Source organism: Sciurus vulgaris (genome assembly GCF_902686455.1).
Source record: "Sciurus vulgaris genome assembly, chromosome: 10".
Taxonomy (NCBI): Eukaryota; Metazoa; Chordata; class Mammalia; order Rodentia; family Sciuridae; genus Sciurus; species Sciurus vulgaris.
This window is the reverse complement of record NC_136470.1, coordinates 69226804-69505910: the sequence shown is the minus strand read 5'-3', so window position 1 is coordinate 69505910 and position 279107 is coordinate 69226804. Positions and strand designations below refer to the sequence as shown.

General features: G+C 36.9%; 1 protein-coding gene and 1 pseudogene across 4 annotated transcripts; both read left to right on the top strand.

The window, feature by feature from the left end:
* Positions 1-115361: 115361 nt before the first annotated feature.
* On the top strand, positions 115362-268548 carry IGSF11 (immunoglobulin superfamily member 11). 3 transcript variants are annotated; one of them, XM_079155328.1, is made up of 7 exons: positions 115362-115754; positions 244263-244426; positions 245938-246145; positions 248143-248298; positions 259875-259997; positions 260752-260902; positions 262871-268547. In XM_079155328.1, exons 1-7 carry the CDS (start codon positions 115703-115705, stop codon positions 263307-263309), a joined length of 1293 nt encoding a protein of 430 aa, XP_079011454.1. In that variant the 5' UTR covers positions 115362-115702; the 3' UTR covers positions 263310-268547. The 3 variants fall into 3 exon arrangements, with proteins under 3 accessions (XP_079011454.1, XP_079011456.1, XP_079011455.1); XM_079155330.1 differs by lacking the exon at positions 115362-115754 and adding an exon at positions 115798-115960 and having other exon boundaries at positions 262871-268548; XM_079155329.1 differs by lacking the exon at positions 115362-115754 and adding an exon at positions 167297-167724 and having other exon boundaries at positions 262871-268548.
* On the top strand, positions 197870-207364 carry LOC306670612 (testis-expressed protein 38-like; annotated as a pseudogene). The gene has a single exon. The product of its transcript is annotated as a testis-expressed protein 38-like (transcript).
* Positions 268549-279107: the final 10559 nt, after the last annotated feature.

The following is a 279107-nucleotide window of genomic DNA, read 5'->3' as shown; positions in this document are numbered from 1 at the left end:
CTAACTAGAAAAAATAAAAGAATTAAAAAAAGAATTCTATGCAACAATTAAAAATGATGCCACAGAAAAATAATGCCATGAAATGAGTTTTGTTATTTATTTAAGAAATATTTATGGAAAACTTATGATGTGCCAGGCACTCTTTTAGGTGCTAAAGATGAAAAAAAAAAACAAAAACAAAAACAAAAAAAAACTTTAAAAATAGTTTCTGTGATTTGACAAATTTTAATTTTTTTTTAAAGTTAGGAATTTAAAAGTTAGTAAGAGTGAACTGCAAATATTAACAGGGGTATATCTGGGTGGTAAATATGGGCGACTTTAATATTCTTTATCACAAGTCGTATGCTTACAAAGGATCTATATTACAATTATAAAAAGAGAAATAAATTATTTAGAGCATGTGCTCGTCTGGAAATCTTTGTGATGAAGTAGCATTAAGTAAACAAGGGCAAGTTTCCTTCAAGTTTGAGGCATTTTCTGTTCTATTACTAGGATTGTGTCAGGAAAAAAAATTGAAAGATTTGAAAATCTTTTCAAAATAGATAATGTAAGCATAAAAGCCTATAACCAGAGACAAAAGACTAGTTGGGAAAGGGAAATTAGTTTTCAGGTAACTGCAACTGATGTGAAATTTTAAGTCCTTAATGTCCAGGTATGACTGGTTTATTTTTCCAATAGCTGATTTCTAATTCTGTTCTGCTAAGCCCTCCTTTTCCTCTGACTAGGTGATGCCCTCAATCCCCTCTTCTCTGAATCCTAAAACTCACCAGTGAATTATCATTATGAAAACTCTCGGTTTGTTTAGACAGACCTGGGATATTTTCTATCACCGCAATTTAAACTGGAAACTCCAGTGGTCGGGCAGGAGAGAGGAGAGCAGGATTTCTCTCTAAGAAACCCTTGCCATGCCCTGGGTGGACTCCTCTAAGAGGGAGACACACCCTCGTCCTGTTGACTGGGCCGGGAGAGGCTGCTGTTCTTCCTGCGGGGCCTTCACTTTGCAGCCGACCAGCAGCCGCAGCGGCACACTGTGCAGGGTTCAGGACTGGCTGATGAGTGTTCTCACTGAATCCAGCCAGCTCCCCTGGGCACCAGAGAAGGTTCTGCCCTCTTCTTTGGTTTGTAGCCAGTCTGTACCCTCCGGTCTCTCACCTACATGCCCACGTTCCTGTTCTCAGGTAGGATCCATTTTGCACATGTTGCAGGAACCTGGATCTAAAGGGGTATGCCTGCCCCTCTCTGCCTGGCTGTCCCACCATCACCACCAGACTCCAACACTTCCCTCTCCATGGTAGTTCTGAGGCGGGTTAGCAAACCTGGTGACTAACGTGGTATCTGCCTGGGCTCAGAGATGTGGGTCTTGCACATGTCCTCAGACTTTTCCATCTTACCTTTGAAGCAAGTAACCAATGACAAATTTCTCTTCATGAATCCTTTACTCCCCAACCAGACCCCTCACTTCAGGGCTACTTTTCTTATGGGGGAGGGAGGCAACTGCAGTGCAGATTGGGTGGGAGAACTTCTGGAAGGTCTCTGAACTAGGAGTGTGGGTTATTTTGTTCTCTAGTCACCACCATCAGTAAGACTTCTCAACCCATAAAGTTATCTAGCTTGTTTTCAGTACTTAAATTCCCAGGTAATATCAAATTTCCTCTTCCCAACAGTCCTGCGAAGAATGTACTATTGATTACTGCATTTTATACGTGAGGGGATTGAAGACTGAGGATGTCAATTGCCCTTGGTTATAGAACTATTTAGAGGTAAGACCCTTGCTCACCTGTCCCCTGTTTGAGTACAGTGAGATGATCAGTGTAACTCTTAAAATGTATTACATTTTTTAATCACGAATGTGATTTTTCTCTATTAACTGCTTACTTAGATTATAGAAAATAGAATATTATTCCTAGGGCAGGTAAGAAGACATCTGCTGCAAAATTTGCTTGAAGAGTAGGTAGGTCGGCCAGTGTCCTCAGAGTCCCTGCGGAGTAGAGCAGGTTACTGGCCTGAGCTCAGTTTCTGTGTTAAAGACAACAGAGTCAAACTTACAAATATTGCACTTGATGTGTCCATGTCTACCCAATCCTCTAAGGTCTCCGAAAATCACTTTCTGTCCAGGCTGGGGTTGACTTTCTTTGCAAATTTCCCGAAAATGTATACATTTCTTTCATAACCTTTTAAAATAGGCTTTTTAGAGGTATAGTTGAGGACGTTGTGTACAGCCTTACATTTTGGATCTAAGAGGTTCCAAGCAAAACCCACTCTGGTCTCAGCATCCAGAGGAATTCCACTTATCCTAAGCAAATGGTTTGTTTTCATCTATCAGGAACCATAATCTTCAACCCAATTCATTCCTTTTTTTTCCACTCTTTTTTGAAAACAGCTTTACTGAGGTATACTTGACAAAAACGTATATATTTCAGGTGTACAAACTGATGTTTTAGTAGTCATGTGCCTAATGTTTTGGTCAGCATCAGCTCACATATGCAATGATGGTCCCATAAGATGACATCAACTGGTGATGTAACCATCTTAGTCTGTGTAAGTACACTGACAGTGCTCACACTGTGACACATTTATCAGCCAGTATCCCTTCCATTAAGCAACACATGACTGTACACATACACCTTTTGATACAATCAAGCTAATTAGTATATTCAGTACTTCACAAAGTTACCATTTTCTTTATTAATTTTAAAAAACTTTGTTTTAATTAGTTATACATGATAGTAGAATGCACTTTGTTATGTCATATATAATGCAGTATAATTTCTCATTCTTCTGGTTATATATGATATAAAATCTCACCAGTTGAGATTATATATCATATAGTTGTATACATGCATAGGGTAATGATGTCTGATTCATTCTACTATATTTCCTATCCCCATACCCTCTCCTTTCCCTTCAATCCCCTCTATCTAATCTAAAGTAACTCTGTTCTTCCCCAGCTACCACCCCACCCATTGTGAATTAGCATCCATATATCAGAGAAAACATTTGGCTTTGGTTTTTTGGGATTGGCTTATTTCCCTAAGCATGATATTCTCCAGCTCCATCCATTTACTGGCAAATGCATAATTTCATTCTTCTTTAAGGCAGAGTAATATTCCACTATATATATATATATATGCTACTTTCTTTTTATCCATTCATCTGTTGAAGCACACCCAGGTTTGTTCCATATTTTAGCTATTGTTAATTGACCTTCTATAAACATTGATGTGGCTGCATCACTGTAATATGCTCATTTAAGTATTTTGAGTATAAACTGAGAAGTGGGATAGCTGGGTCAAATAGTAGTTCCATTCCAAGTTTTCCGAGGAATCTCCATACTGATTTCCATAAGGGTTGCACCAATCTGCCTTCCCACGAGTAATGTATGAGTGTACCTTTTCCCCCCTCATCCTCGTTAACAATTATTGTTGTTTGTATTCTTGATAATTGCCATTCTGACTGCGGTGAGATGAACTAGAGTAGTTTTGATTTGCATTTCTTTAATTGCTAGAGATGTTAAACATTTAATCTTACATTTGTAGATCAATTGTATTTCTTCTCCTGTGAAGTGTCTGTTCAGTTCCTAAACCCATTTATTGATTGGGGTTTTTTTTTGTGTGTGTGTGTTAAGTTTTTTGAATTCTTTGTGTATCCTGAAGATTAATGCCCTGAGGTGCATGTGGTAAAGATTTTTTCCCATTCTGTAGACTCTCTCTTCAAATTACTGATTCTTTCATTTGCTGAGAAGAAACTCTTTAGTTTGAATCTGTCCCGTTTATTGATTCTTAATTTTACTTCTTGCATTTTAGGAGTCTTGTTAAGGAAGTAAGATCCTAAGCCAACAGGATGAAGATTTGGGCCTACTTTTTTCTTCTATTAGGTGCAGAGTCTTTTGTTCTAGTGCCTAAGTCTTTGATTCACTTTGAGTTGAGTTTTGTGCAGGATGAGAGATAGGGGTTTAATTTCATTTTGTTACATGTGGATTTCCAATTTTCCCAGCACTATTTGTTGAAGAGGCTATCTTTTCTCCAATATATGTTTTTGGTGCTTTTGTATACTGTGAAATAACTGTATTTATATGTGCTTCTCTCTGTGTTTTCTATTCTGTACCATTGGTCTATGTATCTGTTTTGGTGTCAATACCATGCTGTTTTTGTTACTATGGTTCTATAGTATAATTTAAGTTCTGGTATTGTGATGACTCCTGTTTCACTTTTTCACTTTTCTTGCTAAGGATTGCTTTGGTCATTCTGGGTTTTTTTATTTTTTCAAATGAATTTTATGATTGCTTTTTCTAGTTCCATGAAGAATGTTATTGGGATTTTAATTGGAACTGCATGAAATCTATATAATGCTTTTGGTAGTATGGCCATTTTAACAATATTAATTCTGCCTATCCAGGAGCATGGGAGATCTTTCCATCTTCTAAGGTCTTCTTCAATTTCTTTCTTTAGTTTTCTGTAGTTTTCATTGTAAAGGTCTTTCACCTCTTCTGTTAGATTGATTCCCAAGTATTTTATTTTTGTTGAGGCTATTGTGAATGGGGTAGTTTTCTCTTTCAGTAGATTCATCACTGATGTATAGGAACACCTTTGATTTATGGGTATTGATTTTATATCCTGCTACTTTGCTGAATTCATTTATGAGTTCTAGAAGTTTTTTGGTGGAATTTTTTTGGACCTTCTAAATATAGAATCATGTCATCAACAAATAGTGATAGTTTGAGTGCTTCTTTTCCTATTCATATCTCTTTAATTTCTTCCTTCTGTCTAATTACTCTGGCTAGAGTTTCAAGGACCTATGTTGAATAGAAGTGGTGAAAGAGGGCATCCTTGTCTTGTTCCAGATTTTAGAGGGAATGTTTTCAATTTTTCTCCATTTAGAATGATGTTGGCCTTGGATTTAGCACATGTAACTTCTACAATGTTGAGGCATGTCCCTAGTTTTTCTAGTGTTTTGAACATGAAGGGGTGCTGTATTTTGTCTAACAATTTTTCTGCATCTATTGAGATGATCATATGATTGTTTTTAAGTCCACTGATGTGACAAATTATGTTTATTGATTTCCATATGTTGAACCAACCTTGAATCCCTGGGATGAACCCTATGTTGTATCAATATTCTCATTTACCTCTAAGTATTTTTTTAAATCTCACCTCTGATTTCTTCTGTTGTCCAGTCATCATTCAGTAGCATATTATTTAGTATCCAGGTGTTACAGTAGCTTCTATTTTTATTCTATCATTCATTTCTGATTTTATTTCATTATGATCTGATAGGATGCAGGGTATTATCTATGTTTTTTTTGTATTTGCTAAGAGTTGCTTTGTGGCATAAGATATGGTCTATTTTAGAGAAGGATCCATGTGCTGCTGAGAAGAAAGTGTATTCTTTCATTGATGGATGAAATATTCTACATATGTCTGTTAAGTATCAATTATTGATTGCATTATTTAGATCTAGAGTTTCTTTGTTTAGTTTTTGTTTGGAAGATCTATCCAGTAGTAAGAGAAGTGTTAAAGTCACCCAGTATTACTGTATTGTGGTCTATTTGATTCTTGAAGTTAAGAAGGGTTTATTTGATGTACATAGATGCTCCATTGTTTGTGGCATAAATATTTATGATTGTTATGTCTTGTTGATGTATAATTCCCTTAAGCAGTATGAAATGTCCTTCTTTGTCCCTTCTGATTAACTTTGGCTTGAAGTCCACTTTATCTGGTATGAGGATAGAAACCCCTGCTTGTTTATGTACTCCATGTGAGTGATGTGTTTTTACCATCCTTTCACCTTCAGTCTGTGGATGTCTTTGCCTATGAGGTGAGTCTCTTGGAGACAGCTTATTGTTGGGTCTTGTTTTTCAATTCAATCTGACAGTCTATGTCATTGACTGATGAATTTTAAAGGTTATTATTGAGATTTTATTTGTGTTTCTGGCCATTTTGGTTTACTTATGGTTTTTACTTTGACTTAGTTTCTCCTTTGATTGACTATTCCTTTAGCATTGTTCCTTTCTTTGCTCATTTTCACTTTTCTCACTTCCTCCTTGTGAATATTTTGTTGAGAATATTCTGTAGTGCAGGATTTTTTAGTCGTGAATTTTTTTAACTTTTGTTTATCATGGGAGGTTTTTATTTCATCTTCATATCTGAAACTTAATTTTGCTGGATATAAAATTCTTAGTTGGCATCCATTTTCTTTCAGATCTTGAAATATATTATTCCAGAACCTCCTAGCTTTGAGAATTGAATTGAGAAATCAGTTGAGATCCAAATTGTTTTCCCCCTATATGTAATTTGATTTTTTTTCCTCTCATGGCCTTTAAGATTTTATCTTTATTCTTTGTGTTAGTCATTCTTATTATTATGTGTTGTCATGGTGTGGGTATGTTGTAATTTTGTACATTTGGGGTTCTATAAGCCTCTTGTACTTGATTTTCCATTTCATTCTTTAGGTTTGGGAAATTTTCTGATATTATTTCATTGAAAAGACTGTGCATTCCTTTGGTTTGTATCTCCACTCCTTCATCTATCCCAATAACTCTCAAATTTGGTCTTTTCATATTATCCCATAATTCTTGGATATTCTGTTCATGGTTTTTTATCATCTTCTCTGCATGGTCAGCTCTATTTTCATGATTATATATTTTGTCTTCATTGCCTGAGGTTCTGTCTTCCAAGTGGTCTAGTCTGTTTGTAATGCTTTCTATTGAATTTAAAATTTGGTTTATTCATGCCTTCATTTTGAGAATTTCTGCTTGGTGTTTATTTACAATCTCTAACTCTTTATTGAAGTGATCTTTTACTTCCTGTGTTTTTTCTTTGATTTCACTCCTTATACTATCCTTCACTTTGCAGATCAGTTTAACTATGTACATTCTAAACTCTTTCTCTGACATTTTGTCTGTGTTGTCAGTGGATTCTGTCATTGGAGCATCTTGGTTTGCTTGGAGCTCTTTATTCCCTTGTTTTTTCATGTCATTTGTGTGTTTTGCCATCTAGCAGTATGGATCTAAGGCAGCACAAATTCTACCCTGCAGACCTAAAGTGTCACTGAGGGTTTCTAGCACCTCACCTTCAAGTGACGAGACTGACATCAACAGCACCCAACTTAAACAACACACAGCCCCAAACCCATTAGATACTACCAAGATTTATATAGTTTTCTTGCAACAGAAAAGACGAGTTCAGTTACTGTTCACATGTGCACAGCAAATTTGCTAAAAGGGTTCACAATTCTGAATGTTGGACAAAGAGAGAACAGAAGTGGTGCAGGACATGAGGCTTATGAGGGAGGAAGAGAGAAGCCATAAGCAAAAATCTATAGTTAAGTGTGGAAGAGAAATTGACAGAGATTGACCTTTAGTGGGAGAAAAGTGGGAATCCAGGAAAAGAGATAAGTGAGAGAAAAAATATATACAGCAAAAAATTAAAAATATAAGACTACAACAAAACTGCAAAATACCATCCATACACCACAGTCCTCAACAAACAAATGAAAACAAATGAAAAATGAAAATGAATGAAAAATACTGGATCACCAAAATAGTAGAGATGCTAGAGAAGAGAAAAAAATTATTATTATTTTAAAATATTTTTAGTTAGTGATGGATTTCTATTTTATTTATTTATTTATTTATTTATTTATTTATTTATTTATTTATTTATATGTGGTGCTGAGAGTCGAAACCAGTTCCTCCCACATCCGAAGGAAGCACTCTACCACTAAGCTCCAACCCCAGCCCCCCAGTACAAAAATTATTTAGGAACAAATACAATAACAAAAACGAACCTCCCCCCTAAAAAAAAAAAAAAAAACCCAAAAACTCAATGGAAAACTGAACAACTCTTTGCTTTAGAATTTAAAGTTTTTCTTTTTAGTCCTGTCTCTGATTTTTCATGGGATTGCCAGGTCCAGACTGCCCACACAGAACCAGTCACTCACTATCCCACAGATCTGGGTTTCCGATATCCCAGGCTCGGCCATGGTGCAGTCCCAAAATCTCAGTGCTATTCCAATTTGCACAGAGCTCACCAGGGATGTGCTCACATAGAGAAGCCACCCTGAAAAGAAGCTGCAAGGTGGCGGTCACCAGCACTCCCAACAGGAAGGCACCAGGCACAGACAACCTTGCAGCCACTCTGACACTGGACCTCCAGGTCCTGGCTGGTGTCTCCACACAGAGGCAGCTGTGCCCTAAGACGGTGGTGATGGCATATTGGTTGGGCCCCTGGCCTCCCAGCTGCTAGCTGGTGTCCTAAGATGGAAGTGGCAGTGTGTAACCAAACCTGCTGGCACTCTGGCAGTGGACCTTTGGGTGGTGGCAGCAGCAGGTCGGCAGCAGCTGGTGGTGGATTGTCGGCCGCAGCACCTGTGGTTGCAGCGTCTGGAGAATCGACCTCCATGTGATGGTAGAGGTGGTGTCTGTGGGTAGCAGTGCAGGCCCTGGACATCCTTGGAGAAAGGACTTCTGGGCAATGGCAGTGGCGTCTCTGGCTGTGGTGTCTGTGGCCTCAACCCAATTCATTCTTACTTCCGTTCTTACAGCTCCATTGAAACTGCTCATCAAGTGCAAACAACCTCTATTCTTTCAGATTCAGTGAATACTCCTTTGACTTCATTTACTGAGTCACTCAGCAGCAATTGATACCGCTGCCCACTCCATGGGCGCACTTCTTCCCTCTTTTGACTTCTGTGATAGCATGCTCTTCGTGCGTCTCCTATTGCTACGGCTATTCCCTCTTAGTTTCTGCTGTTCTCGCCTCCTTGGCCTGATGTTGGCAGACTCCAGGCCTTGGGTCTAGCTCTCAGTTCTCCCCTGCTCCCTTTTTGTTACTGGTGCATTTTAATTATACACAATAGTGGGATTAGTTGTTAGGTATTTGTACATGCGCATGGTATGACAATACGGTTTGGTCAGTCTGGTTCCCCACATTTCCCCTTTGCATTCCCTCGTTCTTCCCCAGGTCCCTTTGCTCTCTGCAGGTCTCACTGTCCAGTTCTGGATTCTGAGTCTCCCACTGCACTACCATCAGGAGTCAGCGCCAGACCTTCACTCATTTCCACCGCTGCCTGGTTAGAAATTCAAAAAGCTAAAGCAACGCTGTTGGGATTGAAGGGTACTAGAGTTTTCCAGGCTTTTGTCTTCTTAGAAACACAGCAGTGCTTCTCTTTCCCTCCTGGAAACTTCTTTTTTTTTCCTTGACCATCCATTTTTGAAGACAACTGAATTAGTTGTGGTCCCTCTTAACTAGGTATTTGCTAAATATATCTATCTGATTTTTTTTAAAGAAAGCTTTTGTTTATTAGATATGGAGTGTGGAAGACTCTGTGATACAGTTTAAATCCACCCTTTAATCAAAAAGGTGGAAAAATTTTTAAGAACATCTGTTAGGCTTTGTTTCTTTCCTTAACAGTTCAGTGGCTTCCTCTATAGTCATTATAAGGTTCGAGCACCTTATCACAGCTTCTAAGTTCCCTGGGTATCAGCTCCATCTTCAGGAATGCTAATTTCGCCCTTTGTGTGCTCCAACTGCTTGGCTTTGGCATTTGCTTTTCTTTTTAGTAGAAGCCCCTTCCTTCCAGCTGCTGCCGGAGCTGGCTCTGCATTACCTTCAGGTGCAGCACCGCTCGCTCTCCTGCACTCTGTCTGAGAAGCCTTTCCTGATTGTCCCAGGGTACCTTCAAGCACCTGAAGTACCCTGTCCTCTCCACTCCATTTTTTTTTTTTTTCACAAATGTTTTATTTCCTTCCTAGAAGGAATAAAAATCTGGTATTATTAATTGGTTGTCTTTTCTTCCTTGCCTATGATGAATCACCCCAACTAAAAGAGTTTTGAATGAGGAAACTTGGGAAGTTTGTAGTGAAATGAGTTCTACTCAGTCCCGGGGTTTGGGAGGGAACATTGCATTAAGTAACCCTTGAGAAGAAACAAAAGCATGTGACCAAAGAGCCAGGCATATGATGGTCTCTGCATTTCTGAAGTATTGCCCGAATTATTTTCTATTTCAAAAATAACATTTATTCTGATAACAAAACAAAGGTATATCTATTATAGACAATAATCACCTTTATTTCCTTGCCCAGTGATAAACATAATGAACATTTTTTGTGAAGAATCAACCATTCAGAAACGATTTGAGGGACTACTGTGTCATGAATTCTACCCTGAATAAAACAGATAAAATGAACAAAAACTCACTGTCATGGCACTTCCCATCTCTCTTCTCTGTACTTCTCCCACATAATTAGAATCATATTTACAGTCTCCAAAACATTAGTTTCACTTAATAGTTTGGTACTGATATGTCCCCATGTGATTACTTGCAACATAATTTTAATGGATATGTTGTTATGTATGTGACTGAGTCCTTCTGGTTGAAAATTCAGGTAATTTGAAAATTTTCGATATTGAATAATGTTGTAGAAAATGTACCTGTATAAAAATTTGAAAGCATATTCATCATTTCATTAATACAAATTTCTAGAATTAGAATTTCTGACTATAGGGCATATTCATTTTAGTTTTACTCCCCACAACAGTGTAACAGTGTAAGAAAGTTCTCTTCATTTTTATGTACTACCCTTTGTTTTTTTTTTAGGGGTGCCTTTGTTATGGAGCCTCATTTCCTGTCCATTTTTAATCTTTTTGATTTATTTTGAGACACAGTCTTACTGTGTTGCTTAGGGCCTTGCTAAGTTTCTGAGCCTGGCCTTGAACTTGTGATTGTTCTGCCTCATCCTCTCAAGCCACTGGGATTACAGGTATAATTTGTGTACTATCTTAAAACAAAACAAAACCTTGTCTACAAAATTTATTCAATTTGTACCTATTTTTTTTTTTAATTCTATTTATTTGATTACGTGCATTTTCTTCAATAGGGTTTCCATTCATGTTCCTGGCCCTCTTTAATTGGAAGTGTGTATAGTTTTAAAAAAATGATTTGTAGGGCCAGGCATGGTGGCACACGGCCTGTAATCCCAGTGGTTTGGGAGCCGGAGACAGGGGGATTGTGAGTTCAAAACCAGCCTCAGGAAAAGCAAGGCACTAAGTAACTCAGTGAGATCCTATCTCTAAATAAGATACAAAAATGGGCTGGGGATGTGGCTCAGTGGCAGAGTGCCCCTGAGTTCAATGCTTGGCATCGCCCCCTCCCCCCCCCCCCAATAAACTGGTTTGTAAGAACTTGTTACATACTTAGGAATCTATGATATAACATGTATTTTGTAACTATCACTCTTAGCTAATAATTTCCTTTTTGATTTTTTTCTGTACTTTTTTTTTCCTTAATGATTTCTGCTTTTGGTATTGTGCTAGAAAGGGTTTTCCAACTTAAGATTTCATATTTTTCTAATTTTTCTGTTCTCTTGTTCCTTTCAGTCTATCTCTTTATTTAACTCTCTTTTTAGGTAGACATGTTATTTATGTAGATTTATATTGTTACACGAAGTGGGGTAGATCCAATTATACTATCCAAATAATATTAACAGAAATATTAATTAGATGGACAGAATTTCATTGCCATGGGTTTGCCACAAATTATTTGACCAATGTGTGGTTAGGTATCCCCCCACCCCTTTTTTTAATAAAATTCGGTTGGGTGTGGTGGTGCATGTTTGTAATCCTGCTGCTAATCTCAGTGACTTGGGAGGCTGAGGCAGGAGGATAGAGTTCAAATCCAGCCGCCACAATTTAGGGAGACCCTAAGCAACTTAGCAAGACCCTGTTTAAAAATAAAAAAGTAAAAAGAGCTGGGGATATAACTCAGTGATAAAGCGTCCCTGGGTTCAATCCCCAGCAACCTCCCCACCCCCAATTTTTTTTGGACACAAATCTCTCCTATAAAATTCTCCAGGTTCTGTGTTGCTTCTGGAAGTGTAATTTGTCTACATGAGTGATTCGTAGGTGGGTAGTTTTGGTGATGACTAGGTGTGCCTGGTCATCTACCACAGTGACTAAATAGATAAAAAAAGGTCACTAGAAAAGAGAAGTCCTTTAGTTCCAGCTCAGTTCTTTCCTCTGTATCTGCTAACACTGAGTCCAGAGCTCTCTGAGGCTCTACCTGGAACAAACATCTCCCTCCATTTACCTGCCTTTGAGGTTCTCAGTCGCATGAACTGTGCCCTGGTTTATCTATCAGTACTATCCCAGAAATCATAAAACTCTCTGGTCTCTCTCTTGCTTTGAGTGTATAGATTCACTTCTTTTCATAAATCTTTACTGTAATTTTGACAAAATTCGAAAAGTTGTTTTTGTTTTCCTTAAAAAATGTAAAACAGAGTTAGGCAGACAATGTTACTTTGCCTATTGGAATCCTAGCTGTTCATAATAATAGGCTGCATGGTCACTTTCCATCTGGTGTTAGATTGTTACAAATACTGTCAACACTATAAGAAGAAGAGGAAGAAAAAACTCTGGAGAGTCTAATCAGTCACTGGTCTACTAATATTGTTTAGCACTCATTAAAGCACAGTTCTTTGTATTATCTTCAGTCTTTAAATATTCTTAATTAAATACTTCCCCCCCCTTTTTTGTAGGCATGGGGATTGAACACAGGGCTTCATGTGCTGTGCTACTGAGCTATAGCCCCCCAACCCCAGGTAAATAACTGAAATGAAAATTCAAGCATAGATAACTTAGTCACCTGGAACCATACTTGCACAAAAACACCAAAAGATGTAATTATACTTATATAATTATAACTTAAAACTCACAAAAATAGGTTAAAAAGAGTTAACACAGAGATGAGTTTCATAACTAACCTTTGATTAAAGGAGTAAGTGACTAAAACTGACAATGGGTTACTAGTCAAGAAAGAGTATAAGGTTGACTAAAAAAATTAAGTTAAGAGACCAAACACAGAAACAGGGGAATTTGTAAAGAATGAGGGAAATAGGAAGATAATTCTCCTGGAAGTTTCAGATATTCTTATTTCTGGATTTCACAGTTATTTTTCTTCCTCTTCTCTGTCATAAGGGGAAATTTAAAAATATTAAACTCCACAATTTTTTTTATAATAGCTTTATTGATATAGGATTCACATATCACAAAATTCATCTTTTTGAAATGTATAATTCAGTGGTTTTCACACTTAGAATTGAGTGGCCCATTGCCACTACCTCATTCTGGAACATTTTCATCACCCTCCAAAGAAACTTCATGCCCATTAGCAATCACTCCTATTCCTAATTGTAACCCCAGGCAACCACTAATCTACTTCTGTCTCAATAGATGTTCCTATTCTGGACATTTAATATAAGCAAAATCAAATAATATGTGGCTTTTTGTGTCTGGTTTCTTTTATAGAGTACAATATTTGGTAAGCTTAACCATGTTACAGTTATGTATCTGTACTTCATTCCTTTTTTACTACTCAGTAGTATTCCACTGTATGGATATATCACTTTATTATTTTATTTTATTTTATTTTTGCAGAACTGTGCATTGAACTCAGGGCTTTGCATGTGCTAGACTAGTGCTTTACTGTGGAGCAACATCTGGAGATTTATAAGAACATTTTTGATTACAGTAAAAAGCACATAACATTTACTATTATAACTTTAAAAGTTATTTTATTTGTTCTTTTTGGATATACATGATAGGAGAATGTATTTTGACATTTTATATATACATGGAATATAACTTCCCATTCTTGTTGTTGTACTTGATATGGAGTGACACTGGTCCTGTATTCAAACATGAACATAGAAAAGTTATGTCCTATTCTTCTACTGTCTTTCCTATTCTCACTCCTCCCTTCTTTTCATTCTCCTTTGTCTAATCCAGTGAACTTCTGTTATCCACCCCTGCCCCCATTGAGTGTTAGCATAGACATATATCAATCAGACCTTTTGTCCTTTGGCTTTTGGGGATTGGCTTATTTCACTTAGCATGATAGTCTCCAGTTCCATTCATTTACTGGCAAATGCCACAATTTCATTCTTCATTAAAACTGAGTAATATACTCCATTGTGTATATATACCACATTTTCTTTATCCATTCATCTGTTGAAGGGCACCTAGGTTGGTTCCATAGCTTAGCTACCATGAATTGAGCTACTATAAACATTGATGTGACTGTGTCACCATAGTATTCTGATTTTAAGTCCTTTGGATATATGCCAAGGAATGGGATAACTGGGTTAAATGGTGGTTCCATTCTGAGTTTTCTGAGGAATCTCCATACTGCTTTCTAGAGTGATTGCACCAATGTGCAGTCCCACCAGCAACGTATCAGTGGACTTTCTCCCTACTTCTTCACCAACATTTATTGTTACTTGTATTCTTGAGAATTGTCATTCTGACTGGAGTGAGATGGAATCTCAGTGTAGTTTTAATTTATATTTCTCTAATTGCTGGAGATGTTGAACATTTTTTCATATATTTGTTGACCATTTGTATTTCTTCTTCTGTAAAGTGCCTGTTCAATTCCTTTGCCCACTTATAGATTGGTTTTTTTTGTTGTTGTTGTTGTTTTGTTTTGTTCTGGTGTTAAATGTTTTGAGTTCTTTGTGTATCCTGGAGATTAATGTTCTCAGGTTCAGGTGGCAAAGATTTTCTCCCATTCTGTAGACTTTCTGTTCACATTCTTGATTGTTTCCTTTGCTATGAAGAAGCTTTTTAGTTTGATACCATCCCATTTATCTATTCTTGATTTTACTTCTTATGCTTTAGGAGCCTTCCTGAGGAATATGGTTCCTAAGTCAAAATGATGGAAGGTTGGGTCTATTTCTATGAGGTGCAGGGTCTCTGGTCTAATTCCTAGGTCCTTGATCCACTTTAAGTTGAGTTTTATGCAGAGTACGAGATAGAAGTTTAATTTCATTTGACTACATCTGGATTTCCAATTTTCCCAGCACCATTTGTTGAAGAGACTGTCTTTTCTCTAATGTATGTTTATGGCACCTTTGTCGAGTATGAGATAACTGTACTTATGTGGGTTTGTCTCTGTGTCTTCTCTTCTACTCCATTGATCTTCATGTCTGCTTTTGTGCCAATACCATGCTAGTTTTTTTTTTTTTTAAATATTTTGTTTTAAGAAGTTGATGGACCTTTATTTTATTCATTTATTTATATGTGGTGCTGAGAATGGCACCCAGTGCCACAAACATGCTAGGCAAGCGCTCTAACACTGAGCCACAACCCCAGCCCCTACCATGCCTTTTTTGTTACTATTCCTCTGTAGTATAATTTAAGGTCTGGTATTATGGTATCTCCTACTTCACTTTTCTTGCTAAGGATTGCTTTGGCTATTCTGGGTCTCTTATTTTTCCAAATACATATTATGATTACTTTTTCTGCTTCCATGAAGAACATCATTGGAATTTTAATAGGAATTGCATTAAATCTGTATAGCACATTTGGTAGTATGGCCATTTTGACAATATTAATTCTGCTTATCCAAGAACAGGGGAGATCTTTCCATCTTCTAAGGTCTTCTTCAGTTTCTTTCTTTAGTGTTCTGTAGTTTTCATTGTAGAGATCTTTTACCTCTTTTGTTAGATTGATTCCCGAGTATTTTATTTTTGTTGAGGCTATTGTGAATGGGGTAGTTTTCCTAATTTCTCTTCCAGTTGATTCATCACTGATACATAGGAACACCTTTGATTTATGGGATTGATTTTATATCCTGCTACTTTGCTGAATTCATTTATGAGTTCTAGAAGTTTTCTGGTGGAGTTCTTTGAATTTTCTAAATACAGAATCATGTTGTTGGCAAATAGTGATAGTTTGAGTTCTTTTTAAATCCCTTTAATTTCTTCCTTCTGTCTAATTGCTCTGGCTAGAGTTTCAAGGACTATGTTGAATAGAAGAGGTGAAAGAGGGCATCCTTGTCTTGTAGTTTTTAGAGGGAATGCTTTCAATTTTTCTCCATTTAGAATGATATTGACCTTGGGTTTAACGTATATAGTTACAATATTGAGGTATGTTCCTTATTATCCCTAGTTTTTCTAGTGTTTGGAATATGAATGAATGCTTTATTATTGTTAAATGCTTTTTCTGAATCTATTGAGATGATCATGTGATTCTTATCTTTAAGTCTATTGATGTGAATTTTGTTTATTGATTTCTGTATGTTGAACCAATCTTGCAGTCTTAGGATGGACCCCACTTGATCCTGGTGCATTATAGTTTAAATAAGTTTTTATATGTGATTTGCCAGTATTAAGAATTTTTATATCTATGTTCATCAGGAATATGGTCTGAGGTTTTCTTTCCTTGATGTGTCTTTGTCTGGTTTTGATATCAAGCTGTTATCAGTTTCATAGAATGGGTTTAAAAGGGCTCCCTCCTTTCTCATTTCATGAAATAATTTGAGAAGGATTGGTGTTAGTTCTCCTTTGAAGGTTTAGTGGAACTCAGAAGAAAATCCATCTGGTCCTGGGCTTTTCTTTCTTGGTAGGCTTTTTATGGCATCTTCAAGTTCATTGAAATTGATCAGCTTAAATTTTCTATTTCCTCCTGATTCAATTTGCATAGGTCATATGTCTCTAGAAATTTGTGAATGTCTTCAAGATTTTCTTTTTTATTAGAGTATAAATTTTCAAAATAGTTTCTGATTATCTTCTATATTTCAGTCATGTCCATTGTGATATTCCTTTTTCATCACATATTTTAATAAATTGTATTGTTTCTCTGTTTGTTAGCTTGACTAAGGGTTTATCAATCGTATTGATTTTTTTCAAAGAACCAACTTTTTGTTTAGTAAATTTTTCCATTGTTTCTTTTGTTTCAATTTCATTGACTTCAGCTCTGATTTTAATTAATTTCCTATTTTCTACTGCTTTGGCATTGATTTTTTTCTTCTTTTTCTAGGACTTTGAGATGTAATGTTAAGTTATTTGTTTGTTGACTTTCTATTCTTTCACTGAATGAACTCAATGCAGTGAACCTCTTGGCACTGCCTTTATAGTGTCCCAGAGATTTTGATATATTGTATTGGTGTTCTCATGTACCTCTAAGTATTTTTTTATTTCGTCCCTGATTTCTTCTGCTATTCATTCATCATTCAGTAGTGTATTATTTAGTCTTCAAGTGGTAGAGTAGCTTCTATTTTTTATTTTGTCATTTATTTCTAATTTCATTCTATTGTGATGTTAGGGCACAAGGTATTCTATTTTTTTATATTTTCTAAGAGTTGCTTATGGTTTAAGACATTATTTTAGAGAAGGATAGATGTGCTACTGAGAAGAAAGTGTATTCAGTCATTGATGAATGACATATTTTATTTATGTCTGTTAAGTCTAAATTATTAATTGTATTAAATTATTTAAAAAGTCTAAATTATTAATTGTGTAGTGTAATTCTATCACTTCTTTATTTAGTTTTTGTTTGAGGATCTATCCAGTGGTGAGAGAGTCATGTTAAAGTCACCCAGTATTGTGTGTTGTGGTCTATTTGCTTCTTGAAATTTAGAAGGGTATTTTTGATGTACACAGATGCTCCATTGTTTTGGGCATAAACATTTATGATTGTTATATCTTGTTGATGTATTATTCTCTTAAGCAGTATGAAATGTCCTTCTTTGTCCTTTCTGACTAACTCTGGATTGAAGTCCACTTTGTCTGATATGAGGATGGAAACCCCTGCTTGTTTACATGATCCATGTGAGTGATATATTTTTTTTCTTATCCTTTCACCTTCAGTCTGTGGATGTCTTTGCCTATGAGGTGAGTCTCTTGGAGACAGCATCTTGTCAGATCTTGTTTTTTAATCCAATCTGCCGGTCTGTAAACTTTTGATTGATAAGTTTAGGTCATTTATATTCAATATTATTGATTTTTATTCCCTGTCATTTTGATTTATTTCTGGTTTTTAATTTGAACTGGTTTCTCCTTTGACTATTCTTCTAGTTTAGTTCCTCTCTTTGCAGGTTTTCACTTTTATTTTTCATTTCTTCTTCATGAATTATCCTTATTGAGTATTTTTTGTAGTGTAGGGTTTCTAGTTGTGATTTTTTTAAACTTGTTTATTGTGGAAGGTTTTCATTTCATCATCAATTCTGAAGCTTAATTTTGCTGGGTATAGTATTCTTAGCAGGCATCCATTTTCTTTCAGAGCTTAGTATATATTATTCTAAGACTGCCTCGCTTTGAGTGTTTGGATTGAGAGATCAGCTGAGATCTGGATTAGTTTCCCCCAAAACGTTACTTGTCATTTTTCTCTGGAAAGCTTTAAAATTCTATCCTTAGTCTGTATGTTAGGCATTTTCATGATAATGTGCCTTTGTGTGAGTCTGTTGTAATTTTGTGTATTTGGGATCCTCTAAGCCTCCTGCATTTGATTTTCCATTTCATTCTTTATGTTTGGGAATATTTCTGACATCATTTCATTGAAGACATTGTGCATTTCTTTTGTTTGTATCTCCAAGCCTTCATCTATACCAATAAATCTTAAATTTAGTTTTTTCAGGTCATCTCATATTTCTTGGAAGTTCTGTTCATTTTCTCTTAACATATTTTCTTCATGGTCAACTTTACTTTCAAGATTATACATATTTTGTCTTCATTGCCCGAACTCTACCTTCCAAGTGGTCTAGTTTATTGGCGATGCTTTCCATTAATTTTTAAATTTGATTTATTGATTCCTTCATTTTGAGGATTTCTGCTTGATTTTTTTTTCAGAATCTCTATTTATTGAAGAGCTATTTCACTTCCTGTGTTTTATGTCTGATTTTACTCCTTACATTGTCCTTTACCTTGCAGGTCAGTTTATCTATGAACATCCTAAACCCCTTCTTTGACATTTCTTCCACTGTGGTCTTATTGGGTATCTTGGTTTGTTTGGGGTAATTTGTTCCCTTGCTTTTTCATGTTGTTTGTGTGTCTACCCATCTAACAGTATGGATCTGAGGCAGTAGATTGTCTACTCTGTGGACTTAGGGTGTCCCTGAAGGTTTCCAATGCCTCACTGTTTAGGGGGAGACAAATAATAACAACCAATGCAAACAGTATACAACATTAAACCAAATAGTTTCTGCTGTGATATCTACAATGTAATTGTCATAATACACAGAAATAATATGATTGATTATTGCCTACAATTAAAATAATGTTTGCAAAGTGTTTACAATTTTGAATGGTGCACAGGGAGAGAAAATAAGTGATGTAGGATGTAATGATTATGAGGGAGGAGGACAGAAAATAGAAGTAAAAAATTAAAGGAAGAGTGAAAGAGAAAACAGTAGAGATTGGCTCTTAGCAGAAGAGAGAAAGGGAATCAAAGGAAACAAAAATATATATGAAGTCAAAGTTTAAAAAATTAAAAATAAAAGAATACAATACAAACTGAAAGACGCTACTTAAACATCCTAGTCCTAAAAAAAAAATATTAAAAAACAACAAACCAATGGATTCATGAAAAATTACTGGCTTCAAAACTGCTAGAAATGAGGGGGAAAAATCCAAAATATGGATATGATAAATGTCCATGAACATGCAGGTCACAATTAAACAGAGACAAAAAACAAAAAACAAAAAACAACAACAACAACAACAACAAAAACCCAATGAAGAGTTAAAGAATTTTTTCTGTTGATGTTCAAAAGATTCTCAAGTTTCCTTTTCAGCAGTGTTAGCTGGATCTTCTGGAGTGTGATGCTTGCTCCATCCTCATGGTGGGGTTGCTGCAGTGAGGGGTAATCCCACAGGTAGAACTCCTGGACGTGGTGTTTAGACTTTGGTAGGCTCCAAGCTCGTTGCTGAATGCCAATTGTTCTGGAGATTTAAAATCAGTGCATCTCTAGGACCCAGCAACTGCTGGTCCATGTTGGAAGACTGCACCCCAGGGACCTCCCCTTTGTTCCACTTGTGTGGTGGAGCCACCAATTCTTAGTCTATGTCCCCTGAGGACCCCACATTTCCTGGTCTCAGGTTCAGTCTCAAAATTCAATCTCTCCCACTCCAGCCCTTTGAAATTCCTGGCTAGGTACTTTTTTCCCAGCAGGTTCTGCAAGCAACTGGATTGGAGAGGGATGAGGAGAGGCTAGGTGGGTTTCCACTACCAGTAGGCCCCTGTGTATACCTCTTTCCACATTTGATTTTCTCCTGGTCACTTAGGCATACTCTATGTCATGCAGTGTGGATTTGCCAGGCCTATATTTCAGGTCAAATTCAGGTTTTCCAGGAATCAGCTCCCCCAGCTGCCTGGCCCTGTGTGTGGCTACAAACGGTTCCTTCCTCTGTCCTCCACATGCAGCTGGGAGAGATGTGACATTTTGCCACACAAGGATATTATGCAGCGTGCCTTTTAGTTTAGTCAGGCAGTGTCTTTGATCTCTAAATGCTCCTTATACAGATATGCCAAAGACTTCCTATAAATACAGGGTCCTTTAAGTCCCGTATCCCTTCACTTTGTAGAGGGCCCACTCTGGCTGGTGCCTCTGGTGGTGGTAGTGGCTATAGCACTGGGGATTTGTTCTTTATTTTACTATATCCAACCTCCTGAGTCCCTAATCTGCTTGAATGTCCATTGTTAAATTCCAGTAAAGTATCCCCCCAGGGCTGGGGTTGTGGCTCAGTGGTAGAGCACTTGCCTAGCACATGTGAGGCCCTGGGTTTAATTCTCAGCACCACATAAAAATAAGATAAAGGTATTGTGTCCACCTACAACTAAAAAAAAATCCTCCACTGTTTTTTTTTTTTTTTTTTCTCTTTCTTTCTTGGTTCACCCACTTTGTTGAGAAGCTGCTTATCTGCTTTCTTGATTTCATGCCACAGAGCAGCCGGGAAAATGACCTTTTCTATTGCGTCATCTTGAAAACCCACATAACCTTTTAAAGTGTACAATTTATATTGTTGTGCAATGTTTATATGTTTATATTGCTGTGCAATGGATCTCCACAATTTTTCCATCTTGCAGAACCCAAAAGTTCATATTCATTAAATAACCCTTAATTTCCCCTCTCCCCAAGTTGCTCAAACCAACATTCTACTTTCTGTTTTAATGAATTGGACTACTTTAGATATCTAATGTACATGGAATCATATTGTATTTATCTTTTTGTCATTGGTCTATTTTTTTAACATAATATTCATCTGTGTTATAGCATGTGACAGTTTTCCCCTCCATTTTAATGTCATTTTAAGGATGACTCATGTTCCATTGTATAGATATATCACATTTCTCACTTCTTTTCTCAGTTAATGAATATTTGGGTTGTTTATACTTTTTGGTTATTATGAATGCAGTGGTATGAACACTGGTTTACAAATTTTCACAAGGAAATATGTTTTCAGTTCTCTTGGATATATACCCTAGCTGTGGAATTTCTGGGTCATATGACAACACAATGTTTAGTATTTTGAAGAACTTAAAAATTATTTTCCAAAGCAGCTGCATTATTGTGCATTCCCACCAGCAGCATATGAATATTCTAATATTTCCACATTCTCTCCAATAACTTATCATTGTATGCCTTTTTGATTCTAGTCATCATAGTGAATCTGAAGGAATATCTCACTGTGGTTTTGATTTACATTTTCTTACAGACCAACAGTTATAGTTTGGATTTGGAATGTCCCTCCAAAGATTATGTGTTGAAAATATGGTCCGTAATGCAACACGTTCAGAGGTAGAGCTTTTTAGGCAATGATTGGATTATGAGGACTCTGACCTTATCAGTGGATGAATCCATTTGATTTATCCAGTGAGAGTTAAATGGACTATTGGGAGGTGGGACCTAGTTGGAGAAAGTAGGTCACTGGGAAGATGTCCTAGAAGGGTTTATCTTTCCCCTGGCCCCTTCCTTTCTCTCTGCTTCCCAGCTACCATGAACTGAAGAGCTTTCCGCTGCCATGCCCTTCCATCATGATGTTTCTGCCTTGGAGTCAGCTGACCATGAACTAAATCCTCTGAAACCAGGAGCCCAAATAAATCTTTCTCCTCTAAGTTGTCTTCTCAGGCATTTTGGTCACATGGACAAAAAGCTGATTAATACACAATGATATCATATTTATTCTTTAAAAGGAAGAGGTGAGGGAATAGGCCCCAAGAAAACTAGTAATTTCACATCCTCTTACTGCAAGGAAATGAGAGTGACTGGGGAATTGAGCAAATAAGGTTTTCAGGATTGCTTAGGTACAACCAATATTACTACTGTTGGTAATAACACTAACAAATAGGGTTAACAATGCAATCGCTGTTCTAAGTGCTTTTACATTTATTATCTTACTTGACAACACTTGAGACACTAACAACTCATATCTTTGCGAATAATTCTTTCACAGCATCCTTGAAAGATTCCTTCAGGAGAGGTCATGTCTTTCAATCTCTGGTTACTCTGACATTAAAATTTTATTCCCCATTCTTATTCTATGTGGTTGTCCATGTCCTCTGTCCATTTTACTCTAAAAGGCCCAGTTCTGACACTCCTTTTTCTTCTTCCATTTGATAGCTAGTTCCACTCAGGATCTCACTTTTAGTGTTTACTCCTGTCCTAGGACTACTTCCTGCTACTCAGGAACTGAGAACTGAACACTGTATACTTTTAGCTGATTGATCTTCTACACTAGACAGTGCTTTGAGTAGAGAGTCTGAGTTGCTGCATGTGAAGCTTTGGCTCCATTTTCTTTCTTCTCTTCTCAGCTAAATATGTTCAGATGGGATCAGTAGATCATAGCAAGCCCATTCCCTCTGGTCCACTGAAAGGTAAAAAGATGACAATTCTGAAAGGCATTGAAGAGGGTCAAGGGGACGGTATGAAGTGGCTGGTATGGGTGGATCTTTGATGTTTTGCTTTAAGAAAATTGTTAAAATGATCTGATATTAGGGTTGAACACGAGTGAACTAAGTTAAATGCTTAATTTCAGATGTTGTTAATAACATCGACATTTCAGATTACTAATAACTATACTGGCCCTTTGATCTTTGAACTATTTTGTTCAAGCAACTGATTATGACTTTAGTTATGTCACTCAAACTTCTCTCATAAATTTATTGGAAACTTATTAGCTTTCACTTAGTTTTGTAGGCTCACAATCCATAGACAAGTACCTTATCTGTCTGTGTGGAGAACACTGATTGAGTCTGAGCACGTGAACATTTTGTGGACAACTGAATGTAAAAAGTAAACAAGGCTTAAAATTATAAGGAGTTTTTAAAAATATAATTAATAAGAAATGAAGGTCAGATATTTAAAATAAGTGGTGTTTGTGTATGACTGTTCAAATAGAAGCTTAATTCATTGTAATGCAATCATATAATCATACTAAGCCATCAGTTAAACAATATAAAGAATCAAGTCTTGTTCAATGTTCAAATAGAAATTAAAAGAAAGGTTCAGCTCACAAAAGCAGTCTCAGATGATCATCTCAGTTATGATTTTTGGGCAGATACTCTTATACCAAGTAGACCAAGTTAAAGCTTTTTGCTGTTAAATACCAGTTGGACTGGTTACACATTCCACATGATATAGATACTCTTCAGGGGATAAAGGTAATGAGGAAGTGACATTCCGCCTCACCCACAGGTGTGTACAGAGTAACATAACATGTTTGAATTTTGCTGTAGGTTAAAAATCAGAAGTGAGCTATCACTAGGATAAGAATAAATCCCATGAATTTAATGGTAGAATATAATAGAAATAAAAAAGGAAAATAGTAAAAATATGTTGTAATCATTAATATGAGCTATTCCAAAAACAATCATCTATTAAAAGAACAAAAAGTATGATTATAAATTATTTTCCACACATTTTCTGACTGAAAATTTGTAAACAGCTTGGAGACATGATAGATTTTATGCCTTATGAAAAGTACATATAGATTGAAATAGTCTTTTATTTGTGAACTTGCTATTGTTCAGATAGCTAATTATAATGTGTAATTTTTTGAATGATTATTCAGAGATATCTTTAACTGTTATACGAATTTTACAAAGATAACCTATATATTTTTACTTAACAATTAAGAATGCATTTAGGCAGAGTCACTATCAATGCCTATTCACAAACCATTTTTCAGATGAGTAAACAGAGCATAGTATTAACACTGATGACCTTAAACAGTACTGAAGAGATACTCATTCTTTGTACGGCTCATGTTTTGTCTCTTTTTCTCAGCATTTCCTGTACCTAAGAAGAATGAAAAAGAATTTTTTCCACTTACAATTTTAGTTTACTTGGAATAACCATATCTTGGAGTTTAAATATGTTGAGATTTAAAATACAGAATTCTTTGTGTACACAAAATTTAGAAGTTGGTAACTCAAAAATATACATTTTAATCTCTAGGGGAAATATCATAAAATATTAAGAGGATTATTAGGACAGTGACCATATTTTGCATGATTTATATAAACACATGTCACATACACTTGTTAAAACATACAGAATGTTCAGTACAAAGAAAACACCAATGTAAACTATAGAGGTTAGTTAATAAACATGCACTCATAAAACAGATTAAAAGTAGTGTAGCAAAAACTTGACTAAGTAATCTGATATATGTCCTGTTAACCACAGAAATCAAGATAGAGTTTACAGTTTGAATCTAAACCATGTGAACAAACAGCTAAAACAAAATCATCAACATTCATCAGAGGACTATAACAGAACTCAGTCTACACAATGTAATGTTCACAATTTCCAAGACAGTCTAAAATTATCTTCTAGAAAACCTAGAAAATGCAAGCCAAATGGAAAAGACAATTATCAGATGCCAGTTCCAGGATGATCCCATTGTTGAGATTACCGGACACAACTATGGTACCTTTAAAGCAGTTGTGATAACTTTGCTTGGGGAGGAAAGGACCGTACACTGAAAATGAAATGAAACATAGGAAATAAGAGAATAGAAATAGAAACTGTAGGGAAAACAAACAGAAATTTTGTTACTGAAAATAATTTTAAAAAAATCACTGGATGAGCTATCGCAGAATATAGATGACGGAAGAGTCAGTGACTTTACAAATAAAGCCAAACAATATGATCCGAAGAAGAGAGAGAAAAACAACGGAATAAAAACATGAGTTTCAGGAATTGTTGGGACAATATTGAAAAGTCTAACATAAGGGCAATGTGAGTTGTCAAAAGGAAGAGAGAAAGTGAGAGAGTAGGGTAAGGAAATATATAAATAAATTATGGTAGAAACCTTTCAAAATTTGGTGAAAGTTGTATACATTTAAGAAGCTCCACTATCCCTGCCCCAAAATGTAAATTCCAATAAATAACATAGTTGAACTTCTGGAAACTAAAGATTAAGAAAATCATGAAGAGAACAAGACCTTTCATACAGAGGAACAATTTGGATGACTATGAACTTCTCAGAATTTACAAAGGCCAGAAATAGACTTTTGGGTCAAGGAAAACCACGAGTGTTTATTGCCAGAAGTCTTGCAATAGCAGATATGTTAAAAGATGCTTTTCAGGCTGGAGAAAAATAATTGCAGAGAGAAACTTGGAAATTCACAAACAAATGAAGAGGATCAGAAATACAAATTATGTGGGTAAATATACAAAACTATTGTTTCCCTCTTAAGTTCTTTAAAATACAATATGATTATTTAAAGCAAAAATGGTATCATTATCTTGTGGGTGTTTTCATGTATGAAGAAAAATTATATATAAGACAACCTTAAAGGATGGTGGGAGCAAAAGGATCTCTCTGGGTATAAAGTTTTCTCCTTTTATGTGAAGTGGGACAATATTAATTCTAAGTGTATTATGAAATGTTAGGAATGTATAGTGTAATCCCTAGAGCAATCACAAAAAAAAATGAGAAAAGGTAGAGCCCAAAATCTAATAGATTAAATAGAATACTAAAATTATTCATACAATCCAATAGGATACAATAAAAAGAAAACAGAAATAAAAATAGAGGGGAGAAACAAAATAAATAGCAAAATGAGATATCTAAACTAAACCATATTGATAATTAGGCTAATTGGCCAAAACAAGGGATGTATTTTTTTTTTCTGAAAAAGGCTGGATAAAACATATTTCAGGATTTGCAGGACACATACTATCTCTGTAACTACTGCTAATTCCTCTGTTTTGGAAGGTGGTGGAAGCTTTAAGAGGTAGGGATTAGTGAAGAGTCATTAGGGATATGCCCTTGAAGGGGACATTGGGACCCAGGCTCTTCCTCCTCCTCTCTTTCACTTCCCAGGTATGAAGGAGCAGATTTTGCTTTGCCACATGCTTTCACCATGATGGGCTTCCACAGGTCCAAAACAATGGGACTAACTGATTATGGACTGAAATCTTTAAAACTATGAGCCCAGATAAGCCTTTTCCCTTTATGAATCAACTATTTCAGCTATTTGTATACTAACAGAAAATTCTAATACACCTGGCAAAGTATTTATTTGTTTGTTTTTGGTACTTGAAATTGAACCCAGGAGTACTTAACCACTGAGCCACATTCCTATACCTTTTTATTTTTAATTTTGAGATCGGGTTGTACTAAGTTGCGTAGGGTCTTGCTAAGTTGTTGAGGCTGGTCTCAAACTTGCAATCGTCCTGCCTCAGCCTTCCGAGTTGCTGGGATTACAGGCATGTACCACCATGTCTGGCCAAAGTTTTCTTTCAAAAATGAAGGAAATAGGTTTGTGATAGAGCACTTGCTTTGCATGTGTGGTGTAAGTTCATGGTTTTTATCCTTAGCACTGGAAAAAAGAAGGAAGAAAGAAAGGAAGGAAGGAAGATTCTAAAAAACTGAAGGAGTATATCACTGCGAGGCCAGATTTGCAGAAAATATTCAATGGAATATTCTTTGAGTTGGAATGAAAAGATGATAAATGAGCAATATGAAAACATGAAAGTATAAAACTCACTGATACAGGTAAATATATAGTCAAATTCAGAAATGTAGTAAAAGTAACTATAGTTGTAAACAAACAATATAAGTAGATGTAAAGTATGCCATTGTTTGCACAAAAATGTATACAAGGAAAGAAGTTTAATTGTAGAGTCTCTGTATGCTATTAAAATTAAGATAGTCTCAGCTTAAATTGAGATGTTATAAAATATATCGCATCAGTCTCATAGAAACCACAAAGAAAATCTTCAGTAGATGCATGAAAGATAAAAAGAAAGTAATCAAAACATACTATTACAAAAATACAGCATCACAAGGAAAAAGCAAGATTAGAAGTAAGGAACAAAAGAACTATGAAGAAGTCAATAAAATTAACAAAATGCCAGTAGTACATTGTTACTATTAATAATTGCTTTATTGTAAATGGATTGAATTCTTCAATCAAAAGACACATATTAAATGAATGTATTAAAAAACAAAGACTAGGGAGTTTTCAAGATGGCGGCCTAGAGGGTGGCTGCATTTCCTGTTGTGCCAGGACTCAGGATTCAAAAGAGGAGATATTGAGACACTTGGGACCAACTCAAAGCAGCCGGGTGACTCTCACCCGTTGGGAAGGCGTCCCGGATGGGACGGTGGCCCCGGAACGCAGGAAACTTTGTGAAGTAGAGCTGCCAGTGAGACGCCCCTCCCCCCGCTGGAGCAGTGAACTTGGACAACTGGGAGGCCGTAAAGGAGGCCGCTCAGCACAGCGCTGGGACTCAGAGCAACCAATGGGGCTCCAGCGGCTGCCCAGGGGAGGAGTGGTGAGGAATGCTGTGTGGACTCAGAACACCGGGGCCTGCCCTGAGGAGGAGGAGGAGGAACGTGGCCGCTTGGATTCGGAGTGACTGCACCAGAGCTACAGGTGGTTGCCAGAGGAGGGGGTGGTTGCCAGAGGAGGTGGCGAGCTGTTTGCACTCAGACCACTTCTGAACACCGGGGCCTGCCCGGAGGAGTAGGAGGAGGAGGAGGAGGAGCGCGGCGGGTCGTTTGGACTCGCAGTGACTGCATTAGAACTCCAGGCGGCTGCTCAGAGGAGAAGGCGAGTGGTGAGTTGTTTGGACTTAAAGTGACAGCGCCTGAACACAGGGGGGCTGCCTGGAGGAGAAGCGCGGTGGGTCGCTTGGTCTTGAGTGGCCGCACCAGAGCTCCAGGCGGTTGCCCAGAGGATGCGTGCAGCGGGTCATGTGGATTCAGAGCCACTCAGAGCGACCGCTCCTGAACACCCGGGGGGTTATCTGGAGAAGGAGGAGGAACGGGGAGTGTCACGTCGACTCAGAGTGATTGATTGCCCAGGGCTACGGGTGGTTGGTGGGAGGTGGAGACACGCAGTGAGTTTCTTGGACTCCTAGTGACCGCACCGGAATACTGGGCGGCTGTCTGGAGGAAGAGGCGTGTGGCGGGTCTCTGGGACTCAGAGCGATTGTACGGGACCCCGGGTGGCTGCTCAGAGAAGGGGCCACATAGCCAGGCGATTAGGTGCAGAGCAGGGTCCCAGGATCTAGGAGGCTTCTTGGTGGAAGAGCCGCACAGAGACAGGCTTAGGGCGGAGCGAAGGTTCCAGGCCTGCGGGCAGATTCTCTGAGGAAGGGCAGCCCAAGGAGATTCATCTGCGAAGGGTGAGGCTCCCAGGCCCAGGAGGTAGGGCCGGGCCCCTGGGAACTTTGCAGAGGAAGGCAGTCCAGCCCAGGCGGTAGCTATAAATTGAGGGGAACCTCTAGGAGGGAACTGACCAGCGAGACTCCCCACCGGATGAGTCTTCCCTGCCGGGTGAGGTTTCCCCACAAGGACGGTAAAACCAGAGACTCAAGCCCAAACAGGCCTTGCATCAGCCTGCAGCCTAGGTCCCCTTTGGATGACCATTGGTCAACAAGTGGAGGCACCTCTGCCCACTAGCAGGAATTATACCCCACCTGAAGGCCACCACTCCTAGAGAGGCAGCTTCCTTGTGGAGCATCGCATTATCAACTTCCTCCAAGACTTCAGCCTACTGAAGGCTAAGGGGGGATATATATAGAAATCTTCAGGGACATTGTAAGTCAATAGAGGAAATCTGGAATATCTCAGCGGTCCACTGATACCTGAACAATATGAGAAAACAAGGAAAGAAAATGCCCCAAACAAATCTAGATGTTACATCAATAAAACCCAATGACAGCATGGCAGAAGAAATGACAGAAAAGGAGTTCAGAATGTACATAATTAAAATGATCAGAGAAGCAAACGATGAGATGAAAGAGCAAATGCAGGCATTGAATGATCGCACCAATCGACAGTTAAAAGAGCAAATACAGGAAGCAAAAGATCAGTTCAATAAAGAGTTAGAGATATTGAAAAAAAAACCAAACAGAAATCCTTGACATGAAGGAAACAATAAACCAAATTAAGAACTCCATAGAAAGAATATCCAATAGGATAGAACACCTGGAAGACAGAACCTCAGACATTGAAGACAAAATATTTAACCTTGAAAACAAAGTTGAACAAACAGAGAAGAAGGTAAGAAATCATGAACAGAATCTACAAGAACTAAGGGATATCATGAAAAGGCCAAATTTAAGAATTATTGGGATTTAGGAAGGCCTAGAGAAACAAGCCAAAGGAATGAACAATTTATTCAATGAAATAATATCAGAAAATTTCCCAAATCTGAAGAATGAAATGGAAAATCAAGTTCAAGAGGCTTATAGGACTCCAAATACACAAAATTACAACAGACCCACACCAAGGCACATTATAATGAAAATACCTAACATACACAATAAAGACAGAATTTTAAAGGCTGTGAGAGAAAAGAACCAAATTACATTCAGGGGGAAACCAATACGGATATCAGCAGATTTTTCAATCCAGACCCTAAAAGCTAGAAGGACCTGGAACAACATTTTTCAAGCCCTGAAAGAAAATGGATGCCAACCAAGAATCTTATACCCAGCAAAACTTACCTTCAAATTTGACAATGAAATAAAATCCTTCCATGATAAACAAAAGCTAAAAGAATTTACAAAAAGAAAGCCAGCATTACAGAACATTCTCAGCAAAATATTCCACGAGGAAGAGATGAAAAACAAAGAAGCAAATCAGCAAAGGGAGGAATTATCCTAAAGGAATTGTCAAATAAAGGAGGAAACAAGTTGTGTCAAACAAATAAATAAATAAAATTTAAAAAATGAACCAAATGACCGGGAAACCAAATCATATCTCAATAATAACCCTGAATGTTAATGGCCTGAATTCATCAATCAAAAGACATAGACTGGCAGACTAGATTAAAAAGAAAGACCCAACAATATGTTGCCTGCAAGAGACTCACTTCATAGAAAAAGATACCCATAGACTAAAGGTGAAAGGATGGGGAAAAACATACCATGCACATGGACTCAGCAAAAAAGCTGGGATATCCATCCTCATTTCCGATAATGTGGACTTCAAGCCAAAGTTAGTCAGAAGGGATAAAGAAGGTCATTTCATACTGCTTAAGGGAAGCATAAATCAGCAAGATATAACAATCATAAACATCTATGCCCCAAACAGTGGCTCATCCATGTATGTCAAACAAATCCTTCTCAATTTCAGAAACCAAATAGACCATAACACTATAATACTAGGTGATTTTAACACGCCTCTCTCACCACTGGACAGATCTTCCAGACAAAAATTGAACAAAGAAACCATAGATCTCAATAACACAATCAATAATTTAGACTTAACGGACATTTATAGAATATACCATCCAACCAAGAGCGAATACACTTTCTTCTCAGCAGCACATGGATCCTTCTCTAATATAGACCATATATTATGCCACAAAGCTAATGTTAGCAAATACAAGAGGATAGAGACACTACCTTGTATTCTATCAGATCATAATGGATTGAAGTTAGAAATAAATGAAAGAGTAAAACACAGAAACTATTCCAACATCTGGGGATTAAACAATATGCTATTATATGATGAATGGATAACAGAAGATATTAGGAAGGAAATTAAAAACTTCTTAGAGGTAAATGAGAACAAAGAAACATCATATCAAAATCTCTGGGACACTATGAAAGCAGTACTTAGAGGGAAATTTATTTCATGGAGTGCATTTAATAAAAGAAGTAAAACTCAAAAAATAAATGACCTAACACTACAGCTCAAAGCCCTAGAAAAAGAAGAACAGACCAGCACCAAAAGTAGTAGAAGACAGGAAATAGTTAAACTCAGAGCTGAAATCAATGAAATTGAAACAAAAGAAACAATACAAAAAATTGACAAAATAAATAGCTGGTTCTTCGAAAAAATAAACAAAATTGATAAACCTTTAGCCACACTAACAAAGAGAAGACAAGAGAAAACCCAAATCACTAAAATTCGGAATGAACAAGGAAATAAGGAGTGAAGTACAAAACATAATTAGAAGCTATTTTGAAAATCTATACTCCAACTAAATAGAAAATTTCGAGGACATCAACAGGTTTCTAGAGACATATGAATTGCCTAAACTGAACGTGGAGGACATACACAATTTAACTAGACCAATTTCAAGTACTGAAATAGAAGAAGTCATCAAAAGCCTACCAACAAAGAAAAGTCCGGGACCAGATGGGTTCTCAGCCGAGTTTTACAAAACCTTTAAAGAAGAGCTCATTCCAATACTTCTCAAAGTATTCCATAAAATAGAAGAGGAGGGAACCCTCCCAAACTCATTCTATGAAGCCAATATCACACTGATACCTAAACCAGACAGAGACTCATCAAGGAAAGAAAATTTCAGACCAATATCCTTAATGAACATCGACGCAAAAATTCTCAACAAAATTTTAGCAAATCGCATACAAAAACATATTAAAAAAAATAGTGCACCATGATCAAGTGGGTTTCATCCCAGGGATGCAAGTTTGGTTCAACATCAGGAAATCAATAAATGTCATTCACCATATCAATAGACTTAAAGTCAAGAATCACATGATTATTTCAATAGATGCAGAAAAAGCATTTGATAAAATACAGCACCCCTTCATGCTCAAAACACTAGAAAAAATAGGGATAGTGGGAACATTCCTTAACATTGTAAAGGCCATTTATGCTAAGCCCATGGCTAATATCATTCTAAATGGTGAAAAACTGAAAGCATTCCCCCTAAAAACTGGAACAAGGCAGGGATGCCCTCTTTCACCACTTCTATTCAACATCGTTCTTGTGACTCTGGCCAGAGCAATTAGACAAACCAAAGAAATTAAAGGGATACGAATTGGAAAAGAAGACTCAAACTATCCCTGTTCTCTGATGACATGATTATATATTTAGAGGAACCTGAAAATTCCACCAGAAAACTCTTAGAACTCATAAGTGAATTCAGTAAAGTAGCAGGTTATAAGATCAATGCCCATAAATCCAACACATTTTTATACATAAGTGATGAATCTTCAGAAAGAGAAATTAGGAAAAATACCCCATTCTCAATAGCCTCGAAAAAAATAAAATACTTGGGAATCAATCTCACAAAAGAGGTGAAAGACCTCTACAATGAGAACTATACAACACTAAAGAAAGAAATTAAAGAAAACCTTAGAAGAAAGATCTTCCATGTTCTTGGATAGGCAGAATTAATATTGTCAAAATGGCCATACTACCTAAAGTGCTATAGAAATTCAATGCAATTCCAATTAAAATCCCAATGACGTACCTTACAGAAATAGAGCAAGCAATTATGAAATTCATCTGGAAGAATAAGAAACCCAGAATAGCTAAAGCAATCCTTAGCAGGAAGAGTGAAACAGGGGGTATTGCAATACCAGATCTTCAACTCTACTACAAAGCAATAGTAACAAAAACAGCATGGTATTGGTATCAAAATAGACAGGTAGATCAATGGTACAGAATAGAGGACACGGACACAAACCCAAATAAATACAATTTTCTCATACTAGACAAAGGGGCCAAAAATATGCAATGGAGAAAAGATAGCCTCTTCAACAAACGGTGCTGGGAGAATTGGAAATCCATATGCAACAGAATGAAACTAAACCCATATCTCTCACCATGCACGAAACTAAACTCAAAATGGATTAAGGACCTCAGAATCAGACCAGAGACCCTGCAGATTATAGAAGAAAAAGCAGGTCCAGATCTTCAACATGTCAGCTTAGGACCAGACTTCCTTAACAGGACTCCCATAGCACAAGAAATAAAAGCAAGAATCAATAACCAGGATAGATTCAAACTAAAAAGCTTTCTCTCAGCAAATGAAACTATCAGTAATGCGAAGAGAGAGTCTACAGAGTGGGAGAAAATCTTTGCCAATCATACTTCAGATAGAGCACTAATCTCCAGAATCTATAAAGAACTCAAAAAACTCTACTCCAAGAATTCAAATAATCCATTCGACAAATGGGCTAAGGAAATGAATAGACACTTCACAGAAGAAGATCTACAAGCAATCAACAAATATATGGAAAAATGTTCAACATCTCTAGTAATAAGAGAAATGCAAATCAAAACCACCCTAAGATTCCATCTCACCCCAATTAGAATGGCGATTATCAAGAATACGAGCAACAACAGGTGTTGGCGAGGATGTGGGGAAATAGGTACACTCATACATTGCTGGTGGGGCTGCAAATTAGTGCAGCCACTCTGGAAAGCAGTGTGGAGATTCCTTAGAAAACTTGGAATGGACCCTCCATTTGACCCAGCTATCCCACTCCTTGGCCTCTACCCAAAGGACTTAAAATCAGCATACTACAGAGATACAGCCACATCAATGTTCATAGCTGCTCAATTCACAATAGCCAGTCTGTGGAACCAACCTAGATTCCCTTCAATTGATGAGTGAATAAAGAAGCTGTGGTATATATATACAATGGAATATTACTCAGCCATAAAGAATGATAAAATTATGGCCTTAGCAGGCAAATGGATGAAATTGGAGAATATCATGCTAAGTGAGATAAGCCAATCTCAAAAAGCTAAAGGATGAATTATATTGCTAATAAGTGGAGTATGACACATAATGGAGGGGAGGGAAGGGTTAGTGTTAGGGTTAGAGTTAGGGTTAGGGAGGGGGGCAAGTATGGAGGAAGGAAGTACTGTATAGAGGGTAAAGAGGGGTGGGAGGGGTGGGGGAAGGGAAAAAATAACAGAATGAATCAAACAACATTACTCTATGTAAATACTCTATGTAAATTTATGATTACACAAATGATATGCCTTTACGCCATGTACAAACAGAGAAAGAACATGTATCCCATTTGTTTACAATAAAAAAAAAAAAACACAAAAAAAAACCCCACAAAGACTAACAATATGTTGCTTCTGAGAGACTCATTTTAGTCTAAGGTCACACATACTAAGAGTGAAGGATGAAGAAAGATATTTAAGGCAAATGGTAACAAAAAGGGAGCAGGGTAGTTACACTTTTATCAGACAAAATAAACTTTAAATAAAGAATGGTAAAAGAGCTGGGTGCAGTAGTGCACACCTGTAATCCCAGCAGTTGAGATGCTGAACTGCAAGTTCAAAGCCAGCCTCAGCAACTTAGTGAGGCCCTAAGCAACTCAGCAAGACCATGTCTCTAAATAAAATACGAAAAAGGGCCTGTGGATGTGGCTTAGTGGTGAAGTGCCCCTGCGTTCATTCCCCAGTAAAAAAAAAAAAAAGAAAGAATAGTAAAAGAGACAAAGAAGGTCATTAGATAATATGAAACAGGTCAATTCATTAGGAGGATACAACAATTTTAATTATATATGCACCAACATTGGAGTACCTAAATATTTAAAGCAAATATTAATAGATCTGTAAGGTGAGAGAGACTAAAAAATCATGGTAAGGGGCTACAACATTCCACTTTAAACAATGGATAGATAAACCAGACAGAAAATCAATAAGAAATCAATAGACTTGAACAAAACATTAGACTAAATGAGTCTAACATGCATACACAAAATATTCCATACAACAGCAACAAAATATATATTCTTTTTTTTTAATTGTAAACAAATGGGATACATGTTGTTTCTCTGTTTGTACATGGCGTAAAGGCATACCATTTGTGTAATCATAAATTTACATAGGGTAATGTTGTTTGATTCATTCTGTTATTTTTTCCTTTCCCCCCACCCCTCCCACTCCTCTTTTCCCTCTATACAGTCCTTCCTTCCTCCATTCTTGCCCCCCTCCCTAACCCTAACTCTAACCCTAACACTAAACCCTCCCTCCCCCCAAAATATACATTCTTTTCAAGCACACGTGGAACATTTTCCAAGATATATCATATGTAGGTCACAAAACAAGTATTTATGCCTCAAATATTGTTGAACTTAATTACATAAAACAGACACTACTCGACCTAAGGACTAAAATAGACTCCTTTACAATCATACTGTATGTTTTCAACACACCTCTCCCACCAATAGATGGATCACCCAGACATAAACTCAATAAATACTCATCAGTCCTAAAAAATATTATAAATCAATGGACTTAACAGAAATCTATAAAACATTTCACCTAACAACAACATAATTCACTTTCTTCTTAGCTGCTCATGAAACTGTCTCCAAAACAGACCATTATTTAGGCTACAAGGAAACTAATCGAATACAAAAAAATAGATATAGTTCCTTATATCTTATCTTATCATACAGAAGAAAGTTAGAAATAAACACACAAAAAACCACCAAAGTACAGAAAGTATAAAAACCATACTATACAAAAAAATATACTTCTGGATGATGAATGGATTATAGAAGAAATAAGGGATGAAAATAAAAATTACAAATGAGAATCAATGAAGATAGTAATATAATATACTATAACCTATGGGACACTCTGAAAGCAGTTTTAAGAGTATAGTTTATATCCAAGTGTACCTACACCAGAAAATAAAAAAGATCTACAAATAAACAATCTAATGATTTAAGTCATGACTCTACAAAAATAAGAACCAATTCCAAAAACCAGTACAACAACAACAACAAAAAAAAACAATTAAAATCATAGCCAAAATCAATGAAATAGAGAATAAAAGCACAATACAAAGGATAAATGAAATGAAGAGTTGGTTCTTTGAAAAGAACAAGATAGATAATGCTTTATCTAAACTAACAATATGAAAAAGAGAGAAAACCTAAACTGATAAAATTAGAGATGAAAAAGGAGAAATCACCACAGACGTCACAGAAATGGAGAGACTCACAAGAAACTATTTTGAGAACTTATACTGCAATAAATGTGAAAACCTAAAAGAAAAGGATATTTTTCTAGACACATATGACCTGCCAAAATTGAATCAAGAAGATATAGAAAAACTAAAGAGACCAATAATAAGCAATGAGATAGAAACAGTAATAAAAAGCCTTCCAACAAAGGAAAACCTAGGACTAGGTAAATTCTCAGCTGAATTCTACCAGACCTTTAAAGAAGACCAAATGTCAATGCTCTTCAAATTATTCCATGAGATAGAAAGGGATGGAACACTTCCTGTAAGGAATTCCCGGCTTCCCCCACCACCTGTCAATCTGTGTTAGCCCACCTCTCCGGTTACAGGAATTTTCCGGCCTCCCCACCACCTGTCAATCTGCGTTAGCCTGCCTCTCACGTTACAGGAATTTCTGGCTTACATTGCTGTAATCTTCCTGCCTCCAGCATTACGTCCTAATATGTCATTGGTCCGTCAGTCGTCTGTAAGAATTCTCCTCCGCGATTGGTTCCTCTCAGCCCACGAAATTCCTATGTCTGAGAGGAACCGTGTGCCATCTTTCTTCTTTTCCCCCTTCCCCCCGGGCAGACGTGAATTCATCTGCGCAAAATAAAGGGTTCCTTGTATGAGACCTGTATCTGTGGAGCATTTCTGGGAGCTAGCGATGAACCATAACTGCGCCCTTTTTTACCACCTAACACTTCCAAATTCATTCTATGATGCCAATATAACCCTCATATCAAAAACAAGATAGGGACACATTAAGGGAAGAAAACTATGGACCAATATCCCTGATGAACTTAGATGCAAAAAGCCTTAATAAGATATTGTCAAATCATATTAAAAAACATATTAAGAAGATTTTACATCATGACCAAGTTCATTTCATTCCAGTGATACAAGGACACTTTAACAAATGCAAATGAACAGATGGAATTCACCACATAAATACAATTAAGAACAAAAAACATATAGTCATCTCAAAAGATGCAGAGAAAGCCTTCAACAAAATTTAAATTTTCATGATAAAAAAACACTGAAGAAACTATAGAGATAGAAGGAATTTACCTCAACATCATTAAGGCTATATAGGATAAATCCAAAGCCAACATCACAGTGATTGAAAAAGTGAAATCAGAGCACGCGGCAAGCTCTGACCCACCTGCAGTTTGCTTCAAAGACCAGGAAAGGGCAGCCAGGGACTTCCCCAAGCAACCCGGCTCCCTGGCAGGAAGCACCATTCTAGGCTAGCTTCTCGGAGCAGACCGCACAGTGAGAGTCTTTCTACACAAAGCCAGCAACAAATCCCAAAGCCAGCGGAGATCTTCGACCCACATGCAGCCTCTGGGACCAGGGCAGGGCAGCCAGAGACCTCTCCAGGCGGACCTGCCCCTCTGGCCGCAGGCTTTTTCCATGGGGTGATCCAAGATGGTGGACTAGAGGGTGACTGCATCTCCAGTCGCTCCAGAACCCAGGATTCAAGAAGGGGAGGCATTGAGAACTTGGACTAAAATAGAGCCATGGGGTGAGTCTCCTGCACCCGGTGAGGCTCGGCCATGCAGGAGGCCCGGATTCAGGCAGCTTATTAGAGTAGGGCAGGGCAGCTAGAGTCTTCTCCAGGCAGCCCTGGACACTCCGGCGGTGGGCTCCTCCCACACGGTCAGCTTCTTGGAGCAGGTTCCCCAGTGAGAGCCTTTCTACACAGAGCCAGCTCCAAGCCTTGGAACCAGTAGTGGGCTAGGGGCAGCTATCTTCAGAAGTACTGCATTATCAAGTTACTCCAAGACTTCAGGCTACTGAAGGCTGGGAGGTGATACACTGCAAATCTACAGGGACACTATAAGCCAATAGAGGAAATCTGCAATATCACAAAGTCCCACTGACATCTGATCAATATGAGAAAACAAGGGAAGAAAATGTCCCAAACAAACCTAGATACTATATCAATAAAACCCAATGACAGCACAGCAGAAGAAATGTCAGAAAGGGAGTTCAGAATGTACATAATTAAAACAATCAGGGAAGAAAACGAGGAGATGAAAGAGCAAATGCAGGCATTGAAGGAGGAGATGAAAGAGCAAATGCAGGCTTCAAATGATCGCACCAATCAACAGTTAAAAGAGCAAATACAGGAAGCAAGAGATCATTTCAATAAAGAGTTAGAGATACTGAAAAAAAACCAAACAGAAATCCTTGAAATGAAGGAAACAATAAACCAAGTTAAAAACTCCATAGAAAGCATAACCAATAGGATAGAACACCTGGAAGACAGAACCTCAGACATTGAAGACAAAATATTTAATCTTGAAAACAAACTTGACCAAACAGAAAAGATGGTAAGAAATCATGAACAGAATCTACAAGAATTATGGGATATCATGAAAAGGCCAAATTTAAGAATTATTGGGATTGAGGAAGGCACAGAGAATCGAACCAAAGGAATGAACAATCTATTCAATGAAATAATATCAGAAAATTTTCCAAATCTGAAGAATGAAATGGAAAACCAAGTACAAGAGGCTTATAAGACTCCAAATATACAAAATTACAACAGACCCACACCAAGGCACATTATTATGAAAATACCTAACATACAAAATAAAGACAGAATTTTAAAGGCTGCGAGAGAAAAGAATCAAATTACATTGAGGGGGAAACCAATATGGATATCAGCAGATTTTTCAATCCAGACCCTAAAAGCTAGAAGGGCCTGGAACAACATTTTTCAAGCCCTGAAAGAAAACGGATGCCAACCAAGAATCTTATACCCAACAAAACTTACTTTCAGATTTGACGATGAAATAAGATCCTTCCATGATAAACAAAAGCTAAAGGAATTTACAAAAAGAAAGCCGGCCTTACAGAACATTCTCAGCAAAATATTCCATGAGGAAGAGATGAAAAACAATAATGCAAGTCAGCAACGGGAGGAAATAGCCTAAAGGAATAGCCAAATAAAGGAGAAACCAAATCATGTCAAAAAACAAAAATGAGTCCAATAACTAGGAATACAAATCATATCACAATAATAACCCTGAATGTTAATGGCCTGAACTCATCAATCAAAAAGATATAGACTGGAAGTCTGGATTAAAAAGAAAAATCCAACAATATGCTGCCTGCAAGAGACTCATCTCCTAGAAAGAGATACCCATAGACTAAAGGTGAAAGGATGGGAAAAAACATACCATGCACACAGACATAGCAAATAAGCTGGAGTATCCATACTCATTTCAGATAATGTGGACTTCAAGCCAAAACTAGTCAGAAGGGATAAAGAAGGACATTACATACTGCTTAAGGGAAGCATAAATCAGCAAGACATAACAATCATAAATATCGATGCCCCGAACATTGGCTCATGCATGTACGTCAAACAAATCCTTCTCAATTCCAGAAATCAAATAGACCACAACACAATAATACTAGGCGATTTTAACACACCTCTCTCACCGCTGGATAGATCGTTCAAACAAAAATTGAATAAAGAAACCATGCATCTCAATAACACAATCAACAATTTAGACTTAACCGACTTATATAGAATATACCATCCAACAAAGAACGAATACACTTTCTTCTCAGCAGCACATGGATCCTTCTCTAAAATAGACTATGTTTTATGCCACAAAGCTACTGTTAGCAAATACAAGAAGATACAGATACTACATTGTACTCTATCAGATCATAATGGACTGAAATTAGAAATAAATGACAGAATAAAAAACAGAAACTTCTCCAATACCTAGAGATTAAATAATACACTATTATATGATAAATGGATAACAGAAGACATCAGGAGGGAAATAAAAAAATTCTTAGAAGTAAACGAGAACAAAGACACATCACATCAAAATCTCTGGGACACTATGAAAGCAGTACTTAGAGGAAGATTTATTTCATGGGGTGCATTCAACAAAAGAAGTAGAAATCAACAAATAAACGACTTAACACTACAGTTCAAAGCCCTAGAAAAAGAAGATGAGACCAACACCAAAAGTAGTAGAAGACAGGAAATAGTTAAAATCAGAGCCGAAATAAACGAAATTGAAACAAAAGAAAAAATTGGAAAAATTAACAAAATAAATAGTTGGCTCTTTGAAAAAATAAACAAAATTGATAAATCCTTAGCCACACTAACAAAGAGAAAGAGGGAGAAAACTCAAACTACTAAAATTTGGAATGAACAAGGAAATATCACAACAGACACCAGTGAAATACAAAACATAATTAGAAGCTATTTTGAAAATCTATACTCCAACAAAACAGAAAACCTCGAAGACATCAACAAGTTTCTAGAGACATATGAATTACCTAAACTGAACGAGGAGGACATACACAACTTAAATAAATCAATTTCAAGCAATGAAATAGAAGAGGTCATCAAAAGCCTACCAACAAAGAAAAGTCCAGGACCAGATGGGTTCTCAGCCGAGTTTTACAAAACCTTTAAAGAAGAGCTCATTCCAATACTTCTCAAAGTATTCCATAAAATAGAAGAGGAGGGAACCCTCCCAAACTCATTCTATGAAGCCAATATCACACTGATACCTAAATCAGACAGAGACACATCGAAGAAAGAAAATTTCAGACCAATATCCTTAATGAACATCGACGCAAAAATTCTCAACAAAATTTTAGCAAATTGCATACAAAAATATATTAAAAAGATAGTGCACCATGATCAAGTGGGTTTTATCCCAGGGATGCAAGGTTGGTTCAACATCCAGAAATCAATAAATGTCATTCACCATATCAACAGACTAAAAGTTAAGAATCACATGATTATTTCAATAGATGCAGAAAAAGCATTCGATAAAACACAGCATCCCTTCATGCTGAAAACACTAGAACAAATTGGGGTAGTGGGAACATTCCTTAACATTATAAAGGCCATCTACGCTAAGCCCATGGCTAATATCATTCTAAATGGTGAAAAACTGAAAGCATTCCCCCTAAAAACTGGAACAAGGCAGGGATGCCCTCTTTTACCACTTCTATTCAACATCGTTCTTGAGACTCTAGCCAGAGCAATTAGACAAATCAAAGAAATTAAAGAGATACGAATTGGAAAAGAAGAACTCAAACTATCCCTGTTCACTGATGACATGATTATATATTTAGAGGAACCTGGAAATTCCACCAGAAAACTCTTAGAACTCATAAGTGAATTCAGTGAAGTAGCAGGTTACAAGATCAATGCTCATAAATCCAATGCATTTTTATACATAAGTGATGAATCTTCAGAAAGAGAAGTTAGGAAAACTACCCCATTCACAATAGCCTCGAAAAAAATAAAATACTTGGGAATCAATCTCACAAAAGAGGTGAAAGACCTCTACAAGGAAAACTACAGAATATGAAGAAAGAAATTAAAGAAAACCTTAGAAGATGGAAAGATCTCCCATGTTCTTGGATAGGCAGAATTAATATTGTCAAAATGGCCATACTACCAAAAGTGCTATACAGATTCAATGCAATTCCAATTAAAATCCCAATGATGTACCTTACAGAAATAGAGCAAGCAATTATGAAATTCATCTGGAAGAAAAGAAATCCAGAATAGCTAAAGCAATCCTCAGTAGAAAGAGCGAAGCGGGGGGTATTGCAATACCAGATCTTCAACTCTATTACAAAGCAATAGTAACAAAAATGGCATAGTATTGGTACCAAAATAGACAGGTAGATCAATGGTACACAATAGAGGACATGGACACAAACTCAAATAAATAACAATTTTCTCATACTAGACAAAGGGACCAAAAATATGCAATGGAGGAAAGATAGCTTCTTCAACAAATGGTGCTGGGAAAACTGGAAAACCATATGCAACAGAATGAAATTAAACCCCTATCTCTCACCCTGCACAAAACTCAAAATGGATCAAGGACCTCGGAATCAGACCAGAGACCCTGCATCTTATAGAAGAAAAAGTCGGTCCAAACCTTCAACTTGTTGGCTTAGGATCAGACTTCCTTAACACGACTCCCATGGCCCAAGAAATAAAAGCAAGAATGAACAACTGGGATAGATTGAATCTAAAAAGCTTTCTCTCAGCAAAGGAAACTACCAGTAATGTGAAGAGAGAGCCTACAGAGTGGTAGGATATCTTTGCCACTCGTACTTCAGATACAGCACTAATTTCCAGAATCTATAAAGAACTCAAAACACTCTACACCAAGAATACAAAGAATCCAGTCGACAAATGGGCTAAGGAAATGAACAGACAATTCACAGTAGAAGATGTACAAACAATCAACAGGTATATGAAAAAATGTTCAACATCTCTAGTAATAAGAGAAATGCAAATCAAAACTACCCTAAGATTCCATCTCACCCCAATTAGAATGGCGATTATCAAGAACACAAGCAACAATAGGTGTTGGCGAGGATGTGGGGAAATAGGTACACTCATACATTGCTGGTAGGGCTGCAAATTAGTGCAGCCACTCTGGAAAGCAGTGTGGAGACTCCTCAGAAAGCTTGGAATGGACCCACCATTTGACCCAGCTATCCCACTCCTTGGCCTATACCCAAAGGACTTAAAATCAGCATACTACAGAGATACAGCCACATCAATGTTCATAGCTGCTCAATTCACCATAGCCAGGTTGTGGAACCAACCTAGATGCCTTTCAATTGATGAATGGATAAAGAAACTGTGGTATATATATACAATGGAATATTACTCCGCCATGAAGAATGATAAAATTGTGGCATTTGCAGGCAAATGGATGAAATTGGAGGATATCATGCTAAGTGAGATAAGCCAATCTCAAAAAACTAAAGGACGAATGATCTCACTGATAAGCGGATGAGGACATATAATGGGGTGTAGGAGGGGTTAGCCTTAGTGTTAGGGTTAGGTTTAGAGTTAGGGATAAGGAGGGTGGTAAGAATGGAGGAAGAAAGGACTGTATAGAGGGAAAAGAGGGGTGGGAGGGGTGGGAGGGAAGGGAAAAAATAACAGAATGAATCAAACAACAACAACAACAACAAATCTATAAAAAAAAAAAGAAAAAAGAAAAAGTGAAATCACTTCCTTTAAAATTCAGAACAAATTAAGGATGTCTACTCTCACCACTCCTACTGAATATAGTATTAGAATTTCTAGCCAGAGCAATTAGCCAAGAAAAGGAAATAAAAGGAATAAAAACAGGGAAGGAAGAAGTCAAATTATCACTCTTCCAGATGATATCTATGACCCTGCACTTAAAAGATCCAAAAAGTTCCATCAGAAGACTACTAGAGTTTATAATGAAATAATCAAATTTAGCAAAGTAGCAAGCTCTAAAATCAACATGCAAAAATCAATAACTTTACCATATACTATATACTAATGAAATATACTAATGAAATTGCTGAGAAAGAAATCTGGAGAACAATCCCATTCACAAACAAACAAAACCAAACCAACCACCCAAACAGACAAAACCTCCCAAACCTAGGAATCCAACCAAGAAGGTGAATGACCTCTACAATGAAAACCATAGAACACTGAAAAAATAAATTAAAGATACAAAAAGATGAAAATATCTCTCATGTTCATGGATAGGCAGAATTGATACTGCCTGTCAATGGTAAAATGGCCGTATTACCGAAAGCAATATACAACTTCAATGTAATCCTATGACATTTTCCATAGAACTAGAAAGAAAGAATCTGAAAATTCATTTGGAAGAAGAAAAGACACAGAGTAGACAAAATGATCTTAAGACAAACAAAACAAAACAATAACAACAACAACAACAACAACAACAAAACAATGCTGGAGGCCTCACGATACTATAGAGCTATAGTGACAAAAACTGCATGGTACTGGAATAAAAAACAGACACAAAAACCAATGGAACAGAACAGAAGTCACAGAGACAAACTTGCAAAGAAAGTCATCTGATCCTTAACAAAGGTGACAAAAGTAGACTTCGGGGAAAAGACAGCTTTTTTAACAAGTGGTCCTAGGAAAACTGGTTGTGCACATGTAGAAAAATGAGACTAGATCCTTATCTCTCACTCTGTATGAATGTAAACCCAAAATGGATCAAAGACCTAGGATTTATACCAGAAAGTATGCAACTCCTAGATGAAAATGTAGGGTCAACACTCCAACATACAAGTTAGGGGAAGAACTTCCTTGATAGAACTCCTAAAGTTCTGGAAATCATGAGAAGAGTTAATAAATGGGATGGCATCAGGTTAAAAAAACTTCTGCACAGCAAAGGAAACAATGAAGAATGTGAAGAAAGAAACCACAGAATGTGAGATAACCTTTGCTATTTACTCTACTGACAGGATAATATTCAGAATATATAAAGAATTCAAAAAACTTTCCACCAAAAGTCCAAATAACTCAATTAATAAATGGGCTAATGAACTAAACAGACAATTCCCAAAAGAAGAAATACAAATGGTTAACAAATACATGGAAAAAATGTTCAACATCTTTAGCAATTAAGGAAACTACAATGAGATTTCATCTTACTCCGGTTAGAATGGCATTTATCAAGAATATAATCAATAATACATGCTGAAGAGGATGGGGTAAAAAAGGAACACTTTTATACTGTTGGTGGGATTGTAAATTAACATACAGCCAGCACTAAAATCAGTATGGAGATTTCTCAAAAGACAAGGAATGAAACCACCATATAATCCAGCTTTACCACTCCTTGGTATTTAACCTAAAGAATTAAACAACATACTATAGTGATAAATACATACCTATGTTTATAGCACCACAATTCACAATAGACAAATTATGGAACCAGTCTAGGTATCTGTCAGTGGATGAATGGGTAAAGAAAAATGTGATATATATACACAACAGAGTTTTATTTATGCATAAAGAAGAATGAAATTATGTCATTTGCAGGAAAACAGAACTTGAGAATACTATGTTAAGCAAAATAAATCAAACTCAGATAGTCAAGGCTTGTATGTTTTCTTTCAAATGTGGAAGCTAGAGAGGATAAAAGAAAAGAAGGGTGGGGGGAATATCATGGAAAGTAAAGGGAAATCAGCAGAGGAAAGGGACCAGGGGGAGGGAGGAGAAGAGGGAAAGGGGAAATACTGGGGAACAAAATTGACCAAATTTTATTGTTGTATCATGTAAACGCATGAATATGTAACAACAAATCCCATCATTAAGTGTAATTATAGTGCATGAGTAAAAATTATGGAAAGAAAAAACATGGAAAATACATCTCAGGGACACCTTGATTTGCAGCTTGTGAGACTCTGAGCAGGAAAACTGGCTCTTCTGTGCTTAGACTTCTGTGCAATAATAAATGTGAATTATTTTAAAAAGCATTAAATACCTATGAATAAGACTATTGACAGTCATGAAGAATTATTTATGTCAATAATTCATATACTGAGACAACTTAAAGAAGACCCCAATAAATGAAAGGATTAGGGGTTGTAAATACTCATTTTAAAGCTGTCACCTCTCTCCCAACTAATCTGATTGAATGCAATCCCAATATAAAATCTCACTAGTGTGTGCTTGTGTGTGAATGTGTGTGTATGTTTGTGTAACTTGGTAAATAATTCTAAAAACTTATATGCACAGGTCCAAGAATGTCCAAGGTATTTTTTGAAGAACAGGGTGAGTGGACTTGTTTTACTAGATATTAAGACTTGTTCCAGGACTGGGGTTGTGGCTCAGTGGTACAGCAGTGGCCTGGCATGTGTGATACCCTGAGTTCAATCCTCAGCACCACATATAAGTAAATAAATAAAATAAAATCCATTGACAACTAAAAAAAATATTAAGAAAAAGACTTGTTCCAGTGCACACTGATTAAGATAGTCTTGTGAAACAGGAATATCAACAAAAACACTATAAACAATATAAATAAAGAGTGGTGGAGAAGGCATGGTTTTTATACTAAAAGGCACTTGGTCAACTGGATAACTGTTGGAAAAAAATGCCCTACCAAAAAATCAATTCCAAATAGATCTAGTATATGAATATGAAAGTCAACAAACAACAAGTGAAACCAACACTCTCCATTAAAAAAAAACACAAATAACTTCTACAACCATATAGAAAACCATATTTAGGAGCTTGGAGAGACTCCTAATAGGACACCAGAAGTACTAATTGTAAAGACAAAGAATGTTAAATTTGACTATATTAAAATTAAAGAGGGTCTGTTCACCAAAAGAGATATTTAAGAGCTAGGAAAGAAGATATTGGGAAGATATATGCAACAAACAATCACAAAGAGCTCATAACCAGTAGATGTAGAAAACAGTCACAAACGGTAAAAAATAGCTATTTCCAAATGTCCAAGAAACAAATTAAAAGGTATGCAATTGCCTTAGTAATCAGGAAAAGGCAAAATGAAACTTACCAAAACAGCTAATGCTAGAAACATGGACAATAGTAGGCACTGGTAAGGATATACAATTAGACTCTTACACACTGTTGGTGGGAGTGCAAACTGGTACAGTCACTTTAGAGAATTGTTTGAAACAATTTTCTATTAAAGCTAAGAAACTACATACCTCACAATCTAGCAACTGATCTTCAAGGTGTATACTCAAGGGAGTATACACTTGTATGTCACTGAGAGACATACAAGAATGTTCATAGCAAAAAATTTTTTTGTAATAGCTCCAGGTTGTAAACAATCTGCATGTCCATTAAAAACAGAATGGATGAATTATAATATTCCACACAATGAATACTATACAACCATGAATATGAATGAAGGATAGCAACATACAAATGGTGGATCAATCTCACAGATAAGATTTTGAGCAAAACAAATAAGATACAAAGAATATATACTGGATATGGTTCTCTTTATGCACAGTTCAAAAGGCTGACAAATCTAAACAAAAGCTTCTCATGATTCATGGTTAGCAGTAAAAATATAAAGAAAAGTGAGGAAGCTATTATTATAAATATCAGAATAACAATTCCTTTGTGGGGAGTAAGTATTGTGAGGGAAAGAAAAGGGGATTCTGGGAGGCTGGTCATGTTATATCTTTTAAAAACTTGAATGTAAATAGAAGTATGTTTACTTCTATTCAGAGTCATACATGTTTTGTAAAGTCTGCTGAATATGTGCTTTTACAAAAATGAGAATGAAAAGGTTGTTCTTTTTCTCCTATTCCATACCTGGCACAGCATAAAACTCAGGGGATCCTCTGGCTTTTCATAGACTAAATTTTCAGTGATCTGCTGAGAGAGAGCATAAGACATCACATTTTGGTTCTAAGAGAAAGTTATGCAGCTAGGTTATAACTAACCAATCTTTCCAAATAACCTAATATATACCATAGCATTTTGAAAAAATTAATGTATCTCTACAAATTGACAACTTACTTTCTTACTACTGAAAAACTTAGGCAGCTTCAGATAAAATTTGGAGGGCAAAAAATTTAATAATAAGTAGAAATGGATATTTATAGTAGTTTCTAAGGTGATAGAGGTAGTGAGAAATTTTAGAGAATCTTTGGTTTGACAATTGTGATTTCACTAGACTGATAAATTATAAGTTATTTGCTTTGAAGAGCAGTCAAAGAAAAGAATTCTGACTAAAAATTGAACACATGATGTTAACCCTGTATATAGCCTTTCTTCTGAGATATTGGATTCTAAAAGGTGAAAATTATGTTAATTATTTTGCAATATTAAATGAGATTGAATATATCAAATTTCAAAGACTCACTTCCATACCTTTGTGTTGTTATTGAATAACACAAAAAATTAAATAAAGTAATACACTTTTCATTTGCAGGGAATAACAATCAGGCAAGTTTTAGGTATACAATATTCAGATATGTTTATTGTACGCACATCATTCAATTATATGTTTCATATATATATTTCAATTGAACATATACTTGGAAACTACTTTTTAAATTACTTTTTTTTTTTTTTGGGTGCTAGGGTTTGAACCAAGGGCCTTGTGCTTACGAAGCAAGCACTCTACCGACTGAGCTATCTCCCCAGCCCCTTAAATTACTTTTTTAAACTCACAATTAAAGAGAAGGATTGAGAAATTTACCTGGAATATTTGCAGAATGTTGTGCTTCTCCATGTACTGAAGTGAAACTTCATAAGGATCTTCATAAACTCCGGGAGGCTTCCTTTTATATGCACCTTGATTGGTCATATGAGAACTCTTTGCTTGCTCCTCTGAATAATCATCCTGAAATGGAAATATCCCCCCCTTTACCAAGTAGTTTTTAATAAATTTAAAAGTTCCAGCAATTTTTGCTGTTCCAACCAGTGGAATCTAGTACTGACAGTATCTTACTAGCAGGAGTCAGAGACAGCGACTTAGCTCATCCTTCAAGCAATATGATATACCTCGAGTCCTGGCAGTTACCTTGGACATCTCCAATCTACTTCAAATACTTTTCCCTTCACAGGGATCTCCAGTCAAATCCAAATTTCTTCCCTTGGTAGAAACCTAGAGAGGGGAGGTGACTTAGTGCCACAGAGTTAGTAACAGAACCAGAATTTGAAACTTAGGTTTTCTAAATACTAGTTCCTTGATCCTTCCCAATGGGCCTTAGAGTAGTAGAGGAAGAAATTCATCTTTCCTACCCTTCTCCTAACCTTCCTGAAACTTATGGGTCACACTCAACATGTAATTTATTTCTCATCCTTTATCCAATATGTGTCTTCTTACCCCTTATCCCTACCTCATTCCACAGGCCTCTCTCCACTACCACCCATGGTACATATCAAATACCCCTTTAACCTACAGTACTGATTCCTGTGGCTTGATTTTTTTCTTGTCTGAGGACATCCAATTTAGTTGAGACGGAGGGCAATCTTTGGTAAAAGCTTTGGTTTTTTTCTAGAAAATGTCCAGTGAATCTGGTATCAATTGGGTACTGGGATTGCAAAGGGCTTCTACTTTCAGTTTCCATTTCAAATGAAATTGTGGATTTTAAGAATGTTTCGCTATCCTCAAATGTGCAGGGCTGTATTTTGTATTGACCCTCTTTGCCATCACCAAACTGGGGAAATAGTCCATACTCAGACACAGAGGAAGATAGGTAGTCTTTAAGGTAAGCCTCTCTGTCTACCAGGTAGTCAGCCTGGTCAAGTTGACTGAAGTCATCCTCCTCAATCTTAAGCTGGTCAACTTGGTCAAAAGTTTGCTGTTCAGTTCCTTCAGTGGCTTGGTCCTCAACATTGTAGAGGGTTGTTACATATGTTCCATAGTCAGCTTTATCAACTTTCTTGTAAGTTCTTTTCTCAGTTAGGCTGTCCACAATCTCTTCAGAAGTTCCTGGGTCAGATGACTCAGACAGTCTCTGGTAAGTTTTTTCCAAAGTTTTTCTTTCAGCCTGGTAAGATGTTCTGGGTATCATTTGTCCAGAAACTGTTGGATCAGGTGGAATGGACAATCTATCATCAGTCTGCCCAGAAGCTCTTTTCTCACTCTGGCTGGATATTCCGTGGTCACTTTGTACGGAAGCTCCTCTTTCAGACTGGGTGGACATTCTGTGGTCAGCCTGCTCAGAAACTCTTCTCTCGACCTGTCTAGACAAGCTCCTTCAGTCCATTCAGAAGTCCCTTGATCAGTCAAGCCAGGCACCTGGCGATCAGTCAGCACATATGCGACGTTTTCAACTTGGTCGTATGTCTTGTCACCAGTCTGTTCAGATGATTTTAGCTCATCCTGGTCATATGGGCTGTTCTCCAGGTGTTCAGAGTCTTCGTGGTTAGCTTGGTCAAACATGATGGGTTCAGGCTCTCCAGATAGTCTTTGGGCAGTTCGGTCAGCTATTCTGTGATCAGTTTGGTCATATGCCTCCCCTTGATCCTGGTTCTTTTGGTTGTCATCTTTTTGGTTATCAGTGTGGCCAGCAGTTGGGTATGCGGCTGGGCTTTCTTCTTCCAGGGATTCTCCTGGATCCTCTTCTGCAGGATCGTCCATTCTCTGAGATCTCCCTGACTGGTCTCAGTTGCCAGGCGCTGTGGGCGGGGCCGCGCCGTCGTCCCGGAGACCCTAGTAGAGCGTGGCTTCCTTAGGCTTTGTTCCTGCCTGGGCGTCCGCCTGGATGGGCGAGTTAGCGCCTGGCCCTGGCCATAGTGCTCTCAGCAGGACCGCAGGGTTCTGACTGCAGCCTTCTACTGAGGAGCGTGCCTCCCCCACGCGGCAACCACCACCTCCCAGCATACAGGCCTTGGGGCCCACTTGGATGTCTCCAGTCCTACCCTCCTGGGTTTCCGCAGAGGGTCCCAGCGGTGTGAGAACTAGACCTTCTCAGGTACCACTCCTCCAATTCACACCCCCAAACCACAAGCGGGCCACGTACCTTAACAGAGATTCCCTGTTACCGTCAAATCAAAGTCATGCTTCTTCCAATTTTGACTTTTGTGTTACTATAGTTGTGTTGCAAGGTTGCATGGTGTGTTAGTGTTGGGCACCGTGCTAGTAAATCTAGAATGCTAGAATCTAAATGTTATTCTTTAGGTTCTTAACGATATTGGGGTGATGTGGCTAAATGGTCTTTTTTAAAAAATATATATTTTAGCCATGCCGTGTGGGCAGGCCTATAATCCCAGCTACTTGGTCTGCTGAGGCAGGAGGATCACAAGTTTGAGGTCAGCCTCAGCAATTTAGACTCAAGCGATTTAGTGAGGCCTATCTCAAAAGGGCTGGGGACATAGCTTAGTGGTTAGGTGCCCCTGGGTTCAATCCACAGTACCAAAGCAAAACAACCCCACCCCACACACTGAAAAACAACAAATACATTTTACAGTACTTCTTTCAAAACAGTGCCAGTGCTATTTTCAGTGGTACAAGGAAGAGTTTAGAGCTAATACTAATGTTACCAAAACCATATGGATTTTTCCTTACAGTAAAGGAGTATAGAAAGGAGAGTTTTACCCCTCCCAGCCTCTTCTGTCTCACAGGACAGGTTAGCAATTTCCCACCTCCTTTGTAAAGCACATCTGGCTGTTGGAAACAAGCCCCAAGGTGTTTTCTTGATGAATTGGACCTATGATCTATGCCTGGACCACCAGAGAAGGAAGTTCCATTGAGAATGATTCTAAAATCACACATTCAGTGATCTTAGACCAGAAAGAAGGTATAGGAGGAGGCCAAACCCGAGTTCTAGAAAGGAAGGGAGTAAAGAAAGTGGGAGAAAGATACCAGCAGGAATATTGAACAAGGAGTTTGCACTTGATAGTGGTGGCCAGTGGGGTCCAGGTTTTGAGATTTGGCTCCTTCATTTGAAATAAATCTTATTAATGCACTTCAGAGTCTGCAGACCCTCTACATTCAGAAGCGGATAGTAAAGAGGTAGACATTTTGCTTCAATTCTCCAAAACCTAGAATCACTAAGGCAGGCCAAAGATTGTCAGGCATTCCATCAGTAGGAGTTTAGGGATGAGCAATTAGAGATGAGGTTTAAATCTAATTGTAAATAGTTGTGATCAGCTGTATGTAGTAACTGTCAGCACAAAAACAAAACAAAAAAACAGGGGCAGTACAGAAGCCTCAGGAATCATGTCAGCTGTTTATTCAGAAACAAAGTTTCACACCAGATCAGGGAATGCAGGGATGAAATGGCACCAGTTGACCCACTCTGGTGGAAAAATGAGCCACTGAACAAAGAAAGGGACTGGTTTCTATAGTGTGAGGGGTGGTCTAGTGAGCATATCAGTTTCCTTGGGCACTCAGGAATTTGAGCTGTTTTGGGCGGGGGTCTGTGGGCAGTGTCTGGAGAGGATTTACTTTGAAGGAGATTAAGGCCTCCTAGAGACTCTAGGGGTGATAAAACACCTCCTCCCTGTCTGCAGCTGGGACCTGGAAAACATTTGTCTTGGGAGATGAAGGATGTCAGTGCCTGGCCTTCTTTTCACTCCCTTTCCCCAGGCTACATTATCTTGGGGATTTTTCATTTCCATATCTATTAGTAACCATACTTAGAAGCACAAAGGGGTAACTAGACTCACTGGAGGAAAATCATTTATGTAAACATTCCTAGAACATAGTGGGTGCTCAAGAAGTGTTTATTGAATATGAGTTTATGAATTATCTGCCACTTTTGTTTTATTTAAGATTGTGTAGAGCAAACAAACACTGTTTAGAGTAACATAGATATAAGCTATGGTTGTAGGCATTGGTATGGCAGATCTGTTTTTTCATTTTATAATTTAAGTATACTCATGTAGAAAAGCAAGAAAAAATAAGCATAAAGGAAAACATGTCCTTAGCACTCAAGATGTAATTTTATTAATATTTTGATGTACATCATTCTGGAATTAGCCCGATGCAAATCCATATGCCTGTATCTTAATTTTATGTATTTATTTTTTATTTTATTGTAAACAAATGGGATACATGTTGTTTCTCTGTACATGGCGTAAAGGCATACCATTTGTGTAATCATAAATTACATAGAGTAATGTTGTTTGATTCATTCTGTTATATTTTCCCTTCCCCCCACCCTCCCACCCCCTCTTTTCCCTCTATACAGTGCTTCCTTCCTCCATACCTAACCCTAACTCTAACCCTAGACACTAACCCTTCCTCCCCCCATTATGTGTCATCATCCACTTATTAGGGTTATCATTCTTCCTTTGGCTATTTGAGATTGGCTTATCTCACTTAGCATGATATTCTCCAATTTCATCCATTGCCTGCAAATGCCATAATTTATCATTCTTTATGGCTGAGTATATTCCATTGTATAATATACCACAGCTTCTTTATTCACTCATCAATTGAGGGAATCTAGGTTGGTTCCACAGACTGGCTATTGTGAATTGAGCAGCTATGAACATTGATGTGGCTGTATCTCTGTAGTATGCTGATTTAAGTCCTTTGGGTAGAGGCCAAGGAGTGGGATAGCTGGGTCAAATGGAGGGTCCATTCCAAGTTTTCTAAGGAATCTCCACACTGCTTTCCAGAGTGGCTGCACTAATTTGCAGTCCCACCAGCAATGTATGAGTGTACCTTTCTCCCCACATCCTCGCCAACACCTGTTGTTGCTCGTATTCTTGATAATCGCCATTCTAATTGGGGTGAGATGGAATCTTAGGGTGGTTTTGATTTGCATTTCTCTTATTACTAGAGATGTTGAACATTTTTCCATATGTTTCTTGATTGCTTATAGATCTTCTTCTGTGAAGTGTCTATTCATTTCCTTAGCCCATTTGTTGACTGGATTATTTGAATTCTTGGAGTAAGTTTTTTGAGTTCTTTATAGATTCTGGAGATTAGTGCTCTATCTGAAGTATGATTGGCAAAGATTTTCTCCCACTCTGTAGGCTCTTTCTTTGCATTGCTGATAGTTTCCATTGCTCAGAGAAAGCTTTTTAGTTTGAATCTATCCCAGTATTGATTCTTGCTTTTATTTTTTGTGCTATGGGAGTCCTGTTAAGGAAGTCTGGTCCCTAAGCCGACATGTTGAAGATCTGGACCTACTTGTTCTTCTATATCTGCAGGGTCTCTGGTCTGATTCCGAGGTCCCTTAATCCATTTGGAGTTTAGTTTTGTGCATGATGAGAGATATGGGTTTAGTTTCATTCTGTTGCATATGGATTTCCAATTCTCCCAGCACCATTTGTTGAAGAGGCTGTCTTTTCTCCATTGCATATATTTGGCACATTTGTCTAGTATGAGAAAATTGTATTTATTTGGGTTTGTGTCCGTGTCCTCTATTCTGTACCATTGATCTACCTTCTATTTGGTACCAATACCATGCTGTTTTTGTTACTATTGCTTTGTCGTAGAGTTGAAGATCTGGTATTGCAATACCCCCTGTTTCACTCTTCCTGCTAAGGATTGCTTTAGCTATTCTGGGTTTCTTATTCTTCCAGATGAATTTCATAATTGCTTGCTCTATTTCTGTAAGGTACGTCATTGGATTTTAATTGGAATTGCATTGATTTCTATAGCACTTTAGGTAGTATGGCAATTTGACCAATATTAATTCTGCCTATCCAAGAACATGGAAGATCTTTCCATCTTCTAAGGTGTTCTTTAATTCTTTCTTTAGTGTTCTGTAGTTCTCATTGTAGAGGTCTTTCCACCTCTTTTGTGAGACTGTTCCCAAGTCTTTATTTTTTTCGAGGCTATGTGAATGGGGTAGTTTTCCTAATTTCTCTTTCGGAAGATTCATCACTTATGTATAAAAATGCATTGATTTATGAGCAATTGATTGGGTTAACCTGCTACTTACTGATTCACTTATGAGTTCTAAGAGTTTTGCTGGTGAAATTTCCAGGTTCCTCTAAATATATAATCATGTCATCAGCGAACAGGGATAGTTTGAGTTCTTCTTTTCCAGTTCGTCTCCCTTAATTTCTTTGGTTTGTCTAATTGCTCTGGCTAGAGTCTCAAGAACGATGTTCAATAGAAGTGGTGAAAGAGGGCATCCCTGCCTTGTTCCAGTTTTTAGGGGGAATGCTTTCAGTTTTTCACCATTTAGAATGATATTAGCCATGGGCTTAGCATAAATGGCCTTTACAATGTTAAGGAATGTTCCCACTATCCCTAATTTTTCTAGTGTTTTGTGCATGAAGGGGTGCTGTATTTTATCAAATGCTTTTTCTGCATCTATTGAAATAATCATGTGATTCTTGACTTTAAGTCTATTGATATGGTGAATGACATTTATTGATTTCCTGATGTTGAACCAACCTTGCATCCCTGGGATGAAACCCACTTGATCATGGTGCACTATCTTTTAATATGTTTTTGTATGCGATTTGCTAAAATTTTGTTGAGAATTTTTGCGTCGATGTTCATTAGGAATATTGGTCTGAAATTTTCTTTCCTCGATGTGTCTGTCTGGTTGAGGTATCAGGGTGATATTGGCTTCATAGAATGAGTTTGGGAGAGTTCCCTCCTCTTCTATTTCATGGAATACTTTGAGGAGTATTGGAATGAGCTCTTCTTGAAAGGTTTTGTAAAACTCAGCTGAGAACCCATCTGGTCCCAGGCTTTCTTTGTTGGTAGGCTTTTGATGACCTCTTCTATTTCATTGCTTGAAATTGATCTGTTTAAGTTGTGTATGTCCTCCTATTCAGTTTAGGTAATTCATGTCTCTAGAAACCTGTTGATGTCTTCGAGGTTTTCTGTTTTGTTGGAGTATAGATTTCAAAGTAGCTTCTAATTATGTTTTGTATTTCACTCGTGTCTGTTGTGATATTTCCTTGTTCATTCCAAATTTTAGTGATTTGAGTTTTCTCTCTCCTTCTCTTTGTTAGTGTGGCTAAGGATTTATCAATTTGTTTATTTTTCAAAGAACCAACTATTTATTTTGTCAATTTTTTCTATTGTTTCTTTTGTTTCAATTTCATTGATTTCAGCTCTGATTTGATCTATTTCCTGTCTTCCTACCACTTTGGTGTTGCTCTGTCTTTTTCTAGGGCTTTAAGCTGTAGTGGTTAAAGTCGTTATTAGTTGTTGATTTTTTTCTTCTTTTATTGATAACGCTCCATTAAATAAATCTTCCTCTAAGTATTGCTTTCATGGTATCCCAGAGATTTTGATGTGATGTGTCTTTGTTCTCGTTTACTTCTAAGAATTTTTTTATTTCCCTCCTGATGTCTTCTGTTATCCATTCATCATATAATAGCGTATTATTTAAGCTCCAGGTGTTGGATTAGTTTCTGTTTTTTATTGTCATGTATTTCTAATTTCAATCCATTATGATCTGATAGAATACAAGTAGTATCTCTATGTTCTTGTATTTGCTAACATTAGCTTTATGGCATAAAATATGGTCCTATTTTAGAGAAGGATCCATGTGCTGCTGAGAAGAAGGTATATTCACTCTTTGGTGGATGGTATGTTCTATATGTCTGTTAAGTCTGAATATTGATTGTGTTATTGAGATCTATTGGTTTTCTTTTATTCAGTTTTGTTTGGAAGATCTGTCATGGTGAGAGAGGTATGTTAAAATCGCCTAGTATTATTGTGTTGTGTCTATTGATTTCTGGAATTGAGAAGGATTTGTTGACGTACAAGGATGAGCCAATGTTCGAGGCATAGATATTTATGATTGTTGTGTCTTTCTGATTTATGCTTCCCTTAAGCAGTGTGAAAATGTCCTTCTTTATCCCTTCTAACTTGGCTTGGAGTCCACATTATCTGAAATGAGGATGGATACTCCAGCTTTTTTTGTTGTGTCCATATATGCGTGATATGTTTTTCCCATCCTTTCACCTTTAGTCTGGGAGATCTCTTTCTATGAGATGAGTCTCTTGCAGGAGCATATTGTTGGATTTTTTCTTTTAATCCAATCTGCCAGTCTATATCTTTTGATTGATGAGTTCAGGCCATTAACATTCAGGGCTATTATTGTGATATGATTTGTATTTCCAGTCATTTGGCTCATTTTTGTTTTTTGACACGACTTGGTTTCTCCTTTATTTGGCTAGTCCTTTAGGGTAGTTCCTCCCTTTGCTGATTTGTATCATTGTTTTTCATCTCTTCCTCATGGAATATTTTGCTGAGAATGTTCTGTAATGCCGGCTTTCTTTTTGTAAATTCTTTTAGTTTTGTTTATCATGGGAGGATTTTATTTCATCGTCAAATCTGAAGGTAAGTTTTGCTGGGTATAAGATTCTTGGATGGCATCCATTTTCTTTCAGGGCTTGATATATGTTGTTCCAGGCCCTTCTAGCTTTTAGGGTCTGGATTGAAAAATCTGCTGATATCCGTATTGGTTTTCCCCTGAATGTAATTTCTTTTCTCTTGCAGCCTTTATAATTCTGTCTTTATTTTGTATGTTAGTATTTTCATAATAATGTGCCTTGGTATGGGTCTGTTGTAATTTTGTGTAGTTGGAGTTCTATAAGCCTCTTGTATTTGGTTTTCCATTTCATTCTTCAGATTTGGGAAATTTTCTGATATTATTTCATTGAATAGATTGTTCATTCCTTTGGTTTGTTTCTCTGTGCCTTCCTAAATCCCAATAATTCTCAAATTTGGCCTTTTCATGCTATCCCATAATTCTTGTAGATTCTGTTCATGATTTCTTACCATTTTCTCTGTTTGGTCAACTTTATTTTCACGATTAAACATTTTTTCTTCAATGCCTGAGGTTCTGTCTTCCAAGTGTTCTATTCTATTGGTTATGCTTTCTATGGAGTTTTTAATTTGGTTTATTGTTTCCTTCATTTCAAGGACTTTTATTTGTTTGTTTTTCAGTATCTCTAACTCTTTATTGAAATGATCTTTTGCTTCCCGTATTTGGTCTTTTAACTGTTGATTGGTGTGATCATTTAATGCCTGCATTTGATCCTTCATCTCCTCGTTTGCTTCTCTGATTGTTTTAATTATGTACATTCTGAACTCTCTGACATTTCTTCTGCCATGCTCTCTTTGGGTTTTATTGATATAGCATCTAGGTTTGTTTGGGACATTTTCTTCCCTTGTTTTCTCATATTGGTCAGATATCAGTGGGACTCTGAGATACTGCAGATTTCCTCTTTTGGCTTATGGTGTCCCTGTAGATTTCCAGTATATCACCTCCTAACCTTCGATAGCCTGAAGTGTTGGAGGAACTTGATAATGTAGTGCTTCCAAAGAAAGCTGCCCCTGGTCCGCAGCTGGGTGCGGGATTGGGGGATAGGTGTGCTCAGAAAGCCTCTCACTAGGTGGGCCTGCTCCGAGAAGCATGCTGTGGACTGGGCCTGCCACCGGATGGAGCTGGGTTGCTCGAGAAAGCCTTAGGCCCCACTGCCCTAGTCCGAGAAGCTGCCTGTGGACGGGACCGGGGCCGCTACTGGGGCCTGGGTGTGTGCAGAAAGCCTCTCACTGGGTTAGTCTGCTCCAAGAAGCTGGCTGTGAAACAGGCCTGCCGCCGGATGCATCTGGGCTGCTCGGGATAGCCTCTCGCTGCCCTGCCATGGTTCGAGAAGCTGTCTGAGGACTGGCACCCGCCGCTGGGCACGGACTCGGGGCTGGGTATGCTCAGAAAGCCTCTCAATAGGCGGGTCTGCTTGGAGAAGCTGACTGTGGGCCCGGCCTGCTGCTGGATGAAGCCAGGCTGCTTGGGAATGCCTTTCGATGCCCTGCCCTGGACTGAGAAGCTGCCTGCGGACTGGACCGGGGCCGCCACTTGTGGCTGGGTGTGTGCAGAAAGCCTTTCACTGGGTGGTTCTGCTCTGAGAAGCTGGCTGTGGATCAGGCCTGCCGCCAGATGGAACCGGGCTGCTCAGGAAAGCCTCTCACCGCCCTGCCCTGCTCCGAGAAGCTGCCCACTGCCCCGGCCTGCTGCCTGGGCTGAGCTTCACCCCATGGAGTGACTCACCCAGCGTCTCTGAGTTGGTCCAAGTCTCTCAATACCTCCCCTTCTTGAATCCTGAGTTCTGGAGCGACAGGAGATGCAGTCACCCTCTAGTCCGCCATCTTGAAAACCCTGATTCTCTGTTGTTAGTTTTCTGAGTAGTGGGGTTAAAGGTGCATGCCACTATACCTAGCCTACATTATTTAATTTATTGTTGTGTCCTTGTACATAGTATTCTCTTATTTTCCTTTTCTTTTTGAAAGACAAGTAGTAATAACCCCTATTTCATTCCTGATTTTAGTCATTTGAGTTTTGTTGATTTTTATGTGCTCAGTATAATTTAGAAAATTGTACTTTTTTTGGTCTTTCAAAAAAATCAACTTGAAATTATTTTTTTCTCTCATTTTTCTATTCTCTGGTGCATTAATGTCTATCTAGTCTTTGTTATTATTATTTATTATTTCATTCTTTCTGCATGGTGCTAGCATAGTTTGCTCTCCTTTTATAGTTTCTTAAGGTGAAAATTTAAGTCATTGATTGGGAACCTTTGATCTTTTAAAATATTTATAACTCTAAACTTTTCTCTAAGTATTGCTTTTCTGCATTCCATAAGTTTTGGTATGTTGTGCTTGCATTAAATTCATATCAAAGTGATTTCTAATTTCTTCTGTGATTTTTTTCTTTGACCCATTAGTATTTAGGAATGTATTATTTAATTTTCATATATTTGTGAATTTCCTAATTTTTTCTTTCATCAATTTCTAATTTAATTTGACTGGAATGAGATAACATGCCTTGTATGATTTTAAAACACTATGATGTATCTTGTTTAAATAAATAGTCCCCAAATACCAACATTGTAGCAGGCATTCAATTTTTAAAATTATTGAGATATTTAACATTCTTATTTTTATATTATTTTTACAATCTTTTGTGTGTAATTTATGTTCACAGCACATCTGAGTCCAGACAAGCCATATTTCCCATGTTCAAAGCCACAGGTCAGTGACTACTTTATGGAAAACAACTTTTTTTTATGTTTATTGATTCTTGTTTCATGGCCTAGCATGTGGTTTATTTTAGAGAATGTTCATGTGCATTTCAAATTCTATGTTTTGTTAGGATTCCACATCTTGTACTTAAGATTTCCTAAAAACAACTATTTAATTATTATTATTATTTTTAAAGAGATTGGTTCTTGCTATGTTGCCCAGGTTGTCGTTAAACTCCTGGACACAAGCGATCCTCCTGCCTCAGCTTCCCATGTAGCTGGGACTACAGGGCATATGTCACTGCACCCAGCTTTAATTTTTAAAGTATGGAATTCATATATTATGTTGTTATAATGTAGACTCTTCCTCCACCCACACTTCCTCATTTTTTTTTTCAGATAAGAAGAGATGTCTCTGGTGGAACTTTTGCTCTGGTGGGACTATTTTTCTAGAACTTGTAAGTGATGTACATTGAGAAGATTTTATTTACTATTAGCAGTTATCTCTGATGGCCTAGCTGATTTTTTTTGTGATGCTCTCTCCTCTCATTCTCCAGATATTAAACATCTTTCATTTCTTAGTCCTGTGAAACATCATTTTCCATTTCAAAAGATATTCCACATAAGAAATCTGTAGTGTAGCTATACCAATAGGCAGTTATTTTAAATAGAAATCAAGAAAGCTATTCCTTTTACAATAGCTACAAAAAAAATACCTAGAAGTAAATTTAACCAAAGAGGTAAAAGATGTCTACCATGAAAACAATAAAACATTGCTGAAAGAAATTGAAGATAAAACATACAGGAAATGGAAAGACATTCCCTGTGTATGGATTCGAAAAATTAATATCTTTAAAATGCCTATACTACACAAAGCAATCTATAGATTCAATGCAATCCCTATCAAAATACCAATGTAATTCTTCAGAGATTTAGAAAAAGCAGTCCTCAAATTTTTATGCAAACACACACACACACACACACACACACACACACACAACCCAAATAACAACTAAACAGGGGACATTACCTGACTTCAAATATGATACAAGGCTGTAGTAATCAAAACAGCATGGTATTAGCTTAAAAACAGACACATCAGTCAGTGGAACTGAATAGAAAGCCAAGAAGTAAACCAATATGGCCAGGTGATTTTTAAAAGAGGTGCTAAGAACAGACAGTAGGGAAAGGACAATCTTCAATAATTCGTGCTGGGAAAATAGATATCCACATGCCAAAAAAAAAAAAAAAAAAAAAAATGAAATCAGACCCCTATTTCTTACCAGTTACAAAAGTCAGCACAAAATTGATTAAAGATTTAAATATAAGATGTGAAGCTGTGCAATTACTAGAAGAAAATGGGGGAATGCTTCAGGTCATTTGAATGGACAAGGCTGTTTTGACAAGACCCCATAAGCACGGGAAGCAAAAGTGAAAATTGACAAACATGATTTCATCAAGCTGAAACATTTTTGCATAGCACAGAAAAAATCAAGAGACAATAGAGAATGGGAGAAAATTTTTTAAAAATTATATAGATGACAAGTGGTAAATATCTAGAGTGTAAGAACTCAAACAACTCAATAGTCAAAAACCAAATAACCAGATCAATAGATAAGCAATAGATCTAAGTAGACATTTTTCCAAAGAAGGTGTACAAATGACCAATAGGTACATGCAAAAATGTTCAACATCATTCACCATCCGGGAAATCCAAATCAAAACCACAGTAGGGTATCATCTCCCTCAAGTAAGAATGGCAATTATCAAAAGACAAAAGGTAACAAGTACTGGTATGTGGAGAAAAGGAATTCCTTTGCACACTGTTGGTGAGAATGTAAGTTAGTGTAGCCAGTATGGAAAACTGTTCCTCCAAAATTAAAAGTAGAACTACCCTGTGATTCAGCAATTCTACTGCCAGGCATATATATCCAAAGAAAATGAAATCAATAAGTTGAAGAGACATTTGCACTCTCATGTTTATTGCAGCATTGTTCACAATAACGAAGAAATGGGAAAAAAATCCCTAAGTATCCATGATGAATGGATAAATGTGGTTAAAAAAAAAAAGAAAAATGAGGTACATATGCAGTGGGATACTGTTTATCCATAAAAAGACGGAAATACTGTCATTTGCAACAACATGGATAGAACTGGAGATCATTATGTTAAGTGAAATATTGCCAGGCAGAAAGACAAGCACCCACGATTTCTTTCATATGTAAAACTTATGAAAGTTGCTTTTGTAGAAGTTGGAGGTAGAATAGTGGTTACCAGGGGCTTGGAAAATGGGGAACAGAAATTGGGAGGGATGGGGAGAATTCGATCAATGGATACTAAGTTAGGGAACATGAAACTCTGGGGTGCTATTGCACAGTAGGGTGACTATAGATAACAATAGTTTACTTTATTTCAAAAAGTTAGAAGAAAAGATTTTGAGTGTTTTTACCACAAAGAAGTGATAAAAATTTGAGGAGATAGATATATTTAACCTTATTTCACCCTGCTTAAATATTACACAATGACACATCAGATGGTACCCCATAATATGTACAATTTTAATATATCAGTTAAAAGTTGAAAAATACTATTTATGGAAATTGTATATATATATAGAAGAAAAAAAGGAAAGGGAAGGGATGACAGCTGTCCATCTCCTTTGGGAATAGGTTATAATGCTCCCAACATGGGACTGATTTAATTAATGCTCCTATATGTAGAAAAGCATTCCAGAGCTTTATACACAATTATGCGTGGAGGGAGAAGAAGGACTTAGAAAACAAGGTGTTATTTTAACTAATTATCTCTGTGCTTGGGAAGCTAGTTCTAACATATAACTTGGTTAAAAAGCTAATTTAAATTTTAAAAATATTATTGAGCCAGATATGGTGGCACACACCTGTAATCCCAGCACCTGGAGAGGCTAAGGCAGGAGGATCACATCAAAGTTAGCCTGCACAATTTAGCAAGGCCCTAAACAACTTAGCAAGACCCTGCCTTGAAATAAAAAAAGAGCTGGGGATGTGGCTCAGTGGTTAAGTGCCCCAGGGTTCAATCCCTGGTATCAAAAAAATAAAAAATTTTAAAAAATGAGCACTTGCTCTGTTTCACGCAATATGATACAATAATAAAAAAAAAAAGTATACAGTTTTGAACCCATTATTATGGTTCGAATATGAGGTACCCCTGAAAAGCTTGTGTGTTAGGTAATGCAAAAATGTTCAGGGGTGGAAATGATTAGATTATGAGAGTTATAATCTCATCCGTGGATTAAATCCATTTTATAGATTAATTAAATGGACTACTGGGTGATAACTATAGGCAGGTAGGGCATGGCTGGAGGCCATAAGTCCAACTGGGATTGCACCATTGTGGATTATATCTTGTCTCTGGTTCCTTGTGCTCTCTGTGTACTGGCTAGCATAAAGTTTGAGTATCTTTCTCATCACATTCTTCTACCAAGATGTTCTGTCTTATTTCAGGCCTAGAAACAAGGAATCAGTTGACCACGAACTGAATCTCTGACGCCCTGAGTCCAAAATAAACTTTTCTTCCTCATGTTGTTCTTGTCAGGTATTGGTCACAGCTTGCTAAAGTGACTAACGCACTCAAGAATTTCATATTTTTAGAAGAGAATTTTGATTAAAAAAACAAGTAATTATAAATGTGTTGTTAAAAGCTAGATGGGGAGAAATACAAACAACCATTGGCATATACATATGTGTATATATACACACATATATACATATTTGCATGTATGTATACACATGCACATTCTCAACCCAATTTAAAGAGTGGGAAGAAGTGACATAAAAGTAATATGGATAGGGAGTTGTTGTTTTAGGTCCTCTGGAGCGCTAAAGGCTGGCTGCAGCTTCTTCATTCACTAACTATTGTCTCGGCAAAATTTTTTAACTGTTCTAAGCTTTAGTTTTCTCATATTTAAAATGTGGACATATAGTATTCACCTTATTGATTTGTTGTGAAAATAAATGAGTTACTACATATAAATAACTTAGCACAGTGCTTTAGTAAATAATAAAAAATGGTAAGCTCATTATTATTATGCTGAGAGCTGAAACGTTATTAATAGTTAAGTGGATGAGGGTGGTCAGTGTCAGGAGAATATTCCAGGCAGAAAAAGCACATATCGAATGCTTGCGGGCAAGACAAGATCATGGGGTGTTTGAGTAACTAACAGAAATTCAATATGCTTTAATATTGAGGACGGAACTGATGATAATAGATCACGCAGAAGAGGTAGACAGGGGTCATATCACAGAAGCAGTTTGGCCTTTATCCCAACAGTATGCGAAGTCATCAAAGGATTTCTTGCAGGGATCTGACATGATTAGACTTGCATTTTAGCCTTTCCTTGTTGTAATGGGGAAAATGGATTGAAGGAGGGAAAAAAACTGGAAGTATGGGGGGCTAGGAAGACCTTATTATAGAAACTTCCATTTTGAAAATGGCCAAGTAAAACAATGGCACTATCCTCCTATTCTAGAAATCAGTCCAAGGTTGGACAAGCAGAAACAGAAATGCAAGCTCCATCTTTGAGAAATGCTGGATTAATCTATAACCTTGAGCCACAATGTACGAGAAAGCTTTACTGAGAGCAGTTGTGGCTAAAGAATAGGGGCAACTGTGTGGAGAATGCTGTATATAATATGTATATATATAAAACATATATATATTTATTTATTTCAGGCAAAACTGGCAGAGAATAGTTTCCCTGAGGGAAAAACACCAATTCCTTATTTTGGAATAATGGTACTATGGCAGAGGGAACATCTGTAGACTACTTAATACCAGTGAGAAGCAGGAGTGATTGGGACAACAACAAAGAACCACACTAATAAACCATGTCTAAGTTATATGTTTTATCTTATTGGTGGGACAGGGTGGAGGACAGAGATTCTACAATGAGTGCAGCCCTATAGCAATTGATCCTTGTCAATTGGAGAGAAGTAAAAGGAGAGAAAGCTTATATACATAACCCTGTGTCATTGCATCACCATGAGTCAGGAGAATTTCTGCTAATTTAGAACAGGATCTTCATTCTGTCCTCTTAAATCTCCTATCAATTAGTGATCATATGAATAATTCATTGCATTCAAATATGAGCAGTAATAAAAAAGAATTCGCCTAGGATCTATATAAATGAAGCAAAAAAAGGGGGGGGAGGGAGAAAAGGACAATAAACAAGTAGGAGAAGAAACTTTCATCAGAAAAAATGCTATTATAAATCACTTAAAATTTTTGACAAACCATGTTGCCATGCATTAAAAGGTAAAACGGAAAAGCTTAATTAGACACTGCCCCCATAAAAATGAACTCAAAACAAAGAACTCCTAGGACTCAGAGAAGATACTCTGAGATGGAGAGGGAATTGAAAAATGAGTTCAGGGAAGAAATGGAAGAGAAATAGGAAACTATTATAGAAACAAAGGTGTCATTAAAGCAGCCCAAAAAGAACTAGATATAACTGAAAACACACTGGATCAAGTGAGTTGAAATAAGGAAAAGAAAAGAAAAAGAAAAATGAAAAAAATGGAATCCCCAAAGAATTTAGAAGGATTAGGGACAAAAATAATTGATAAGAAGAAAAAGAGACGATACCAATTTACACCAGTGAATACAGAGTGAATGGAATGGATGCAATATTTCAATATATAATTCAATTTTTTTTCTGGAAATAAAAATAGCCCTGGATTTATATATGGAAAAGGTATTAGATGGTCATTGCTGACATCATATTCTAACAAATTACTCTACCTCAAAGATTAAGACTCCTTCATACACCTAGGCAGAAAGATGAAATCGCATGTAAGGAAAAAATCAGATTGGTGTAATCAATACTAGAAAAATCATAGACTAATATTTAAAATTCTCAAGAAAGTAATAGACTCAGGAAAATGTAATCCCAGCAAAATTATCTTTCTACTATAAAGAAAACAGATATATTTGAATATTATAAAACTCAGCGACTATAATTTCCATGAGTCTTTATAGCAAAAAATGTTGACAAATAGATAAATGGAGAGACATTATGGCAAAAGAAGTGGTAATGAGGTACTAGTATGATGTGAACGAGAAATTGGGAGTGGGAAAGGATGTTGGGGTTGAGGAGGATGAAGGATCCAGTTAGAAAGAAGGATAGTGGGAGCATCATAGAGGAGGCCGCTCAGCACAGCACTGGGACTCGGAGCAACCACTGGGGCTCTGGGCGGCTGCCCAGAGGAGGAGCTGCGAGGAGAGCTGTTTGGACTCAGAGCAACCATCCCTGGAACACCAGGGCCTGCCCGGAGGAGGAGGAGGAGGGAGGAGCGTGGTGGGTTGTTTGGACTCCCAGTGACTGCATTAGAGCTCCAGGCGGCTGCTCAGAGGAGGAGGCGATTTGGTGAGTTGTTTGGACTCAAAGCGACCGCTCCTGAACACAGGGGGGCTGCCTGGAGGAGAATCTCGGTGGGTCGCTTGGTCTCGAGTGGCCGCACCAGACGCTTCCGGGCGGCTGCCCGGCGGAGGCGCGCAGCAGGTTCACGTGGATTCAGAGCAACTCAGAGTGACCACTCCTGAACACCCGGGGGTTACCTGGAGGAGGAGGAGGAACGGGGAGGGTCATTTTGACTCGGAGGATTGATTGCCCCAGGCTACGGGTGGTCGGTGGAAGAGGAGGCACAAGTGGAGTTGCTTGGACTCCTAGTGACTGCACTATAATACTGGGCGGCTGTCTGGAGGAAGAGGCCTGCGGCGGGTCTCTGGGACTCAGAGCGATTGTACGGGGCCCCCAGGTGGCTGCTCAGAGGAGGGGCCCCATAGCCAGGCGATTAGGTACAGAGCAGGGACCCAGGATCTAGGAGGCTTCTTGGTGGAAGAGCCCCACAGAGACACGCATAGGGGCGGAGCGAAGGATCCAGGACTGCGGGCAGACATTCTCTGAGGAGGGGCAGCCTAAGGAGATTCATCGCGAAGGGTAGGCTCCCAGGCCCAGGAGGTAAGGCCGGGCCCCTGGGAACTATACAGAGGAAGGCAGCCCAGCCCCAGGCGGGTAACTGTAAATTGAGGGGAAACTGTAGGAGGGGAACTGACCAGCGAGACCTCCCTACACATGAGTCTTCCCTGCCGGGTGAGGTTTCCCCACAAGGACGGTAAAACCAGAGACACAGGCCCAAACAGGCCTTGCCTCAGCCTGCTGCCTAGTTCCCCTTTGCATGACCATTCGTCAACAAGTGGAGGCACCTCTGCCCACTAGCAGGGATTATACCCCACCTGAAGGCCACCACTCCCAGAGAGGCAGCTTCCTTGTGGAGCACCGCACTATCAACTTCCTCCAAGACTTCAGCCTACTGAAGGCTAAGAGAGGATATACTAGAAATCTTCAGGGACATTATAAGTCAATAGAGGAAATCTGCAATATCTCAGTGGTCCACTGATACCTGAACAATATGAGAAAACAAGGGAAGAATATGCTGCAAACAAATCTAGATGTTACATCAATAAAACCCAATGACAGCATGGCAGAAGAAATGACAGAAAAGGAGTTCAGAATGTACATAATTAAAAGGATCAGGGAAGCAAATGATGAGATGAAAGAGCAAATGCACGCACTGAATGATGAGATGAAGAGCAAATGCAAGCATTGAATGATTGCACCAATCGACAGTTAAAAGAGCAAATACAGGAAGCAAAGATCAGTTCAATAAAGAGTTACAGATATTGAAAAAAAACAAACAGAAATCCTTGACATGAAGGAAACAATAAACCAAATTAAGAACTCCATAGAAAGCATATCCAGTAGGATAGAACACCTGGAAGACAGAACCTCAGACATTGAAGACAAAATATTTAACCTTGAAAACAAAGTTGAACAAACAGAGAAGATGGTAAGAAATCATGAACAGAATCTACAAGAACTATGGGATATCATGAAAAGGCCAAATTTAAGAATTATTGGGATTGAGGAAGGCTTAGAGAAACCAAAGGAATGAACAATCTATTCAATGAAATAATATCAGAAAAATTTCCCAAATCTGAAGAATGAAATGGAAAATCAAGTTCAAAGAGGCTTATAGGACTCCAAATACACAAAATTACAACAGACCCACACCAAGGCACATTATAATGAAAATACCTAACATACAAAATAAAGACAGAATTTTAGAGGCTGTGAGAGAAAAGAAACCAAATTACATTCAGGGGGAAACCAATATGGATATCAGCAGATTTTTCAATCCAGACCCTAAAAGCTAGAAGGGCCTGGAACAACATTTTTCAGCCCTGAAAGAAAATGGATGCCATCCAAGAATCTTATACCCAGCAAAACTTACCTTCAAATTTGACGATGAAATAAATCCTTCCATGATAAACAAAAGCTAAAAGAATTTACAAAAAGAAAGCCAGCACTACAGAACATTCTCAGCAAAATATTCCATGAGGAAGAGATTGAAAAACAAAGAAGCAAAACAGCAAAGAGAGGAATTATCCCAAAGGAATTGTCAAATAAGGAGGAACCAAGTCGTGTCAAATAAATAAATAAATAAATAAAAATTTTAAAAAAAACCAAATGACCGGGAAACCAAATCATATCTCAATAATACCCTGAATGTTAATGGCCTGAATCATCAATCAAAAGACATAGACTGGCAGATTGGATTAAAAAGAAAGATCCAACATTCTGTTGCCTACAAGAGACTCACCTCATAGAAAAAGATACCCATAGACTAAAGGTGAAAGGATGGGGAAAAACATACCATGCACATGGACTCAGCAAAAAAGCTGGAGTACCCATCCTCATTTCAGATAATGACTTCAAGCCAAATTTAGTCAGAAGGGATAAGAAGGTCATTTCATACTGCTTAAGGGAAGCATAAATCAGCAAGATATAACAATCATAAACATCTATGCCCCAAACAGTGGCTCATCCTTGTATATCAAACAAATCCTTCTCAATTTCAGAAACCAAATAGACCATAACACAATAATACTAGGTGATTTTAACACACCTCTCTCACCACTGGACAGATCTTCCAAACAAAAATTGAACAAAGAAACCATAGATCTCAATAACACAATCAATAATTTAGACTTAACAGACATTTATAGAATATACCAACCAACCAAGAGCGAATACACTTTCTTCTCAGCAGCACATGGATCCTTCTCTAAAGTAGACCATATATTATGCCACAAAGCTAATGTTAGCAAATACAAGAAGATAGAGACACTACCATGTATTCTATCAGATTATAATGGATTGAAGTTAGAAATAAATGAAAGAGTAAAACACAGAAACTATTCCAACAACTGGAGATTAAACAATATGCTATTATATGATGAATGGATAACAGAAGATATTAGGAAGGAATTGAAAAATTCTTAGGGATAAATGAGAACAAAGAAACATCATATCAAAATCTCTGGGACACTATGAAAGCAGTACTTAGAGGGAAATTTATTTCATGGAGCGCATTTAATAAAAGAAGTAAAACTCAACAAATAAACGACCTAACACTACAGCTCAAAGCCCTAGAAAAAGAAGAACAGACCAGCACCAAAAGTAGTAGAAGATAGGAAATAGTTAAACTGAGAGCTGAAATCAATGAAATTGAAACAAAAGAAACAATACAAAAAATTGACAAAATAAATAGTTGGTTCTTCGAAAAAATAAACAAAATTGATAAACCTTTAGCCACACTAACAAAGAGAAGACGAGAGAAAACCCAAATCACTAAAATTCGGAATGAACAAGGAAATATCACAACAGACAGGATTGAAGTACAAAACATAATTAGAAGCTATTTTGAAAATCTATACTCCAACAAAATAGAAAATTTCGAAGACATCAACAGGTTTCTAGAGACATATGAATTGCCTAAACTGAACGAGGAGGACATACACAATTTAAATAGACCAATTTCAAGTACTGAAATAGAAGAAGTCATCAAAAGCCTACCAACAAAGAAAAGTCCGGGACCAGATGGGTTCTCAGCCGAGTTCTACAAAACCTTTAAAGAAGAGCTCATTCCAATACTTCTCAAAGTATTCCATAAAATAGAAGAGGAGGGAACCCTCCCAAACTCATTCTATGAAGCCAATATCACACTGATACCTAAACCAGACAGAGACACATCGAAGAAAGAAAATTTCAGACCAATATCCTCAATGAACATCAACGCAAAAATTCTCAACAAAATTTTAGCAAATCGCATACAAAAACATATTAAAAGATAGTGCACCATGATCAAGTGGGTTTCATCCCAGGGATGCAAGGTTGGTTCAACATCAGGAAATCAATAAATGTCATTCACCATATCAATAGACTTAAAGTCAAGAATCACATGATTATTTCAATAGATGCAGAAAAAGCATTTGATAAAATACAGCACCCCTTCATGCACAAAACACTAGAAAAAATAGGGATAGTGGAAACATTCCTTAACATTGTAAAGGCCATTTATGCTAAGCCCATGGCTAATATCATTCTAAATGGTGAAAAACTGAAAGCATTCCCCCTAAAAACTGGAACAAGGCAGGGATGCCCTCTTTCACCACTTCTATTCAACATCGTTCTTGAGACTCTAGCCAGAGCAATTAGACAAACCAAAGAAATTAAAGGGAGACGAATTGGAAAAGAAGAACTCAAACTATCCCTGTTCGCTGATGACATGATTATATATTTAGAGGAACCTGGAAATTCCACCAGAAAACTCTTAGAACTCATAAGTGAATTCAGTAAAGTAGTAGGTTACAAGATCAATGCTCATAAATCCAATGCATTTTTATACATAAGTGATGAATCTTCAGAAAGAGAAATTAGGAAAACTACTCCATTCACAATAGCCTCGAAAAAAATAAAATACAAAAGAGGTGAAAGACCTCTACAATAAAGAACTACAGAACACTAAAGAAAGAAATTAAAGAACACCTTAGAAGATGGAAAGATCTTCCATGTTCTTGGATAGGCAGAATTAATATTGTCAAAATGGCCATACTACCTAAAGTGCTATACAAATTCAATGCAATTCCAATTAAAATCCCAATGACGTACCTTACAGAAATAGAGCAAGCAATTATGAAATTCATCTGGAAGAATAAGAAACCCAGAATAGCTAAAGCAATCCTTAGCAGGAAGAGTGAAACAGGGGGTATTGCAATACCAGATCTTCAACTCTACTACAAAGCAATAGTAACAAAAACAGCATGGTATTGGTACCAAAATAGAAAGGTAGATCAATGGTATAGAATAGAGGATACGGACACAAACCCAAATAAATACAATTTTCTCATACTAGACAAAGGGGCCAAAAATATGCAATGGAGAAAAGATTGCCTCTTCAACAAATGGTGCTGGGAGAATTGGAAATCCATATGCAACAGAATGAAACTAAGCCCATATCTCTCACCATGCATGAAACTAAACTCAAAATGGATTCAGGACCTCGGAATCAGACCAGAGATCCTGCAGATTATAGAAGAAAAAGTAGGTCCAAATCTTCACCTTTTTGGTCTAGGATCAGACTTCCTTAACAGGACTCCCATAGCACAAGAAATAAAAGCTAGAATCAACCACTGGGATAGATTCAAACTAAAAAGCTTTCTCTCAGCAAAGGAAACTATCATTAATGCGAAGAAAGAGCCTACAGAGTGGGAGAATATCTTTGCCAATCATACTTCAGATAGAGCACTAATCTCCATAATCTATAGAGAACTCAAAAACTCTACACCAAGAATACAAATAATCCAATCGACAAATGGGCTAAGGAAATGAATAGATACTTCACAGAAGAAGATCTGCAAGCAATCAACAAACATATGGAAAAATGTTCAACATCTCTAGTAATAAGAGAAATGCAAATCAAAACCACCCTAAGATTCCATCTCACTCCAATTAAAATGGCGATTATCAAGAATAGCAACAACAGGTGTTGGCGAGGATGTGGGGAGAAAGGTACACTCATACATTGCTGGTGGGGCTGCAAATTAGTGCAGCCACTCTGGAAAGCAGTGTGGAGATTCCTTAGAAAACTTGGAATGGAACCACCATTTGACCCAGCTATCCCACTCCTTGGCCTATACCCAAAGGACTTAAAATCAGCATACTACGGAGATACAGCCACATCAATGTTCATAGCTACTCAATTCACAATAGCCAGACTGTGGAACCAACCTAGATGTCTTTCAATTGATGAATGGATAAAGAAACTGTGGTATATATATATATATATATATATATGGAATATTACTCAGCCATAAAGAATGATAAAATTATGGCATTTGCAGGCAAATGGATGAAATTGGAGGATATCATGCTAAGTGAGATAAGCCAATCTCAAAAAGCCTAAGGACGAATGATATCCCTAATAAGTGGATGATGACACATAATGGGGGGAGGGAAGGGTTAGTGTTAGGGTTAGAGTTAGGGTTAGGGAGGGGGGCAAGAATGGAGGAAGGAAGGACTGTATAGAGGGAAAAGAGGGGTGGGAGGGGTGGGGGAAGGGAAAAAATTACAGAATGAATCAAACAACAACAACAAAAAAGAAAGAAGGATGGTTGGACGTGATGAATGCATATGTGAAAATATAACAATGAATACCATCAATTTCTACAAAATTACCATGTGTTAATAATCATAATAATCATTAGAAAGATGGAACTTACTTGGAAGTAATGGCTAGGATGGAATCTATAAACTCTGAAAATGGATATGATGGAAAGAGGAAAAAAAAATGGGATGTGGTATAAATACCCTTTATGATTGGAAACTAAAATTTATTTAAACCTGGCAATAAATAAAGATAACAGAATATAAATATATTTAAGATTTAGAGGTAAGTGTTAAGAAAAATCTTTTAATTGACTAAAATTTGGAATGAAGAGGAAGGTGGAAATGAAATGGAAATATACTAATTTATTAGTATGTTTCAATATGTGGAGTCAATGGATACCATCCAATGCAATGGGGAATTACTAGCATTGGACCACAGATATACTTACAAATGTGAGAAATATGGTAAGTGTAAAGAGGTTTATTGCAGCATCATTTCTAAAAGAAAAAATTGGGAATAATATGTGTCCATCAATTGGAACTGCTGAAGTAGATTTTAGTGTAACATGTGGGAATGATTGTGTGCCAGGATAAGGTACAGAAGATAGGGCAGGGAAAAAAACCCAACATTTATTCGTATATTCTTGTATATGTGTAAACCATCTCCTGAAGGACACACAGAACATGGTTAGCTTGATTTCCTCTTGTGAAGGAAACTGTGGCACTGGATGTCAGGGATGGAAAGGAATATTTTTTCCTTTTTCACGTGGTACTGAGAATTGAACTCAGAGCCTGGCCCATGCTGGGTAAGTCTCTAGATCCCAGCCCTTTTTATTTTACTCTGAGACACAGTCTTGTTGAATTGCTGAGGCTGGCTTTGCATTTGTGATATTCTGACCTCAGCTTCTCCAGTAGTTGTTATTACAGGTGTGGGTCTCCACACCTGGTAGAAATATTTTATTGTATGCTTTGTGGTAACTTAAAATTTTGTACCATGTATATAAGCATTACTTTAAGTTATTTTTCTTTAAAAAGACTACTTAAGCTGTTGTGTAAGAAATGATGAAGTCAGTATATAGGAGAGACATCTATACTCCCATATTTATTGCAGCAGTACTGACAATACCAAGACATGGAATCAACTCTAGTGTTTATCAATGGATGAATGGAGAAAGAAAATGTGATATAGTCATAAAATGACATGACATGAAATCATGTCATTTGTGACAACATGGATGAACCTGATGGATATTATTTTAAGTGAAATAAGTCAAACACCCATATGTGGAATCTAAAAATGTGGTCTCATAGAAGTTCAGAGTACACTGTAGTCGTTACCAGCAGCTGGATGGGGTTAGGTAAGATGAGAAGTTGGTCAATAGGTAGAAAATTCCAGTTGAGGAGGAATAAGTTCTGGAGTTCTTTTGTACAGTAGAATGACTGTAGTAAACAATGAAGTATATTTAAAAACAGCTAGAAGAGAGGATTTTGAATATTACACCACAAAGAAATGATCCATGTTTGTGATAATGGATATACTAATTATCTTAATTTGATCACTATACAACATATACATGTATAGAATCACCACATTGTACCCCATTGATTTGAACGATTATTATCAATTTTAAACAAAATAAAAATAAATAAAATGGACTATAGGAACTTATTGATCAGCAATTATGCCATAAGACACAGAGGTATTATTGACTTTGGGATTTTTTAAAAATTATTGACTTTGGGATTTTTGTTACAAATTTAAATGAGTCAGAGTGTGAAGTTACAGAGTTTTGATCTTTCTCCTCTTCCTTTTTTTAAATGTTAGTGAACTATTACATTTCTAAGTAGTGGATACTAGAATAAATGTCATTTAACCACATGTGCCAAATAGGCGATACGTGGCAATCAGTGCCAAATTGTCTCCATCTCTGTACTTTCTGCTTCATTGGCTTCAACTTCTTTCTAGCTGCTGAGACTCAACACCTCAGAGACCCTGTATTCTCTCTTATTTACATTCTTATTCAACATCCCGCATTCATCCACTGACCAGTGACTTTGGCTCTCCTTCTGAAGCACTGTGTACCTATGTCTTTTTCTCTGTTGCCTTGATTACACCTACAGTCCAGATCCTCATGTCTGGACCACATGGGTGATCTCCACACAGATATTCTTGACTTCAGCATTCTTCTTTTCAATTTTTCTTCTGAATTACAACCAAATGTTTCTCTCTAAAAACATTGAGATCTCTTGTAAAATGTTTGATAAGTTTCTAATGCAGATGATCAAAGTCCAGGTTTCGTGGTGGCATTCAAGGCCCTCCTTGATTTCTAACTAACCTTTGTTTTTGATTTCTTTTCTGAAAAGCCCCGGCAGCTATTCCTGACTAGTCATCTTCTCTAAAATTTGATCTGTACTTTTCCACTCCTGTATGTTATTTCACCCTTTCCATTCTCTCTGAAGTAACTTTTCTCTCGTTTATTGTTGTTGAAGGTTTACCCACCCTTCAAGAACCCACCCATTTACCACCTACTTTAGGAAGGTTTCTTAGTGTACATCTTCCCCTTACTACCATATCTGAATTTGTACCACCAGTAGAGTAGGAATATTCTGACAGATCGGTTCCCTTTTTATTTAGTGGCATTTGTGTCCATGAACCTTCCTCTTTACATGGAGGGAGTATGACTTTTCATTTTAGTATACGCCACCAACCTTCCCTTATCAATTTTTTTGTACATACTTGGCACTCAGAAAGAAATTTGGATTGAACTGAGGACTTATTTTTAAACAAATTTGCAGAATTTCAGTGACCTAAAATTGTATTGAATTCAGAGGTTAGAAAACAGAGCAATTAACTACTAACATTTAAAAACAATGGAATGAAAGATCTTTGGGCTTATACTTCTAAATGATGTTCTTCACCTGGAACTCTCCCCTCCCCACAGTTTTCACATCATATTTATTTTGCAGTTTGGTATAGTTGGTATAAATTTTAAAGTCAAACATTGTCCTTGATTTCCCAAAAGGACTAGATTATGAATGCAAACAAATTTGTTACCTGAGATATTAATACAAATTTGGAAAATATTTTTGAAAATTTATAAGTGAGTACTTGGAAAAATACTTGAGTAGAAAGTTGTTTTGATTTTTTAAAGAAGTTATTTAAAAAAAAAAGTTATTTCAGTCTGAGGCTATCAAGTTTGTGTGTTTTATATTTTTCTTCCACTAGAGAGCAGCAAAGATTCATCAATTGATTCAGGCAATAGGTTTCGGAATTTTTAAAAATTACTTTGGAATTTTCCATGCAAGGTTGGACAATATACTTTAACCATTAATTAAAAAATATTGACGACTTTCTGGGGAAGTATAAATTAGGCTTTAGAATAGCTTTTACTTTCTTTGTTAAATAATATTTATTAGTTCTAATTAGTTATACATGACAGCAGAATGCATTTTGACTCATTGCACACACATGGAGCACAAGTTTTCATTTCTCTGGTTGTACACAATGCAGAGTCACAACATTCGTTCAATCATACATGTACATAGGGTAATAATGTCCGTTTCATTCCACCAACTTTCCCACCCCCAGACACATCCCCTCCTGTCATTCCCCTCTGCCCAATCTAAAGTTCCTTCATTCTTCCCTTGTGACACCCCCCCCCCCCAATTATGGATCAGCATCCACATATAAGAAAACATTTGACCTTTGGTTTTGGGGGATTGACTTATTTTGTTTAGCATAATATTCTCCAGCTCCATCCATTTACCTGCAAATGCCATAATTTCATTCTTCTTTAAGGCTGAGTAATAATCTATTGTGTATATATGCCACAGTCTCTTTATCCATTCATCTATTGAAGGACATTTAGGTTGGTTCCACAATATATCTATTGTGAATTGAGCTGCTGTAAACATTGATGTGGATGCGTCACTGTAGTATGCTGACTTTAAGTCCTTTGGGTATAGACCGAGGACTGGATAACTGGATCAAATGGTGGGTCCATTCCTAGTTTTCTAAGGATTCTCCATACTGCTTTACAGAGTGGTTGCACCAATTTACAGTCCCACCAGCAATGTATGAGTGAACCTTTCCCCCCACATTCTCGCCAACACTTATTATTGCTTGTGTTCTTTACTTGTAAAAGTCAGATCTTTAAAATTTGTTCTAATTGGTTATGCATGACAGTAGAATGCATTTGACACATTGTACTCAAATGAGAAGTTATTTCTCATTCCTCTGGCTGTACATGGTGCTGAGTTCTACTGTAGTGTAATCATATATGTATACACGGTAATAATGTGTTTCATTCTACCATCTTTCTCATCCCCACCACCCTACCTCTCCCCTCACTCCCCTCTGCACAATCTAAAGTTCTTCCATTCTTCCACAGCACCTCCATTATGAATCAGCATCCACATATCAGAGAAAACATTTGGCCTTTGTTTTGGGGGGATTGAATTGGCTTATTTCACTTAGCTTGATATTCTCCAACTCCATTTATTTACCTGAAAATGCCATAATTTTCTCTTTTAAGGTTGAATAATATTCCATTGTGTATATGTACCACATTTTCTTTATCCACTCATTATTGAAGGGCTTCTAGGTTGGTTCCATAGTTTAGCTACTGTGAATTGAGCTGCTATAAACATTGATGTGACTGTATCATTGTAGTATGCTGATTTTAAGTCCTTTGGGTATAAACCAAAGAGTTGGATAGCTGGATCAAATGGTGGTTCCATTCCAAGTTTTCTGAGGAATTTCCATATTGCTTTCCATAGTGGTTGCACCAATCTGTAGTTCCATCAGCAATGTATGAGGTGTACCCTTTCCCCTGCATCCTTGCCAACACTTATGATTGCTGTATTCTTGATAATAGCCATTCTGACTGGAGTGAGATGAAATCTTAGTTTTGATTTGTATTTCTCTAATTGTTAGAGATGTTGAACATTTTTTCATATGTTTGTTGATTGATAGTATTTCTTCTGTCTGTTCAGTTCCTAAGCCCATTTATTGATCAGGTTATTTGTTTTTTTGTTGTTAAGTTTTTTGAGTTCTTTATATATCCTGGTGATTAATGCTGTATCTGAAGTGTGTGTGGTAAAGATTTTCCACCATTCTGTAGGCTTTCTCTTCATGTTTTGATTGTTTCGTTTGCTGAGAAACTTTTTAGTTTGAATCCATCCCATTTATTGATTCTTAATTTTATTTCTTGCACTTTAGGAGTCTTGTTAAGAAAGTCAGGTCCTAAGCCAACATGGTGAAGATTTGGGCCTACTTTTTCTTCTGTTATGCACAGGTCTCTGTTCTAGTGCCTGTCTTTGATCTACTTTAGTTATGTTTTGTGTAGAGTGAGAGCTACAGGTTTAATTTTTTTTTGTTACATATGGATTTCATTTTCCCAGCATCATTTGTTGAAGAGGCTATCTTTTCTCCAATGTATGTTTTTGGTGTTTTTGTCTACTATGAGATAACTGTATTTATGTGTGTTTGTTGCTATGTCTTCTATACTGTACAATTGGTCTACATGCCTGTTTTGGTGCCAGTACCATGGTGTTTTGTTACTATAGCTCTATGGTATAGTTTAAGGTCTGGTATTGTGATACCTCCTGCTTTACTCTTCTTGTTAAGGATTGCTTTAGCTATTCTTGGTGTCTTATTTTTCCAAATGAATTTCATGATTGCTTTTGCTATTTCTATGAGGAATGTCATTGGGATTTTAATAGGAACTGCATTAAATCTGTATAATAGTTTTGGTAGTATCATTTTGACAATATTCATCCTGCCTGTTCAAGAACACAGGAGATCTTTCCATCTTCTAAGGTCTTCTTCAATTTCTTTCTTTGGTGTTCTGTAGTTTTCACTGTAGAGGTCTTTCACCTCTTCTGTTAGATTGATTCTCAAGTATTTTATTTTATTTTTTTGAGGCTATTGTGAATGAGGTAGTTTTCCTGATTTCTCTTTCAGTAAATTTGTCACTGATGTATAGAAATGCAATTGATTTATGGGTGATGATTTTATATCCTACTACTTTGCTGAATTCATTTATTAGTTCTAGAAGTTTTCTGGTGGAATTTTTTGGATCTGTAAATATAGAATCATGTCGTTGGCAAATAGGGATAGTTTGAGTTCTTTTCCTATTCATATCCATTTAATTTATTTGGTCTGTCTAATTGCTCTGGCTAGAGTTTTAAGGACTATGTTGAATAGATGTGGTGAAAGAGGGCATCCTTGTCTTGTTGCAGTTTTTAGAGGGAATGCTTTCAATTTCTCTCCATTTAGAATGATGTTGGCCTTGGGCTTAGCATAGACAGCTTTTATAATGTTGAGGTATGTTTCTATTATCCCTAGTTTTTCTAGTGTTTTGAACATGAAGGGCTGCTGTATTTTGTCAAATGCTTTTTTATATCTATTGAGATGATCATATGATTTTACCTTTAAGTTTATTGATGTGATGAATTATGTTTATTAATTTCCATATGTCAAACCAACCTTGTATCCCTGGGATGAACTCTAATTGATTATGGTGTACTATCTTTTTAACATGTTTTTGTATGTGATTTCCCAGAATTTTTTAAAGAATTTTCGCATCTATTTTCATCAGGGATATTGTTCTGAAATTTTCTTTCCTTGATGTGTCTTTGGTTCTGTTATCAGGGTGATACTAGCCTCATGGAATGAGTTTGGAAGGATTACCTCCTTTTCTGTTTCATGGAATATTTTGAAGAGTATTGGTATTAATTCTTATTTGAAGGTGTTATAGAACTCAGCTGAGAATTTGCCTGGTCCTGGGCTTTTCTTGGTTAGTAGGCTTTTGATGGTGTCTTCTATTTCATTACTTGAAATTAATCTGTTCAAATTTTCTATGTCCTCATGATTCAGTTTGGATAGATCACATGTCTCCAGAAATTTGTCAATGTCTTTGAGATTTTCTATTTTATTGGAGTATAAATTTTCAAAATAGTTTCTAATTATCTTCTGTATTTCAATAGTGTCTGTCCTGATATTTCCTTTTTCATCATGAAATTTAGTAATTTGAGTTTTCTCTCTCCTTCTCTTTGTTAGTGTGACTGTTTATCAATTTTATTTATTTTTTTTAAAGAACCAACTTTACAAATTTTGTCAGTTTTCAATTTGTTTCTTTTGTTTCCATTTCATTAATTTCAGCCCTGATTTTAATTATTTCCTGTATTCTACTACTTTTGGTGTTGATTTCTTTCTTTTCTTTTTTTTTTTTTTAGGGCTTTGGGATGTAATGTTAGGTCACTTTTTTGTTGACTTTTTATTCTTTTAATGAATGAGTTAAATGAAATGAACTTTCCCTTTAGCACTGTCTTCATAGCATTTCAGAGATTTGGATATGTTGTGTCGTTGTTCTCATTTACTTCTAAGAATTTTTTTTATCTCCTTGCTGATTTCTTTTGCAATCCATTCATGATTTAATTGCTTATTATGTTGTCTCCAGGTGTTGGAGTAACTTCCATTTTTTATTTTATCATTGATTTCTAATTTCATTCCATTATGATCTGATAGAATGCAGGGTGGTATCTCTATTTATTTATTTTTTGTATTTACTAAGAGTTGCTTTGTGGCATAACATATGGTCTATTTTAGAGAAGGATCCACGTGCTGCTGAGAAGAAAGTTTATTCATGTGTTGATGGAAAATTTATCCAGTGATGGGAGAGATGTGTTAAAGTCACCCAGTATTTTTGTGTTGTGGTCCATCTGGTTCTTGAAATTGAGAAGGATTTCAATGAGCCATTGTTTGGGGCATAAATATTGTTATATCTTATTGATGTATGATTCGCTTAAGCAGTATGAAATGTCCATCTTTATCCCTTCTGACTAACTTTGGTTTAAAGTTCACTTCATCTGAAATGAGGATGGAAACCTCTGCTTGTTTACACAGTTATGTGTGGTATATTTTTTTCCCATTCTTTCACCTTCAGTGTGTGGATGTCTTTTCCCATAAGATGAGTCTCTTGAAGGCAGCATATTGTTGGGTCTTTTTAAAACCTCCAATCTGTCCGTCTAAGTCTTTTGATTGATGATTTTAGGTCATTAACATTCAGGGATATTATTGAGATATGATTTGTATTCCCAGTCTTTTTCGTTTATTTTTGGTTTTAACTTGACTTGGTTTCTCCTTTGATTGGATTTTCCTTTAGTGTAGTTCTTCCTTTTGCTGATTTTCATTGTTGTTTTTCATTTCCTCCTCATGGAATATTTTGCTAAGAATATTCTCTAGTTCTGGTTTTCTTGTGAATTCTCTTAACTTTTATTTATCATGAAAGGTTTTTATTTTGCCACCAAATCTGAAGCTTGATTTTTCTGGATATAAAATTCTTGGTTGGCATCCTTTTTCTTTCAGAGATTGGTATATGTTGTTCTAGAACCTCCTAACTTTGAGGGTCTGGATTAAGAAATCTGCTGAAATCTGAATTGGTTTCCCTCTGTGTGTAATTTGATATTTTTCTCTCATGCTTTTAAAATTCTATCCTTATTCTGCATGTTAGTAATTCTCATTATAATGTGCCTTGGTGTGTATCTACTGTAATTTTGTGCATTTGGGGTCCCATAAACCTCTTGTATTTGACTTTCCATTTCATTCTTCAGGTTTGAGAAATTTTCTGATATTATTTCATTGAAAAGATTGTGCATTCCTTTGGTTTGTATCACTGTGCCTTCCTCTATCCTGATAAATCTTAAATTTGATCTTTTCATGTCATCCCATAATTCTTGGAGGTTCTGTTCATAGTTCATTACCATCTTTACTGTGTGGTCAACTTTATTTTCAAGATTATATATTTTATCTTCATTGCCTGAGGTTCTGTTTTCCAAGTGATCTAGTGATGCTTTCTATTAGATTTTTTAATTTGGTTTATTGTTTCCTTCATTTCAAGGATTTCTGATTGTTTTGTTTTTCAGAGTCTCTATCTCTTTATTGAAGTGATCTTTTGCTGCCTGCATTTGCTCTCTTATATCATACTTGACCTCACAGATCATTTTAACTATGTACATTCTGAACTCCTTCTCTGACATTTCTTCTACTGTGCTTTCAGTGGATTCTATTATAGCATCTTGTTTTGTTTGATGTGCTTTTCCCCCTTGTTTTTTCATGTCGTTTGTGTGTCTTTCCCTCTAGCAGTGCTGATCCAAGGTATTACAGTTTCTATCCTATAGACTTGTGGTCCTGGCAGGTTTCCAGTGCCTCACCTTTAAGGGGGAGAGCAATATTAATAGCACCTGCAAACAATATGCAGCCTGAAACCAAATAGCTCCTATTAAGACATTAACAGTTTTGTCACATAAACAGAAATGATGTGCTCAATTATTATCTACGGTCTATAGTTTCTAATGGTGAACAAAGAATAGGGTGGATGTAGGATGTAATGTTTGTGAGGTAGGAGGTGAGACTATAGATGTATAAGATCATAGGAAGCGTTAAAGTGGAATCTAAAGAAGTTGACTGTTAGCAGGAGAAAAGAGAGAAAGGGACTCTAGGGAAACAGATAAGTGAGAAGAAACTATAGAGAGTAAAGATGAAGAAAGAGAGAAAGAAAAGAAAGAAAGAAAGAAAGGAAGGAAGAAAGAAAGAAAGAAAGAAAGAGATAAAAGTATAAAAATAGAAGGATATGCAACAAAACTATAATATACCATCCAGATATCACAATACTCAGTAGCTTGAAAGAAAAAGTACTTGGTTTCAAAAACGTTGGGGATGTAAGAGTGGGAAAAGGAAGAAAAAAAAATCTCAAAGGAAAGTTGAACAACTGTTTCTGTTGGAGTTCAGTATCTTCTCTGCTTCCCTTCTGATCCAATAGGTGGGGTTGTCTGGAGTTTGCTGGTATCTCCACCCTCAGGATGGTGAAAGTTACTAGGGTGGGAGGGTTAGTCTTGGAGGCAGAACTCCTGGAGATGGGGTACAGCAATTGCCTGTCCCTGTTGGAAGACTGCTCCCCAGGAATCTCCTTTGGGGTCCACTTTGTGATGTAGCCCTACAACACCTGTGGACCCCACAATCCCTGGTCTCTAATTTAATCTTTAAACTGTATATCTCCTGCTCCCACCCTTTCAGCTTCCCAATCAGGGACCCCTCTCTCCAGTGGTCCTGAGGGCTAAGAGCTGTTTTGTGTCCAACAGATCAGGACCAGGCTTGAGAGCTGCTGCTGGCCACAGAGTTGCAAATGCTGGATTGGGTTGGTGGCTGGGGGATTGGTTGGGAGACTGGGTATTGGGGAGCAGGAGGGCCCTGTTGATTGCAAAACCGGTGGGACCAAGTGATCAGTGGATGCTAGATTGGGGAGGGAACTGAGGACCGGGCTGGCATTGGGTCCCGGCTAGTACTGCCCAAATTGGCCCTGGAAACCCGGTGGGTGCCGGGCTGGTTGGCTAGGTGAACTGGGATCAATATGCCCTCACATCCTCTTCCAAAGTACCAACCATGAGTAAGGCTCTCTCCTACCTCTGCAGCAAGATAGTGGCTATTAGCACACCTAGCAAGGAGACCTCAGGTGTAACCAAACCTGTAGGGACCAGGTCCTGGCTGTTGTCCCTAGGTGGAAGCAGCCATGTCCCTGGTTGGGGTTGACAGCGGCAAACCTGTGCGTACCTTGATGTTGGGTTTCCAGGCCCCAGCTGGTGTCCCAAGATGGAAGCTGCTTCAACTAAAGATGGTGATGGTGGTGATGGTAAGTCAAGATGGTGGTAGAGGTTTCCCAAGTTGGAGGTGGCTGCTTTCAGAGGTGGAGCCTCGGCATCGAGGGCAGCCCATGAAGTGGTGTTGGCCAGCATTTTAAGAGATGCAACGCTGTGGTGGGTAGTACTGTGGTGGGCGGCTGCCTCCAGGCCCTGTCCAGTGCCCCAAGGCAGATGCTACCATGTCCAGGGGCCTATGGTGGCAGCTGCGGTGTCCCAAGATGGAGGCGGCCCAGGAGAGCCCCTCACTGGTAGATGGAGCATATTGCACCCATGCCACAGCAGAGGGCAGCTTTTAAATTTAGTAAAGGAATTTGTGTTATATTGCAGAACAGCTCGCTTTTTTGCTTCTTACTCCATTTCTTGTTTCATTTATTCCCACAGCATATATTAAGTTCTGTGCTGTGCTAGACACTGTGCTATTATTAAGAATACAAAGCTGAATAAGACGTAGTTCCTGTTTTAGACAACCCTGTTTTGTGAAAAATAATTTTAAAGTATTTTCATACTAAATAATTAGGGGATACAGATATACATAAGAGACAATGTGCCAGGCACTGTTATGAATGCTTTACTTCTACTAATGCACTTAATACTCACAACAACTCTAACAAGTAGGAAGTAGTTTTTCCATTTTATAGGTGGGAAAGGAGGCATAGAAAGGTTAAGTGCCATCCATGAATGCAGTGTGGAAGTGCATGTGAACTGGGCAGTCCTAACCCAACCCCTGCACTCTTCATCAGGATAGCAAGCTATTTCCCACCCAAGCTTTCTTCTCAAAACACAATCATTTATGGAGAAATGATACATCCTGTGGAAATAAATTGCACTGGAGCTCTATGTTTAAGTCTTGATAAAGACATTTCTTTTTCCCACCTGAATTTTAAAGTTTTAGGAATAAAACAAAAGATTTTGTTGAGATGAAGCTCAACTATCACCTTTCTACTGATTCAATCAGGCAAAGCTGCCCTACGAATATTTCAGATTTTTACTGATTCGGACCCTTATAGATCTATAGGGTTCACTGGTTTAATGCTTTTTTTTTAAAAAAATTAAGTGTACATTCTCCTGACACAGCTCTTTCATGGTCCGTGGTGCTTAGGTTCTTAGTGTGAAGGAGGGGGCATCAGCTAAGAGAAAGTTTGTATGTTCTTAGATTTGAGCATGAACCATGATCTGGAGAGGGGGAGGGGATTTATTTTCTTATCATCTCTTTAAAATAATAATTTTGTCTGTGTTTTTACTTCAATACTCTCCTTTAGCCTAGCTTAAATGTGAAATCAATTTTTCTGAACTTGTAAAATGATGTGGGTTTCAGGAACGTATTTTGTAATTTTCCAGAGCTCCTTTTATGTGGTATTATAAACATAGCTGCTTTCTTCCTGAGATTTTCTGCCTTTGTTCGCCCACCCTACTTTGGTCTGGTAATTTTTGTTCCTTTCTTCCTCTTCTGCTGAGTTTCGCTTGTACTCCCCGTGGTTTCTCTTCATTGTTCCTTCCTCTGCTAGCGCTCCTGACTCTATGTCAGCATCTTCTTCCTGGAAAACATGACTGGATAAAAAGATAAGAAGATTCTGCTGTCCAAGGCATCAGAAGATGCTTACTTGATTCTTTTTCCTACTCAGTGAATGCCAATGCCAATAAATTTTGTGTCTGTTGGTAGTTCACCTCTCCTCATTTGTATTTGGTGGTTTGTAGACATAACTTGTCATACAGTTTTAAAATAAATGTTCATATGTTTTTGACTTTGTTATCTAGTTGTTTTTCTTGCTTTACATGGAGATTTGAAAAATGGGAAAACTATGCTTCCACTACTCCATATTTCTGGGATTCAGATTAATTTGTGTGCATCTGGTACTGGGGATAAAACCTATGGCCTCTGCATGCTGAGCAAATGCTCTAACATAAAGTTGTATCCCCAGCTTCATATTAAGTTTTTTAAAAATTGATTATAACTATTAATATCATTAGCTTGGCCAATATATTCCTGCCACATGCTATACTTGGTGAGGTAATTTACCAGGATGCTCCAGCTTTATGAAAATATCCCTTAAAGTCTTTTAGGATCATTTTCCTGATTGAATCTAGGCTATCTTCTAATCTTAATTTGATTTCTCTCTTAGAAGTGATCATGTTGATTAGCTAAGATGAATAAATATCCTTGAATGTTCTATTTTTCATGATAAATTATTCACATTATCAATGCAGGTTAACTCTTTTGGGGGGCCTGCTGTTTGTGCCTACCATTATGAATTAGTTGCAGAGTCACAGGGTTGAACAAACCATAGACCTACACTAAAGGGGCTTGCAGTCAGGTAAACGTATTCACTCGTATTAAGGATCTGTCCTCCTTACTGCAGATGTCAGACCTCTGAAAGCAGCTCCTGATGGACAGAAGAGATTGCAACTTTCTTCTTAAGTCTTATGAAACTATCAAATAAACCTCTTGGATGTAGAAGGAAGTGAACTGATGGTGAGTCCAAATTAATGTGGAGGAAAGATAGAGACAAAAATAGAAGTGAAAGAGACAGAAAAAGGAGAATAAAAATGAGCAAAAGAGAAATAGGTGGAAAATGGAACTATGAGGATGAAAAGTGAATAAAAATGATAATAAAGAGTAAGATGCGAGAGACATTGAAGAATCATCTCAATCAGATGTTTTAAACAGCTGGTGGAACAATACACTATGTGATTGTTGTTAAAAGTGAGTATTCATTTTACCTTCTAAGTTGTTGAGAAGCACAGATATATCACTTTCATGAAAATTAATATGTATTTTTAAAAACCAACAAGCAAATCCCAAAATTTTCTGGGTAATAATTTAGCAGGAGGAAATTCATTGATCTATTAATAGATTTTTGGTCTGCAGGGAAGTAGTTAAACTGGGATTAAAAAGCAACTGTCACCCTAGGTATGGTGTCTCTTCCTTTAAAGATGCAAATTAAGTATGGACTCTCATATGTTACTTAGGATAGGAAAGTTACAATTAGCTGCAATAATAATTGTGCTCTTTGGTTCTTGCTTTGTTTTACAGTGGCTTTAATTATAGGCCTAGTGATGTCGGAAAGTCACATTAATTATTCATCTGCAAACATTTACATAGACTTCCCTGTTCCCCTTCAATAAATTATCAACTTCACATCTCCATAATTTAATCAAAATGACTAAAAATACACCATCTCAGGCTTCTACCCCTCCCCTCTGGTCTTTGTCTCTTCAATGTTATTTGTTACCAGAGAAGACTTCCCACTGTTAATAAGAAAGAAGAGAAGAAGATCTGTCTGCTGAAATTGTGTACATAGTGCTTCCTTTTTCCCACACTGTCATTTTGATTGGTGTAAAGCTGTGGTTTGCAAATGTCCATAATTTTTTTGGAGCAAGACGAGACACCATAGAATTGTGGCTATTCTTAAAAGCCACATGATGCTGGAATATATTGATAGAAACAAAATATTCAAGAGTACAGGGGCAATTTTTCCCATAATGCTCAGACTGTGAAGAATCAAAGCTTCAACTACTAAGCATAGAAAACTAAAAAAAAAAAAAAGAAAGAAAAGAAAGAAAATTCTAGGAGTTATAACTAAGAGGTAAGAATAAGCAGGGTTAGAGAACTATCTGTAAAATTAGAAATGTAATTTAAGAAAAATTGTTCAAGGAGGCAGATGTTCAGTTTGATAGAGTAAGTATTTACTTAGTAGATTTGTAATTTGGTCTATTTAGTAAAGGCATGTTGGAAACCAGTTAAATTCCAGGACTCTTAAAGAATGGTATTAGGAATGGGAAAAATATGGAATTTGGAGCCACTTAGACCTGAGTTTAAATCTTAACTCTGCCATTTACTAGTGTTTTGACTTTTGAGCATTTTTTTAAAAGTCTTATTAATCTTGATGGATAATGTCCTGGCTCAGGTCCATTAGGTTGTAAGATGCAAAAACCCACCCAATTCAGACTAAGGATAGTAGATGTACTATAAGGAATTAGGAATCTCACAGAACATATGTACACTAAATATAGCCAGGCTTTTTGGAAATGGGAAAGTTTCAGGTCACTTTTCCTTTGAGTATTCTAGAGTCTCTTACTTCTGATTCCCATGCAAGATTTGTATTTTCTGAAGAAATGAAAGAACGCCTAAATAAACTTAGAAAGGCATCCTATGTTTGTGAATCAGAAGACTTAATATTGTTAGGATGGCTGTACTCTTCAAATTAATCTAGAGGTTCAACACAACTTCTATCAGAAGCCCAGTTGTTTGATGTTTTTTTGGCAAGAGAGAGACAAACTGATCCTAGAATTTCATACTAGCTAAGACAATTTTGAAAAAGAAAAGTTGGAAGACTCACCCGTCTTGATGACAAACCTACAGGAATTAAAACAGTATTACTCTGGCAAAAAGACCACACATAGACAATGGAATATAACATGAGAGTCCAGAAGTTGTGCATATACTTATATATGTGGTTATTGTTTTTTGATAAGGATGCCCAAATAGTCAATGGGAAAATAATGGTCTTTTCATGAAATTGTTTGGGGGCAACTGGATATCCACATGCTAAAGAGTGAAGTTGTATTCCTACCTCACATCACCCACAAAAAATAACTCAAAATGATCAAAGGCATCAATGTTAAACCTGAACATAAAAAACTCTTAAAAGGAAAAATAGGTCTAAATCTTTATAAACTTGGATTAGAGAATGGTTTCTTAAATATGATACCAAAAGCACAGGCAACAAAAGAAGTAAGAGATAAATTGAACTGCATCAAACCTAAAAATATTTGTTGGTTTTTATTTTTTGTTCTGGGGATTGAACTCAGGGGCTCATGTATACTAAGCACATGCTACATTACCAAGCTACATTTCCAGCCCCTAAAAATATTTGTATATCAAAGAGAAGCATTGAGAAATTGAAATGACAACCAACAGAATGGGAGAAACTATTTGTAAATCATTTATCTTTTTAAGTGTCTAATATCTAGAAAACATTAAACATTTCTACAACTAAATAAGACAAAAAAAATCTCAAGAAGGTGGAAAAACCAATTAAAGAACTGGTCAAAGGACTTCAATGGGCATTTCTCCAAAGAAGATGTATAATCAATAAGCATATGAAAAGATGTTTTATATTAGAAATGGAGAAAATGCAAAACAACCCTAGTGAAATACCATTTATAACTATTAGGACAGCTATAGTCAAAGAGAGACAGTAGCTAAGTGTTGGGTGGAATATGGAAAAATCAGAAGTTTCACACATACTGCTAGTGGAGATAGAAAATACTATAGCCAGTTTAGATACAGTCTGGCATATACTATATATTTTTATTTGTATGAAGTGTCCAGAATAGTAAAATCTATAAAGAAAGTTGATTAGTTGTTGTCTAGGGATGGGAAGGGGTTGAGGGGAGCATGAGGTTTCTTTTGGGGTGATGAAAATGTTCTCATTTATTGTGATGATGGTTGTATGAATTTTATGAATGTACCAAAACCTATGTAATTGTAGTTGGATGAATTATAATGGATAAATTATATCTCAATAAAACTATTTTCTAAAATGATTCCTATTTTCTGACTTGTCATGACTGGTTTGCTCATTGAGAAGGAGGTTTTTCATGTAATCCCTAAGTCTTCTATTGGGCTATTGCTTTTCACAGAAAAGGTGGAATGTTTTCTCTGATAAGTGGATGCTCATCCATAGTGGGGTGGAGGGAGGGAAAAATGAAGGAACTTTGGATTGTGCAGAGGGAAGTGAGGGGAGGGGTGGGGTAGTGGACAGTAGAATGAGACAGACATTATTATCCTATATACAAGTATGATTATACTACTGGTGGGACTCAGCATGATGTACAGCAAGGGGAATGAGAAGTTATGTTCCATTGGTATACAGTGTGTCAAAATGCATTGTACTGTCATGTATAACCAATTAGAACAAATAAATTTTTAAAAAGTGGTGTGAAAAGAGAGGAATTGGTGGTTATCTCTAATACAAAAATATCACATAAACCTCAAAATTGGGATAATTTAATGAGATAAGATGGAATGTACTAAGAAAAGTGACGATCTAGTTTCCCCTTTGCCATTTAAATTTTGCTTTTATCTTTTGTCAGATTGAAATCACTATTACCAGACATATCATCTATTAAGATTCTTTGTGGCACAGTCCTCTAGAAAGTTCAGAGAAGTGTGGGAGTTTATCCAGCTTGGCAATAGTCCTTGTTACTGAAGTTTAGAATCTATCTTGATAAATTGGTGTCGTAGGCTCTTCAGAATTCCCTATAACTTTTGGGCTTGATAACATATTGGGTTTATTCTTTCTAGCATCTTCTGGGCCTGAGGCAATTTTCCAACCAGAGGACTGTGAAATGGCATGGTGGTGAACTAGAATGCACAGAGTGGATCTTCAAGATTGTCAGTCTTTGGAGTGTGCCAGAATACTGGGGCAGCTGAAATCTGTAGCATGGCACCTAATTTCAGGATACCAAGTGCCTCTAAACTAGGGAACCGTCCATAGCTGTCTGAACTCTTTAATGCCACCAAGTCAAGTCTATGGAAAATGACAAGTCAGCCTATGATAAATAGTATATAAATTCTGTATCTTTATTTTTGAACTTTTGATTAAGGGTGAACAATTAAGTTTATGTAGTTAAATTTGATGCTTTGCATTTCAACTAAATCTTGTTCCTCATGAGTGTGATTTTCCACAACTACAGGCTTAGAATTTTTTGTTAGAACGTGGCATTGTGCTAACCTTGAACATCAGTGTTCCTATTCATGTTTTCTTGTATGTTTCCTTCAAGAGAGTAGTTATCAGCAGGTATCAGGTCCCACATAATTACTTTAGGGACTTCTGATTATACAAAGTAAGTCTTTCTCAGAAGTATGGATATCTATTTTGATCTCACTTTCCTTATATCCCTGGAAAGCATAAAGCGGATTAAGGTAGAACAGAACTTATTCTAGTTTTTCAGTTTTGCTTGGCACCACTGATGAAAGAACAGAACATGAAACCATTTGCTTTGGCAGAGCCAGATATGGTGGTATCTCTGAATGCTATATAATTTCTCAGAATATAGAAAGTTGCTTAGTGGCTTTTAGCATTAGGCTTTAGATGATATTAAGCACTTACACAGCAGGTAAATTAGGGCAGTAATGCCAGTGTTCCTGCATTTTTTTAATATATATATTTTTATTTATATTTTTTTTTTTTTTTTTTTTTTTTTTTTTTTTTTTTTGGTACCAGGGGTTGAACCCAGGGACTCTCAACCACTAAGCCACATAGCCACATCCCCAGCCTTTTTTATCTTTTTATGTATTGTGTTGTGTAGTGTTTTGTGTGTGTGTGTGTGTGTGTGTGTGTTTGTTTTGTTTTGTCTTGTTTGTTTTTGTTTTTGTTTTTTTTTTTTGAGGCAGGGACTCCCTAAGTTGCTTAGGGCTCATTAAGTCACTGAAGCTGGCTTTGAACTTGCGGTCCTCCAGTCTCAGCCTCCAAAGTCACTGGAATTACAGACATGTGCAACTACACCTGGCTGTGGCTTGTTTTTAATAGGCTGTTTTAAGACCTAAGATTAGGACTTCTTGTTGTAATAAGCTGTATGAGAATGTGGAAAAAGGATGGAATTTGGACTCAGACTTGTATCATATATTTCTCCATTATTACTATAAACATTGTGTCTTGCCGATGTCACTTAACCTTTGTGCAATGAACATAAAAATACTGTGTACTTCTAATTCTACTTAAATAAAAAGGTGTAGTGAAGAATAAATTGTGCATTTAAGCACAATGCCTGGCACAAAGAAGGAAGACTGTCACTGAATAGTAATTTGAGTCTTAATATACCTTCTGGGGATCATTGCTTCCTCCTTAAGGCTCAGCTCATATTGTTATATGCTCATTAAAATTTACCTGACTCTCCATAAGGCTAATTGGGATTTTGTGTTTCCTTGACCTTTAGACCTAGGTGGTAGCAGCATTCTCATGGTTCACATCACTACTAAAAGACCATGAGCATGGACTGTTTTAATTGTGACTTAGGCATAACCTCCTTCAGACATTCTTCAGATTTGCATAGATCAGATGCTAACGGGAATATCATTGTCACTATGGGGACTGAGACTTGTTGACATAGCCTCACTACTGAGAGCTGAGCTTTTCTGCCATCAAAGCACTCTGTGAAAACCAGGCATTTTCACCCTGATTTGGGCCTTCCTGTTGTTAGTTGGCTCTACTTCCATTACCTCCTCAATAGCGCTACAAGTTTTTATTTCAACTCTCAAACCACAGCTAGTATCTCGTCTCTCACTGAGAATGTGACTTTGTCTCAGATCAGGTTACAATTTCTTCATCCTTTTGTCAGTCTTCTTTCAAATTTACAAATTATACCTTTCCTCTGCTTCTTGCTTTCTATCTCTGTAGGGAAGAAATATGTCTTTTACTTTCATTCACAGTCAAAAAACATGGGAAACCAGTATGTCAAAGAGATATTTACCCTTTTCATGTTTATTGCAGCACTATTTATAATACTAAGATATGAAATCAACCCAAGTATACATGAACAGATAGATGAGTAGATTAAGAAAATGTTGTATATATACACAATGGAATATTATTCAGCTTACAAAACGAATGCAATCCTGTGGAGGACAGTATGTGAAGTGAAATAAGCTAGGCACACAAAGGTAAGTACCTCTTGTTTTCACATACCTGTGAAAGTTAAAGTCCATCTCAGAAGTTCAGTGTAGAATGCAGGTTATTGGAAGCTGCAGAAAGTCAGGGAGTGGCAGATGGGAGAGGTTCTTTAGGAAGAATAAGGTCTGGTGTTCCTTTGCACAGTAGTGTGACAGTAGTAAACAATAATGTATAAGTATTTCACATAGCAAGAAGAGAGGATTTTGAATCTTCTCACCACAAAGAAATGATAAATGTTTGAGGTGATGAATGTGCTAATTATCCTGCTTTGATCATTACACGTTCTACACGTGTACTGAAATATCATACTATACTATATAAATATGTACAACTGTTATCTCAATTAAAAAAACAAAAAATGTGAAAAACGAGCTTGTTTCTCTAGTTCCTTATGTCTCATTTACTTTATAGCCCACTGCAATCTGGCCCATCTCTATTATATTGGAATATCTTACTAAAGTGACTAAGTGACTTACTAAAGTGACTAAGATTCATTGGGATATTCTCCCTCCCAGTTCTTTCTTAGGCTTTTAGAAATTTTACTAGAGCATTATAGTTATACATAATAGTGGAGTTCATTTTGATATACTTATAAATCTACATAGCATAGTTTGCTCCATTTTAGTCTGCATCTTAGTCTTTTTATACATTGAGTCTTTTGACAATTCATTTCTTCCTTAATTTCTGTGATGTTACTCTGTCTCGGTTTTCTATTTTTTTCTGATCTTTACACAACACCCTCCTTTAAGGGCTGTTCTTGCTCCAGCTCCATTTATTCATTCTTTAATTTATTGGTTGATTTGTTCTATGCATTTTTGAACACGCATGACAAGTACAATGAAATATTATAATCGCAAGACCTCTGTATTCCTAGGCCTTAATTCTAATCAGAGCTTCAGTAAACAAATATATAAACCAACAAAATAGTTATGAAATGTGATTAGTGCCATCAAGGAATGTAAATACATGGAGTGATGTGACAGTGAATGATGTTGGGGGACTATGATTGATAGAGTGATAAAGTAAGACCTTTTGAAGGAGAACCAAGTGTAAAGAGTAGAACAACATTTAGCAGAAGAAATAGAATTTTTATGATATTTAAAGTCACAAGAATGGATGAGATCACTTGGAGGCAGAAAACAGAAGATGTTTAACATTTTGAATTGAGTGGAGGAGAATGGACCCTGCAGGGGAAATAGAGATAGTTAAGAAGATAAGAGGAACATGAGGTAAGTGAGCTGGAAAGGTATGGTATGACCCCCTGCCCCAAGGACATCCACATTCTAATTTGCTGTCTGTGAATATGTTAGGTTATGTAACAAAGAGGACTTAAAGTTGCAGGTGGAATTAAGGCTGCTACTCAGAGATTAGGAAGATCCTAATATTCTATATTAAATTACATATTCCTTGTTAAAATATGAGCTAAAACTTAATGTACACCAAATAATGTGAAATACTAGATCTGCCTTGGCATTCTGTAGAGGAAGTCATTCAAAGCATGGGGAGATTGGAATGTTAGAGTGGATTTATTGTGTTAAAAACCTCTTCCACCTTGGGAAGGTCTTCAGGTCCAAAGCATACATCTTTCATCACAACTGTGAAAAATAAATTTGTGAGGAGAACCTGAATGTTCAGCCAGCTAGATTAATTGGTAGATTAATTGATTACATTGGACAACTTCCATTAGGGAAGGTGCAGCACATTATTCTTCACAGATTATGTTCTTAATTTCAGTATGGATTTTCCTTTTCTTGTACACAAGTCTTCTGCCAAATCCAATTCTGTGGATTTACAGAATGCCTTATCTACTGTCATAGTATTCCACATAACATCACTTCTGACCAAGGAAGTAATTTCAGAATAAACGAAGCGCAGCAATGGGCTCATGGTTACAGAATTCATTGATCTTGTCATATTCCCCACCATCCCAAAGATCTAGCTTGAAATAATGATGGAATGAAATTTGCATAGCCAGGGATGGTGGCAGGTAGGTAGTGGTACTTCGCAGAGTTGAAGAAATATCCTCTAACATACAGTGTATGTTCCAAGTCTAGTGTCTAATACATGGTGTTGTCTCTCTAGGATTCATGCAAGGGTACAAAATTGCACTGCCTTCTCTCATTATTTTCCCTAGTTATCCATATTCTAAAATTTTTACAGTCCAGATTTTTAAACTTTACCTGTCCGAAAGTCTTCATTCCAAAGGGAAGAATGCTTTCTCTAGGGGAACAGGACAATTATTTCATTGGGAAGTTGAGATGACTGCTTGGCTTTTTTGGGCTTCTTGTACTTCTGAATCAACAGAAAGGAGGTTACTATACTGGCTGTAATTGTGACTGATCTTATATGTTTTGAGGATTGTAGGGAATAGGTGAGATATCAGAAATAACATTATTTTATTAGAAATAAAAGTTTATGTTCCTATGCCCAGAACTTCAACATTAAATAAAATAAACAAATGTCATTACTTGCATGTTGATAGTTTTATCAAATAATTAGGTTACAAATCCCACAATATATAATAATTCAAAGGAAAAATACATACCTGGAGCATATACCATAGCCTCTCTGTCAAATGAATATCCTCATTTATGAATGCTCCTCCTGGGTGTGTCTTGACACTTTTAACCATTGCAGAATCAAATTTAATCAAAAGAAGTCATAAATAATATGAAGAAGATTGCAACTGCTACATTGACTCAGAAAAGATATATTCACTATTTCCAAGAGTTGCTTACTTAGTGTGGATTTTTTTTTTTTTTTTTTTTTTTTTTTTTTTTAGCTGTAAACATGGAACCTCACAGTCTTTACCACACTATGAGTAAGACTGTGGCTGTATAAGATTTATGCCCATCCTTCCTCCTAGCCCTCCCTGTTCTCACAGGATTTTGCTTCCCTCTCAACATTTTCTCTGAGTTGTTTCAAGAAAGCTCTCTGACTCTGGTGTTTCATGTGTGTTCATGAACATTTCTGTGTTCTTCCACTCTGTGTAAGTCTCCTGACTGGTGGGCATTGCTGTCCTCTACCTGCTGTATATCAAAGCTGTGTCCATGGTGGAGCTAGGGGGAAGGGAGAATAATCTCTCTGACTTTGTATTGTATTTAATTATCTGGACAAAATGTGGAACCTATTGTATTTAAAGCCTCCTTTCATGAATATATTTCCTTTGGTGTTTTGTCCTAATACTGATCTCATAGGACCCATCCACCAGACATGGAGAGAAATGGCTTGCATCCTGATCATTGTCCCTAATTTTCTTTTTCATTCCACAGGTGTCTCTATACTGTTCTGTCTCCTGTTAGAGGGGGAAAAAAAGCAGAGGCCCCAAACCAAACCAAACCAAACCAAACCAAACCAAACCAAACCAAACCAAACCAGTCAACCAACAAAAAGAAGAAAGAAGAACAAAATATAAAAACATGCATACAATATCTAAACATAGATATTTGAATGCTAGCTACACACCAAAGATATGATTCTTAGCTATCCAGGTTCAACACCTGGCACATATTAAAAAAGTTGTCTGAAGGTAGTTAAATTTTGAGTCCGTATAAAATATCATCAGTCAGTTTTCATACTGGTGTGCTTGCTTAATCAGTTCAGCTCCCATCACTTTGCATTTTTCCTCTCTCTTAAATATTATATATATTTAACAAATATATATATATATATATATTTGTTTATAACTAGAACAATATTGTAATATATTATTTCAGGCATGGGTGTAAATACCAGAAAATCCAATAGGCTCCCAGGAAAGGAGGTGAGACCTTCCTGTTGGAGATCAGTTTATTTTTGTTTTGAATTTTCAAAAAAGTAAGAAAAACACATCTGAAATTCTTGCTAAGGGCCTGGGATTCAAAATTACACTATCTGCTTTGTTGGTCTAGAAGAACTGTGACAAAGGGAATACAGCATGAGCTCAGAAGTCGGGAACATCTGAATTCCAACTGAACTGCACTACTTACTTATCCTTTTTTTTTTTTTTTTTTTGTGGTGCTGGGAATCGAACCCACAGCCTTGTGATTGCAAGGCAAGCACTTTACAACTGAGCTATCTCCCCAGCTCAAATTTTTTTTTTTTTTTTTTTTTTTTTTTGCGGTGCTGGGGATTGAACTCAGGGCCTTGTGCTTGCGAGGCAAGTACTCTACCAACTGAGCTATCTCCCCAGCCCCCTTATGTATTCTTTATGATGTCGTTGTTTCTTTAAAAAATTTGTTAGTAAACCATAATTATACAAAATAGTGGACCCAGTTGCTACATATTCGTTCACGAACACAACATAATTTGGTTAGTTTCATTCCCTACTACCTCTCCTTACTTATGTATCCTTGGTCCAGGTGCTTTGTGAGCCTAAGTTTCCTCCTTTATGAATTGAATACGCTTCCTGGTTTTCATAGCAGGGTTAAATAAGATGATGTGAAATGCCTCTCACCAGCCCCTGGGAGGGTCTCCCACAGATGTTCCTCCTCCTACCCATTGCTTTTTCTCTGAAGCATGAATTGTCTCATGCTTCAGTGAATCATTGCTATATGGAATTTTAGAGCTGGGAAGAAATAGGTCTCAATTTTCATTGCCATGACGACAGAGTCAGAGAAGTGAAAAATTTCCTCCTGAAACAGTGAGCAACTGTTAACAAAGTAGCACCTTTTTAATTGGTGGCAAGTATGTGATTTCTTTCCTTCTTTTTCCCCCTTTGCTAATTTTCTTAATCCTATTTGTTTATACTGAAAGGACCAAAAGGAGAAGTCAGTTATTGATTTTTTACTTACTGTGAAAATGTTAATAATGGTATCTATCACTTTTATTTTTCTTATCCTGCTGCCTATAGAATATCATGGAAACGACCTGGATTTTATTATTATTCAAAATAAGTCCTTCTCATAATCAGTATATACATATTTGTCAGATATCTTTAAGTCATAATTACATTTCATTATAAAATTTCAATGAATTGCAATGGCCATCTGTCCCTTCTTTTACCCTCTAAATAGGAACATTTCCAAGAGAGGTTTTGTAAATGAAAATTTGCCAACATAAGTGAAAAATTATGATTCTGAAATGCTTAAAGTTGATTCAACTAATTTCCATGGTGATAAATTTCACTCCCTCATGGTTTTTGTGGTCTTAATTACCACCCCAGCCTACTAAAGCTTAAGTCTGTTGTCCTCTTACCACAGATATAGAAATATTTAACCATTGTTGCTAATAATCATATCCTTATATGCTCTAATTACACACTTTATTAAAGATTCTAAGTTGCGATCTTTAAGATAATCAGTTGGCCTTTTATCATGTCACTCAGTACAAAACCATTTTAAAATAATATTTTCTACTTAAAATTTATTTTTAAAAAGTTATTTTGAAAGACTAAATCCTCAAAAGCAGTTTGACAGAGATCAGTAAAGAAATTATTTACTGAAAATTTCTTATTAGAACTGAATGACGTAGAAACATGGTGCCAATAAAATTATTTCCTTTTCATTGATAAGAGACACTATAGATAGGGAAGTCATGCTGCTTGCATGCAAATATGAAATAGCAGATTTTTTTTTTTTTTTGGCTTTTGATAAGGTACTTGGAGCAAAAAATAATTTTTCTCTTGTGCAATTATACAGAGGCATTTATTAGTCAGATAAGAAAAAAGCTAAGAGAAGTGCTAAGAATGGAATTGTAGCAGAGATTGTTAGTTGCTCACCTAATATTAATTTTCTTCTTATCCGTAGTATGACAAGTCCAATTTTCATGGGCAATACTGTACCCAGATTAAAAAGTATTCTATTTCCCAGCCTCCCTTACAAACAGAGCTGGGTGAGTGATATAGTTTGGGTCAATGATTAAAATAATGGAAGTTTAAGGTTAGAACCCCTGGGACTACTTTAAAGTTAGTGATCCTTTGCTGGTATGCTTTTCTGCTCTGTGGACTTTTTCCTTTTCCTCCATGAAATTTGATATGCATGACAGATTGGAGTCTATTTATCCTACAGTCATGAAGGAAAATTAAGAGAATCACAGGTATTTCAGCCCAGACCTCAACGTTGTAATTGTTTCTTTGATGAGGTCAGTTTTGCTTAGATTGGCTGCTCATGAGAATTTACTAGGGATATTTAAAAAATCAAAATGATGAGACTACTACCAAGAGGTAGGATATATAGATTGTGGCAGTCGAGGTTGCCTATTGCAATAGCCAGGTGAATTGAAAATATATTTTAAAAAGCATCAGCTGTAAAAGCAAGTTTATGATACTAGAATTCCAGAGAGGGAGGAACCATTCTGAGGTATGTAGGTGAACGACACTCATTTCTCTCCCTGGGGATCTTGGCCTAGGCAGAGGGACTCTGCTTAGAGAAAGAGACATAATGTTTTTAGTGATTATACAGGAAACCTGAAACACTTCAGATGCATGTCTGGTTTTCCACACAGGTCTTAGAAGCTTTGGTGCTGTATGGGTGGCTGAGGAGCTAACTCAAAGTTTCTAAAAAGCAGAGCAAAAACCCCTGTATCTCATGATACTTAAAAAATAAAGACCACCATGGAAGAGAACTTACCTTAAACATACAGCTTGTCTGTCCTTCAAGACATTTGCTAGATTTTAAAATGTAGGAAACAGGAAGCTGAAGAGCTGAACTGAGAATCTTGGAAGGGCAGAGATGTAACTTCCACTGTTTGTCGAGTGGAAGAGATGGAAACTCACCAGACTTTCAAGAAACAGTCCAAGAAGGATGAGGAAAAGAAAGAAAAAACCATTTTTGGTGACAGTTAACATTATCTAGAAATCCCTATCTTTTTTTTTATACACAGAAGTTACTATACCATAAAAATACTAGACATACTGTGAGGCATAACAAATATGATTTGTGGTGAAAATAAAAAGCAGATAATTGAGGTAGGGCCACACATGGTCCAGATATTGGAGTTGGTACACAAGAAATTTAAAGTAACTGATTCATATGGTTAAGAAAATTAAGGAAGGTATGGATAAATAGAAGAAATAATAGAAAATTTCACCAAAGAATTGGAATCTATAAAAAATGAAATGACATGTAGAACTAAAAATTAAAATATTTGAAATCAAGAAATCAATAGATGGGGTTTATGAGATTCAATACAGAAGAACATATATTTAGTGAACTGGAAGATAGAGGAAGAGAAAATATCCTAGTTGAAGCATAATAAGACAAAAGAATTGAAAGAACAAAACAGTATAACACATATGTATACTATTATACTGATAATCCAGCTTGGGGATAGGGGTGGGGAAATATTAATTTATAGTGTTTGTTGATTGCCACAGTGTAAATATTCTCACAATGGATAATTCCAAGGAATTCATGGTACACCATCACACAAATTTCCTGAGTATTAAAATAATCAATTCTGGCAAACTGGTGCCAGCATACCATTGCACTTAAATCATATTTAGAAAATGTAAAATATGTTTAATTTAAGACTCAGAAAAAGAAAAGAAAATAGGCAGAAGCAACATTTGACTAGAATATAAACTGAGACTATTTCAAAAACTTTGAAATATGTCAAGCCATAGATTAAGGACTATAGTGAACTATAAGCTTGATAAACACCAGGATGACAGCTACATATATTGTAAAATTGTTGCAAACCAAGGTGGAATGGGTGACATCCAAAAAGATAGGTCTGTGTCATAATCCCTGGAACTTGTGAATGTTGCATTGTTTGAAAAAGGATCCTTATAAATATAATTAAATTAAGGATTTTTTAGATGAGGAGATTGTCAGGATCATTTCATACAGATAGTCCCTAAATGTTTTTTCATGCCTATTCTACCACTGCAGAAAAAAAAGAGAAATGCAAATTGCCTGCCTTAGTTATGAAAAGGAGGATAGATCTTATAAAAAATCAAAACACACTGAGACTATTATGAACATTGTTTTTAACCAATAAATTTGGATGAAATTGATACCTTTTTAAAAAATACAACTGACCTGACAGAAGAAAAAATAAAAAGCTTAAATACTGTTGTGTTTATTAAAAAAAAAAAAAAAAAACTTTTCCATTGAAAAATAACTATCCCATAATGAAAATTCTGCACTGGTAGATACAGAATTGAATTCTTAACAAACATTTATTTAAAAAAATGTTTAATGAATTTTTTCCTTATAAAATTCAAAATGAGTGATGTTTGTTTATTTCTTAATAGGCCAGCATAAGCTCGATTACAAAAGCTATGAATTATTAAAAAAAAGGAGATAAAAAAAGAAGGAAGAAAGGAGAAAAAGAATATTGTGAAACATTGTCTCATGAAAGTAAATGCATTTAAAAAATGAAACTCAGTTACATATAAAAAGAATAATACATCATAACCCAGTGGGATTTATTTTGTAGACACTGTAGTTCAGTATTCAAAAATCAACAAGGCATTTTATTATCACAAAAAAAAGAGAGAAAGGAATTATTATTGCATTAAGTACAAAGCATTTAAAAAAATTTAGGAGACATTAATGACTTTTAAAGGTCTTGGAAAAGTTGGAACAAAGTGGAATTTTCTTATTTTGGTAAAGACATCTATTTAAAAGCCTTTAGGAGGCATCATAATAGATGATGAAATATTCAAAACTTTCCTTCTGAGGTTAGGTGTCAGTCAAGGAGGCCTGTTAGCATTACTATCCTTCAAGATTTTCTGGAGGTCTTATGAAATACAAATAAAGCAAGAAAAAGAAGTGAGTAAGGATTGAAAAGGAAGATGTAAAAATTGTTTTCAGATGAAACGATTCTATTAGTAGACCATTTAAAAGAGTCTCTAAACTGTCAAAGTCAGTAAGTGAATTTAGGAAGGTAATTAGAAGCAAGTTAGACATGTGAGTTAATTTTTTTTTCTCTGTGCCATCAAGAACTGAATAAGAAATGAAATTTGAGCTTTTTCACAATGGGTTTGCTGCCAGAACACAGGTGTCATGAATATCACCATTAAATCAAAGCCAAAATAGGAGAGGAAAAGATCTGTATTAAAATCATTATCATTGGACATGTAGATTAGGGCAAGTCCATCACTAGTGACCATCTAGACTGGTGGGACTAACAAAAAGAACCATTGAAAAATCTGTAAAAGGGTTGCTGAGGTGGGAATGGGCATCTTCAAGGATGCCTGGGTCTTGGATGATCTGAAAGCGGAACATGAGCGTGGTATCACTATTGAATCTCCCTGGGGAAATTTGAGACCAGCAAGTATTACAAGATTATTGTCGATGCCCTAGGATACAGAGACTTTATCCAAAACATGATTACAGGCACACCTCAGGCTGAATGTACTGTCTTGATTGTTGCTGCTGGTGTTGGTGAATTTGTAGTTGGTGTCTCCAAGAATGGGCAGACCTGCAAGCATGCCCTTCTGGCTTCCACACTGGGTGTGAAACAACTAATAATTGGTGTTAACCAAATGGATAAATGGATTCCACTGAGTCACCTTAGAAGAGATATGAGGAAATCATTAAGGAGATCAGCATCTACATTAAGAAAATTGGCTCAACCCTGACAAAGTAGCATTTGTGCCAATTTCTGGTTGGAATAGTAATAATGTGCTGAAACCAAGTGAGTATATGCCTTGGTTCAAGGGATGGAAAGTCTCCCATAAATATGGCTGCTTGAAGTTTTGGATTGCATCCCACCACCACCTTGTCCTACTGACAAGTCTTAGGATCTCTACAAAATTGGTGATAATGGTGTTGTTTCTGTGGGCTGATTGGAGACTAGTTGAGAACAACTGGAGTTGTTCTCAAGCCTGGCCTGAAGGTCACCTTTGCTCCAGTCAATGTCACAACTGAAGTAAAGTCAGTTGAAATGCACCATGGAGGTTTGAGTGGAGCTTTTCTTGGGGACAATGTGGGCTTCAATGCCAAGAACATGTATGTCAAAGAAGTTTGTCACAGCCGTGTTGCCAGTGACAGCAAAAATGACCCTCCAATGGAAGCAGCTGGTTTCACCGCTTATATGATTTTTCCAGCCAAAATCGATGTTGGCTCTGCCCCTGTATTGGATTGTAACATAGCTCACATTGCTGAGCTGAAAGAAAAGATTGATCACCGTTCTGGTAGAAGCTGGAAGATGGTTCTAAATACTTGAAATCTGATGAAGCGGCCATCTTTGCTATTGTTCAGGCAAGTCCACGAGTGTTGAGAGCTTCTCTAACTATCCTCCTCCAGGATATTTTGCTGTTTGTGATATGAGGCCAACAGTTGCTGTGGTTGTCTTCAAAGTCATGGACAAGAAGGCTGCTGGAGCTGGCAAGGTCACCAAGTCTGCTTAGAAAGTTCAGAAGGTTAAATGAATATTACCCCTAACACTTGCCACCCCAGTCTTAGTGGTGGAAGAATTATCTCAGAACTGTTTATCTCAATTGGTCATTTAAGTTTAATGGTAAAGGAGTTGTTAATGATAAAAATGTATCATAAAACCTTCAGAAGGGATGGAGAATGTTTTGTGGACCATTTGTGGTGGTAGTTTTAAGATACTAGTTTTTAAAATCAGTACTTCTCTTTTTGCTTTTGGTGCATTACAGTTGTACATTATAGTTGGGTTCATTTGACATAATTATACATGCATGGGACTTAATTTACTTCATTTTAATTTCCTGTGCTGCCTTTTCCCTTCCCTCTTCCTATTTCCCTTTCCCTTCCTCTACTGGTCTTCCTTTCACTTGTTTAATTTGTGCTTTATAGATACGTACAAGGGTGGAATTCACCCTTGATATATATATGCCCATAGCATAATTTTGTTGAATTCATTCTGCATTTCTTCCCCTTTACCATTCTTCCTCTCTCCCTCTCAATCTCCTTCTTCTATTCCATGATCTTCCCTATATCTTTATGATATGTGACTCCTCTTTCTCTCTTCTGACTTTGCTCTAACTTCTACTTATGTGAGAAAGCATCTGACTCCTGATTTTCTGGCTTATTTCACTTAGCATGATGTTCTCTAGTTCCATCCACTTACCAGCAAATGCCATGATTTCATTTTTCATTGTGGCTGAGTAAAACTCTATTGAGTATATAAGCTGCACTTTCTTAATTCATTCATCTATTGATGGGCACCTGGGCTGGTTCCATATCTTATCTACAGTGAGTTCCACTGCTCTAAAATCAGTCCTTTTTAATGGAAACATGACAAAATATCTGAGAATTTTCAGACCCATTAAAAGAAAAGTTTTATGAGAAAAAAGAAAAAACGAAATTTGAAAAATTCAAATTTCTTGCTTCTTTAAACAAGTGTGTGTTAATACACTGATAGGGATTAACTATATGGTAACTGTAGGCAGGTAGGGCATGGCTGGAGGAGGTGGGTCTCTGGGGATGTGCCTTTAGAGTGTATATTTTGTCCTTGTTGAGCAGAGCTCTCTCTCTGCTTTCTGATTTTCATGTCCTAAATGGCTTTCCTCCACCACACAGGCCCTAAGGAATGGAGCCAGCTACCTATGAACTGAGACCTTTGAAATTGTGAGCCCCTAAATAAACTTTTCTTCCTCTAATTCTTCTTGTCAGTTCTTTTGGTCACAGTGGTGAAAAAGATGACTAAAACACCATCATATGAGGTAATATGTATGAAAATGCCCATCATAGTGCCAGGCAGATAGCCTGGAAAGTACTGTGAGCTGCTCTTATTACCATTAACAGTAGAGTTAGTTTTACTTGAATGTCTGCCATCATGGCGATAAAGTGCCTATTTTGTAGACACGTAAGTTTTACACCTAAAGCCTTTTCATTGCATTGTATTTTGCAGTAAATATTTGAATTCACTTGATGCTTGAAATCACCATTTCTGTACCACCACAATAGATTATGTCCAGCAATGTGAGACTGTCTTCTGGCCTACCTATCAAGGCTTTGCAAGTGTCGAGGATGTAGAAAAATTAGAACTCTGAACACCATAAGTGGGAATGTAAAATAATGTTGCTACTTTGGAAAATGGTCTGGGAGTTCCCCAATATGAAACATAAAGTTACTATATGACCCAGCAATTCCTCCCCTAGGTATATACTAAAAAGAAATGAAAAATATAGACACTTGTACTTAAGTGCTTATAGCAGCATCACTCATACAAGAGCCAGAAGGTGAAAACAATGCAGATGTCCATCAACCAATGAGTGGATTGACAAAATGCAAAATCCATGAAGTAGAATACTATTGAACCATAAAAAGGAACAAAAAACTGATAAGATTGTTATAACATAGATAAAGCTTGGAAACATTATGCCAAGTGAAAGAAATCAGTCACAAGAAAATCACATACTATATGATTCCATTTATATGAAAGTTCAGAGTAGAGAGATCTGCAGGTGTGTAAGTAAATGTATTCTACATATTTATATATGCTTTATAAATACAGTATAATGTATGTACACACATATTTAAAAATAGATTATTGATTGCTTAGGGCAAGGTGGAAGGAGTGTTGAAGGTAAGGTAGGAAACGGCTATGGATAGGGAACTTCTTGGAGTGATGAAAATATTTTGATATTGATGGTGGTAATAATTACACATAATCACACACAATAATTACAGTACTTGTGAATTGTATACTCTAAAAGGTGATTTGTATGATATATGAATTATATTGATTGGTATATAAAGCTGTTAGAGACTAGCAATTAAAAAAAGACTTTCCCCTGGCCACATCTCTGCAGTAGTGCCTCCGTGAACACTGTACAGCGAAAGTGAATTTCAGATTTGACCTCCTGACCTCTGTATTCTCTCCCTTGGTTCCTCTTCGAAAAGTTTCTCTTGCCTTCTTGCTAGGTTGGTACCTTATTTATGTAGGGTCACTTACAATGTGAAACTTGCGTGTGAATCTACCTGACTTGTCTCTTAATATTTAAGAAGGAACTATTAAATTTAAAACAAACAAAACTACAAAAGTAATAAGAAGAACAACAGCAAAAGTAGGACTTCCCCTTCTCTTGAAACCTGACTAAAAGAAAATAGTCTTACCATGGACTAAAAATTGTAATCTTTGTTCTCAAAGCAGAAGAATGACTTTTCCCCTTTGGGTACCTGTTCTGTCCATGTCTGTGCATGATGAAACACATGGTTTAGTTTCAAAGGAGAAAAGTTACAGGAAAACATGAGTTACAAAGGGGAATTAAAATGTATAGTTTTGCTTTAAAATATCTCTATGGCCTATGCTAGAAATTCTTCACTTTCAATTTGCCTAGTCAACCTTCAGTCTTTGTACAGGAATCACATCTTCAGGGAACTCTTTCCAAACACTTTGATTGTCTCAGATTACAGGTCCCCTTAGAACCTGACCTCTCTCTTTCATAATATATGTTACTTTGTTTTGGGGATTATATGATGAATTTTTGTCTTTTATACTAGACTGAAGATTTCATAAGAGCAAAGATCTATCAATTTTTGGTACTGAATGTATTACCAGTACCTTGGACAGAGCCTAGGAGATTCTATAGTTTCAACAACTATTATAAAACCTATTATAGTGTACTTCAATAATGAGAATTAATATATAATTATATTGACAATTCTTGTAGTATGTTCATCCCTTTTCTCATGAGTGGGGGAGGTTGAAGTGCTTACTTTCTAACGGAGGATGCGGTGTTGAATGAAGTTAGTTAAATGGCAAACAGTCTGCTTTGGGAAACAGAGTGGATCCCTGTATATCATGGCCCAGTATTCTTGAATCAAGGTGATGAAAAAATGCCCACTCATTATTCTTGGCATGAGTTATTCTTCCCTGGAAGTACCAATCAATACTATACCCAGGAACATGCCCATCAATAAACTAAACTTCAGTTTGAAATGCCAACAGGTGGTGCTATACTATAGCTATTATAGGAATAGATAGGGAACCAGTGGCAGGACCCCTGGAGCTCCTGGCCATTTAGCTAGTCCACTTATTAGCCACGTCATTTTATAACCACAATATGACTGTGCATTTTTCATGATGTAATTTTTTTTAGTTTTCACTTACATCATAGGATTTTTCTATACCCCTTGAGTTGATGAAAGACTGTGCAAGAGCTGTGCAAATTCAGTGATGGCGAATGCACAGGGTAGGATTTGTTGTGAGGCAAAGTTATTTGTTAAAGAGATAATGTCTTTAAGCCTCTCATTTCAAAGATTTATGCAGAAGTTTTCTCAGTTTATTCTGTGGTGATACCTTGATTCTAAGCATTAAATGAATTCAAATATTTACTTATGGCTGCAAATAGAATGCAATGAGAGGTTTTAGGTGGAAATACCAAGTCCATGAAATGAGTATTTTATCCTCATGATGGCAGACTTTCAAGTAAAACCAATTCTAGTAATAATGAAAACAGCAGCAGCTAACACTACTTGCCAGGCAGAATATCCGCCTGGCACTATAATGGGCATTTCCACACATATTACCTCATTGAATTCTATTACCTCATTGAATTCTAATAACAACCTGTGAAGTAGGAATTATATTCCATTTTTATAAATATGGTAGTTGAGGCATAGGGAGGTTAAGTGACTTTTCAAAGGGTACTAAAAACATATAGCAGAGTTGAAATTGAGCAAATCTGTTATCATTTAGAAATTCAAACACAAAAGCTCAATTTTTTTTTATTTGATTCAATTCATTAAGGAAGACACATTAGAAAGACCCATCAAAATCTCTAGGGCAAGAAGTGGTGTACTATTTAAATAATTCTTATGTAAAATTTAAAATAAGTAGGCCCTAAAGTTTTTTTTTTTTTTTTTAAAAAACTAATTAAATCTTAGTACACAGATATATAAATCTACTCAAGGCAGATCTCTTAGTGTGGGTTCCCCAAGAAGCATATCCAGAGTCAAAGACTTCTGTATAGTTAGTTTATTTACGATGTAATTTCAGGGAGCAGAGGTAATTGATGGAGGAGTAAAAAAGGGAAGAAGAAAATCCCACTAACAATGTGTTTGTCACTGGTTAGTTACTATTGAACATGCCAGAATCTTCTAAGGAAGCTGACAAAATATGGCTGAGAACTGGCACTTGGAGGATGCAAGGGAAAAGGATTATCCATCCACTCCCATTCCATGCTGTCTCTGTAAGTGTTGACATCCTCGTGCTTCTGGGTGTCACACGAGTGCCACAGGTTTCCTTCCCGTGTTCCAGGTAGCAATGTAAGACATTCTCCTAAGCAGAAGAGAGGTTCTTGGGTAGGCCAAGGCAAAGCAAGACTACCCTCAGGTTATACCTGTCAGAGGCTGATGTAAGCCTTCAGCAGAGGCTGAGAAGTTTTGACGTGGCATACAACACCGTGGTACACTTCCTGTGGGAATACATGGTATTAATATGTGGATTTTGGTAATAGTAATGACTAGATTTATATGTATTTTTCTAAAAATGATACTAAAGCTGTGAACCAATGGTTTGAAATTAAAATATCTTTTAAGGAGTCTAATTTTTTCCTCATTATGTTACCATAGAAACAGAGCATAGCACACTGTTTTTAATTTAAGTTCCAATTTTTATGGATTATTCCTGACTTTATTATCAAGAGCACATACAATGTAGTCATTATTTATTTAGTTTTTCATGCTTACTAAATATAAAAATTCTGATTAATTTTGAAGAGTGCAGTATCTAAGTATTTCTTCCTTTGCAAATTTATCTCTTAAGAAAGACAGGCCAAGATCTAAACAAACAAAAATTTAGTATTAAAAGTACAGAAAAATGATCAGTTCCAAACTACTAATCAGGTTACTGACTCCAAGAAGAAATATCAAGGTAGAGCAGAAAGAATGTTGACCTTAGAGTCAAAAAACAGGTTTTCTTCTTTGGGCTTTATTACTTCAGCAATGTATGATCTTGACCATGAAGTTTTAACCTTTGAATCCCAGTTTTGAATCTCAGAAGTAAAACTATTTATCACACAGGATTGTTGTGAGGATTTAATAAGACTATCTATGTTAAAGCACATAGTAGAGTTTCAGTGCCTGGAACATAGTAAGTAAGCCATGGGTATGGATTAGGTATAAATGTGAAATGTGCACCTTGCGCTGGCTGTGGTACACACTGATCATGTATGCCATCAGACTGGAGGCCATCTTTTCAGCATCTTCTAGTTCTTCTTGTGCTTGTTTCCTACCCTTTGAGCCCTTGCCTATTTGTTGTTCCTTTAGAAGGATTTTCTTTGGTGAGCCCCTCCTTACTTTATTTGATGTGTGAGTTAATCAGTATCTCTAACTTCCTGGAAGGACAAGAACCTCAGAACACCTTAATCCTAAAGACAATGCTCTTGGTAGCAAACAACAGAAAATGGTGGTGGCTAATTAAAACATAAAAGCCCCAGGATTTTGGGAAAAGATGAAGAGTCTAAGGAATCAGAACATAAGACCCAACCAAAGGAGGCTAGGTAGCCAAAATGACACCATTGGAACATTCCAACGAGGATTCACTGGATAGCTTCTGGAATTGCCACCACTGCTGACACTAGGCCCTGGATGCCTCTGGTCAGTGGGATGAATTCTTCCTTGTACTTTCCTTATCTTTATATATTGTCATTACCTTATATTTATGCCTTCCTTACCCTCAAATTTTTATGACATCTGCTTAAGACTTTAAATTCCAGAGGTGAGCCTCTTCGATTGACTAAAACATATTCCATGTGACTGCACTTTGGTTGCTAGGAAATGGGGAAGCATTTTTGGCTAGGCTTTCCACTGAGACCCACACTCTGGAAAATTCTCTGAAAATTGGGAGTGGGTAATGATGCTTAGCAGTTAAAAAATGCTTAGCATGGAAAAAATTCCACCAAAGTCTACCATATTGAATGTGCAATATCCATCAATACCATTTCACTTATAATATACTTCAAAATACATAATACATATATCCTATTTATAACTGAAAAATCACTCAATTCTTCCACATTAGGAGAAAATCCAAGTTTTGTCAATTACTATTTCAAGATTTTTGTCCCTCCTTTTACTTGGGTTGTTCTGTCTTGATATTCTTCAGTCTGTGGACTACTTGTGAAGTTGCTTGCCAGAATCACACCCTAAATAAAATAGTGGGGTCAGGGAAAGAAGCAGAAAAGTTAGTTAAAATTATAAACATTTAAATGAGACAGCAAGAACTGAGAGCGATAGAGACTTCAGACCTTATTTCTGAAAACTAATTATGAGGTCTTAATTATTTCAATGTTGAATCTTCAAGAGATAGAATTCTCTTAAGCATACTCTTAGAAAGTGTGTGAATTTCAGTTCCAGCCATAAGCCTAGAATTTGGGGAATTAAGTTTGTTATCTTCTTTCTTTTCACAATTTAGTGCCCCTAGAAGTAGTCACTCACCTCATAGTTCTTCGTTCTGGTTTTAATGTTCTCTGACAGTTACAGCCAGGTTTCTCAAAACCTTGTCTTTAGTAGACACTTGATGAGATGATCATATAATTTCTTTTCCTTTACTCTCAATAGAATGAATTACATTTGATTTCAAATGTTAAACCAATGTTATATTTCTTAAATCAATCCCACTGATGTGATTTATTATTTTAGAAGTGTTTATGATGTAATGATATACATGTTTTAACATAATCATACATACATAAATATGTATATGCGCATATATATAAGATTTGGTTTCCTAATATTCATTTGCATCTGGAGACACGATTGCCATTTTCCTTCCTAATACTACCCTTGTCAATATAATGCTAGCATCATAAAATAAGTTTAGTAGTGTTTCTCCTTTATATTTTTTGATAGTTTGCAAAAGATATGGTTTTCTCCCCTGAATATTCACTAAAATTTGATGAAGTTGTCTGGAGTTTTATTTGTAGAAAGATTTTAAGCTGTTTCTTCAGTTACTTTGTATGGGGCCATGCAGATTTTCTATCTATTTTTGAGCAAATTTGGACAAGTATATTTTTCTAGAATTTTGCTCATTTCTTCCAAGTTTTCAAATTTGCTGACAAAAAGTATTGTTTTTTATCTTTTTATTGCCTGCAGCAACTGTTGCAATGTATCTTTTTATTACGATATTTGAGGTAGCTCTCATTTTTGTTCTTGATTAGTCTCACTAGAATTTGGTTGACTTGACCTTTTCAAGGTACCAACTTTTGACTGTGTAGATCTTCTATATTATATTTATTAAATACTTCATTAGTTTCCTCTTTATTATTTTTCTTTTTTCTACTTCCTTTATACCTATTTTATTTTCTTTGTCAAAGTTCCAAGCTGCACATTAATTTGTTGGTGTTTAGGCTTTCATCTTTTTTAATATACACATTTAAGGCTTAAATTTTCTTCAAAGTATACAGATTAGTTACATTTCATCGGTTTTGATGTGAATCACTTTATTTTTGAAATACATTTGTTTCCTTTATGATTTCTTGAATTTAAATCATTTAGAAGTGCAGTTATGCAAAAATGTGTCTATATTTGTTATTAATATCTACCTTAATATACTTGTGTTCAGAGACTCTATTCTGAATACTTTTATTCTGGTGAAACTCCCCCCCCCCACCCCCAGGGTACTGGGATCGAACTCATGGCCTTGAAATTGCAAGGCAAACACTCTACCAGCTGAGCTATCTCCCCAGCCCACCCCTGTGAAACTTCTTGAGGCTCACTTCATTCCTTGATTCATCTATCCAAAATGTTTATTCAGTATTTACTATGTGTTATACCCTGTGTAAAGTACTGAGATTCAGTAATGAATAAACAGATCAAAATTTCTGTTCTTATTTATTATATTGGGTGAAGCAGAGTTTGTTAGTGATGAAGTGCTGAAGAAATACAGTAGGGAAATGGATCTTAAAATATCTTTTAAACTTTTTATTTTAGTAAAGATGGTCGGATAAGACTTCACTTGAGGTGAAGTGAGTGTTTTAGTCACCTTTTTAGCTGTGATGGAAATACCTGACAAGAATAACTTAAAGGAGAAAGAGTTTATTTTGGCTCACAGTTTCAGAGGTTTAGTCCATGGTTGGCTGGCTCTGTCACTCTGGGCCCCAGGTAACACAGAACCTCATGACTGAAGGGTGCAGTAGAGGAAAGGTGTTTAGATCATGGTGGCAGGAAGCTGAAAGAGGAAGGGGATGGGGCCACAGGGAAAGACGTACCCTTCTTGACACACCCCCAGTGACACACTTCCTCCAGTCATGCCCCACTTGCTTATAGTTACCATCTGGGCACTCTATTCAAACTAGGATGGACTGATCACAGCTCTCATAATCGAATCGTTTCACCTCTGAACATTTCTGCATTAACATAGGAACTTTTGGGGGACACATTATATATAAATCATAACAATGAGAAAAGATCCTAAAAGTGAAAGGAAGAGCTATGTAGAAAGCTAGGGAAAGAACAATTGCAGTGGACCTGAGGCAAATGTGTTCCTGTTTGTTGGGGAAACGTTGAGGAGGTTGTTATAGTGAGAGAAGAATGGGGTGGAGGATAGAAGACATAATCAGAGAGGAAATGGGGCATTAGATTGAGGCAAGAAGAATAATGGCCTCCCAAAGATGCCCACTTTGAATCCCCAGAACCTGTATGTTACTTTATATGGCGAATGGGAATTAGGGCTGCAGATGGTTGCTATTCAGTTGACCTGAAAATGAGGATTATCCTAGATTATCCAAGTGGGCCCAATGTAATCACAAGGATCCTTCAATGTGGAAGAAAGAGGCAGAAGAAAAAGAGTCAGAGAGGTGGCAGTGTGAGAAGGACCTGTTCCAACACTGCTGGTTTTAAACATGGAGAAAGGGGATCGTGAGCCAAGAAAAATTTTAAAGGAGGGCTCCAGAGAAGATTCTTCTTGAGAGCTTTCAGAAAGGAGCACACAAGAACACAGCTCTGCCAACACCTTGATAATTGCCCACTGAGGGCTCTTTTAGACGTCTGACCTCAAGCACTGTAAGATAATATATTTGTGTTGTTTTATGACACTGTTTGAAGTAATTTGTTACAGCAGCAATAGAAATGGCAAAGACTTCTACTTTCTCTCTGAGTGAACAAAAACCACTCATAGGTCTTGGGTGGAGAAGTGACCTAATTTAACCTAATAAGATCACTGTGGATGCTGTACTAAATACAGACTGAGCTTTTGGCTAGACTTTTCTGGATTTTATTGAGAGTTCATGAATTCATTTATGATTTAAAGAAAATATAACTTTACACATTTTGTTATGTCAAGGTCTCTATAGTTTTTTTTATTGCTGGAAATGTAAGTCTGAACTGAACTATAAATTAAACCTCTATGAAAAATTCATCAGAATTTGAAAACACTGAGATAAATGATCTATTCCCCAATATATGAAATCAAGTGACAAATCTGAAGTTTAATGAAAAATGGTAAAGAGACTTAGGAGAATATTTAGATTATTTTCCTTGGTCTGGGGATGTGGCTCATTAGTAGAACTTTTGTCTAGCACATTGGAGGCTCTAAGTTGGATTCCTACCACCACAAACATTAAAAAAAAAAAAATTCTAAGAAGAAAGAAACTACACACAACTTTTAGGTGACACATAAAATGCTTATGTTATCACTCTTGCCAAGGCCTAAAATTTATAGTGGTACTAATTAAATTTGCCATTAGAATGAACTCAGTAGCATTTTGTTACCATGTGCCCTGCTAAGAGAGTGACTTTACCTAAAAATAAATGTGTTTGTAATGAAAGGATTTCAAGGAAAAGAGCTAACTTTTCCCCAAATGGATGAAGATGTTGTGAATTTTTCCTTCAATAATATTTACAGCAGTGCATGGAGATGGCTGTCTACCCTTGTGTAAGTCCTATCTAGCAAGAGTTGCCAGAGGAGTGGGAAGAAACAGATGCAAGAGAGACTAAGCTATCCATATACTGAGGCTATAAATTACTCCACATTTGAAAAGGATGTTTTAAAATATTAAATTGTCTATTTATGTCAACATACAATAAACAGAGTTTGCTTGCTGCCTTCCTCTGATCCCCCTATTTTCTTCTTCACTACTTTATTATTATTTTTGAGTTTTTCTTGACTCTTCACAAAGGCAGAGGGTGAAGAATTCCTCTTAAAGTTTTCTTCTATAAGTACCAAGCTCAACTCATTGGCTCTAAGCAGACGAGTTAAAATAGTTATAGAAGGAGTGACTGGCTCAAACAAGGGTCAAATAGATTTTTCCTAACTTTAAGAATGAGGTTCTTATTTATAAAAAATTCCATAGACAAACAATCCCAAAAACTTAAATGCAGTTATCTTTAATTTATATACATGAATGGAGAGGGAATTGAGGTATTAATAATTTAAAATAGCTAATTAAAAAATAATTTATATTTAGCTTTGGAAAGCCTTATAATTCCCTCTATCAGTCTCCTTTCTTAATTATATTTCTCATAAGTTAACAATAAAATTAATTTTCCATTCTTGAATGCAAATTAACTGATTATGGAAAGAGATGGTCCAGCATTTTGGCTGATTGAGGAGAGAAACTTTTATAGGATTAAAATTTTGAATTTGAGTAATCCATAATTAAATATTTAGAGGTGACTGTATTCTTGTTATCAATGTTTATGAGCCAAGACCACTAAAACCACAGCAGTCTTTTACCAGTGTTCCTTCTCCCAATCATTCACGTTTCCATTCCCTTTCTTTGTAAGTTAGACCCATTATATCTCTCCTAGAGGTGGGAGTGGGACCAATGTCATCCAAATTTTACTGCTACTAAGGTAGAGGTTGAAGTGGTGGTGGGGATGGTTGTGTGTGTGTGTGTGTGTGTGTGTGTGTGTGTGTGTGTGTGTGTGGGGTGGGGGAGATAAAGGTTTGGGAGGTTACTGCAGTGTTCCCCAGAGAGAGTTTTAAGATTCTATGATGTCAGGGCAGTTTTGACTACTCAATCAGAGCTGTCCCCTTCACCTGGAGGTGAAGTCTCTCTGTACCCCTGCCCCCACTCACTTTCTTTTCCTGATTATCTTAAAGCTTTGCCTGGAGGCTGCAAGTGCTAGACACAGAGGGTTTCAAAAGTACACTCACAGGAAACAAAGGAAACATGTAATTTTTAATTCACAGAGATAATACCACTGGCATGTACTTTAAGAACACTTTTTATTAGTAATGATAAGTTTCGCCAGTCCTTTTATCCTAATCTTCCTTATGACTACAGTAATTATGACCACTTTGAAATTTATAAAGTATGATACAAGCAAACAATGTCATGTGTTGTCTTAGACCAAAGAATACTTGAGGGATTTAAAGAAATCCTACTGTGTTCATAGGCAGATTGGGATAAAAAAATTCAGTCAAAGTACATGTGGGTGGTATTATCTCTGTGAATTAAAAAATCACACCTTTCCTTTGTTTCCTGTGAGAGTGCACTTTTGAAAGCTTCTGTGTCTAGCACTTGGAGCTTCTAGTACTCCTGATCTGCTTCCCTGAGTCCACCATCTATCTGCCCCTGACTTTGGAACCTTCAGATCGACTTCTGAGATCAGATCATCCCCATTCTCCCTTCAGAAGCTATACTTCTTTTTCTCTTAAGAGTGCCTCTGCTAAACTTTGAGCACTCTGTCCTCTTACTGACTCACCAGCTCTTGTTGGGCAAGGCAGAAGTGCACTGTGGTGACAGAGGCAGGAGAATTCTCTTTCTCTGCTCATTCATGATAGCACAGATATAGCCCAGGTACAACTGGAATTGATTTGAGGGCAGGGATCAAATCTTATGCTTTTTGTCTAAACTTCCCTCAGTGCTTTGCACAATGCACTTAGTAAATATTTGATGAATTGATATAATAAGCATACTGGATAACTTGCTTTATAAGGTCTTTTAAACCTACAGTATTAGGTTATTTATTTAATTAAAAATATTCTATCTCTACAATTAAATCTGGGGTTATGATGAAGGAAAATGAATGCTCTGAGTAGTACTTAACCAATTTACAGCTTCCTTATTTTTCTCCTTATATTACTTGGATGCTTTGCTTGGGATTAGATCAGACTGAAGTGTGCAAGAGAGGGTAAAGAATTGAATTGGGTGGAGAAAAGAAAATCTAGTCCTTGCCCTGGTGCTTAAAAGGATGAGAATGAGCCTGGTGATGATATCACAATTGAAAATTTAAACTTCTGTTATTAACAGAAAAGACAAATGAGAAGTAGGGAGTAAAGTTGAGGCATCTCTAATTCATGAGTAAAAATTAATTTTTTCAGAATATTCTTGTGAAAAGTTATTGGATTTCTTAACACATTCCTTTTTATTTAAAAATATAACATTCATATTTTCAGGAAAGTGCACCTATAATTCTACCACCTTGATATTATTTTCATTTCCCATATATCTTCCAATCCTTGTCCAAATATATGTTTTTATAAAAAGCTTTTTATATATTTGCTTTTCTTTTGAGGATACTAATTTTGTTTCTGAGTTGCCTTTAAAGGATTGTATCTGTCAAATGGGGCCCTCTGAATTTCTGAGTGGCCTAAACTATGCTGCTGCAAAAACTGACCCAAATTGTTGGGCAGTTTCTAACTCGATATGTTCTTAAATTTAAAGACTCAAGATACAGCAGCAGAAAGTGGCGATGGGCTGTAAAACAGAGAACAGAGACCTAAATGGAAGAGGAATGAAGATTGGGTTTTATAAGAAAAGATATAGTTAGAATAATTTAAGAAAATAATTTCAGATGCCATGGTCTTTCTCTCTAACCCAACCCAAACAAAACCCTCAAAGTAATAGTCCTAATAAAATAACTACCACAATGAAGCTTTATATTTCAAGTTAGTCTACAAGAGCGCTAACTTTAAAACGGCACTCAAAGTTGACATGTGACCAAGGCAAGAGAAGATGGCAGACTTTTTGAAAGGAATGGGGACTGCGGAGCATGGTACGTGTCTACACTCTTTTCAAGGAGGAAGAAAGGGATATCCAGGAAACTCAAAACCGAAGAGGTACCAGGACAAACCTCCTCGAGTCCTAATTTTGCCAGTCTGGTTCTCTCATATTCTTTAGGTTTCAAAAAAAAGTACTGAGAGAAGAGGCTGAACAGAACAAGAACTATGTGAAAACCGCAGCAGAGACTCGCTGGCTCTGACGAAGGCTGTAAAGTCACCCTAGCGCTCTCTAGGGTTCAGGCAGACGCCGCCCATCCGCTGACAAGCTTAGGGCCGGTAGAGGAGGGCGTCCGCGCCTCGGGTCCCCGCCCGGGCGGAGGCGTGCGGGGGAGCGGGCGGCGCGGCGCGCAGGTGGCTGGGTCGCGCCAGCTGCGCGCCGCGCTCGCTCCGCGGGTGGGCCGCCAGGCGTCGCGCTGGAGCTGCGGTTGCCCTGGAGACAGCCCGAGAGTGGGCGGCACAGCCGGGAGCCGGGCTGCTGCCGGAGTAGCTGGGCCAGAGTTGGGAGGAGTGGCTCCTCGGCAGGACGAGTGGCCGACCGGTCCTGGGGCAGCTAGGTGGCGGTGGCGTTACTGCGCGGACCGCAAGCCTGGGAGCCTCTGGTGGGAGCTCAGCCTCCGCGGAGGCAGGAGCTGCTTTTGGCGCTTCCGCGCGTCGGAAGATCCCAGCCCAGCCCGGCGGGTCCAGGAGGACCCGGCTGTCCCAAGGAGAACCCAGAACCCGCCGCGTCTCCGCTGCCGCGACAAGGAGCCGGGCAGGCGTCGGGCGCGCTCCCTGCGGCCCCGGGATGACTTCTCGGAGGTCCCCGCTGGCGCCCTTGCTGCTTCTCTCTCTGCACGGTGAGTAGCTCGAGCCGTCCCCTCGTGGTAGGGCCAGGCCCGCGGCGAAGCAGTTGAGGACCGCAGCCTTTTTGTCTTTGCCAAGTGTTGGGAGCTCAACTTCCCCCGGACCGTGAGTGTTCGTCGTTGTGGGACAAGGCTCTCGCGCCCACCTGCAGCAGCCGCCGCCCCCGCCACCCGCACCTCTCAGGTGTTCCCTGGCAGAGGTAACTCTACCCACCCGCTGCTCCTTTCCGCCGCTTCTGGTGCGCCTGACTCTCAGGCGTGCTCCTGGGCAATGCAGGAGTTTTTAAGATAAGGAACCCCTTACTGGTCCATCTGGAAACAGTAATTTAGAATCAGCTTCCGTTACTAGGTGGCTCCAGGAAAACTTTAAGTTGTAGCTTTATCATAACCTTTTAAAGAAGCATATGCAAATTTTGAAAATGATCTTTACTTTAAAAGCAACTGCTTAGTGTGCTTATTGCATTTGAAAACAAGAATTTATTTTACATTCTAGCTTAATTCACAAAAGGTTTTAAGTTGTCTCCCCAAATTACATAGACTGTAACAATATTTAGAACAAAAGAAAAGAAAAAAAAAAGCATCGTTTCTTTTAACGGTTTTTAAAAACATCTATTTAAATTTAATTTTCTGCTCACTGATCTTTGTCATATTTCATTTTCTTTGAATAGCCATTATGTGTTTGACTCTTAAGTTTCATTTTGTACAATGTCCTTTGCTTTTGTGTGTGCATTGTCCTGTGGAATCAAGTTTTCTGTCCCATTTAATTGATTGCTGTGGTTTACTGAGATTTATTCTGAAGTTTTTTTTTTTTTTTTTTAACCCTTTTATTTAACAAGCAAGTTCAATGATTTATGGAGTGTGTGGTTAACCATGTTTCTTTTTGGAGATACTAGTGTGTTTCCAGTGGTTTTGTAGCCTTATTTGAACTTAAAATATACCTAACAGATCTCAAAGTAATCCAATTTTAACTGATTTAAATTGTACAGATTCATTTGGGATGGGAGAAAAGATTATTAAAACTTTGTTGTGTACCTCCCTTCATAGACTAGTAAAAGTAAAATCATCCAGGTTATAGATAACTATTTTTTTGAGTTTCGTAGGTATATTTTTAGTGATGATATGCAGATAACAGTCATATCGATATAAGTATTTTAAGAGCTAGAGCTTCTAAATTAATTTTTCCTGTTCCAAATTAATTTTGAGCCATCTAGTGTTTCTCTTTGTCCTACTTCTTTCAAGTGTGAAATAAGAGACTAAATGAGCTTTTTATACAATCCTTGAACATAGTCTCAAATATTATAAATACTACTAAAAGAACAGCTAAAATTTTTGGTAGAAAAATCTATTGTTAAACTTTATGCATTACAATAAACACTACTTTTTGTAAATAGAATTTGTGTATAGTTTTTTTTTTTAATTATTAGGCAATACTTATATAGTTGATCTAATTTGCAGAATCAACCTTACAAGGTCATTTGATTTGTTGCTTGCTTTCGGCAGAACTATTCTATTCCTAAGCCATACTAGATTGTTTTTAGACTATCACAAGGACAATACTAGACTGCTTTTAAAGACTATCACAAGGACATTTCAGTTTTAGTGATAATCTATTCTGTAGAGGCACTTTTTCACCTTCAATAAAATGTATTCATTTGTTCAACAAATATTTACAGAGCTTGCACTTGGAACTATGGGTATCTAGTAGGGAAAGATGGTAGTGGGATACAAAGATGCATGTTTGTCAGCAGTTCTTAAGGCATTTTCATTTTCTTTTTTTTTTTTTTTTTTTGAACTGGGGATTGAGCCCAGGGGTGCTTAACCACTAAGTCACATTCCCTTTTTATATTTTATTTAGAGACAGGGTCTCACTGAGTTGCTTAGGGCCTCGCTAAGTTGCTGAGGCTGCCTTTGAACTTGAAATCATCCTGCCACAGCCTCCTGAGTCGCTGGGATTACAGGGGTGCGCCACCATGCCCAGCTAGGCATTTTTAATTTTCAAGCAGGGTATAAGCATGCACAAATAGTTGATGATGCAAGGAATATATGAGTGACAATTTTTAATAGCAACATCAAGGAAAATTTCATGGAAAAATTAACTTTTGATTTGAACTTTGAGTAGAATTGAATTGGCTGATGGGAATTTGGTTGAGTTTCCCTAACCAAAGAAACAGCCCCTGAAGGAAGCCTGTGAAGGGGAAGGTGCAGGGGCATATTCTTGAAAGGCCAGGCTTCTGGCTGCTAGAGCAGGAGATGTGTGCAAGAGAGTAAGGGCTAGAAAGGTAGTAACCTTGAATGCTGAGCTTGGGCTATTTATTCATTATTTCCTGAAAAAGGCACTGATGTTCAGTTTTCTTATGATGGGGAATGAAAGCAGATGAACAGCTAGAGTGCTTATTTGTGCTGTTACACCAGTCTCCAGGAGAACACTGTCCTGACTGAATTAAGTTCTTCAATCAGGTGGTGTCAGAATTGGTTTCTTGAATTGTGATCCGTCTCTAGAACTTCCAATGTGGAATGAAGAAGAGGGGTGGTTATCAGAGCAAAGTTGGTTCCATTATATGGTGCGAAGGGAAATGGGACTAGATAACTAACTAACACCAATGACCACTGCAGAGAATAATGAAACAAAGGCAGAAAGAAATAGAGGGCATTTTCAATGAAAAAAGTATCAAGAAATTCTGTTATTTTTGTTAAATCTCTGTGGAGTAACTTTAATGGGAATTAGAGTTGAATAGTTAACTTCTAGTTAGTTCTCCCATTTGGTTAGAAACAGGTTTCTTGTATGTGTGATTCCTTGAAGTAGCAGATAACTTTGTACATATGAGAAAAATATATAGAAAGGAAGAAAAGACCATAGAAAATGAAAGGAAAATGAAAAAAAAAAATCGTGAACCTTTTAAATGTTGGTGTTATAAAAAAATTATTGTAAATTTTAATTTTTGAGCTCTAAATCTAGTAAGGCAACTGTTTTGGAAGAATTCACATTTTAGTGAAAATCTGTAGTTTGACCCACATGGATGGTGACAGCTAGTGTATGAAAATTTTAGGGAAGTTAAGTTTTATACACTATATATTTGATGTGGACTGTTCAGAAAGCAATTTAAATATTAAATCACAAGAACTTTTAAAATGTTATGCTTAGAACTGTTGTCAGACCCAAGGTAATGATGCAATGGGGAAAGGTACTTGTTTTGGCTTTTTACCCCCCAGTAACAGTAAGTGGCACATCTTCAAATGTGTTTTCACACTTTTATAGTGGAAACATTTATAATGAAAATCTCATTTGAATCTTTATACATAAGCTATGTGATTTAGTGTCAAACAAGGTGATGTGCTGGTGCACAAGTTTCTTTAGGTGCAGTTGAGTAATACAAAACAAGGGACTGGCAACACTTGCAGAGTTGGGAGAAAACTGGGAAAGTTGTCTTCCCACTAAAATTCTCATCTATAGCTAGTTTATTTAGAATAAAGATTCTAAATTCATTCTTGTCTGGACTGATTATAACAAGTTATTTATATTCTTTCAACCTCTAAGTATTTTGGGCAGTTTGAGATAGGATTGCTGAATTTGTAGTCTTGTTGCTTACAGTGACCATAGTCACCTATTGATCTCCTTTGTTTCTTGTGGACTACCTGTCACCAAGGCACTAACCACTCCTAGGCCTGCACTCAGAGAGAACCCTTCCCCCATCTAGAGGACAAAACATCCTTTCTTGATCATACCTTTGTGAACAACTGGTTTAAGAGAGGTCAGTTTTTGGGTGGTTTTCAAAAGCCATCTGATTTGAGCTGAGTTTGGTCTTGAAAGTGGAAAGTTAATTATTTTATTTGTTGGTTAAGCCTATCTTATTAAACATGGAAGGATTTTTTTTTTTTTCTGTGAAAGTTTGGTTAACCAATTCCCCATGTATCTGATTTCTTAGTATTTAAGAAAAAGACTATAGTAGTAGTTTGTCATGCTTTTAATTGTAGAAATATGAAGTCTGTCAAAGACAAAATTTGTTTCCTAATTTGAAAATAATGGACTTAACCTGCTATCCGTTCATCATTGCCATTATCAGATAATATATACTGTATATGCTAAGTGGTGCAGCTCTGCCTCACTCATGTATTAAAGGAAGCATCATATTTTAATAACTCTAAAATTTTATGTTTCTTAAATAGGATTCAAGAAATAGAAATTTGCCAATAGGCACCAAGGTTTTTCAATAAAAGGTCCTTTGAATAAGTCTACTTAATGATTTTTCTTCATTAGCAATTAACTTTTTTGATCCAGAGAAAGAGAGACACTGACATTATTAGAGGCCTACTTTTATTAAGAACACCTTTGCTGGCAAGGAGGTTAAATCCTAGAAGCTTTGAATTTAGGAAAAACTTGTACCACATTTCATTCTTTGGAAGAATCTTCAGTAGCTGTAAATTATGGATCAGGATTTAGAGTGGAATTTAGATGGTTAATGTTAGTAAGTTTATGGGATTGGAAAGTGTATGCTGTTTTTCACTGAGGGCCACAAATATGTAATAACAAAATGTGACATTGTGGGTGTAATTCTAAAGTAATGGAGCCACTTAGAGACTCATTAGTCCATTAAAAACTTGAGAGAAACTTATATCTTGGTCAGAGTTTGTTGACAGTAACAACAGTGGAAACATGACAAGGTCCTTACTTAACCCCTTTCTTCACCTTTGTCCTAAGTCTCATTGTTTGTAGCAGTTGCTCATGTAAATTCTCTCTCTCCTGTCTTCTCATTAATGTATTAATGTTGATTCCATCCCCCCTTTCCATTTCCATCCTTATCCTCTCCCATTTTGGAGGATGTCATGTTCTGCTGGCAGCATCAGATTCATCTAAGGTAATAAATCTAGCTAGTCCTGGCTACTTCTAGTTATTCAGCTCTATCTCTTGCAAGTATTGCTAACAAAGAAACAAAAAACACCTGGAGCAACCAGGCAGATCCAGAAATTACTTTAGAAGCTGAGCATAGGAGGAATAGTGGATGTGTGGACATTGTTACATGCCAATGTTTCCTTGAAGGTAACTTTATAATATAATTATCTCAGGTGTGTTTGTGTGAATATTTTCCCCACTTGTGAATCTTTGCCAATAGAGTGGTACTCCGTGTGCTTGGAGTGCTCGAAAGAATGTTGGCATTTTCTTTAAGTATCAGGGTGGTTTTGTCAACTGCTATAATCTTAAACCTGGATATATATTTTGTTGAAGAGATAATAGAAATCTATTTTCAGCTTTCAAAAAAATATCCTGTGACTAGTTTGGAAGTTATTTAACATTTTAATACTTACAGGTCTTGTAAAATTTGTTCTTGGTTGATCTGTAATCCTAAAACTTGAAAGTTGTTCATTTTTGAAATTTTTTTTTTCCCTAAGGAATTCTAAAGGTTTGACTCTGTGGTAATAATGATCTTGAACTTTTGGCAATTCTTTGTGAACCATCAAGTTTCCCATTTCCATGTCTTGTGTATTCTTATTTTTGAGGCCTGTGTCTTAGAACTATTCTTCCAAGAACAGAGATGGTTAAAATAACACCTTTTCATAGTCTAAAGCCCTCCCTCTTTTTTAATGCATCATGTGTGTGTAAAGCTTTGGAGACGCTTTTTTAGAAAAGGAGCATTAGCTAAATCAGCTCCATGTGGGGGACATTATAACCTACTTCAATGGAGATAGGCAGTTATCTTCCCTTCCAATGCCTCTCCCTTTTCCCGAAGTCCACATATTTCCACTCATAGTTTGTGCCAGCTATGATTCATACCCTAATAGACCATCATCTCAGGCTACAGAATTGTTTATGTTCCCTCAAAATGTCAAAAGTTATGTACTGTTCACAGCTGAATTCTCAGTTATGTGCTTAAGATGACTTAAATAACAGTAAGCATCAAACATCGATCATGGTACTTAATCTTTGATTCTTTGGACCAGGTGCATCACTAGCAGTTATACAACTTTTGTAATCTCCATGAATTAAGATCATCTGCCAGAACCCAAAATACATGGCAAAAACCAGGCTGCAATGTAGTAAACTTCATTTCTTGTGATGATAACATCTTCCTATCAGGCTAGCGTTTTAGGCTTTCATTAGCTAAGAAAATAGAGTATGGTTCACACAGGTGTATTGACCATGTGTAAATGCAGATCATCATCCTAGCTATTGTTGGTAAAGACTTAAGATAGCATACAGAGCATCTGAAAGATGGGTTAATAGTATACTAAAGAGATTCTCAAACTTTCTGTGCTTAAAGATTTTGGGGTCTTTAAGATTATTGAGAACCACAGTGAGTGTTTGTTTATGTGGATTATGTCTATCAATATTTACCACATGAAAAATTAAAAGTGAAAATTTTAAAAAGTATTTATTAGTCCACTTAAAATGAAGAAATCCATTAGATGTTGACAGAATACATTTTTATGACAAACCAACTTTCTATTTCCCAAAATGAAATATTAGTATTTCTGTTTTACATTTTTGAAAATCTCTTTAATGGCTGACTCACTACAATTGTATTCTCCTGTCTGCATCTGCATTCCATTTATTATAATGTATTGTCTTGATTTTGTCAATATATGATGAATACCTGTTCTTAACATAGATATGTAGTATTTTGATAGAATCTTCAAATAATCTGAATACTTTGTTATTCAAAATATAATACATAATGGTTTCTTAAAGATTGGATGCAATGTGGAGTCAGGAACCATATCAATGAATATTTCTTGGTTTATCCATTGGTTTATTTTGTACTTTGGGTCTTTTATTCATGTATGATTTTTATAATATTATACAATGACCACTGGAAAAAACCAATTTACTGTGTTATGAAGATCTTACAAATGTTGATATTACATTATGATATAAAGATATTTTTTAAAGATCACCACTCATCTAATCAAAACAGTTTTCTAGTATTGTGAAGCTGTTAAACTCACAAAGTCAGATACACATTTTCCAAAATTTTAATACTTTTCCCAGTTCTATTATTGACAACAAACAACTGAATGTTAGTTTACTTGAAGTAATAGTTTCATATTGTTCAGTTTTGAGAAAATGTCTGCAAGATCTGTTGGTCTGAATAATCATAATCTGAATTGTTTTTCAAGTCAGCAGCCTGCCCTCTGAAAAAGTGATGAGTTCTTTCAGTTTTGAGCTCACACAGGTACACCTGTGCTTTTCCTTGAGACATTCATTTTGCTTTGGCATATAGTGTATGTTATTTATCCTGTATACTATCCATTTTGTATGCATAATATATAAGATAAAAGATCCAGATTTAGTGAATTTGTTGTTGTTACTTCATCAAAGTTTAGTGACAGTGTACAACATAAAAGATCCAGATTTAGTGAATTTATTGTTATTACTTCATCAAAGATATTCTTTAGTGAAACTGTATTTTCTTTCTTAACTATGAGTGCATAATAGTGAAGACTCTAGTAACCCCTAGTAATTTTTAGTGCTAAGACATTGACTTTTGATAAGGCACCAGCAGCTTTGCCCACCACTGCTCCTGTACCATTAATGCAAATGTCCACTCAGGAAAAAAGGCTAATAACACTATTATTAAGAAAGGTAGTTTTTAACCCACAGACTTTCTAAAAGGGTCTTGTGACTCACACAGGTCCATTGACTATATTTGAGATGTAAGTGTACTGTAATGGAATGTTAGATGATTCTTCTTTTTTCCCCTTTGGAAATTGATTACTGACAAATAGCCATACAGTTAAGCTGTGCTGTATGGGATTACATTAAATGGAATATGCATATATTATTTTAAGATAAATAATGAACTCATTTGTAACTGTTACAACTTATGTAATCTCACTTTTAAATTTTATTTTAAAATTGATTTCTTCTCACTTTGATGTAGGCTGTGTATGTCTCTTTTTTTCTCTTAAATCTGTAATATCATGGACAGATCCTATATGTTGGGAGAGGGTTGTTCAAAGCAGGCTATAAGTAAGGTAAGTATGTTCTTTTTACCACAGTCTTTGTATCTGATCCTTTTCTTTGATTTCTCTGACCTTTTTCTGCTTTTCTCTGAAAATTATTTTTCTTGGTCTAAGCCAGGTCTAAGTTTTATCTCTTCCAGGTTACATGAGGAGTACAGACATTTTTACTGGTGTGATTATTGATTAAAAATGAAAAGCCCATAAGCTTAAAAAAACAGTGAATTTTAGCCAGGGAAATAGTTATACTAACAGAGAACTTCAAGGGGAGGTCTAGGCACATTTGAATTCTGATTTTATGTCATTGATGGGTTTTGTGCCATTTATAGGCTTTTTCTGATTTATTTTTGCATTTTCATGAAAGAAGATGTTTTTATATATAGCCAGGTGGTCTCTAAAATGGACAGAGTCATGTTGGCAAGACCAAAATAATTCTGAGATTCCTAAACTTATTGCCTTCTGTGTTATCTTGTTAAGTAGAATCTTCTTTCAGATCATCAGATTTTTCCTAAAACTCGGTTACACTGAAAAGAGATGATTCTTGAGTTTTGTACTCTAAAATAGTTATAGGAACTTAAGCAAGAGTCATTTTCATAAAAATGTTTTTTTGAATTGTGACTTTAATTCTCATGTGATTTTGGTGTCCTCGGAACAAGACACGTTTTAGTTGCCTGTTGGTTAATCTGTATTTTTATTTTCAGTTTTAACATTTGTACTTCTTTGAAGGAATTAGTTGCCTTCTAGTTCCCCTATCCCTTGTTTATTTCTAATTTAGAGGGTTGAGGTTGTCTTTCTCATTAATAGAAAGTATAATGTTGTGAGCTTCAGGGAGCTGGACCAGTATGGTCTCTTAGAGCCCTTTAATTCCATAATGTCCTTGATCTGATGAAGCCGCTCAGTAAATCTCTTCACATTTTCCATGACCAAGCCATCTGCCTGCATTAAAATAAATCAAATCTGCTTACTCCTTCGATGTCTAACAAATATTCTATAAACTGATGATGAAGTCCATGAACACAAAAATAATTTGCAATTTTCAGCACTTCCTCTTGAGTTCTTTGCTCAGATTCTCTTGACACAGTAGAAGTTGGCACACCAACTTTCTCTTTGGAGTGGAGGCTACTGGAGCCTGTTCCCTAGTCCTTTTCATTGTGTTTTTCCCATCTGTGGCAAGTGCACTAATTCAGGCTTTCTATGTCTACATTAAACTTTGCAAAACATTTACTTATCCTTCTGCTTCATGTATGTTACCTAAATAGGTAAATACACATATTTGCCTAATTTTTATGACATTTTGCATATATGCTTTGTTTATTTGTATTTAAATCTCAGTGCATTGCTCAGCTTTTCATTTTTGTGACTGAAATACCTGACAAAAACAACTAAGAAGAGGAAAAAAAAAAGTTGAGTTTTAGTTCATGGTTTCAGACATTCAGTCCATGGATGACTGATTCCATTGTTGGGCCAGTGATGAGGCAGAACATTCATGGCATAAGGGTGTGTCAGAGGAAAGAGGCTCACTTCATGTTAGCCATAAAGCAAAGATAGTAGGGAAGAGCCAGGTACAAAATAAACAATCTCCAAGTCTCACCCCCAGTAGCTCATTTCTTCCAGCCACACTTTACCTTCCTGTAGTTACCACCCAATAATTCATTCAAGTCATTAATCTATTCAAATTATTAAGCAGAAAATGGATTAATCAACTAATTAGGTTATATATCTAATAATCTAATAATTTCACCTTCTGCATTAACACAGGTCTTTTGGGGGATGCCTCATATTAAAACCATAACATTTCACTCTTACTCCCAACAGCTCCTGTTGATCTCACAATGCAAAAATGCATTTAGTCCATCTCTAAGAATCCTCATAATCTTCATGGTCTATTATTGCCCAAGAGTCCAAGTCCAAAGTCCCATGTGAGACTCAAGGCAAACTCTTAGCTGTGAGCCCCTATAAAGATCAAAAGCAAGTTATACACATCTAATATATAATGGCACAGAGTCAACATTTCCATTCTAAAAGGCATAAGTAGGGGCATTGAACAAAGGAATGGGGTCAAAGCAAGACTAAAATGCTGGTGGACAAATACTAGATTCTCTGACTTCATTTCCAGCATCTGGGGTACAGGATAGTGAGACATGGACTCCAAAGAACTTGAGCAGTCCTGTCCCTGTGGCTTTTTTGTTTGCAGGTATGTGGCCTTTCTCTTAGGTTAACTCTGTCTATAGCCAACAACTTTCCTTGGCAGATGTTTCTTGGCATATCTTAGTCCTGGGGATTTCCACTGAAGCATTAGTTTCCTTCTCACAGCTTCCATATATCACCCTCTTAGGAACTGCCTATGGAGGTTATGTCCTTGCTACATGTTGCCTGGACTCCTAGGCCTTCTTTTAAAATTCTGGTGAAAACTTCTATGAACTCTTAACTCCAGATCCTGCATTCCTGCAGAACTAGCACCATGTGGATGATACCAAGTCTCCCGTCAGCTTGAGTAGCAGGCCCCTTGAACCATGGCTGCAGAAACCTCTGCGTGCCTGGGTGGTGAAGAATGATGAAATGAATTCCAGGGAAATAACTTTCTAGGCACCACTTACAAGTGGGGTGCCCGCAAGGTTTCTTCTCAAAGAGGTTTTCCCTTTTACACCTTTGAGGCTGTGGTGGTGTGGTCTTGCTGATTCCTGAGATGCCCGTAAAGTTTCTTTCTTACTGTCTCTGTACAGAGTACTTTGCTTTTTGTTAGTGGTGTCAATCTCTTTAGCAATCACAACTTCCTCAGCCCTGATGTTATATGTGCTTCTTGTCTGGCCAAACTGCCAGTGTTTAAAAAATCTTTCTGCTTTGCTTTTTTCTCCCAATTCTCCAGCAGTAAACCTGGCTAAAAGCTGCCACCGACACCCATGCCACTGCCTGAATTCTGTGCTTCCTTGAAATTTCCCATCAGTTTAATTCATCCATCACTTATAATTCAGCCTCACAGAAAATCTCAGGATGTGAACAAAATGTAGACAAGTTCTTTGCCAGAATGTAACACAAATGGCTTCTAGTTCAGTTTCCAATAGAGTAGTCTCTTTTCCACTCTGAAACATGAAACATCATGAGCACTGTTTTTACTGTTCCTATTCCTTTTGGCATTCTGGTCTTCTAAGTTCACACCAGTATCTTCCATTAAGCTTACAATATTCTGAGCTTTCTCCAGCCTGCATCTCCAAACTTTTCCAAACTGCTCCCGCAGATGAGTTCCAACGCTTCTGAATCGCATTTTTGTGTTAGTCAGCTTTTCATGGCTGCTACCAAAATACCTGACAAAAACAACTTAGGAGAGGAAAAGTTGATTTTGGGCTCATGGTTTCTAAGGTTCAGTCCATAGACAACTGAATTCATTGCTGTGGGCCCAAGATGAGGAAGAACATCATGGCAGAAAGGCTTGGTGGAGGAAAGGTGCTCACCACACGTCAGCCAGAAAGCAGAGAGTGGGAAGTACTACAGATAAAATATGTAGTTGCTAACACATGACCCTAGTGACCCACTTCCTGTAGCCTCTTCCTTCAATAATAGCAAACTCCAAAAGTCTAACCCTAATCCTACCTCCTACCCCTTGGTCCCTTTCCTCTACTGATCTCCCTTTGACTTTCAGGAGATCCACCTCTACCTTTCTTTTGTTTTTCCTCTCTAGCATCTACATATGAGAGAAAACATTATGAACCTTAACCTCAGTTTGACTTATTTTTCTCAACACGATGGTCTCTAGTTCCATCCATTTTCTTGCAGATGACATAATTTTAGTTTTCTTTACGTCTGAAAAAAATTCCATTGTGTATATGTACCACATTTTCTTTATCCATTCATTCATTGATGGACACCTAGGTTCCATAGTTTGGCTATTGTGAATTGTGCTGCTATAAACATGTATACATGTATCATTATAGTTTGATGACTTCAGTTCTTTAGAATAAATACTGAGGAGTGGTATAGCTGGGTCATATAGTATCTCCATGCCTAGTCTTTTAAGGAACCCGCATACTGATTTCCATGGTGGTTGTACTAATTTATAATGCCACTAACAGTGTGAACGTTTTCATTTTTATCCATGTCCTCTCCAGCATTTATTAATTATGTGTATTCTTGATGACTGCCATTCTGACTGGTGTGAGATGAAATCGCAGTATACTTTTGATTTGTATTTCCCTAATTGCTAATGATGTTGAACATTTTTCATGTATTTGCTGTTAGTTTGTATTTCTTCTTTTGAGAAGTTTCTATTTAGTTCATTTGCCCATTTATTAACTGGGTTATTTAGTTTTTTTTGGTGTCAAGTTTTTTTGAGCTCTTTATATATTCTAGATACTAATCTTCTGTCAGAAGAGTAGCTAGCAAAGATTTTCTCCCATTCTGTAGGTTCTCTTTTTACATTCCTAATTATCCTTTGCTGTGTAGAAACTTTTTAATTTGATGCTGTTCCATTTATTAACTCTTGGCATTATTTCCTGAGCTTTAGGGGTCCTATTGAGAAAGTCACTGTCTGTGCCTAAATCTGGAGTATTGACCCTACATTTTCTCATAGGAGTTGCATAGTTTCTAGTCTAAATCTGAGGTATTTGATCCATTTTGAGTTGATTTTGGTTCAGGGTAAGAGATAAGGGTCTAGTTTCATTCTACATATGGATCACCAGTTGTCCCAGTACCATTTGTTAAAAATGTTGTGTGTAGTGTATGTTTTTGGCACCATTGTCAAGGATCAGATACTCTAGATGTGTGGTTTTGCCTCTGTATTTTCTGTTCTGTACTATTCATCAATGTGTCTTTTTGTATTCTGGTACTATGCAGTTTTTGTTATTTCTGGTTCTGTTAAAGTGTGATTGGTATTTTGGTGGGGATTGCATTGAACCTGTATGTTGCTTTTGGTACTTGGCCATTTTAATAATATTAGTACTGTGTATTCTTGAACACGGGGGTCTTTCCCTCTTCTAAAATCTTCAATTTCTTTCTTCAATGTTCTGTAGTTTTCATTATAGAGGTCTTTCACCTCCTTGGTTGGATTTATTTCTAGGTTTTTTTTTTTTTTAAATTTTCGACAACCTATAATCTTGATGTCTGTATTACCTTCTCTTCCAGGACCAGCTGCCTGAGGCAGCCTGACTTTACTGTAAGAGAACTTTTCTTTTTATAGTTTCTTAAACTCTTATGGTTTGTGCTGCTCCTTTGATACTCATCACTGAACTGCTGTGCTTTGTTCTGTGCATTCTTGCAGGCTCCACAGGTTGAGCACTTTGTGCTGTGCATGTGAAAGGTACTTAATTTATGGAGTAAATGGATGAATTTTAGATCTTTCCCTTTTGCTTTATGTACTAGACAATCTAATTCTCTAATTTTCAGGCAAACATTGAAATTCTATAATGAAATTGTCAACTTTAAAAAATCTTACTGAAACATAGACTTTTTTTTAACTCTCAAAAATGATTAGAAAGCATAGGTTCTTTTATGCTGTGGACTGAATTTGCATTTTCTTTGTACTCCAGGTTTGAAAAGGTTCATACGGTTTATGTGAACAAAGTTTACAGTAGCCTCCCACTGTCGTCTTTCACGTGCTACCTTTCTATAAGTAGTATTCGTCTTTTCTATTGAAGGACTTTTTTTTTCTTTATGATGCCTTATTTTCTAGATAAAGCAACAGTGACCACAGATAAAAAAAAATTCAAAAGTGTAATATTCACAAAAAATAGTGTGGAAATCTTAGGATTACTACTTAATGAATGATCAGAAAGTTATACAAATGATGTGTAACCATCATTTAAATTCAAAGATAGTATCACCAATGCACAGTAACTCCCCAAAGGCAATCACTTTATAGCTTCTAGCACTAGAAATTAGTTTTCATGTTTTTGAAATTTATATAAGCAGAATTAATTCATATTCATGAAACATTCTTTTGTGTGTTGGTTTTAAAATTCAACATTGTTTATGTGATTTATTCAAGACTTTGCATGTCATCTTCATTGCAGTATAGCATTTGATTGTATTCCATGATATTGATTTATCTGTCATCCAACCAATAGTGATTTGGGTTGTTTGGCGTATCATGAGTAATACTGCTATTGATGTTCTAATGTGTATCTTTTTATGCATATTTGAATGCACTCATAATTTTAACAGATTAAAAGACAAAAACACATCATAATTTCAGTAGACTCAGAAGAAGCATTTGACAAAATACAACAACCTTAACCTCCAGCAAACTAGGTATAGAAGAGCATTTACTTTAACTGATAAAAGGCATCTATGAAGATAACATATTGATATTTAGTGGATATTATATTAAGGGTGAAAGGCTGAATGATTTTAACTGAGATGAGGAGCAAGTCAAGGATGTCAGCCCTCACCACTTGTATTCAGCATCATACTGAAGCATCCAGCAAAGCAAAGGCTCCGTTTCTAGGTGGAGACCCAGGTGACCATCTGGTATCATTAGTCTTCTGCTTGAAGGATGCTCTTTAGCATTTCTTATACTGCGTATCTGTATAATTTGTTTCATCTTTTGTATATTCAAGATGTAAGATATCTTTATCTTACATTCTTATTGGAAAATATTTTACCTGTGTGAAGAATTCCAGGTTGACATTTTTTTCTTTTAAACTTTCGAGAATTTTCTCCACTGTCATGCAGCTTGCATTTTTCTTCATGAAATGTGCTTCATTCTTATTTTTGATTCTCTATACATATGTGTTATTTTCTATTTTGGCTACTATTAGATTTTATTTGATCACTGGTATACAGCATTGTAGGTATAATGGGTCTTGGCCTAAGGTTTCTTTCTTTCTTGTACTTAAGGTTCAGTCAGCTTCTTATATCTCTGAGAACTGTACTTTTCATTTAACTTGAAAGTTTTGATTTATTTCTTCAGTTATATGTGTAGTTATTCTCTTGAAGCTGTTTTACTCTTTGCTGATGCTCTGTTCATATTTTTTTGTCTTTTCATGTTTAGTTTTTGACAGTTCTTACTGTTGTCTTCAAGTTTGCTCAACTTATCTTCTGAAATGTCTAATCTGCCCAACTTCTGTTTACTGCATTATTCATTTAAGACATTGTAGTTCACATCTGATGAAGTTTGTGTTATGAGTTTACCTCTCTTCTGAATGTTGGAAACAGAGTTAATATAAAATTTTAATACTTTTGCTTACTAATTCCATTGTTTGTGTCTGCTGTTTAATAATGAATATGAATGGCCTTAGTCCTTGGTTTCTGGGAGGGAGTCTCTAATACTCTGGAATTTTCTGGGTAGCAGGAGTATCTTTGTTGTTCATAAACCCCTTAATGCAAACTTGATGATAGAGATGAAATTTTTCTGAAAGGGGTTTCTTACTGGAAAGACCAACACACTTGCTGTACAAGTGTCTTCACTGTTGGAATTTCTGTGTGTTCAGGTCCTCTCTACTGACAGAGAGAGCACTGAAATATGGGTGTGTATGCTAACCTCTGTATATATAGAAACCTGTGATTATTTCTGCTTGTGCATAGCTATACCTGTGTAAGATAAATAGAGGTTGCCGACTCAAACCTATTACGTGGATCTTTCTAGCCCTTACCTCTCGTTTATCTATAAATTACTACTCCAACAATAAGAAATCTGTATCCTACTGCCTGCTAGCCATATCCTGAATTGTTCAATTCTAGTATATATTTCATAGCTGTATCAGAATTGTTTATCTATACTCCCTTGGAAAAAAACTTTATCAACTAGGGTATATACTTATGTACAGCTTATTTGTCTTTAGTTTGAGAGATTGCACCCATTTCCAGAATTACTTAGGTCAGCAGCACTTTTTTCACTATGTCTTTGAAGTTGTTTGTAAGATGTTACAGGTTATATGCTTGTAATAGTTAGATTCTTTTGTCACTTTCTGCATTTCATCCCTGGATTCCTTATGTCCTAAATGACTTTTGTAATTTGCACAATCCGGTTTTATGGGTTTTGACAAATGAATGTCATGTGTCCAGAATTACAGTGTCATACAGAACAGTTTTGCTGCCCTCAAAATTCCCTGTGCTTCACCTATCCAATTCTCCTTCTTCCCTAAATCTCTATCAACCATCAATCTGTTTGGCATCTCTGCAGTTTTGTATTTTTTACTTAGAACATGCATTTAAGTTTATTTTATGTCTTTGTGTATCTTGACAGATCATTCCTTTTTATCACTGAGTAGTCCATTGTATGGACATGACAAGTTTGTTTTATCTATTTATCTGTTGAAAACACTTTGATGCATGTTAGTTCTTGGTGACTATAAGTAAAGTTGCTATCAACATTCACTGCAAGTTTTTGTATGGACATATCCAGCCTCCCTGTCGCTCCCTGCTTCCCAGCACTAGGCTCTGTTTGGTTGATGCTTCCGAATCTTGTAATTGGAAAAGCATGATGTCATCCTTGATTCTTCCTTGAACTGTGTGATACTAAGCCAAAGGAAAATCATATTTCTCTTCTTGGAAGAACCAAGATGTGTTTTTCATACTTTTAGAATCTGGCTTAAAGAATAAACTATATTCCATTACTATATTTTTTTTTTTCCGGAATACTAAGATTGACAACCTTGAGGTCCAGTTTGTCATTGTGTCTTTATTCAGTGATAAAATTTCCCATTTTATGGCAGGGCAACAGTATTATCTTCATCAATATTTGTGGGAAACCATCCTTATCTAGCAGAATTAGACAAGGTTGAGCCTCACAACACAGAGGCCTGACTTCTCGGAACTTGCAGACAGGGGTCTGTCTCAGATTGCTGTGGGGTATGTGGCATTTTGGGAGTGGTTCCCCGTCTGGTTCTGTGATAGTTTCCCTGAGCAAATTGGCTTCCCTAACTCCACCCCATTCTGTTAATCACAGAGGAAGTCCCTCCTGTTCCGGATCCCTTTACCTGTGTGATTATAAATAAAAGAGAGTTGAGCTACTGCGTGTTGTTAGAGGCCAGAATTGGTATGGCCAGACCGTCACGTCCCCTCTCATGTAAAAAGAATACTGGATCTTGTGTGTTTATTGATGAGATAAGTTTATGGGTAATTGATTGATTTATAGCCAACATTGTCTCTGGCAATTAACCCTTTTCTCATCCATGTGGGGTGTGGCACAAATACTTGTATTGTGTATTAGCACATGGGACAAAACTTGTAATTCTGACACTGTCTCCATGAGATGTCAGCATCATGTCTTGTCCTGGCTGAAGTTTAATTTTTCACAGAGCCTTTGGCATCTTGTGGAGAGTTGCCTGGTTATATGAGCTGTCCTTGGAGTTGGCCCTGCTTGCCTCTGCCCTGAACTTTACTTTCCCTTCTACTTCTCAAGCTTTGTTTCCCCCCATGATGCCTGTCACACTTTACATTCCCAGTCAGAATACATTTCTGTTGGGTATATATATCTAAGAAACAAATTGCATATTCAGTTTTACTAAATACTGCTTTTTTTCCCAAAGTGATTGTGCTGATCTTTACTCCCTCTAGCAGTTTATGAGTTCCATTTCCTCTACATTCTTGCACACACTAGGTAGCAGCAATCTAGTGTATTTTACTTCAGTTGTTCAAATGGGTGGTATCTCATTGTATGTGTGCAGATATGTAGGGATTTGTATTTCTGATTACTTGTGAAGTCACTCACCTTTCCCCCTTTGTCTTTTAGGTGTCCTTTTTTGTGGATTCATGTGTTCAAATCTTTTGCTGGTATTTAAAAAATAGCTTTATTGAGATAGAATTCACATACCTATAATTTATCCATTCGAAGTATACAGTCCAAGGCTTTTGGAATATTGCGTTCTTAATTTATAAAAATTGTGTTAAAAGATACATAACATACAATTTACCATCTTAACTATTTTAAGGTACACAGTTCAAGGGCATTAAGAGCATTAACAGTTGTACATCTGACATCACTGTCTCTTTATTAATCATCCTAAACAGAAGCTCTATGACCATTCAGCAGTAACTCCCCATTTCCAGCTTCCCCTGATTCCTGGTAACTTCTACTCTACTTCCTACCTCTGAATTTTCCTGTCCTACGTGGTACCTCAGGTAAGTGGATTCATACAGTATTCATCATTTTGCATCTGGCTTACTTCACTTAGTATAATGTTTTCAAGTTCAATACCATTGTAGTGTGTATCAGAATATCATTCCTTTTTATGGATGAATATTATTTCATTATATACATGTGTATGTGTGTATATCTATCTACCTATATATCGGTATACATAGATATCTCCCATTTTGTTTATCTTTTCATTTATTAAGGGAACTTGGACTTTGTGATTGTTTTTATTTTAATCAACAGATTTTTAAAATTAGGGAGTTCTGTCCCTCCCCTCTCCCCTGATTTGTGTGGGGTTTTAAAAAGTATGCTTGTTATAATACTGGCACAGCATTAATCATGTACATGGCAAAATCTCTTACTCTGTAATATGCTCTTTCATTATATTATTTTGGTGTCTAATAAAGAACAAAATTTTTAATTTTAATTGGTTCAGTTTTAACTTTTCTTACTAACATTTTATGTGTGTAAGCATCATGACTGGGGATTCTTTGCCTATTCCTATGTCATAAAGATATTCTCTGTTATCTTTTAGGAGCTACGCTGTTTTATCTTATGTTTTGGCCTATAGTGCCCCTGGAAAGTGGGTGTGTGTGTGTGCACACATGCATGCGCACATATGTATGCAATGAAAATTGAGGGTCAAAGGCTGAAACTCATTTTTTGTGGTGGTTTTCCTATTTACATTTATGTCTACTCTTGGTTCTCTGATGTGGTCATAAAATTTGTTTTATCCTCAGGGTCCAGTACAGTGCCTGCACATGGCGAGTGATAAGTCCATTCTTTTTAATGATCAAGACTTGAAGATTTATCTCCCAGAAGACTCATAGGGTCCCTAGAAGAATACTATAAAATCTGATTTTTACTCTTAAGGTTTTCATTTTTCATTTCATCTTCACAGCTTCATTTTCTGTTATCTCCTTTCTCCTCCTCTGTTGCCATCACCATCTCTGTCACTGCCATCTCTTCATTCACTGACATCATTTTGATCATCTGGAGCTAAGAATAAGTTTCAATTTCATGATCTTTGTTTTTCATTATATAATAATTTCCTTTAAAATAATAATTTTAGTTGTAAATAACTCTTATTATTGAATCCCTTACATTGTAACACCGTCATCTACATTTGTGTTATTCAAGGAGATACTTTTTTTCAATGCTAGTGATTGAACCCAGTGCCTTATGCATGCTAGGCAAGGGCTCTCCCACTGAGCTACTCCCTGGAACTGTGCAAAGGATTTCAGCCTGAAGCCCAAAGATGGTTTTCTGAGAGGTCACAGAAATTTTATGTCAAATTTAGTGCTGACATCCCCCCAACCCCCACCATGAGGAAAGCATCTCATCGCCTGTTTAAAGTCTGTTCTTATATTTTCCCAACACACTATTGAGAACTTACTCTAAATACACCACTGTGGGTTATACAAAGATAGTTACTGGGGTACCTCGATTTAAGGAATTTAATATATGTGTAACTATAGTTGAAATTTTAACCAAAGTTAAAAAATTTGGAGATTTATGTGAATTTAAAAAGGAATAGTTGTGAAATATTTGTTAAGATCACACAAAGAATAGGAGTTACAGATATATTGTAGTTAAATATCAGGTGGAAGAAGATAAAGCTAGATAGGTAGTAACCTTGTGCACTGCCTGTCTGGTCTTTATCTCAGCCAGTGAGGCATAGTACCTTTGTTTCTTATGTATTCAGATTTTTTTAAGGATTAAAACAAGAGAAAAAAAAAAAACTGAGTATTTATTGTGCATCAGGCATCTGGGAATAGAAAGATGAAAAGGTGTAGGGTAGGGTTCAGTTCAGTTTAGACTTTCATTATTTAGTCTAAAAGACAATCATGGTTTAGTTCTTTATGATATAATGTGTTATATTAATGGTATAAATGAAGTGTTTCCTCCTGCTTGGTTCTAGTTCTGGTTCTGACCATATTCATTCCCTAGGTGGTGTGGTTCTTAGATTCCAAAGCCGGGTAACTGGCAACTTTCAGCATGTACATGAGTCATGGCATGGAGGCAGAGGCAGAAAGCAGGTGGAGTCTGAGGCTATGCTCTATTTCTCAGGTCCTAACTGAAGTGTGAAAGAGACCTAGTAGTGCCTGTGTTCCCTGGTGAGGGGACTGAAAGAGGCCTGAGGTTACAAAGAGAGAGTCTATATATGTGCAGGGTTTTCAAGATCAGTGTCTTACTCTGTTATTGCTGCGGTTAAAGGATATCATAGACTGGGTGGGTTATACACGACAGAAATGTTCCTCATAGATTTGGAGGCTGAGAAGTTCAAGGCAACGTGCTGGCAGATTTGATGTCTACTGAGGGCCACTTCCTGCTTCATAAATAGTTGCCTTGTTGCTGTGTCCTTATTTTGTGGAAGAGGCAGAGGAATTTTCTGGGTCCTTTATCAGGGCACTAATCGCATTTGTGAGAGCTCCACTATCATGACCCAGTACCCCTGAAAGGATTCACTTCCAAATAATACCACATTGGGGATTTGGTTTCAACATATGAATTCTGGGGAGACAGAAACATTCAGTCTGTAGCAGACAGGACCACAGTACAAGGGTGAGGCCCTGCACATGCCCATCACTATTCCCATTCAATAGCAACAACAGTGGAAAGAATACCTTCATAGAGGACCAATCCTACCTTACTGGTTACCTGTCTGGGAGTAGCTTGTCAGGATACTCTGTAGTGAGGGTGGTGATGAACCAGAGAACTTAGTGTGGGCATGAGGCCCAACTCCTCTTCTCTGGGTGGGAATACTTTAAGGGCTATCTTCTTGCAATAAGATACTATCCTGAAGTAAATTGGGGCAGAGGAAAGAAATCTGAATGACTGAGTATTAATCTGAACCATCTAAATTAAATATTGATGAAGTTACTTGAAAAGTCTTCTTAGATCAGTCTGAGATGACTATATTTGAATTTAGTTATCCTCCTGACTCCTGGTACCTGTCTAGAATAGGAATGGATTTCAGGGAAGGGTGTGGGTGAGAGGTGGTAAGAAGATTCTATCAGTTTGAGGGAAAAAAGACTCTGCTTCTTTTCATATGTTGATTTATTAACAAAGGAATGAGAATTTACATATGGTTGCCCTCTGCCTTCTTGATTAAATGTGTGGCCATCCCACAGAAACTAGATTCCTCATCTGGCCAGATGCACTAGTCTTGAGCTCTGTCCTAGTTTTTAACTTAAGCTGATATACCAACATGGCAGCAAATGTGTAAGCAATTGCAAGAACCATACCCAGTGCTTTATTGAATCACAATAAATGAACTTTTCTTTCAAGAAAAGCCTCTTTATTCGCTTGATCACTTGGAGTGCTTTAAAAAAATACTTGGAGTTGGCAGGCTTTTTCTGATACTGAGGTGCCTGCAGTGAACTGAATGTGGTTAAACAGCTTGGAACACTGGAGTTGAATAGGCTCTGGGCACATGTGCCAAAGGGTGGCCAGCCAAGTCATCCTGCATCTAATGCCAGCCCTGATGAGCTTCAGTTCTGCTGCTGCCATCACCTCTTAGGGCCTCTGAGTTGTACACATTTCTTCTTCTTCTAGTGACCCAACTTTGCAGTCTGGATATCAAATTGGGTACCTACCACATTCCATGCATTGTTTAGGCACTTTAGGTACATTTATTCATTAATCTTCAAATTAAGTTTGTGAAATATATCAGTGTTAGTCCTATTTCCAAGTGAGGAAATTGATAGTTTTCTTCTAGAGTAGAATGAATTTTAGTACCTGGAATTAAGTGCCAGAAAGAGTAAGATGTCATATGTAAAGTGTTGGCACTGGATCAGGTTCAGCCATCAGTAAGTGGATTACATTTTCTCTTTGAAGTTCTATTTGACTTTGTGGTGGTTTTGTCTGCATTCTAGGGCCTACCTAGAGAATTTGGAAAACATTTGTAGGAGCTGTGACTGACCTTGTAAACACCTTCAGGACCCTAAAGCATTCAAAAGCTTTAAATCTTAAGCACTGTCATACGTGAAGCACTAAACTGTACAGTGAGGGTGAGCAGGTCCAGCACAGTGCTGAGTTTTTCCCTCAAGAGGACTGCTTTCTCCCTTTTGCCTCTGTCCTTGCCTTGCGGATCCTTACATTTCTGTCGAGTGTGCCCATTGGTATTATAGCACCAGCTATAAGAGTGTTTAAAACTTTACGTTCATGTGTATCAAATACATAGGAGTGCTAGAAGATTGATGTTATTTAGTTCAAAGGGTAATCGTTAAAAATGATTGCATGTTCCAGAGATTACTAGTAAATAAGAAATTTGGCTCAGCACTTGTGTTAGACACTGTAGGTGATAGGAAAGAAGTCTAAAACTCAGTTTTGCTTTCATTGAATTTGTAATTTGAGAAAAGGGTAGGCAGGACACATTTCTTAAATGCCTACAAGGTACTTCTTCAGGAAACAGCCAACAAAACAGGATTACTTAAAATCCCTCTTACTCTTCTTTTTTTGGGGGGCCTAGGAAATAATGCTTTATGCTTCAATAACTAGCTTAGATATCCCATCCTGTTTAAGTTTCTCTCATAGTTAGCTTTTCTTTCCCTCTATGTAAATTTGTTCCTACTTCAGCCTTTACCTGTCTACTCTGATTTATACACTTACCTATTTAGCTCTTCTTTTCCTTTCTTAGCACTTAATGTTTATTTAATAAATAATAAGTTACAATTGTGTATTTCAGGCTAGATGTGGAACAGGTGGGAAGTGATGGAATCTTGTGAGTGGGATTTAGATTAACTCAAAGGAGGCCAAGTATACTAGACGAGGAGGGAAGGGAATGGGGGATATCAGAAGTGGTCATGTGGAAATGGGCATTGATAGTTCCTGCTGGGAGGTAATGTGAGTTAAATTTGGATGCCACATTTATTATTTCAGCACTTTGAAAACTACCCCTAATGGTATCCCTTTTCTTTTGTTTCCTCAAAATTAATTATCTTTTGGTAGCTATGGTAACTCATTTGAAGTTCTATTATGCATGAAATCTGTACACATTGAACTATTTGCTTCAGCATTCTAAACATTTTTCTGCATAGTCAATAATTCTGTATTATAATGTTCTCTTCTGGTGAAAATTGGCCTTTCCCTCTAGATTTCTAAACATGATTTTAAAAAAGATTTAAAAACATCTTGACCAGTAAATGATCATAGATGATCATCATCTTTGTCACTATGTTTGCGGTGCCATTATTTTCTTGATTTGTTGTATTTCTGGGCAGTCTTACTTTGAAAAACTTTCAGTGACATGCACCACCTTGGTTTTCCCACTTCTCAGGGCCCTACACCCTAACTCCTGAGGGCTCCCATACCTCATTTCTCTTTTTCTGTGAATCCTGCTGTCCACTGCTGTTCACCCTTTGTGCTTCTTGCCTGGCTGCTTTCCAGTCAGTTACAACAACTCTGTATCAGCAGCTGTTCTTTTCCTGTGTTGCTTCTTACCTGTCACTCAGCTTCCCAAATCAACCTTTCCCCAGCTCTCAGGATAGTTTCCATCTGTATCCTCTTTCTCTCCTTCAGCAGAGTCTTGAACCTGCACCCAGATCACCCAGGTGGACTAGTTGGTTCCAGGTTTTCTTCTTATCTTTGGTCAGGGTATTGTTTAACTTCTGAATCTTTTTTATCGCATGGAAAATGCAACAGGTAACCCCTGCTTGGTGGAGTGATGAAGAGATGGACCTAAAGCATCTCCTGCATAGTGAGTGAAAGTCTGTATGTAACTGTTCCATTCTCACAGTCCTTGAATTGTAAAACTACTTTAAAAAACCCAGTCATTTGTGAACTCAATGTTTACTCAGTGCTTATTTTATTCTAGACTGTGTTCTACATACTGGAGACATATATCAGAGGCAAAAATAGAGAAAAACTAGATTAACAGCATCTAAGGTAGTAATAAATGAGATAGCACTTGTTTTGGTTTGAATAAGAGGTGTCCCTCCAAAACTCGTGTGTTAATACAGGAATGTCGGAGGGGAAATGATTAGATTATGAGAGCTATAATTTAATTAGTCCATCCTAGTTTGACTAGACTAACTGGGTGAACTGAAGGGAGATGGAGTGTGGCAGGAAGAGGTGGATCACTGGGGGTATGCCTTGAAAGGGTTCATCCTCCCTGTGGCTCCTTCTCCTTTCTCTGCTTCCTGGCCTGCTTCCTGGCCTCCATGAGGTGAGAAGCTGCTTCCTTCCTTCCACTATGCCTTTCTGCCATGATGTTCTGCCTCACTTTGGGCTCAGGTGATGGAGCTCTCTGATCATGGACTGAACCTCTGATACTATAAGCCCCACATACAACTTTTCTTCTAAGTTGTTCTTGTCAGGTATTTTGGTCATACGGATAAAAAGCTGAACAACAGCACTATAATTCATTTTCAGACTCTTCCTTCCTAAAATGTTTATTCACTATAAAACAGAGAAATGTAAGAATAATTTGATACAGAAAAAAAAATCATAGATATTTAAGTTCTTTAAGTCATAGCAGACATGCTTTTTGATTTTTTTCTTTTCTTTTTTTGTGGTGTTGGGTGTTAGGGGGTCAGTCTCAGGGCCTTGCTAAAGCTACATAGGTGCTCTGCCACTGAGCCACATCTCCAGCCCAATGTGCTTTTTAAAGCCTTCATAACCTTTGGATTTTTTTAATGTCTTCCATGTACCTCATGGATTCCTTGGTGAAATGACAGAATTGTGTTGGTTACATGGTCTGTGTTTCTGACATCCTTGCAGTTAGTTATGTTAGATAAGTTACAGCTTATCCAAGCAGTTATTTTCATTTCTAATTAAATGACTCCCCATTGCTAGGAGCACTAATAAGAGCTTTAATCATTTTCTTTGAAACTATTCTCACTCAATATTGTTGGTCCCACAGTACCTTACATAGGGAAACTATTCAGGAAAAGTTTGGGGACCTAGAAAGATGTTTATTTTTCTGATCGCATGTTTATATTTTATGAGGGGGCTTTATCAACATTTTTTTCTTCTTTTTTAATATTGGGGATTGAACTCAGGGGCACTCTATCACTGAATTATATCCCCAGCCCTTTTTAAAAAAATTTTAAAATTTTCAACAGTATCTTAAGTTTCTGAGGCAGGTCTTGAACTTGAAATTTTCCTGCCTTAGCCTCCTGAGTCACTGGAATTACAGATGTGCCTGACCATACCTGGCCTACATTTGATGTTTATCAGCAATAACATATATTATCCTAGATAATGTCTCTTTTTCTTAAAAGAAAACAGAAACAGATATTATTATTTTTCTTTTGTAATCTTTGTGTTTGAATTTTGTTTAAAGTATTTCCGAGTTATTTTAGTATTTACTGAATAAATATTTAGCTTATGATATATATGATCCATATACTTTCAATAGTCAAAACACCATATATAAATAACCATTTATTGTTTTGACTATGGTTTTGATGTTGATCATTTCAAACCAGAAGGGGAAGTTTTCTTCCACGTATAGTAGCATTCTTGTAAAATTTTACGTAGCTGTCATGTAGTCCCAGAATTATAGATCCTGAAGATATCTTTAGTGTTTTGGTTTCTCTTTTATGCTCAATTCTTCCCTCCTTCCCCTCCTTTCCCTGGTTTTTCATGTCGTGCAATAAAAAACCTAGAGAAGTAAAGTAACCTTTCAAAACCACACAGCATATCAAGTGCAAAATTTCGGATTCAAATTCAGGTTAATGCTGTTTCCAAAAAAAAAAAAAAAAAAGTACAACTAAGCAATAATTCAGTTACGTTTTCCATCCTTTTTAAACTAATTTTAACCTCTCGAGAGTTAAACATCATATCTTCCTACTGTCTTTCTGTCTCTATTACTACACCTCAACAAAAAAAAAAATATTGCACAAGGAAAATGTATTTGTACCTTGTGTGCACAAATGTTTGTGTAATTGTAGCAGGATTAAGCACAATGGGTGTGTTGCATGCACCAAATAAAATACTTATCTGATACCATGCCCTTAGCTAGTTTTATGCTTCTGTTATGCCCTCATATTCCAGATAGGGTAAGATGAAACAGAGAAGAAAATACTCAAATTTCATTTCAGAATCTGTAGCAGCTGGAGTGAACGTCAAACAGATGGGCTTTTCCACCCTGATTATCCTAACTTCCTAAATTTAGAAATACATGCTTTAAAAAAATGTAAATTACCCAAGGGGGTGGTGTAGCACATGCCAGGCAGTGCTAACGAGTGCAAATAGATGTCATCTGCTGACTTAGATGAAGCTCAGCTCCCACTGCTGGGTCTCTGTTATTTTGTTCCTGTTAGGTTTGTTTTATGTCACTGTTTTCCTTTCTGAAAATGTAGTGTCAAGCCTCTTTTCACATATAGATTAATATTATTTTTAAACTGTGGAGATGTATACAGTATCTTGAATCAAAATAGTGCTAAACCTGTTTCTTCAAATTGGTAGAATAGGATAGGAAAAAGACATTGGGTGAGAAACCTCTTGTATCTGACCTTTGCTTCTAACTAGCTGGTAGAATTTAGAACACTTCCCTACTCTAAAATGGGTGGATTGGACTCAATGGTCTCTAATGTATTTTTTATTATAAGTTGGAAGATTTATCGTTTTTGTAAATTTTCTATATCTAGAAATTATCTTGAACATTATTGTGTCTCTAGATCTGGTATAGTGTCAAACAGAGTAGATATTTAGATATCATCAAAAGAAAAATTATTGTCTTGTGTTTTATTAGCAGAATTCATTGAGAAGAGTGATTAGGAACTAAGCATTTAATGATCACTCTGTTCCCTTTAAAATACATTACTTCTGTCCTGTATCTTATAGTTGAGGGGACCAGTAATCCAAGAACATAAAAAAGCGTAGTCAAGCAAGTGAGGAGATTGGTGTATGCATATCATCTTGTATTGGAGTATAAATTATTGGGGGAAATCATATTTATGTAAATGAACATACTGATAGAACCATGCTTATCCCAGTGTTCCAAGAAAACAATCTGTGAGTCCATTCCCAGAGGGAGAGAACCAAACAAGTTTGCAAGGTGAGGGGCAGAAGAAGAGAGTCCAAAAGGTTCATCTTGGAGGACCAGTAAAATTTCAGGAAGCAAGGGGTGATGAAGAGTGGGAGGGGTCATGGCATAGCTAGCATGACTTGCAGAGAATAGGTAAGCAGAGTTACAGAGGCGTAAAATAGACTGGGAGCTACAAGTATTTCACATGACTGAAGGGTAGGGGTCAAGGGAAATGCCAGAAGTGTAGGCAGGCACCAGGTATTTGGACTTTATCCAGTGAGCAGTGGGAAGCCTTCCAAGGTTTTAGAGGTATGCTCAAATTTGCTTTTACAGCAATTTGACTATTATTATGTTTTTGGTACTGGAGATTGAATCCAGTGGGCACTTTACCACTGAGCTACACCCTCAGCTATTGTTTATATTTTGTTTTGAGACGTGGTCTCACTAAGTTGCCAAGACTGACTTTGAACTTGAGATCTTCCTGCCTCAGCCTCCTGAGGTACTAGGGTTATAGGTGTGCACGGCCACACCTGGCAGCAGTTTGACTTTAGCAGAAGTGTAGAGGATGAATTGAAAGTGGATAAAGAATGGGGATAAGGAGATCATCTAAGAGACTGTTGTGGTAGTTTAAGGTCATGTGAGTTTCTTGATAAATGTTGATAAATTAAGGACAGAGACATTCTCAGTGGATCTGTTAAAAACTTGGCACAATGAATGTTCTCTCTGAGGTGTGGATGCTAACACAGAATGAAGGGGAGGGGGAAATAGAAGTTCATTGGATTAGACAAAGGGGAATGAAGGGAAAGGAGGGGAATAGGAATAGGAAAGACAGTAGAATGAACTGGACATCACTTTCCTATGTCCATATATGAATACATGACCAGTGTAACTCCACATCATGTACAACCACAAAAGTGGGAAGTTATACTCCATATATGTATGATATTTCAAAATACACTCTACTGTCAAGTATAACTAAAAAGAGCAAATGAAAAACTTGGCATTATTGCTGTTTCAAAGTCAAAAAGTAAAACATAAATATAAAGGGTGTGTATAAAAAGACTTCAGAGACTCCTCAGAATGGAGGAAATGCATGAAGGGAAAAAAATGTGAATGTGAACAACTGAGATGTAATTAATGTTATATTGTGAGGCCAAAATTTAGTCATTATTATTTATTTTCTTTTTACAGGATTAGTGTCCAGGCTGAACCTCAGAAATCTAGATTGTGTGGTCAGTGAGGAAATTCAGTTTCATTTCATGAAACAGTACCCATCTGAACACAAACTAAACTGGGTAATCTCTTTTTTTAGGGGGATGGGGGAGAGATGTAAATTACAAATACATTGACTATAGCCTGTAAATTCATAGTTCAGAACGTATCTGGGAATCTCATGGAAGGTTAGGACAGTATCATAATGAGTAATTTTGAGAATGAAACACCTTCGCCATTTTTCTTTTCCTGAATTTGCCTTGAGAGACCAATTACTGATGGTTGCCTAGTTTCTGTACAGCTCTCCGAGGGCTCCCATAATTTCTCACAGTCTCTTGTTCTCAAGGCACTTTTCGGAGATCCTAAGTTGCTTACACGTCACTTTTCTATCTTACTCTTCTGAGAATGGACCCTCTCCCTCTGTCCTGAGAGGGACTCCATTCACCACTCATCTCTTAGGCTCTTCTCCCAACACAACATGTTAAGCTAAGTCAGAAACCCTTGTTAACGCTGATGTCCTCCCACCAATCAAAATTACCCATTTAGAGTAATTTTAGATAGAAGTAAAACACAATTTAATTTTCAGTTTGGTTGATGTCATGGCAGCTTTTGTGGTCGCCATGATTTTGTGCAAGGTCAGAAGACGGTGAGTTGCCTTTGCCTTCCTAGCATTTCTGTAGCCAGAAAATGCTCTTTGTGTTCCAGTACTCCTGATCTTGCAGTAGAAGCTATACTTGAACACTCTGAAGTTCAGTTTTCTTTTGTGTAAAATGCTGACTATGAAAGGATTTACCTTGTAGGGTTAATGAGAGGTTTAAGTAAGCTAATTTATGTGCCTGGCATATGGGTACAATTAATTCTATGTCATTAGCCAAGAAAAATATGCCTATGTCTTTCTGAACTATGTCCTGATCTACACTGGTGCCCCTTATCACCATTCTAGAATGTATATAAAGAGTCTCCTCCTCCATTGCCAGTTCATATTTTCCGAGTACCCATGTATGTGAGAAAAATGTATTTCTATATTATTATTCTTGCACATTATATTGAGTGTTGCTATTTGCAAAATACTGTTAGATCCTCTCAATTATACTTTTTATTTTCAACCGTAATACAGGATAGCTGATTATCTTGATTTAAGAAATAAAGACATTGAAACCCAGTGGTGTGAAGTTGTAAGTGAATGTTGGAACTAAGATGAGAATCCATGTGATCTGGTTCTGAAATCCACTATTCATACCTCAGAAAAGGGACCATCCACTGAGCACTGATGATTTTTAGAAAATCAACTTTGATAAGGTACAGTTTGAGTATAAAACTCTGTATCGGTTTCTCTATGTTAAATTTACATTCCTGGGATAAAATCTACTTGTAATCTATCATATTCTTTATATTGTTGATTTGATTTAATACTTCACTGGGAATTTTTGTATGATTTATTTTAATACTATTATGGTAATGGTCTGTAGTGTTTCTTTTGATAGAGTCTTTGTTAAGTTTTGGCATTATGAAATTCTGGCCTCATGACGAGTTGGCAAGTATTTCTCCCTCCTTTGTTTTCTGAAAGAGTTTGTGTGAAATGTGTTATATAAAACCATCTGGGTCTGGAGTTTCTTAGTTGAAAGATTTTTTGATAATAATGTCAACTTATCAGTATAAATTATATTATCAATATGGGACTATTTAGATTTTTCATTTATCACTTTTGAACAGTTGTACTGTTCAAGGAATTTTTTTATTTCAACTAAATTGGCATAAAGTTATTCATAATAGTCTCTTGTTTTGCTCATAGTTATGTAGGATCCATGGTGAAAATTCCTTTTCTTTTTTGAAATTAATAATTGGTTTTCCCATTTTAAATTTCTTGATTAGTTTAGTTAGGTATTTATCAATTTTGTTGATGTTCTTATCAAATCAACTTTTTAAAAAATTTTTTTCTCTATTTTCTATTTTGTTGATTTCTGGTCTGACCTTTATCACTTTCTTCCCTGATTTGACTTTTTTTTTTTCATGCTTCTTGTGTAGAAAGATAGGTCACTGATTTTAAGCCTGTTTTATTTTCCAGTACAGCATGTAGAGTTCTAACTATCCCTGTAAACACTGTTTAACTGCATCCCATACATTTGGATATTCTTTATTTTTTTCACTGAAGTTAGTTCCAATACTTTGTAATTTTCATTTTGAGTTCTTCTTTGACTCATGGATCAACATGTCCCTTTTAACTTCCAAGCAAGTCAGGGTTTCCCTAGATATATTGTTACTGATTTTTCATTTTAAGTCCTTTTTGGTAAGAACATTCTCTATATGAGTTAATTCCTTTTAAATTTACTTGAGTTTTTTTTTTTTTTTTTTTTTTTCTGGTGAAACATTCCTTTGGTGATTATATCATGTATACTTAGAAAGAAAGTACGATCTGTAATTGTTGAGGTTTAAAGTGGTTGATAGTGTTCTGATCCTCTTTTTAAAAAATTGATTTTTTTGGTCCACCCTTTCTATCAATTACTAAGAGAGGGTTAAAATCTATTCTGATTTTAGTTCTTTAGTTCTGTCAATTCTTGCTTCATGAGCATTGATGATCTGTTATTGCCTAATAACATACAAACTTATGATTGTTTTCCTGATGAATTAACCTTGTTATTATTATGAATTCTCTAATTTTATCTTTGGTCACACTCTTTAAGTCTATTTTATATAATATTAATATAATACTTCCAGACTTCATATACTTATTGTTTGCATAGTCTGACTTTTCATTTATTTATTTTTTAGTCTGTTTCCTTATATCCATCTCTTATAGACAACATGTATATGGGTCTTGATTTTTTAATCTATTCTGATGATCACCTATTGTTTTTATCTTTTAATTTTTTATTTGTTCTTTTTAGATATATATGACTGTAGAGTGTACTTTGACATATTGTACACACATGGAGTATAACATTCTGATTAGGGTCCCATTCTTGTGGTTGTACATGATATGGAGTTTCACCGGTGGTGTATTCATATAGGAACATAGGAATGAAGGCCAGTGGATCAGAATAGAAGACACAGAGACAAATTCACATACATACAGTTATTTCATACTAGACAAAGGCACCCAAAACATACACTGAAGAAAAGATAGGCTCTTCAACAAATGGTGCTGGGAAAACTGGAAATCCATATGTATCGGGATGAAATTGAATCCCTATCTCCTACCCTGCAGAAAACTCAACTCAAAGTTGATAGACCAGAAGCCCTACACTTAATAGAATAAAATGTAGGACCAGTACTCCATCATTTTGGCCTACAGCTCAAGAAGTAAAATCAAGAATCAAAATTGGGATGGTATCAAATTAAAAAGCTTCTTTACAGCAAAAGAAACAATCAAGAGCATGAAGAGAGAGCCTACAGATTGGGAAAAATATTGCCACCTGCATCTCAGATAGAGCATTAATCTCCAGGATTTATAAAGAACTCAAAAAACTTAACACCGAAAAAAAAAAAAAAAACAGTCAATAAATGGGCAAGGGAACTGCACAGACACTTCACAGACGAAATACAAGAAATATGAATTTTCAAAAAATATATGAAAAAATGTTCATCATGTCTAGGAATTACAGAAATGAAAATTAAAACTAAGATTTCATCTCACTCCAGTCACAATGGCAATTATCAAGAATGCAGGTAACAATGAATGTTGGCAAGGATGTGGGGGAAAAAGGTACACTTATACATTGCTGGTGGGACTACAAGTTGTTGCAGCCACTCTGGAAAGCAGTGTGAACATTCCTTAGAACACTTGGAATGTTGCCACCATGTGACCCAGTTATCGTACTCCTCACTTTATATCCAAAAGACTTAAAATCAGCATACACAGTGATGCAGCGTATAGCAACTCAATTCACAGTAGCTAAGGTATGGAACCAACCTAGGTGTCCCTCAACAGATGAATGGATAAAGAAATTATGGTATATATACACAATGAAATATCACTTAACCTTAAAGAAGAATGAAATTATGGCATTTGCTGGTAAATGGACGGATCTGGAGACTGTCATGCTAAGTGAAATAAGCCAATTCCATAATGTTCTCTCTCATATGTGGATGCTAACACACAATAAGGAGGGGGTGGGGGTACAGTGGGAAGAATAGAGGTCTATTGGATTAGACAGAGGGGAATGAAGAGAAGGGAGGGGTGAAAGGAATAGGAAAGATAGTAGAATGAATCACCTATTGATTTTTAAGCTATTCCTCTTGACATTTTTGTTTTAGTGATTGCTCTAGGGATTATAATATATATCCTTAATTGGTCACAGTATACTTAGATTTAATATTTTTTCTATTTCATAAAAAAGTAGAAAGTTTGCAAACATAGCAGTTTATTTACTGTAACTTAATGTTCTTTATGGTATTATTATTAAATATCTTACATTTATTTATTTTTATTATTTTATTTATTTTTATTATCAACTGAAAAGTGTGTGCATGTGCAAGCCTGTTGGGGGGAGGCAGGGGAGAGAGAGAGAATCACTGTATTTAATTTAAGTGTAAATAATTTAATTATACCCAATAATCATTTCTGATATTTTCCCACCTATTCATGAGGATTCAAGTTTTCCTCTTGCATTCTTTCCCTTTTGCCTAGACTGCCTTTACTATTTCTTATTGTGCAGATCTCTCATGATGAAGTATGCTCCATTTTCTGAAAATGCCAATGTTTGTCTTCTATTCTTACAGGGTGTGTTTACTGACTATAGTATTCTAGGTTGACAATATTTTTCTTTATTTTAAAGATCTTGTTGGTTTGTCTCCTGGCTTTTGTGGCTTTAGATAAAATAATTGCAGTTATTGGAATAATGCCTCATTTGTATGTAGTGTTTCTTTTTCTTCCCTGATTTTATAATTTTCTATTAGTGATTTTTGTGTTTTGACTCTGATTTTGAGTTTATCTCATTAGTGATTTGTTGAGCTTCTTGTATCTTGTAAACCTATGCCATTCCCCAAATTTTGAGATTTGTAGTCATTATTTCTCCAGATATTTTTGTCTCTGTCCCATAAGTTTCCTCCTCTGTTTCTTAGACTTTGGTAGGTATATGGTAATGTTTTGAAATTATCATATATATCCTTTAAAATACTGTTCACGTTTTAAAATCTTTTTTCTCTCTCTTCTTTGGTCTGGATTTCTGTTAATCTACCCTTAGTTCATTGATTTTTTTCCCAATTTTTTCCTGTTCTGCTTTGAAGCTTATCTAGTGAATTTTTAAATTGTACATATTTTATATTTCCAAACTCTTCATTTTATTGTTTATTACATCTTCTAGTTTTTTTCTTGATACTAGTAATTGAATTCAGGGGTGCTTTACCACTGAGCTACATCCCCAGCGTTTTTTAGTTTTTATTCTGAGACAGGGTTTTGCTAAGTTGCTAAGACTGGTCTTGAGCTTACAATCTTCCTGCCTCAGCCCCCTGAGTCTCTGGGATTATAGATCTGTGTCACTGCGCCCAGTGCATCTTCTATTTTTTAACAGATTTCCTATTTCTTCATTTGTTTAAAGTGCATGTGGCTCTTTATTGTTGTTGTTGAACACAGTTCTTAAAATTAATTTAAAATCCATGTCTGGTAATCCCAGTATCTGCCTTATCTTGAGGTTAGCATCTGTGATGGTTAATTTTTTTATGTCAAGTTTGACTGGATCATGGGATGCCCAGAAGGCTGGGTAAACATTTCTGGGTGTGTCAATTAGCATTTGAATTGGTGGACTGTGTAAAGCAGATGGCCCTCCCCTGTGTGGTTGAGGATCATTCTATCTGAGGGCATGAATAGAGCAAAACCATAGAGGAAGGTTGAATTCTGTCTGCTTGACTGACTGAACTGGAATATAAATTGTCAGGCCTTCAGAGCTGAACTGGAATGATACTATCTATTGTGTGGATCTCAGACCTTCAAACCACACCATAGATTTCCTGTGTCTCTGGACTCAGACAGGTGATTGGTAGGGCTTCTCAGCCTTCTTAATCATATAAGTCATCACCTTTGATAGATGTCTTTAAAAAAAAAAAATATATATATATATATATGTATATACATGCAGGTACACAAACACATTAAAAAGTGTTGTCCAGAGATACAGCAGGACACACACACATACACATCACACCGCAGTGAGTGAGCTGTCATTAACATAGACCATTGTCTTTCCACAGTGTCAGAATTTATTGAATAACAATCAGTTCATAGGCTACACCACTTGCAGTGGTGGCAGTTCACTGAATACTTGTAAGCCATCTAATAGTCATAAGTCAGGCAATCACAGATTCCTTTATTCCAATCTTAATATCTATAATGCTCAAGTCGCACATCATACATCACATATACTTATGTATGCAGATGTTATATATGTATAATGTGTACATTGTATGCATACATGTAATTTATACATTTTACATGTTACATGTACATTTACATGTGAACACACATATACATATATTATGTTACACAGTTACATTTTAGGTTACAAGAAGACAATAAAGGGTTAAGGCAGCCAGAGGGGTTTAGGAGGCTGAATAGAGAGGCTCAGAGCAGCTAAGAATGCAAAGAATCACTGTAGGTGGTCAGATAAGATTATGATCCAGCCAAAGAAATTGTTCTCTAGGCAGGGTCCAGACAGTCAGTTTCAGAGTGTCTTCTTGGTGTGTCAGTTTAAGATGTTGGTTTGGAGTGGGGGTGTGTGGTCATCATTGGCAGAAAAAACTCTGCTGAACCTGAAGATAGAGATTTGGGGATTCATCTCTGTGGTGATTTTCTGGGGCAAAGTTCATGACAAGTGATCAGGTAACAGGGTCTGGGTGCTGCTGAGTCCAATCTCAGGGTGCTCCTCCATTTATGAGCCTTGGAGTTGCATCATTTGGTGGTCTTGTGTTCAAAAAGCTCATGGGCCTGATTTTTCTGATGTGAGTTTGATATATCCATGCATCCATGTGCTTCAGATTAATCTGATAAATTCACAGGTGGTTATTTTTATTAGTACAGTTCATTTATTTATGTTTGTGCTTCATGGTTGTGCTAGGCAGATGGCAATTGTTTACTTGCACAAACAAGATGTACAGTCATTCTACCTCAGCACTTAAACTCAAAATGTAGTAACTCATGGTGAACTACTGCCTTATAAATGGAATAACCAGGGTTAGGCACAGCCTGAGAATTACTATTCATCCTGGTGTAAGTCAGAGCAGGGCATAGACTGCTTTTCATACACACACAGCAGTACACATGCATGTGCATGTGTGTGTGCACATGCACACACGCACATAGAGAAAGAGCCCTGATTAATAGTGTCTGTTGTCTTTTTCATTGAGGGTGAATCAGATTCTCTTAGTCTTTTTTATGAAGTAATTTTAGATTATATCCTTAATATTTTCCATGCTGTGTTGAGATTCTGGTTTCTGTTATGTTGCTCTAAAGTATGTTGGTTATTTTTATTTTTCCTTCATAAGCAGGATTTAACTTGGTTAGACTCAAATCACAAACTTCATTGTGTCTGTGGTGGGTGGTGGCTCAGATCTCATTTCAGGTTGCTGTAAGTCTGCCTGTTACAAATATGGTTCATTGGTCACCTAGACACTTGTACGGTATTTCTACAAAATTGTGGGTTCTACTTCTGTGTTCCTGTTCTTTCTAGTGTCTCCTGTATTCTCTTGTGGCCTTGATGCCTTGGGCACTGGTTTCTTCTGCCAGAAAGATGGCAGGCTTTTTTATGAAAGATTAGCTTCCACATTTTGGGGCCATGACAGGTGTGTTCCATCTCACAGTTTGGACTAATTTTGATCTGCCCTGTGTATACATGCTTCAGGGGTCTATCAGATATTTGGGCAGAGTTTTCATTCAAATTTTAACTTTCACCTCTTCTATCTGCTTTTTTTCCTAGGGTTTTTCTTCACTGTCTGGTGGCTCCAGTTTCCCTGAGCAGCTTCCTCTGCGGCTTCTAGCCTTTTTAGATGGATCTTTAAAATGTGTGAGCCTAGCTGCCCACAATCTCTACCATTATGGAGCTGTCCTTTGAACAAAGCTGCAAAAACTTGAAATTCGTCTGGTGCCAGGCTCTTCTATAGTTTAGACTTCCTGCTCACTTTGGTGAGGGGGTCTCCTTTCTGTATACCAGCTGAAATGCTAATCTCTTCCAGAAACGTCCTCAAAGACACACCCAGAAACAATGTTTTGCCAGCTATCTGGGTATTCCTTAGCACAGTCAAGTAGACACATGAAATTAATCACAAAAGGGCTCCATCTTTTCTCCTTCTTGTCATGTTAATGCTTTTTATTCGTTTTAAACAAGGCTGTGGAGTGGGAAGTGTGCTGGGGAATCCTAGCTGGAGCTCTGTGAAGTCATGTAATATGGCTTTGTCAGAGGGAGTCTCCTGGCTCTGAAATAAGAATCCAAAGGAAAGGAAAACAAGTGGACACTTCATAGCACCCCAGGGGGTGACAAATAGAGTGAATCTTCTCTTTTCTACTTTTTTATATGCTGTTACTTCATCTTTCTCCTTATTTGTTTATTGCTGCCATTCTTCTCATTCCGTTTATTAATTTTATCAAATTGATATTCATCACATTAAAATAGTATCTTATGTTTCTTAGCCAAAAAGCTAAGAGTAACTTTTCATATTTAATTTATAATTTGTATTGTATAATTCAAGGTAGATGTTATTAAGTCACTTACCTTCCTCAATTTGTGTGGTAGTTGAAAACAGAATGGTAATAAGTAAAGCATAGAGGTGTGAAACTTCCCAATTGCGTGGCTATTGAAATAACTGGAGACACTAAGCATTAACAAAATAATTTATTTATTAATTCCAAGTACCCTTTCATAGGTTATTTGCTTATTCTCTCTCTCTCTCTCTCTTTCTCTTTTTTATAATATGAATGTCACAAAGGGCTTGGACTTTATGGAAGGTGTTGAATGAGGAGAAAGCTTAGACAGTAGAATTTCAGGTGTTTTTCTTTGGGATTGTTGGTTGGCCTCTAAAAAGGCTGCCCTGGAACAAACTCATTGAAGAATATATACTCAGCTGGGGATATAGCTCAGTTGGTAGAGTGCTTGCCTTTCAAGCAGAAGGCCCTGGGTTCAAATCCCCAGCACTGAAAAAAAAAAAAAAAAAAAAAAAAAAAAAAAAAGAATATATACTCTTCATACTCAGATGGTGTGTTAGGATTCTCCAGAGAAATGTGTGTGTGATCAAATATTTGGGCAGTCCTATAGCACAGTCAAGTTGACATATAAAACTCACCCTCACAGATGGACATGTTTATTTATAAAAGAGGTTAGGTCCTAATTCAGGATTTATGGAGCGTCATCAAAAATGTCACTGAGGTCTGTAGTGGGGAGGACAAGCACAATTAGAACTTGGCACCTTTGAGGGCTTCTTCTTCCTTCATTCTTTCATTCTCATTTCTTAAATTCTTTTCCTACCACTCAGATGGCTCCTTTGGTTTCTATGGAGGATTTTTTTCCCCATTATTTTTATTAAAAATCATAAATTTACATAGGGCAATGTTGTTTGATTCATTGTTATTTTTCCCTTCCCCCCACCCCTCCCACCCCTCTTTTCCCTCTATACAGTCCTTCCTTCCTCCATTCTTACCACCCTCCTTATCCCTAACCCTAAACCTAACCCTAACCCTAACGCTAACCCCTCCTACCCCCCATTATATGTCCTCATCTGCTTATCAGCGAGATCATTCGTCCTTTAGTTTTTTGAGATTGGCTTATCTCACTTAGCATGATATCCTTCTATGGAGGATTTTTAACACTCAGATTTAATCCGGGTACTATAGTGTATGACGAAGGAGGGAGCAGAGAAGAGGGAGAAGAAAACATACTTTCCTAAAAAGCACTCACATAACTTTGTTGCTATTTGAAGTTTTGGAATTCTTGAAGTGCAAGGCCACATTCCAAAGCCAACTGAAGTGGGTTTGGGGTTATCCCTTGCAGTGTTTATACTATCCTCCATTTTAGATTATTAATGTGGCGTTTCCTTTTCCTTTTATGGAGATACCTGAAATAATCTTGAGGTTTTATTTACTTTTTTTTTTAAAGCTATGAAATGTCTATTTTTGTGGATGGAAAGTCGTTGCAGTTCCTGCCTGCCTTGATTGATTGTGTAGTGTTCACAGATCTCAGCTTGCTTATCTGCAAAGTAACATAAATGTGGTAGAGAAGTTGTTGAAGATCCCTTTCACTTTTGATTCAGTGATTGGAAGGACATTAGGGAACTTTAATAGTGCTATTTCAGTGAAGGATTTGAAGGGGGACACTTCAGTGGAGGCAATGGATGTGAGTGACATATTTGGGCAACTTGACTAGAAAAGGTAAAGAACAATCATTAAAGGAGGTGGTGTGGTTAAGATAGATTTTATGAAATAACAGAAGCTCTTTGCTGCGTTAGGCATACAGCAAGGGACTGAGAGGAAAACTTGGAATGTGGACTGGTAGAATGACTGAGCTAATAAGATATTGGTGGGGGTTGGGAGATGGATTAAGGTAAGGACAGGTGGACACTCCAGTGTGTGTCAAGAGAATTACTTCAGTTCCTTCTGGTAAAACTAAAAAATGAGGTGTTTGCCAGGGATTGGAAGAGTTAGATAGGAGCAGAAGTTTAAGAACAACAGATCTCTGTAAGAGATGTTACAACTAGTTTGTTAGGAACTCACTGAGGGATGTACCATTTAGAGTACCCATTTGTAGTACCCATTTGGAGTTAATAAATTGAGAGCCCAAACTTTTAAAATTCACTTTATGTTATATTTTAAGATGTGATTTTTGTTCCCCAGCAACCCTGGATGCTGCTTGGTCATTGGTGCTATAGACATCTTCTTTGTTCTCAATCTGTTTTAACCCAAAATATACTTTCTGCTTCGCAAGAAATTCCCTATGAATTAATTCTTAAAAAGCAATCTGTTATTTTGACTCTATAAAAAATAATGTGAGGTAAATGTATTAAGTATTATGCCATAAAGTTTATTTTTAATATATGATTTAATAGAGAATCATGATGAGACCTTTACACTTTTTAATTTAACAAATGATTTTCAGTGTGATTAGAAAAATTGAATATTTTCAAAATTTTTTTGCTTATTCACTTCTCCTGGGGTACGTCAAGATCCTTATTATTTGCGTTACCCTTTTCTCTAGCCTTGGGAAAACAAAGGAGCTCATTGTAGCTGCTGTTTTAGCCATTGATGGAACATAGAAAGGGTTTGGAATGAAATTATTTCCTAAGATTGCTATATGCCAGGCAACTAAATGGGCACATATCAAGCAGTTTCAAGGTATTAAATATATACAATCAAATACATTTACATGTTCCATGCCCACCTCCATTTCCTATGCAAATAGCAGCACACCATTATATCTATTTCCTTATTACTATTGTTTTTTGCTGTTTCTACATGACAGTTGATGTACCTGATCTCCTCAGTGATGGATACTTAGAAGGTTTCCATTCTGTAATTATTATAAACAGTGCTAAAATGGATATTATTTTGCCTATGTAAAGGTTGTTTAATATACTTCAAATTTTAGCCACATAAAGTACCATTTGTCAAATTTTAAAAGGATATTCTTTTAAAGTGAGAATAAAGTACAGATTGAAATTTAACATTATGTTGAGCTATCAAAATTAACAAAAACCTTACTAATTAGTCAGTGGTTGGCAGTCTTGTATTTTTCTCTCCCTTTCTGGTGCTGGGTATCCAACCCAGGGTCTCATGCATACTAGGCAAGTGCTCCACCACTGAGCTTTACCCCCAGCCTGAACTCTTATTATTTTGTGATTATTTTTAAAGAAACATTTCTGGGGCTTTCTTTTTAAACACAATAAGATAAAATACTTCAAATTTCTAATTGCAATTTGTTGGAAATAACAGTATGGGGGCACATGATATTTATTCACAGTGAATGACAAAGTAGCTAGCTTCATGTTATATTTGATGTATTTTTCCTGTCCCCCCCATTAGATTTTGAAGTATTAGAGACATTTTATTTTAATGCATAAAAGATTTGATCAGATAATGAAGTATACAGAGCTGGTAAATATCTCAAATTGAAGTTGCAGGATTTTATGTCTTTATTGACCTACACTTCAGCAATTCTAATGTGTCCTATATTAACCAGTGGTCCTTTACTGATACAAAATAAATTGTATACAACCAAGCATAAGTCAGTTTAAAATCTTAGTATTGTCAAAGTCACCAGACTGTTCCTGCTGATTACCAGAATAATAAACAAAGCGATTAGTCCATAAACCAATTCGTCTTATACTTATTAACTGTCATACACACTCCCCAAAAGTCTTTTAAAATAAAATATTTATGTAATTATTTTATATATTGATTTAAAAATGAAAACACATAATGCCATTACCAGCTTACTGAACTTGAAGAATGTGTCTATAGTAGTTAAGAAATGCTTATACTGGGGAAAGTTAAGGAGTAAAAATGGTGTTGGATATTGTAATCCCCATCTCTTACATTTGCCTTTGGAAAAGCAATTTTTACGTATTGGAAATTCCCTGGAAACTCAGCATTTGTCATGTATAGTACTATGTTAAATGTTTTTGCAGAGTACCATGGGAAGGCCATGGTAAATTATAATTTGATTATTGTCTGAAAGTCCTTATAGCATCTACCCACTAAGGCAGCTCCTGGGGTCAGTAGAGGAGAGAAATGAAGATACCTTTGTATTAACTTTCCCCAGACTGAGAAATTACCTGGGAATTTGTTAGCATACAGACTTAAACAGTCACCACCCCTGATGTGCTGTTGAAGAGTGAGGTCAGATCAGGTAAGGTCTATGATTAGATATTAAAGAAGTCATTTGGAAATTGGTGAGGTCATCAGGGAGCAGAGGGGCAGAGGTGTTGCAAACAGAGTTCTAACTCAGTATTCAAATCACAGGCTTTGCTGTCAAATTGTTCCTTGTAAAGATCCTATCAGCGATCTAGTGCTGGATCAGTGGTTTCTGTTGTCTTTGAAATACTGGCCTATACCTAACCTCCAGATTAGCGAGACACTTTAATCTTTTCTAAGAAGCTGAGCTTGCTTCAAGCAAGTTAACTTAGTTCATGATTATCTAAAATAGTCTTCGTACTATTTACCCATAGATAATGTGACTCATATTAGTCCTGAAATAGTAAAGTAAATGTTGGTTTGGATTGGTTGCATTTGGTGTTGGATTGAATATAAGGGGATGTGGAGGAACAGGTGTCAAGGAGGGTTCTCAGGTTTATGATTTAAGCACCAGCATCAGTCTAGTGCATACTGAGATGATGCAACTGCTCATAGTAGGGGCAGTTTTGAATGAGAGGCAAGAATTCAGTTTTTGGAATTATTGGGTGTGAAATATCTTAAGGAAAGTCCAGTATCCTAGTACGTTAACTTTAATCAACAAAGCCATTTTCCCCTTCCCCCAAGCCATAAACCCTGAAGTCACCCTTGATGCTTTCTTCTTTCTCACTCTCTGCATCTGGTTAGTTCTGAAGTTTTGTCAATTCTGTACTTCTCTAGAGCCTTCTGGATTCTCCTCTTCTCCCCATAATTCATGCTTATTTTAGGCCCTTACCATTTTCCTAGTGGACTGTTGCACTAGTTCCCTAGTCTCCAGTCTTTCATTACTAGCTGTCTTTAATTCAGTTTCCCATACCACCACCTGCGGAGCACTAGGGGTTCTTCAGTGGTGGGTGCTAAAGAGATATTGTCTAGACAGGTCTCCAGACCTTCCACCATTGTTTCAGCCAGAAGAATTTTTCTTTTTTACTTCTTGACTTTCTTTGCAAAATTTCATTTGAAAGCGTTTTAAAGTAATTATATACATAAATAAAAATGGCAGACCCCTTGTCCTAATGACTCTTCATCCTGCAAACCATTGCTAGGATGATAGTCCTAAAATAAATATGAACAATTCATTCAGCTGTGTAATATCCTTTAGTGGATCACTGGTACCTTTAGGATAAGTAATCTGAGCTTAATTCCCAAATTCACTGCTATTATTTGGATATGTCTCTCTCAAAGTCTTGGTTCTCAGCGTGGTGCTGTTGGGAGGTGGTGGAATTTATAAGTTTGCACCTAGTGGGGGATCCTTAGGTCTTTGGGGTTGTGCCCTATAAGGGGTTTGCAGGTCCCTGGTCTCTTCCACTTCCTTTTTTACTTCGTAACCATGATGTGCACAGTTGTTCCATCAGATGCTCTCCACCATTGCCATCTAGCACATCTACTAGAGGCCAAAATCTTCCATTTTGCCTTTCCCGAGCCATTCCTCTCTTATCTACCAAAGCTTTAAAGCTCTGCTCAGATGTCATTATTCTTATTAAACCATTGTGACTCTTTACTATGGTCTGGGGTTGGTTTGAGTGTGTCCTCCAGAGGTTCTTATACTAGAATCTTGATCTCTGTTTTGACTGTTTTGAGGTAGTGGGACCTTTAAGAGGTGGAACCTGATTTGAGGTAATTAGGTCATGGGCGCATAACCTTCAGAAGGCATTAATGTTGGTCTTTGAAAATAAATTCATTTCTCAAAAGCATGTCATTTTCTCTAGTTCTATGAAGAAGGTCATTGGTATTTTGATGGATATCATATTGAATCTGTTCCCCCTCTGTTTCATGGAATAATCTAAGGAGCTTTGACCTTAGCTCTTCTTTAAGGTTCTGGTAAACTCATCTGAGAATCCATCTGTTTCCAGACTTTTCTTTGTGGAAAGGCTTTTAATTATGGCTTCATTAATTTTCTTGATATTACAACACCTGATCTCCAATTACACTACAGAGGTATAGCAACAAAAACAGCATGGTATTCACATAAAAGCAAACATGAAGACAAGTAGAATAGAAGACACAAAGACAAATCCACATAGATAGAGTCATCAAATCCTTGACAAAAGTGCCAAAAATATACATTGGAGACAAGATAGCAATTTTAACAATTGGTTCTGGAAAACCTGGATATCTATATGCAGAAGAATGAAACTAGACCTCTATCTCTTACTCTACACAAAAATCAACTTAAAGTAAGTCAAATACCAGGAAATTAGATTAGAAACACTGCAAGTGCTAGAAGAAAACTTTGGTCAAATCCCTAATATTTTGCTGCAGGCACTGACTTCCTTAGTAAGACTCCTAAAGTTTAAGAAATAAAACCAGTAATCACTAAGTGGGATGACTTCAAATTAAAAAGCTTCTGCACAGCAAAGAAAATAAGAACATAAAGAGACCATACAGAATGGGAGAAAACATATGCTAGCTCTGCTTCCAACAGGGGATTAATACTCAGATTGTATAAATAACTCAAAAAATAGTTCATTCAGTAGTTCAGTCAATATGTGAGCAAACAGATATTTATTGAAAGAAGAAACACAAATGGCCAGCAAATGAAAAAAATGTTCAATATCCTAAGTAATCAGGGAAATGTAAATTAAAACCACATTGAGATTTTATCTCACTCCAGTTGAAATGGCAATCATTAAGAACACAATTAACAATAATTGCTAGCAAGGATGTGGGGGAAAAGGTAGACTTATGCATTGTTGGTGGAACTGAAGTTTGGTACAGCAACTTTGGAAAGCACTATGGAGATTTCTTAAATGATTAAGAATGGAACTGTTGTATGAACCAGCTATTTCACTCCTTCGTATTTATCCAAAAGAACTAAAATCAGTGTACTACAGTGATACAGCCACACTGGTGTTGATAGCAGGGCAGTTCAAGATAGCCAACTTATGGAACCAGCTGGGGTACTCATCAGCAAACAAAGGGATAAAGAAAATGAGGTATATGTACATAATGGACTTTTACTCAGCCATTAAGAATGAAATTATATCATTTTCTGTTACATGGATGGAACTGGAGAACATCATGCTAAGTGAAATAAGCTAGAGTCAAAATCAAGTGCACATGTTTTCTCATATGCAGAAACTAGAGAGAAATAAGGAATAAAAAGGCAGGGGGATCTTATGGAAGTAAAAGGAAGAAAAGTTGAGTAGAGGAAGGGAATCAAGGAGGAGAGGAGAGTTGGGAAAGGGAGGAATTGCAGAATGAAATGGACCAAACTATGCTATGTGCATGGGTGACTATATCACAGCAAACTTCACTTTTATGTATAGTATAATGTATCAGTTACAAAAACAATAAATAAATAGAAGGAAGATCAGTGGAATAGAGGAAGGGGATTGAAGTAGGGAGGAGAGGAAGAAAGGGTAGGTATTAGAGATTGAAATGGAGTACATTATGTTATATGTATCTATGAATATGTCAAATGAACCCCACTATTGTATAACTACAATGTACTAATATAAACATTATAAAACAGCATATTGTTTTAATGCTAGGCCACTCCATGCACTTGGCCCTTTCTGTGTGTGGCCAATTCTCTTCTGTTTTTATGCCAAGTTGTAACTTATCCACGGAGGTCCTTGCCAAGCAAATGAACCTTTAGGATTATAAGGTGAATAAACCTCTTTTCTTTACAAAGTATTCAACTTCAGGTATTTTGTTATAGCACCACCAACAAAAAAAGACTAATACAGTCATCTCCACACAAATTAATGATTCCCTTCTTTGCACTGTTTCTTTGCTCCCATAATTATTTCTGTAATTTGCTGAAAGCACAGTTAATTGAAATCATATGCAAACATATCTGTCTTAGACTTAATAAGCTATGAACTTCTTGGGTATTAGACCCACTGCATTTTTTGTCTTTGTATTCTAAACATAGTACTTAATCTATTGTGAACCTCAATCAATGTTTGTTGAGGTGAATGGAATCACACTTGGCAGTAAGTGCTGCTAGCCTTTGATGTTTCTCAGGAATTTATAGCGTTTAAAATGTATATATTAGGTTCTTTGGTATTGACAGATCCAGTCCAATTCAAGACTGATGCTTAGAACATAGACACAGGCTGATATGAGGAAGAATGATTGCTGTACTTTGTATTTGCCTGGCCCTGTGTGGCATTGGGTAGCTTGGAGGACTGCTTTCAAGAATGCATAAGAGTTTTCAGGTTGGCACAATTTCTAAAAAATACATTTTATTGATATATAATTTATATGCCATAAATTTCATTTGAAGTGGACAGTTTGATGGATTTCAGGATATTTATGAATTTGTGCTACCCTATTGTAATGTAATTTTAAAACATTTTTATTGATTTGCAAAGAAAACTTGTACCTATCAGTGGTCACTTCCCACTTCTACCCACCCCTCCCAGCTCTGGAAAACCTCTCATATACTTTTTGGTTCAGATTTGTCTGTTCTGAAACTTTTTCTATCAGTTGTATCATACCACATGGGCTCTTTTATGACTGGTTTCTTTCACTTGGTGTTTTTAAGGTTCATCTGTGTTTTAGAATGTATTAGTACTTAATTCCTTTTTATTGCCAGATAATATTACATACATGAATATACAGTTTTATTTATCCATTCATGAGGTGATGGACCTTTGGATTGTCTCCACTTTTTGACTTTGAATATGAATATGGCTATGAACATATGTGAAAGTTTTCATGTGGTATGTTTTCATTATGCTTACATATCTAACCAGGAGTAGAGTTGCTGGGTCTTGTAACTCTCTACTGAACTGCCAAACTATTTTCCAAAGTAGCTGCACACATTCTATGAGGGTTCTAATTTCTCCATATCCTTGACAACACTTGTTGCTGTCAGTCTGTTTTATTGTAGTCATCGAGAGATTTCACTTCCTAATGACTAACTATAGTGTTTTCTCATCTGCTTGTTGGCCATTAATGTGTTTTCCTTGGAAAAATGTCTTATTTAAACCATTTTCCCATTTTTATTTGGATTATTTGTCTTTGTATTGTTAAATTTTAAGATTTCTTTGTATATGTTGAAGACAAGTCCCTTTTCAGATGCATACCTTGCAAATATTTTCTTCCATTCTGTTGGATGTCTTTTCACTTTTCTGATGGTGTTATTTGAAGCACAAAATTTTTAGTTTTGATGAAGTTCATCAGTTTTATATTTTGCCACTTTTGCTTTTGTACTGTATCTAAGAAATCATTGTGTACGCCTGGTGCAGTGTACACAACTGTAACCCAACAACTTGGAAGGCTGAAACAGGAGGATCTCAAGTTCCAGGCCAGCTTCAGCAATTTAGTCAGACCCCCATATCAAAGTAAAAAATAAGAAGGATTGGAGATGGTGGTAGAACACCCTTGGATTCAATGTCCAGTACTAAAAAGAAAAACAAAATGAAACATAACCAACCAAACAACAACAAAAGAAATCGTTGCTTAACTCTGGCAAAATTTCTTGTGTCTATTTTTGCCTTGAACTTTTTTTTCCAACCCCAAGGGAACCTTGGATTCATTGTAATTTATTTCAGTTCCTTTGGACTTGTACAGTTCCAGGATCAGAGTCATAAATCAAAACCAGTAAGTCAGGTAGGCCACAGTTGTGTGTGTGCGTGGAGATGGAGGTGAGGATGGTGCCTGTTTGCCCTGCCAGTCTTGGAGAGGTATTTGCTAGAATCTGTTAATAAAGACTTAGCAGTTTTTTATCTGTTGAATAAAGATTTAAAATGTAGGTTCAAATAAGTATAATTAGACCTATATTTTTTGCTAAGTGTTCAAGAAATACCATCTAAATTAACCTGTTGCTGGTATCTTGGACTGCTGTTTAAACTTGTATGTAATAAGAAATTTACAAAAGAAGAATATTTGGGTGAAATCTAGTAGGGTAAATTGACAGCTGAGTGACCCATAATATCCAAACTATGTCTGCTATGTAAAAATTTCAGAATACTAACTATAATAATCTATCTTATTTATTTCACATTTTGGAATATTGGATGTTTGAGGTGGTTTTTTGGTACATTTCCCTGCTCTTCCTCTTAGTGCCAGTTTAAGGAATTGCTAATTGTCCATTCTTGCTGGAAAGTACTGATTTCCATTTGAATATAACAGTCTTTTTGCTAAAACTTTCCTGTGGTTCATTCGAGCAAATACAGAAGCCTTCTGTTTGTGGACTGAATGTTCAGCCAGCCATGACGTAGCCACTATTATCAATGAAACTTATTCATCACTCTCCGTGCTAGCACATTGTGCGGGTCTTGCAGAGGATCTTGGAGACTTTCAATGGAGCGCTTCTCCTTGCTTACCTCCATACACTGTTGCTATTAAGTGATTCTGTTCTCTGTCTTTTCTAGATCTTGTGGATAATTAGGTCTTTTTGTTTTCTGTTGATTCCCAAAAGTGTTTTGTAGATGTGAGGCACTGATTGAAAATTTGTTCATTTCTAAATTAGAAAAAGGACAATAAATGCTCTCAGGAGATAATTTTGTTCTCTTCTTTTGTATGTCATCCCATCTTACTTCTGGTGCCATTTTACAAAGATATAGATGATGTTATGTTTTCATAAAATAAAATGAAGTGAAGTTTGGTGATCTTAGATTAAAAGCTTATTCTTTCAGTAAATTAAACTTTTTAATATTTAATTTTGTGGAACATTTAGATTAATTCACAGGTAATTGCTAAATTTCACTTGTATAGATACAGCTGTAGAGCAGAAGGGGTTGTCTTCATTTATGAATGGAATACGGTAGAAGTTGTTATCAAACTAAGCCTATTATACACTTTGGTAAAATCTTGTGCCCTGACATATAGCAGGTACTTATGAGAGCCTTATGAAGCACCGTCAGCCACATAGCATGGATATTGAGCCTGCCACACAATAGTGTTATGATAAGTGGAGTTCCCTGTGTTGGTTGTGGATGGTAGGGGTACTGAATATCCATGATGGAAAAATAATTGCATTTTTCTGTCTCTTTCTTAAGGTCTTTTCCTTCTTTTAAAATTGTTCCATGACAAATGGCATATGCTTGCCTTACATTCTCGACCTGTGGTCCTTTCTGCCAAGAGCCTGAGTTTCAGTGGCTCCTTAAGTCAGTGGCTTCCATTCTGGGAGACACACAGTTTACATTTGGTTGAGAGGGCTGCACTTTACTTGGAAACTGGTTGATTCTTTTGGACCTGATCAATTCAGTAGTTTTCATTTGTAGGACTTCTGTGTCTGTGGGGACATTTTAGAAAAATTTTATTTCTTCCATACAAGGAACTCTCCCTTCCTACCCATACATATACATACTCCTACCCTTTAGAGATTCCCTGAACCATAAAAAATTGCTGGGTTGAAAATGAGTCTTGATTTGATACCTATTGAGTGAACCAAGTACCTCTGCCTGCTTGGGTCTGGATTTAGGTCCAGAAATAAATTCGAGGGATACTTAGGAGATACCAGAGTTTCCCTGAGGCTAGAAGCAGTAAAGGGATCGTTCTTATTCCCCTTTGTATTTTTCCGAATGTCTAAAATAATATGCTGTATACTGAGTATGCAAAATAAATGTGTTACAACCCTTTATCTGTTATTGTTCTCCATTTATATATATGCCTATTTATGATTATTAAAGGCCAGGATAATTGCAGAATTTCACATTTTACCCTATATACCTCTCAAATCTCTCAACCACAGAATTACAATACTTGTATTTGCTGAGCGTTGACATTTTCATCATGGAACTCCACATTTCCCTTGCAGTTATAACTTCTGTCTCTCAGTAGTGAACTTATCATCCCAATCTCCCCACCTCTGTGAGCAGGCTACTTATTGGATTAAGAGAAAAATTATCTGATTACAGATTGTGATTCATATTGTTAAGTAAGGCAGAAGGTAGAAATGTATAATACACAAAACATTTCTCAAGCCATTCTCTCTTGCCTAGTTTTCTTGACACAGTATAGGTTTTCTTCATACCTAGTTTATTCTGCTGTGTTCATAACTGGTCTGTGTCCTTCCCTGTATCCTCTCTCTCCCTCAAATCTCCCATACTGCTGCAAGAGTTTTTTTTTTAGTGAAAACATAAACACATCCTTATCCTGCTTATAAAAATCTTCAGTGGTTCCAACCTGTTGGGAAGAGGCTAAAGTCTATCCTGTAAAGTCATGCCAGTCTCTTTGAATCTCTTTGTAACTTAATTTTTTGCATTTCTGCTTATTATTTGCCTCAAAAGTTTATTCTGTAAACATACCATTCACTTGTATTATCTCCAAGCCTTGGCACATGTGCTTCCTCTGTCTGAAATGTTTCTCATCCACTCTATCTCTAGAAACCCCTACTCATTGTCTGCAGCCCAAAAGTTATGTCCTTTCTGGTCTCACAGGCCATTTCTTTTCATCTGTGCTGGTATAGTGTAACATAGCAAACAATACTTCTCTTATATCACTTTATTGGATTGCTCTTTAAACTTTGTGGACTGATAATTTTGTAAAATGTCATAAAAATGAAATAATAGAAAAACGAAGTATAAAAAAGATGTACAAAATAGAAGCCTCATTTTAAAATCGTTAGATTAAACAGACCTAAAATTACTACTAGATTGCTATAAAAGTTTCTAAATGTTCACAGATAATTTCTATACTTAGTCATCTTCTTTGGGCCAACAACAAACAATTCACAGATCAGCACTTGTCCCTGGGACACATTTGAATAGCACTGCTGTGTAACACTTATCAATTTTACAGTTATTTGCTTTCTTCATTATACAGGAGTTGTATCTTTTTTTTTGTTTTTTTTTTTTTTGGTACCAGGGATTGAACTCAGGAGCACTTGAATACTGAGCCACATCCCCAGCCCTATTTTGTATTTTGTTTAGTGACAGGGTCTCTCTGAGTTGCTTAGCACCTCGCTGTTGCTGAGGCTGACTTTGAACTCTCCATCCTTCTACCTCAGCCTCCTGAGCTTCTGGGATTACAGGCGTGCCCCACCATGCCCAGCAGGGGTTGGATCTTAATGATCCTGTGTTTTGTTTGGCTTTCTACCCCTCTCTCTCACCCCACCCCCAAATGCAAAACAAACAAACAAAAACTAGATCTTGAAATACCGTATGACACAGTTTATCAGTAAATGTTTGGTGAATGAATCAGGTATACCATTACCTTATTTTTCAGTTTGCAGAGATCTTGGATAGAGTTTTAGTTTAGTTTGTACTCGTAGTACTTTGAACTTCAATGATGCCATGTGAAGTTTCCTATAGGGAAGGGGCTTGCAAATAGTCTGCAGCGATGTTGTAATATGCCTTTGTTTTTGTGGTCTCTAAGAAATCCCGAGTGCAGGAAGGAGACATCACCACATTCTTGGCACAAGTGATAGAATGGCTCTTTGCTGGAGGAGAGGAGGTTAGAACTAGTGGCACCATTGAAGCAACCTTTTATCAAATTGTTGCTTTGAGGAGAATGCTTGCTGCCAGCTGCAAATGAAATGCTTTTCATTTTTCTGGTTTTACTGGCCAACCTTAGGCAGATGCCATTCCATCCTCCAGGTTTCCCACCCTGAGGACAGCCAGCCTCCAGGCTCCTCCCCATCCTCATTCACAGCCCAGGAGTTTATATGTCTTTAGAATCTGCATTTTTGAAAGTTGTTTTGCCAGCTTCAGAAGCCTAGAACTTGTCCCATTTCCTGTAATTTTGGAACAGTGTTCTGCTGTAGTGGAAAGCACTGGAAGCCAAAGTTCCAGTCCAGGCTTTGCTATTAATTGACCGTCCGTGTGACTCTGGGCAAGTCATGCTCCTTTCACAATTTGTGATGTGTGTCCTCATTTGGAATTCAGACTAAATTATTTCTAGTGTTGATTTTTAACTTTCCCTTTGGGCCTCACATGGACCATGTTTGTTTGCCTTGGCTTTTCCTTCCTTCCTTCCTTCCTTCCTTCCTTCCTTCCTTCCTTCCTTCCTTCCTTCCTTCCTTCCTTCCTTCCTTCCTTCCTTCCTTCCTCCCTCCCTCCCTCCCTCCCTCCCTCCCTCCTTCCCTTCCTTCCTCCTCCCCCTACTTCCTCTTTCTCCCCACACCTCCTCCTCCTCCCCTTCCTCCTCCTCCTCTTCCTTCTGCCCCCACTCCTCCTCCTCTTCCTCTTCCTCCGCTTCGTTTTTTTAAAAATAGTACTAGTGACTAAACCCAGGACCTCACACATGATAGGCAAACATTCTATCACTGAGGTACACCCACAGCTCTTTTTGGTTTTTATTTTTGAGTCAGTGTGTTGCTAGGTTGCTGAGGCTGGCCTTGAACTTGTGATCCTCCTGCCTCAGCCTCCTGAGTAGCTGTGATTATAGGCACATGTCACTGCACTCATGTTGCCTTTCTTTTAGTCATAATTTAACTATGGGATCTTCATAAAATATCATGCACATATTATGCCAGCAATTAGCATATTATATTCATATTCTCTTTGCTTTTTTTTTTTTCTTCCCAGTTTTACTGTGGCTTTCTCAAAGACATCATATTCATTTTTGTATTAGCGGTTCTTGCCTAGTGTCTGAATTTATATCTTTTAATGTTGGTTGACTTGATAGGCTGAACTCTGTCTTTGGTTTTTGCTTCAGATTTTTGTTTAGCAGTCTACCTATCAAGTGAGATACCTTGCATTGGATGCATATTTGATGTCTCATTAATATATTACAGAATTGTTTAAGGTTGTAAAAGCCCAGTTAAAGTAATGCTGATCAGTCATGTGCACATGTAAAACAGAAGGGAGTTGTGGTTATTCATTCATTGTTCTTAGGAAGGTCTCATTGCTTATTAGCTTATGAAGGATAGGAGCTGGTATTTGTCTGTGCCTTCTTGGCCTCTGGCAGCAGAGAAAAAGACATGAATTCTCTGCCCACAGACAGTCCGCCCCACAAGGCATACTGCCAAGAGTCTCAAGTCACATGCCTGGTGAGTTGCTGCTACATTCTTCCCTGTGTTTTTCAAGGCTACTGTTGTTGGGCTCTCTGCCTGGTGTCCCTGAATTGTAGCTCTTTTAGTTGTCTTACTGATGAACTCCAAACATTGTTTAGCAACTGAAGCAATCTTTATGGTGACTGAATCACCTCCACTGAGTAAATCAGATATGTGTTGGACTGTTCTAGTCATTGCTCCTGAACTGGAAACCCAGCATCATACCAGGCTTACCAGCACAGCTGGTAAGCTTATAGTCCTGAATACCCACAGTTTGGCCCTGAGTGCCTGGGGTATGTGCGAGTGTAGCGTGAGAGGCAGTCAAGTCAGTTCTCATTGCTTCCTGTGGGAGCGGTGTCCTTATCCTCTAGGATGAGTGCTTAACCAGCCTTGCCTTTCTGCCTAAGCATTCCATTTTGCATTTCATTTGTAGAGTTGAGCCTTGTGCCTCTTTGTAATACCTTTCATATACCAAAATGTTAATGTACCATTGGGATAGTCTTTGGAGTTGTGTTTGTAATGGTGGTAGTAGATTTAAACTGAGCTTCAGTGCATGTTTTTTTGGCCTAAGTGTGAGGTGGTTTGCATGGGTTTAGTGAATGGATGTCTAATGAAATGAATTCTATTAATGCTTAAATTTATTGACCTGCCAGCCCTTAGCTTTGCCTAACTCTGTGTTCTAAGTAACAGCCATGGGCTTGGAATGACCCCTTTACTCTGAGTTAACTATTCTGCTGAGGACTGTGGAGGAAAAAAGAAAAAGAAAAAATAAAACTAGTCAACCAATCAAAGAAAGAAAAGTGAGACTGGGGAAGAACTTAGAAACATTTCTCTTTTTTGTTCTTGGTATTGCCTTTTCTTTGTATTTAATTTCTGCATTCTTTTCTTTTTCTTTATTGAGAAGCACAGTAAGTTCATGAAAAACCTGTATTTCAGTATTGACCTATGTACTTTCCAGAGGTAACTTTGAGAGGGTTTACTGTCCTTTTTAAGTTGTAGTTTCCTTCTTACAGGATTCTACTGCTACTGAACTTAATGGCTACTTTCAATATTAAGTAATGTGATGAGAGTGTGCACTTGGCATGTGGAACTGCTACCCTAAGAAGGCCTTAATAAAGGCTCCTTTCCATTTTCCTGTTACATTCACTCAAAATATTATTTACTATGAATCACTTACTTGTGCCTGTATTGAAAATTCAGAGAAAATGTTATAAATATCATCAAATATGAGTTGAGGCATTTAATGAATGAAATCGTTTAACTCATCAAAACACTTAACACCAAAAAACAAATAACCCAGTCAATAGATGGGCTAAGGAACCAAACAGGCACTTCACAGAAAAAGAAATACAGCTGATCAGTAACAATATGAAAAAATGTCAAAATGCATTCTACTGTCATGTATTACTAGAACAAATTTTAAAAAATTACCCTCCCCCCCAAAAAAAATTGTTTAGTTCAATGAGCAATTGTTGCACACCAACTTCCCAGACAAGTTTGCAGCCTGATGAGTAATGCAGGTAGGTAAGCAGACACTTACATGGGGTGTGGTGGGTGCTGTGGAGGATGACTGGTTTGCTGTTCAGATGCAATAGGGGGTACTGCTTTTTTGAGGTGGGAGAGGATGAGTGGGGGTTGGCAAAAAGCCAGGGAAGAGCTCCTGAAGGAATGGACTTTTGAACTGTGGCTTGCTGAAGGGAGGGAGTACATTCCAGGCAGAGGGAGATTCATGAGGGAAGATAAAAAGTAGCATAGCCAGTCCCACTGAAATTTCTTTGGGCTTAATTGTAGAGTGTGAGGTGGCAAGAGGTGCAAGGTGAAGCTGTTAATGGCCAGCCCATGGAAGGCTTTTTTGTCATGCTAAGAAACTCAGTTCATGTCCTGTAGAGAATGGGGGCCATTCATGCCAAGGCTCTCTATACTGGGTTGTGACATGATCAAATTTGCATTTTATAAGAATCACTGTGGTACACAGAGTGTATGGGAGAGAGACAAGCTGAGAAGAAGGGGGAGACTTGTTAATAAGCTGGTGTAAAGGTTAAGAGGAGAGATGATGAGGGCCTGAACTGACAGAGTAAGCTGCAGAGGGATGAAGAGGAGGAGAGCAACTGGGAGTAATTGAGGAGGTGAGACCTGTGAGATGTCAAGGTGGAACATTCCAAGTGTGACTCTCTTAGGTTCTTGTTTGAGGTGCTTCTAATTGGAATAGTAGATAAAAGAAGCAGATCAGATTTGGGGGAAGATGACAAATTCAGTTTTAGAAAAGTTGAATTTGCTTTGCTTGTGGGATGTGATCCAAGGACTTATCATCAGGCAATTTGATACATGGTCTGGGGCTTAATAGAGGTCAGGGCCAGAAATGCAGCTTTTACCTTAATCTTAAGTAATTGTAATGATGTTAGAAACAAGTAAAATGCTCCTTTTGTCTTTACATTGTGACTGACACATTTATATTATATCATAAATGAAGCTGTCATTAAAACTGTCCAGTAGATTTCCCCCTTCCTTTCCACCTTGGTTTTCTTTAATGGAGATAAAATATTGTTATCTCTCTTTTTCTCTCTCAATTCCCATAGCTCCTTTTGGTTTGAAATACAACTTTGAAATGAAATAAGATTGAATTTTGAAGGGTGTTAAATTTTAATGTGATACTTTACATAATTCCAAGCTACATTTTAATGCTGTTCAGCATATCTTCTGATGACTGTGGAGGTACTTTAGAGTAATTCATCATCATCATCATCATCATTTTATCATTAGTTCTCAGATAAAAGTTGAGAGAAAATTAGTAGAAAAATTAAGCTGTGAAGGGATAATGTAAATGCCCCCACACCAGTGGCTTTCATCTGCTCACCTGGCTTGTCTTGCCTTCTTTTTCCTGGAGACTTTGTGATTTCAGATCAGAATCCAAGTGTCATTGAGTAACAGATTTTAGTCACTCAGAGTTCTTGTAGCTCTGAAATTTTTTGAATTTTTAGTTTTTTTCACCTTCCTTATGTTTTCTTTTTTTCCTCCAGCAAAGAGGGTAGAGTTCATCTTCTTTCAGGGTACCTTAGGAAATCATATGCTTGAATAGTCTTGCTTTATTCCTTTGTGACCTATACATGTCTTTTTAGAATTATCTTCCTGTTATGATGAGGGTTTTAGCAGCCTGTTTCTGTCATCTTCCTTTTGAATATACATAGAAAATCAGACATTCTGTTCTGGCTTTCTTGAAATTATAAATTGGTGTTCCTTTCTCTCTTTTTCTACTATCTCTCTCTCTTTCTTTCCCTTCCCCCACCTTTTATTTCTCCTATTTATAAGGCAAAATTTTAAAAAATGAGGTCTAATCACCCTCCCCTCCCCTCAATCCCAATGCAAACATATCTGCAAGGTTTATATTGTTTTAGCTACATTATCAACCATCCTTTTCTTAAATACATTTTGTCAGTTCATTTCATTTTCAGCAGCTCTGTCAAAAGATTTTTATGTGACATGGTGATATTGTGATTTATTAACCAAATTGACTTATGTTTCTGTTATTTCCTATAACTCTGCAGTTTTTTTTTCCCTCTCTCTCTTCATCAGGGAAGGAAGGGGCCACTTCGTCAGGATGCAGAAAAGACAAGTGTCTGTTTTTTGAATTTAGAAATTACAAACCCTTGACCTGGTTATAAAGCCCAATTTGGAAAAGTAAAAGAAAAATCAAGAAAAAAGATTCTGTCAACTAGGAGAGGAAGGAGATCAGATATGCAGCTGAGAGAGCCTACTTATTGGCATTGCACTCAAAGGAAAGCCCTAGGAATGTTTAAGGAACTCTACAGGAGAATGGACTTCATCCTACCATGACTTACTCCACTGCTTGTTGGAACCTAAAAAGAAAAAGATCTCAGAGCTAAAATACAAAGATTGTTTCTATATCTCAGCTAAATAGAGGCTCACAACCAAAATTAAGTTTAGTTATGGAAAAAAAGAAAAAGAATGAAGTTAAAATTTTCACTAGGTGACTTTGGTCAAGGATTTGTATCTATCTATATTAAATAGCAGTGAAATATAGTGGAAGATTGCTCTGAAGCCAGATGAATTTGGGTTTAAATCCTGGCTATATAATACCATAGTTGAGTTCCTTAATCCCTTTGAGTCTGCCTTTCATTTGTCTAACTACAATAGTAATAGCTACCTTACTGGAGTGTCTTTTTTTTTTTTGTTTTTTGTTTTTTTTTTTTTGGAGTGTCTTAATACTTGAATGTGATGTATGTGCAGTATCTAGAATGCTGCTTGGCGCATAATACTCAAAAATACTTTCTTTCACTTAAGGTTTTCTCAGTCCCACCTTTTATTTTCTTTCTCAAGACATAGAATTTATCTAAATCCTCCTTTCATGTGATAGCCCTATAGATTTTGAAGGCCAGTGTCCTTAACAGTGCCTAGCACCGTGTCTTGCATATTTGAGAAGCAGTATGACATAATGTGTTCTGGAACACAGTGCTTACCTTTGAATCTCAGCAAGTCCATTTACTAAGTTTCTTAACTCTTCTGCACCTCAACTTCCCTATTTGTAAAATGAAGATCATAATAACACCTATATCATGGAGTAGTTGTGAATATTAAAGATGTTAATGAGGCATAGAATAAAGCATCTCATTGTGTCAGAGACAATGCTACATGTTCACCTAGTTTTATTTATTTTCCTCTTTAGAGCCAGATAATAGCTGTATTTCCCTGCCTTCCTTGTAGTTATGTTGGGGCCATGTCCTTATTCCAGTTGGCAGAAGATAATTTGTGTCATTTATGAGCCCAAACTCTCTATTGTGTGGATTGTTAAGATCATACATTGAATGAATGATGGATTCACCAGATAGTGGATGGGCTTCCTAACTCACCATGTGGAGGATAACTTCTGGATCCATGAAGGACATTGTATAAGCAAGGAATAAACTGTGTGGGGTGTGCGGATCAGTGGGGCAAATCAAGTAGTTGTATCTGGCTGTCCCATAGGGAGGTGGTAGATGATTAAGACAGATATCTGACTTGATCATACTGAGGAAATGGGAGGAGATAGAGACTGGGAAATTTTGTTAAGGAACCAAGCCTTGCTTCTGGTATGAGAAAGTCTGACTTATTAAGATGGCTGCCAAAGCAGCATAATATAAGAATTCACTACAGTGGAGGAAGGTCAGTGATCCTTGAGGAGAAACCTGGTGAGTGACAGAATGTTGTCAACCACTGTCCCAGTAGTTTGTTTTTTCTGCATACCATTTAAAATGCCAAATGTTTTTTATTCTTAGGAATCGAGTTTTCAACTGTCTTTAAACACTTGACAAGAAAATGTGACTTCTCAAAATGTTTTCTGTACTATTTTTCTCTTTTCAATTTTTATTTTTTCATATATTTCTCAAACTGACTGATTTTGAAGATAAGTAAAAAAAAATACCAGAATAAAGGAGTAGGAAAAATACAGATCAGGTATTAAGATGACTTAGAGTTCTAAGCCAATTCAGCTTAATTTATTAATGCAAATTGATAGGTGGAAAAGGAGTTAATACATAGCATTATTGGATCATTGGTCTCATATCCTGTGTGTTCACTTCATGGCACCGTAATGCCTGCTTTTGAGAAAATGTCAGCTTGAAGACAAATATTCACCTTGTTTTTGTGCTGCAATGAAATTCAGTATCTGTTTCATTTTCTTATGGAGGAGGGTGACAAAGTTCACTTCTTAGAGAACTCATCATTATTTCTGAAAGATATAAAAAGTTGTTGGTGATACTGAGGTTAAAGTGTTATTACTGGGGAGGGGGTGATTTTCATCTCCTGGTCCACTGTAGAGTGTCACAGAAGTAGAAAATGATGCACATTAATAATCTGAGATTATATTATAAATGAAGTGAGAGGCTTATCACTTTGGGGAAGAAGGGTTAACAATATCCATTACTCAGAATATTCTGTGTCTTAACATCCTTAGAGCTGCAGATGGTGGCAGTACTGGTCGATACCTGATCTGTGGTGTCAGGAGTTAGGCAGGAGACTCCTGGGCCTTCCGTGACGATGCCTTAGGGACTTTATTGATCATATATACTCAACAGTATAAGCAGAGTCAGAAAAGATAGTTTCAAAGTTTGAGCTTGTTGCCATTAGTGCACGTGTGTACTCGCACCACACCACACACACAATTTAGGAAGAGAAACTAATTTTTAAGGGGAAGATACTAACTGCTTTTTTGAACATTGAGTTTAAAATGATGATCAATAAAATGGTAGCCAGAGGTCTGCCACCATCTCTTGTGAAAATCTGGAGGTAACAGTCTTTTAAAGACTTTCTGTTTTTAGGTCAAAATTACTTCCTCAGTTATATATCTGATAGAGCATATCCTGCATCTCTGAGATTGTAGTGCAGGTATGTAGAAATGTTTGATTCATTATATAAACTAGCAACTTTCTTTCAACGAGCATTTCTTTTTCTTTTTTTGCGGTGGGGGTGTTGTTCAATAGGCTTTCAAATTTATCTGCCACATCTAGTAACGTAAACCTATATGAAATGAGTGAATTTTTTAAAGAAAAGGTACGGGTGAAGGAGATAGAAAAGTGGGATAATATTTAAAAATATATTTGACTTTGAGAATAAATGACTTTCTTTTCACGGCAATGTTTGTTCACTATGAGGCGATAGAGGAAAATTTCTTTTCTGTGGAACTTAATCTGTAGCCAGCTGCTGCTGTATCTCATTATGTTCTTCATGTAATTAGAGCAATTAGGATGAGGCTTGTGCCATATATTGGTCTTGGAAGGAGAGTGAGCTATTTCCAGACTTGTTTTGAGAGATTAGAGATTAATGGCCTAATCTTTTAGGTAAATTGATGGAATCTGAGAAATATTTAAGCTAGGAAAAAGAGAAGGGCAGTTTGTTTTTTGTTACCTGAAATGTTCTTTTCTTATCACTATGGTAACTACATATCTTGACAAATATGTTTTTGAATGAGATTAACTCTAAAGGTAATTGATAAAAGATTGTAGTCTGGAAGATACAAGGTGGACTTTGTGGTGCAATGATAATGGTGGAAACCTGGCTCCAAGGTTTTGACATGCACAGGTTGGAGAAAAGTAGGAAGGACAATTTAAAGGAGAAGTAAAAATTAGAAATATTTGAAATTCTCTTTGGGAAAACCAGTTTCGTGAATGTGGTTTTCATGATGAAGAAGGGCAGGAGATTAGGTACTGAAACCACAATGTGCTAAACCACTGTGGGATTCCGAGGGTAGTGCCACTCCATACTCATCAAGGAGTAGTGCTCTTCCACATCCTGACTTATAGAGGCTTCTTGTAAGGCCTGATGGTTTTTCCTTCCTCTCTGCTCCCTTTTCTTCACTGTAGTTTCAGGTACACTAGGTGATTCTCATTCTTCCAGCTGGTCTTTCTCAGGTTATTATCTACACCAAATCAACTTACCTGTGGCCACCAAATGCATTTTTATGAACTACTAGTGTGTCCTTGTATTTTATTAAAGGTGGATTATGACCTCAATGCCAGACTTCTTTTTATTTTTAATTTTTGGCACCAGGAATTGAACCTAGAGGTGCTTAACCACTGAGCCACATCCCCAGCCTTTTTTGTTTTTTACTTTGAGGCAGGGTATTGCGAAGTTGCTTAGGGCCTTACTAAATTGCGGAGTCTGGGTTTCAACTTGTGATCTTCCTGCCTCAGCCTCTGGAGTCTCTGGGATTACATTTATGCACCACACTGCGCTCTGCTCAATGCCAGACTTCTTAACTTGACATTTAAAATGACCTGGAATGAGACTGACAGACCTACTTTTATCTCTTGTAGTTCTTATGAATGAGCCCTGTTTTCAGCTACTGTGGTATCCTCCCTGTCTTTAAAATGTGTCATGTTCAGCTCTGCTTCTACTTTTTTCTGTCTAAACCCACCCTTTGTTCTCTTAAGACCTTCAAGGGACCACTCAACACCTCACTCTCCTAATTGTGTCCTACTACTTATTACCTCTTACATTTTATTTGATAGTTTTTACAGTGCTCAGCATAGTACTAGGTGGATGCTAAGAAGTCTGTGGTAGTGACTGAAGCATAGGACTTTGAGAGGTCAAGATGGCCCAGCTCATTTTGAATTTCAAGTTGCTGTGGTACAGGGTCTTTGGGAACTGACAACTTAAAAAAATGAATTGAGTCTTTATTTTGTTTCTTTGTTTAATCTTTCAGAGTCCTGGTGTCACCAAATTCCAAGGCACCAAATTCCCAACAGGCACTTGATAGAGAAAACCATTTTCTCTGATTTTGACGGGACTTATCCTGAATTCAATGAATGCCTTTCGTTTCTGGGTTTGTGCCCAGTGCCTTATACATGGAACGGTTAATTCTAGGGCTGTCCATGCCCCACTCTTTTCAGATCAGGATTCATTGATGTGTGCCAGGTCACTGCTGGCTTGGCATATGCTGGTGGGCAGGAGAGGCCTGCTTTCTCTCTTACATATGACAGGCTTATTCCCTGCTGGGTGGGGCATGTGCCTGGGTGAGAGATCCTGGGTGAGAGAGCAGCACAGAGAACACACGGGAAATGAGAGACTGAACATGAGCAATGAGCACAGACATAAACAGATACAATAAAAATAGAGGGAACTATTTCCCAAACTGCTAGTGGGAACAGCCGGGTAGAGCAGGGCTGTGATGTCTTTCTCAGTGCCGTGCTTGCTCACCTAGGACTGACTGAGGCACAGCATCCCGTGAAGGCCATTATTCCTTTATGGTGTCGCCTATACCTCATCCAAGCTGTACTCTAAGGAGATGTTAATTCTTTGTCAAATGTGGTTCTCAGCACTGCATATAAATAAATGAATAAAAATAACATCTAAAAAAAATAAAAAAAAAAAAAGGTGTCCCTTTTTTTTTTTTTAGTTCTCCAAAGGCTACTGAACTCTTAATTTGTTGTTGTGCCAGTGTGAGACTCTGGTTTACATTATCTGAAAATGTTTAATTTATCCTTAAATTTTATCTCCTAAGCATTACACTGGAGCTTCTATAAATTTAGTAACAATTAACCATACTGATCAACTTTTTATTAAATAGTATTTTCTAATGTAAAAAATATGAATAACTTGCCCTCGATGGAGTCTACATTTTAGCCAGAGAAAAGACAATAAACGTTAGATAACACAGTATAGTGTTCCTCATAAATACATTGGAAAGCAGAAGAAGCAGTGAGAGTGAGTCAAAAATTCAGAAATAAGATGAAATACAGTTTAATATTTTCATTTTGAATGAATTTAAACTTTTCATTTTAACAAATACATGATTTGTGCCTTCTCTTGATTTTTTGAGATCCCATGAACTTGAGGAATCAGGCATTCATAAACTGAAATGTTTAATTGTGATGGAAGGCTTAAAGAGTCATGGAGTGGGGGGCAGGATAAGTTTCTTCAATCCTCCGACTATGCTTTCGTATCTTTTGTTTGTCCTTTTTTCTTCCAGTTCCTTCTACAGATGAGGTAATATATTTCAGCCAAATGGCCTGGCATAATCCTGAATATTTCATGCTGTTTTTCATATGCACACACACACCTAATTTTTTTTTTTTTTTTTTAGGTAGTTTCTGTTACTGGATTTTTACTCTTTGAAGTTTGTTAATCTGACTGAAGCTGACCTCATAATTTATAATGTGAAAATCACGGTGCCTGTAAATATAGTATGTATAAAGTGCCTGTTGTATACTTCAGTTATTTCAGTGCTTCTTGCTGTTTAATACTTATAATTCTTCAGGTTATCCTCTGGTCAGAGATATAGGTAGCATTAGGTACATCTGTGAGTTTCAAATATCACCAGGATTTATCTTAGGCTTTGGTAGGGTGTGGACAACTGGGACTCCCACCTCATAACTGTCAGTCCTATTGGTGCTCATTCTGCTTCAGCTGTCAATACTACTGTGACACAACAATATTAGTTTTGATCTCTTTTTCTCCTGAATATTTTTTAAAAATAATGCATAACCCCTATACCTATTTCTACCAAAGACAAGACCATTTGAAAGAAAAATGGAATGGAAAGGCAGATTTCAGTGTTTTAAGATTTTAAAAAACTTTTAATAAGATTTGTTGTGTTTTTTCTTTCACAAAACTGTATAGCTGTTTAAAATCTAATTGTATTTGAAAACCATAGTAATGAATATTTGCTGATAAACATTTCATTGGTACTGATACCTAAAATACTTGAAAATGCTATTTAAAATCATTGTCTTAAACTAGAAAAATCTGTGTGAATGTAATTTAAAAACAAATTCAAAACTTTTCCACCCTAAAATGACTTCTGTTTTGATAATGCCTGAGTTTCACTAATCTTAAAAGTAGAAAACCATGGATGGATTTTATTTCATCTCTAATTCTCTGTCCCCTACTTTTTTCAAACATTTCTCCCAGATTTTCCTTTCAGTGTCTGTAAATTTACCTATTTATTCCTTGTTCCTAAAGATCCTCTTGTGCATGTCCTCTTTACAATATACTTGGTTAGGTGTGAAAACAGTTGGAGGTACCAACCACTGTTCCCCCCTGTTGTTTTATTATACTTATCCTTTTGTTTGGAAATCTGACTTATAAATCAAGTTCCAGGAACAAAGGGAGTTTACCCCAAAGGATCCAAATTGGTTTTTCCTGTCTTCAGAAAAGCAGAGCTTGGGCTGGTGGCATAGAAATCCCCTTCCAGTAGAAGTGACTATCCAATTAGAGGGACCAAGGGTAGTTTGCAAATTCCCTGTGCAAGGATAACTTTGGGGACAATGAGAAGATATTTTCTAAAAAAAAATTTAATATATATTTTTAGTTGTTGATGGACCTTTATTTTATTCATTCATTCATTCATTCATTCATTCATTCATTCATATGTGATGCTAAGGTTTGAACACAGTGCCTCACACATGCTGGGCAAGCAAGCACTCTACCACTGAGCCACAACCCCCAGCCCCAATGAGGAGATATTAATATGCCCCCAAGGGCGTGGATGTAGCCAACAGAGATCCAGACTTGCAGAAGGTTTATGGCGGGGCTGAGGAGAATAAGGGAAGGGTCAAGGTGGACCTGGTGTTGGAAGATTTAGAGATGTTGGCAGGATAAAGGCTAATGATCTCCACCTATCCTTCCCTTCCTATGCTCCTACATCTAGCATTTTGTAATTCTCTAGAATTCAGGTGCAACCCTTGAGCAAGAGGAAACCAGGCATTGAGATTACCATGAGTTGACTGAAATTTAGTTTTTACTATTCAGCAGAATAGGGGCTTCAGAACAAAAATTTAGTTATATAAAAATAAATTCTGCTTTCTCTTGTTTTGTGCTTTTCCACAGACCTGCAGCACAAGTTTCTTTGTACTCTCTCTAATCTTGCTGCTTTCAACGGGGGAAGCTTTTTGCAGTCTACCACCTGAATGTCAATTCTTCCACCCCCTTGATACCTAATGTTCTCCAATTTGAACCTCTTTTAGGTACACCAGACTTCTCATTATCCTCATATCTAGCAGATGACTCCAGCTGTAGTTTGAATTTAGAATGTCCCCTACAGACCCATGTATTAGAGATTTGCCCCAGTATGTCATGATGGGTGGTGGTAGAACCCTTAGAGGTGGGGCTTAGTGGGAGGTTCTCACTTGCTGGGGGCATGCCTGTGAGGGAGGACTGTGGGGCCCTAGCCCCTCCTCCTTCCTTTCTTTATGCTTCCTGGCTTTGAAGTGAGCAGGTTTGCTCTGCCACATGTTCCACCATGATGTGCTGCCACAGGCCTAAAGCAATGGTGCCAACCAACCACAGATTGAAACCTCCAGACTGTAAGCCAGAGTAACTCTTTCTAAGTTGAGCCTCAGGTGTTTGTTATAGTGACAGAAAGCTGGCTAACACTTCTCAGCTTCCCTCCCAGCCACACTTTCTGCTCATATTTCTCTCCCTTAATTCAGGCAAGAACTGTCCTTTCCGTTTTTTTAAGAAGTCTCAATCCTGCCCATTTTCAAGGTTCAATCCAGATTGGATTGCCTTTCCTCATTTTCAAATTCACAATGATCTAAATTAAAAAAAAATTATAATACCACTTAGCCCTTGGTTACATCGTACTATTTGTTCCTTGATTTTTGTTCCAGGGCCTTTAGTTCTTTTTTTTCCATGTAGATGATAAGCTTCTTAGGAACATGGACCAACCCCATTATTATTTTTCTTGTGTTCTCTTGAATGCTAGCATGTGGGGAGCACAGAGTAGATGCTGAAAAGTTGCTTGTTAATTAATAGGGTAGAAGCTGTTGCTATTTATGTTATGTATATGAGATGAATTTTATCTCTGTCTGTTTTACACTTTTTGAATTTCTGTGTTTCTACCACTCTTGCAGTTAAAGAAGCCGGCAGTGGGTGGATGTACTGTGCACATCTCTGACAAGTGAAACAAAGCTGATTTGTTTTATTTTTAGAAAGCTTGATGGTGTTAATTTTTCAAGTGTCACTTGAAAATGGGTAGCTAAATAAGTACTCTGAGCATTTTTAATACAGTGATATACTTTGGTAAAGAGACCTTTGAATACAAGCATCACAGTTTTAACATCTTTAGTCCGCGCTTGCTCAGAGTGATTGAAGGAGTAAAGGAGCTATTGCTCTATATTATGTAATTTTTTTTTAATTCTGAAAGATTCTATATAGCATTAATTAGTGTACTTTTGTGTGTGTGTGTGTGTGTGTGTGGTGCTGGGGATCGAACCCAGGGCCTTGTGCTTGCAAGGCAAGCACTCTACCGACTGAGCTATCTCCCCAGCCCAATTAGTGTACCTTTTGACACAACTTCAAATGAATTCCTTTTGTTATAGGTTCTAGTTGTATGTTTCATTTTTGTGCTTGAAAAAGTGCTGGTTTCCTGCCCTGTTCTGTGCTTTCTTTCTTATTTAACAGTAGGGATGTTTTCACAGATGGGTCTTTCTCCCTTAGGTTTTGGAATGATTGGATCTTCTTTTCCCATATTACTTTGCTGGCTGTTATAATTCCCTGGGGGCCCAAAGCTGGCGGGAGAACTCTGGAAGGAAGGAACAGAAACCTGAGAGGCTCTGGGCACACAGGAATCTTGTTCTGTTCTCCTTTATCACCTCCTGCACTCAGACACTCATTTTCCCCAAACCCAAAGAACAACACAAAACCTGCTTTTCAGAAGTAGGCCATATGCCCCTCTTTAGGGATGACCTATAAAATTTGTACACAAGTAGAAATATATAGTACATCTAATATTTTAAAACAATCTAAAATGGCCCCTTACAAATAATATGAGTTGTATAATATTCTGCTTGTAAGGCAACCATATCTGGGACACTTTTTGGTTAAGGAGCACTCTGAAACAAAACACACACACACACACACTCACACACACACTCACACACTCACACACTCACATACTCACTTTTCTACTAGTAATGACCCTGAAACCAGCCTGCATCACAGTAAGATTATCAGTGTCCTTGTTGTGATAATAAGGAGGAACATATAGAGACTTGAGGAGCCATCTCCGCTTCATTCAGTGGCACTGCTCACCAATGCATAATAAAAATTAAATGCTTCCATAAAAAAGCTTTATACAATTTATTCACTTTCTCATTCACGTATTTATTTGAAGAAAAAGCACATGGTAGTGTGAGAAAAAATGAATAGGGGAGAGAGCGATGCTTATGAAAATGGTTCTCTAAGAAGTCTTATCTAAGCTGAGTCTGAATAGCAAATAGGAGTTAGAGAGCCAAGGAGTTGAAGAGGTTTTTGCCTTGATGTGGGAAACAGCTCCATATGTTGAAGGACCTGAAGGCTAGAAGTGCAGCATAGAGATGGGAGAGTGGCAGAAGGCGGAGGCAGCTTCATGTAGAAATGCTTATGTTTAATTTTTAAAAGATGATTTTTAGGTTCATGATTGGCATATAGCTGCAGAAAGTGCAGTAGTTTGTGTTAGAGAGTCAATGTACTGAAACAGCAGATTCTTATTAAGTTGTATTTAAGTCTTCCTAGAGAATGTACAGAAAGACTCGAGAAAGGTAACCAGATCATACTGTGATCAGTGACTTTTTAATTTTGCTATAAATGGTCATTTAATTTATAGTATGTACACACATGTTTTTATATACAACATATTATAATTATTCAAGTTGTATATAACTATTTATAACACATAATCATTAAACCAAACATATGGTTTCATGCACCAACATAGAGAATATAGGGAAGACAGTGGCCAAAAGGTACAAAGTTTGAATTAGTCAGGTGGAAGAATTTTTGAGACCTATTGAGCACTCTGAGAACTAATTAGTAATAATGTATTGAATATTCAGATTTGCAAAGACTTAATTTCAGATGTTTCACTCCAAATAGATAAGTGTGTGAGGAGATATTTGTTTTAATCATTTCTTACTGTGTGCATATGTCAAAACATCACAGAATATCCCATAAATGTATAAAGTGACTATTTGTCAATTACAATTCAAAAACAAATGAAAATTTAAGAGTAATTTGAATGGAAGAGAAGAATGAAGAACATTGATTTTGATGATCACTTTCTTCCAAAAACCAACTTAACTGCCTTTGCTCAGGACAGGAGTCCTCCTTAGCACCTTCACGTGGCAGCAGTTGAGAACACCACTTCTTCTGCTTCCAAAGAAGAACTTCAGCCCAAAGATCACTGGTAGGACTGATGGTTTAGTGATGTGTCACCTTGTTTTACCTGAACTGCCCTTATATTGAACTAATGTTGAAGACATGTGTGAGATACAATTTTTTTTCAGTTCATTTCTAAAGATTATATTTATGTGCTCTTTTAAAAATCCCTCTGAATCATGATCAGTATAAGTTTATTTTTTTATTTTTTTTAATTGTAAACAAATGGGATACATTTTGTTTCTCTGTTTGTACATGAAGTATAGGCATACCATTTGTGTAATCGTACATTTACATAGGGTAATAGTTTTTGACTCATTCTGTTATTTTTTTCCCCTTCCCCACCACCCCTCCCACCCCTCTTTTCCCTTTATTCCTCCATTCTTGCCCCCCTCCCATCCCCCATTATGTGTCATAATCCGCTTATCAGTGAGATCATTCGTCCTTTGGTTTTTTGAGATTGGCTTATCTCACTTAGCATGATATTCTCCAATTTCATCCATTTGCCTGCAAATGCCATAATTTTATTCTTCTTTATGGCTGAGTAATATTCCATTGTATATATATATATACACATACATATATATATATATACACACATATATATATGTATATATATATATGCCACAGTTTCTTTATCCATTCATCAATTGAAGGACATCTAGTTTGGTTCCACAATCTGGCTATTGTGTATTGAGCAGCTATGAACAGTGATGTGGCTATATCTCTGTAGTATGCTGATTTTAAGTTCTTTGGGTATAGGCCAAGGAGTGGGATAGCTGGGTCAAATGGTGGTTCCATTCCAAGTTTTCTAAGGAATCTGCACACTGCTTTCCAGAGTGGCTGCACTAATTTGCAGCCCCACCAGCAATGTGTAAGTCTACCTTTTTCCCCACATCCTTGCCAACACCTATTGTTGCTTGTGTTCTTGATAATCGCCATTCTAATTGGGGTGAGATGGAATCTTAGGGTAGTTTTGATTCGCATTTCTCTTATTACTAGAGATGTTGAATTTTTGCAGCATGCTTTAATATTAAATACAATGGCCAGACCAGTGGTCACTCACAGCGTCCTCTGGCAGACAGTGGACCATCTGATGGGAAGCAAACTCTATCACCCCACTGTTGGACCATGCATGATTAGGCAATGGAAGAGTCGTCTGGTGTGGCTGCTGCCCAGATTGATGGAATGGGAGTGAGTCCACCAACAGGATGGGTGGAAGAGGGCCTCCATGATTAAAGGGAGTGGTGCTAGGAATGCAGCAGAGTCAGCAAGGAGCGATCACTCGATGAAAACTCTGAGGAATCCTGAGCATGACAGCTAGTGGGCATGTGGCCAGGTAAAATTTGCCAAGTGGGTATGTACCTGGTATTGGTTTTGTATTTATTACTTTGATGCATTTTGTATAGAAAAGGAAACAGTATTTTTGTGTCCTGTTACAGAAAACCGCGGCTTCTTTGCCCGGCTGCTACAAGCGGCTCCGCAGCCACTTTTCGCTCTTACGGCCCCACCAGCAGGATGAAAGACATGTACACTTCAGAGGTTCATGAAGGAGCTTCCGCTTTATTCAGATAACACCCTCAATATATAAGCAGTCTCATGCATAAGCAATTGTAACCAGATATGTCCATCCAATTCTGTTAAAGGTCAAGCGATCACTCGCTCAAGCATACATGTAAAGTATATCTGTCCACGCACTAGGCAGCTGAACTGATTATCATGCAGCCAATTGTAAACGCTTCCTGCTGTTCTCCAGGCATAATCAGGATGCCGTTTGCTCTCTACCAGTCGCCATCTTTAGATGCACATGGCGTAACCCTGGGCCCCGGGTTTTGCCCACCACATCCTGTGATGGGTTTTGATTATATTTGTATCATACTAATTTCTATGATTTAGTACTGCTCTGGTTTTATCCGTGCAATTCTTTTTACTATTTTTTTCTCCTTAATCTTCTCTTTGAGTCTTTTCTCGACCATAAAAACTACTCCACCGCAGACTTCAGCCACCCAGCTGCTGCATATAAAACACATTGGTCTTTGCTCATCTTTCTTTCATTTTCAAATACACTTCTATTGCTATGCAGTAACTATGTTTTGGTAGATGCATCCTTGATCCAAACTTTTTTTAGGAATTTTAGAAGAGCTGGAAAGACACAAAGAAGAAAATAAAAATTACCCTTAATGTTTAGCACAGAGACCACAACTGCTAAAATTTTGATGTATCTTTTCAGCCTGTTCAGTCTATTTAGTAAAAATTTGGATTTTCAATGCAACCAACATAGACTTATTACATTTAGAAGATAACTACACCATATTTATTTATGATCTCTGATAATTGAGAACTATTTTTTCTCAAAATTGTAGTCACTTCTATAAGAAAGTTTTTTCTCAGCCATGTGTGGTATAAAATTACTAGGATCATTAACCTTGATTCATTTTTTAGCCAAAAAAGAAGTACTGAAGTGGTGATTAGGGGAGAGAAGAGCTCTTTTCTTTAATATTTTTGACACAGATGCTCAAGAAATAATTTTATTTCCCCCCTCTTTCCTTCTTATTATTATTTTATACTCATTTTAAGCTCTCAAATTTAGCTAACAAAGGGAGCCTCACCAAATCTCTTTGGGGTGCCTTAATATGACCCAGGCTAGAACCTGAGTGTGAACTCTTAGAAGATAACACCGATTCATTTAAGTTGCAGCTTTCCAATTTGGGAAGTATCTGTGCTTCCTAAAACTATATTCTAAGATAGATTTACATGTGCACTTTTCTCCGAAGATGATAAATCTGTGCGTTTCAATAGATTTTCAAATGATCACTCATCTAGGGAAAAGATTCAGGATCTCAATCTAAAATCTGGTAGCCTAGCCTTTGAATGGATCTCAATCTAAAATCTGGTAGCCTAGCCTTTGAATGGTCTCAGCTCTTGGCAGGGTTCACAGTGTCTCAGAAGGAGGTACATGGAGTACAAGGAAGTGGTAAAAACTAAAATGGGAAAAGGTCTGACTCACTGGGTTTATTTGTCAGAAAAAAATACCAAGGGACATTTGATTGCCTGTCTTAACCATAAGCTATTGTTACTGCATTCTGAGGATAGTTATGAACTATGGGATTTTGAGAACAAAATATATATTGACTTTGAATTCTAGTGTGATAGTTTTGATATTTTATTTTATTAGGAAATCTTTTCCTAATAAGAATAATGAGTTTGTGTCATGCTCTTGGCTATAAGTCCTTAAAGATGGATAAGATTTTTCTTTGAGTGGGATAATTAAATAGTGCTCTTTCTTGAAGATAAAATAGGTAGTTTTATTTCTATTTTACAGCAATTGGTTTATATTGGCTTTATTACTTATGTGATAGCCCATGTGCTCCGAATTTAGAAAAAGACCTCATTCATAGTTAAAAGTATAACATGTCTTCTTTTCATTCTGTATACATTTCCTCTCTCCCTCCCTGTTTCCCCATTCTTTAAGTAATTTGAGTGTCTATTGTAAAGTGTGTACTTTAAGCTCATGTTTCCAGACCTGTTTCTCAACCTGTGACACACTAGTGAGAAGTCTTCAGTCCTGAGCCGCTTCCTGCACTCTTTAAATCTGCTTATTCTTCAGCTTATCCCCTCACTTGCACTCTCTACCTGCATGGATGTTAACTGTCTATGAAACATGGTGATTAGTACACATGTAAAGATATGACCCTTCCAACTTTTTTGATTTCTTTTTGTTAGTAGCTGTTTTAGTTAGCTGTTTTGCTGCGGTGCCTCAAAGACCTGACCAGAACAATTGTAGAGGCGGAAAAGTTTATTTGGGGGCTCACAGTTTCAGAGGTTTCAGTCTGTGGACAGCTGGACAGCTGGCTCGAGGGAGGCAGAACGTCATGGCAGAGTGTAGTGGAGGGAAGAGGCTCACATGATCATCAGAAAGCAGAGAGAGACTCTGTTCTCCACATACAAAATGTATTCCCCAAAGGCATGCCCCGGGGACACCTCCTCCTGTCACACCCTACTCACCTTTAGCTACCACTCAGTTAATCCCATCAGGGAATTAATTCACTGATTGGGTTAAGACTTTCATAACCCAATCATTTCACCTCTAAACCTTCTTGCATTGTCTCACACATGAGTTTTTTAGGGACACCTAGTATCTAAGCCGTAACACTAGTTCTTTTATTAAAATACTTGCAAGGCAAATATGCAAACCTAGTTTGTAATGATACCCAAGACCATCTTTTCCAAGGCAATCCCATGCATAGAACACTACATATGAGTCAAGAGGGCACAACTGGAAGAACTCAAGTGAAATGGACACATGGACTGTGGGAGTTGGCATTTAGGAAATATCGTAATGATTCTAGAAAACAGGATATGGAAGATAGAACAAGATAGCCTTGCAGGGATCTTTCTGGCTCCAATATTCTGAGACCTAAAATACATCACCTAAAGAGAGACCACTGAAAACAAAATATTTCCCTGCAAGACAGAGCTTACTGTGCATCTCACCCATGAAGTTTGGCAGAGAGGTCCAGTCATATGACTGTCACCAGTTAATTAAAGTCAATATCAGTTAGAGGATAGTAATTAAAATTGTAGCCTCCCTAAGGAAAAAAGCCATTGATTCTGTCTCTCTGTAGATAAAAAAACATTGACTCTCTGTTTCTGTATTTGGGTAAATAAAATTATGTCTTTTTCCTCTAGCCAAAAGAAGGACAATAACTGGCTGTTTTTTGAATGTCTTATAATTGCAAGTTAGTACTTTTAGGTTCCATGACTTCTTTTCAGCACCTCAGTACCACCAAACACAACTTTTTCTTTCTATTTTTGTTTTATACAGTTTACTTGTCCCATGGCCCCATCTCCGTAAGTCTCCCAGCTACCTACTAATGTAATTTTCCTCAGGCTTTATAGCATCTCATCCCTCATCAGAATGAAGGTTCACATGATTGAAATAATTGATGAATATGTAAATAACAAGTATTTCTCTCCCAAGTCTTTCAGATTATTTAATGTTTATTAAGTAATTTCTGGCTTCTGGGTGGATTTTAGTGACCATTATTTTTACATCTTATTTTCAGAGAGAGAAAATCTGTGAAAGTACAGAATGTCAGAGGTAGAATGGACCTTGGAGAGCACATAGTACAGTGGTCCTCAAATTTTAGCATTCATAATAATTATCTGGGGAGCTTATTAAAGATACATGAGTTTTACCTCCTTACCGAGGAATCTTAGTGAAGTCTAGAGTGTCTGATAGTGTCCTCAATTCAGCATCTTAAATAAGTGCTTCAGATAATCCTGATGAGTGTTGTTCAGGATTTCTCACTGTGGCTCACAGGTGCAATGTGGACTTGAATTCTGCAACATTCTTCAAAGTGTCAGCAGCATGGCCAGGTCTGCAACTCTTTTGGAACTGTTTTTTGTAAAGACCACCAAAGATCTCCTGGTTGCTAATTGCAGTGTGGTTGGCATGCAAGTTTCATCGTAAATTGACTCAAAAATACAAGTTGATTCTATCACTTTTAATGCATGTGATTACCTTTTTTCCTTTCTTATTTCTCCCTTTCCCAGGACTTATCTCATCCCTCCAGTCATTCATTCCTCATTTTCTTTCCCTAGTTCTCTTTCCTTTGCCTCCCTCATATGAGTGTACCCACAGAATTCTTCTACTGTTGTCTTTTACTTGAATGATCTCCTGTTCAGCTTCCTGACCTCGGTAACCAACTTGTTTGTTTGTGACTTATAGATTTTGTTCTTTACCTGTATTTCTGGCTATTTTCTGGGCATTCTCATCTGCCTGTCCCTATAGAACATTCAAATTCAGGGTTTAGTATTGAGCCCCAAGCTATCTCCCCTCAAATATCTTTTCCATTTATAGTTCTTATTTTAGTAAATGATCACCAGCCACCTATGCAGAATCTTGACAACCACCCTCCTTTTCTATATGAAAATTATATTCAGAATTAATTATGAAATGAAATAATGTCCAAAAAGAACTTTTATTGAAATATAATCATGCTAGTAAAGAAATATGTGAAGATTACAATACAAAAAAGAAAAACTTATAAATTGTAATAATGTAGTTATACTGATATGTAATAATTGAAAGAAAAAAAAAAAAAGATTGCTGGGGCCAGGGTGTAGGGAGACAATTGAAGATACATTTCCAAAAGAGTGCACTCTGTGAGGTTCAGAGAATTATTTACAGGTAGAATAGAATTGAAATAATTCAAGATGTGTTTCTTTCATTATTCATTTAGAATCTACTTTTTAAGTATAATAATGTGTAGTTGGAGATATTTGTGGACTGGAGATAGGAAGAAACTTCACCTGAAGTCAGTTTCAATCCTTTCCAACAAACATGTTTCAGAGACCAAGCCATAGAACTTCATATGTGCAATTCCATATGTTTAGTGATCTTTCTAGAATAACTGTCATGAGGTATTTAATGTTTACTGAAAGATAAATAATTCAGTCAGGGACGGTGGCACATGCCTGTACTCCCAGTGGCTTGGGAGACTGAGGCAGGAGGATTGCAAGTTCAAAGCCTATCTCAGCAGCTTAGTAAGGCCCTAATCAACTTAGTGAGACTCTTACTCTAAATACGAAAAAATTGGGTAGGGCTCGAGACGTGGCTCAGTGGTTAAGCGTACCTCAGTTCAATCCCTTGTACAAAAAAAAAAAAAAAAAAACTAATTCAACATTTATATACATATTACTGAAACTTAACATTAACCATGGCGATTATTTTAAACTTAGATCAACACATTATTTTCAGAGAGGTATTTATCATTGACATTATTTAGAATTGCTAGTGCATGGTAACAATGTGAGGCAATCTTTGAGTCATTTGTATTTTGATTTGACTGCAAACATTGTACCCTATTATTGTCTGAACTCACTTCTTTTCCTTAGCGTCCACTGGATCTCATACTTACCTCTAACCAGGAACATGAGAATCATTTTAAAATTCTCTTTCTTTTATGCTTTTGAAGTTTATTTTCCTATTCAATTTCTAACTTCTTTGTTATGTAATTAATGCGTTAATTTTGAGACTTTTCTTTCTGTACCATTGCCCCTTTGTATTTGGTACAATGTCTTGAGTTTTGAGAAATGAGTTTGGTGATGATATATGAGTCTGTAGATCTGCATTTGCCTAGTGTTGGGTAGAGAGAGTTGTGTAGCGCCTTCATGAGTAGTGCCAACTGTCTAAGAACCCAGGCCTCAAAAAGTGAGTGCCAGTGTTTCTGTACAAAAACACTCAGGTCCAGTTCCATCTCAGCAGGAACCAGTCCAAGGAAGAGGGCCACTCTGTACCTGACAATAAAGATGATATCTAAGGACAACAGCTAGATAAAGGCCCTCTTCTCTGCCTCACCAGAATATTCTAGTGAATACTCTTGCATATTATCTCTTTTTGTCTTCCTAGATAAGGGCAGAGATTGGAGTAGAACTCTGAGAGACTGTCCTAAAGATGCTGATTGAGTCATCCCAAGGGAAATCTTTAGGCCAGCTCTTTTGGCAAGTTAGATTTTGGACAGATGAATACTTAAATAGAGGGTTGTTTATATTGCAAAAGAATGAAACATTGCTGATTAGCAAGTCTTGTTTTCCCACTACCCACTAGGATGGGGCTCCTAATAAGGATGACTAAATGAGCTATAGAAATGAAAGAACCCACATTTTTATGCAGCTAAGTGTTCTCACAATAATTTTGGTAGGTTTTCTAAAAAAAAAAAAACAAAAAAACAAAATCCCTGCCAAAGACCAGATGTGTAGTTTTACTATGTGATTATAGGAGTACTACAATAAGATATTTACATCGTTAGTCTTCATCTCTGAGTAGCATTTCAGGTAATTTTTATTTTCTTTTTCTACTTTTCTGTCTTCCCACCCTTAAATTGTCTGAAAAATACTTTGTACTTAGGAGAAATAAATATTGTTCCTTTTTATTGTATATTTGTTTCATTGCATACCTATTCAGTATATATTTCACACATACCTATTTGATATAATACCTTTATAGAATTTTATATTCTGCTTTGTACAACCTAATATTATAACATGATCACTTTCCCTTTTCCCTAATGTTTTTCAAAAGCTTTATAGCTACATAATAGTTTGTTGATGAATCATTTTTCTATTGCCAGACATCTAGGTTGTCTTAAAAGTACCATCATTTTAAATAATGTTGTAATACACATATTTCTTTGTAAATCTTGGCATATTTGAGAGTTTTATTGGGAAAGATTCTTTGGAAATGGAAATAATGGGCCAGATAATAGAACATTTTTAGTGTTCTAAATATTAGAATGATCCTTTAAGGAGCTTAACTAAGAACTCAGCTATATTATCTGTATCTAACCTTTTTATTCTACAGATTGTCACTTCTTTAAAACAACCGCAACATTAGTTAACTGCAGGTGCATACACATATGTGCATGTGTACAGGGGCAAATAGACACACACAGCTGTTTCGTCTGTCTAATCAAGGATTCTCAGACCATCCTCTCCAAAAATCGACACCACCTATTTTCCATTTGTTTTCTTTGAGAGAAACCTCTCACGTCATAGGAGTAGCTGTCCTGTGAATTCAGCACTGACAACCAGCTTGAGAGTGGCTTTGGTAGCTACATTTGTTGGGTCGCTTTGTTCTTGGATGTTATCACTCATCTATTGTTGCATCATGAATAACTCTTGACAACTCTTTAGTAATTTATCTGTGCAGAATTCATCTCTGGCTCCTCTGTCTGGAGTATGAATCTATTTCCTTGCCATTTAATTATTTTTCATTTTTCCAGGTCTCCTGCAAGAGACTGCAGTCTTTCCCTTGTGAGCCAGCCCATGTCATTCTAACTTTTCTGATGTTCAGCAGCATATATAATCTTAATCAGCCTCTTAAGTGCTTGTATCTTCTCTAAGCAAAGACTTGTGCCTCACAATTTATGGTAGGGAACATCATAATTGACTCCCTGTTTAAAGAAAAATCTTGCATTCGTATTGGAGGGTAGGTAACCTATTTGCACTCCTTGCCTAATTCAGACAGGACCTCCAAGATGCATTCTTTATCATCTAGTGAAATGTGGTGTGCTCAGTTGTAAGTATTAGAACAGCCTTTGCTGTCCTACAAATATTTTGTGGGTTCATCTGAGTCCGTAGAATTCAGCAGAAGTAAAATTTATGCCAGCAGGAAGGAGAGAGTTAGTACTTTGGAGTTTATGAAATGAGATGATGCTTTCTATTAATGTAGAGAATCTCATTTGCTGCTTTTGTGTTCTCCACAATGCTTAACTCAATGCAAGGACAAAACTCGTCCTGAATAAATGTCTCTTCTCTGTTCATCTACACATCTGTTTCATTTTATTATTATAATAAAGCCTTTAGTGATAATTAAATGTTGAAGAACATCTATTATAAAGTACACTTATTAATCCTTCATGTCACAGGCTGGCCTTGTCCTTATCTCAGCCTTTTACTCACTTCAGTTAAGTCTAGTGATCTCATTTTTGAGTTCACTTCAGAGGCAGAAGCAGTGATAGTGATCAAAAGTTTATTTCTCAAAGTTACTATGGTAAATGCACCTACACCCCTTTGTAATAGTTTTCTTCATCTTGCTGCTTATAACATCGTCCTTTTTTTTTTCCCTCTGACTAAAGAAAGTTGAAGACTAATGAAAAGCATGACTACAAGATTCCTGGACATAGTCTTCATATAAGTCATCTCTGAGTACTACAGTAAGAAAAGGTCAAAATTAAACTACAAATTGTAGTGCCCAAATATGCCTTCATCTTCCTCACTTCCCTCCACAACTTGAATGGTGGGCACAGTTATATAATAGTGGCTTATAGATTCTGGTTCATTGCCACATTTGTTAGCTTTCATATCTTTCCCTTCTTCTTTTATAAAAAGAATAATAACATCATTTATTATTGGCAGGGTTAACTGTGAATCTTAACCTCTTGTTTAGTGAGAGTTTGATTTTTTTCCCCACCTTCTGTGAAATACTACAGAGAAGTTGGAATCAGCATATGTGATCCTGAGAAATACCAGAAAAAAGATGATTTGTAAGTGACACACAGAATAAGCAGTGTTAACGTTTAGGATTTCCTTTTTCTTCTAAATTTCCACTTTTGTATTTAGCATTTATGTATTTAGCATTTTTTATTTTAGGAGGAAGGTTGTTCAGTGGTTATAAATCTAACTTATTTGGCCAAAGTAGAAAATGTGCTAGATTATTTGTAGAGTGATGTTCCTTCTTGGAGGTAAGGAGGGAATGCTGGTTCTATTACCCAGGCTCAAACTGGTAACTAAACCAGTTAAGTATTCCTTTAATTTAGTTTCTAGACCAGAAACTTTCCACTGAACTTCTCTGTGGGCAGTTGGCTACTATTTCAATGTAGAAACTACATATCTTCCTCCTAACAAGGGTAAAGTGGAGACTAATTTTGTTAAGAAAATTATGTTTAAAATATTTTGCTTGTGAAATAAGTGATGACTAGGCAAAATAAATTAGCCTGAGTAGGAGCATTGTGGTTAAGAAGGTGCATGGACCCTGGCTTATATTCAAAATTTGACAAAGTATTATTGTGAACAACTCTATATGCACACATTTGATAGCTTAGATGAAATGCATCAAGTCCTTGAAAGAAACAACCTGCCAAAATTCAACACAAGAAGAGATAGACAATCTGAATAAGTTGTCTATTAAAATTGATTCAATAATTAATAACTGTGGTGGTTAATTTTCTTTGTTAACTTGAATGGCATGTAAGTCCCCAGATTAAATGGTTTTTCTGGATACGTCTATGATGATTTTTCCAGATCAGTAGATTCAGTAAAGTAAACTTCCTTCCCTTCTGAGTGTGGATGGGCATCATCCAAGCAGTTGAGGGCTTCAGTAGAACAAAAGTGCAGTAAGGGGGAATTCACTCTTAATTTTTTTTTTCCTTACTTTCTTTTCCTCTCTCGTTGCTTGAGCTAGAACATCTTGGAATATCTTATCTTATGTCCTTGTACTGGGTTCCAATTCTAATCAGATTTCCTGGTTTTTAAGCCTTTGGACAAGGACTGAATTATAACACCAGATTTTCCAGGTCTCCAGCTTATTGATGTCAAATAACAGGACTTCTCAGCCTCTGTAATCAAGGAAACCAGTTTCTCATAATAACATTCTGTCTATGTAGGGAGAGAGGGAGGGAAAGAGAGAGGATAAAGGGGAGAGAGAGAGAGAGAGAGAGAGAGAGAGAGAGAGAGAGAGAGAGAGAGAGAGAGAGAATGAGAATGAATATGAGAATATCTTAATAGAGAATCCTAATACAGTAACCTTCCAAATCAAAAAGTACCAGGCTCAGATGGGTTCACTGGTGAATCTCACCAAACCTTAAAGAAGGACTTATACCAATTCTCTGCAGTCTTCTTCAGAAGATAAAGCAGAGGTAATACTTCTTAACTCCTTCTATGAGGTCAGCATCACTCCAGTACTCAAACTAGACAAAGATATTATAAGAAAACAAAACTGCACAGTAGTATCTCTCATGAATATAGATACAGAAGTTCTTAACAAAATGCAGCATTATGAGATTGAATCCAACAGTGCATAAAAGTATTATATTACCATGACCAAGTGGGATTTAGTTCAGTTATGGAAAGCTGATTTGGTATTCAAAAATAAGTATATCACATTAATAGATTAAAAATCATATGATCATAGCAATAGATAGAAAAAGGCATTTGACAAAACTCAACACCTAGTGTTTATAAAAAAAAAAAAAACTGAAAACTAGTAATGGAGGGCAACTTCCTTAATTTGACACAGAATATCTGTTATGACTTAGATATGAAAAGTGTTCCCCCAAAACTCATGTGTGTGACAGTACAAGAACATTCAGAGGGAAAATGATTGGGTTATGAGAACTTTAACTCAATCAGTGTATTAAATCCACTTGAATGGATTAGGTGGGTGGTAACTCTTGACTGGAGTAGGCATTCACTGTGGCAAAATATATGCCTTTTGGCTTATATTTTGTCCTTGTTGAGTAGAATTCTCTCTGTGTGCTTCCTGATTTTCATTTCCTGAACTGCTTCCCTCTGCCACAACCTTCACCATGATGTTCTGCCTCATTGTGGGCATAGAGCAATGAAGTCATTTGTGTATGGTCAGAGACCTCTGAAACTGTGAGCCCCAAATAAAGTTTTCCTCCTCCAAATTGTTCTTGTCAGGCCTTTTGGTCACAGCAATGAAAAAGTTGACTTAAAAAATATCTTAAAAAATCAACAAAAAATCCTACCTAAGATAATACTTAATGGTAAGAAACTAGAAATTTTCATACTAAAATTAGGAACAAGGAAAAGATATCACCTCTTAAAGAAAAAAATTTAAACTCTTGCTAAAAATAATAGGTCAATTTTATTCCAGAATGATCATGACAGTAGATACAGTGATGACTGCAATGGGGCCTTGCAATGAAGGAGAGAGATTAGATTCAGTTCAGACAGGGACAATTGGAAATTTGTAATCATGGAGCAGAGTGGGGATTAGTGGGTGGATAGTTACTAAGAAGAAATATCAAGGATAAGGGTTTCTGCCTAAATTGACTACATAGAGTTATTGCTACAGGCAGGCCAGGGTGATATCAAGGGTGGTCAGATAACACGTGTGGGGTATTTTCACTAAACAGATTTAGGAGGATTCTGGTTCAAAGCAGATTCTGCAAGGAGAGAGAAGGAAACCCAAGGTCAAGTCTAGGCAGAAAGGATTGAGGAGGAGCCTGTCTAAAATTTAGGTCAAAGGAGAGAGGCTTTATTCCTCTCACCATTCATTTTATTCCAGCATTTTATTGGGAATCCTAAAAAATTAAATGATATAAGAAAAGGAAATTAAAAGTAGATTGATTGGGAAGGAAGAAATAAAACTGTTCACAGATGACATGATCGTATATGTATAAAATCTAAAAGACGTGACACACACAATATTAGGAATGTTGCAAAATACAAAATTTATATACAAAAGTCAACTGCTTTTCTGCATACCATCAATGAACAAGTATAATGATAGAGTAAAATCACAATACCATTTACACTGACATTCTGTGCTAGTCAACTTTTTGTTGCTGTGACAGATAACTGAGGAAAACAACTTAGAGGAGGAAAGATTTATTTTGGCTTATGGTTCCAGAGGTTTTAGTCCATGGTTGGATGGATCATTGCTGTGGGCCTGAGATGAGGCAGAACATCATGGCATAAGGACATGGCAAAGGAAAGTTGCTCAGCTCATGGCAGCCATAAAGCTGAGAAGGGGAACAGGGTGGTAGATATTGCTGGGAAGAAGATAAGCCATTCTAGGGCATGCCCAAGCGATCTACTTCCTCTGTATAGGCCTTAATTCCCATGTTTCCACCACACTTCATTTATCCATTCAAATAATTAATCCATTGATGAGGTTAGAACCCTCATGATATGATCATTGCCTCAATACCCTACCCCTGGGGCATTGCTGCATTGAGGACCAAGCCTTCAACACATGAGACCTTGGGGGACATTCCAGATCTAAACCATAATACATCACAAAATGTAATAATTATCCATAAGTCTAATGAAATATAGATATCTGTATATAAGGAAAACTACAAAACAGTGAAAAAAATCAAGGAACTAAATAAGTGGAAGGTTATTCCATGCTAATAGATAGGATGACTCAATATTGTCAATATATTCAATGTAATCTCAAACAAAATCCTAATAGTTTATTTTGTACGTACTGTAAAATTGATTCTAAAGCTTATATTGAGAGGCAAAAAAAAATTAGAACAGCTAACATGATATTGAAGAAGAACAAAGTTGAAGGACTGCTAGTAATTTCAAGATTTACTATAAAGTTGCAATAATCAAGACAGTGTGATTGCTGAAATATTAGATAAGTAGATCAGTGGAACAGAATAAAGAACTTAGAAATAGATCCACATAAATGTAGGCAACAGATGATCTTTGGCAAAAGAGCAAAGGAAATATAAAAAATAGTCTTTTAAAAATAGTGGTAGAATAACACAATATCCAAGTTCAAAGAATAAATCTAGACACCGACATTGCCGCCTTCACAAAATAAATTTAAAATGGATCACAAACCTCAGTGTTAAACACAAAACTGTAAAACTAAAAGATAATGGGAAGAAATCTAGATAATTTTGTTTGGAAATGACGTTTTTTTTAATACAACACCAAAGACAACATTGATGAAAGAAAGAATTGATTAGCTAGACTTGAAGTATTTTGTTATAGAAGCCAGATGGACTGAGACAAATACTGTAATGGTGGATACCTATCCTTATAGTCCATAGGATATACAGTCGTGGCTGTGCATCCTAAGATAAACTATGTACTTTGAATGATAACGAGTGTTAATGTAGGTTCTTTATGCAGTGACTGTACCACTCTGGTAGGGGATGTTGACAATGGGAGAGTCTGTGTATGTATGGGTGGCAGTTAGTATATGGGAGATCTTGGTGCCACCTTTTCAAGTTTGCTATGAACCTGAAACTGCTCTAAAGAAAGTTTTAAAATGTTTTGGCTATGTCATTTATTAGCAATAATTTGGCAAATTAATCCTCTCTCTCAATTTCTTTATTTGAAAAGTAAAGATAATAGTATATAATAATAGTACCTATCTTATATAAAGATTATTAAGATTTAATTAATACATGTGAAGAACTTAGAATGATTCTTAACCCATAACAAGTGCTCCATAGAGGGATATAGATATTAGTAGATGTTATTATTTTAAAAAGAAACATCACTTGAAGTTTTCGTAAAGTGATGTTTTGTGAAAAGAAATCTGACATATATAATTATAATAGCACCACATTTTGTAGCAGTAGAAAACTCAAATGTTTGTGTGTATATGTATGTGAGAGTGTGTGTGTGTGTGTGTGTGAGAGAGAGAGAGAGAGAGAGAGAGAACCAGAAAATGTTAGATATAGTGGCTAACTGGGGAATACCCAGTCTATAAGTATTTAATTTAGTTTAAAAGCAAAAATCCTATCAGCTCCAAACCATACTCATTTGTCAGCCAAATTTTTGCTCATCCATTGCCAGTTGTGAATTATGGTATAGGGGATACATGCATGATCATTTAACCCTGTAAAAGATTTAAGTATCTGTAGCGGTGCTATTCAGTATGCTAAACATTAGCCACATGTAGACATTTAAATTTAAATTAATTAAAATGAAAATTCAGTTCCTCAGTCATACTAACTACAACTCAGGTGCCAATGGCTACTATATTGGATGGTATACGTATAGAACACTATATCATTACAGATAATTCCATTAGATAGATCCAATCTAATGACTTATGAAACTATTCAACATTACTGTCCATCCACTTATATATATCCCAATGAAAAATAATCAAACTGGAGCTATTGTAACAGTATCACACGATGTTGTGGGATTGGTTCATACTACTGCAGTTAATCCACTCTCTAGCAGCAGTTTATATTTTCTTTCCCTCCCTTCCTTCCTTCCTTTTTTTGGTGAATGTACCTCTGACTTTAAGTCAATCTCGTTTGAGGACAAAGTTTCATATGAGAACAGGAAAGGTGATTTTCCTCCAAGAACTTCAGAAGATACATTATTGGTACCTTTCTAAGCATGAGGGAGTAAATTGAATTAGGGTATGTATGTGTTTGAATGCACTAAGAAAATTACGTAAGTGAGAATATTTATCCTTTAGTATTCATATTGCCTGTTTTAGTCAGATTTTCATCTGTGTGATCAAAAGACCTGGCAAGAACAACTTAGAGGAGGAAGAGTTTATTTTGGTTCACAGTATCAGAGGTTCTGTCAATGGTTGGCTGATTCCACACTGCTCTGGGCCCACAATGAGACAGAACATCATGGTGGAAAGGCATGGTGGAGTAAAGCTACTCAGTTCATGACAGCCAGGAAGCACAGAGAAAGAGAGTGAGGCACCAGGGACAAGGATATAAACCCCACAATCATGCCCCCAGTGACCTACTACCTTCAACCATACCCACAGTTACCATCCAGTTAATCCATTCAAGTGGACTAATCCACAAATTATGTTAACAGATCTTATAATTCAATTATTTCACTTAGGTATTCTTGCATTTTCTCCTCCATGACCTTTTGGGGATATCTCATATCTAAACCATTATATTACCTTACAGAATTTTTTATTGAGTTATAGTAATGTTCTATCTTATGATGGCAATTACCTGCTATTACTAGAATAACATGTTATGTTTTATATTGGGAAGTAACACACTTCTGATCATTTAATGTGATTTTAAGAGTTTTTACTATGTTAAAACTTAAATTAATATGAACTGGAGAATTGGTGATATGACAGATCAGATCTTGTAGGGCCTTTCATGTTAGCAGTGAGACAGGTTTGTATCTCCATTGCTATTCATGATAGAGCCTTATACTACTCCTTAAAAAAGAGACAACATTAAGGTACAGAGGGAGCTTGTGTGTGCCAGTTTCTTTAGACAGAGCTGATAGCGTCAAGTATTATATGACAGGAATGACTTATTTCACCTTAACAAATTTATACTTATATTTCTGACTCAAATGAGCATAGGGCTAACTCTTTATATTTCCTCTTTATTGAACTTTTGCATTGGTAAGTGTTCCTTCCTGTCTCCAACTTAAATTAATTTATTCTAGGCCCTGGGCTTGAGGATTAAGGACAATTTTTATTGTGAGATAATTTCAGATATTACTCTCACAGTAGAGTGAGTGCATCCCTTCTCCCAGAGGTGAAGTATGCAGAAGCATTTTGACCTACCTGGGACTGCCTTTTGCTTAATCCTTTCTCTTGGGGTAGTGTTTTATAATGGAAAGAGAATGAACAACATCATGAGACTTGAATTTTACTTTTTGGCTTCGACAGATTTTTTTGAATTACTGTATTCAAGCTACTTAATTGCTCTGTTCCTTACTTTCTCAATGTGTAGAATGAAGATAACATACCAGTGCCCACTGACCTCACAAGAGTGTTGGGGATAATATATGGGAAAGTGAAATGCTTAGTATCCTCAAAAGGAAGGATAATTGATCTCAGGCCCAGATTTAATCACTTTTTAGTTAGGCACACATCATTATAAAAGCTTCCTAGATGTTAGCACAAATATCGAGTCAGCTTAGTTTTCAAGAGAATCTTTCTTATTCTTGAAATGGTATTCATGTGTTTTTGTGTCTGTGTATATGTGTGTTGGATTTCTTTCCAGTGGTGTGAATTGACAAACTGCTCATAAGGCTTTTTCAGCTTCTGGGCAACTCTGAGGCAGAGTATAAGTTTAACTGACCTCTACCCCCAAAAACAAAGTGGCCAAAGCAACCCCATTGAGGGCACATGAATAATAGTAACAGAGGAATTTTTGATTTTTTGTTTCTGTATGAGGATGGTGACTATTTGTTTTTCTCTTCTTGGTTTCTCAGGACAGCAATGTCTTGATAGGATTGACATTTTCCCTTGACTCTGGAGCACCTTGTGACCCACATCCCCTGATCTGCCCTAGTCGGGTAGGGGGCCAGAGAGTAGCCCTTTTCCTATCAGAGTTATTGTTATGAAGTTTACCAAGATATTGTTGCTTTATCTTTTTAAAATTTGCAGTTCTTTTAAGAGTATCTCTTGCTTTTAAAGGTTCTTATAGTTTCCTCTTGAGGAAATTAGGATAATTCCCTAAGTTTGCAACAAAGAACAGAACCAGTGGCTCTATGTAGAGCAATGCCCAGCACTGGTCCTCCTCCTTGACCACCAATCTGTTTTCCAGACCAGAATTTAGCACACAGACTTCCTTCTTTTTTGAGTTTCTGGTAACCTAAGACACTGCCTAAAAGATACTAAAAGTACCTCCAGCTCCCATTTTGTGAAAGTCTCAGTTCTGGTGTTTTAGGGTTCAGAGTGCTGCTTTCATACACACGTATCTCAGATATTGCAAGTCTTCACACAGACAACTCTTTGATACCTGTCCTGACCCAGCAGATTTCCTACATGTAAATACTCCCCTACTTTTCCCTTTCATGATCCTTGAATTTCTTAAATATTTTTATATTGTATGTATTTATCCAGTACAGTGTTTTGAAATACACACATGCACACATGGTAATGCTTAAGTCTAGTTAATTAACAAATGCATTACCTCACATAGTTATTTCTTTTTGTGTGATGAGAATCTTCAGTATCTACTCTTTTTATATTTTTAGGAAGATAATATATCATCAATAACTATAGTCACCATGCTGTACAATAGATCTCTTGAATGATTCATCCTCACTGTAATTAAACATCTTTTGATCAACATCTCCCCAACCTCCTTCTCCCAGTAACTACCTCAGCTTCTGGTAGCCACCATTCTACTCTCTGCTTCTATTAGGAAAACTTTTTTAGATTTCATGTATGAGTGAGATCATTGTGTATGTCCTTCTGTGCCTGGCTTATTTAATTTAACATGGTGTTGTTGAGTTCTTTTAGTAACTTCAGAGGGCAAAGATGATAAAATATCCTTTATCTGATTTGTTCCAGACTGTGTGTTGCAAAAGAGAAATAATCTCATTTAACTCTGGTAAGATTCTTTACATTTTATCATTTCAAAGCACTTTCATAGTAGTGTGTATGTATGTTTCTGTGTGTGTGTGTGTGTGTGTGTGTGTGTGTGTGTGTGTGTGTGTGTGCATGCCCCACCCCCTTCATGTGATGGAACTGCTGGTTGATAGAATTTGCATATATTTAGAAACCATATTCATTTCCTTTAGTTACAAAATTTATGCTCTACTTTAGAGATGTTCAGAAATTTAAATGCCCTGTGGAGAGTCTGAGAATTCACACCACTAAACAAAAATTCAGCACATATACATACAGACTCAAAACTGCAAAACCATTTTGAAGTCTTGTTCTACATCTGTGTGTATTCTTATAATGCAAATACCTGTAAACAATAGAGTGGATGGAGACATTTTGGTACATTCTTTAGTAGAATTCTACACAACATTAGAAATAAGTAAACTTTAGCTTTATTCGATACTCAATATAAATCTTACCAGTTTGAGCAAAAGCAGCCAAACAGAAAAATATATAATACGATTATTTATATGAAGTTCAAAAATGGACAAAACCATAGTATGTTGCTAGAAGCCAGAATAATAGTTATCTTGTGTGAAGGAAGGTAGTGATTAGAAGGGGCTTACAGAGGGGGCTTACAGAGGGCTTTGGGGTTATGGTAATGCTCTGTTTCTATGCTTATGTTATATGCTGGTTACATAAGTGTGTTCTTCATAAAAACTATTGAGACATTGAGACATACACTTGAGATGTGAGTTTATTTGATGTCTGTTATACTTCAAAATTTTTGTATTAAAATGAAATTAGAGCTCCTTTTATTTTTAAAGAGAACTTCTAATTTTGCTTATTGATTATACTGACTTAAAATTTTATTTGCTCTATTATATAAGTTTATAATGTAAACATTTAGAGCCATACATTTCCTATTAAGCACCACTTTGGCTGCATCTCAGATATTTCAGGATTATAGGGAAAAACATGTATGGTACTCCAAGTGCATGGCACAGCCAAGGGTTTAATTCTGAGCTGACCCAAGAAGACAATCACTACCATAGGGAAGGCCTCTAACCCTAATAATACTGACTTGAGGTCTTTTGGAAGAAGGAAATTAGAAATATAAGCAGGTATCTGGTAATCACTAAACTAAACAAAATAAAAACCCTGAAAAAACCAAAGAAAAATGTACTTGGGTGTAGGGAGAAGAAACAAATTGAAAGAGAGGTCCATAATGTGGCCCCATTGAAAACCAAAAATTTGCTAAAATAATTTATATAACAAAAAGATAAGAAGGTACTGATTGGCTTTTGCATCTCTACCATTTAGGTTCTGAATTGATACTGTGTTGAAATGTACTTCATGACCTTAATTGATGCTAAGGTTCAAATTACAGGTCAGTAAAATTTAAAAAGTTAGCCTTACATATAGAAACCTTACTGATTTTAGTAAGGTACACACTAAATGCTTAGGAAAATAACCAGATATAAAATAGAGAACAAATAGGTGTGTCTTACCGTAAACATTAGAACTATTGCTTTGCCTAAATTCCCCATGATCATAGAATTTGTTATCCTATAATACCATATAGTCAGTGCACATGCTATGACCAACGAGTAATACATTAAAATTATGTCTTTTGTATTTATAATTGGCTTGACAAAATGAGACTCCTTTGATCCCCCTCCCTGCTCCTGATTAAACTAGTTATTATTGCTCATTGTAAATTAAAACAGACCTTCAAGAATTCATACTCTTAGACAAGACCTATTTAGAGAAGGGATAATGTCCCCACTTAACTGCTTGCTTTACCTATCTTCAGAGTTGGAAAGAATATAAGGGGTTCACAATTATCATTATTTTAATGGTGTGATCCTATTTGTTAAGATCCTCATTCTCAATATTTTACATGATACTATTGATTTCATCCAGTCAATAATGTATAATACTTGGCAGTTATAGATTTGGTTCATATGTTTTGTTCTATGCCAATTTCAGCAGCCTTGAGCTGCTATTTTCCTTCATCTTTGACAGGTCACAATGCACCTGTATCTAGCTGGTGTCCACCTTTATCAAGGCATGTCTAGGTAGCCTGGTTCTCACACAGATCTTTGCTGCAAGATCTTATGCACACCCAGATTTCTCCAGATATGACATCACACTAGTGTATCTTCCTCCAGGGAGATTCATTTGACACACCTATGCAGAATATAGTAATGCTTACAAAAATGCTCTGTTATGCCACACATAACACAGGGCTGGCTGCCTTGGTTAAAGTACTGAAAATTATTTGATAAGCGGAGAGCCACTGCATCCCTGATACTGTCAAGAAATAGCTTAATGGCCCTTTAAGCACCCACACACATTAAAACAGACTAAATATCTTTTATATGAGTTTTAGAGGCTCTAATTTTTAATTTTTTTATATTTTGATAATGAATTTTACTTAAGTCAATTTATGCTGTTAGTTGCAAACCAGTCTGTCTTTAATGGAGCCTCCTACAACTAAAGGCTCTAGAATCTGTCCAGATTACAATATTATGCCCTCCCATTAGTGGTCTCCTTCCCACTCAAAGACTATCTTAACCCAGAAGCCTTGGTAACTTCCTATCATGCCTTCTAGGGTCTCTAGACCAAGTATATTGGCCAGAAGTTGTCTATAGGCTTTTGATGCACAAATCTGTTCTCCTTGACCCCACATTATTTGCCATCAGAGTGGCATTTGCTGGCTGTATACTGGAACCTTCTGGAGATAGACATGGTTTTGAGGCCATCACCCCCAGTACTCAGCTGTTCATTATGCCTTTGGTAATGGAAGCAGCACTCTGCAAGCTTGGCACGGCCACTGAGGCTTGCTTGTTTGAATGAAATATTACCTGTAAAACACAGCCAAACCTGGGCTCTAGGGTGCAGGAGGTGGTGGCCTCCCTTGCCCTCAGTCCCTTGCCAGATGCTGCAGGGTGACCCCTCCTCTCCCACACCCTTTGACTACTTGTGGTTCCTTGGGACCAACTGAATAAACAGCAGAGGGCATTTGTCTATTGTATATTGTCTATTTGTATATTGTATATTGTGCCACCTATATATCACCAGCAGTCCTCATCACATAGTATGGCTCACTGGAGAGTTTTTTTTTTTTTTTTAACCCCTTCCCTGTGATGTCCCTCATCAAGAATGTTACCCAAGGATCAATCATAGCTGCTAATTTTAGAGAGTCTTCTCAGCATGGGATGCCCTGGTGGCATTTAGCTCCACCTGTACATTTTTATAGACTCTTGAGGGCTGTTGCCAATAGTGTAATGGTGTTTGGTCAGTGGCAGCAACAATGAGATTGTATCATTTGTTGTAAATAACTCTTGGAAACTCTTGCCTCATAGATAGCCAGAATATAAATCAAGGTCATTCATGTCTCTACATATGCTATTGTTATAATACAAGATCTCCTTATCCTTTTAGGGTTCCAGACACTGTTGATAGTGACCGGGGCACTCATTTCACTTTTCAAAATATATGATGCTGGATTTTGGACAGGCTTTCATTCAACAGAATTTTTACCTCCTTTACTGACTGCAGGCTATAGGGCTCCTAGAACATCATAATGGGTTAAATAAGTTCAAGTTCAATTAAATGAAGCATGGTGTATTTTAGTCATCAGACTTCAGGGGTGAGTTTTAATAAATAATCTGTCTTCATTTTTGATTTTTCTGATAGCTTTCTCAAGCCTCACCATTCCCTTTTCTCTTCTGCCCATATCTGGAGAGCTAAGAAAGTCTGGGTGCTTCATCCTTCAGTAATGGTAGGAAGTCCAAACTACCCACATCTGACTCATGTGTGGGAACCCTCCCTCTAAGACCACTCTCTAATCACAGTCAGAGCCACAGCAGCTTATTCCCTGATGTCTCAAATCATTTTTTGGACCTGCTTAGGAACTTCGCTTGTTTTCCACAGAAACCCTCATTATGTGCATAATGAATTCTTCCCCCTTGTTGGTGCATGTGTGGTGTCATTAGTCTCAATATCTGAAGCAAATTTTGACTATGTGTCTGTGAGTCCATCCCATCTCTGACAAGGTGATCATAACATAAATATTTTCAAACATTACTTGTGAATCTGCCCTTGACTCAAGGGCAATTTAGAAGCGTGTTGCACAATTTCCAATTGTTTGGTGATTTTCTGATGTCTCTTTGTACTGTTTTTGAATTTATTTCCTCTGAGGCTAGTGATGTTACTTTTTAAAAATAATGAGAAAGGGTGTCTGCAATGGTCTGCGGGGCAGGGCACCGAGGTCTGTCTGTGGTGGGGTGGGGGAGAACAGGCCTGCGCAGTCTCTGGCGTGGGTCTCAGCACTATCTATTCTTAAAAGGATAAGGCTACTGATAAAGATGGGAGTAACTGATGGAATGCCAAGGATCCAAGCCAGCACCAGTGGTACAACCTACTTGGAGGTTGAACTAACCTTGATTAGGAAATGTCTTTCTAATTGAGCTGGTCATAAATGAAGCAAGTTGCCTCAGGAAATGGTAAGCAAATCCCTAAGTCAAGGGAACCCTGGGGGACCAGTTGCTGAGTAGGGAAGTTCTGCCCTCAGGACTCAAACATCTGATGGGAGTTGTATTAGACAGCTCTCCAAGTCTCTTCAAACTGGAGATGATGTGGTTCTGGGAAATCAATTGGAAGGACTATTTGCCTCAGAGTAGGGGTGGTTGGCCACCTGGAAGAAAATGAGAGATGTTCAGTGGTGGAAATGTGGAGAGAGGCATTCCTGAGTGAAGCAGCAGCATGAGCCAAACTCCAGAGGTAAATAAACAGGGTCTTTGGCATGACCAGAAGGGAAAGGTATATGAAGGATGGGGAAGGAGATGAGGCTGGAAAGAGATGCAGAAACACATAGGGAAGAGCTCCCATAGGGCCTGATGATGCTCAGAAAACACTTTGTCAGCCTTTGTTGAAGAAACAAAAGAGAAATTGTAGGAGCCAAAGAAGGAAGTTTTGACTACTTGGTTCCCCTGAACAGTTTTTTTCCCTGACAACTTGGTCAGAAACTTCTTGAGGGAAGGTCTGCCCAATGTTTACTGTGCTCCCTGCCCAACTGCCCACTGGAAAAGGTATCCAGAAATGGCTCCCTAACAACCACCAACAATAATATAAACTCCTGAGGGTGTGAGTGCCCTTTCCTGGGGGCTGTTTTGTGACTTCACCATAAGAAGGTGGGAACAGACAATTCTGTGGTGGATTGGTATTTGATGGCAGAAACAATGCTCATGAGATGACACCAGATGGAGTCTCTTCCTTCCATCAACTCAGACCCACTCCACAAACACCACCCCTGAAATTCCCAGTGCTCAGAACCCGGTGACTTCTTTAGGGAACAGTGGGGCTTGGGCCTTCCGAAGACTCCCATTTGTGGACAGATTAGTGGGTGAGTTCATTCTCTCCAGAGCCATAGTCCTGGTAACAAGACTCAACCTAATGGATTCCCAAAAGGAGGACCTGTGCCTTCCTGGCACATGGGTTGTATTGTACTTCATATTCATGGGACTGTGTTCTATGATAACCGGCGGCTGCGTGGTCTTTCTTCACTGGAGGAAGAAGCTGTGGCTGGAGGGGCGTGCCCAGCAGTGGGTGGAAGTGATGAGCGCTGCCACCTTCACTTACAGTTCACTCTTGTACTGGATAAACTAGCGGAGGTGCTACGGTATAAATGCAGCTATCAACACAGGCCCTCCTGCAGCTGTTACCAAAACTGAGATTAAAGTTCAGATTCCAGATTCGCTGTGGGAGTCAGAGACCCTGAAGGCAGGGGTTATGCCCTCAGAGGCAGCAGCCCCAAGGCAGAGTCCCCTCTTCCTCGACAACCTGCTCTGATGGTCCCACACCAGCCCCTATCTAATCGGATGCCGCAGTGCTGAACCAGATCCCTGTTTGGGATTCCCATCTTTCAGGAGATACCATTTGCCCCACCCCTTCGCAACCTACCTCCCATGCTGAACCACTATGCCTCCTACCCTTGGCCATCTGTCCTGAAAGGAATGTCCACTTCCATTCCCTTCCCACACTGGACCATGGGGTGAACTGTCTCAACGTGAAGCTTTTGCATCAGAGTTTTAGCCTCCTTTCACTGAAAGTGGGAGCTTTAGGTACAAGGACTATTAGTAGAAAATGGGAACTGAGAGCCCATTTGGATGTTATTAAAGATTTTTGAAAAGTCAAAAAATAAATAAAACTTTCCTTTTTTAAATAAATAAAATAATGAGACTTTTTATAGTCTAGCATATTTTGGTGAATATTCCCTGTGAATTTGAATGTTTGCTTTTCAGTTTTAGGGTAGGTTTTATAAATGTCAATTAGATCAACATGGTTGATTTTGTTATTTGCATTGTGTATATACTTATTGTGTATTTCCCCTTCCAATTACTGAGAGGCAGAATATTCAAATATTAAACTATAATTGTATATTTGTTTATTTCTTCTCTTAGTTCTGCTAGTTTTTGCTTCATATATTTTGAAGTTCTCTTATTAGGTATCTAGCATTTAGGATTATTTCTTTTTAACAAATTGCTCTTTTTTATTATTACAGCATTTCCCTTTTTATCCTTGTCTTGAAGTAGATTTTTTTCTGGTATTAATATAACTACTCAGTATTTCTTATGGTTAATGTTTTCATGGTATATCTTTTCTTCTACTTTCTTAAACCTGTTGATACATAAAATATGCTTCTCATAATTGTATGTTTGTTGTAAAATTGTTTCTTTTAGTCTGTTCATATATAGAGTATGTTCTTGCTTTTTGATAAAGACTGACAATACCTGCTTTATATTTGAAGTATAGAGTTAATACAATCATTGATATGATTGAGTTTAAGAGTACCACCTTATTTTTTGTTCATTCCCTCTGATCTTTGTTCCTATATTAATGCTTTCCTACTTCTCTGTTGAACACACTGGATATTTAATCAAGATCCCATAATCGCCATACCTTAATAACAGGGCTATTCTAACCCTAGAGTAAAGGAAGCACTGGGCCCTGACTTAACAATCTAAAACCAACTCTCAATTTTTTAATTAATTGAGTATCTTTCTAGTTTTGCATTTTATGTATTCTGCTGACTCTTTTGGCTATATCCATGTGTAGGTGCTTGTTGGAGAGATTACAATATACATCCTTTGTTTATCACAATGTACATAGGCTCATATTAGGCTACTTTATAATACAAAATCTGGCAGTACTGGCAATAGTGTATTTTCTTTCTTTTTTTAGTTGTAGATGAACATAATACCTTTATTTTATTTATTTATTTATGTGTGGTGCTGAGGATTGAACCCAGTGCCTCACCCATGCAAGGCAAGCACTCCACCACTGAGCCACAACCCAGCACATACAGTGTATTCTCATTGAGCACTTTCCTATATTTTGTGCTACCATTGTGATACCTTTTACAACATTACAAATATATTACACATACATTTTTTATTATTTTGCTTTAAACAAGTATCTTTTAAAGAAGTTAATAAATGAAAAAGTTCTTATACTTACCCTCATACCATTTCTGGCATTTTTTTTTTTTTTTTTTTGTATGTTGTGTGTTCTCCAAGAAGGTATAATTTACTGGAGTATAAACTTGATTCATTTCATAACCTCTATCGTCCACCATTTTGTACATATCCAACAAAGTAATGTAATAAAAGTGAACAGATATATAGAAGCATTATTAATACATTCTTAATTATTAATACATACTATTAATACATTCTTGAAATTTATTCCTGGGTATTTAAATTTCTGTCTTTTGTGTAACAAATCAGATACCATGGAAATAACACTCAGTTGAAAATTAAGAACTGACACTGATTTCAGACAAATGATTTTCCTTTTGTTGCCCACATTTTTTCCTGGATGAAATAAAAGGATCATAGTAGATGATAAAGTCACTTTCCAAATTGAAAAGCTGCAAATTAAGTGTGTGTATGGGGGTGAGGGCATAGCTAGTATCTAGAATTTACCTTAAAATTTTGTTTTTATATGAAGATCAAAATATCATGCAATAGGTTTATTCTAAAGGCAATCTTAAGAATGGCACACAAAGCTATCCAAAATAAATACTTTCAAGCAGACTTTTAAAACTTTAAAGCTAATGAAAGGACATGAGGGCAACAATGCCAAATGCCATCTGGTCACTGACTTGATTTCTGACAGTTTGGGGATCTGATACTCTTAGAAAGAGAAAACTCACTGTAGGTGGACATGCTAATCCCAAGTTACCCCAAGATGAATTTGACTTGGAAATGAAAAGTGGTAAGGAAGGTAAGATTGATACAATCTAGGAAATTTAAATGGTCTTTTGAAAAAGTTCTGGTTCACAACATTGAGAAACTGAATAATTGTAGACCACACTTTTCTTTAAATACTAACTCTCTGAAAGCACTGCTTGACTGGTGCACTGATGGGAGAGTGTCACTTCTCCTTCTGTCAAAGCTCATGGATATTGCCTGAGGTTTTTTTTTTTTTTTTTTTTTTTTTTTTTTTTTGGCATATTTCTATCTCAATTACAGACCCAGCACAGATACAGAGTTATGTGTTTAATGGCACTTTCTACTAGATGTTAGTATGTGAGCATCTAGAAAAGACTATTTTTTACCAACTCCTAATTAGAAAAATAGGAAATGATTATTTTCAGTGAAATGAGTGGTGAACTTTAAACTAAGATACTTATCTGATTCAGCTCACTTTCTTCAGGTATTTCTGTTGTATTTTATGAATATAATATATGTGTATATATAACTACAGACTCTATATGTACTACATATTATACATATGTATTCACACATGCACATCTCTTATAGTACTTAGAGTACTATAGGATATATTTGAGGGGTATATTATTCAGTTTGAGAACTGGTAGACTTTTAGCTTCAATATCATTTTCCTATTTATCAATCAGCTCTACTGAGGATGAGGTGGTATTCTTCATTGCAATCTAACTTCAAGGGTCGAGGTGGAGGTGAAGGAATCAAGGCGGTTACCTTGATGATATTCTCATCAGGAAATTGGGTTGAGAAGGATAGCTCTGTCATATTTTCCCTCTCTCCCTCATTCCCTCCCTTCATCTTTCATCTGTTTTATAATCCTGACCTCAATAGCTACTTTGTTGTGAAATTTTATTAATTACTAGTCTTTCGTTGGTACCTAACATGATAACTGATTTTATCTCAAAATCTTTATATTGTACATACACACTTGGATTAGATGTTCCCATGATTGCTAATTAATTAGTTGCAAGCCATTTTGCACCTACTAGTCTCTTTGGCCAAATCCCCAAACCACAGACCATTCTGAAGAGCTGGGGAGTCATGTAAAATGGATGATGACACTGGAGTGTTGTGAGACTCTCTAGTTCATAGGGTGCTGGGGATTGTCCTTGGGTTCAGTACATTAGATGATGTGCATATGCAGAGGAAAGGCACAGTTAGCATCTTTCCTAGACAGGACTGCCACTGCTTCTCCAACTGGAAAGTGTTTTGGGATGGAGAATATAAGAGAATAACATAAAATTGTGTGGAAGGAACATATTAATATTAGTTAAGTAGTCACAGAACCTGGGATCTGATAGTTCTTTAGTTTTCCCAGACTGTTAACTCAGAAGTTGTTAGAAGCACACATTTTATTGTATGCCACTTTTTAAATTGTGACTGGAGTAGACCTGCATAAATTTCTCTCTCAAACCATCAGATTATCAAAGGAGCAGCTAAATTTTTGCAGAGAAGTGGCAGCTGTATAGAAAATTTTGTTTGTCCTGTTTGGTGTCTAGTTCACTGTCAGCTTTTCTCATACCAAAGAAAACATCCCTCTACCAGCCTCTTTGAAGATCAAGTTTCTTCAAAATTCAAGTGAGATCCCTTGTGGAACTCAAGCCTCATTGACAGGGCTGGATAATCAGAGAGGAAGCCCACAGGCTCTCTCTGCCTTGGATTACAGAGTTCTTGGATTGCATGAGAGGGTTGTCTCCTCCAGTTCCCTCAGCAGGCCCTGTGGGGAGGTCAGGGATCACTAGCTGGCCATGATTCTATGTTATTTTTCCCAGATAGGAGGAGGACTCAGTAGTTTGTTGACAGGTCACTGGTTCTAAAAGTAGCCATACTTACCAGTGATATTGTAACCAAACTTTACAGTCAGAGTACTTCATCTGGAAAAAGAGGAGAAAAAACATATACCTTCTGCATAATATTAATTTCTATGTGTTTACTTGACGAACAGTTGTATTTTCATTAGGCTTTAAGTTATACAAAGGTAGTGTTTGTATCTCTCAGGTTTGTACTGTTACCAATGCCTGACATAGGGTTGGCTGCCAGATGTAAAACTGGATTGACCAGAGCCCATGTGAACTTGTAGACTAGGTGGGGGCATAAAGAGTACGAGGCCTTCGTGCTCCAAGGCCCCAGTGCTTAGCTACTGCCTTCTTCTTCCTCTCCTCTCCCCCAAACCACCTCACACAACCATCAGTGCTCAGGAGTCCGTTCTCTGCCCATTCCTGAAAACAGTAAAGTATTTTATTTCCTGTTAAGGTGTTAATACTATACCCAATAGCCAAATATCTTCTCCCCCTAACCTTTATTATCTATTTCATCCTGTTATTTTAATAAAGTGTAACTTCCTTTGGCTCATTATGCACAAGTACATGTAAACATTTTTAATGAAGATTTCTCACATAGTTTTTTTTCACATTTAGTTTTCTACCCTGAAATTACATTTGCATGTTTATCTTCCCAAATATAATTTAAGCTCCCTGAATACATTTGCTATTCTTTGATTTCTGTTAGATTTTTGCTGTATAACTGGGTGGCTATTTTGTATTAGATACTTAAAAAATGTATATTGAATAAATTATTCAGGGTTATAAATGTGAAAAAGCTAAATTAGTTTATTTTTTCAGTTCTAAAATTCTCAGAAATTAACTTAAAATTTTTTACACACTTTGTTAAAATGAAGAATAAATAACAATAAAAAATGCCTATGAAGAATGAAAGAAGACAGAAATGATTCAACAGTTTGGTTACTTTTGTCTTTAGTCTGAGAGCATTAACTCATATAATATGCTCAAAAGTTACTTAGGTAAACCCACTTTCCTGTATCTTGATTAATTTGATTTATCCTATTTTTGAGTGTATGAGTAATTCATACAATCCCAAATGATAGAAATAAACCCACATTGTATGTTCAGATAGCTATCATATCTTTTCCCTGTTACTTTTTCTTTACTGCTTCTACCCTCTTCTACCAAGTTCCACTTACCCACCCCTGTAGATAATCAGTCTCATCAATTTTTTATTTATTCTTTGTGTGTGTATGTATGTATATATTTTTCCTTATGTGTACAAAAGGAGCATAGTATAGATATTCCATTGCAATTAGCTTACAGTATTTAATATAGGCTGGAAATCATTCCATTCAGGTCATAAAGAACTTACTTAATAGCTCAACAGTACCCCACTATGTGGTTGGATCAAAGTTTCTCAACTACTTTTCTACATTTGGACATTTAAGTTGTTTACAGCACATTGGAATTATGAACTTTACTGCTATGAATATTTTGTGTAGATATATTTTATATATTATTGAACCATGTCTTCATGACAAACCTCCAGACGTAGCCTAGACCCTAAACCCATCTGTATATTTATTACATTTTGCAAAATGTGCCTTCATAAGAGTTTTCTAATTTATATTACCACAAGGTGTGCATGAAGTACCTGTTCCCTCGGCTTTACCAATAATTGTCATAATTTCTATTAAATCAGTTTTGGAGATAAGAAATAACATCTCTTATGTAATTGAAATTATTACTGAGCACGTTTAAATAGTTTTAAATGCCATCTAAAAATATTTGTATGACTTGATTGCTGACCTCCTATTTTTTTATCATGAACCTATTAATTATTAAATTTATTATTTTTTATTTAGCTTTTAATTTTTTACAAACTGCATTCTGATTCATTGTACACAAATGGGGTACATCATTTCGTTTCTGTGGTTGTACATAATGTAGATTCATACAATTCGTGTAATCATACATGTACATAGGATAATGATGTCCTGTCTCATTCCACCATTTTTCATATCCTCTTCCTCTCATTTCCTTCTACATATTCTAAAGTTCCCTCATTCTTCTCTCATTCCCCAACCCCCACGCCTATTATATATCATTCTTCACTTATCAGGGGAAACATTCAGCTTTTGGTTTTTGGGGCTTGGCTTATTTCATTAGCATGATATTCTCCAATTCCATCCATTTATTTGCAGATGCCATAATATTATTATTCTTTATGGCTGAATATTATTCCATTGTGTGTATATACCAGAGTTTCTTTATCCATTCATCTGTTGAAGGGCATCTAGCCTGGTTCCACAATCTAGCTATTGTGAACTGAGCTGTTTATAACATTGATGTGGCTGTGTTGTAGTTTGCTGATTTTAGGTCCTTTGGGTAAACCAAGGAGTGGGATAAACTGGGTCAAAAGGTGGGTCCATTCAAGTTTTCTGAGGATTTTCCATACTGCTTTCCAGAGTGGCTGCACCAATTTGCAACTCCACCAGCAATGTACAAGTGTGCCTTTTTCTTCACATTCACGCCAACACTTATTATTGTTTGTGTTCTTGATAATAGCCATTCTAATTGGAGTAAGATGAAATCTTAGAGTTGTTTTAATTTGCATTTTTCTAATTACTAGAGATGTTGAACACTTTTTCATATATTTATTTATTGCCTGTGTGTCTTCTTCTATAAAGTGTCTGTCCAGTTCCTTGGCCCATTTATTGATTGGGTTCTTTGTATTTTTGGTGTTAAGTTTTGTAAGTTCTTTATAAATTTTGGAGATAAGTGCTGTATCTGAAGTGTGTGTGGAAAAGATTTTCTCCCACTCTGTAGGCTCTCTCTTCACATTCTTGATTGTATCCTTTGCTGAGAAAAAGCTTTAGTTTGAGTCCATCCCATTTATTGATTCTTGCTTTGATTTCTTGTGCTTTGGGAGTCTTGTTGAGGAAGTCTGATCCTAAGCCAACATGATGAAGATTCAGGCCTTCTTCTATTAGGTGCAGAGTCTCTGGTCTAATTCCTATGTCTTTGATCCATTTTGAGTTGAGTTTTGTGCAGGGTGAGAAATAGGGGTTTAATTTCATTTTATTGCATATGGATTTCCAGTTTTTCCAGCACCATTTGTCAGTATTTCATTAAGGATTTTTGCATCTGTGTTCATCAGGGATATTGGTCTAAAGTTTCTTTCTTTGATGTGTCTTTGTCTGGGTTTGGTGTCAGAGTGATACTAGCTTCATAGAATGAATTTGGAAGGGTTCCCTCCTTTTCTATTTCCTGGAATACTTTGAGGAGTATTGGTATCAGTCCTTCTTTAAAGATCTTCTAAAATTTGACTGAGAATCCATCTGGTCCTGGGTTTTTCTTGGTTGGTAGGCTTTTGACGGCTTCTTCTATTTTGGTGCTTGAAATTGATCTGTTTAGACTGTGTACATCTTCTGATTCAGTTTGGGAGGATCATATGTCTCTAAAAATTTGTCGATGTCTTCGATATTTTCTATTTTGTCGGGGTATAGATTTTCAAAGTAGCTTCTAATTATGTTATGTATTTCAATGGTATCTGTCATGATCTTTCTTTTTTCATCACAAATTCTAGTAATTTGAGTTTTCTCTCTCCTCTTTGTTAGTATGGCTAGGGGTTTATCAATTTTCTTTACTTTTTCAAAGAACAAACTTTTTGTTTTGTCAATTTTTTGAATTGTTTCTCTTATTTCAATTTCATTGATTTCAGCTCTGATTTTAATTATTTCCTGTTTTCTACTATTTTTGGTGTTGATCTGTTCTTCTTTTTCTAGGGCTTTGAGATGTAATGTTAGGTCATTTAGTTGTTGACTTTTAATTTTTTTAATGTATGAGCTCAATGCAGTGAACTTTCCTCTTAGTAATGCTTTCATAGTGTCCCAGAGATTTTGATGTGTTGTGTCATTGTTCTCATTTATCTCTAAGAATTTTATTTCTTCCCTGATGTCTTTTGTTATCATTGCCTCATTCAATATATTATTTAGTCTCCAGGTGTATGAGTAGTTTTTGTTTGTTATTTTATCATTCATTTCCAATTGCATTCCATTATGGTCTTATAGGATACAGGGTAGGATCTCTATTTTTTTGTATTTACTAATGGCTTTTTTGTGGCATAGCATATGGTCTATTTTGGAGAAGGATCCATGAGCTGCTGAGAAGTACGTATATTTGCTCGATGATGGATGAAATACTCTGTAAATATCCATTAAGTCTATGTCATTGATTGTATTATTTAGTTATATAGTTTCTTTGTTCAGTTTTTGTTTGGAGGCTCTATACAGTGGTGACAGTGGTGTGTTAAAGTCCCCCACTATTTTTTTTTTTTTTTTTTTTTTTTTTGGTTTCAGATTATTTTATTTTACTGATACCATCTTTTGGTGTTGGGAGAATCAGTGAGCTTGGCAGCGCTTTTCTTCATATATTCTATATGATGATTGAGGATAAAATATCTCTTCTCAGAGTTTCTTTTGAGGGAATAGGGAATTATACACTATTTCCAGGAAGCACCCGGCACAAAATAAGTCCTCAACAACTAGTAAGAAATCATCATCATCATTAGAGGAGTAAATGGAGAATCCAGGGACCTGGGACCTGGACAAACCAGCTGTCTCTTCTGCACTGTGTTCCCCTGGTTGTCCTCCATCAGCTTTAACCTCGCTTGTGTCCCTTCCTCCTTACTGGTCAGAACTGTTTTCACTGTTTTATCCTGATTTCAAACCACAGGCTATTGGGTCTTTTCTTACTATAGAATCGATTATGCAGATTTGTGGCCATGTTCTTGTCATAGGAAAGCATAAAAGCTTTTTTAATACATCTTACACTCTTTGTTAACTCTTCTAAACCAAAACAAAATTTAAAAATCAGATAAAAGAATGTCAGATGAAAGCATGAATTAATGAGTGCAGGAAAAACACAGCAAGGAAAAAGTAGGTAATATAGGAAGACCTCAAGAGGTAGAGGTAAAATAAAAAGCAAAAGCACAATTTGTTTTAGAGAATGAAGAAATTAACAAATACATACATGAAAAAGGTAGAGAAAGGAGCTTACCCACACTATCCATAAAATAAGTACCACTAGAAAAATAGAAGGGCATTTTCCATTTTGTAACACAAGGGGATAATGAGAGCATAGAAATGAAGAGTCATCTGGAATGAAGAGAAAGTTCTCTTGCAAAAGGCTGTGTGTGTGTTTTGCAGGCCTTCAGTAGAGATTTTTGGCCAGTGAAGTGATATTCCAGCTGGATATTCCAGGGGTGCTGCTGCCTCGCCAAGCAGCCGAGCTATCATGTGTGACGATGGCTGGCTGGTGCCTCTTCAGCCCATGCTCACCTGGGTAAGGTCCTCTTACTTCATCCTTCAAAACCATCCAGGACTCTTGGCCTTTTTCTAATAAGAGCACATCTGGCGGAGATATGCACAGCCCTGCCCAGAAGTCAAAATATTAAAACATGATCACATAAATAAAATTTCCCTCTGGAACCTTGGTTGTTAAGGAAGAGAAACAGTGACAGGACAAGAAAAAGGCACACAAGATTCCTGAAGGATGGAGAAGTTGGGTCACCGAGGATGATGTGGGCTGCCAGTAAAACACAAACCAGGGCTGACCTTGTGGCTCAGGGGCAGAGCACTAGCCTAGTACGTGTGAGGCATTGAGTTCCATCCTCTGCACCACATAAAAATAAATAAAATTATATGTCTATCTATGACTCAAAGATTGTTTTAAAAAGCAATACCTCTAGATATTTAAAGACAATCCAAAAGTTGAGAGTACCAGCAAGCAGGAATTCCTAAGTTCAAATTGTGATGCTCACCCAGGGAGATGAGGTGGCTCTGGCTCTCCAGCACCAGGGCTGTACGAATCCCGCTGTCCACGGGCCAGGCTCTCCCACTCCCGAGAGGAATCCACGGCCGCATTCCTGAGCATCAGCAAGTGCTGAAGCACACACACATGTGAGGAATGAAATCTGAGGAGGCATTTTCGATAGAAAAGGTGCAAAAGGGCACTCCAGGGAAGTGGTCATCAGGGAACGAGAAAGATGAGCTGGCAGCCTGTTTTGTTACAGCATGTCAGAAATGAAAATTATCGACTTCTCAGCTCTGAAATTCTTTTCTATTATTTCTTAGTTATTTTACTCTTGCCATCATATCAGCCTGAGTCTTCTCTCTGTCATCATTTCTTCTGGATCTCTTCACAGTTGTTTATCAGCCTGGGCACCATCCTTCCATAATGTCCCTCGAAACCATCCATGGTTCCTTCCCTTGCTCCAACAGGGAAATCACATCAGGCTTGGTAGTAGAGAGTCCTCAGAACCTGAGTTGTGTTTCCCTGGATTCCTCTCTTGGAAAAGTACAGCATCCACAAAAAGCAACGCGTCTCCGCAGAGCCCGGCGACAAGCAGATCAGAGGTGGAGCGTGCCCGCTGCTACGGTGCTACTCATCCCAGCAAAGTCCCCCACTATTAATGTGTTTTGGTCTATTTGATTCTTAAAATTGAGAAAGGTTTGTTTGATATACATAGATGCTCCATTGTTTGGGGCATAAATATTTGAAATTGTTACATCTTGCTATTTTATGCTTCCCTTAAGCAGTATGAAATGTCTGTCTTTATCCCTTCTGACTAACCTAGATTTGAAGTCTACTTTATCTGATATGAGGGTAGAGACCCCTGCTTTTTTACTGGGTCCATGTGCATGGTATGTTTTTCCCCATCCTTTCACCTTTAGTCTGTGGATGTCTTTTTCTATGAGATGAGTCTCTTGAAGGCAGTGTATTGTTGGGTCTTTCTTTTTAATCCAATCTGCCAGTCTATGTCTTTTGATTATTGAATTTAAGCCATTGACAATTCAGGATTATTATCGAGATATGATTTGTATTCCTGGTCATTTTGGCTTATTTTTGTTTTTTTACTTGTCCTTTGATTGGCTTTTCCTTTAGGGTAGTTCCTCTTTTTACTGACTTGTATTGTTGCTTTTCATTTCCTCCTCACGAAATATTTTGCTGAGAATGTTCTGGAGGGCAGGCTTTCTATTTGTAAATTCTTTTAACTTTTGTTTATCATGGAAAGATTTTTTTTCATTGTCAAGTCTGAAGGTTAGTTTTGCTGGGTATAGGATTCTTAGTTGGCATCCGTGTTCTTTCAGAGCTTGAAATATATTGTTCTAGGCCTTTCTTGCTTTTAGAATCTGGGCTGAGAAATCTGCTGATGTCCATATTGGTTTCCCCTTATATGTAATCTGACGCTTTTCTCTTGCAGACTTTCAAATCCTATCTATATTTTGTATGTGAGGTATTTTCATTATAATGTTCTTGGTGTGGATCTGTTGTAGTTTTGTGCACCTGGTGTTCTGTAAGCCTCTTGTATTTGATTTTCCATTTCATTTTTCAGGTTTGGGAAACTTTCTAATATTATTTCATCAAACAGGTTGTTCATGCCTTTGGTTTGTATCTCTGTGCCTTCCTCAATCCCAATAATTCTTAAACTCTGTCTTTTCATGATATCCCATAATTCTTGGAGGTTCCGTTCATGACTTCTTAACATCTTCTCAATTTGTTCAACTTTATTTTCAAGATTAAATATTTTGTCTTCATTGTTATTCTACCTTCCATGAGGTCTATTCTATTGGTGATGCTTTCTGTTGAGTTTTTAATTTGGTTTATTTTTTCTTTCAAGTATTTTTTTTTTTTTTTTCAGAATCTCTCTCTATTGAAGTGTTCTTTTACTTCTTGCATTTGCTCTTTTAACTGTCTTCTGGAATGGTCATGCATTGCCTGAATTTTCTCTCTTATCTCGTCTTTTACTTCATGGATCATTTTAATTATGCAGATTCTAAACTCTTTTTCTGTCATTTCTACTGCCATGCTGTCATTGGAGTCTATCACAATAGCATCTTGGTTTGTTAGGGACACCTTCTTCTCCTGGTTTTTCATATTGTCTCTATATATGCCCTTCTAGCAGTGAAGATCAGAGATACTGAAGGTCCCCCCCTGCAGGCTTATTATGACCCTTCAGTTTTCTACTACTTTTCCTTTGAAGTGGAGATTAATACCAATAGCACCCAATACAGAGAAAATGTAGCCCTAACCCAGATAGCCCCTATAAAGACTTTAACATTTTAAAAATAAACAGAATGAATTCGATTACTATTTACAGTATTTCTAGTTGTGAACAAGAGGATGGGAAAGGGTGTAGGATGGAAGTGAGTAAATAGAGGTACCTGTCAAAGGGCCTCCAATCTCCTGTAGGTGTCTCAGGAAGGGAGCTGCCCTTCCAATGATGATGGCCATGCCCTCAGGAAAAATTCAAAATGCCTGCACCAGCCTCCAAAGAAGTTGGGGAGCCCCAACCAGGGTGCGCCGAGTCAGCACAGAGGCAGGTGCAGTGTCCCTCAGCAGTAGGGAGCAGGCGGGAAGGCTCAGGGATAGTGTCCGACCTCGGTGTCAGGGAGCAGGCTCAGCGATGGCGTCCGACCTTGGTGTTTAACCTATTAATTTTTAAATAATAAAATATTCAAATGGCAAAAATGTAACTTCCTATAATAGCCAAATAACAGATATAAATATATCTGTTGAACCCATAATAAAACCAAACCATGTAGTGAGGAAACCTAGGTTGCCACAATATATGATAAATAGCAATTCAATAGTGAATTTCTGAAAATCCCCTAGTGGGAGATCTTCTGGATTCTACTGTAGGCTTCTGACAGGTATGTAGCACCTTCTGAGATCAACATTGTGTACCCAAAGATCAGAAATGGAAGCAATGAAGAGATCTCTAATAGTCTGTCCCTTTGCAGAGCAAATCTCAAAGAGGACATGCATTCATTTAATGTCACTGCCATCTCCACCCTAGGAGATTTGTTTTATTTTTCTATGAAGTGGTTCTGTGCATGCTTTTCCTGTAAAATTGTGCTTCCCACACCTACCTTGTTGCAGAACCTTTTGTGCATAAGAAATCGTATGTTTTGTGCACATGTGTTAACCAAGCAGTTAAATAGTACCCAAAGAGTGTGCTCCTCTGTTGCATTACCTTGCATAATATTCTTGTCACTGGTGACTGTTTCTAGTTTTTAAACTCTGGAGAAGCACTAATAGGGGTGCAAAGTCCTCCAGCAGTATGGTGTACAAGGGACAGAAAGTCACAGTCCTCTAATATAAATGCTGCACTTATCTAGGTATTTAAGCCCATTCCTCTGGACCAAACACTGAAAGCTGTTAGGCCTTAAAAGACTGTTTTTTTCTTTTTGTAGTAAAATAGGCTCATCTCTGAGACTAAATCTGCTGTAAAGTGCTATAAATGTTCAAAATTTAAGTGCTATAAGAAAATAAGAATTATACTAGCTGGACATGGTGGTGTACACCTGTAAACCCAGCTACTCAGGAGCCTGAGGCAGAAGGATCATATGTTCAAGGCCAGCCTGGGCAACTTAGAGAGACACTGTTTCAAAATAAAAATGGCCTTTGGTTGTGGCTCAGTGGTAGAGTGCTTGCCTAGCATGTGTGAGGCACTGGGTTCGATTCTCAGCACAGCATATAAATAAATAAATGTCCACTGACAACTAAAAAATATATCAATAAACAAACAAACAACAAAAAAGGTCTGGGAATGTTGCTCAGAGATATTATGCCCTTGGGTTAAACTCCCAATACCACAAAAAAACAAAAACAAACACACAAAAAAAAATCCCACAATTATACTATGCTAGCTTAATTCTGTATTTTAGTGATTAGTCTTCTACAGTATTAGATTTCAGAGGGAGTACGTAATTTTCCCCCCTTGCCTGAATTCAGCAGTTGTGCAGGATGTACATACCACCATGTACACAACTTTCCCTGTTCAGACATCAATTCCTTGCCCATTCCTTAAAATAATTAAGTATATTTAAAAATAAAATGCAAAGAAAGAACAGAAAAGAAACATTAGAAAAATTAGTAGAGAATGAAAAGATCAGTTGTATCTCTTGTATATTTGTTGTGTGTTATATAAATTGTGTATTTTTGATCTTCCCTTACATTTCTTGCCATTGTGGTTCTTTTTGCTATGGAGAAGGTTATGATAAAGAAAAGCATAAAAGGATCAAAAATTCTTTTCTGTTTCTGGACAGAAATAATAGTCCCCACCACACCACTTCTTTTTATGCACCCTTCTTCTGTGATTGGTATTCAGTACTGCAGCACCTATTGCTGAAGGAAGGAGGGCTTGATGCTGTTCTTCAAAAATTATACAGAACTAATTCTCTTCCACTTTTAGGCTTTCCCACTTTTGTCATTTTAGAGTGTTTACAGAATAAAAGGACAGAAGGGTGAATCATCAACACAGGGCATTTTTATTTTGTGTAGGTGTTTTCTCTTCTGTTTTATTCATCTGTTTAAATTATTTATTTTTTATTTGTCTATATGAGGGAGGAAAAGCTTAGAGAAAGAATCCGATGTAGAACAGTTAGGATTTAGCTAATCTGCTTAGAAATAACATTAATCAGTGGATTAGATGCTGTCAACAATACAGTGCTTCTGTCTAGATTTCCTTCCCCCACTTTTTTCTTGCTTTTTCTTTCTTCACTACTTTTAGTTTCATTTAGATTCGTCTTTTTATTTCCTAATAATTTTTGTTTCCTAGTGTTTCTTTTCTACGTTTCTTTTGCGTTTCATTTTTGAATTTCACTATTACTTTTTCATAAGAGTATTCAATCTTTTCACTTTTTGCTTGTGGAGGGTATAGAAATGTGACATGCCAAAATATGCTTTTCTTAACATGTGCTTATGAGTAATCTTATATGTATTTTAGTAATAATAAAAATATCAGAGCTTGAGGTGTCAAAATACGAGTATGACCATAATTTTCTTGAAATAATAAAATATTGGACATTTTTCATATTATGATCTTTGTATGCTAGAACCTGGGCATATAGTTTCTACCTGAGAATTTGAGAAAGACCTACTCTGAGAGAATTTGAAGTGTCATGATAGGTGGTTTCAAGTACAGGCTGCCATGGAAACATTTCAAAAGGAAGCATAACCTGTTCTGAAGATCAGCAGGATTTGAAATCTGAAGGATGAGTCTGAGTTACGATTTTTTTTTTTTTTTTGGTCTGTGTGTGTGTGAGAGAGAGAAAAAAAAAAAAAAAAAAAAAGAGAGAGGTAACGAGGAGTACCCAGTGGATTGCTGAATCTGAGAAAAGTTCACCGTGGAAGAAAGTGCCGTAAGACTGGCTGAAAAGATAGGTGAAGCTCAGATTCAGAAGGGTTTGGGAAGCTACAGGAAGTACTTGGATATATTGTCAGAGCCTGGTTATAATGCCATAGTATCTTTCTTGATATTTCTAGATTTCAAAGAGCTTCTGAAAGGTTAACCAAACTGCCCATTTCCACATTTCACATCTCTTATTTTTTCATATTGTATGCCCCTAAGAATGCTTTAAACTCGTTAAAAGTTAAACTTAGTACTGACACAAACATATCCAGAAAAACAAGAAATTTTTAAAAAATAGCATTCAATTTAGAAGGAGGCCCTATTATTGGTGAATAAGAGTAAAACATTTCAGTTGAGCCATTTTTAAAAAGGATCAGTTTCAGAATATAACATCCTTCCTGATGGTTTCGGATGGCTTTATTTGTTCATAAATAACTCTACTTGTTGATTTAGCCAGTTTTATCATATGAATGCTTCATTAAACAAATAGAGCTTGCTTATTATAGTCAAGTGGGGATGTATTCAACCAAGTGGGGAAGTTGAGAATACATGCTTCTATTTCACAGCAAAGGCCATTTATCTGGCCTTTTGCCATCTGGAAGCCTTAGATAGCACTTCCCAATATAAATCTTCAATCTGGTAACCAGACTGATAGGAACATTCAGCTACGGTATCACAATGTCAGAAAGGCCTACCAAAATAAAAATTACTCTGTAAATAAGCAAAACTAAACCAGGAAAGGATAATACATTCTTTTCAACCTAGATATTATTCAAGTTGAAAGATTAGATTTTTCAGAAAACTAAGTAATTTTTAATTTTTTTCCTGATGAAAAAGAACAGTCTCTTGCAAGTTCGGATTTGGCTAGAGGATTACCACTATAATACAAGGCAGGCATGAAACACTGAAAAAATAGTTGCTAGATATGACAGTTTTCTCTCCCCATCTCTCCCTTGACTCTAAACTACAATTTCTGCAGTTTGAAAACTCAGAGAGGAAGTCCTTCATCTAGTCCTTGAGGCATTAAGAATTATTTTTAAATTATATTTATCATTTCTAGGCTCCACAAAGGCTTGCAAATATGCCTATTCCTTTGTCTCCTTTTTGGGGGGGTACTAAGGATTGAACTCAGGGCACTTGATCACTGAGCCACATCCCCAACCTTATTTTATATTTTATTTAGAGACAGGGTCTCACCGAGTGCTCATTTAGCACCTCACTTTTGCTGAGGCTGACTTTGAACTCATGATCCTCCTGCCTCAGCCTCCCAGACTGCTGGGATTACAGGCATGTGCCACTGCACCTGGCTCCTCTGTCTTCTTTAAATCTAATTGACTTTAAATCTTAAATTCTTTTCTTTCGCATGTGGCAGGCCATTTTATTTCAATTATTGGGGCTCCCTTTGCCACACTTCAAGGTCTCTTAAAGAGCCAAAACTGGGGGTTGCCTCTGATTTTCTGCTGCTGTTTCCCCCTTTCAGGTTTAAGGTCCTTTGAAGACTGGTTGCTCTGCAGCTTTTGTGGCTCCTGGAATACAGGGAATCTTGCAATGACAGAGACACAGTGTCCAGGGACCACCATCCTTTATGAGGCGCAATTTTTTTTTTTTTGTCTTCTGAGTAAAGTAGAACGTGAGTTCCCTCTTGTCAGGGAACTTGTCCAACTTCCATTCCCCTTTTGAAGACCCTTTATTCTGCCTCGGGCTCAGAGGTGCTCCTCCTGCCTCTCCGCAAACAGCTTCCTTAGAATACAGGCTTCACAGCAGATAGGAACCTGTTGGTTTTCAGTCATTTCTGCTTTCTACCTTGCAAAGCCTATGAGGTGAGGGAGTATGGGGACTGGACAAGAATAGGCTTGGAGGAGGTAATGGTAAGGATGAGGAAGACAGTTTTTAATGTTTTCATTTACTGTTTACTGTAGTCAACATTTGTCCTATTCATGGCTGGCCATCTTTTTTTTTTTTTTTTCTTTTTTCTTTTTGGTTACACATGACAGAGTATATCTGACATATTTATATGAACATGGACTCTTTCTTATTCTAATTAGGACCCCAGTCTTGTGGTTGTGCATGATGGTGGGATTCACTGTGGTGAATTCTTATAGGTACGTAGGAAAGTTAAGTCAGATTCATTCCACTGTCTTTCCTATTCCTGTCCCCACTCCCTTCCTTTCATTCCCCTTTGTCTAATCCATTGAACTTCTGTTCTTCCCCTCCTCTCTTGTGTGCTGACATCCACATAGCAGAGACAACATTTGACCTTTGGTTATTTGGGATTGACTTTTTTTACTTAGTATGAGTTTCCAGTTCCATCCATTTACTGGCAAATGTCATAAAGTCATTTTTTTTTTGGCTGAGTAATACCTCATTATGTATGTTCACCACATTTTCTCTATCCAGTCATCTGTTTAGGAGCCTAGGTTGGTTCCATAGCTTAGCTATTGTGGATTGAGCTGCTACAAACATTGATGTGGCTGCATCACTATAGTAATGCTGATTTTTAAGTCCTTTGGGCATATACTGAAGAGTGGGATAACTGGATCAAATTGTGGTTCCATTCCAAGTTTTCTGAGGAATCTCCATACTGCTTTCTAGAGTAGCTGTACCAATTTGCAGCCCCACCAAGACTGAGTGTGCTCTTTTCTCCACATCCTTACCAACATTTATTGTTACTATATTCTTGAATGTTGCCATTCTGACAGGAGTGAGATGAAATTTCACAGTGGTTTTAATTTGCCTTTCTCTAATTGCTGGAGATGTTAAACATTTTTTCATATGTTTATTGACCATTCGTATTTCTCTGTGAGCTGTCTGTTCAGTTCCTTTGCCCATTTATTATTTGGGTCATTTGTTTGTTTTTGTTAAGTTTTTTGAGTTCTTTATATGTCCTGGAGATTAATTACTCTATCTGAGGTGGCAAGATTTTCTCCCGTTCTGTAGGGTCTCTCTCTTCAGCTCTTGATTGTTTCCTTTGATGTGAAGAAGCTTTTTACTTTGATACCATCCCATTTATTGATTCTTGATTTTACTTCTTGAGCTTTAGGAGTATTGTTGAGGAATTGATTCCTAAGCTGACATGACAGAGTACTATGCCTACATTTTCTTCTAATAGGTGTAGGTTTTCTGGTCTAATGCCTAGGTCTTTGATTCACTTTGAGTTGAGTTTTGTGGAGGGTGAGAGGAGACTGCTACATATGGATTTCCAGTTTCCCCAGCATCATTTGTTGAAGAGGCTATCTTTTCTCCAATGTATGTTTATGGTGCTTTTATCTAGTATGGGATAATTGTATTTATGTGGGTTCATCTCTGTCTTCTATTCTGCTCCATTGGTCTTCATGTCTGTTTTGGTGCCAATACCATGCCTTTTTTGTTACTATAGCTCTGTAGTGTAATTTAAGGCCACTTTTCTCACTCAGGATGGCTTTGGCTATTCTGAGCCTCTTATTTTTCCACATGAATCTCATGATTGCTTTTTCTGCATGTATGAATAACATCATTGGAATTTTAATAGGAATTGTATTAAATCCACATAGTGCTTTTTGTAGTATGGCCATTTTTATATTAATTCTGCATATCCAAGAACATGGAAGATCTTTCCATCTTCTAAGTTATTCTTCAATTCCTTTCTTTAGTGTTCTGTAGTTTTCATTGTAGAGGTCTTTCACCTCTTTTGTTAGATTGGTTCCAAGGTATTTTTTTTTTCTGAGGCTATTATGAATGGGATACTTTTTCTAATTTTCAGCTAATTCACCATTGGTGTATAGGAACACAACTGATTTATGAGTGTTAATTTTATATCTTGCTACTTTGCTGAATTTGTTTATGATTTCTAGAAGTTTTCTGGTAGAATTTTTTTTGGGGGGGTTGGTCTTCTAAATACAGGATCATGTCCTTGGCCAATAGGGATAGTTTGAGCTGTTTTCCAATTTGTATCCCTTTCATTTATTTCTTCTAATTGGTCTGGCTAGAGTTTCAAGGACTATGTTGAATAGAGGTGATGAAAGAGGCCATCCCTGTCTTGTCCCAGGTTTTAGAGGGAATGCTTTCAGTTTTTCTCCATTTAGAATGATGTTGACCTTGGCTTAATGTATATTGCTTTTACAATGTTGAGGTATGTTTCTATTATCCCTAGTTTTTCTAGTGTTTGGAACATCAAGGGGTGCTGTATTTTGTCAAATGCTTTTTTTGTTCATCTATTGAGATAATTATGTGATTGTTGTCTTTAAGTCTTTTGATATGGTGAATTACATTTATTGATTTCTGTATGGTGAACCAACTTTGCATCCCTAGAATAAAACTCACCTGATCATGGTGTAATTATCGTTTAAGTGTATTTTTATAGGCAATTTATCAGTATTTTATTCAGAATTTTTGCATCTATGTTCATTAGGAATATTGGTCTGAAATTTTCTTTCCTTGATGTGTTTTTGTCTGGTTTTGGTATCAGGGTGATACCAAATAGAATGAGTTTGGAAGGGTTCCTTCCTTTTTGAGGAGGATTGGTATTAGTTCTTCTTTTGAAGGTCTGGTTGGACTCAGCTGAGAATCCTCTGGTCCTGGGATTTTTCCTTATTGTTAGACTTTTGATGGCATCTTCAAGTTCATTGAAATTGATCTCTAAATTTTCTGTGTCTTCTGGACTCAATTTGGGTAGGTCTTATGTCTCTAGAAATTTGTTAATGTTTTCAAGGTTTTCTATTTTATTGGAGTATAACTTTTCCAAATAGTTTCTGATTATTCTAGTTCAGTGGTGTCTGTGATGATACTTACTTTTTCACCACAAATTTTAGAAATTTGAGGTTTTTCCCTTTCTCTTGGTTAGTATGGATAAGGGTTTATCAATACTAATGATGTTTTTGAAAGAATCAACTTTTTGTTTCATTGACTTTTTGAATTGTTTTCCCATTTCATTGATATTTGGCTCTGATTCTAATTGTTTCCTGTCTTCTGCTTTTAGTGTTCATATGTTCTTCTTTTTCTAGGACCTTGAGGTATAATGTTAGGTTGTTTATTTGGTGACTTTATATTCTTTTAATGATTGAGCTCAGTGCTGTGAGCTTTCTTCTTAGAATTGCCTTTATAGTGTCCTAGAGATTTTGATATGTTGTTGTTAGTCTCATTTACCTATAAGTACTTTTTATTTAATTCCTGGATTCTTCTGCTATCCATTGGTTATTCAGTAGCATATTATTAATCTCCAGGTGTTAGAGTAGCTTCTATTTTTTATTGTATTATTGATTTCTAATTTCATTCCTTTATGATCTTATAGAATGCAAGACCTTATTTCTACTGTTTTTTATATGTTAAGCATTGCTTCATGGCCTAAGATATAGTCTGTTTTAGAAAATGATCTGTGTGCTGCTGAGAAAAAAGTATATTCAGTCATTGATGGATGTAATATTTTATATATGTCTGTTAAGTCTAAATTATTAATTGTGTCATTTTTAGTTCTATAGCTTTCTTGCTTAGTTTTGATTTGGATGATCTGTCCAATGATGAGAGAGGCATGTTAAAGTCACCCAGTATTATTGTGCTCTGGTCTACTTGATTCTTGAAGTTGAGAAGAGTTTGTTTGATGTATGCTCCATTGTTAGGGCCATATTTATGATCATTATTTCTTGTATAATTCCCTTAAGCAGTATGACATGGCGTCTTCTGTCCTTTCTGATTAACTTGGCTTGAAGTCTACTTTATCTCAAATGAGTATAGAATCTTCTACTTGTTAATCCACGTGAATGAAATGTTTTTTCCCACCCTTTTACCTTCAGTCTGTGAATGTCTTTGCCTATGAGGTGAGTCTCTTGGAAATAGCATATTGTTGGGTCTTGTTTTTTAATCCAGTCTGTCAGTCTGTATCTGTTAATTGATGAGTTTAGATCACTTACACTCAGTGCTGTTAGTGAGAAATGATTTTTATTCCCCTGTCATTTTGGTTCATTTCTGGTTTTTAATTTGAATTAGTTTCTCCATTGATTCACTATTCTTGTGGTATAGTTTCTCCCTTTGCTGGTTTTCACTTTTATTTTTTATTTATTCTTTACCAAGTATTAATAATTATTGAGTATATTTTGTAGTGCAGGCTTTGTAGTTGTGAATTCTTTTAACTTTGATTTATTGTGAAAGGTTTTTATTTCATTATCAAATCTGAAGCTTAGTTTTGCCAGGTATAGTATTCTTGGTTGGCATCCATTTTCTTTCAAAGCTTGGTATATATTATTCTAAGACCTGACTACTGCTTAGGGTCTGGGTTGAAAAACCAACTGAGATCTGTATTGGTCTTCCTCTAAAAATGTGACCTGTAATTTTTCTGAGGTAGCCTTTAAAAAATTTATCCTTATTCTGTATGTTGGGCATTTTCATAATGATGTGCCTTAGTGTAGTTCTGTTGTAATTTAGTGTATTTGGAGTTCTAAAAGCCTCCCATATTTGATTTTCCATTTCATTTTTTAGGTTTGGGAAATTTTATAATATCATTTCATTGAAAAAGTTGTACATTCCTTTGATTTGTATTTCTGAGCCTTCATCTGCCCCAATAAATCTTAAGTTTTGTCTTTTCATGTTATCTCATTTTTCTTCAAAGTTCTCTTCATGGTCTATTAATATCTTTTCTCCATGATCAACTTTATTTTCCAGATTATACATTTTGTCTTCTTTGCCTGAAACTCATCCAAGTGATATAGTCTGTTGGTGATGCTTTCCATTGAACTTTAAATTTGGTTTATTGATTCCTTCATTTCAAGAATCCCCAATTGATTCTTCTTCAGGATTTATATCTCTTTATTGATCTTTCACTTATTGAATTTTTTCCTCAGATTTCATTCCTTACATCATCTTTTACCTTGTAGATCATTTAATTATGAAATTTCTAAATTCCTTCTCTGACATTTCCTCTACTCTGATAGATTCTATTAATGAGATATTTTGATTTGTTCGAGATGGTTTGTTGCTTGCTTTTTCATGCTGTTTATTAACGTATTTACCAGTAAGAATATGAGGTGGCAGAGCTTCTACCCTTTGAATTTACAGTGTTCCTGAAGATTTCTGTTACTTCAGGTCTTAGGGGGGACAAATAATAACAACCAATGTAATCAATATTCAGCATTAAACTAACTACTTAGTTCCTATTTTGGCATCTAAAGTGTTAACTGACCCAGAAAGACTGTGATAAGCAATCGCCAACAGTTGAAATATTATGTTTGCAAAAGGGTTTGGTATTTCAAAAGGGTGAAGAAGTAGAATGCAAAGGAGATGTAGGATGTAATAATTGAGAGGGAGGATGAGAGAGTAGTAGTGAAGAGTTAAAGGAGAAGTGAAGAACAACATAACGACTGTTATCGAAAGAAGAGAGGAAGAAAATGAAGGGCAATAGGAGAAAAACAATATAAAACAAAACCAAGTATGCTAATAAAAAATCCTAGGCCTCAAAAGACAGAGTCAAGAATATAACTACCTTCAAGAAATGCTAGAAATGAGAAGACAAATATGTATATATACAAATGTCCATGGACCGTTCAGCACACAAAAAATAAATAATAAGAATTTTAAAAAGTTCTTGATAGCAAAAAAATTGTTTATGATATTATATGTTGGTTGTCAGTTCCCAGTTGTCTTTCCATTTTTCTTTGAGGTAGGTACTGTGTGCAAGTGTAATAGTCTCATACTGTCAGTTCCTTCTTTTCGTGGAGGTTGTCCATTCTCTGCTTCCCTTCTCAGCTGTATGGGGTGGGGTGGGTTGGAGGGTGTTGTTTGCTTCACTCAAAGTAAGGGGTCACTGTAGAGTTCTGTGAAAGGGCTCCTAAAGGCAGAGCTCCTAGAGGTGGAGTTTCAGTCTAGCTAGACCCCCATACTTTGTTGAATGACATTTGGTCTGAAGCTTTTAAATCAGCAGATCTCCAGCATGCAGCTGCTTCCGATCTGGGCTGAGAGTCTGTGCTGCTGGAACTACCGTGGGTTCCGCTGGAGCAGAGAAGCTGGTCCTTTGCCCTCCTCTGCCTCCCACGGCTCCCATATCTCAGTCTCCTGGGTTCAGTCACAAAGCCCACATTCACCACCGACCCCTACCTTCCACCTCTTCCCCTGCCCAATTAAGTTCCCAGTTTTCCCTAGCTGGTCTTAGGAATAGTGAGACTCAAAGAATGAGAGGCGCCCAGCGTGGCTTAGGTGTCTTGCATTAATTACCCTGAGTACAGTTCTCTCCATTCCTGAATTTTTCTCCTGGTGTTCTAGCCACACTGGGTGGCCTGGCTGGCCACTGCCAGATCAGGTTTTCAGACCCAGCTATAATTACAAAGGTCTGGGTGCCTGGGTTTGGACCCCACCAGTACAACAGGAAAAGATGGCAGGTGTCCTGGCTCCTTGTAGGCTACTGTGAGATGCAGTACGTCTTTCTCATTTGAAAATAAAGTGTAGCTAGCTCATCCGCTGGATCATATTGCCAATGTTCTTGATCACTGATTTCTCTGTTTCAAGACATACCAAGGTACCATCTGAAATGTGGGTTTTCTTAGTCCCCCTGTCCAACTTGCTTGCAATGGACTGCATTGGCAGCAACTGGTGGGTTTTTTCTTAAGTTTTTATTCTATCCAACCTTCTCCGTAGGCTGTTCTGAGAGTCCAGTATTAAATCTCAGTAGGATTCATTTTTTCACCCACCTCACAGAGAAGTTATTTACCTGCTTTCCTGGTCTTGCACCATGGAGCAGCCTGGAAAGTAACCTCCCCTACTCCGTCATTTTGACCCCTCCTCTCCTGGCCATCCTAGTTTGAATAATACTTCCACTTGAAGAAATTCGTACCTTAGGAGTACCTCCCCAGTGTTAGAAGTGAACATCCAAATTTCTTTTTTTTTTTATTGTTCTAAAGAATAAAATTTAATAGACAAAATGTTAAAAGCAAACCAGTGTTGTAAGGGATCCCACGGAAACCATGCCAGGCACAGGAAATCACATAAAGGAGTTTATTAAGCAAACAGAGTGTCTCCCTGCAGGTTAAGAGAGAAAATGAGAGGAAAATAGAAAGGAAAGAGAAAGGGCATGTGCTAGAGAGAGTAGAAAAGCAAGGAGGAGAAAGAGAGCAAGTGAGTAGGAGAGAAAAGTGAGAGAAAAAGATGGCGGGCTAGCTACCGTGAATCAGTTGAATTCTGCCAGGCTAACAGGGGACCAATAATGGAGAAGGATACTGCAAGCTGACTGATGAACCAATAGCTAGCTAGGATGTTCACAGATTGACAAGTGGTTGGGAGGCAGGAAAAATGGCTGCACCAGAAAGGGCGGGGGGAACAGCTTTGTACATTACATTTCCCCCATTTCTGTTTTTATAAGAAAATCTTTTGTTCTCCAGTACTTTCTGAAGCCTTCTCTCCCCTTCCTGCCTAAGTGACTGGGGCTGGTTTTGCAGGTGAGATGTAAAAAGTCCATTCTTCCAGGGGCAGTCTTCAACTTTCAGACTTCCAGAGGCAGATGGTTTTCATGGACTTCATTTCCTTGATTTAACTGATCCACGATTTCTACACTTACTGCCTGTACCCAATTCTGGCTTAACTCCTTTACTGCTATAGGGAAAGGGGGCGATGACCATTCTGGCTTCTTCTAGCTGGGAGGGGGCAGCATGGGGCAAGCAGTTTGGAATTCCCTTTTTAGAAATCGGGTTAATCGAGGAGTCCATGCTAGAAGTCTGGTTGGGGAAGAGCAGATTGTAAAGGCATCTGGGGTTGGGTGACTCTATGAGAGAACAAAAAGACATGAATACTGGAATGAGATTAATACAATATAAATGTTGCAGAATCTAGAACATGCCAATGAATATCATGAAGATGACAGAAGTCAATAATTCCTCACCAGGGAGTGGAAGAACAGAAGTTGTTCACAAAACAAGGCCTAGTAAAGGCTAGAGAAGACAAGGCCTTTATTTGGGAACTTTAACCTTGTCCAGGTTATCAGGAGTGTAACCTGTGTTTAGTAGAGTTTTCTATACTTAGCTTTTAGTCTTTATTCTAGTGGGCTAACACAAGTGTACATCTTAAGTTACATTTAAGTATTATTTCTTTTAAAATGCCCAAGAATGACTATATTTTGATTTTAACTGTTTTGCTAGGTGTTTAAGATCAAGCTGGTCAAAGTGATCTGTTCTTGTCTGTTAAAGAGTCAGCTGTGGTTCCCACAGGGATCACTCATAGATAACTTAAGAGCAGCTTTTTAGTTCCATTAGTGCCATTGGTTAGGCGAGGTCTCCTTGATGAGGTGGCTTCCCTTGAAAGCACCAGGAATGTCTCCTTGATCCTCCTCTGCAGCAGCTGCACTGAGTTGCTTTTCCTCTAGTGGCCTCATCAACCTCCTTGATCAGGAGGTTGTGTGACCCAGAGTTGCAAACCTCCTTAGAGAAGTCCTCTTGTTCCCTGGGTTCAGGCTGACTTTGAGGGCAAGATCCAAATATGAACTTTTCTTGACCTCTGTATTTAATCTCAATCTCTAAGTTTGATCTTAACCATCAAGCAAGTCAGTCTCACAAGTCATAAAGCAAGAGTACTGGGCTTTAACTTCACTGTCTATGACTTTACAGTTATTTACCGCCTTTTATCTAATTGCGGTTTACATTATCTGTCCTATAGGTGATGGCTTACTATTCCAAGTTAATTTATGGTGTGGACACCCAAATTTCTAGACTCTCATGCAGCTTGGATTTAGGGCTCTCCAGTCAGATACCATAGGGGAGATGTGACTTGGAAGAGAACAACAGGAGTAAATGTACTCTGTACTGACCTTCTGTCCCAAGCATGGACAGAAGGTCAAGCAGCTAAGAGTGGTTTTGCAGGGTGTTGTAGGGTGGACTGCCTGATGCAGGGCTGGCATTATTAGTAGTTGCAGTAAGGTTCTGGCATTTGGGGTTTGGTGACAAAGAAAACTGCAGCCATTTCCTCATCTAGTCAATTTTACATTGTAGATTTTGCATGTTTTCTGGAAGATTATCCTTGTTTGTTTCCTCAGTCATCTCAGTGATTTTATGAGTTTCTCAACATTTTTTCAAAAATAATCAGATTAAAGCATAATTTACATACAATAAAAGTCCCCATTTTAGATGTATAGTTTGTTGCATTTTAACAAATTTATTCTTATGATCACCATCACAAGCATGATGTGGAATATTTCTACACCATCCCAAAGAGTTTCCTCTTACCCCTAAGTAGTCATTCTCTGCCCCTCTCTTCTCCATAGCCCCAGCTCTGGCACCTGGCACTGTCAATTTATTTTGTATCCCCATAGTTTTTATTGTTCCACAATTAGATTTTTTAAAACAGTAGATGATTGCCTTTGGTATTTATCCATGTTGCATATGTCATTATTTTTTGCTTGTTTGTTTGTTTGTTGATTCATGAATAATATTCCATTCAAGGGCTATTCCTCAGTTTTATCCATTTGCAAGACTGACATTTGAGTTTCCAGGTTTTTGGTTATTGTGAGTAAAGAAACAATATTTACATATAAATTTTTTGTGGATGTACATTTTTACTTTTCTTGGATAAATACCTAGGGCTTGAATTACTAGATCATATAGTTAAATGTATGTTTAATTTTGTGAGACACTGAATGTGTTTTCATATTCATAGAAATGCTTTGCATTTTCTCTGAAAGCGTATGAGAGTGAGAGTTGCTCCATATTCTTGTCAACACTTGCCATTCGCAGTCATTTTAATATAACTCATCCAGTTGATGTTTTGTAGTATCTCAGTGTGGCTTAAATTTCCTCCTAACTAATAGAGTTGAATGTCTTCTCAATAGTCTTATTACTCATTCATATGTTTTCTATGGTGAAGTGTCTAATTTTCGTGCATTTTAAAAGTTGGGTTTTGTTAAATTTTAAGAGGTATTTTAAATACATTTTATGCTTTATGAATTACTCGATATGTTTTAAAAATATTTTTTTCCAAACTATGACTTTTATTTTCTTATTAGTGTCTTTTGGAGACAAGAAACTGTTAATTTTGATGGAGTCTAATTTATCAATTTTTTAATCTGTATTTTGTAGCCTATGCCAGAAACCTTTTCCTAACCTGAAATCATAGCTTGGACAGAACTAATATTTCTACACATGGGGTCAATTTTTTTCTAGCATTGGTTTTTTTAAAAGTGTATCCTTTCCCTCTGTTAGTGCTCTCACACCTTTGATGGAAATCAGTTGACTATATATGAGTGTTTATTTTCTAGACTGTATATGGCTGTCCTTACACCTGTATCACATTATCTTGTTTCCTTTATATTTGCTGTTTTCTTATATACTTTTTATATAAAATCTTTTGTATAAAATATAAGTACTTTATATTTACTATCTTTTCGTTGCTGTCTTATTTTATTATAACTTTAAAATCAGGCAGTAAATTCTCAAAAATTATTTCTTTTCCAAAATTTGGCCAATCTTCATTTTTGCAGACTTTTTAGAAGTAGCTTGATAGCTTACTAAAAATTTGATTGGGATTGCATTAAATCTATAGATAAATTTGGAGAGAACTGGCATCTTAACAGTAGTAAGTCTTTTGATTCATTGTCTTAGTATCCCTATTTAATTTAACATTTTAGTCCTTACAATTCTCTTAGGAAAGTTTTATAATTTTCATTATATACATCTTACACATTTTAAAAACGTTATTCTTAACCATTTTATGGTTTTGAAGCTATTATGAAATGTATCATTTAAAAATTAATGTCCCAATATTCATTGTTATTGTATAGATTACATGTGGTATTTACATGTTGTCCTTAATTTCTGCCACCTTAGTAAACACATTTATTAGATTAGTTGCTTTTTTTGTAGATTCATAAGAGTTTTTAATGTAGATGATTGTTATATGCAAAAAGTACAACTTGGCTTTTTTCCTTTCTAATCTTTTCCCTTTTTATTTCTTTCTTTTTCTTTTCATTTTTTTTTTTTTTTTCTTATTGTAGTGGCTAGGACCTACAATAGTAGAAGTGGGAAGAGCAATCTCTTCCTAATTCCGGATCATAGGAGGAAAGTCTTTACCATAAAGATGGATCGTATTAGCTGTCTTATTTTTTTTTAAAGGCTTATTACCTTCATTTCTTCTTTGTTTCACCCCCGATTCTCCATATGAGAGAAAACATGCAATACTAGTCTTTTTGAGTCTGACTTATTTTGCTTAACATGATGATCTACAGTTTAATCTATTTTTTTCAATGACATGATTTTTGTCTTCTTTATGGCAGAATAATACTCTGTTATGTGTACATGCTTTATCTTCTTTCTCTGTTCATCTCTGTTCATCTTTTAGTGTTCATCTTTTAATTTAGGATGATTCTATAACTTGTCTATTGTAATAGTGCCACAGTAAACACATATCTCTATTATATGCCAATTTTGATTTCTTCTGGTATATAGTTGGGAGTGGTATAGTTGAATCATATGGTAGTTCTAGTCTTAGCTGTACTAGTTTACACTCCTACCAGTGGTGTATAAGGGTTCCTTTTATCCCATATCCTCATCAGCATTTGTTATTTTTTGTTTCCTTGGTAATTGCCTTCTGATTGGGGTAAGATAGAATCTCAATATAGTTTTGGTTTGCATTTCCCTAGTGGCTGAAGATGTTGAACATCATTTTCATATAATTATTGATTAATTGTACTTCTTTTGAGCAGTATCTCTGTTCAGCTTATTGACCATTTTTTGATTGCATTACATCTTTTTTGGTGTGAGATATTTTGGGTTCTTAATATATTCTGGTTAAGAAATGGTTTACAAACACAAATGCCCATAAGGAGTCAGGCAGGTAGCATGACTGAGTAATGTAGGCTGTCCGTGGATAATAGGGGATGGTGGGGATTGTGGCAGTATGGAGAGGCCATACTTTGTCTAAAAGTGCAACCATTAATAAATTGCCATGTGAAATGCAGGCCTGATATAACTATTTTTCTAGCTAAATCAGTAGCCTAGATTTTTGTATTATGTAATTATAAGAAATTCAAATTTATTTACAAACACAGAGTGGGTCATACAATATGAACCAAACAAAATATGTATATAAATTATCCGTCACCTATTTTTGGTGCTGTTGTAATTATTCTTAAGGACTCCTCTACTTCTACCTTGCAGATCATGGTCACCCTTCCAGGGGGATTTCTAAGTGAAACAGAATACCTTAGGCACATAGCCAGATATGAAATCAGGAAAGGGTGATAATGATGGGAAATTTGCTAAAGAAGATTCTGATAAAATGCACTCCAGGTGTTAGGAGATATTGCAGAGTAAATGCCATCAACTTAATAAATATGCTGTAACATGAAGGAATCAAAGTTACGAAGAGTAGTAATTCAATCTAGAGAGCGAGCATTGACTAAGTACAAGTGTTTGGGTCCCTGCTTTGTTCCTTGGTCTACTCTTTGAAATTATACCTAAGGAAAACATTTCTGTGCTTAGGTTCCTTGGCATTCCCTTTGCCTTTGGGGTGGTCTCTGAGGAATGTTTGGGTTTGAAGGGGTAGAGTTAATAAGAAGACACTAAAAGAACATCTGAAGGGGAACTGTGGTACCATAGAAATATAATACCATGAAACATAGACTATGTAATGACCATTTAATGCTTCTGCCAGAAAATAAGGATATATAATAGTATGGTAGCCTGCCTTTGTATACCAACAATAAAATTATTGTATAATATGGCATAAAACCAAGTAGAAGTTTTACAGTGGTCCTAAAAATGAATATGGATGACCAGTGTATAATAGAGCCATCTACATTGATAAAATTAACCAGATATTGACCATCATTTCATTTAGTCCTCTGTTGATGCCCCAAACATAATTTAATTTCAGTTAGCACAGCATTATTTTATAGTTCAGATGGCAGTGTTAAAAATGGTCCTGTAATAATAAGTATATAGATGGATTACACCATCTAAATAAAGTTTGGTTAAAATAATGAAGAGAGAGTGATTTGTTTTAAAAATCACTACAGTATTAGAGAATTATCCTATTCCTTAGTTTCTTCAGGAAACAGAGTATGGTATAGAATTTTATTATTTTGAAATCTATTTGCCTGATGGAACTATAAAATAATTGGAATAGGTTAAATTGATTTATATTATATATTTTAAATCAAGATACATTATATGGGAATGATGTAAACCAAGGAGATTTTGTGATTGCTTATATTAAAATTCAGGGCAAAGGATAACACAAGTGTCCCAAAATGCCATAAGGTCCTTTTGATGCTTTGTTGACTGCCTTCCCACACGGGAGCATTCTGGCAGTTGGGCTAATTTGAAATAGGAGCACATGCTCCATAGACACCAGAGAATATTTTGAAATCTCAGTTGGATTGCTTGGACGGTCCCCGTTGTGAGCTTTTGGTGTTCTAGCTCTGATGGGTTTTCAGGGGAGATTGCATGTCATTTGAGTCTAGCAGCTGGGAGAATGCTGTAAAATGTCCTTGGTTTGTTCTCTTGGCTATGTACTATGGATGATCCCTCTTAGGATTTTTAAGGCCTCTTTGCTGCCAACTTCTTTCCCTCTGACATGTACTTCTTGGTCTGAGATAATGCGCATTTCTTTCTGCTTTAAATTATGGGAAATGGGGTCTAAAGAAAGAGTATAGACAACTATAACATTATTTCAACTCCTCAGAGGAACCATGTCCATGTACTTTTATGTTTTTTTTTTTAAATTTAATTGCCGAGTCATTCAGAATTCATGAGTTGACTTAATTTTTCTTGGGTGAAAGTAGTAAGAAAAGATTCAGGACTGCAAAATGTTACCAATTCAACTTTTAAATTATGCATTTTACATGTAAATATTGCAAATTGTAGGATGTCTTAAGTGAATTTTTAATTCAATATTTAGCATTAAAGTTTAAATTCTTGCCTAGAATTTCAAACATGGAAATACACTCTAAAAGGAAGTAGGATTTTGGTTGCTTTTTTATAAGCTGAAAAAAGTTAAGCATTTCAAATGTGAAAAACACCCACCTCCCTCCTTCTTATGCTCTCAGAATTTTTTTATTATATTTAGTTAAGTTGATATGTTAAGAGTCCCTGAGACACAAACACAAAACATTATTTTATCTTTCACATTCCCTTAAATTTGTTCAAGATAAAAAAATTCTTCTAGATGAAAACTAAAACATGTTATACAACTTTTCTGATTTCTCTTAGTTTAAACATAATACACAAAAAAATTCTTAGTTTGTACACAGAAATTTCTATGTAATTCTCAGAATGCCAAGTATACATGCTTTGGGGATCTAGAGGTCTCTGTCTTCCTTCTGCTGAGATCCCATCAGGAAGGTCTCTTGGGCAGAAGACATGATGACTGTGCACCAGTATTTATATTTGTTCACATCTGATCCATGGGATGCTTAGGCATCCTTTGCCCTGATACATATAGGGGTATAGGCCCTTTTTTCACAGTGCAAATGGGACGGGTCTTACAGTACACAGCTCTAATTTAACATCCTCTCTACGAAGCCTCCTTACAAGCTTTCTCTCCTGGCCCATCCGCTCCCAGCATAGCAGTCAACGTTGCATAGCCAGCTTGTAGCCTTCTTTGTACAAATCTCCAGGGTAGTCTGTCTTAAAATTCTCTTTGATATCTCATGTATGATATCTTAAAGTCTTAGATGACTTTCTTTTAAAATCCTGTTCCATAAAGAATTCTGGTAGACAGAGAGAATAACAGTCATTTAAAACAATTCTGTTGAGAGAGAAGAGCAGATGTATTTACAAATAAATTGAGCTTTTGCATAATCTATTTTTAAAGAAATATCTCCTTGATTACAGTACAGCTGATGGTATTGTCATACTTGTTTTCTGAGACATGATTGGTGAAAGAATTTGGTATTGTAGAAAACATACATTATTGAATATCAGAAGATGCAGATCCTAACCATAAGACCTTAGACAAACCACCTCTTGGTTGCTTCCATGCGAAAATTGAAGGAATCGGATTACATCAACTTAACAACATGTATTTATTGAGTTCCTATTGTGTGCTTCCTCAGACCTTACAATATATAGGTGAAGATACGTTAAATAATCATATTTAAGTATAACTGCAAACTTGGATAGTGTTCTGACACTGAGACATGGGCTTAGACTGACGTCAGAGGAGACTTTTCTATAATGGGGTTAACATTTGTGCTAATAAGAAGGAGAGTAAGTTACTAGGTAAAAAGGTTGGTGTTTGGAGCAAAGCAAATGAGATGGAAAGAGAGGACAGAGCAAAGGTTCTGATTAAGAAGTCAAGAGAAATTTAATTGACAAAATGGATCAGATTAGATCATGTTTGGTTTAGGAGATGATGAAAGAATAGGGGTTAAGAAAGATTTCTAAATTTCTTGCTTGGCCAAGTTTAGTCCATTGTAGCCATTCACTAAATAGAGAAAATTAGAAAAGAGCCCAATTTGGAGGGGTGAGGGGGACAGGGAAAGTATTATGTTTTGTATGTGAGGTGTTCCTATAAAGCTCCTGTGAAGGCAGGGATATTCAGAGGTGAGTGCTTAGTTTATTAGAGCTGTATCCTAATTAGTTCATCTAAGTTTGAATGGACTGACTGGGTAGTAACTGTAGGCAGGTGGGATATGGCTGGGGGAGGTGGGTCAGTGGGGGCATGCCCTGGAAGGATGCTTCGTCCCTGCAGCCCCTCCCTCACCAGGTGTGTCTTATATCTCTGAAGCAAAGGGAAAAGTGTGTTTCAAGGAGCAGGGAATGCTTATCTCTGTTAGATGCTTCTGAGGGTCTAAGAATGATTATAAGTGCTGTGTAGTCACAAGAAGGTCTCTGGGAATCCTAGGGGGAACAGTTTTAAGAAGTGCAAGGTGGAAATGGGGCAGGAATGTATTAAAGATTGAGTTGGAGTCTATGGAGAGAGGGAGTATAGACAGTTCTTTCAAAAAGACTAACATGAACAATTAGAGCAAACTTTAGGAGAGGCCTGCAGGATGTAGGGAGGTAGGATTTGTTTTAGGTCGAAATAGTTGAGAATATTTAAATATTTAAATGGAAAGAGGAAGTTCCAGTGCATGAGGCATTGAAGTGTTGAGAGAGAGAGAGAGAGAGAGAGAGAGAGAGAGAGAGAGAGAGAGAGAGAGAGCAGTCTATGGCAGGGTTACTAAAGGTGCCCAGAGAATGGCATTCAAAACCCATGTAAGAGGTCCCCTTTGAAAAACTCTCCTAATCTTACAGGAGAGAGGAAGACAAGAATGAGGTGACTGAAGCTGATCTGTAGGTTTAGAAGCACGAGGTTAGAGGGTGTTTCCTCTAATGGCTTTATGTAAAGTTCATTCTAGTTTCTATAAGCGTGCTGCCTGGGTTTGAATCTAGACCATATCACTTTTTAACTATGTGATTATGTGACCTTGAGCTAGTTTGTAATTTCCGAGCTTCAGTTTTCTCTGTAAAATGAAGATACTGTCAGAAGACACCTCATGGGACTAATTGAGTACATCTGTACAGTGCTTAGTATGGGCTTGCTGTGCTCTAGAGATCAGGTTGAGTGGTAGCAGTGGTCAATAGTCATCCTCAGGATCTGGTACTGCCCGCATCATGCCCTTCCAGGATGGGTCATGGTATTTATCCCTGTTGTACAGACTTGGAGATGAAGTGACTCCTCTGGAGCCACAGAGCTGATTTTATGTGAGAGTCAGATTTCCACAGTCCAGCTTCAAACCCATATCTTTACAAGTTCTAAAAACAACTTATCTAGACTATTTCTTCTACAACTATTTCAAAACTTGAGATTTCAGGGTTAAGCCTTCGTAGAAATGTGAGGTAGATGAAGTTGGTCTTTTACAGCTTCTGTTACCCCAGAGGCTCTTTCCCTGCCAGCAGGCCTGCTCTGTTTCCCAGCTTCCAACGCTGTCCTGTGCATCTGCTCTTCCTCTGCTTACTCCACTTTGGTAGTTTTTCCTATCTGCATATTTGTTTTTCATCTTAGTTTATATATTTAAAATTTTTTTTTTTTTTTTGTCAAAAGTTGTGTGGGTTCAGTTTGAGATTAGTGAGCTGAGCATGTAGGCTACGCATCCTGCTGTGTAGGTAGCTGTGTAGGCCCTTAACTCCGGCCTCGGAGTATTGTCTGAAGTATGCAGCAGTACAGGTGCTATTGCCGGGATGGCTTCCATTTTTAGCCTTAAAAATATCTCTATTAGCATTTACTACATCAATGTAGCATGTGTACTTCCATGACCTATTTCTGTCCCAGGAGGTAGCTGCTGCTTTTATTAGTTGCCTGCTACATGATCAAATAACTTTCCGTTTCAAAGGTGTCTAACCCCCGAGGTTCTTTCAACTTCCTTTTTAAAACCCAGATACTACCCCCCTCAATGTTATTTAACTTAGAGACTTTCCCTGATATTATCAAGTGCTTGATCATTTATCATAGATGGCTTATTTTATGAAACATTTATTTTGCAAATAAACTCTTGAGAACATCGTCAGACTATATGTGAAGAACATGAAGTTCTATAGAAGGAGGGTGTTATGTGCATTTTTAAAATTAGTTGTAATCTTAACAGTATGTTATTGTGTTACTTTTTTGGGAGAATTAGGATACTGTTGCTTCAAAATAAAACAGTTTGAGATCCTGCCATAGACTTTTATATGTATTTTATATGATATAGAACAGCTGCTTTGTCGGGTCTCCCTGACCTATTTTAATCTCCTGTTATTTCCATACTGTTCCATCATTACAGGGAGCAGTCATTCTTTGTAAAAGAGATAGCAGTTGATTTGATTTGCTGAGAGTTTGCTCTGATGATTCACTGTGTTCTTTCTTTCTTTTTTTATTTTATCAGTGTTACCGAGTATAATTTACATTCCATAAAAATTACCCATTTAAAGTGTAAACTCAGTAATTTCTCTAAATGCATGGAGTTATACAACCATTACAGCAATCTCATTTTAGAAGTTTTTCACCACCTTTCTAAGAAGTCTCATTTGAGCCTATTTGCATCAGTGCCTGTACTGCTTCCTCTCCAGCTCCAGACAGCCAGTAATCTGTCTCCTGTCTCTGGAGATTTGCCTTTTCTTGACATTTTATATGTGTGGAATCATATATTGTGCAGTATTTTAGATCTGGCTTCATTAATTTAGCAAAATGTTTTTGAGAGGCTTATCCATGTTGTAACATAAATTTTTGCACATAATTTTTTTTTGTCTTTTGAAGCACATAGTTTTCTAATTTTATAATGATTACTATGACACTGCTGTTATTGCTACCTGACATCTAGAGTGCAGCAAGCCCATACTAAGGACTAATTTGATGCGTTTTATTTCTGAATAGCATTCCATTGTATGAATAGACTACATTTTGTTTCTCCATTCATCAGCTGATGGATATTTGCATTATTTCCATCTTGGGGGATGATATGAACAAGCTGCTATGACCTTCTCATGCAAGTCTCTGTGCAGACATATTTTCATTTTACTTGGGCAGACTCCTAGGAAATGGCATTGCTGAGTTATATGATATGTTTATGTCTAACTTTGCAAAACTGAAACTGTTTTCCAAAGTGACTGTACATTGCATTATCACCAGCAATGCACTGGGTACTAGTTTTTCTACATCCTTAGCAGTTCTTGCTATGTCTTGATTGTAGCCATTCTAGTGGATGTGTTGTGTACCTTATTGGGGTTTTAATATGTGTATCCCTTTAAAATTAGGTTGTTTTTTAATTGAATTGTTATGTTATTTGTATATTCTGGAAAGAAGTTGGTATATTGTTTATAATATGTTCTCCCAGTCCTGACTTTTAAATTTTTTCTTGTCTTTTGAAGCACATAAGGTTTTTAAGTTTTAATGAGGTCTCCTTTATTAATTTGTTTTATGATCATGGTGTTGGTGATATATCTAAGATCTATGATTAATTCAGGGTAACTAAGATTTTCTTCTGTGTTTATTTGTAGAAGTTTTATAGATTAGTTCTTTCATTTAGGTCTATGAACATTTTACATTGATTTTTATTATTCTGCAAGATATGAGTCCAAAGTTTCACTCTCTGCTTTACACATTATTTTCAAATTTCCATAGCTCCATTTGTTAAAAAAAAAAAAAAAGCTATTTTTTCCTCCATTTAATTGTCTTATTCCTTTGTTGAAAAAACATTTATCTAATATAATGGTTCATTTCAGTACTCTCAATCCTATGCCATTTATCTGTATATCTGTTCTTTTTAAAAAATAGTTTTAGTTGTAAATGGACACACATACCTTTATTTTACTTATTTATTTTTATGTGGTGCTGGGGATTGAACCCAGTGCCTCACACATGCTCAGCAAGTGCTCTGCCAGTGAGCTATAGCCCCAGCCCTGTATATCCATTCTTATGTTAGTATTATGCTGTCTTGAGTACTATAGTTGTATAACATGTTTTGAAATCAGATAGTGTGAATTCACCATCTTTGTTGATCTTTTTCATTGTTCTTTTGGCTGATCAAGTTTTTTGCCTTTCAGTGTATTTTAAAATTTGTTTGTTGATATCTGCCAAAAGCCTAGTGGGATTTTGATTGGAGTTTCTCTTAATCTGTAGATCAGTTTGGAGAGAACTGGCCTCTTAGCAACATTGAATCTTCCAATTCATGAAAGTAGTATATCTTTATATTTATTCTTTCTGATTTCTTCCATCAGTATTTTTATATAGTTTGCAGCATATAGATGCTGCACATATTTTGTTAGACTTACATATAAGCATTTACTGTGTTGTGCTGTTGTAAAGACACTTAAAAAATTTTCAATTTACTTCTCATCTTTCATCCCATTTATAGTTTCTACTCAAACTCTATAAATGAAATTCTCCCATGTTGTATTTGACAATTGGATGTCTTATATGCACTGGATAATATCTTATAAAAGTGATTTCTTATGTTTTTCAATTGTACTTTATGAGAGATAAAGGAAGGGATCAATCTTTTTTTATTATTTTGACTCTGATTTTTCTATGGTAGTTTAGTAAGATTGTTATGATGGTGTGTTCACATAATAGCAATGTACTAATGTAAAAGATGCAGACCTTTCTGAAGGGGTTAGGAAATTGAGTGTATAACGTCTCTATTCCTTCTTCTGTAGGTGTCGTGGTATCCCTGGAAGTGTCAGAGAGCCCTGGGAGTATCCAGGTGGCCCGGGGTCAGACAGCAGTCCTACCCTGCACTTTCTCTACCAGCGCTGCCCTCATTAACCTCAATGTCATTTGGATGGTCATTCCTCTCTCCAATGCTAACCAACCTGAACAGGTACTTCTGGTCCATCCTGTGCTGCATCTAAAATATTAATCTTTTCAGAAGAGGTGGGTAGAGAAGCATCCTGAGTATAATTTGATCTCTTAAAATTAGGTGGCATTTATAGCATGCCTATTCTGTTTAGGTCCTAACAGTCTACAGTATTAGTCAACTATCAGAAAAGACAAGTCTCTTTTTAAAAAACCATTGTTGTTACCTCCACCACCACTACAACCACTACCACCACCACCACCACCATGACCATCATCATCATCATCATCGTCATATGTTAAGAAGATTCTCTGAACCTTTTATGCAGGAACTCAGAATTGTTTGTAGAAAAACATTGGTGACAGAAAAGTACCAAGATAGGAAAAGCAAAATCTAGTTTGGCAGGAAGGGACTGACACTAACACAAGTGATTGAGAGCATACTTTTAAAAGATAGTGATAACAGTAAGGAAGTAATATTATGTATTAGTACTTGATTTTTTTCTTTGTTGATTTCATAAGCATTTAAGTATAAGTAGGCATACTAGCCAGCTCAGAGTCTCATATAAATTAGACTGTGCCACACAAAAGAATATATATGAAAAGGGAAGCTACTCCCAAATAAGCTATATCACTTTATAGAAAAAAGGCTCATAATTTATGATACCCTCTGCATAAAGTAATGCTTAGAAAAATAATGAATTGTGATAAGTGGGCACACATTTATTTATAATGATAACATCTTTTATGAATCTTTCCTGCTTCAGTAAGTTTATTACTGCCTAAAATATTTGATAAGATAAATTTTCTATTATGAAATTCAGTAAAAGCTTTTATTCCTTCAAACCAGGGAATTTTTGTAGTTAAACTAAACCTTCAAGATCATGTGTTCAACTTCATCATTTTAGGAATCAAGAAAAGAACTTGACTACAGTTCCCCCCAAATTTACAGGTAGAGCCTAAATAGAACCTTTCTGTATAACATTATGATTCCTCTTCCTTGAGTGTTTAGATTTGATAATAGAAATTGCCATTAAAGAAGTTTTAGAGACCATCTGAAATACAGAAGGGAGAGTGGCTATAGAAATTGACATAAGAACAGCAATCATGGACTTTCAAGTCTTCCCTTGTATAGTATTTATTTATATTCCATCTCCAACTATGGCCTTTCATTTTGTATATAAGAATGAAAGTAAGCATAAGAATGGCACTGCTAATGTTTTTTTAAACTCTTTGTTTTGGAATTAACTTTTTGAACTGGTATCAATATTTATGGGTTGATATTAGGGTAGCATTAAAGATATTTCTGTGTTCTAATGGGCCAGGTGATTTTAAAAAATGTATTCTAATTTGGTATGTGAGAATTTAGAACTCCAAGATAACTATGAACAGTTGTAGTAAGAAAAAGTTGGTAACTTTAGAAATAAAAATTCTCCAATAGTTGGTGCAGGAACAAATAGTTCTGTCTACCAGTTATTGTTATGTGTTTAGGAGGGCATGGAGTGGCCATTTTATTTATTTTGCTTTCTTTTGCAGGTCATTCTGTATCAGGGTGGACAGATGTTTGATGGTGCTACCCGGTTCCATGGTAGGGTAGGATTTATAGGCACCATGCCAGCCACCAATGTCTCCATCTTCATTAATAACACTCAGCTCTCAGATACAGGCACCTACCAGTGTTTGGTCAACAACCTTCCAGACAGAGGGGGCAGGAACATTGGGGTCACTGGCCTCACAGTGTTAGGTGAGTGACAGAAAACTTCCAGGTACCTTGCATTTTATTTTTGAATCCACTGTCAGGCATGTTTACTTCTCTTTCTTCTACACTCTGGGTCTGCTTATGTTCCTTTTCTGCCTTCCTTCCTTAAGGTCCCTCTCTTCTGTACTGCTCCATGTTTCTTACACATAGGTTTTCTACTCCCCTCTTAATTTCTGGTGGTCTCTAAAACTTGTTTAATGGCACTTTGTGAAGGTAGATAACGGTGGTATAAGATAACATCTGAAGTGGTCCCACTCTTTTCTTAAGCTTCTAGATAGGACAGAACCCTCTGCTGAGAGCACATTAGATGATGAATTATTTATTGTGAGTCTGAAGAAGAAGTTTCAGTGTATGTGAGAACAATACTATAACTTCCTGTATATATAATATGTAGTAGATCTATGACAATTTTTAGCTTGTACCTATTGTCCTGGCATAATTTTAATACCACTTTCATTTACATGTCAATTTCTCAGTATTCCTGTTTCTAAAATAAAACACTGACTTCTAAATGTGTTCTTGTGGTCAAAGTGGCTGAATTCAGTTCATTTGGGGAGATGGAGGAAGTACTCAGAGGAAACCAGTTCTCTTAATTCTCCTCCCTCTCAGGTTTCAGAACCTGCCTCCACAGTCCCTGTCAACTCCACCCCCACTTGGCCTTCCATTGGGCAGGCAAGTCAGGATGCCAGTGTTGGGGATTCTTCCCATTGTCCGTCTTTGGATCAGAATATGCTATAACCCTAGTGCCTGTTTCTCCCAGTCTTCAAATAGAATTAAAAACTGAAGACCAGATTGAAGATTCTTATTCATTAAATAATCACTGTATTATATTCAAAATAATATAGACTTTTAAATACTCTGAGTACTGGGTACAGAGTACCAATGAAATTAAATATTCTGATGCTTATACCTTAAGTTGTGTAACTGGCCTCCTACATTATCCACTTACTTAATTTATTAAAGGAAGGAAAAAAGTCTTTATTTTATAGTTGATGTTATATCCAAGGAATTATTTTGGGTTTTCCGTCAGAGAAGTCCAGTGATAATGTTGAAGGGAGTGAATTGAGGATATTGGTGTACCCTGCCACAGCACTTGCACTCTTCCTACCTATACCCTTTTCATTATTCCCCCAGTCACTCTTGCAGCTGATTCCTCTGTCTTCTCTTATATCCTCTACATACTCTGTGCTAATTTTCCATTCATGTATTCATTCATTTTTGAAAGGATGAGCTATTTATTGAAAAGTTAATAGCATTATAAGTATACCAGTACTGGAACTTAAACACTGGTGTCTACATTCCCCAATATGTGACTTTAAGCCATGGGCTTAGTTTATATTTTTACTACTTAATTTTTACTTAAGTATTCTTTTTTGTTAATTTTTTGTTCCTTGTCCTTTATATGTTCTTTTCTGTCTTAATGATCATAAAACATCCACTGCATTACCATCAACTTCCTGTCACTTGGATCCTTACTCTAATTTTCCCCACCAGAGCAGAATTTGGTATAAAATTCATCTGTTTGGGTTCTGTTTGGGAAATAACAAAAGAACTTTACTAACATGGTCTTAAGCACAGAAGCTGGCAGGGCGAGCATTCTATTTCTTGAAACTCTCTATTAACAGTGCCCTTTCAACTGTTTTTAAAGGTATCATGTTGAAATGAGGATCTTAAAAATTCTCTTTAAAGAAAACAGGGTGAGACCAAGACCATATGTACCTTGAAAACATAATCAAACATCATAGCCCTTTTTACATATTTGGCCCCTGCCAAACGGAAGTTACAGGTTCTGCCATCGAAGCCCAAGCCCCATGACTTAATGCATGACTGTTCTCTGTCTTCTGGCAGGAGGTTGTCTCCTAGTGTGTGTTCCCAAAACAGTGTTACCTGAGGTTCCAGTGTACTGAATGCTTATGTTGTCTCTGTTATTGTTTGGCTCACAGTAAATATGTACTTAATATCATTTATTCTTCTTATTGTAGTTCCTCCTTCTGCCCCACACTGCCAAATCCAAGGATCCCAGGATATTGGCAGTGATGTCATCCTACTCTGTAGCTCAGAGGAAGGCATTCCTCGGCCAACTTACCTTTGGGAGAAGTTAGACAATACACTCAAGCTACCTCCAACAGCCACTCAGGGTAGGTACAGAGCTACTTTAACCATTTTATTAGTTATAGGAAATTCTGAGATTCATTAAGTAATTTTAGTAGATTTTGAGAAATAACTCTATTTGAAACTGCTGAAAAAGCTTTCTGGATCATTTTCTGTTTAGACCTTAAAGTGAATAAAGCATTTCCTATCTTTTCTCTTTGTTCATTTAGCAGTAAAAATGCATGGAAATTCTATTCATCAGAGTAAAGATTTAAAGTAACTGAATGATAGCTGCTTTGAATTACCTTTAAGACTATCCTTGACATTTGTATCTGAGAACTCACTTCATATTTGAAGCACAGCTGTCTATTTTAGTGTGAGAAACATCTGTATAGTCACTCATGAGAAAGTTTCTAGTCTGAAAAGAGGAAGAGGAAGAAGATAGGAAAGAGAACAGGAAAAGGTCTCATAGCTAAAGAGATTCAGGAATTGATTACACCAGACAAAGTGCAGGTGGAGGAGACATGAGTGTTATGAATGGTGTTATAAATGGTTTTCTACATATAAATTCAGCTCTTTAAATATGAATTTAAAAGAAATATGCTTGTAAAATTAAAGAAATTTTATGAAATAAAACAAGGGAATATTGTATGTAAAATCTATTTCAAGACAGTAAAATTTAGTAGCTTCAAGTTTTGCATCATCTCTAATACCTAAAATGTTCCTTGTAGCTTTCCCATGGATAATTTATGAATCTTTTTTTCCATACTAGAGATTGAACCCAGGGGTGCTCAATCACTGAGCCTCGTCCATCGGCCTTTTTTATATTAGAGACAGGGTCTTGCTGAGTTGCTTAGGGCCTCACTAAATTGCTGAGGCTGAATTTCAACTTGGAATCCTCCTGCCTCAGCCTCCTGAGTCACTGGGATTACTGGTGTGTGCCACTGGGCCTGGCATGAATCTTAACTTAAATATAAAGACTTGGCCATTAATGGAGAGGCCCCGTACCACCCTATTGTGCCAACTTTGAAGCCTACTGATGGTCCTTGCCTGCCGTAGAAAAGGAACCTCCTAAGCTCTTTGGTGGATTTAGACATATTAAAGAAGCAGTGCCATCAGCCTCTGACGTGCTTGCAGGAATCACAGCACTATAGTGGTGGACCTTACCATCATCTTTCAGTTCACCTAGTCCTGAATTCATTCTTTTAAAAAACTTCTTTTCAGCATAATAACTTTTGAGTTACCTTGATAATAACTACTTCAATTGATTGTTCATTGCTGAGTGTTTCAGATGTACTGTGGGATAAATAATTTAGCACTTTTGGTGGACTGACTTGTTATTCTCACCATTGTAAGTGGCAAGCTTAAAATAGCTCTTGTCTTGAAATGCTAAAAACTATCTTCAAATTCCAGATTTTCCAGTAGTTATTTCTGTAACAGTTTACCTCTTTGATCCTGTGGTACTTTTTTCTGTAAAATAAAGGGGTTATACAGATTCAAACCCACACAGATATAGTCATCTGATCCTTTGTTTTTGACAGAGGTGCCAAAAACATACACTGGAGAAAAGACAGCCTTTTAAACAAATGGTGCTGAGACAACTGGTGATCCTTATGTAGAAGGATGAAAGTATCTCTTTATCTCTTACCCTGCACAAAAATCAACTCAACATAGATCAAAGACCTTGGAATTAGACCAGAAACTATGCAACTCCTAGAAGAAAATGTAGGGTCAACATTCTAGCTTTTAGGCACAGGCAGCAGCTTTCTTAATAGTAGCCCTTAAGCTCCAGAAATAATGCCAAGAGTTAATAAATGGGGTGACTTCAAATTAAAAAACTTCTGCACAGCAAAGGAAATAATTAGGAATGTAAAGAGAGAACCCACAGAATGGGAGAAAAATCTTTGTTAGCTACACTTCTGAGAGAGGATTAATTTCTAGAATATATAAAGAGCTCAAAAAATTTTACACCAAAGAATTAAACAACCAAATTAATAAATGGGCAAATGAATTAAACAGATATTTCTTAAAAGAAGAAATACAAATTGCCAACAAATACATGAAAAAATGTTCAGCATCATTAGCGATTAGGGAAATGCAAATCAAAGGTAAAATGAGATTTCATCTCACACCAGTCAGAATGGCAGTCATCAAGAATACAAATAATAACACATACTGGAGAGGATGTGGAAAAAAAGGAACACTTTTACACTTTGGTGGGAATACAAATTAGTACAACTGGCATGGAAATCAGTATGGAGGCTCCTCAAAAGACTAGGCATGGAGCCACAATATGACCCAGCTGTACCACTTCTTAATCCTGAAAATTAAAGTCATCTTACTACAGTGATAAATGCATACCCATGTTTATAGTAGCACAGTTCACAATAGCCAAACATGAAACCAGCTTATGTGTCCCTCAATGGATGAATGGGTAAAGAAAATGTGGTATATATACACAATAGAGTTTTATTCAGCCATAAATAAAAATGAAATTATGCCATTTGCGGGAAAATGGATGGAGCTAAAGACCATTGTGTGTGTGTGTGTGTGTTTTTTTTTTGCCCATTTTTAAAATCTGTTCTAATTAGTTACACATGACAGTAGGATACATTTTGACATATCATGCATAAATGGAGTATAACTTTTCATTCTTCTGTTTGTACATGATGTAGTTACACCAGTCAAGTAATCATATGTGCATATAGAGTAATAATGCTGATTCATTCCATTGTCTTTCCTAAACCCCCTCCCCTCCCTTCACTCCCCTCTAATTCAAAGTACCTTTATTCTTCCCTAGTCCCCCCTGTTTTATTGTGAATTAGCATATGCATATCAGAGAAAACATTCAGCTTTTGGTTCCTTGGGATAGGCTTATTTCACTTAGCATGATATTCCCCAGCTCCATTCATTGACTGGCAAATGCCACAATTTCATTCTTTTTTAAGGCTGAGTAATATTCCATTGTGATGTATACCATGTTTTCTTTATCCATTCATATGTAGATGAACACCTAGGTTTGTTCCATAGTTTAGCTATTGTGAATTGAGTTCCTATAAACATTGATGTCCTGCATCACTGTAGTATGCTGATTTTAAGTCCTTTGGGTATAAACCAAGGAGTGGGATAACTAGGTCAAATGGTGGTTTCATTCCCAGGTTTTCTGAGGAATGGAGACCATCATGTTAAGCAAATTAGTTCAGACTCAGAAGGTTAAGGATCGGATGTTTTCTCTTGTAAGTGGAAGCTAGAGAGGGAAAAAGGAAAAGAAAGGTGGGGGATGGACCTCCTAAAAATCAAGGGGAGATCAGTAGCAAAAAGGGACTAAGGGGTGGAAGACAGGGAGGGAGGGGGAACATACTGGGGAGTAATGCTGGCCAAATTGTATAGTTGTATTACGTGCATGTGTGACTACGTAACAACATATCCCATCAACTGTACAACTAGAATGCACCAATTACAAAATGTGGAAAACGAGGAGAAAGGGGAAAATAAGACAAAGGGGTCAACAGTTTCATCCTCAAGATCCCTGTGGTGGCATTGAGATCCCATGATCGATACTGAAAACATTTCTGTGGAGTAGTGGATGAAGTTTGGAGTTATAAATGAGCGTTTGACGATGGTTGTCTGTCTCTAAGATGAGAAGTACCTATAGAGTGAACCTTCCGTACCTCTTTGTTTTTGGATATGGTATCTGTTAGATTTCGTAGTATCCTCTTCACAACTTGAATATTCTTTGGTACTTTAGGTATGAATGTGACTTCGAATGCCAAGAAAGAAAACCTTTGTCTTTCATATTCAAACTCTGGATTAATTATCAGAGTTACTTTGGATAATTTTAGCTATCATAATAGTACACACAAAATGAGTTAGATTTTTATTTTAAGTTCACCTTTTCATGCCCATGCTTATAAACTAGATCTCAAAATAACATACAATCTCAAAATAATTTAGACTTTTTACAGATTTACTTCACTAATTTGGTTCTTTTTCTTTAAATGCCAGTGATGATCATAACCCTATTACTTCATTAATACATTATTTCATTATCTAAACTTATGTGTGCCCACAAAACATACACACTCAGTCCTTATTCTGTGCAAGTATTTCAGGGTAGAGTATTGAAGAGGTAGAGAAATAAAAATATGAAGAGATTTATCTTCATCCTGGAGCCCATTGTCTAATGGAGAAGACAGATGTAAAGAGATTATAATAGTACAACATGCTTAATGATATAAAAATTCATGAAGTTTAAAGGAGATAGTCTCCTTGAAGAGATGAGGAAGAACTTTATAGGGAAATTCTTGAGCAGGAAAGGATTTGAAATGAATGGAAATTTTACCAAGTAAAAGGGGTATTCTAAATAAAATGATGCATGCAGAAATCTTGCAATTATAAAAGTCTGTCATTTTTAAGTAAGAAGATCTATCACGATGATATAAAAGTATATGGAGCTGGGCGTGGTGGTGAATGCCAGTAATCCCAGCGACTTGGGAGGCTGAGGAAGGAGGATCCGGAGTTCAAAGCCAGCCTCAGCAAAAGCAAGGCACTAAGCAACTCAGTGAGACCCTGTCTCTAAATAAAATACAAAATGGGGCTGCTGGGGATGTGGCTCAGTGGTCGAGTGCCCCTGAGTTCAATCCCCAGTACCAAAAAAAAAAAAAAAAAAAAAATCCATGGAAGTTTGGGCAGGGAAGAGCATGGCAAGATCAAGTTCAGATTATGGAAGTCTTTATTTAGCATGCAAGAAATTTGGGGTATTACCTTTGATTCTGTAGATGTTTATTGACATAAAACAAGAAAAGATTGCATTTTAGAAGCAGTATCAGAAATCAGAGTGAAGAATTGGCAGCCAGGTCATAAATGGGAAGTTTTAATAATAGCTCTATCAGGAAGTGAAGAGGGCCTGAACTAAGTCTCCAGTGATGGAGATGGAAAAGAGAGGTGTTAGGATTCAGGAGAGATTGAAGATTGCCTATGTATGAGATGTAGTTAAATGTTGGAACTCAGGAAAGAGAGTTAATTCAGATTTCTGTCATGGTGGTCTGAATGAACACTAATGGTATCAACTTCCAGGAGGAATTTGTGCAGGTTTGCTTGAGGGAGGTAATGAGTGAGTGAATGGTCTCCTGGAACTTCTAGGTGGAAATTGAAATGACAATGGTAACATTTCTTGAGCACTTAGTGCCATTTTGAGAATGAACATTTAACAGTCAACATGGGGCATACTGTTTGAAAAGAATCCACTGATGTTATGCTAAAATCAAGAGCTAAGTCAGCACTTCTGGAAACCTGGACAGAAACATGGGAAAGAAGCAGTGGAGATTTCATCAACTAGTCTAGCTTATAGCTGTTGCTGTGTTATAAATGTGTGCTCATGACCTTGTCTGCTGCAGCTGGCAAGTTATTCTCCTTTTTTTATTTATATATGTTTGATTTTTAAATGACAAGTAAAATTTGTATACATTTTAGTACACCATGTGATCTTTTGATACAGTCATATATTGCAGAATGATTAAATTAAGCTACTTTAATATGTGCATTATCTCACATACAACTTTTTGTGGTGACAACACTTAAAATCTACTCATAGCAATTTCCACGCACATTAACTGTAATCATCATGAGGTATAATAGTTCTCTTTAGCTTATTCCTTCTAAGTGAAATTTTGTGTACTTTGAAAAATATCTTGATTATCTGCTTTTCCTTCAGCTTCTGGTAGTAACTACTCTCAGTTTCCATGAGTGGTGGTGAATCACTCTTGCAAATAAGTATTAATTTACAATACACATGGTATATTTTATACAAATGCTATGAGTGGTATTCAAAGAAATAATAGGTTTTGCAAACAAAACAGGCCTAACCTGGGTAACTTTGATGTGGATTCTACATAATATTGTTGATACCAGTGTATAAAAACAGTATGTTATTCAAATACTGCCCAGGAAAGTTCGTTAGTGGTTTCTAGTATTTCAGTGTTTGCTATAGACTTCAATTCTTTGTGAATACTTTAATAGCAGAAATGCAAAGATAGGATGGGAATGCTGCTGAAGAATATACTGACATGAAATCAGAAATGGATTTAAATCTGAATTGGCAAAAACAATATCACTTTCCAATGGCAAAAATCAAAGTCAAGGAAAATATTTTCATTGTTAAATAAAGAAACTGAGCTATTGTGAAGCAGCATGTATCCTAACATCCGTAAGAAATGTGCTTTTGAACCTTCTCCTAATGTGGGCAGGTTCTTCCATATCCCTTTTCTGAGTTCCATCTTAATTCAACCAGCATTAACACAAAAATGAAATAAGAATTTCCAAGTTTAGAGAACAAACAAGGATTAGGCCTTGGTTAGTATGCTTAATGCCATATATTATTTTAAACTTCTCTTTCAGAGTGATGGAATTTAAATAATAAATATTTGTATTATCTTTTAAGTTTTTGAATAGATTTTATTTGACATTTATTTTGTGTTACCGTTTTTTTTTTTTACAAATTTTTATCATTAAATGTCTTTCAAGTTGAGATCAGTTTTACATATTATTAAAATACATAATTTTGACATAATATGTTCAAATAATGAACCATGTATTTATTATTGTGTCTTTTATAACAGAATGTTTCTGAGATTTTTATATAAAAATAATTCACCATTTATTGTGGACATTTGCTATTTAAAATGCATAAATCATATGAAAGATGATAGAACTGGAAATGTACACTTACATTTGTTTCTCATTCTGAAGGGTGTTCTGGATTAGGTGCATTGCTTGTATAAGATAAATGCTACTATGAACTAAAACAGTAGGGCTTGATATCCTTTGAGGTTTCCAAACTCAATCGAACTTTCCCCATTTTTGAATAAAAAAGAGCATCAAAGAAGTAACTTGATTTTAGCAAATTACTTCTGTACCAGAGCAGACCCAGAGAAGTGACAGATTGAGGAATTAGCCTTGCTAGTTTCAGGAAGGGCTGTTTGCTACAGACAGTCTGGTATTTACTGAAGAGTCCTCCTGTCTCTGCTTTGCCTGGTATACATAAACAGCCCTGTTCTGTTGCTGTTTAATCTTCTCTTCAAAGTGTATGTCTCATTCCCTGATAACATTATGAGTTGACCATGGTATCTCACCCTTATTTAATAGCACTTTTCTAGCATCATGTTCATGTTGTCTGCATCTGTAGAGACAAAGGGAAGAATAATGACAAAGGGAAGAATAATGACTTCACCTTTAAAAAATAACTTTTTAAAGCAATAAACTAGAGTTTAGCTGTTTCTACATGCCAGAATGCTGGTTGGAGCAGCTGTTTAAAATTTCCCAAATTGTCTCTGGAAATGCCAAAAAAATTACTGGTTTGGTGTGAGCTTATCAAATTTCTAGAATTTGAGTACTTAAGGGGGAAAAATAATTAAAAAAAAGAGTATGTGGAATTGTGGGGTTGGTTGCCCAGATTATGGTTTTCTTGCATGATGACATAGGACGTGTGTGGGAGGGGGAGATAGGCAGATGGCTTGGTTTGTAATACTAACAGCGTTGGAGCATCACATGCTTAGGAAATATCCTATAGCTGTACCTTATAGAATGATGCAGTTGTAAATGTCTTTCTAGAAATCCAAGTGTATGTATGGTGATAATGAGCTTTGGACTTGGACAGATCTGATTTTAGAGACTGCCTCTACCTGTGTACTATTCAGTCTTAGACAAGCTGCATAGCTACTCCGGAATTTGTCATCTTTGAAAAGTAGAGAATATAGAACCTAAGCTTGTTATGAAGATTAAATGGGACATTTAAAGCTCAGTACAAAGTATGTGGTACATGGTAGATACCAAAAGAAGGTAGTGCTTTTTTCTTTTTTGATTGAGACATCTTTATTTATTGAGCACCTTTCTTTGTGCTGGATAATTTCTTAGTGTGGTGATGTGATGATTGATAAGACAAACCCAGTCCTCACCTTAACAAGACCTGAAGGCAAACAATTAAGATAAATGGATTAAGGCCTGCCAGGGCTAGAGAATATGAGGTACTAGGGGAGCATATAGACGAAACATCTAATGAAGGCTTGGGAAATCAATAGAACGCAGAGGAAGAAAAAACCCTCTGATCCTGGTCTAGCCCAAGTATGTGAGCAAATTCACTGAACCTCACTTCCCGTGCCTCCTCCCAGCACCAAAAACCCTCAGAAATTTTTTTTTTTTTATTTTTAAGGAAAAGAAAATAATATACAAGGGCAAACCAATTAACCACTAAGAATATATACTTCATGGTGTGAAATACAACCCAAATGTCCCAAATTATCAAGTATCCTGTCTTGGATATGTAAGATGTCATATATGGGTTCAACCTTTGTAAATGCTCCCATTAAATTTTTAAAAATAGGATCTCTCCTTTTCATATACTGTATATTGATGCTAATTAAAGTGTGTGTTTGATAATTCAGAATCATTCCTTAACACACATTCCATTTCATTATGTTGAAAGGTGTTTTGGTTTGGATATAAACTACTCTTATTGCAAGAATATTCAGAGGTCAAATGGATGCGGATGGATATCCTGGAATATAACTGTAGGTCTGTGGGGTATGGCTGGAGGAGGTGGGTCACTGGGGGCATGCCATGGAAGGGCACATCGTCCCTGAAGCCCTTCCCTGCTCCCTTTTTCTATGTGTCCTTACTGCCCCAGGGGAGCAGCTTTTCTCTGCCATGTCCTTCCCCCCATGATGCTTTGCTTCACCTTGGGCCCAAAGCAATGGAGTTAGCTGTCTATGAGCTGAAACTTCTGAAACCTTGGGCTCTACATAAACTTTTCCTCCTCTGAGTTGTTGTTGTCAGGTATTTTGATCACAATGCCCTACAGCTGACTAAAGCAGGGTAACCCTGCAACACTGATGTACGGGGATCTTTCAGTGATTTGCTCATGCTTGGGTCCATCTGGGCCAGTGCTTGTCTCCTTTCTCAGGTTCTGTTGATTTCCCAGGCTCTTCTGAGAGTCCCTCCTGTGTTCTCCTAGCACCTGTGTTCCCCAGCCCTGGCTGGCACTTCGCCCATTGATTGTAATTGCTTGCCTTCTTGTCTCACTTTGTCCTTTTCACCATTGCATCACCATCCTCAGAAATTACTCCACACAAAGGAAGGTGCTCAGCACACATGTAAGTACTAAATGAAGGGACTGATAAAGACATGCATGCTGTGATCAGATTTGCTTTTGCTGACCCCTCCTCTCTGTCTGCCTTTGATCTAGATAAAGATGAAGGCTGCTTCAGAACCTAGATAACTGAGTCTCAGTTTCACCTAAAACATAAGTCAACCCAGTGACGTTAGCTCCAAATGTTGCTCCAGGCACACTTGGAATTTTGCCAGAATTCCTTTTTTTTTTTTTAACTTATGCCATTAGAAAGCTTTTTCTACATATTTCTAAATTTTCAGCTATTTTGAATGACTAAGATGACAGGATCTATTATCCTTCCTGTGGAAGAAGGCAGAGAAGTCTAAAGCTTACAGATAAGCCAGCCAGCCATCCAGTTAGAATTTCTAATGAGCAACTGTGTAGTCTTATTACTCATTTAAAGCATCAGTCACTTTATCTGTTCAATGGGATGAAAATACTATATAGGGTCTGTTGGGGACTGTGCAATGTTGACCACATCGGCAGCGAGGAGGTTAATTGACATAAGCACACTCAGGTGATTTGTCGTCCACGCACACAATGTATACACATGTGTTCTCGAGCACTCCTAATTGTGCCTGCTCGGACTCCTAGCGTCTGACCTAATCTTTGCGTAAGAGGCGTGGCCCTGCTCTCCGCCTCCTGGAGGTGATATAAGCGTAGGCGGAGCAAGACAGCGGAACACACAGCAGCAACTAGCAGAAAGAAGCAGCACAGCAGCTAGTAGAAAGAAGAACACAGCAGCTAGCACAAGTGGCAAGCAGAAAGAAAAGACAGCGGAGCAGCAGCTAGTAGGCAGCGGTGGAAGGCAGATCGCAGAGCGGAGAACTGAGATGCATCACTAAAGCACCTTAGGTAGATGCACCCTTAGTTCACAGGATGCAGGACGCACCAGTAAGAAGCAGCAGACCTTAAGTGAGGCGTAGCAAGTCTCTCTTCCTCTAAGCTCTAAGCAAAGCCTGTCCTTCTCTCAAAGTCTCTCTCTCTTAAGCAAAGTCTCTCTCTCTCTCCTCTCAAAGCAAGTAAGCCTCATTTCCTCTATCCTCTATAAACAAACAAGAAAGCAGCGCACTAAAGAGAAAGATAGAAGTAGCTCAGTTTCCAGTCCACCACCTATAAGACCCGTGCAAGTTGTTGCTGCAAGCGGTGACAAATATCCACGGAATTTGTACCACAAAGAGCCAGCAACAAGGGTCATTATAAAGATTGAGATAATAGATAAGCTTATCTAATGCTTGGCACATATTCATTAACTTTGATTTTATTATTTTACTATTTTTATAATATTTTATCATTTTATTTTTTTAAAGCATTCTTTTCTGTAACCTTTAATTAATTAATTAATTAATTTTTATGTGGTGCTGAGGATTGAACCCAGTGCCTCATACATGCTAGGCAAATGCTCTACCACAGAACCACAACCCCAGCCCATATTTTTATTATTACTAAGCCATTTACTATTACTAAGCCATTTACTATTACTATTACTGTTTTATAGGTCTAAGTAATCAAATTATGTTGATATTAATGAATTGCAAAAATGGGAACTTTCAAAACATGCCTGGGTGCTACCAATATGGTGACTTTGAAAATATACTATTCAAACCTCCTGATGGGGGAAACATGATTAAGTGATAGATAGCCCCAGCTGCTTCCCTCTCAGTACACCTCTGCTTCCCATCAAGGCCAAGCTTCCCTCAGCATGCTCTTAGCTGGTGGGCAGAGTGATGCTACCAATACAGACTTGTTCCTGTAAGGCATGGGTTGCTTTTAATGGGTGATTTTGGCTTATGGATTCCCCATGTGTCTGATGGAAGCTTCCATAAAACTGTGCTACAGTCTGAGACTCTCCCTGTCCAGACTACCTTCCTTCCTTCTCCCCTTCACAAAGGTCAAACCTGCATTGTAGTCTGAGGTTCTTCTGTTTCCAACTTCTCTTCCATTTCTTTTACTTATGTTTCCTCCATAAAAACCTCATTCTCACCTTAGTACCTGCTTTTTAGAAAATTTGAGCTAATCCAAGAATTGTAATAGTTGTTGGAAGAGAGCACAAGGTATAGATTTTCTCCATCAATTATAAAATTGATATTATTATAGAGTCTAACTTGATCTTTATGTTATTGCGTTTCATCAGAATTAAAATATGGTGCTACTAATCACAAATTCTCTAGAACAAGCATTAGCCACCCTTTCCTTAGGGGAGACCCCTAGAATTTAGGATATAACATGCTAATATGCAGACTGAATTTAAAAATTGTTGCTATTGAGGACAGTTAGTTTTGGGTCTTTAGCATGTAGTTTTAGTTGTTAACATTCATGAACCAAAAATTTCTTCCCCTCAAATAAACAAAATTGGCAACCATCCAGGATATCTATTTTTATAGTTGAATCTTCTGCCAATTTCTTTGGTTTTCTTATTCATTCTATCAAATCCTTACTTGATTATTATTTTTGTGACAGACCAGGTCCAGGGAACAGTCACTATCCGGAACATCAGTGCTCTGTCTTCAGGTTTGTATCAGTGTGTGGCTTCTAACGCCATTGGAACCAGCACCTGTCTTTTGGATCTCCAGGTTATCTCACGTAAGTATGTGGAATCACGAAGTCAACTCTAGGTGTGAAACTCCAAGATCTTTGTTAAACCAGAAAACAAATTGAGGTTATCTGAAGATTAAATAGAAATTCTTTTGATTTTAATAATAATTGAAAATATTTTGTAAATATCAGTGTACTTTTGAAGTATATGATAATTTTTATGACAAATTGTCTTTCTCCTCAGGATCATCAGAATTAATTCTTATTTCATAGTGCTATAGACATATAAATTTACAATGAGCTTTTATCTGTGGCAAGACCTTCTTTTTTTCCTAATCTTTTATGTATGCCTGATTGTTGGGTATCTGCTTATAAATAGACAGTGAAGAAAATTCCTTTTTAGTTGAGAATTCTGGTTTATTTGAATTCTAGTTGCAAAGGGAGTAATATGACTAGGATGAGATCATTAGGTAGCCCATGGGGAGCCAGGCTCACTTGGATCACTCAGGCAAATTGGATAGGCACTGTGTTCCTGCTCTGCTCCAGCTGCTACTCTCTTGAAGCTGTGTGAGTTGCTTAATGGTTTATTCCTTCACCAGATGTTGAGAGCCTACTATGTGTTAGTCTTAGCCATTGGGGATATAGGACGTTGTTTGAGGTTTAGCTTTATATGGATGTGATACTTTAGGCAGTTTTGTATGCCCTAAGCAGGATCACATATGTTTATGCTTTGCATGGATATATACAATCTCTCTCTCTTCCTCTTTCTTTTCTTTAAATCTACCTTAAATATATTTTGCAGCCCAACCCAGGAGCATTGGACTGATAGCTGGAGCCATTGGCACTGGTGCAGTTATTATCATTTTTTGCATTGCACTGATTTTAGGGGCATTCTTTTATTGGAGAAGCAAACATAAAGAGGAGGAGGAAGAAGAAATTCCCAATGAAATAAGGTTTGTATATGTCAGATGATTTGTCCTGAATAGCCAAAATGTGTTTCTGTTCATTTTGGCAGTCAAGATTTCTTTGCTAATCTTATAACTCTGATAACCAAGGTAATTAAAGTGGCCAGATGATATTTTCTTGAGTGTTATATCACTTTTCCTAAAGATAACAGTCAGCACTTTCCATTAGGTCAAGAAAGATCCAGCACATGCCCAACTAGGAGGATACCGATAAAATGTTTCTCTGCTCCTCTGTATCTCCAGGGTAGGTGGGGTTCAATGACTTCCACAACAGAAAAATTCATTTAATATGTGTGGTTAACATCAGGCCATAATAGATGGGAACATAAAGCAAGAAGGAGGACCTTAAAGGCATGCTGGTTCCTTACATACTATCTTGGTGTAAATGACGATGTATTAGCTTGATTTTCATTACTATTACAAAATACCTGAGGTAGGAATTTTGTTATAGCGGTTTACAAAAGAGTTTTATTTTGACTCAGAGTTCTGAAAGGGGAAAGGAGGCCTTATCTGATGAAGGAGATAAGCTGCCAGGAGCCAGTCATGGAGTTCCACCCTTGTGACCACATCTAATCCAAATCATGTTCCGAAGACCTCATCTCCAAAGTGATTAAATTTTCACCCTCAAATAACCTCACAGAGGGGATCAAATTTCAACATCTGAACCCTTAGGGAGCACTCATACTGTAAACACCATAGCAGACAGTTCAGATAAGAAAAATGAATGCCTTAAGAAAAACAATGTCAACGTGATCTTTAAAGAAGAGTGACTTTTGGCATCTTGTGGAGATTTGATGTTTCAGTTTCAGTCTCGGCTTTCATTATACCATATCCTTGTTGAAAATGCTTTAATGGGTCCAGTTTCTTCAGCAGGACCTGCATAGCCTTCAGGATCCAACCCTTACCTGCTTCCCTGGTCTTCTTTCTAATGGCTGTCCTGCTTACTCTGTGTTCTAGGCTACTTTGCATTCTCCCTGCCTCAGGGTCTTTGCTCAAGCTGCTGTACTCTTCCTGGCCCATACACTTTCCTCTTTTGTAATCTATTAAATAAATCTCTTGATTTAATTCAAGACTCGTCAGGCATCACCTCCTCACATACAGTGTCTTTTTGACCTCTTACCAACTTTTCATACTTTATAGATGTTTTTGCATTGATTGTCACCCCCGTTTGACCATAGGCTTCCTGGATTTTTTTTGTTTTGTTTTTTTTGGTGGTGGTGCTTAGGATGGATCCCAGGCCTTGGCATGCTAGAGAAGCACTCTACCTCTGAGCTACATCAGCCTCAGTTAGGTGTCATTTCTGCATGAAATATATAGCAGAATATACTCAATAAATGATGTTAAATAGATAACATCTAAATTAATGACATCTGTTTGCCTCTTTTAATTCTTAAGAGTTTGGGCTGTATATAGAAATAAGTTACTGAGGAAAAAGATTACTAAGGAAAACCTCTCATAAGCATAACCACAAATGGGGAAATTTGATTTCTCAAACCCCAAATGATAATAAAATCAAGCCAAGACTAATAATTTCTTGAAGTTTTCCATATATATAGATAGCTTATTTTTGTATCTATTTGATGGAAACCAACTCAGTGGATTTCTTCATGGACTATTTAGAATGTATATGCACACACACACACACACACACACACACACACACGTAGTGTTTACACACACAAATACATATATGCATGTATTAGAAGGGACATTCTTTGAGAAATTTGATAGTTCCTTTTCTACTTTTAGAGATTGAGAAACAGAGGAGAGATTTTCTTGATGACTGTTTCACAGGGGGTAGGTACCAAAGCTGAGGCCATGCGTGGCTGCCATATTTGCTTTATGATAGAAAATTTGTTTCAGACATATTAGCCTTAACATAAAAATGAAGATTCCTAGTAGTATGATAGAATAATGTAAAGTAAATTCTAATGAGAACTTTTTGTTCCTTCTCAGAGAGGATGATCTTCCACCTAAATGCTCTTCTGCCAAAGCATTTCACACAGAGATATCCTCCTCAGAGAACAACACGCTGACCTCTTCTAACACCTACAACAGTCGATACTGGAGCAACAATCCAAAAGTTCATAGAAACACGGAGTCATTCAACCACTTCAGTGACTTGCGCCAGTCCTTCTCCCTCCACTCAGGCAATGCCAACATACCATCCATTTATGCTAATGGGAACCATCTGGTCCCGGGTTCACATAAGACTCTGGTAGTGACAGCCAGAGGGTCATCACCGCAGGTCGTGTCCAGGAACAATGGTTCAGTCAGCAGGAAGCCTCGGCCCCAGCACACACACTCCTACACCATCAGCCAAGCAACACTGGAGCGAATTGGTGCAGTTCCTGTCATGGTGCCAGCCCAGAGTCGGGCAGGGTCCCTTGTATAGGACATGAAGAGCTATTGTGTTCAAAAAAAATAAATAAAAATAAATGGGATGCCTCCATACAAAGGGAAGGGCGGTTTGGGTGAGTGCTGGGAAAGAAAGACTTTCCTTATGATTATATTAGACAAAAGCACAAAGAGGAAGACAGTGCTGTTACTGACCACTAAGATGTGTATAGTGGACTGGAATGCTCCATCTCGAAGCCTTGTTTCCCCACCACAGATGTCCTGGAATTCTGTTCAAAAAGCTGCATCTCAAAGATGTGCCAAGCCAAGGAGAAATATAAGAGCAGAATAGCACTTAAAACCCAAACTGCAGTCCAGATGGACTTGTTCTTTAATTCATGCCTAACTTAATAATTTCAAAAGATTAAAGTGCCAGATGGAATTTAAATAAGGAAATTATTTAAAAAGATAGGTGTCTTTAGAAAAAAATAGCAAGCAAATGTGTTCTGCCTCTGCCCATTCATTCCCTCATTATGTAGAGGGCTCGATGGCATAAATGGTTAATATTGGTCTTAACAGGGATGGCTCTTCTGTCATAGAATCAAAACTTTTTACACAAACAAAATTTAGTGAGAAATGGAGGAAAACAAAGGAGACTTCTTTGAGAAACTCCTCCATATTTATTTATTTATTTCTTCCTGAACCATGAATTTCATATTTGGAATTTTGCTATATTGACAGATTCTTGTCTGTCTGTGTTATTCTAGGATCTGTTACAGGTCCATGGCATAACTGTTCATTATTTCCTGGAAAAGTATTTTTTTTAAAGGAAACTTTTTTTCTTTTTAAATAAACGAGAGGCATTGGGCTGGGCAATGGGAAGACTTAACACCTTGTTCAGTTATTATAGTTAGTGAACCCAGCAAAAAGTCTGCCACAAAAGGGCTAGGTTATTTGGGCAGCTCAGAAGCAGGAAGGCAGGTGTATGGGACCTCAGCCTTCCTGGGCAGCTTCCCAGATCAAGGTTGACCAGGGCTCCCTTGCTGGGACACCAGATTACTCTTAATGAGGGCAGCACTTGATGCCTTTTGTCTGGAGGTAGATAATTCTTCCTTGTTTGACAAGTAGAGGTTGGGTTGTTATAGGAAGGGCAAGATTTCTTTGTTTTAAAATAATTATTTTTGCAAAAGAGATAAGACTGAGACAAACAGGGTAACTTCAGCGTGTTCCTGCGAGAGTCTGCACTCTTGACAGCTCAGGTTTGCAATTTTGTCCAAATGCGTTTTACTTACTTGTAAAGAGACTCCTTTTGTGATTAATTACCTGGCTTGGTTGGCCCTGTAGTTCACCAGATTAGTTTACAAACTCCCCATTCAGTTTTGTGCTATGAAGATCTGGCCATACTTGTATTGGTGGCTATCTCGCCTTAATCACACTTTAAGCGACCTACACGTGATTTCTTCCCAATTGTGTTTCCCAAATCATTTATGACACCAACCCTATGATTTCATGAGAATATCTTTTCTTCCCTCATGTGCTCTCACTCCCTCTTCCCACCATGCTTCTTAACTTCTGACTTCTCACTCTTCTGAATGACTGGATGTGAACAGCTGCTGTATACATGATTTTCCCAAGAGGACTACACTTGGAGCCTAACCATTGCAACCATTTAATGTTGTCACAAAGCTGAATTTACCTTAGCATTACTTATTTTTTCCATTTGATGGTTCTTGACTTTGTAAAAATTTAAATAAATGAATGTCTATACTTTTTATAAAGAAAAGTGAAAATACCATGATACAGAAAAGATACTATCTATCAGATGCTGTTTAGAAAGCATTTATCTTACATTTCTTTATTCTTTCTAATTATCTAAAATTCAATAAAATTTTATTCATATAAAATAAGTTGTCTTTAATTATCATACTAATAAATATGTGATTTTTATTTAACATTCCCCTTAATGTTAAATGCATTTTTCCATTCTGTTAAATAACGTTCATAACCATGTTAATGAACATGCAATATTTCAAAAACTACTTAACCTTTCTTTTATTGTTTGAAATTTAAGTTGGTTCTGGTTCTTACCTATGTGATTGGTTTTATAATTACCCCCTTCAGACTCGAGCTGTTTTCGTATTTCTTAGTCTGAAATTTCATGAAGATAGGGTCCATACTGCTCTTTTTACCACTGAATCTTTGTCACCTTCCACAGTGCCTACTATGGGTGTTCAGGTGATAAATAACTGATGATTTCTAAACTGAAATTGCCCAATGGAGTTAAGGGCACGATTGTAGCTTTTGATATATATTGAATCATACTTTGCTAGAAGAAATGTAAAATTTTGCTTTAAATTTATATTTTGAGATAGTAATGCATTTATATGCAGCTATAAGATATAATAGACATCACAAATACCCTTCACCTAATTTCTCCCAATGGTGACATCTGGTATAACTGTTTCACGGTACCACAAATTGTTACGGATACAATCCATCAGCCTTATTCAGATTGCAGATTTCACTACTTGCATTCACTTGTGCGTTCATGCACATGCATGTGCATTACATTGTGTCTGTTTTATCACCTATATAGATTAACGTGACCCCAACAATTGACATCCGTGTGCTCTTCCTTCATAATCACAGTCATGTGCCTCCTCCCCAAGTCCCTAGTCTCTGGAAATGACTACTCTGTTCTCTATCGTTATAAATTTGAGAATGCCATATCAGTGGAATGTAGTATGTAACCTTTGAGGAATCACTTTTTTTTGTCTACTTAGGATAATTTTCTTGAAATCCATCTAAGTTACATATATCAATAGTCTGTTCTTTTTTAGATATTGTTCTATGATGTGGATGTACCACAGTTTATTTACCTATTGAAAGATAGGAAGGACATTTGGATTGTTTCCAGTTTGGGAATATTATGAGTAAGTGACTAGAAACATTTGTGTATAGGTTTCTGTGTGAGCATGTTTTTTGTTTCTCTGGGATGGAAGCCTAGGAGTACAGTTGCTGGGTTGCATATGTTATGTGCATATTTAGTTTTAAAAGAAAATGACATACTCTTCCAGAATGGCTGTACAGTTTTATATTTCTTCCAGCAAGTATGAGTGATCCAGTTTCTCTACATCCTCAACAGTGTTAAATATTATCAATATTTTAAATTTTAGTCATTTTGATAGCGATGTGGCGATATCTCATTATGGTTTTAATTTGCATGTTCTGGTAGCTAATGATGGTGAACATCTTTTTATGTGTTTTTCATTTCTGTGTGCTTTTCAGCAATATGTCTGTTTATGCCTTTGGCCTGTTTTCCAGATTGCTTGGTTTTTTATTTGTTTCTGCTGTTGAGTTTTGAGAGTCCTTTGTATATTCTAGATGCAAGTTCTTTGTTGAATATGTTGTTTTCAGATATTTTCAACAATTTGTCTCTTGTCTTTTCATTCCTTTCATGGGGTCTTTCATAGAGCAAAGTTTTAAATTTTATGAGGTCATTCCAGACATGGTGACTGTGCCTATAATCCCAGCTACTTGGGAAGCTGGGGTAGAAGAATTGCAAAGTTTGAGACCTGTCTGGATATCATAACAAGATGATGTCTCATTTTAATGGAGTCTGATTTGTCAGTTTTTCCTTTTACGGATTGTGCTTTTGGTGTCAAGTACCTAGACCCAGGTTCTGAAGATTTTCACTGATTTTTTGATTCTTACCCCATTTTATTCTTTTAGATTTAATTCTGTGATCTGTTGTGTTTTTTGAAATTATAGGTGGAAGTTTAGACTGAGGTAGGTTTGTTTGTTTGTTTATTTATGCCTATGTAGATCCTTTCTCCAGTGAACTGCTTCTTTGTAAGATGTCCTGTAGGCATGTCTCTCTGAGTCTCTTTTCTGAGTTCTCCAGCTATTCCATTGATCTTTTTTTGATTATCCTTCCACCAAAATCATGCTGACCACTATCGCTATTAAGTAAGCTTCAACACATGGTAAATTAGTTTCTTACACTTGATCTTTCTTTTTCAAAGTTGTTTTAAGTATTTGAGGGCCTGTGCCTTTGTATTAAATTTTAAGGTGGTCCACAAAACACCTTGCTGTTTTCATAGGAATTACATTGACTCTACAGAATCAATTTGGAAGAATGGTATATTTACTCTGCTGAATCTGCCAATCCCTGAACACGATATGTCTCTCTGTTCATTTAGGTCTTTGATTTATTTCACCAGTATTTTGTAATTTTCAGGATACAGATACTATAATGCATTTTATACCAAAAATTATTTCATTTTTGAGGCAATTGTAAATAATACTGTACTTTAAATTTTGGTTTCTTTATATTTGTTATTAGCAAATTAAAATGTGATTGGATTTTGTGTGTTGGTTTTGCATTGGGCAATCTTCCTGAATTCATTTGTTTTGAAATTTTTTTACATCATAATTATGTTATTTGAAAATAGGAACAATTTTATTTCTTCCTCTTCAACTGTGTACCTTTTATATCTTTCTTCTTACCTTGTTACAAAGGCTAGAAGTTACAGTAAAGTGTTAAATAAAATAATGAGTGTGATGTCTCTCCCTTGTTCCTGATTTTAGGAGGAAAGTTTTTGCTTTTACAACCAAATATGATGCTAGCTGAAGGTTTTTATAGCTGTTCTGCATCAGTTGAGGAAGTTTGCTGAGAATTTTGTTTTTATGAATGGGTGTTAGATTTTGTCAAATGTTTTTTCTGCATCTCTTAATCTAATCATACATGGTTTTTCTTCAGGTTGTTGATCTGCTATATATTACATTGTTGGATTGTCAAATGTTGAACTAGCCACAAATCTGGAATAAATTTTATTTTGCCATAGTGTATAATTATTGCAGAATTTGATTTGCTAATAGTTTGTTGAGGATAATTGTAAGTTCATAGAATTCTCAAGTGAAATCTGAGTCTAGAGATTTCTTTTTCAGCTACTCAGTTTCCTTAATGATTATAGGATCATTCAAGTTGGCTGTTCTGTCTTTATTGAGATTCAATAGTTTGTGGTCTTTGTGGTATTGATCCACTTTTCCTAGGTTGTCAATTTTATAAACAAAATTATTTGCATTATTTTCTCATTATCCTTCTAAAAGAAACAAGATCTGTAGTGCTATTCCAGTTTAATTCCTGATGTTGGTGATTAGTATCTTCTAAATTTTTCATTTTTGTCTTCCTAGAAATTCATTAATTTATTGACTTTTTTCAAAGAAGCCACTTTTTGTTTCACTAATTATTTCCCTACTTTTCAGTTTATAGCTTCATTGGTTTCTATCTTTATTTTTTTCCCCTTCATATTGTTTTGAGTTAATTTTGTTCATAGTTTTCTTATTCCTTGAGGTAGAACATAGTTTATTGATCCTAATGTAAGCATTTAAGGCTATAATTTGACTCTTGGTACTGCTTTAACTGCATCTCATATAGTTTATGTCATAATTTTTGTTTCAGTAATCAAATATATTTTATAAGGTTCATGAAGAAATATTCATTGTACATATCTATACTTCTACTTTTTTGTTAATTTTTCGTTCCTGATGATCTGAGTCCTTTTTTTTTTCCTTTATTCATTTTCTTTCTGTTTGAAGATTCCCTCTGGCCGGTTTTTAAGTGTAAATATTTTAGTAACAAATTGTATTTATTGTCTTTTGTTGGAGAATGTCCTTGTTTCCCCTCCATTCCTCATTGTATATTCAGTCACAGTCCATAATTCTTTACTTTCTGTTCTTGAAAAATTTAGGAATGGAATTCCATCCATTGTCTTTTAAACTACTCTTTCAGCCTTGTTCCCTTTATCATATCTCTCTGGGACTCTGATGAGGAATCCTTCTTTTGCTGTTATCCCTGAATAAGTTTTTTTCAATCTTTTTCTTTTGGTTGTACAGATTGAGTAAATTCTATTGATTTGTTTTCCAGTTTACTGGCATTCACTCTCCTCTATCACTTCCACTGCACTGTTGAGCCTATCCCGCAAGGTTTTATTTCAGTTATTATACTGTTGTAGCTTCCTTTGAAAACAAAATTGAATTAATTTAAATTTTAATTATACTGAAACATAATTTACATGTGTATTTTATATAAAATTGCACTCCATTACTTTCTAGTATGTCTATAGAATTGCACAAGCATCACTATTATCTAATTTTAGAACATTTTTCATTATGATGAAAAGAAACCTGTACTCATTGTCACTTCTCATTGCACAATACCTTTAGCCTCAGGAAACAACTAATGAACTTACCGTTTCTGTAGACATAATTAATCTATTACGAACATTTCCTATAAAAGGTATCATGCCATAAGGAGGTTTTGTGTTTGAATGGTTTATTTCACTTAGCATATTGCTTTTTAGGTTTATTCATATTATAGCACATATTATTACTTGATTTCTATTTCCAGAAATCTTCTAATTTTTAAAGTAGTTTTAAGAGGATTAATAATTACATATTGAGGCATTTTTTATTATGGTTGCTTTTAAAAGAACTGTCAGATAATTCCAACATCTGATTCATCTTGTTGTCGTATATTGGTCGTCTTATTGAAGTTGTGATTTTCCTGGTTCTGGGATGATGTTCACGTTGTGTTCTGAGACTCTGGACCTTTCATAATATTATTTTTTGTAGCCGCCATCTCCTTGAAGTGAAGCACTACAGCCAGATGAGTGTAAATGGTTGGATTCCCACAGGCCTCATTAACAGCCCCTTTGTCATGCAGATGAGTGAGGTAGAAGGACAACCCTCCTTGGCTCTGCTTATACCTTTTTGATGAACCTGGGGATATCAAGTTGCACCATGTAGTTGTCTCCATGTGGGGTAAAAGCTGGGCCCTGGTGACACCCAGGAAAGCTGCTTGTTGCTACAGGTAGTGATAGAAGCTTAATTCTGTGCTGCTGTGCTGATACCAGGACAAAAGGGAAGGAAGTAGAGTGTCACCTCATTTAGGCTGTTGATTGTAGATGGAGAGGGATGCTTATCTTCCCTTTGGCTAAAATTAGGAGGAGTGGGAATCAGTGTCAACTATCCTGCTTTACACCACCTCTTTCTACAATGTTGGTGATGGGTGTGATTTGAGGCTCAGCTCCTCACTGAGTAATCCCAGGTTTTGCAGTTAGTACATCATTTGCCTTTTTTTGAAGTTTGTTACGTTTTGTCTTTTTTTCATTGTAAAAGGAAAGACTATAGACTATTGTTTTAGTCAGCTTTTTCACTGCTGTGACTGAAAGACCTGACAAGAACAATTTTGAGGAGAATAAGTTTATTTGGTGCTTTTGATTTCAGAGGTCTCAGTCCAAGACGGCTGACTCCATTACTCTTGGTCCGAGATGAGGTAGAACATCCTGGGAGAAGAGTGTGGAAAAGGAAAGCAGCTGAGGAGATGGCAAACTGGAAGGAGAGAGAGAGCTCGGTTCACTAGGGACAAGATACAAACCCCAAAGCCACACCCCCAGTGACTTACCCCCTCCAGCCACACCATACCTGCCTGCTCTTACCACCCAGTGAATCCATTCATTCGAGTGGATTAGTGGACTGATTAGGTTAAGACTCCCTCTGAAATTTCTTTGATTATTTCATGCTTGAGCTTTTGGGGGACACCACGTCTAAAACATAACAATCATCTTACAACAGAGCTTAAGATGGTACTACTGCATCTGGCTGGAACCAGTTAAACAAATCTTACAGTACTCTACTGTTTGGAAGCCTTAAGTATTCTTAGTTGTGTATTTAAAAATCCTTACTCCTTAACTTGATTCATTCAGTCCCTTCTACAAATGACCTGCTGCTTTTCTATTCTCAAATTCCAATACTTCTTTACATGTAGCCTTTGTACCAGGCCTTCTCACCTTCTCTGGAAATGATTTTTTCCTTCTTCAAAATGATTTCTTTCCCCTCTTCCCCCTCCTCTTTTTTTCCCTACACTTTCCACCCATTGTCTCCATCCAAATCTTTCTGCACCACAAATCAAATCCAAATAATAATCTTTCACAAACCTTTTTTTTTTTTTTTTTCTTTTTTCAGACTAGTGAGAAGTGACTGCTCCCTCTCATGATCTATAACATTTGTTACCTGTAAGGGAGTTGTCACAGCTTGTATTCCTGTTTGTGTTCCATGATTGATCTCTTCTACCCTATTGGACCATAAACTGAACTATTCCACAGCCAGTTTTGATCCCTAATTACATGCTTAAACACTGTCCTAGGAGACAAAAGTGGATGATTAGCTCCAACCCATGTCCTCAAGGAGCTTATACTATAAGGGACACAGACCCATAAGCAAATAGTTATGAGTAGTGTAAGTTCACGAGTGGACGTTCAAACAGGTGGGTCCATGTGTTCTGTATCTTGGCCATGGTCACAACACATGGCACATTGCTTCACTTGAAGTGCTTGGTGTCCTAAATTTGTGAAACTGAAAATACATCATTGGTCCCTTGATCCCAGTGTGAAAAGTGAAAGTCAAATAGAAAATTCACAAAGCAAGGCTGCATCAGAGTTGTTCATTCAGGTGGCCAATGATTGTGCCAGTTCTCTCAATGGGATTTAATGTTATATTAGAGATGCAGTATTCTTTGGAAAAGTTGTGGAGATAGCATACTAAATGCAGTGGTTTGCAAGAATCCTACGTTAAGTACTTATGAGGTGCTTTATATAAAAATACTACCTATTACTTTGTGCTTGTTAGATGACAGCCACTTTTAAAAATGTGTTCCAAGTATTAATCCATTTAATCTCATCACAATCCTACATAAAAGATCTCCTTACTCATATTTTAAAAGTCCAGAAACTGAAGGTAAGAGTGGTTAAGCAATTTACCTAAACTAGTAAGTAATTTGGCAGTCATTTTTCTCAATGAATATTCCTACCAGACTAAGCCAATGTCCTTAAAAGAAAGATTTTGGGTCCTAGTGGTTTCGATAGCTCTCTTTTGGACAAGTCATTTAGCTTGTGTTAAGTAAAGTAATATTCAACTTCACAGAAAAATGTTGAGAAGATAAATGCAAAATGTTGAAATGGTGACTTGTAAATTTTATGTGTGTTTAATTATTTTTAGCTTTCCTCACAGTTCCCTGTAGAGAATGTATTATTTCCCTATTTTAGGTAAAGACAAGGTATAAAATTTTGACTTAATCATAAGACATCAAAGTAGAGACAATCATTAGACAAAGAAGTATAGGTGCAGTATATATGTGACACTGTAGATTTAGTTGCTGATTATTTTTGGCAGGTTGGATAACAAAAGATAATTTAGCTTATAAGAATTTACATTGAAGCTACATTTCATTTATCATTCACTTGCTTCCCAAGTTCATCAGATTTATGGTAGTTTTACATTTAGGGCTTGGACAGCCTTAAATGGAATTGTATGTCCATTTATGTGTATGTGGAGTTTCATTGCCCATTTCATGGGAGAAGTTACAAAATTCTCTAAGGCTTCATTTCAGCTACAAAATAAAGATGATAGACTCAAAGCTACCTTTGAGTCCGTGAGGACTAAATGAAATGATGTATGTAAATGACGAGCATGCTGACAAGGCACAGTGAGCACTCAGACCTGCCGTTATGAGTGGTTCAGAAGCTTTCCCTTCCTAGGCAATAGCCAGGTCGTTTATGCATTCCAGCTCTTCTTGCCAGACATGCTCGTCAAGTGCGACTGCATTATAAAATAGCACTTTGGGGCTCTTTGTTTTGGAGAAGAGAAAAGACTTGGTAATCATTGTCTGTCTGCTCAAGTAGTCCCAAGTTTCCTTTCTCCTCACATTTTATTCCAAAATAGCACATTTGTGTTCTGATCACCATCAGTTTTAACTCTCTAAGGAGAATTGAGGGTAGGAAAACATCAACATTTACCCAGCACCTACTGTATGCCACATAGCATGCTAATCACTTCGTGTGTATCCCATTTATCCTCATAACACATGCAGCTTCAGTGTTTTGCTAATTTTACAGTTGAGGAAACTGAAGCCTACATAGGCTAGGCTCAAGGATACAAACTAGTAATTTAAAGAGCCGAGGGATTTGTCATCTGTTGTCGTCTGCCACCCTTCTGTTCACATGGCTCATAAATATTGAGGTTCTACCTCAAATTTGACATGGCATGGACATGATTTTTTCCAGTCATTCTTTGCCCATTAAAAAAATGTCTGTCTCTGGCCTCTAGAATATTAGAGTAATTTTTTTCCATGCAGTCAAGCTTTTTGAGTCACATACATTAGGGAGCCTCACAGCCTTTTAATTCCTTCTCATCAGTTTCCTAGGGCATTTGCAATTTGCATAAAACATTGATTCCCTCATCATCTCCAGCTCTGCAGTCAGAGCTCTGCCAGAGGAGGGCAAATCTGAGAAAGTTTACTTAGGCAAGAAGTTTTGAGGGAGACAAGAGGGCTCTGAAGGTATGTGATGAATCTGGACGAAGCTGCTAAATGGAAAGATGCCCTGTCTTACCCTAGGCCCTGAATGTCTGCCTCAGCTTCCTCACCTCCTAACTGATGTCAAGCAAGCTCCTCAGCCTCTGAGGCTAGAAAATGGAGGTCAGCATTCCTATACTGCAAATAGACAATATGTGAAATGGTATTGTTCTTACAAATTGTAGTTGTTATTGATTTACTTTGTGTCATGTATTTGAATTTTATAAGGTGAGGAGTAGCAGGGAGGAGGTCCCATTGGAGAAACTAGAGAAAATTTGAGTCTCACACACAACCAACCTGTAATCTTCTTTCCATATCCTTCTCCCAATAATCCAGAAATCAAGGCCCAGTCACCTCCCAACTTCAGGGTGCCCATCCTTCCTTACAATGCAGGTGTAAGCTGTGATTTTCTAAACACTAATCCCTTTAGTACAGAGGTCACAACCTCGAATACCTGTAGAGCAGAAGTAAATGAGAGAACTGGGCCAGGGATGGTGTGGGGCATGTGGTGACCTAGAAACTAAGTGTAGCAGCTACTTAGTGCTCCCCCAAGAGCTGCCAATAGGACTCTTGATTCATCATGGCCAGGCCTCTTAACTCTTAGAAGCCAAAGAGGCTGATTTGTACAACTGTACATTTGTAAATAGGCAACGTCTTTAAAAAAAAAATGTTAAGCCCTATTTGAGTTAGTGATGATAACATCTGTGAGCTGTGCTGGGCCTTGTGCGTGTTTCTAGCAGCAGCACAAATTGATCCAGCAGGGAACACTCCTCTTCAGAAGAGCATCTGCTGACCAGCCATGATGTGTCCAACTCTGTTCAAATCACTTTACATCTATCAACTCATTTCAATCCTCACTACAGCTCTATGAGGCAGGTACTGTTATCCCATTCTAGAGATGAGGACATTGAGTTTCAAGAGATTAAGTAACAAGCCCAAGGTTATACATTAGTGGCAGAGCTGGGAACCAGATTCCAAATGTAGACAATTTGGCTCTTAACTGCTATACTATAGTGTTTTCTGATGTTTGTGTGTTCAGAAGAAGAAAAGGTGTATTTCTAATCATTTACAAATTTAAAGGAGTATCTGAATGATTTAGATCAGTACACACTTCTCCCTAGTTCTCTTTAAAACAATCAGGACTTACGTTTGGAAAGAAGGAAAGGCTGGTTTGCTCATCAGGCTCTTCGGCAAGGCTCTTCTGAAGCAAACAGAACTGAAAGCCCCCATTGTGCAAGTGCCCAGCTCGCCCTGCCCCCCGGGAGAAGTCATGAGCAGGTCTCGAGCTCCACACAGCTCCAGAGGCCTGCAGAGGAAGACTCGTCATTAACAATGCACTGATTTGTGACTGCACTTTTATAAAAAGAACACTCTCATAGAGACCTCTGGAGCTGCTGCTGCTCCCTTTGCTTCCTTTTTTTTTAAAGTGTGGTGTATTTGGTTACTTGCAAGGCACTGAAAAGGAATTAACTTTTAGATGGGTACAAGGAATCTTCAAATATATTGCTGCTAGCACTTTTCTTTTTGAATTATAAGGGTGAAAAGAATGTTAAATTTCAGGAAGTATCAGGAAAGAGTTTCTTCTCAGTTGATAGAACACAGCTGGAAGGCGGAAAATCTTTCACCTAGCTCTGACTTTAATTATTCCATATAAAGAAAAAAGTTCCCATTTTGTCTGGAAAACAAAGTGAAAACCTGCCTTTCAATCTTGCACTAGAAAACTTATCAATATGTTTATGAGAGGAAGGCCCAGCTGCATAGAAATTTGTGCTCAGGAAAAGGGAGGGCTTGGGTTTGTTCCATTCCAGGAAAAAGGAATGGTTTATGGAGAGCCTGCCTTGTGCCAGATCATCCATACACTATCGTACTTGCTGCTTCTTCACTTCCATGAGGTGGTATTTACCCCAAGGTGTCGGAGAGGCAGTCATCCTTAATTCCTCTCCAACTCCAAGCCCCATTCTCACCCCTAGGCACTCCCTGTTATGGCTTTAGAAAGCAGAGCTGCTTAGAGGGGCAATCTATTGGGAAGTGGGCAGGATGAAGGAATGGAAAGTGAAGAATTGTTCCTATGATTTTTTTTTTTTTTTTTTTTTTTTTTTTTTTTTTTTTTTGTGGCACTGGAGATGGAATCCAAGGTGCTTTACCACTGAGGTACATCCCAGACCTACATATTTTTTATTTTGAGACGGGGGGGTGGGGGGGTCTTGCTAAGTTGCTGAAGCTGGCCTCAAACTTGCCATCCTCCTGCCTCAGTCTCCTGAGTTAATAGGATTACAGGTATGTGCCACTGCATCGGCTCTTGTGATTCTTTTTGGATAGCAAAAGGCTCTCACCTGCTGCATGTAGTCCAGGCTGTGCACCTGGCATTTCCATCTCTCCCCTTCTCTCCGTTCCAACTGTTCTTTTAGGCTTTGTTTTCCTCTTATTCACTTGCATTCTCATGATGGTCTCTTTAGGCTGGACTTCCTGTCTTTCATCTCACCCACTTCTAGACCATTCTCCACATTGTTGCTAATTTCAAATGTGATATTATACCTCTGCTTAATGAATTTCTTAAGTGGACTCTCATTGCTCACAGAAAGAGGTTCAGTAAATTAAAAAAATGGTAGATCTCATGAAGCCAACTAATTAGTGTTACTGGGGATGAGCAGGCACCTATTGCTCCTAAATCTGCACAGGCAATGTATGTTCTTGTGAAGTCAGCGGCCCAGTGTCAGAGGAGTCAGCGTCCAGGCTCCTTGGCTTGTGCACCAGGTCCTCCACCTTGTTGCCCGTGGTCAGCTCTCCAGCTTCATTTCTCAGCCCCTCCCTACATTCTCTTCTATTTAGTCCTACTGATATGCCTTAAATTGCCCTTCCCTGTCTGGAAGGCTCTTATATTTCTCTTTGACTTACTGGGGTGAACTCATCTTCAATCTCAGCTCCTAAGAAAAATAACTTAATCACCTCCTAACAAAAATGATTTTCTTTCTCTGTGTTCCCATTGTATATCTTAACATCCACCATCTGTAACACCAGTGCATTTATTTGTTGAAAAGTCTGGCTTTCCATGATAGATTTGGAGTATCTTTGTGTTTTGAGTACTGAGTACATAATGTTGATGGCTAACAGTTGATGGCTAACAGTGTTTACTGAATAAGATGAAAACATCTTACAGTTCACTCAAGGGCACACCGGATTCCAGGGCTGTGTAGTCCCACCCTCTTCTGTTCCCTTCAAGAAACTGTAACATAGAAACATTAGGCAGACTGTGGACGCTGAAACACCCTATTTCTTAGGGATGACTGTAGAGAATCACCTCAGTGTATACATACTTTAAAAAATGTTAAAATCTGGCCATAGAGATAATTAGCATCTTGCTTTTTATCACTTAATGTTATATATTCTTATGTGACCACTATTAAATATTTATGTAGGTAAGGAATATTCAATTGTTAGTATATTTTTAACCTAGTGTTTTCCTAACTGTGGCTCAGAATCCTACCTAGTAGAAGTTTTAGTGGATGGCAACTAACTTTTTTTAAAAAATGAAATTGGATGTATGTAGTAAAGATATGTTGTATATCACAAAGCTTTTTTTCTTTCCTTCTATATTTATATACACACAAATGTAAGGGTGGTGTATTACTATAAATACATGGCTTGAGTTATATAATACACTTTGTATTTCCTATTGAGGACCATATTCAAACCATTCAAAAGCTATTGTTTTAAACATTCTTCTACAGGAAGACATTTAGGTTATTTGTAGTTTTTACTACTATAAACAACACAGCAGTGGCTTTCTTGTGGATAATATTTTGTGTTTTATTTGCCATATCTATCTTGGGAAATATTGAGTCAAAGAGTGAGTTTTTAGCCCCCTGAGACCTATTGCCATATTATTGTCCAGAAGAAACATAGCAAATCAGACCACCAGGAACATCACACAGGGCACTCGGGTGGCATTTCACAATTATATCCTGACTCATGAGCACTCTCAAACATTAGAGGAGGGAGGAAAGCACACACCAGGTAGAGAGAGCACAGTAATCAAAGAAATTGAGATGGGTTTGGTGCAAGTGTCTGTTAACTTTGAGGACCAGTAGGTAGTGGTGTGCATGGGCAGTTGTTGAGAAGAGCCAGAATATGTTGGAGTTCCAGGGTTTTTACATGTACTACTAAATTTTTGGCTTTTATTCTTGGAGAATTGGAGCACCTCAGAGTTTGAAAGCAAAAAGTGGTGTGAAGACATAAAACCTATATTATAGACAAAGTAGAGGATAAACTAAACTTTGAATGACAATTAGGAGGCTATTTCAAAAGTTCAGGTAACAAATCCTGAGAAACTGAACTAGTCAGGGGAGTGAGGATAGAAAACAGTGACGAGTGGAGAGAGTTCTCTTACACAGAATCAGAAGGAGTTGGTGACTCTTTAAGGGGTAGGGAGTGAGGAAGGAAGCAATCAAAGATGACTTGGGAATTTATTGTTAGATGATTTATAATTAGTCTCTAACAGAAATCGGGGCCTCATTTTATTTGCAGAGAGTGACGGAAATAGGGACATTGTAGCTCATCGGGCATGGGACCTGGTCTTGCCTGCCAACAGAGAAATGATAGGATAAACTACCCCATATATTCCATGGGACACCAGAGTGCCTCCAGCACGTAGCCTTGATGTGATGTTTTAAACTCCCAGATGGTTTGGTTTGGTTGTGTTTCTAGAACAATTTAATAATGAGATGATATGGAACTGTATTAGGGTTCTCTAGAGGAACAGAATAAACAGGAAGTATGATTATGAAAAGGGAATTTATTAGATTGACTTACACAACCAGGAGCTGAATAGTCCACAGTGGTCATCTGCAGCTGGAGAGCTGGAAGAACCAACAGCTGTGAAGTCCACGATGTAGAAGCCCCAGAACAAGAAAGATCAACAGTGCTACCCTGGTCTGAGACCAAGGCTACTGATAACTACCTGGTGAATCATTGGCAGAGTCTGCTTTGGAAGAGTGAAGAAGAGAGAGTCCGATATCCTCAAATGATGGAAGCCCCAATCAAGAACTCTTTCAAGAAGAGCTCAGCTTGCATCTGCATCTGCTTCTTTGTTCTTCCAACTTTCATTCCATCCTATTGGGCAGTGCCACCCATGCTTAGGGAGGGGCTCCACTTCTGTTCACTATCCCACATTCCAATCATTGGTAGACACACCCTCATGGACACACCCAAAGTCCTCTTAATCATCGGCATCTCAATCCAATCAAGTTGACAATTCAAATTAACCATTATAGGGACATTGAGAAATATGTTTTATTTTTTGTCATCCTACTATTCCATTTGCAAAACTCAGAAAGCCATTTCTGATAGTCAAAACTTGGAAACTAATAACTTTGGCAGTGATTGGGAGAGTGGAAATCCCTTTGACCCTGGATATAAGATTCTGATTTGGAGAAGGATCTAAAC

Coding starts and splice junctions, on each gene's coding strand:
- IGSF11 (XM_079155328.1), top strand. CDS start 115,703: ATGACTTCTCGGAGGTCCCCGCTGGCGCCCTTGCTGCTTCTCTCTCTG. Junction 248,299..259,874: donor ACCTCCAACAGCCACTCAGG/GTAGGTACAGAG, acceptor TTTTTGTGACAG/ACCAGGTCCAGGGAACAGTC. Junction 259,998..260,751: donor GGATCTCCAGGTTATCTCAC/GTAAGTATGTGG, acceptor TATATTTTGCAG/CCCAACCCAGGAGCATTGGA.